General features: G+C 56.2%; 5 protein-coding genes across 13 annotated transcripts; 4 read left to right on the top strand and 1 right to left on the bottom strand.

Moving 5' to 3' along the window:
- Nucleotides 1-20,319: 20,319 nt before the first annotated feature.
- On the top strand, nt 20,320-55,780 carry FGD3 (FYVE, RhoGEF and PH domain containing 3). The gene is made up of 18 exons (XM_080820065.1): nt 20,320-20,393; nt 28,394-28,545; nt 29,225-29,757; nt 34,050-34,139; nt 34,732-34,868; nt 36,390-36,546; nt 38,781-38,919; nt 39,363-39,421; nt 41,853-41,999; nt 42,402-42,494; nt 43,836-43,915; nt 45,227-45,257; nt 46,037-46,144; nt 47,113-47,175; nt 51,475-51,597; nt 53,923-54,066; nt 54,587-54,733; nt 54,967-55,780. The coding sequence occupies exons 3-18, from the start codon at nt 29,275-29,277 to the stop codon at nt 55,174-55,176; spliced, it is 2,211 nt and encodes a 736-aa protein (XP_080676191.1). The 5' UTR covers nt 20,320-20,393; nt 28,394-28,545; nt 29,225-29,274; the 3' UTR covers nt 55,177-55,780.
- Nucleotides 55,781-68,624: 12,844 nt separating this feature from the next.
- On the top strand, nt 68,625-82,454 carry SUSD3 (sushi domain containing 3). 3 transcript variants are annotated; one of them, XR_013967698.1, is made up of 6 exons: nt 69,007-69,134; nt 77,324-77,512; nt 79,236-79,380; nt 79,862-80,020; nt 81,049-81,341; nt 81,974-82,454. XR_013967698.1 is itself a non-coding variant. In XM_080819354.1 (5 exons), the coding sequence occupies exons 1-5, from the start codon at nt 69,047-69,049 to the stop codon at nt 81,242-81,244; spliced, it is 777 nt and encodes a 258-aa protein (XP_080675480.1). In that variant the 5' UTR covers nt 68,625-69,046; the 3' UTR covers nt 81,245-81,675. The 3 variants fall into 3 exon arrangements, 2 of the variants coding, with proteins under 2 accessions (XP_080675480.1, XP_080675481.1); XM_080819354.1 differs by lacking the exon at nt 81,974-82,454 and having other exon boundaries at nt 68,625-69,134; nt 81,049-81,675; XM_080819355.1 differs by lacking the exons at nt 69,007-69,134; nt 81,974-82,454 and adding an exon at nt 70,462-70,698 and having other exon boundaries at nt 81,049-81,669.
- A 3,465-nt stretch (nt 82,455-85,919) lies between these two features.
- On the top strand, nt 85,920-101,384 carry CARD19 (caspase recruitment domain family member 19). 7 transcript variants are annotated; one of them, XM_080819639.1, is made up of 7 exons: nt 86,017-86,133; nt 93,154-93,313; nt 96,589-96,731; nt 98,343-98,496; nt 99,573-99,632; nt 99,816-99,887; nt 100,325-100,601. In XM_080819639.1, exons 3-7 carry the CDS (start codon nt 96,633-96,635, stop codon nt 100,438-100,440), a joined length of 501 nt encoding a protein of 166 aa, XP_080675765.1. In that variant the 5' UTR covers nt 86,017-86,133; nt 93,154-93,313; nt 96,589-96,632; the 3' UTR covers nt 100,441-100,601. The 7 variants fall into 7 exon arrangements, with proteins under 7 accessions (XP_080675767.1, XP_080675762.1, XP_080675764.1 ...); XM_080819636.1 differs by lacking the exon at nt 93,154-93,313 and having other exon boundaries at nt 85,924-86,133; nt 100,325-100,610; XM_080819635.1 differs by lacking the exon at nt 93,154-93,313 and having other exon boundaries at nt 100,386-100,603.
- Nucleotides 101,385-108,703: 7,319 nt separating this feature from the next.
- NINJ1 (ninjurin 1) lies at nt 108,704-117,791 on the bottom strand. Its single transcript, XM_080820584.1, has 4 exons — nt 117,631-117,791; nt 110,918-111,143; nt 110,121-110,282; nt 108,704-109,253 (listed from the first exon to the last, which is right to left on the bottom strand). Exons 1-3 carry the CDS (start codon nt 117,703-117,705, stop codon nt 110,128-110,130), a joined length of 456 nt encoding a protein of 151 aa, XP_080676710.1. The 5' UTR covers nt 117,706-117,791; the 3' UTR covers nt 108,704-109,253; nt 110,121-110,127.
- Nucleotides 117,792-154,745: 36,954 nt separating this feature from the next.
- On the top strand, nt 154,746-271,992 carry WNK2 (WNK lysine deficient protein kinase 2; the record flags this gene model as incomplete). The annotated part of the gene is made up of 29 exons (XM_080820797.1): nt 154,746-155,423; nt 185,891-186,063; nt 186,158-186,378; nt 189,584-189,741; nt 191,868-191,956; nt 193,682-193,901; nt 198,216-198,498; nt 201,981-202,189; nt 204,206-204,337; nt 204,706-204,897; nt 206,057-206,626; nt 208,691-208,984; nt 209,465-209,514; nt 210,300-210,468; nt 210,555-210,671; nt 210,906-211,076; nt 211,319-211,364; nt 211,866-211,985; nt 238,273-239,048; nt 239,294-239,363; nt 241,168-241,229; nt 241,322-242,013; nt 244,031-244,242; nt 245,080-245,268; nt 245,948-246,046; nt 251,466-251,510; nt 252,900-253,159; nt 269,038-269,143; nt 271,788-271,992. 29 exons carry the CDS (start codon nt 154,746-154,748, stop codon nt 271,811-271,813), a joined length of 6,429 nt encoding a protein of 2,142 aa, XP_080676923.1. The 3' UTR covers nt 271,814-271,992.
- Nucleotides 271,993-279,203: the final 7,211 nt, after the last annotated feature.

Raw genomic sequence — 279,203 nt, 5'->3', positions numbered from 1 at the left:
ATGTGGTTTCTTTTATTTCCTTTAGGTTTTGCTTTATCTTTTCAAATGGGCGGCGTAAAGATTCATGGTGTCTTTGAATCACGAACAGGTACAGAAAAAGGCGGTAGGCCCTTGCTTTCCCGTCATCCTGGAGGAGTGCGGCTGATTCCCCACATCCTTCCCCGTTCTGAGACTCAGTCTTCCCACGTTTTGCCCGTCTGGCGTGAAAAGAGTATTTTGTTGCTTTGATTTGCAATTCTGAGACTACAGAAGGGATGCCACTGAGAACACTGGGAAGTTCAGTCTGAACGTCGAGTCCTATTGGAGTGTAGACATAACCCTGTCGTGAGCCTCTTGGAGGCTGATCCCACTGCCTTCCAGCCGTGTGGCTCAGTGGCAGGCAGCCCAGCCCCATGGGACAGGCGGGACTCACCAAACCATGGTAGGAAGGCACAGCTGACAAGCGACCATTCACCGGCTCACCTTCCTAGTCGAGCCAGGCCCTCGCCGACCCGCCCGCGCTGGCTGGAGGCGACTCTGCTGGTCCCAGGGGGCATCGAGTTCTTTCTCAGATTCAGAGACTATCTCAGCATGTTTTGTCCCCTCTCCTCACACCCACAAGGCATCCATGCGAACTGCATGGTGCACACTCCCGGCGCCCCTCCTAGAGAGAAGGAGGGCCACCCGAGGCTGGGAGCACCCGCCTGGGGACTCTCCCGCTTGGAGATGGTCCCCAAGGAAAGCTCCCCCCGCTCAGCTTCTCACCCCGTGTGCTTGGCAGAGGAAATGGCTTTGGGAAGCCCTGATTTGGTGGCAGAAGTGGGTCAGGTTTTCGATGCTGGGGACATGCTGGGGACGGGGGTTGGGTATTAAATGGTGTCTTGTCCCTGCAGCTGGCGCTTCGGGGCCAGGCGGATGTCGCGCTCACGTCCTCTGTCCCGGGGCCATCCCAGGAGCCCGGCTGCGGTTTGTGGTTGACTCCCGGCCCGGACTGTACAGACAGGAGCCCCCAGCAGGCGGCCCAGGGAGCTCCTTGGAGCTCTGTAAGCCTCAGCCGCCCCACCGCGCCGAGCTGACTGCAGGGCCTACCCCGCCACTGTCCGTGGGGTTCCGCTGGGCAGGGACCAGTCCCTCTCACCTCACCATGGCGCTGTGGATGTTTGCCTTCTCCCTTCAGGGGCGCAGCACACCCAGGGGCAAGGTGGCTGCCGGCCTCTGCTAGCTCTGGGACCCTGGGCACCCCATGTCACCTCTCTGAGCCTCTGCGGCCCTGCCAACAGGACCTCCCCACTCTGGGGAAGGGCCCCAAGTTCCCATGTCACCGTACCAGTGCTGGGCTAGTGCGGCGTGAGCACTGCTGGCTCTGGGGGGCCTTACCGTTTGGTGCCACCTGCAGAGGGGAACTGTGAGCCCATGTGTGACTGGTTCGTCGGGGTGACCTCGTTTTGGCCCTCTGGGGTGATGTTGGGAGAAAGGAAGTGTGTCCCCCCAAGTATCCTCAGCCGGGCCCGTTGTGACCTGTGTCCTGCAGGGGCTGAACACAGAGGCCGGCAGGCCCTCACAGAAGCCTGAGTCTTGGGGGGACAGGAGAGCCTGTGCTGACCGGGTCAGAGGCCTGGGTCCCGAGAGTGGCTGCCTGTCCCTGGGCATGAACGCTGGGGGCTGGGGACCTCACGTGGGTGCCAGCCAGGTGTGTGTTGGCACCGTCACATTGTAGGTGAGAAACCCCAGGCTTTGGCTCACCACTGTGCAGGGCTGGGTTCCATGGGCAAGGACAGCTCTGGGAGGAGGCTGGCAGGCATCAGGCAGGTGTCACGGCCCAGTCAGGGGAACTCAGAAGGCTGGGTGGGTCTTAGCCCACGCCAGAGCCCAGCAGACCCATAACTGTCCATCACGACCCGTTCCCTGCCCAACTCTAGATGTGCATCCCGCTGTTCCCAGGGCCCCGGCTCTGTGTTCTTGCCACCACTGCCTCTCCTGTTCCCCTGGCGCTGACTGCCGGGTCATCACTGTGCAAGCTGTAGGACGCGGAGTCCAGGGCGGACAGGGCTCCTTGGCCCTGCAGGGGCGCCTCTCACAGCCATCCAGGCAGCCGGTACTAACCACGGTTGTCCTCGCAACGACCCCCCACCCACCATGTGGACCAAGCCCATTCATCTGGCTTCCGTCTTTGCACATTCTCTTCCCACAAGCAGGAGAATGCTTGTCCCGCCATTCCTGTAGCTGATTGCCCCTCATTGTCAAGACTCAGGAGCCCCTCCCTAGGAAGGCTCGCCGCCTCTCCAGGCGGCTGTAGCGCCTTCGCCCACCTCTGCCGCCCTGCTCTGCCCGCCGCTACAGACCTGTGGGGTTGCCCTTACCTGCTCCGTTCCGCTGGCGCCGGGGCCAGGAGCCCTCCATGCTCCCCATGACTGAGTGAGGGCGGCTCGGTCTCCAGGTGGTCCGGCCTCTGTGCTCACCCGTGCGGGCCCCGGCCCTGGCTGAATGTTCCGCTGTCCAGGCTGCAGGTGCTGTCCCTCCCTGGACTCCCCCTGCCCTTCGCTGGGGCTGGAGCCCCCGATGCTGGTGCCTGCGGACGGCGACCCGTCCCCTCCCAGCTCCCGGCGGCTGGGGCTCTTCCCCGCGTCACTGGCTTCAGTCGGTAAATAGCAGCTTGGACTTGCAGTACTCGTTATAGCAGAATTCACTGTATAGTCAGAATGAGAGGAATATTCGTGGGTTAAATCTGACTCCATTTATTTTGTTGCTCAAATGATTGCAGCTGTGGCTGCTGGGAGTCGCTCCACACGGGATCCCGAGCCCTCCTGATGGCCCCACTGTCACTTGGAGCGAGTCCTTACTTCCCCGCCTCGGAAGAGGCTCCAGCCTCATCTTGTATTCGAGGGAGTCCCTGAGGGACAGCAGGGCATGGTCACAGGGTCTGAGGCACAGGAAGTTGAGGACGGGGTCCTTGGGAGACAGGACATTATGGTCAGGGGTTCATTGGGCGGCAGAGGTACAAGGCCAGCGGCCTAAGGCGGATGGGGTCGGCTGCCCTCCAGCCCAGCCCCCAGGCCCCTTTCCCACGTTACCAGTGAGGCCTCAGCAGACAACTGGCTTCCCTCACCCAGGCCAGGCCCAGCGGCCACCTCCACCCTCCCTGCTGTACCCTCTGTGTGGGCCGCTGGCTGAGGGCGCCCCTGAGGCTGCCTGGGGAAGGGCTTCTTGCTCAGAGACCTCCCGTCTCCAGGCTGATGGGTGAGCATCCAATCCCGGGTCCCCTAGGAGAGGGCTCCCAGGCCCTGCCCCCAGGGACAGCCAGCCTTGTCTCGCGACCTCCACCACAAACGGAGAGACGGGCTTTCTGTTAGGGCCGCCGGATCAGACGGCACAGGTGTATCTGTCCTGCTGCTTTTAGGGAAGCTGTCGCCACCCCACCCCGGGGAGGTTTTCTGCATCACTTTGGCTCACAGACACCTTCTGGGCCCAAAACAGCCCTGGAAGCATGTCCCTAAATTCCTGGCTACCATCCTTTAGAGAGTTCTGGGTTTGTCACAGTGCAGAAAAGGTGGTGCTCACGTGCGCGTGCTCTGTCGCGCGCCGTGCGTGTGAGCCCATGCGTGTATGTGAGCACACGTGTGTGCCCACGTGTGCCTTCGTCCCCCGGCCACCAGGATGGGAGCCCCAGAGCCCAGCCGCACCCGTGCGGAGGTCGGCGAGGCAGGAACCTGGAATGGGGACCTCCAGCTGCCCTATCCAGAGGCGCCTTCCCAAGGCAGCTACATGCCCTGGCCATTCTCCATCTGTGAGCAGAACTTCTGATCCTCGCTTCCCTGGGGGCAAGTGATGACGTCCGTCTGGGGGGGCCCGGCCCCTACCAAGTGTTCAGGGCCACTGAGCCTGCGCGTTTCTGTCTGTAAATCTTCAGTCATTAGCTCTTACTCGAGTTACACGTCACGCAAAAGAAGTTTCTTCGCAGTCGGCTTGTATCTAGGCTGGGGCCCACAGCCCTCATCCCTGCGTGTGGCAGGCAAGTCCGCAGATTTAGAGCAGGTCCCCCTCCCCCAGGTGGGGGCTGAGGGAGGGGTGAGAGACTGGGTCTGTGGAGGGGAGGCAAGCTCCAGGTCACCCTTCTGCAAAGTGTCAGAAGCAGGGATGGGAGGCAGGTACTGCCAATAAAGGAGGTGTGTCCAGCGCCCTGGGGAGAGGACCCTCCTGCCTTTTAGGCTCGGGGTGACCCAGGGGACGCGTCCTGGGGCTGGACAGTTGCCTGGATGTTTTCAAATGCGGCAGATAAATGTTTGGAACTGACGTATTTCTGCCATTTCTCGTGTGCTGCAGGAAAACCATGCTGCCCCAACCTCAGCCAAAGACACATTTTCGTGGCTGGGGTTGAACAAAAAAGTCAGCTGTGGGTTTAAGGCCCTGGGATGGTGTTACCTGGTGGCACCTGGACGGGGGCGCCTTCTGGGCCGCACTTGGGGCTGAGTCCAGGAATTGTGGCTGTGCCAGATTGGGAGGGGGCCTTTCTCTGAGAGGCAGTGGGGTGAGAAGTTTGGATGAAAAGATCTGGATTTGGATGATGTGCAGCCCCTCTGGGAAGTGCTGGCAGGCTGGTGGTCCCGTCTTCCCGGCCTCTTCCATCACGGCGGCGTGGAAAGAAGGGACGCCTGTGTTCAGGGCATCTTTGCAGAGGGGCTCCACGGCCCCCACGGCGCCCTCCTCCCACTCCGCCACACACCCTGCCCACTAGTTAATGCCACGTAACACACACCCATCAGTGCTTTGGGAGCTGATGACGCGGCGTTCTTGCTAGACCACAAGCCTGGGTTTCTATCTGCACATTTCCTGGCCCAGGAAAGGCCACATCGGGACATTTGGGGCTGTCTCCAGAGGATAGGACAATGGGTCCAGCATTTCCTGGGCACCAAGAGCCTCACTCACCCTGGCTGTGGCCTCCTATCTCTGTTGCTGCAGGCTTGTCACTGCATGTGGGCACGTGTGTGTGTGTGTGTGTGTGTGTGTCCCTCAATGACCAGCCCAACAGCTGGCCTGGGGTGAGCTGCCCATGTCTAGTAGGGCCCTGTGCCTGCTGCACCCACATCACACACACACAGCCTCACATACACAGAACATCACACACACACATCACACACAGCCTCACACACAGAACATCACACTCACATATCACACAAACATCACACACTCACCACACACACAGCACCACACACACATCACACACAGCCTCACACACACACAGCATCACACACATACACATCACACACAGTGTCACACACACAGCATCACTCGCACCACCTGCAAACAAAGACCTCTGGAGGCAGATGTGCGCTCCCTGATAGCTCCCTAGATCTGTGCCCAGCCTGCACACCACAGAAGGGAGCTCACCATGGTGACAGAGTATTTCAAATGCTCTGATAGGTCAGGACCTTCTGAAAAGTCTGGAAGTGGGAGTGTGGGGGGCAGAGTGTCGAGAGCAATCTGCACCCTCTCCCAGCTGGCCTGGGCTCCTCTTCCACCCACGGCCATCGGGACCCTAGGCTCTGGTCCCAGGGCTCCCGACGCCCAGCCCAGCCTTGTTGCCATGGGGACGGTGGGCATCCGGGCTGCTCCCCGCCCTCCAGCGGGCTGGGGAGCCTGGGGCTTTGTCGGGCTGGAGAAGAAAGGGGCTGCCTGCAGGCACCGCCCCGCCCGAGGGAGGTCCGAGCTGGAGGCAGGGCTGGCGTGTCCCGCCCCCGCTGGTGGCGCCGAGGCCTCACCCTGGACTGCCCAGATCAGCGGGGTGGCAGGGTCTCCTCCAGCCCTGGGGATCCTGGCTCTGCCCATTTGCGTGCTTTCCCAGGGAAGGCGGTGAGTACGCTGGGGTCCGCAGAGGCTAGGTTTCCCCGGTTCAGGTGGAGCCGCAGCCCTGGGGGGTCACTTCCCGGGTTCTTCGGGCACTGTGCGTCCCCCGGGGTGGCAGGCAGGACAGCGCGCCTCTGTGTGATTTCAGGAGGAGGCTTCCAGCTGGCAGGCGGGGTCCCCATCACCCCTCAGCGCCCGGGGCCCGTGCCTGCAGGGAATCGTCCAGGATGTTGGCTGGACTCAGGCGTGCGTTGGAGCTGTCCCCTGACCCGCGGTGTCTGGGTTTCCCCACACTGCTCTTCCCACGTCTTTTGAAACAGGTGGGAGGGGAGCCCGGTGTGTGCTTTAGAAATGCCATTGCCTGAGGTTGCCTCAGGAACGCAGACCCCGTTTCAAATGCTGGATCGTCTTTTTTAAGAATAATTTTGGAGAGCAGTTTTCGGTTCACAGCTCTGAAAATGGAGGGAAGTGCGCCATGCGCCCTGGAGCCACGCTGCCGTCTCCCGGGCTGGCAGCACCCTCTTCGGAGGGACACTTGTTACAGGTGGCGAGCCTGCCCTGACCTGCATAGTCACCCAGAACCCACACCCTATCGGGGTCACTCCTGTGGGCATGTCCTGGGCTTGGGACAGATGCCTCATGACACGTGTCTGTATTTACTGCCCTTGGAGCCCTCGTGCCCCGGGCAGCCACGGACCCCAGCCTTTCTCCAGAATGTCACACAGTTGGGAGCAAACAGGGGGTCGCCTTGCTGATGTGCATTTGAGTTTCCAGCGATTTCCTTTCTCTCTCTCTCTTCCTTTCTTTCATTAGGAAAACCAGCCTAGCGTGGCCAGGGCACCAGAGTAGTGTGCATTCCCAAGTCCCTGGGGATGCCAGGCTGTCCCTGGCTCTTTGGTGGTATGGATCAGGACACTAGGTGACTAGGGCGACATCCCAGGTCGGTGTCGAGTGAACAGAACAAGTGTGCGGACACGCACTCAGAGTCCATTGCAAACTACCACAGGACACACACCCAGCCTCAGAGTTTGTGCAGAAAGTGGAGCGTGTCTCTGCGGGGGTTCCAGCCGGTGGGGCAGCTGGGGCTGCTGGCTTTGGACACAGGGCCTCCTCTGGGCTGGGCGCAGAGACTCCCTCCGGCAGAGCAGGGCTGGAGCCTGTGTTCTCATCCGCGCCACGGTGGTCACGAGGGCCCCTTCTTGGTGGTCTTGCTCTGTGACCTCAGCCTGCCCTGGGGGGCCTCGCCCTGCTCTGGGCACAGGGAATAGAATGGCTCACACATGTCTGGGGGCTCCAGGCAGGACACATGACCGTGTCCCCAGCTGTCCAGTGGGGCTTGCTGGGGGTGAAAGGAGCCAAAGGGTGTCCTCTGTGCTGTGTGTCCCCGTCCGACTGCAGTGGCTGCCGGGGCAACAGGGACACCTCCCCAGGCTCGTGGACACCAGTTCTGCCTCAACCCCACAGCTTGGGGCCAGTTTGGGGTCTCCCACTTTCCCCGGACATGTGGTGAGGGGCCCCCAGGGGCCTTCACGCTGCATGTGAGAGACCCTTGAACAGATGGGGCTGAGGCACGCCCATAGCTCAGTAGTCCCAGCCCACTCGGGCCCCCCGCCGTCTGTGTCTCTGTGTGTGCGTGTGTGCATATGTGTACACGTGAGTGTGCACAGGGGCCAGTGTGACCCGTGACCCCCACTGTCTGTGTCTGTGTGGGTGCATGTGCGTGTGCACAGGGGCCGGTGTGTCCAGTGAGAGGCTGGGTGCCTGTGTGGGCAGCGATCTGCCCCAGAGGGACTGAGGGTGTCTCATCTCCCGGGCACTGCTGCCAGGCCCCAGACCCAGCGCTGCAGCCCCGGGCGGTGGCTCCGCCCTCCTGCCCGTCCGCCTGAGCCTCCCGCACCTACAGCCAGAGTTCAAATCCCCAGTCGCACTCCACTAACTGACCAGCCGGCACGGAGCACTCCTAAACCACCTACTGACCACTGACTTCCTTTTTATGTACCTCCCTCCCTACCTCTTTGCCGTCTTGTTCCAGAAGGGACCCGGTTCAGCTCAAGTGCGCACGTTAGAGAAGCAGGTGAATACAAGGGAGAGCTGTGTGTTTGCCAGGCAGAACTTGTGGGTGGCTGGTGAAGCCCCCAGGTGGGAGTCCAGGACTGAGGGCCATGGGGGTTCTGGACGTGGGCTGGCTCTTCCCGGTTGTGTTAGAGGAGCCTCCTGCTCAGCTCCAGATCCGCCCTTGTGAGGTGTGGGAGCCTGTGAGCAGAACTGAGGAGCCCGGAGGGGGGGGGCAGAGTCGTCTGTGGTCAGGAGCCCCTAAGTGACCTGGGGACAGCTCAAGGACAGAGCTGCCCTGCTCCACCCTGGGACACGGGAAGGGCGCGTGCGTCCACTCCAGGTGGCAGCTGTGGCTGTCAGCCCAGAGTTGCACAACGCAGGCCCAGCCCGGCTCCTGCTCTGCCGGGGCTGCTCAGCCCCTGCAGGTCCATCCTCCAGCCGTCCCTCGGTCCCTTGGGTCCCCCGCGGGAACAGCCTAGCAGGGAGGTGAGCCACAAGGAGGCCTTTGCATTGGAGGGAATCCCCACGGGGTTTTAGAGCTCCAGCTGGGGCTTTTAGAACGAGGTTGGTGCCGACAGAAGCTTGACTGGATAAATGAGAGTGGCCTTTTGTTTCCCAGTAATTAATTTCCAGTAAGCCCCTCCCCTTCCCCTCCTCCCTCCTCCCTTCTTTCTCACTGTGCTGGGGCTGCCATGAGCAGATTCCCACCCTTCCCAGCCTGAAAGAAGCAGGGCTGTGGGGTCTATACCTCTGGTCACTTGGGAGCTAACACCGAGGATCCTAACGGGAGAGGGCGGGGCCGCATCTTGTATTGCTCCAGGCAGACCTGGGAGAAACCCAGGGTTTGCTTCTAGACGGCTGCAAGAAGGGAATATTGCAGTAGGCGAGTCAAGTGAGCATGCGGAGTTATGTCTACAGTGCATGTAGCCTGTGAAGTGTGCGGCGGCCGGTGTGTCTAAAGAAACATTGTTCAAAAAAGAAAAGAAACAATGTTCACACTTAAATTAGAAACGCTCTCTTGTGGAAAACTACTAACCATCATCTGAGCTTTCAGGGAGCCACGATCTTTTTGCTTGTGGAGGGTCTTGCCTGATGTTGATCTGCTGACCCATCAGGGTGGTACCGGCTGTGGCCATTTCTGAAAATAACACAACCTTGACGTTTGCCGCATGGATTGACTCTTCTTTCGTGAATGATTTCTCTGTAGCCTGTGCAGTGTCTGGTAGCGTTTTACCCACAGTAGAACCTCTTAAAAAAAAAAAAAAGAAAAAGATTTTATTGTTTTTTATTTGACACACAGAGGGAGAGAGAGAGTGGGAGGGGCAGAGGGAGAAGCAGACTCCCGTTGGAGCGGGGAGACCAATGCGGGGCTCGATCCCAGGACCCTGGGATCATGACCTGAGCCGAAAGCAGACGTGTAACCGACCGAGCCACCCGGTCGTTCCAGTAGAACTTCTTTCAAAACTGGAGTCCATCCTCTCCAATGCTGCTGTGTTACAGCTACGCTCGTGTGATGTTCTAAATCCTTTGCTGTCATTTCCGTAGTCTTCACAGCATCTTCACCAGGTGTGGATTCCATCTCAAGAAACCAGTTTCTTTGCTCATCCGTAAGAAGCAAGTCCTCGTCTGTTCAAGGTTGATCACGGGATTCTGGCAGTTCAGTCCCATCTTCAGGCCACACTTCTGATCCCGCTTCTCCTGCTGTTTCCCCCACATCTGCGGTGACTTCCTCCATGGAGTCTTGAACCCCTCAAAGCCACCCATGAGGGCTGAAATCAACTTCTTCCAAATTCCTGTTGATGTTGATAGTTTGAGCTCTTCCCATGAGTCATGAATATTAATGGTGAATCCTTGGCCGGATGTTTTTGACTGATTCTGCCCAGATCCATCTGAGAATTCAGTATCTACGGCAGCTAGAGTCTTACTAAAGGTATTTCTTAAAGAATGAGACTTGCAAGTCAGCATTACCCCTTGATTCATGGGCTGCAGGATGGATGTTGTGTTAGCAGGCAAGAAAGCAGCATTAATCTTTTTTTTAAAAAAGATTTTATTTATTTATCTATTTGACGAAGAGATCACAAGTAGGCAGAGAGGCAGGCAGAGAGAGATGGGGGGGGGACAGGCTCCCCGCTGAGCAGAGAGCCCAATGTGGGGCTCGATCCCAGGACCCTAAGACCATGACCTGAGCCAAAGGCAGAGGCTTAACCCACTGAGCCACCCAGGCGCCCCTAAAGCAACATTAATCTTGTCCCTCTCCTCAGAACCTTGGGTGACCAGGCGCAATGCCATGTAGCAGTAATATTTTGCAAGGAATCTTTTTTTTCCTGAGCGGTAAGTCTCAAGAGTGGGCTTAAAATATTCCATCAACCGTATGGTAAATCGCTGTGCCGTCCGCCAGGCTCTGTTGTCCGTTGAAAGAGCACAGGCGGAGGAGATTAGCATGGTTGCTAAGGGCTTCTTTTCAGAATGGGCAACGAGCACTGGCTTCCACTTCAAGTCACAGCTGCATCAGCCTCTCTTGAGAAAGTCAGCCTGTCCTTGGAACCTTTGCAGCCAGGGGTTGACGTCTCTCTCACTGTGAACGTCCTAGATGGCATCTTCCAATGGAAGACTGTTGCGTCCGTATTGAAGACCTGTTGCTTCGTGTGAGCACCTTCGTGACTCGTCTTAGCCAGACGCTCGGGATCCCTTGCTACGGCTTCTCCATCGGCACCCGCCGCTTCCCCTTGGGCTTGTACGTTGCGGAGACGCTTCTTGCCTCCCCCCTGCTGACTTCCGCCAGCTCCCAACTTGACTCCCGCGGCTCCGCACCTCCTCAGCCTGCACAGAACTAAAGAGTCAGGGCCTTGCTCCGGGGGAGGCTTCGGGCGAAGGGAACGTCGTGGCTGGTTTGAGCTTCCCTCCAGACGGGTCAGACTCACTGCATGTCAGCACGGAGGCTGTTTCATTCTCTTATGTGTTCACTGGAGTAGCACTGGCGATGTCCTTCGAGAACGTTTCCTTCGCGTTCATAACGGGGCTTCCTTTTTGGCACAAGAGGCCCAGCTTTTGGCCTGTCTTGGGTGTCAACAGACCTTCCTCACGGAGCTGAATCATTTCTAGTGTCGAAGGAAAGTGAGAGATGTGCGACTCTTCCTTTCACGTGAACGCTTAGAGGCCACGGTAGGGTTATCGACTGTGCTAATGTCCATACGTTCGTGTCTCAGGGAATAGGGAGGCCCGAGGAGGAGGAGAGAGATGGGGGAAGGGCCCGTCCGTGGAGCGGCCAGAGCACACACAACATCGGTTGACTTCCCCGTCTTATATGGCACAGCTACGGTGGCCCCAGATTACAGCGGTGACATGGAAGATCACGGATCACAGATCACCGTAACAAAAGTGATAATAACAAACGTGTTTGAAATGTTGTGAGAGTTCCCAAAAGGTGACACAGAGACATGACGTGAGCAAATGCTGTTGGAAAAATGGCGCCAGCAGACTGGGTCCTGGCAGGATTGCCACAAACCTTGCATGTGTAAGCAATGCCGTCCTTAAAACAAGGTGGATCACAGTGATTTTTTTCTTACAGGGTGGAAAAAAAGCCACAGACCCAGCACCCCCTCTGTGGCTGGCGTCAGAGTGGTTACAGGTCAGGGATCACTTCCACTTGAGGCCGATATCCTGTCCCCAGGGCCCCCCGTAACTGTCCTACTCCGTGGGCAAAGCTGTCAGACACCACCCTGTCTCAGGGTCAGAGATCACTGGGGCTCTGCCAAGGCAACCCCCAAAGGCTGCTTTCGGGTGCTGTGACTAAACCATCAAGTATTTTTAGAGCAGTTCTGCTTTTGTTTTGCTTAAATAAGGAGGTACTGTGAGTGCTCCCCCGTGCGACCCTCACTGCTCTCCCGCTGGCGTCTGACACACCCCAAGCCAGGTGTGGCGTGGAGGGCTGTCTGCGGTCACCTGGGTCACCCGGCTGTCCTCGGAGCTGCCCGACCCACAGCAACATTCAAGGCAGTGCCCAACTTAGGGAAGATTTTCTGTCTTTGAACAGAATCCAGTTTCAGTTTAAAGGAAACTAGAGAACTTTTTGCAAAAGTGTGTTTTCAGAAAGCAAAATTACACTCCGTGTCCCTTCCTTTTGGGTTTCTTAACCACATTTTCCCCCCAGAGAAATGTAGGACAGCTAAGTAGAAATTAAATTTTCCATATATAAACAGACATGGAGACAGCTGGCTCTGAGGCAGTTGCTAGAGGCTTGGAATCTCAAATGAGCTATGGAGGAGATGTTATCATCTTATTTTTAAATAAGTCGACTTTTCTCCCAATTGCAAATATAATAAATGTTCTTTGTAAAAATGTATATATTACCGAGAAGCATGGAGAGGAAAGTGAACACCCCCAGACGCTCAGTGCCCAGAGCCGGAAGGTCATGGGTCTGAGGGCGTGCACAGTGGGCCCCTGCTCCTTCCCTGGGTCTTGTCTGGGGCTGGCAGTCCAGGGGCCCCCATCCAAAGCCCGTGGGGTCCCACCCTGCCTCCTGCCTGGCTCTTGCCCAGCTTGTGGGGAAGATGTCAGCACTGGACACTGTCCCACCCTGGCCTGCCCGGTGCCCCCAGTACCCCACTGACCTGAGAGCCAGGAGCGGGCAGCCTCTTGGTCCTCACACACCTCCCTCTTGGGGAGCTGCTTTCAGAGCCGGTGCGGCATGGCCGCAGACCAACTGCTTGAGGCTCCGGGCACTTCTGAACCCTGGTGTCCTGGTCAGTAACGGGACTCTCACGGCCAGGGCTCCCATTGGCCCTCCAGGCTCTGCACCCGCCTTGCCCTATGCCCCTCCTTGCTCTGAACCCCCTGCTGCCTACTCACCTCTCGCTGCCCTGTGCCCCTGCCCCCCCACCGCTGCCCTGTGCCCCCCTCACTGCCGGCTCGCCTCCTGCTGTCCTGTGCACCCCCCCCAGCTACCTGAGCCCTTTCCAGCTGCCAGTGTGCCCCCCAGCCTGCGCGCCCCCCTCCCCCGCTGCACTGTGCCCTGTGCCAGTGGCCAGCCATCCTGGCGGCGTCCTCTGCCAGGTCCTGCTTCACCTCCTTAGACACACCTTCCCCTTCTGGAAATGGGGCAAAGGGATGGCCCTGAGGCTGCTCCTCATTTGCTCTGTTTCTGTGTGGACGTGGGGGCAGCGAGGCCAGGTCCAGATGGCGTAGGGAGGCGAGCAGTGGGTGCCGGAGGGCAGGAATGGCCAGCCTGCGCCCAGAGCTGGGTGTGCACAGTGAGGGAACGAAGTGAGGCGGGCGGGGTGCACTGGGTCTTGTGGGGGAGCTCCGCGGCCTGGGGTCTCTGCCGCTTCCGCTTCTGGTTATGCGGAGGATCCCAGAACTGCTGTTTTCCGGGGCAGTTCACTGCTTCTCCTAAGAAAAGAGTCAAGGGACTCCGTCAGCCTTTTTTTTTTTTTTTTTTAAATGAAGCTTTTTCTTTTGCAGTAACTAACTGTAGGCTCACACGCAGCTGTGAGAACCCCGCGGGGATGGTGTACCCTTTGCCCAGCCTCCTCCGGCGGTGACACCGTGAGCGTGATATAATGTGGAACTGTAGCGCCCCCGCCAGGGCGGGGAGGTCTGCACCGTGCAGGGCCCGGGACCCCTCCCGCGCCCTGCAGGCGGCTGACCTGCACCCTGTGAGTACACTTGGGTCATTTCAAGAACGCTCAGCACGTGGAATTCGGAACGTTTTCAAACCGGCTTTTTCAGTCGGCGTTCATCTCAGGCGACTCACCCAGACTGTGGTGTCCGACTCCCTTCCTCTCCAGTGCCCATTGTGTCTGGGATGTGGCCGTGCCACGTCGGGTCCTGCACCCCTTGAAGGCCAGCGGGTTGCTTGCCCTGCACGTCTGTGTGCGGGTCTCTGTGTGAACGCAGCCTGCACTTCTGGGGGACACATGCTGGGTCCCCTGCTGTGTCCGGGGATGGTCCAGCGTGTCCTAAAAGACCTCGCCCAGCTCTTCCCAGGGAGGCTGTCCCACCTGAGCGCTGGGTCTGAGTGGCCCCATTTCAGTGCATCTTGGACGACGCCGGCGGGCAACACTTCTTCCTGTCTGCCCACCCGGCAGGTGTGCGGGGAGCTCCTCACTGCAGGACTGGCTCGCATCTGTTGACTATCTTGTGATGGCTCTTGCTCTTGGTGTCCCATCTAAAAACCCTACCCCACAGGTCCCACAAATCGTTTCCTAATTTTTTCTTGTTGAAGTTTCCTGGTTTGCATTTTACGTTTAGTATATGTGCTGCCGAAGCGAGCACTGCATTTTACGCTTAAACCTATGATCCGTTTTGAGCTGGTGTCCGTGTTGAACATACGGTCTAGGTCGGGCTCCTTGGCTGCCTGGGGATGTCCCGTCACCCCAATCCCATCCGTGGAAAGGCTGTTTTTCCTCTCTTTGCACCTTTGGTAACCACTCCTGTCCTTGGTGGGCTCCTGCTGGGTCCCTGTTGTGTCCCATTCACCCCCGGATCTGTCCCCTCAGCACCACCCCGTGCCCTTTGCTGTGGCGACAGAGGCATGGTCCCTCCTGGTCCGGCTGCCTCGCTTCCCTGGGGGCCTCTGTTCTTCACGTACATTCAGGAATGAGCTTGTCTGAGATCCACAAAAAGCCTTGCTGGGGCTTTGACAGAAACGTTATTAAGCTCATAGATCATTTGTGAGAGAAATGACATCTTTTTGTCGTTTCTCTCACAAATCTTTCCGTCACATCGTCAGTCTATGAACATGAACACAATATATCTCTTTTCTTGGAACTTTATTTCATCAGTGTGTTGAAGTTTTCAGCATGTAAGCTTAGTAAATGTTTTGTTGGATTTACATTTGAGGCTTCTTTTAAAAAAATTTTTTTTTAATTTTCTAGCGTGAATGGCATTGTGTTTCTTAGTTTTTGGTGTCTGCATTTTAAACATTCAAGCAGTTTTGATCTGATGTCTCTGACCTGCCAGATTCACTTGTTAACTCTAGCGGTGTTTTTGTAGATTCTCGGGATTTGCTTTGTAGACAATCGTGTCATCTGCAAATACGGGCACTTCTCTTCCTTCCGTCTGCTCTGCGTGCATTTTCATTCCTCGCTTTGCCTTATTGCGCAGCTGGAACATCCGGCACTCTGATGAGCGAGGACAGTGATGTTACGGGATAAATTGCATCTCCCCAGAATTCGTATGCTGAAATCCTAAACCTCAGTGCCCCAGAACGTGACCTCATTTAGAGACGGAACTCTTAAAGAGGTAATTAGTTAAAATGAGGTCATAGGTGTGGGTTCTAATCCAGTGGGACTGGTGTCCTTCTAAGGAGAGGAGGTGAGGACAGACACACACCGAGGGACGCCCACGTGAGGACGTGGGGAGAAGGTGGCCTGTCGCCCAGGCCAGGAGAGAGGCCTCGGGGGAAACCTGTCCTGCCCACGCCTGGATCTCAGACTTCTGGCCTTGAGGACTGGGCCAGGATGCATTTCTGCTCTTGTTTCTATGGAGTTTTGTTATAGCAGCCGGAGCAAACTGATACCCGCCCCCAGGGCCACGGAGGTCATGCTGCTCCAACTTCCCGTGCTAGTTCTGCCCATTCTTTAACCCCATCTAGAGCAACCTGTTGCACCTGGCTTCCCTTGTGAACTTCACCCACGTCCCTGGTACATCGGTCGCTGAGTAACGTTCCGTATGAAGAACATGGTTGCACACTTTGCTCAATCGTTCTCCAGTTGGAGGATATCTGGGTCATTTTCAGTTTTGTGTTATGACGAGTCGGGTTGCTACAGACCTGGTGACCAGGTTTCTGTGTAGACAGATGTTTTCTCTTCTCCTGGGGAGAACCCACAGGTGTGGAATTGCCGGGTTGCAGGCAGGTTTGTGCTTAACTTCATGAGGAAATGCCAGGTGGTTTTCCAAAGCAGTTGAACAATTTTGCACCTGTCAGCACTGGGTCACTGACCCCTGCGTGTCCCACATCCTTGCTGGAGCGCGACGGGCGTGGTGGTGTCTCAAGGCTGTAGCTTACAACTCCCTCATGCGGGGTCTCGGGAGCACTTCCCTCGGAGCTCACTATCCCTTCAGATAACTTTTGAAGTCCCTGGTCTAGTCTGTTCCTCAATTTATTTTTATTGGATTGTCTTTTTCTTTATTGAGTTGTAGGAACTTTTTATATATTCTGTGCACAAGTCCTTTGTCAGAGAGATGTATTACAAACATTTCCTTCCCGTCCGCGGCTCTGGTTTTCATCTTTCTCGCGGGGCCCCTGGATGAGCACGCGATTCTCTTGCTGATGAAGGTTGATTTATCAAGTGTTTTTCTGTGGCTTTTAGGCCCGAGACATCTGCCTGCCTCGAGGGTGTGGGCGTTCCACCTGTGCATTTCTGGAAGCTCTAGGGTCCTGCTCACAGTTAAGACCTGGCTTCATTCCAGCTATGTTCGTGTGTGTGTGTGTGTGTGTGTGCACGCGCGGTGTGATCGTTAAGGCTCACCTGTCTGTGTCATGTCCACGTGCTACAGCTCAGTCATGGAGGGCTTTCCTCTCCCAGTGCCGAGTGCCGCTGCCTTTGCAAAAACCCGACCAGCCACATGCATGTGATTGCACACCTGGACCCCCCATTCTGTTCCATTTGATACATCTCTCTATCCCTGTTTGACACCACCTGTCTTGTTTTAACTTGATGTGCTTTCGTTATTATAGTAATTATCTTACTTAATAAATGAACTCATTTTACTTATTATAGAAACCCTACCTGTGCTATTCTCCATTGTCAGACACTCATATCCGATTTTCCGACTTGCAAATACAGCTGTACTGTGGGACTAAGGACAGATGTGTGGAGGGGCTGTGGGGGGCAGGGGTGTGAGCGGCTTGTGTCTGCTCTGTTTCCTTCGAGCCTCCAGGTTGCTGTCCACAAGGTGCAGGGAGAGGGGTGCTCCTCAGCCACTGTCAGCTCCTTTTCAGGCCTTCCTTCTTCTCTGGGGTAGCAGTGCTCCCACCCCGTGCTCCTCTGCTCCTTGTGCTCCCCCTGTCCTCATCCCGCCCCGTGCTCCCTCCTGTCCTCATCTTCCTCGTGCTCCCTCCTGTCCTCATCCCCCGCTGTGCTTGCTCGTGATCCCTCCTATCCTCACTCTGCCCCGTGCTCCCTCTGCTCCTCTGTGTTGTGCCTGTGGAGCCCCAGCCTGTGTCCTGGCTCTGTGCTGCCTTTGCCATGGGGACAAGCCATGAGAAGAAGTGGAATTTTAAAATTTGTGTCTTCAGCATGGTCATATAAAAATTATTAAATTTAGGGATTTAATATCGAGCCCCGCATTGGGCTCCCTGCTCAGCGAGGAGCGTGCTTCCTCCTCTCTCTCTGCCTGTCTCTCTGCCTACTTGTAATCTCTGTCAAATAAATAAATAATATAAATAAATAAATAAATAAATAAAATCTTTTTAAAAATTATTAAATTTAAAAGTAGACAATATAGTTACATGGTTAAAAAAACAAAAAGATCCAAGAGAGCTCTCGCTCCCACCCTGCCTCCATCCATAAGATAGCCATTTTGAACAGTTTTTAAATTTTTCAAACTTATGGAAAAGATGCAGGAATTCATTTATTAAGCGTCAATAATTTGCCGTTTGTGCTTCCCCCACGTAGAGAGGGAGGCACGTTTCCCCAGAACCATTTTGAAGAGCTGGCAGAGCTTGAACTAGAACATCTGGTGGCCAGGTACTTCATCCCACTCTAGTGACCGGCTGTGTCTGCCTATGAGGAGGTCTGGCCACTCTGCCCATTAGGTGCTTCTCTGTGCTGAGCGGGAACCACGTGGTCGACCCGCTGGCTCCCTCCAGGTGGGCCTTGGTTGTTTCCAGCCTTGCTCCCACCTGCCCTGGTGCAGGGACCACCTGGCACCTTGCTGTTGTGCACCCGGGCAGGCATGCCCAGCACCAGTTTCCAGAGTGATGAGTGCTGGGTCAAAGGGCAAATGTCCCTTCTGTCCCACCCGCCATCCTGTGGAAGGGTCTTTGCTAACCTGATGGGGAGAGAGGGAACTTGGGTGTGGGCTGTAGCTGTCTCATCACGTGTGTGTGGCCACTTAGATTTCCTTTCCTGTGAGCTAGCTCTTCCTGACCTTGGCCCTGAGCTATCAGTTTCTGGATTGTTCCTCGACCCACTCATCCCTCACCCCGCACCCAGACTCAATGACAGAGGTGACTCATCCAATGGGGGCCAGCCATCGGAATCTTAAAAACACAAAACCAAGCCATTTTGCAATAAAACCAAGTGTGGGTTGAGTCGAGGCAGCCCCATGCATGTAAACATCAGACAGACTGCTCTGTGTCTGGGGACCGTCTTTACCACCCTCTGTCCCTTGTGCCACCTCAGTGGTCACCGAGGAGACAGGGAGCTTTCCAGGACGTGAAACGCTGGAAGAAACAAGATTCTGAGAGAAGCAAAGTGGCTCGTGGTCCCACAGAGGATTGCTCCATCCATGGAAACACTAAGTGTTGAACTTAAAAGCCTTTGATTCTGGAATAATTCTACATGTGCAGACAAGTTGGGAAGGCAGTGCAGAGGGTCCCTTCTCCCTGTGTCGGCACCCACATAACGGGCTCTGTTGGCCCAGAAGTGAGCCGGCAGAATACCACAGACCACAGACCGTCGGCACCCGATCTGGGATACAACAACGTGTTCAGTAAACATGGAATTTTCATGTTGTTTGTGCCTAGAATTCCCCTCAAAGGCAGAAGAGAGAATTTGGTTATCTTGATATGTTCTGTTTACAAAGAAATAAACACATTAATTCTCTATGTGTTTAATGAGGGGCCAAGCTGGAAGGGGCACATGGCTCCTGTGACTCCCGTGGTCCGGGGCTGGGTCCTGTGGCCCTGCCTGCTGCCGGGGAGGCCGGGAGCCAGCACACGTGGTCATGCTGCTCTCCAGGAGTAAGTGGGAGCCATACCACAGTCCCAGGCTCTTGTGCTCAAAGGAGTGCAGAGGAAACAGTGACGAGGGACCATGTTATGCTGCTCAACATGCTATATGATGAAAACGCTTGTTCTTGGCAAGTGTGTTCCTTGTTGGACAGCGCCACTGCCCAGGTAGAGTTGTCCCCTGCCCGATGCGGTCCAGCCGGGCTGCACCCCACTCCACTTTTAGTCCATCACCTTTTGGGTCCTGACATCTGAGCTGCTGCCTCCTTAGGCCATTTCTGCGCAACGGGACTCTGGGCCTGGGTCCTCAGGTCTCGGTGGGGTCTCACCGCCAGTCTCCTGGCTCAGGGATGTCAGCGGGCAAGGGCCATGCTGGGGAAAGGTGTCAGGCGTGGCTCTTGCCCACTGGAGCAGGAGGCACCTGGAGGGGGCACCTGCCACAGGCCAGGCCCTTGTTCCTTGCATCCCGTCTCCTTTCCATTTTATGACAGAGGACTGTGGCTCTGAGGGTTCTCAGCCCAAGAGCCCGGATGTGAGCCCAGGTACCTGGGACACGAGCCACCATCCTGTCACCTGCCAGTGGGGCAGTTTGGAGTCCTCAGCGGTGGCTGGAGGCCAGGGGGTAGGCGCTGTGCATGCTCACCGGGGTCCTCACGTCCCTGGAGGGAGGTGCACCTATGTCCGTGCACACGGCGCTACCCCTGTGACCTGTCCGTCCCCGACTTCCTCATAGACTTCCTCAAATCCGGGGTTAAGAGGAGGACTGTCTGGAGGTGAAGTGGGTAGTGTCAGCAGCCTGATCCCCTCACCCCCAGACAGCCGAGCACAGGATCACCTTTGCTGTGTGGACACTACCGGTGAGGGCGTGGAGAAGCCTCCGCTGTGTGCCCCGGGGTGGGGGTGGGGGGACGAGGCAGGTCCGTGTGCGCTGGAGGAAGGCCCTCGTTAGCGGCCCCGGTGCTGACTTCCTCATACTCGTGTGTTCCCAGTGTGCGAGGCGTTGCCCTTGGGGGCTCTATGGTGACCCCCTGCCAGCAACAAGGCCACCAAGGTTCAAAGAAATCCCTTGTTTCTAAAGAAGCGTGCAGGGCGGGACGAAGTGGCCGCTGCTGGAACCCGTGCAAGAGCTCACGCTCTGAGCTTTGTAGGGTTCGGCGTCTTCGTGCATTTACCTTCCCTGGGGGTCACGGAGCTGCCCCGTGACAAGGGTGCTCTTCTGACCGTGCACGGGCCCCCTCTCAGCTAGGGGACCCCGCTGCTCAGGCCTGCTGGACCCCCTGAGGGTCCCAGTGTTGTGTGCCCCAGGTCTGTGCAGCCCACGAGGTGAGCTGGAGGGGGCAGGCAGCGGCCTCCATCGCCTCCACCCCCGGACGGGAGCCGTTAAACCACCACAGGCCGCGGTGCAGAGGCTCACGGGGGCCTGGACGGCTCTCCAGCCAGTCTGGCTGCATTTTCACAGAGGAGGCTGCTGGGGAACCAGTGAACTTGGGCGTGTGACGATGCGGAAATGCGAAGCTGCTGTCTTTGGTGACCCGTGTTGCAAAACCAGCAAAAGGAAGTTGTGTTTTGCTGTTGCCTGAAGTCAGCCCCGGGCAGAAGCGCACGCTCCCAGGGAAGGCAGGTGAGTGGTGCTAGCTTCGGGGTCTTCGCCAGCCAGCAGAGCCTGTGTTGATCCTCCAGGGGCCAGTTTTGGGGACAAGCATGCTCTGAGCAGGAGCGGCTTGGGGTGGCGGCTCCAAAGCAGTGGTGGGTGAGTGGCACATCGATGCTCCTTTGGCTCTCGGGTGCCCTGGCTTGATTTGCGAAGAGCCAGCAGCAAGCGTGCCATCGGCCGGGACAGCACTGACTGTCGTCTGGGGTGCCTTGGACTCCTGCTAAGATGAACTTAGCCCCGGAGGGGCCGGGGTCTGAGGCTGACCCACATCAGGGTGACCCCCACGTGGGCCCAGCCTGCGCACCTCTCACCGAGGCCCTGGGCAATGTGGGTCTTCCTTTACCTGGGCTGAGAAAGGGTGAGTGGTCCACATGGTCACTAGGGGGTTAAGCCTTCCCACAAAATGTGTGGCTCTGGAAGGTTCCTCTGCAATCAGATGCAGCTGAGACACTGATGGGGCTTGGCTGTAGTGGTTACGGGGGAGGAGGACACCCTGGGATGCCCATAACACCGACTCCGGGAGGGGGATGGGGGCATCCTGGGTGGCAGCGGGGTGGAGCCAGATGCCACCTTGTTGTGTAGAGTGGGGGTGCGTTCAGGCGGCACAGCTATACCCAGAGCACTTGGCTCCTGGAACCCTTGGGGCTTGCAGCAACTGGCTGAGTGCTTGGCCACTCCTGAAGGAGACGAGACAGAGGGAGCCCTGGGCCTTGGCCTGCACACTGCCCAGCTGGGCCCAACTCAGACCCTCAGAACCTGACAGTTCGCAGGGGCCAGGCGGGGCTGGGCGGGGCCGGTGCACAGGGAGGAAGTGGTTTGGCTCCAGCTGGGTGTTTGCAGGAGGCCAGAGGCCCTGGTTCCGCTCCTTGGGTTTGACGTCTGTCTCCCCACAAAGGCCAGCACCTCTGAAAGTTCAGGGGCCCCCGAGCTGGACAGGACTGTGTGCTCTGACACACAGAGGCCTGATCCTTGATTAGTCTGCGAAGGCCAGAGCTCAGATGGGGGGCTAACGGAGGCCTTGAGGACACATGGGGCTTTGGTGTCCTGAGCCCAAGAGCCCAGGGACTCAGAACAGTGACAGGGGTGCAGCTGCTGGTCTCAGCTGGGAGGCTAGGAGCACGGGCCTCTCCACATCCTTCTAGGTGGGCTCTCATGACCCCCACTGACAGATGAGCAGAATGAGGCACCGCAATAAAGGGGGTGATGTGGAAGTCAGACTGTGGGACAGATGTGAAACCAGCCCTGAATGGAGCATCACTCACTTGCACGGTCCCCTGGGCTCACGGCTGGGAGACCCATCCTGGCTCCAACCCCAGCATTCTACCTCCCCCGTCTCCAGGTACATGTCTCCAGATGGCTGGGCTGATTCTCCTTTGCCCTGCTTCCTCTATCTGTCTGGGACGCTGTTCCCCCCGCCTGGGATGCTGTTCCCTCCATCTGGGGTCCCACGTATGGTGGTGATGGTTGGTCACCAGATAGGCATGCAGTGAGGAGGGCGGTGATTAACCTTTCCAGTTGGCTCTGGCGGTTCCAATGGGCCCCCATGAAGCCCATGTATGCCCAGGACCTGTGGCTATAGCCCCTACAACTGTGTGGCTTTGGGAGGTTGAACCTGCGGCCTGGTCTCCCTTTCCCCGCAATAAACTAGTAGGTCACCGTGCAGTCCAATGAGACCTATACCCGTGGGGAGGCATCCCCCAGGGCAGCAGTGAGAGTGACCCCAGGCGGGGGTCTGGGGGCAGCAGTCAAAGTGTATGTGCGGAACTCCGCACAACCCCATGGCACTGACACCTGGGGTGGGCAGCGCCAGGCTGCATGCACACAGGCCAGCCCTGGGAGCATGGTCAGGATCTCTGTGCAACTGGAAACTTTTGGAAGGTTCTTGTCTGGTCGTTTCACTGGGTCTTCTAGTGAACATCTCAGACATAAGCAAAGGTGAAGTTGTGTGGGGAGCCCGGAGCACCAGCAGTCCGCCTGGGACCCCTGCCCCATGCACGCAGCCCAACAGTAGGTCACCCAGCAGGTCTCCAGAGCTTCGCGGGCCCGCCCAGAAGCAGCTGGGGGTGCGGCACAGCTGGTTACCTTGTGGGGACCTGTTTGTCAACAGCGGACAGTGATGCGGTGTCTATATTTACAGTCCAGGTGATGGCGAAATAAACACAGAATCGGAAATACAAATAAAGCACACAAGAATGCGAGTGTTAACAGTAGAAAATACAATTAGGAAGAAAAGAAGAGCATTAAGTAAACGTAAAAGTGAAAAGATTAAGTGGAAGCAGCTCAGGCGGTCAGTTTTGCAGGCCCACTGGGTCCGTGCGCGTACGTCCTTTGCGCTGTGCACCCGCGCACCATGCACCTGCGTGCCATGCAGCCCCATGCGCATGCGTCCTGCGTGCCGTGCTCCCGCGCACCGTGCACCTGCGTGCCGTGCAGCCCCATGCGCATGCGTCCTGCGTGCCGTGCTCCCGCGCACCGTGCACCTGCGTGCCGTGCAGCCCCATGCGCATGCGTCCTGCGTGCCGTGCTCCCGCGCACCGTGCACCTGCGTGCCGTGCAGCCCCATACGCGTGTGTCCTGCGTGCCGTGCCGTCCTGTGCACGTGCATCCTGCGTGGCCTGCGGCCCTGTGTTGTCCCGTGCGCCTGTGGCAGCTCTGTCATGGCTTCTTGAGGAGACGCAGTGCACCTCCCGGCTGGGAGCTTCTGGTAAGCTAGCATTGAGCACACAGAATAAGTACTGTGCCCTGGCGCGGCCTCACCAGGTCCTGCAGGATGGAGCCGGTGACAGGGACCTGGGAGCTTTCAGCTGTGTCGGTGGCTGAAGCCCACCAGCCTGGCAAGCTGTCCTGGCGGTGTAGGTTTGCTGGGCTGCCAAACACGTAGGATGTGGCCAGTTCGGGACCAGGGCTGTGCCGCCTCAGGCTCTGGGAACCTTTGCAGGACAGTTGTGTCCGTTTTGGGCAGGAGAAAACGGAGGTTCAGCAAGTGCAACTTGTCCCTGTGGCCCGGCTGGTGAGTGGTAGCAGCCCATCACTCTGGTGCAAAGCCTCAGGCCAGCTGCTCGACCACCTCCCCGCATGCATACAGGAGGACCCATGATGCCCCTGTTCGCTCTTGGGGGAGCACGTGGGGGCGCCGCATGGAGCGTGGGCTGCAGTCTATCTCCTTGGGGTCTGTGTCAGGTCGGCAACCCCCCTGGGTCTGTGTCAGCGCCCCTGCCCGCCCCAGTCCCTGCTCTTTTCGAGCCCCACCCCACGAAGGGCCAGGTCCTCATCAGGACGCGTGTCTCAGGGGGGCGCCAGGGGTTTCCAGGGTGTGCAGAGGAAAGGCCAGGGCCCGGGCAGGCAGTAAGTTCTACGCATTTCAGTCACTGTTGTCTTAGCCGTCAATCACACAACTTCTGATGAGAATTTTCTAAAACACATTCTTTTTTTAAGCTGTTTTTTGGTGGTAGAGTACACGTAACATAAAATTTGTCATCCAAACAACTTTTAAGTGTCCAATGGCGGTAAGTGTTTGCATGTGGTGCCGCCGTCCTCACTGTCTGTCTCCAGAATGTTCTGTCTTCACAAACTGAAACTGCGTCATTAAACACTACTGCCCCCCAGCCCCCGGCGCCGCCACCCACTCTCTGTCTCTGTGATTTGACGACTCCAGGAACCTCACATGGTATCTGTCCTTCTGGGAGGGGCACTCAGCCTCGTGTCCTCAGGGCCCGTCCATGCTGTGGCAGGTGTCAGGATGTCCTCCCTCTTGAGGGCTGAGGAATGTTCCATCACCAGTATGTCCGCGAGCTGTATATGCGTCCCCTGCCCTGGCCGCTGGGGCTGCATCCCCAACTAGCCCCCCGTCCGCTGCTGTGAGGAATGCTGCTGCGATCGGGAGTGTGCATGTATCTATTCAATTCTCTGCTTTCAGTTCTTCTGTGAGAAGAGCATTCTCGAGGACCAGGTGTTGGGATTCGGTATTGGAACGACAGCTGCATCTCTAAGAAAAGGTGCTGCCCCCCCCCAGGAGCCCCCACCGGGGCCATCCTGCCCACAGGCCGCTGCCCACACGGGCATCCCAGCGTCACAGGGGTAGGGAGCGTTTATATCCTTCTTGGTTTTCTATAACTTCTAAGTTTACTAAAGAGGAGGGGTCACTCCATCATCTGTTGAAGGCGCGGTAACTTTAAGCAATGGTGTGAGCCGATGAGGGCATCCCAGCACGCGGGGACGGAGCTGCGTGGGTCCGCCTCCTTTTTTCTGTGCTCAGCATGCCCTGCAGCCTGTCCCCAGGTCCCGCCGACCCGGCCGCATCCCAGAGCACACGGCACCCCACCATCAGCCCGTCTCCATTTGCTCAGCAGACAGGGTGGAGACCCCAGGCTGAGGCCCCAGGACAAAGGTTATGCTTCTGGAGCCTGACCCTGGAGCGCAGCAGCTCCAGGTCACAAACCTTTCTCACTGCTGCATGGCCTCGTGGATTCTGCAGCCTTGTCTCCCCGCCTGGACCTGTGTGCAGGTACCGCAGGTACCCCTGGTGTATTTTCAGGCTTGTTCAGGTGACCTATTGCATGTGAGCCGCCACTCGAGCATGGTGGGGAGAGAGCAGCCCCACTGAGCGCTGTCCTCTCGCACAGTCCTGGGGCTGGTGCTGGTCAGTGTGGGACAGTTTCAGAGGCCAGCCAGAGGTGGCTGCTGTCGGTAGGAACCACACAGGGTGCCGAGTACCAGGCAGCAAGAGACAGGACGGTGGTATTTCTAGTATATGTGCTGCCGAAGCGAGCACAGGAGGGTGGTATTTCTAGCGGGGGTTCCCATGTTGCTCCCAAGGAGGGGACACCTGGCAGCAGGTGGGGTGGGGCCATGCTTGGTCTTGTGGTCCATGCGCAGGAGCGTCCCTGCCTGTCTCGGGCAGCCACCGGGCAGTGTCAGGGCTCCAAAGCCACTTAGATGGTCCAAATACCCTGGAAGTTTAATTTCTCCATCCTTCTCGAGCACCTGAACCTCCCCCAGGCTCAGTGTTAGGGCTTTGATGCTGGGCGGTGGCACCCTTGGGTGTCAGGGGCCCTGGGCCCTGGCTGTGTCCTGCCGTGTTTGTAGCTCCCCTGTAGTTGGGAGCTCAGCTAGGTGACTCAGCGTTTCTAAGGTGAGAGCCAGGGCTGGGTAGAGAAGGCTGACCACAGCTCTGTAGTTCCTGTGCTCACACCCACCCCCACACTGGCCCTGGATGTGTCAGTGTGAACCAGGGTCAGCCTTGGCTTCCTTGTCTGAAACACAGGACGTCACCCACCTTGGTGTCTGTGAGTGAGTATCCAGAAGTGCTGAGCACAGCTCCTGGCACATGGTGTGTGTGTGTGTGTGTTACAGAAGTACATGTGTAGGTGTGAGCATGTGTGCATATGTGTGTTCCCTTCCCAGTGCCCTCTGCTCCCCTGTGCTGTGCAGAGGGCAGGTGGGAACTGGGCTGGCCTTCCCTGGTGCTGACCTTGGACTTGGAAAGGCGGCAGGGAGACCAGTCCCAAGATGAACAAGGCCATGGGCTGCAGCCCACGCCTTCCTGAATCAGACTGGGGGAGCAGTGGTCTCTGTTGTACCCCACACTCTGCTTCCTGTGGGATGTCTTTATGTTGAGCTTTGGGCTTTCCCGTCTGACTGAGCTGGTTCTGCCGCCCTTGGAAGAAGAGTTGGTCATGGTTCAAGGTCTCCAGGGGATGCGTGCACCCCAGTCCTCTGGATGAGAATGACCATGTGGGCACCAGGGCTGCCAAAGCTTCCCCAGGCTGTGGGGTACCACCTGTGCTCTGCCTGACCCCTGTCCCTTCTGTAAAATTGGCACTTGCGGGGAGGGTCCTGGGTGGCTCAGTGGGTTGAGCATCTGTGTTCCACTCCAGTCATGATCTCAGGGTCCTGGGACTGAGCCCCATGGCTCAGCGGGGAGCCTACTCCTCCCTCTCCCTCTGTCCCTCCCCCTGCTTCTGCGCTTGCTCTCTTGAGCTCTCTCTGTCTAATAAGTAAATGAAATCTTTTTAAAATGGCACTTGGGGAATGTCAGCCGGGTAAGTTGGCTCACGCCCGAGGCATCGCCGTCTGTGTGGTATACTGAGACAGAGGACGGCACACGGGCAGAGTGCAGACCCGATGTGCGACACGTGTGCGTACCCGTGACGCAGTCTCCCTGGTCAACACAGCGAGCCCATCTGTGGTCCCTGACCACAGGTTCATATGCGTCTCCTGGAACTCTGTGTAGACGGAAAGGCGGGTGTGTGCCTGGTCTTCGGCCAGTCGGCATCTGCCGTGCACAGGGCTCAGCGTTCTGCCGAGCCTTCTCTCGTGTTCCCCAGCATTTGCTAGAATTCACCCTGAAGCCTTTGGAGCCTGGAGCTTTCTGTGTGGAAAACTACTTACAGACATTTCTCGTGCTCGGCGTTGGTTGAGACCCTTGGCTCTGTGGGTTTACAACTTCCGTTGACGCAGGAATGCCGTGGTCTGTATTCCGCAAACACTTCCCGCCACTCCCCTGTCCGGAGTCCGGTTACGCCTCTGTTTGCTGCGGGACGCTCACTCACATCGCTCTGCCCGACTGTGTGTGCTTCAGTGTAGGTGGTTTTGTCGCTGTCCCCCCAGATCTGCTCGTTGTCTACAGCGTCCGGACGTCCCTCTCCCGCAGGCCTCGAGCTCTCGCTGGAGGCTTTCCCCTCGGGAGGCTGGAGGTGCGGCTGCCCTGGCTCGAGCTGCTCTTGAACGCCGTCCGGGGGAGCCGTGACGCTGCTAGGAAGCAGGTGGGCATCCTGGGACCTGAGCAGAGCTCCCCATGGGGTGGACCGCCCCCCTCCACCAGTGGGGCCCAGCTTTTCCCTGCCTGTGCCTGGCCACTGCTGTTCCCCCAGCGGCTCCTGCTCAGTCTGATGGTGCCCTCCCACATGTGCCAACCATCCTCAGGGACCCTGCAGCCTCTGCCCCCTGACAGGGCTCTCCTGTCCCTGGGGTCCACGTGGGGCTGGATCCGTGCAGGAGCAGGATGCGACAGAGGGCGCACCGCTCTGGTTTCCACCTGTTGGGGACGCTGTGCTTCGCTCTGTGGTGGGGGTAACCAGAAGCAGGACCCCTGGGGGTCGCCAAGGCTCCCCTGGGGCCAGACACCGCACTTGACACACAGAGGCTGAGCGTGGGGCCCGCATTCCACCGGCACGTCTGCAGGGCTCTGTCGTATCTGCGTGCTGGGACCTTGGGTTTACCTCCTGTGCTATGAGAGGAATGCAGTAAAGCAAGTACTTTCTGTTTCAAAACCTTCATGTTTCTCCCCATGGAGCTCATCAAGAACAGGGCAGGGGCCCGTGGTGCATGTGCCTGCTGCTCTGGCTTTGGGGCCACTTAGAGAAAGGTCCGCCCCTGAGCAGTCTGGCCCCACGGGAAGGGAGCTGTGCGGCAGGTGTCGTAGGCGGAGTCCGCCATCCCATCGTGGAGGCAGCATGCCCAGAGGGCTTCCCGCCTGCGAGGCGCTGAGGGGCAGGCTCTGGACACCTTTACGGCTCTGTGTGAGGGCGAGATGGGTGGTTCTTCAGCCTGGTTTGCAAGGGAAGAGGGGAGCGTGTGCAGAAGCTGTGGGCTGCTAGGCTGATCGTGGGTGTGAACCCTGGACGCCTGTGTGTGCAGGTGTCAGGAGGGAGCTCGGGTGGGGTTGGGAGGTGCCCTCCGGCCCTCTGCACACCGGGTGGGACCCTACCTCCCCCAGCATGGGCACCACGGGCGGGGACGGTCAATTCTGGCCTGGAGGTTTGGGCCGGACCCCCAGAGTTGTCCCTGTGTTCTGGCAAGAAGCCACGTGCTCCATCTGCCTGCGGCCTATGACCTGTCCGGGGCTGGCCACGCTGGGCGGGGCCGCGGAGGTGCCCTTCCACCTTCTGCCTTTGGAGCTGGCTTGACACCCGGCCACCGCGGGTGCCGGTGAAGGCAGCTTTCATGCTCCTGTCGTGTTGTTTCAGGACCCCTGTGTCAAACCTGCTGGACAGGAAGGAGGTTTGCAGCCAGCCTCCCAGCCCCACTCATGCTTACCGCCTGAGGCAGCCAACCCAGACCCCGCACACGGCCTGCAGGGAGCCAGGTGTGGAGCCCTCCCTGGAGACCAGGGCGTCAGGTGAGTGGAGTCCAAGGGAGATTCTGGGGAATGTTGATCTCCCCTGGCCTCGTCCCCCCGGACCCTCCCACAATGGTTCTCGCCTCTCCCGTGAGGGTGTCCGGGAGAGGCGGGCGGTGAAAGCAGCCAGCAGCTCCAGGGCACTTTGTGGCGGGGGTTGGGGGGGTGGGGGGGTGGCATCTGGGGCAAATCCCTGGCCTCCCTGGGCCGGGGTCTCTGGACCATGTGGGTCACAGTAACGCCACAGAGGGGGCCCCTCAGAACCACATCCCCGGGGCAGAGCACGCAGATGACCGGCCCACCGCGCTCCCCACGGTTATTTCTGTGGGTGTAGTTCAAACGTGTTGTGCAGCAGGGGCTTCACGCTGTGGGATTCCTTCCCTCCGTCCTCCCCTTCTTACCTCCCTCTTCTCTTCCCTCTCTGTCTCTTTTCCTTTTTTTTTTTTTTTTTTTACATAGAAGAAATTTACTTATTTTTAAAATAAAATGCTTTCCATTTGCCATTCCACAAAGTCCTGTCTGGACAGGACCCCGCTGGAGCTGTGTGCGCCGTCCCCACACGGCCCTCTCCCACCTCCCCCCTTCTCTGGGAGGACATGCCTGGGGGCTGCACTTGGGGCTGCGTGCAGGGGCTGGTCCGTGCCTGGCTGGCACTGACCCTGCTCATTTCCCCCCACAGGCAGCCCTCCGGCCAGCTCCCCCTGGAGCTCAGGGAGCTCAGCTGTGACAATGGAGTCAGAAGGGGGGACCTCAACAGCCCAGCCCCCCACTGCTGCCTTGGGGGAGCCGAACTCCGGGCCTGGCTGCTCCTCCCAGGCGCTCCCGAGGGCAGACCCAGGGAAGCTCCAGGCACTGCCACTCGGGCCTAGAGCCCACGGCAAGGACTCTGACTCTGGGAGCCCCGGCAGCCCAGCTGCTGCAGGGGATGGCCCCCTGGATACAGGCCCCTCGGGGGAGCTGAATGGCGGTGCTAAGCTCCCCAACCGGGACAGCGGGATCGACAGCCCATCCTGCAGTGTGGCGAATGAGCAGTTCCCCTGCGGGGAAGGCAGCGAGGCTGGCCAGGGCCCCACAGTCCTGGGGCCGCAGCTGGACGGAGCCCCAGAAGGCAAGGCCCTGCAGGAGGTGGCCGATAGCGACGTGGGCGAAGGCAGCGGTGAGGAGCCTGACCCCGAGAACAGCCCCCCAGGGGATCTTGCTGACCCGGCCAAGGTAGGCCGCCCTCACGTCCTGGGGTGGCAGGGGCTCTTCTGAGGGTTCGTGAGGTCAGAGAGGCCGGGTGGTGGATCAGCGGGGAGGGCAGGGGCTCCGGCTCCCCATGTGCCGACCTCACTCCCAAGCCTAGGTTCCACGTCCTCACGGGGGCGCAGGGGCCCAACCCCTAGGACTGTGGCCATAGGTCTCAGTGCTCACGGAGCCACCACCACCCCCTTGGTCAGGGCTGGCTGCCCACCTTGCAGAGCCCCTGTGTTATGAACAGGGAACCAAGGGTCACCATGGGGCGTGGCAGGGAGCAGGCGCCCCGGGAAGCAGATGTGCCCACGGCATGGTGGGTCCTCTGTGAGAGAGCCCCTTTGCGTCCCGACAGCACCCTGGCCTCTGGGGTCTGCACTGGGGTACGTGGGGACGAGGAAGTGAAGCAGAGGGCCTGGCCCAGAGACACGGCCTGTGCAACAGGGTCCCACAAGCAGCATAGGAGGCGCCCGATCTACTGGCCTGGTGGGGACAGTCCTGGCTAAAGGGCCCCGTGACAGAAGACAGGCCTGGCAGACGAAGGACAGCCTTGTGCCCGCACTGTAGTGAGCCAGCTTCAAGGGAGCGGGCAGCTGGGAGTCTTGTTTGAACCTAGGTTTTGTTATTATTCGGGTATGGAAACACCGAGAGATCAGGGTGCATCGGCCATTGGAAAGATAGTTGGTTGCTTGTGGTTCATACGAGGAGGAGCAGGCCAGGCCCCGGGGCCACACGGGAAGGACCAGAGTGGGTCAGGAGGCAGAGGCGGTGGAAGCTGCGCGAGAGCCTGTCTTGTTCCTGTGGGAGGGAGCAGGTGAGGCAGGGTGAGCAGGTTTAGGACTGGCAAGCCTGAATGACTTGGCGCTGCACAGAGGCTGTCCACGGTGTGTGGCACCTGGTTCTGAGTGACCAGGGCCGGGGGGCCCGTGAGAGCCCACGGAGGTGCTGGGGTGGCTCTGCAGGGGCTGGTTTGAGTGAAAGGCACAGCACGTGGGGCGACAAGGACCCGAGATGTGCAGACACCCTACGACGTAGAAACTAAGTGATGTGGTTACCACGTGCCACACCATCTGTGGCTCTTGAGACGTGCCCAGGAGGAGCTCCCCTGGCCTCCCGTCTCCCAGGTGGTGGGGGGGCAGGTGCTCACCCCAGGCCTGCTCCCCGCCTGCCCACACAGGCTCTGGGGGAAGGCCCATGCCTTCATGTCTGTGATACGGATGTGCCAGCCTTTCTGGGTCTATGTGCTCGGTCAGGCCCTAGCCTGTCCTCAGGGTGACCCTACGCCTCGTGTCCCCTACCCAGGTAGCGGAAGTCAGCATTTGTCCTGCGGTGGAAGTCCCATTTACTGGTGGTTTTGTCACAGGGGGACAGTGAATGTTGTCAGAGGCTGCTTCTGCATCGATGCAGGTCATCACAAGTGTTTCTCACGGGTATTGAGTCTCAGAATAAACCTCCCTTGGTCCTGGTGTCCAATCCTCTTCTGTACCGTTGAGTCGGGTTTGCTGGTGTCCTGTCAAGGACTTCTGCGTCAGTCTGCACCAGGGTCGTCCATCTCCAGGGTCCTTGGAAGGTCTCTGCCTCGCTTTGGTGTCAGGGCAGTGTTGGCCTCAGAGCTCAGACGTGTTGTCTCCTTGTCAGTGTTTTGGAAGCACTTGAGAGAGATTGGTATTAATTTTCCAGTGAACCCAACTGGTTCCAGGCTTTTTTGGCTTCTTTGTTGGTAAGTTTTTCATTGCATATTCAATCAACTTACTCCTTCTTGGTCATTCAGATTTCCTATTTCCCCATGTCTTCAATCTTGGTGTGTTTCTAGGAATTTATCCGTTGGTCTGGGCTGCCCAGTTTGCTGGAGTATAATTGTTCACATCAGTCTCTCATGATCCTTTTTATTTCTGTGATGTTGGTTGTAATAGTTCCTCGTTTATTTCTAATATTACTTACTTGAGTTTTGTCTATTTCTTAGTTAATTTGGCTAAGGTTTTGTGAATTTTGTTGATCTTTCCAAAAAACAACTCAGGTTGATTGATTTTTTCCATTGTTTTTCTATTCTCTGTTTCATTTATCTCTGATCTGATCTCTGTTATTTCCTTCCTTCTGACTGCTCTGGGTTTAGTGTGTTCTCTTTCTAATCTCTTGAAGTGTGAAGTTACGTTGTTGATTTGAGATCTTTCTTCCTTTTTCACATACACATTTACAGCTACAAATGTTCCTCCGAGCGGTGTTTGCTGCGTCCTAAGTTCTGGTGTTTGTATTTTCATTTTCATTTGTTTCAAGCTATTTTCTAATTTTCTTTGTGACTTCTTCAATTCTTGAAGACCGTGTTGTTTAATTTCTACCTATCTGTGGGTTTCCCAGTTTTTCTTGTGCTCTTAATTTCTAGTTTCATTCTACTGTAACTGGAAAAAATACTTTATGTGATTTCAATCTGAAGTTTGTTAATGCTTGTTTTGGGGTCTGATATATAGACCATCATGGAGAATGTTCCATGTGCACTTGAGAAGAATGTGCCTTCTCCTGCTGGGCGGGGGGTCTGCGTCTGTGTGTCTGTTCATACCCTCGTTTCCTCACTGGTATTCTGTCTGCATGTCCTGCCCAGTGTTGAAAATGCAGTGCTGAAGTCTCCTACAATCACCACGTTGCTTTTTCCCCTTTAATTCTGTCAAAGTGTGCTTTCATATATTTAGGACTTATGAGGTTTGGTGCATAAATATTTGTTTACGCTTTTTTTTAAGTCTTTTTATTAATTTAAGTCCTTTCTGCACCAAACATGGGGCTCAAACTCAGGACCCCGAGATCAAGAGTCCCACACTCTTTCTTTCTTTTTTTTTTTTTTTTAAGATTTTATTTACTTATTTGACAGAGAGAAAGATCACAAGTAGGCAGAGAGACAGGCAGAGAGAGAGGGGGGAAGCAGGCTCCCTGCTGAGCAGAGAACCCAACGTGGGGCTCAATCCCAGGACCCTGAGATCATGACCTGAGCCGAAGGCAGAGGCTTAATCCACTGAGCCACCCAGGCACCCCGGGAGTCCCACACTCTTTCAATGGAGCCTGTCAGGCACCCCTGGTGCATAAATATTTCTAATTGTTTTATCTTCTCGGTGAGTTGGTCCTTTTATCATCATATGATGTTCCTCATTATATCTGGTAACAGTTTCTTATTTACAGTCTGTTTTGACTGGTATCAGTGTAGCCACTCCTGTTCTCTTTTGAGAAGAGAGAGTCCGTTTGCATGCCCGATCTTACCCGTCCTCCACTTCCAGCCTTTGTGTGTGTCCTTAAATCTAAAGTGTCTTGTGCATTGCGTGTGACGAGATGCTATTTTTTAAATGTGTTCAGCGGATCCATGTCTTTTGATTAGGGAGTTTAATCCATTTATGTTTAAAGTAATTATAGGGGGGGATCATTGTTATTTTGATAGTTGTTTTCTACACATCTTGTGACTTTTTTGTCCCTTTCTTAGAGCCTGCCTTACTTTTTATTGAATTTTTTTAACGGTATGTTTTGATTCCCTTCTCGTTTCCTTTCGTGTATATTCTATAGACATTTTGCTTGTGGTTACCATTGAAATTACATAAAGCCCCTTGAAGTTAGAGCTTTCTGTCTTGCACACGGCTGGCCTGTTTTCAGGACTTTCAAACTCTGGTGTGGGTCATGACAGCACTCCCCGTTGGGCAGACCGAAGCCAGCAGTCCCTCGGGTGGCCCCCAGACACGTCAGAGTCCTGGATGTGAGGCTCACTGTCTCATTTCCATCCGGAGCAGGACCTCCAGCCTAGGGACTACATTCCACGTGGGCCACGCTCTGCTGCCTGGGGAGGGACACGAAAGGGCGTGCCAGATGCTGCCTGGTTTCCCCATTTGCGGGAATCTCTTCTTGGTTTTACCGTGATGTGGAGCGGTAGCTTCTCAGCTCTCCTCTGGGTTCTCATGGAGGGATTCCGTTCCATACGTTGTTGGCACCATGTCACTGGGGAAAGGAGGGCCTGTAGCTTTCTAGTCTGCTGTCTTGCTAAAAGCAGGCCACAAAATATTTTCATGTGGCTGCTGTAGCTGCTCTGTGGTCAAGGTCTCAGGAGGGCAGAGTTGTATCTGGGATGGTAGGGGGGGTTGGCAGGAGCTGTTGTGCCTTCCCCAGAAACCTCCCTGAGAAGTCCATCTGTGAGAACTGAGCCCCTTGGCCCAGTGCTAGTGGCCTCCTCAGCCCCCAGGCCCCCTGGTTACCCCCAGTGTCAGACCTGCCTCCCCAGGGACCTGTGGTTCCTCTCTCTGCAGTGCTCTGAGCCCCCGAAGCTGCTCCACATCGCCCAGGAGCTCCTGCACACCGAGGAGACCTACGTACAGCGGCTGTACCTGCTGGACCAGGTAGCCCCCCAGGGCTGGGGTCCCGCCTCTGTGAGCTGCCAGTTTCAGAGGCAAAGTCCCCTCTCTTAGCGCTGGCTGGCCCTCCCAGTATGAGGGACTTCACACTAAAACTCAGGCCACCCTGAGTCTCCTCCACAAACTCCTCCTTTTTGCTGTCTGAGCCTGGGGCTCTGGGGCCAAGGTCCTGTCCCGTCACCTGGTTGGAGGGGTTCTTCCTGGCAGTTGCGTTATCTGAGCACGGAAAGGGGCTCTGGGAAGCTTGCTATTCCCCAGAGCAGCCCGGGTTTATGAGCACAGGAAGTAAACCTCTGGTGGACACCCTGAGTTCTGCCAGGTATCGCGTCCCTGTGTAGCTCACAGAGTGGAGAAAGGAAATCCGGACCCCCCAGTTCCCTTGAGAGGTGTGCAGAGGCGGGACAGCAAGTCCGCATCAGCAGAGGACCGTGTCTGCCTCCCCCGCAGTCCTTAGCCATCAGTGAGCTGGCTTTAAAACCATAGGTCTGCGCCCGTTTGATGAAGCGGAGGTTCGTTAAGAAAACAGGAGCCCCTCCCCCCAGCTCAGCACCCGCTGTACGGGCCTCTGTACCCCCAGGTTTTCTGCACCCGGCTGACAGAAGCCGGCATCCCTTCGGAGGTCACCACGGGCATCTTCTCCAACATCTCGTCCATCTATCGCTTCCATGGGCACTTCCTCCTCCCCGAGCTGCAGACACGGATCACGCAGGAGTGGTGAGTGTGGCCCCTGGGTCCCGGCCGCCGGGTCACGGCAGCTGCGCGGGGTTCTCGTGGCCAGCCTCTCCGTGCGGGGTCTGTGTGCCCGAGAGACACGCAGGCACGGGGCGGGGTGGGGGGCTGTCTCGTGGGTCCTGGCTCCTTCCCTGCACCGGCCTGGGCCAGCGCTGACCCACAGCGTCCCCGCGCCTCCGCTGCTTTGTCCGCGCTTCAAAGCTCCTTTAATCCCCGCTCGGGCTCTGTGGGGTCTGTGAACACCAAACAGCAAGTGAAGGACCTAGCAGGTTTGTTTTCCTCCTCACACATACTCCACCTTTGCTTTGGAGACTGCGGCGTTCCCCTTCCCAGGGCACTTTGGATCCTCCGGCTGCCCCCAGGGGCTGTCCTTCTGTCCCTCTGCCGCATCTTGCTCTTCGCCGAGGGCGGGCTCGACTCTGAGTCTGGACGGTAAAACATCACCGGCGTGGCCCTCCGCCTGCCACTGTCCACTTCATGTGCGTCCCCCACTCTTCCCGGCGCTCTGCTTTGCTCTGGGCTGTCTGCTGTTTCCTCTCTGCTCCCGCCTGGCTTTGAGCCAGCGCCCCGGTCTCCTGGGGCATTGGGCGTGCCGGGAGCTCTGCCCCTTGGCTCCCCGAGACCCCTTCTCCAGCTGCAGGCAGGCGAGTGAGGGTGCAGAGGCCAAGAGCCTTGACTTGCGGGAGTCCCCTCAGTTGCCCGGCCCAGTGAGGGTCCCTGTTTGTGGTTCTTCATGAGGAGCTCACTCCCCCTGCAGAGCAGGTCATACTGTGTCCCTAAGGCCATCAGATTAAAGCCCAGGGCCCAGCGGACCTTCTGTCCACACTTGCTAAAAATGGGTTTTCTCCTCGAGGCCCCAGAGAGACTTCGCGTGCACAGACCGCAGGGAAGAAGCCTCGCCCGCCCGCCTGCACAGGCAGCCCGCCCTCCAGGGACAGTGACCAGAGCGCGTTCTTGTGATGCCACCCCGGTGGCTTTGAGCACACGCCTCTTTGCTTTTTGATGATGTCTTAGGGTCACTTCCCCTTAGAACTGTGGTTTGAAGGTTAAAGACTATGGGTATATTTTACGCTTCTTGAAATTTATTTTCAAATCCCTGTCCGTGCCGGGTTTATCACTAACCTGCTGCTTTCCAATGAGCTTGCCACCGTCCACTCATCCCATTGTTCCTGAAATTTGCCCCTCTAAGGGGTGACACGGGGCCTCACAGATTCTCTCTGATGAGCGGCCTGCCATTTGAGCGGTCGCGTCCCCGCTGCACCCCTGGCCTGGAGCAGCGGTCCTGTGTCCGCACAGTTGGAGAGCCCACGGGATCTTCTTGTTTACCTCCGTGTAACACGCGGTTCCCCCCTACGTGATACCGGGGAGGAAAGTAAGGCTCAGAGAGGGTGACCGATTTGCCTACCATCACACAGCACTGGGAGTCGGGCCATTACCCCATGGATTCCGGGTGACGTCCCCGTCCCACCCTGACCCCTCTGATGACCTCTCTCCCCCACAAAGGGACACGAACCCCCGGCTCGGGGACATCCTGCAGAAGCTGGCCCCGTTTCTCAAGATGTACGGCGAGTACGTCAAGAACTTTGACCGGGCCATGGAGCTGGTGAGCGCCTGGACCCAGCGCTCCCCGGTGTTCAAAGACGTAGTCCACAGCATCCAGGTAGGCCAGCTGCGGGCACATGCTGGGGTCGTGGAAGTGTGGGGAGATTCTGGGAAGCCGCAGCCCATGTCCTGCTCTGCTGAATCACTCCGGGACGCAAGTCCTTGTCGTCCTTTCAGGGGATGGGGAGTGCCTCTGAGAGGGTGTGTGGTCTGTATGGTCACTGTTGTTGGGTGGACTCTGGATCCCAACACGACTGTGACTCCCGCCTCTCTCCAAAGTCCCCTCCCCCCTCCATGAACCCGCCGGCCTCTGGGGACCTGCTCATCCCCCTGCTTTCTCTCGTCCGGCAAACAGCCCCTTCCCACCTCTTCAGTGCCGCTTTTCCTGATCAGTTTGCCAGGATTTTACACTTTAAGAATGTTTTTTATTATCTGTTCTGTATCTTACAAGTTATTTTCCCCACTGATTTTTATTTACGACGTTGTTTACTAAACAAAATTTTTAGTTTTTAAGGAGCCACCTTTACCAGTTTCTTTATTAAAGTGAAGTCTTTTCTTAAAGATTTTTAAATTAAAAACTTTTAAAAAAGATTTTATCTATTTATCTGAAAGAGAGAAGCAGGCTTTCTGCTGAGCAGGAAGCCTGATGTGGAGCTCAGTCCTGGGACTCTGGATCATGACCTGAACTGAAGGCAGATGCTTAACTGACTGAGCCACCCAGGAGCCCCACATTCACCAGTTTTTAAAGAAAATAATGGTTTTATTTTTTTAAATAATGGTTTTAAAAATCTTCAAAGTAATGCTTATAAATGTATTTCCTATCCCACGATTAGATAATTTTTTTTCTAAGGTTATGTCTTGCTTAAAAAATTAGAATTGCTATTCCAGAATAGTTTCCAGGTGGATTGTGGTGTGAGGTAAGAGTCCAGTTTTCTTTTTGTGAATAGTTAGCCTCTTGTCCTAACATCCTGTGTACCCTGAGCACCACACTTGAATGTCACACACCGCATCTGTGCACACACGCCATACATACGTGTGTGTGCATATGTGCATTCCCATTCACACACGTTCCTCCTTCTGCGTTTCCCCCAGGTCCTGTGGCCTTCGGGTCACCCAGGATTTCCTAGCGTGGAGTCCTAGATGCCCCTGTGTCCCTGCCCACAGAGGACAGCTCCAGTCCTTCCTCCTTTAGCTCCCTCACCCCTGGTCTGGGCCAGCCCCAGCTGTGTGCACAGACCACCCCCTCCAGCCTCCCAGGCCGTGCCGGCGGCCGAGCCCCAGCCCTGAGTGACCAGCAGGAACTAGGAGTTCACACTGCCTGTGTCAGCACCACTAGCCGGTGCACTGGGAAGCTGGAGGTCTAGGCAGGCGCAGGTGTGGGGGCCATATGCTCCTGCTGGGGCACGAGGTGCACTGTGGTTTCCTCTCCAGGAAAGCATGTGCCCCCCCAAAGTGTGTCCCCTGTGGTCTTAGGAAGTTTCTTGCAGGGAGATACTTTGGAATTCCATGAATGTCTGGTTCCTGGTCACCCCTGATTAGCCTCCCCCAGAAGGGTTGTTTCTGTGATAGCTGCCAACGGCGCTCCTTGGGCCCTGTTGTGTCAAGGGCACTTGGAGCTCCTTCGGGCTGGAGGCTGTTCTCTTGTGAGCCCTGAGTGGCGCGGGTGGCAGGCAGGGAGAAGCAGGGGGACAGCGTAGCCCCCAGCAAACTCAGGGGGAAGGCTGGAGCATCTTAACCAAGGAGCACATGCCTGGACACCTGCAGGGAGTGGAGGCAGACAGCAAGGGCAGGGGCCCCCAGTGGGACAGCACGCAGGTGCCGGAGGTGGCAGTGCAGTGACTGAGGGCCAGGGTGGGGCACGAGGCCTGAGCACCCACCCCTGCACTAAGGGTCGTACTACCATCAGAGCAGGCAGCCACACTCAGAGCGGCTTCTAGGCAGGGCCGCAGGTCCCCCGTCATATTTGGGAGTCCAGTCCTCCCTGGTGTCCAGAGAAGGAAGAGGCCCAGCCTCCGGCACCTGAGTGAGCAATTATGCAAGTGAATGTGGGGTGGGGGGTTACCTGGGAGGGAAGCCTTCCCGCAAGGATGAGTTGTCTCCCCCGAGGACCTTTATAAAAGCCTGCACGGGGGTCTGGGTCCTTGCTCCATTGTTCAGTCTCTCCAGGCCTCGGTTTACCCTGCTGTAATGTAGTCTGCAGTCAGCAGAGCCCAGGTGCCGTGGAGGCCAGAAGCGGGGGCCAGGTCCACACGTGTTTCTGCAGGTGCCACGTGCTGCCTTTCTCCCCCACAGAAGCAGGAGGTGTGTGGGAACCTGACGCTGCAGCACCACATGCTGGAGCCCGTGCAGAGGGTCCCCCGCTACCAACTGCTACTCAAGGACTATCTGAAGAGGCTCCCAGGAGATGCCCCCGACCGGAAGGACGCGGAAAGTGAGCCCAGCAGCCACCAGGCCACGTGGGAGCTGGGGCCCCTGCTGGGACCCAGAGGGAGAGAGGAGAGAGAGAGAGACAGGGACAGGGACAGAGTGGGGCAGATTGCCCAGTGCCCCCTAAGCACATCTCAGAAGTAACTGCAAGGGAGAAACCGCCCTGCCCCCACTGCCCTTAGAGGGGGGACCCTGGTTCTGGGGCGGGAGCTGCTAGATGCTGGCAGAGGTCAGGCCCCAGGAAGGGCCTCACGGGGCTGGGGGCGGCTTGGGGAGTGGGATGCCAGCCCCAGAAGACCCCCTCACCAAACAGAGTGTGTCCGCAGGGCCCAACCCAGGCCGGGCCTCCTGAGCAGCCTCGACACCCACAGGGAAGGGTGGGAGCAGGGCAGCCCCTGGCGAGGCGGCAGGCACCCCGCAGCCTGACTCTGCGTCTGCCTCCTGCAGGGTCCTTGGAGCTCATCTCCACCGCTGCCAACCACTCCAACGCTGCCATTCGGAAAATGGTGAGTGCGGAGCTCGTGGAGGATGCCCGAGGGCCCCACAGCAGGCACACCCTCGTGGGCTGGGGCTCCGTCACACGACAGACAGGCCTGCGGTGCCTAGCTCTATGGCTCCGTCTCAGCGGTGCCTGTCTCTCCACCAGCCGCTGTAACAAAATCCCATAGACAGACTCGGGCCACACTGTGTATCTCGCAGCTGGGTGCCAGCAGCTTCTGTCCCTGGCTTTTGAGCAGGCAGAGCGTGTTGTCTGGTGTCTCGTCAGGGTTGTGACCCCATCATGGGGCGCCCACCCCCAAGACCATGACCTCGTCTAAGCTTCACCTCCCGAGGGCCCCACCCCAGGACACAGCGCAGAGGTGGAGGGGACACTGTCCCCTGTTGTTGTCCCCCTGTTGTTGTAACACCTCCAAAGCCCATGGTCTGTGGATCAGGGAGTTCTCTGCAGGTGGCCCTGTCCCTTGTGTGGCCTGCACAGTGCCTTGGCAGAATTTCTAAGTCCTTGCCCGGGACTACAGATCAGGAGAATCCAGACTCCTGGCTTTTCTGAGAAACCCTGTAAGTCCCACCCCACAGCCTGTGCCTTCAGCCCTTCTTCTCCAGGCCGCCACAGTCCCCACCCACCCCTGTGTCTCCCAATCCTGAGATCTGTTTATTTTCACACAGGCACTGCTGTTTTTTGAGAGGAAAAAAAGGTGAAATATCTGTTTGACCCCACGTCTCTCAGTCATGAGAAGTGAGAGGCAGCGACTTCTTTTAGCATGGCCGTTGCTATGTGCGGTCCAGTGCTATGTCCTCCTTAGGTGCCTGTCCCCAGGTTTGCTCTGGGGCCCTGGGACAGACCATCCAGAGATTAGGCCCATGGTGGGGTATCCACTGCAACCCAAACAGGTCATGTTTTACTTTAGGTCCTGTCAAATGTCCCTTTCCACCTCCCCACGACTAAATCTGGTGGAGGCGAAAGACGTGCTTCTCAGAGCTCTGCGGTCATGAGCTGTCATGGGGCCTATGGATGTTTCGGGGAGCCCCCATGGGTTTCTTCTCTGAGGGGTGCGGACAAGGCCTGAGGGCTCCCCTCTGGGCGGACTCCTGCAGCACACCTGTAGTGGTTCTCTCTCCCGGGCTGCTGAGGCCTCTGCCCACCAGGTGTGATAGGTGGGGGGGCTCTGGCATTGGGTCTGGGTCTTACCCCAGGCCATGGCCTTAGGGAGTGATCAGTGTGTGCTTGTAGGAGCCTCTTCACACTCCCGCTGGTCCCTACCCCCCTCAACCTGGACCACTGCCCAGGCTTCTCCCAGCCTCCCCACCTGCCGCCTACTCAGTTTCTGATCCACACTTTGCCACCGCAGAGCTTCCTATGGGGAACCTGTCTTGTTGCTCTGTATTTAGAATCCTCTGGCCTGCTATTGCTTCCAAGGTGATACCAGCTGTCCCCTGTGCACATCCGGCCCCCCAGTACATGGCAGGTGCATGTTCCCCTAGTCCAGGCTGGGTGCACACCTGGCCCCCCAGTACATGCAAGGCCCTTTGGCCCTGCCCTGCCTGTTTCTGCTTACTCTCCATGCCAACTTCCCTTTCTGGCCCCACACGCACATCGACCACCTGTGTCTTGACTAGAGGTGAAAGGGCTAGCCAAACCAGCCTGCTTGCAGGCTGTGCAGGCCGAGACTGGCCAGGTGTGAGGGCAGCAGCCGCTGTGGCATAACAGGTCCAGGCTCTTTGACACAGACTGATGTTACGGCAAGCCCAGCTCTGCCTTCCGCTGCATTCTTTCCTCGGGGGGCTGGTAGCAACTGGTCAGGGACCATGGCTTCTGGGCTCAGAGCTGGGGCCACAGGCTGACACCCCTTTCCTGTCACATCCCAGGGGCACTGGTTGGCCGCTGACCACCCAGCCAGTCTTGAGGCCAGAGGGAGAGGACCTGTAGACTGGTAAAGGTCTGGTGTCTTGAGGGCACTGGGCCTCATGGTCTAAGTGTGGAACAGGAAACCAGGCAGGGTCACCACAGGCAGTGATGACTCAGGGTCAAGAGTAGCAGCAGCCTGAAATATCTCCTCTGACCGTAGAAGGGCCATCCTGGTTCTCTAGCAGCTCACTGGGCTTGTTCATAGCCCAGTTTCCTGGTCCGTAAATAGGGGATAAAATGGCCCCTACCTCCTGGGGTAATGGGGGAACTAAATGAGCTGATACCTGCCTTGTGTGTGGGCATAGCCTGGCCCACAGCAGTGGTGGTAGCGGTTCTCTGCGGGCAAACATGGGTCCATCCCTCACTGCCCGGCCTCGGCGTCACCCCGCATCTCCCGGCCCATCCCGTTATCAGGAGGCTCGTTGCCCGGTCTTGGTTCCCTGATTCCGGGCCATGCTTGCAGGGCGGGCTCCCCTCACCCCGGGGTCCCCCTGCGGCCGCCGCGGGCCTGAGCCCTGCGTCTCGCACAGGAGAAAATGCACAAGCTCCTGGAGGTGTACGAGCGACTGGGTGGGGAGGAGGACATCGTCAACCCCGCCAACGAGCTGATCAAGGAGGGTCCGATCCAGAAGCTGTCGGCCAAGAACGGCACAGCGCAAGACCGCCACCTCTTCCTGGTCAGGCCCCGCCCCGCCCCGCCCCGCCCCAGGGCCCCGATCCTGCGCTGCCAGAACCACGCCCCACCACGCCCCTTTAGCACGGCGCCACGCCCCTCGCCCAAGAGCCGCGCTCAGCCCCGTCTGCCACGCCCGTGTCCACCACCCGCTTCACCAGAGCCACGCCCAGTCCTGTCTGCCAAGCTCCGTCACCGGGGGAGCCCCGCCCTTGCCCTCCACGCCCTTCACCAGAGCCACGCCCATTCCTGTCTGTCACGCACCTTCACCACGACAGCCACGCCCCTTCGCCATGGAGCCACGCCCTGCCCAGCCTCCCTGCAGAGCCACGCCTCCCCGCCTCCTCACTGTCGAGCCTCCTTTGCTGGGGTGACACCCCTCACCCTGTACCTGTCTCGATTGCAGTTCAACAGCATGATCCTTTACTGTGTGCCCAAACTGCGGCTCATGGGCCAGAAGTTCAGTGTCCGGGAGAAGATGGACATTTCGGGCCTCCAGGTGGGTAAGCCCCGCCCTCTCACCTGCTCCCCTGGCAGAGCGCTGGACAAGGTGGGGACACTGAGCTCTGGCCGCTGGAGGGTCACCACTGTGCACCTGGCCTGCTGCCCACTTTTCAAGCTTCGTCTCTGTCTGTGACCCACGTGTGGCCTGAGCATTTCTGAGTGCCACTCAGCCTGGCGTTGTGCATGGATCCTGTTCCCGTACTTGGCTTACACCCCCCCCCCCCCCCCCGGCACTGCTGCCCTGTGTGTACAGGATGAAGGCCTGGGCCAACCTCCGTCCCTGTGAGGTTGGTGCTCAGAGCCTCATTTACAGACCCGAAGGTGAAGCTTGGGGTGAAAGTGAACGGGGTGCCCTCCCTGCCCAATCCCTGGTCCCCTGGTCCCATGCACCGTCCTCTCCCGCAGAGGCTTGGAGTCCAGATGATGTTCTGCAGGCTCAGGGTTGGGACGACGTGTCGTCCTTGCCGCCCCTTACGGCCTCAGCCTCTCCACGTCTCCTGCGTGGGGGCCACAGAGCAGGACTCTGCCCCTGCCTCCTGTGGGGAGGGCTCTGAGTTAACCCCCACTCCACAAATACCGACTGGAGCAAGTACTCAGTATTCACATGTGAAGGTGTGCCCTAGGGATACAAGAAAAAATATTTCTTATTTTGAAATTCTTTGAGCCGCAGCTCAAGAAACATCATTAAAATTAAAAACTACAGAAAAAAAATTTTTTTCATAGTTAGAAGAAATGATTCTCATAGGTGTTTTATGTAAGAAATTAGTGGTGGGTGGGAAACTAAATGTGCTAACACAGAAACCCTCAACTTTGGGGCATTTGGGAAATTCCTGCTTTGAGGCCTGGTATCAGATTCTGGCTGGGCCCGCTTCTCCCTACAGCCAGGCTGTGGTGCTGAGAGTGGGGGGCCTGAGGGCCACATCCAGCAGTCTCTTGGGGGTGGGGTATCAGGGATGAGGGGTGGCTTCCCACCATAGGGGCTGGTGGATCGGAGACCCCCGCAGAGCGGTAGAGAGCCTCGTGGCCCTTTTAAGATTCCCATTCCTCTCTCAGGGGCCTTCAGGTGCCGCGGTGGGGAAGCTTCCGTTGGTCTGGGGCTGGCGGCTGACTTGCTGGGAAGCCCGGCAGGTGGGAGGGTTTGGCCGGCACCATTCCAAGTGCAGAGGATGAGAGGTCCTAGCCCTCCTTCATGGACCAGTTCCCTCAGTGTCCCGCCCACTGGGTCGCCTGTGCCCACTCCTCAACAAAGACCTCTGTGTCTGAGAGCACAGGGCTGCCCCTCCGGGCCCGCTAAGCAACCGGTTGTTTCGTTATGTCCTTGGCCCTTGGCCTCTAGGTGCAGGATATCGTCAAGCCAAATGCGGCGCGCACGTTCATCATAACGGGAAGGAGACGGTGCCTGGAGCTGCAGACTCGGTATGGGTGGCCGTCCCAGCACCGGCTGTTGTGACTCAGCACTTCAGCTGTTGGCTCCTTTTTCTAAACAGGATAACCTTGTGATATGTTGGTTTGGGTTCGTCTTATTCGCTGATTTGTGGTTTAAAATGTAATAGTTCCGAAGGGAAGTCTCTGAAAACTGAGCCTTGGCCGCCTTCTCCCCCCACCCAGCAGACGTTCTCAGTCACCTCTGAGGAGTCTTTCCCAGGCTTCTGTGTGCACGAACGTGTCCCAAGTTTTCAAATCACTCACAGCTATTTACTGTATAGCCCATTCTGCTTCTTGCTTTTTTCACTTAATTTGCCAGACATCATCCCATATCCGAGCCTCGTTTCCAGAAGCAGTGTAATTCTCCATCACGATCGCCCGACCCGTTCCTGCTCCCGGGCACCCGGGCTCCTTACGGGTTGCCGTGGCAAAGGTGCTGCACTCAGCATCCTCATGCCTGTTTAGGGCATATTTGTCCTTCTGTCCATCAGAAAGTTTAGTGAGGAGCTGCTGATCAAAGGGTAGCACATCTGTTTAAAGTTTTGGGGGCCATTGTCCCACCCCCCAGTGATTGGGGCCAGGCTTGTGCTCTCACTGGGGGGAGTGCGTGGGAGATCCCATCTCTCATTTCCTCCAGCGATGGGAGATCTTTGTAAGTACCTGTTGTGGTCCCAGGAGGTGTTGATTTACATCCCTTGCAGAGGGGCCTGCAGGCTGCTCCTGACCACACCTGACCCTGCCTGGATATACCTGAACACACCTGACTCCCCTAGCCATACCTGACTCCACACCTGTCCCACCTGATCACACCTGACCCACCTGGACACACTTGACTCCACACCTGCCTCACCTGATCACACCTGACCCACCTGGACACACTTGACTCCACACCTGCCTCACCTGATCACACCTGACCCACCTGGACACACTTGACTCCACACCTGCCCCACCTGATCACACCTGACCCCACCTGGACACACTTGACTCCACACCTGCCTCACCTGATCACACCTGACCCACCTGATCATACTTGACTCCAGAGCTGCCCCACCTGGTCACACCTGCCTCATCTGATCACACCTGACCCACCTGGACACTCTTGACTCCACACCTGCCCCCCTCCCCCGTTGCATCTGACCCTGCCTGCCCACAGTGTACCAGGCACTCAAGGACTGTCTTCCAGGCCTTGAGCTGCACTTAGAGGCTGTGAGCAGCTCAGCTGTGTGCCCCAGGGTTGAGAGGAGTGTGGAGGTTAATAGTGTTTAAGGCCAGGTTAATAAGATACTGTGTTTGTTTTTGTAGGACAGAAGAGGAGAAAAAAGAGTGGATTCAGGTGAAGCTCCTAAAATTTTAAAGTAATCAGGTGACCAAATTCTTGCACAGTATGGCCATTTAATGCTGAAACAAGGGATGGAACGGCCCTGTGACTCCCCAGGCTTCGTCCGTCCGTCCGTCCGTCCCTCTGATGAAGTACCCTCACTAAGTCCCTTCAGATGCTGCCAGCCTGTCAGTCCGTTCAGTTGCTTAGCTGCAGTAAATATGCCGGTGCGAAGGGCTGGAGGCAGGCAGGTGGGGGGCCCTCACCCAGGGTGTGGATCTGCACCGTCTGGGGGGCCCAAAGGGACCCTCACCCTCTCCCCACCGCCAGCCAGCAGAGCAGCAGGTTACGTGGGATGAGCAGTTGGCCTTAGAGGGTGGGGGCCTGAGGGTGGTCAGCCAGGCAGGGAGCTGGTCAGTGTCCTGGGGCAGCCAGAGCAGACTTGGCTCGTAGGACACAGGGTACAGAGACCAAAGCCAAAGCTTCTAGAATTCATAGGATAGAAAGGTGGGCAAGGAGGGAAGAAGGAAATTCAAACAGATGTGAGGGGGGACATGCCAATGCAGGAAGCAGAACCGTGTCTGCCAATCCACGTGGAGTGTCCGGGAAGCATCTGCAGCAGCTTGGAACGCTGTGGGAGGCACCAGCCGTGTGCAGGGAGGGCCTGGGACTTGTGTCCGGTCAGTCGGGGACATGCGTGATCACAGGACCTATCTGGGGGGACAGAGGTGTGCTGGGTCCTGTCCTCTAGGACGAGCTTGCTGAGGGCTCTCGTTCTCTGGTTTTTGTCTCAGGTCATTGAGGCCACCATCGAGAGGCACAAGCAGAACAGCCAGACCTTCAAGGCCTTCAGCGGCTCCTTCGGCCAAGAGGAGGACCCATCCCTCTCTCCAGATTCCCCTGTGAGCACCAGTGTCCTAGGGACGAGGGAGGGACCTGGAGGGGGTGTGCCCCAGGCCCCTTGAGGAAGGGCTGGCATCTCCGAGGGAAGCTGGTCCCCATACGCTCCCTGTGCCAAGGGCCGGTGACTGGCAGGCAGGCATCGCTCCCTGCCTGTCCTTTGCTGAGCACCAGCATGGGGGCCAGGCCTCACGAGGGGCAGGCGGGAAGAATGGGCCTGCGTGAAGCCGCGTGTGAGGTGGGGCTGGGATCTTATCAATGCGGGCAGCTCATTAACCCCATACAGAGCCACCCCGGGGCCAAGGGGAGCCAGGAGGCAGGGGCCCTGCCCAGGGCCAGTTGGGGGAAGTCAGCTGCAGCTGCCCACTGGGAGTCCGATGGGGGCCAGAGCCCCCTCCTGCAGGCCCAACCGCCCCGCCTTCAGAGTGAGGGTCCTCACGCCCACCTCCTGCCAGAGGTGCTCTTAAAACCAAGGATGCCCGGCCCGGCCCAGCCCAGCCCAGCAGTCCCATGTCCCCAGCACCAGGCCTGGCACCCTCCTCACGGCCTTATCGGCCACTCAGCGTTTGCATCAATTTATCTTGCTGTCTAAATATATTTTAGAAGAAAACTTTGCATCTCTCCCAGGCTTCTTTGAACAGAGGCCTCGTGGACTCAGAACTATGTCTGTGGTTACAGCAGTGCCCGAGGAGCCACGAGTGCCCTGGAAGGCCTGAGGGTGGAGGTGGAACCCAGGGGCCGCTTCCTGCGGGTGGCACGACGGCACGGTGGCGGGGGGGGGGTGTGTGTGCTGCAGGCTCCAGGGGCGTCCCACACTGGCCCAGGGAGGAGTGCGTCCCCAAAGTTCCAGCGAACACTGACCCTGTGGCCAAATGGAAGGGCTGGGGGTGCTGTCAGTGGTCAGTGCTGCGCTGGTGTCCGCACGTGGCCAGGGATCCTCGCTCATGCTGGTTGTCTCTGTTCCCTCCAGGTGGTGGGCTCCAGCTCAGAGGGGCCGGCAGTGGCAGCCAGCGGTGGAGGGGGTACAGCAGGGGTGAGTGACCCCCCCAGCTTTGGCAGGGGCAGGAGGTAGAGGGCGAGGTCAGCCAGGGAGCTCTCCAGGGTGGGGGTCAGACCAGGGAGCCCTCCAGGGTGGAAGTCAGACCAGGGAGCCCTCCGGGGCGAGGTCCATGGGTGAACCACCCCCATGTGAGCTGAGTCCCCACAGTGATAGTCTCTGGCTGGGTTGGGAGAGGGCTGGGGGTGCCTGCTGGGACCCCCGCATCCATTAGGTCAGTTGGGTGGTCACGGCACTGTGCTCTTTACCTTGTGTGGAAAGTACGTGGTTAAAACGACTTAAGGTGGTGGTGTCTGATCCTTAGGCCGTTCGGCCATCCAAAGAGGGATGGTCAGCCCCTGGCCCTGGGAGCCGGGGCCCCAGGAGGATGGAGGGAGGTCCTTGCTGTAGGCCCAGGAAGGCAGTGGTGCCCAAGACCCCCCTCCACGCCTGCTCACCTTCTCTCTACCTGGACGGTGCAGGCAGGGAGGGGGCTGGGCAGCCTATGTCCACATCCCCCCAGCAGGGGCAGGCTGTGGACATGCTGGAGCCCCTCCTCTCTGCCAGCTGCGTGGGGATTAGTGGGAGGGTGTTGGGTGCCTGGCCTGTCCGGACGTCCAGTGCAGGGGAGCACGGTTATTAACTGGCCCACCAGTTGTGAGCCCTGCTGACAGCTGTGCCCCAAGACACCAGGGGAGTGTGGCCCCTGCAAGCTGCCAGGGGACGCTCCTGGACAGGCGTGGCAGGGAAGGGCTGGAGGCCACGCTCCGCCTGTCTGCCCGAGCCCCGGCGTGAGCCCTAGACAGGGCTTTGCTCCTGAGTCCCCCATTCTCTCTGATCTGCCAGCCTCTTCCTCCCTCTCCCACACACTCACCTCCCAGGCCCCCGTCCCCCCGTGGGTGCTGCCCCTCCATCTGCCTGGAACTGCTAGTGAGTCTCCTGAATTCAATGTTGAGGCCCAGAGCTCGCCCAGTGAGGTTGTGCTGCCCTTGTGGGTTGGTCGTTGTTCTGGGCAGCCCCACTTTAGACAGAGGTTTGATGGACAGAGCAGGCCTAGCCTCTGCTCCAAACGCTGCATTGGGAAGGGGGCCCTGGAAGTAGCTCTCGGGGGGGGTGGCCATTGTCTCCTTGGCCTCAGGGAGCAGGGTTCCCAACATGAGCTGGATTTTTAGTAAGCATACATTCGTCTCCCGCCTTGGCCCACGCTGGGAGGCCTGGGTCAGGTGCACCCAGACACCACAGTGCCCACTCCATACTAGAGCAGAACCTGGGCCCCCAACCTAGGTCCTCGGGCTGCCGGGCACTGGGAACACCTTGAGAAGCTTTAAGGGAAAGGTGGAGCATTTGGGGGACATGGTGGGTGTAGGGGCCAAAGGACAGGAGGAACTCCCCCTTATTCAAGCGGTGCAGCTGCCTCATGGCTCTGGGGAACAGAATACGGTTCCCAGTAGTTAGTGTCATTGAGGCCAGCAGCATGGAAGTGGCACGGACAGTGAGAGAGGGATGGTCTTGTCACAGCCCATGAACCCCCAAGGGGCTTCCTCACCCTCCTGGCCCTGTCTCCTCTTACTCCACCCTGCCCCAGGGTCTTTGCACCTGCCCAGAGCCCACAACGCACAAACACAGTAACAGACAGTGACCCCATGCTTTTCTCACCAGTGTGTCCTGTGAACAGAGATGTTAGTGGATGTGGGGTAGCTCAGTGTGGGTAAAGGTCTGGCTCTTTGGGGTCTAACTGAGACCTGCTCAGTGTGCTTTAGTGGAAGGTGCTCAAAAATGAGTTTTCATTCTGACACCAAAAGACTGATTCTTGCTGCAGATTTAAGCCTTTTCTTAGCACACTTAGAGAGGAAGGTAAATCCCCGTGTGGCTGCTGGTCTCCTTCCCTGAGCCCTGGTGTCCTCAAACAGACGGTTCTGCAAGCACCCCTTTCCTAAGAGGAGCTCAGCCCAGGCCAGGAAGTTTCACAAGGTGGCTAAAGCTTTTTGTGTTCTGCAGAAGTCATGTAGCTCTTCACAGAGAGGCATTCTGGGGCTCAGGCTTGCAGGGGGACATGGGCACCCCTCCCAGAGGCCGAGCCAGGTCCTGCCCAACACCCGGCCACGATCTTAGGGTGCACAAAGCTAGTGCTGCCCTTCCGCCCCGAGCCCATGCTCTGGGGTCCCGGACGGAGCTGCCCACAGGGAGCAGAGGGGCCAGGCAGGGCCTGTGTCCACAGTCTGCAGGACCCAGGGCCAGCTGGGAGGTGCCATCAGAGGCCGGTTGTCAAGCCGTCTTTGGGGCCCAATTCTTACCTAAATGTTCCTCCTCCTTCTGTGCTGTGGAGCCAGAAATACCCGAGTGAGTCAGAGTCTGCCCTGGGCAGAGACCACCACCCGCGCCCCAGCATGTTGGGTGCTTTGGGCGGAGACTCGCAGATACCCCGGTTCTGTACCTGCCTGAGGACTTGGCCCGGCCCTTTCCGTGTCCCGGCATCCAAGCAGAAGGCCTGAGCACCCCCTGCTGCAGAAAGGCCCTCCGTCCCACTGGCCTGCAGCTGGTGACCTTGGCCTCACACCCCAGCCCCACTGCAGCCACCTCCTCCATCCGTCCTGGGCCAGCCCCCTCCTCTGGCCCCCATCCATGCCTCTGTCCCCCCGGGACGCCCCCATGGCCGTCTGGTGTCAGTGACTTGTGGCTCAAGCTGCCCTGCTGTCGACCACTCCCACCTCCCAACCCCTTGGGGTCCTCACCGGTAAGACAGGGACAGTGGGACCCCCCTGAGGGATGGGGGAGGGCTGCTGGGACACGGCAGACCTCAGGGACGGCCATGTTCCCCTGGTCTCTCCTTCCCTGCCCTGCATGCCGGGCCCCAGGTGGCTCCCCTCCCATGTCTGGCCCTGAGCAGTCCTGAGATGGTCTCTGGGAGAGGATCCCCGAGTGGGGTGGAGAGAAGTGGGAACATAAGGGGAAACTGGCCAAGTCAGTTGGGATCCATATGCTATGAGGGGCCTCAGGAACCGTTGCTAACCCCACTGTACAGATGGGGACACTGAGGCTCAGGAAGGAGACCATCGTCCGTGGTCTCATGGCTAATGAAGGGCAGGGCGTGGGGGCTGGTCCCCACCTTGTACAACTCCTTCCCAGATGGGGAAACTGAGGATTGGCTGGCCACTCTGCTGAGCCCCCACCAAAGCCTCATGCTGTACCTGCTCCTGCCTGCCCCCTGCTCGTGTGAAAGCCCTTGCCTCCGTGGCGCTGGGGTCCTGGACAGGAGTGGGGCCGGGAGCAGAGCACACAGCCACCCACCCACCCCCGCTCCCACACTGTTGTCCCGGGAGCCACTGGGTGGCGGCGAGGGGGTAGGGGGACCGTCTGCTTTCTACTTGTTTACCGTGTTTCTTCCTCTTTTCTGAGATATTCTTGGTGAGCCGCCCGCTAGGAGGGTCCCCCGCCCAGCCGGCCAACAGGAGCGTCTGGCTGTGCCTCCCCGTCTCCTCTCTTTGCTCTTCCAACCCCTTTGTGCAGAAAGTCCGCTCTCTGCAGGGAGCCGCTCTGCAGTTGGGTCCTTCTCCCTGAGCCGCGCCAGGGGCAGCTTTAAACCGCGTCCCACTTGTGGCCTGGCCTCCACCTTGCATGCAGGGGGCCGCTCCCTTAGTTTGGGACAGCATCAGAGTGAAATCAATAGTTTGACAAAGAGGGAAATAAGTGCCTGTTTGTAAAGACTAAGGAGGGGAGGAAAGTGAGCCCCCGCTTTGCCCTCCCACCCGGCCCCCCTCTCTGCGAGGGCTCTGAGGTTCCGGCCCACCTGGCCCAACGTGTGGAAAGGCATTCACGGTGTCCTCATGACTTGTCCTAAAGCTTGTTTAAGCTCTGTGAACACAAACCATGTTGTTTCCTGACTTCCTGTCATTCCCCTTGTCAGCTCCCGGGTGGGAGGACCAGACAGCTTGGCGGAGGGGAAAGAGAGCACAGCCCAACCCTGCCCTTGAGTGCTCAGGCCGGCCCAAGGCAGCCCCTGAGCCTCGGTGCCTCTGGCCCGGGCGCAGACACTGCCCCGCCTGGGCTGCAGGGCAGACCTTCTCCAGCATGGGCTCTGGGCCCCATCTTTTCAGACCTACCAGGTCGGTCTGGGCAGAGTTCCAGACCCACTTAGAACCTCCGCATGCATGCTGGTGACCACAGGGCAGCCTGGGGAGCAGGGCTGGGTGAGGGCTGAGGCTACGACGCCCCAGCTTCGTTCCCTTCTGCGTTTTGCTCTGTGCACGTGCTGTCCATGTGCTCACGGAGTGGCCCCTGCACACTTGCCTCCCGCAGCCTGAGCCCAGGAGGGGGTCTGGTAAGACCAGGCGCGACAAGGAGAAGCAGGGCTGCAGAAGCTGTGGGGAGACCTTCAACTCCATCACCAAGAGGAAGCATCGGTGCAAGCTGTGTGGCGCGGTGAGTGCGGGCGCTCAGTGCCGGGTCCCCTCGACCACGGGCGAGGCCTGGCACCCCGGAGCGGAGAGGCGATGTCCCGTCTGAAGTCAACACTAACCTCCTTCCTCTGGTCAGCTCTGGTGTCTGACCAACAGGGCTGTGGTTGAGAAAGGACCAGATTCAGAACCACAGAGCTCAGCGCTGGGTGGCCTGGGTTGAAGGGGAGGTGAGGGATGCCATGCCTGGGAGGAGGGAGAGGGCCTGGGGAGGGGTGGGGTGCAGCCGTTGGGGGAGCTGCCTCCTGCTACTTTGGTCCAGGTGCTCCAAGGGTGGTGAAGGTTGAGTGGGCCTGGGGGATGTGAGGCTACCTTCAACTGGTACCCCAAGTGATTATCATCTCTATTTCTCCTCACAGAGCCCCCCAGAACCCTTTTCTTTCTCTTGGGGATGGGCTTCTGAACTTGATATTGAAAGGGAAGATTATTCCTCATCAAAGGACTATTGTTGATTTAAATATTTCTAGCTTAAGTTATTAAAAAGGAATTTATGTTAGCAGGTGGGTTTTAGCATGGAGCTGTCTTAGAGCTGGTTTTCCAAAGAGCACCAGCAGACTGTGCCAGGTGTGGTGTTCATTGTCATGCCCTTGCATGAAGCCTTGAGACACTGGGGGAAGGAGAGATAAAAGGATGAGTCCTCAAATGAATAGATAGATGGAAAATGGATGGGTGTGTGAGTAGTGGATAGATGAAGGATGGATAGATGGATGGATGGATGGATGGATGGATGGGCCAGTGGATAGATAGGTGGATGGATAGGTAAGTGGCTAGGTGAATGGATGGGGAGGTGAATGGATGGTGGGTAGAGGGTGGGTGGGTAGAGGATGAATGGGGGGGACAGGTGGGTGGATGGGTGGATGGATAGGTGGATGGGTGGATGGATGGATGGGTGGGTGGATGGATGGATGGATGGATGGGTGGGTGGATGGGAGGGTGGGTGGATGGATGGATGGATGGATGGATGGATGGATGGATGGGTGGGTGGATGGATGGATGGATGGATGGGTGGGTGGATGGGAGGGTGGATGGATGGATGGATGGATGGATGGATGAAGGATAAGTGGATGCAAAGGTGGATGGGTGGATGGATAGATGGATAGGTGGGTGGATGGGTGGATGGATGGATGGATGGATGGATAGATGGATGGGAGGGTGGATGGATGGATGGATGGATGGATGGATGGATGGGTGGATGGGAGGGTGGATGGATGGATGGATGGATGAAGGATAAGTGGATGCATAGGTGGATGGGTGGATGGATGGATGGATAGGTGGGTGGATGGGTGGATGGATGGATGGATGGATGGATAGGTGGATGGTTGGATGGATGGATGGATGGATGAAGGATAAGTGGATGCAAAGGTGGATGGGTGGATGGATAGATGGATAGGTGGGTGGATGGGTGGATGGATGGATGGATGGATGGATAGATGGATGGGAGGGTGGATGGATGGATGGATGGATGGATGGATGGATGGGTGGATGGGAGGGTGGATGGATGGATGGATGGATGAAGGATAAGTGGATGCATAGGTGGATGGGTGGATGGATGGATGGATAGGTGGGTGGATGGGTGGATGGATGGATGGATGGATGGATAGGTGGATGGATAGGTGGATGGGTGGGTGAATGGATGGATGGATGGATGGATGGATAGGTGGATGGATAGGTGGATGGGTGTATGGATGGTTGGATGGATGGGTGATAGATGGATGGGTGGATGGGCGGGTCTTCATCCATCTACTCACTAATCCAACCATCCATAAAAATAGAAATCATGGAAATTGCCAAGTCTTAGGGTAACTCTGTTTTCAGTGTTTTTGGAGACTGGATATCCATCTTTCACAGCAGCTCTACCATCTTGCATTCACACAAATGATGCATAAGGGGTCAGTTCCTCCACGTCCTTACCAACATCCTCACCAATGCTGATTGCCTGTGTTTGGGGTACTAGCCATCCTGATAGGCGTGAGGCAATATCTGATACCTCACTGTGGATTGGGTTTGCATTTCCCTGGTGGTTAGTGATGCTGAGCATCATTCCATGTGCCTGGTGCCTCTTCCCAGTTTTCTTTCTGTGCACAGACTGCAGGACCCTCCAGGAGAGGAGGCAAGTCCTGGATGGCCCATGGGGCCAGCACTGGGGTCTTTACCCTCTGATGAGGCTCCTGCGGAGAAGCCCTTCCCCTCCACATGTGGTGTCCCTCCTGGCCCTGCAGCCTCTCCAGCCTCTTCCTGGACAGAATTCTGTCCCCGGGGGGCGGGGTCACAGTTGCCCTCTGCCTTGTAGGTCATCTGTGGGAAGTGCTCCGAGTTCAAGGCCGAGAATGGCAGGCAGAGCCGCGTCTGCCGAGAGTGTTTCCTGACACAGCAGGCGGTACCTGAGAGCCCCAGCCCCGAGGCGGCACCCGAGGAGCCCAAGCACAGCACAGAGGTGGGCAGGCCCGATGCTGGGAGCCTTGTGACGGAAGCCCCTGTCCCCAGTAGCCTCTGCAGTACTCACAGCTGTTGGCTTGTGCCAGGACAGATTGTATGTGTGTGTGTGCACATGCTAGGTGCGTGGTGTGTGTGTTTGCCATGTGCGTGCACATAGTATGCGTGTTTGTGGTGTGCATGCACATGCTAGGTGCATGGTGCGCATGTTCGTGGCATGCATGCACATGCGTGGTGCACTGTGCATGTGTTCCAGTGAACCACACACGGCCCTTTCTCATGAGCCTCACCCTGGTTCCAACTCTTCCATTTTTTCTTTATTTCTGGTCCAACGCCACTCATAGTCTCAGTCCCCTGGAGGGTCCAGCCTGATACACAGAGGCCCTTGTGGTGAACGTGGGGGTGGGTCAGGCGGGCCCAGGCCCTTGTCCAGCATGTTCCCAGGAGGCAAGGCCTTCCCCCTCCCCATGAGGGTGACCCCTGCAGCAAGCCTGCCTCTGACCCACCCTTCATGTCTCCAGAACCCAGTGCCTGTGGACCCCCAGCCCAGCATGCTCTGCAGCTCCCTGCAGGTGTCGGACAGCGGTATGGTCTGGAGCGAGGTGTGGGCCACCATCCCGGCGTCAGAACCCTTGGAGCTGGTGCTGCACCTGCAGAGAGACAGCCAGGTGTGTCCCCCACCTGCCCCGGTTGTGCTGGGGGTTGTGCTCCAGTTCTCACAGCCTGGAGCCTGAGGCCCACAGTGCCCAGGGGGGCCTGCTGCTCAGGCTCCTGTGATCCTGGGGCCTTGGTTTCCCCGGCTGCTCAGAGTCACCCCTCTGCTGCCTGCCCGTGGGAAAGAGTGTTCTGTGGGCTAGGGCGGCAGAGGCCAGGATGCTGATGCAGCTCTCCCTTGCTGCAGGATGGCGGGCCGCCACGCACCATCCCCCTTGCTGGCTGCACAGTGAGCGTGATGGACCCTGTGGAGAGGCTGGACAGCAGGCACGTGTGGCGGCTACAGCAGGCCCAGCAGTCCTTGTACCTGAGCACCCCATCAGCGGACTTGCGGCAGCAGTGGCTGGAGGCCCTGAGTGCGGCTGCCCGCGGGGACCCCGGACTGGTGGCCCTGTGAGCTGAGCCTCGGCCCAGTGTCCCAGCTCTATGGCCACCATAGCAGGGCCTGTGCCCACCTGGGAGGCTATGTGCAGGCGTGCAGGGCTCTCGGTCTGCTGGGGGCGGACAGGCCATGGGACACTCGACCCTGGAGGGACCTCTGTCTGAAGCAGAGGAAACAGGCCCACGTGGCCAGCGTGTGTCAATGAAGAGCCGTGACAGCATGGCCTGGAGCAGGGTGCAGGCGACTGTGCAGTGCGGGGCACCCAGCTCCGGAAGGCAGAAGGAGTGGCCTGGGGGCACCCAGGGATGCCGGGTGGAGGTCTGTAGCCATGCTTTCCCTCCCCGCCACCCTGCCCCGTCTGGACCATGCGAGCTGAACTGTGACTGGCCTGGACTGCACCTTCCTGTTCTGCCCGCTCCCTGCGCTGCCGCCGCAGCCCGCCTCCCTCTTTGGAGAGGCCGTGGTCGCTGGGCGCGTGTCTGCGAGACCTCCCTGAGAAGCTCTGTAGAGCCCAGCAGAGGCCTGGCCCTGCATCACGTGGGGCCGAGATTTGTGCCCGTGTCCCCTGGCCAGCAGCAGGCCATACTGGTCTATGAAAATAAATGCTGGCGGCCAGTAGCCGGGCACAGTCTCGGAGTGGGGCCCCAAGGAGGGGAGAGCGGGGGACGGCCCAGTGAGGACTGCGGGGAGCAGGCCCTGCCCCTGTGAGGGGGGCAGTGAAGCGCCCAGCCGGCCCCTCGCCGGTCCCTTCTCCTCTGACCTCTGCTCTTTGCACTCACTGAGCACCTCCTATTGTCCACAGGCCTAGTGGGCTCTTCTCAGGGGCACCCTGTCCGGGACGTTCCCATGTGACAGCTGAGAAGACTGAGTCATAGGAGGTCCCATGGGTCTCAGAACTCCAGACCTCAGGGGCAGCCGGGACTGACCCCCTGGGTATGGGGTACTCCACTGGGGTCAGGTGTGGAACTAGGCCCCCCACGGCAGGTGCCCACCTGGGGTCCTCCTGGCCAGCCCCCTAGTGAGCTGTCTAGGACCTGTCCTCCTGCCCAGCAGCCTGAGGTCCCCATACACAGGTTTCCATGGTGACCTCAAAGGGGCCCTGCCCTCACTGGGCAGCCCTGGGGTGGGCATGCTGCCCCCCGCAGCCGGCTGCAGTCCATGGGAGAGCCCGGGGCCAGTCGTGGGCCCCACAGGCTGTGGCTACAGCAGGGCTGGGAGACATGCCCCCACTGCCCGTTCTGGACCGGGCTTTGAGGCTGTGCAGGAAGGAATTCCTCCCTGTGGAGCCACGTCCTCTGCAGCATGGGTGTTGGCAGAGCGGTCAGAGGAGGGCAGGTCCCCTGGAGACCTGCAGGGAGGGCACACAGGCCAAGGGCAGGGCCGAGAGGGGCCAGCAGAGCAGGCTGGGGGCCACAGGGCCTGGCCCCAGGTCTCCCCAGCGTCTCCTTTGGCATTGCTCTGAGAGGTGGGGGCCGTGAGGTGGACTTGAGAGTGTGCATGAGCCCGGCCGGCTGCCGTGGGGTCAGTCAGTGGGGGCTGACGGAGACAGGGTTCCAGGTCCCCAGCAGGTCTCCAGCAAGAGCCCTGTGATGGGCGAGCCTGACGCTGCCGCTTCTAGCTTTTCAAGGGATGATTCCCGCAGGGCGTGAGGTTCCAGGGTGAGTGGCCGTGTGTGCCCCGGTGGGCACGTGTCCCCAGGTCCTGGGCTCCTTCCCAACCCAACGGCCCACCCTGGAGCCCAGGGTCTGGGCTCACTCTCCTGAGCACCCACAGAGGGCAGAGGCTCTGGGCTTCTCCACTGGCTTCTTTCTCGTCCTCCCACTCCTCCTCCTCCCCACCCAGCAGCCCCTGCGGTGCGGACACAGAAGGACAATCCCTAGGAGCAGGGAAGGGAAGCCTGCCGGATGGGAGCCCAGGCTGGGGTCTGGGCAGGTCTGCCCAGGGGCCGTGGTAGGAGTGAGGGGCCTGCCTGAGTGGTTTCCACAGGAGGAAGAGTGGAGGACAAAGGGACAGGAGCTGGGGAGGTGAGTGCACAGGGGCCTCTCCACAGAGGTCCTGCGTGGTGCTTGGAGCCCAGGCTCCGATCAAGGGTTCCGGGGCCTGCTGACCACGCCACCGCCGGAGCACGTGTCCTCACCAGGCCCAGAGCGGGTGCTGCTGGCATCCGCCGCGGTCTTGGAAAGTGGATGGAGCCAGCCACTTGCTGAGAAGAATTACAACTCAGAGGCATCGTAGCCTTACGGAAATAGGCCCAGAGAGGGAAATGCACTTGCCCTGGGTCACACAGCGAGTGAGGGGCTTGGCTGGTGGTCATTCCTTCACTCTTCGTCCACCCGTTTGTACACTGGGCACAGCTCCCGTGTGCCGCCACTTGGATTTCTGACACCGGTGTCAGGCGGCACCCTGCAGACGGACCTTGCACACATCTGGCCTCATTTTGTCCCCCACACGCCGCACTCAGGCCCCAACCTCACCACCCTCCCGCCCCCCCCAGCCCTGGCCCCGCCTCCTCCCCACCTCCCGCAGGTCTTTTTGAGACCCTGCTGCACGCACTCTACTGTTGGCTCGGGTATGTGCCCTGTTGTAGAACCTCTGTGCCCCCGTGCAGTACAGGGACTCCCAGGGCAGGACGCGGCACTGACAACAGGTGCTCAGTGTCTGCCAGTAGCCATGGCGAAGGCTTGGGGACGCTGTTCTTGGCATATGGCCCCTGAGCACTTTGGGTCCGGAATCTTCATTTTACAGATGGGGAAACCGAAGCTCAGAGAGGAGCACTGGCTGCCTGAGATTGTAAGGGCCCGGCACTCTCTGGGTCTCTGGGTCTCAGGGACAGAGCCGGTTCATCCTGGGACATCTGGTCTATTGCAGAGACCGGCACCTTGAGACCCAGAGGGGCCGCTGTGCCCCGGAACACTGGTGGAGGGGCATTTGGGTCCTACTTGCAGGTCTGCTGTCCTCCACTCCCCCCGCCCAGGGTACAGCAGCGTACACACGGGCATGGCAGGATCAAGCCCAGATCCCAGGCCTTGGGGAGCTCCAGCTTTGGCCACCACAGCTTCTCGAGGGTCTGGCCCTTCTCCTGGAGTCTGATGGTCCTGGCACTGGGCATGCAGGGAGGAGGGTGGGCTCATCTCCCCCAGAGCTGCATGCAGTGTGTCTGAGGATGAGCTCGTGCTGATGGAGCCTTCCTGGAGACCCAGCTGGCACCTGAGGCTGGTTGTATCCTGGACCCCCAAGGCCCATCCCTCTCAGACACCCCCCCACCCTCACAGGGCTCCCCAGTGGGCAGGGTTAGCTGGGGGTTACCTCAGATATCTGACATGGGGAGAAAAGTGTCATGGAAGCCTCCCAGGACAGCACCTGAGACCCTCATGCCCGCCCCCAGTGGGACTCTACCTTTCTGCACCCGGGTTCCCACCCAACGCCCTGGTACAGGAACGAAGGAGGTCTGTGTGCACCGGGGCCGGGGCCTGTGGGCAGCACATGCGCTCCAGAGGCGTCCAGTCCAGGCCTGTCCACCTGTCAGCTTGGCATCTCCATCTTCCCGCAGGTGATGCAGCCATGACCCCCCCGAGGCTCTCTGTGGTCCTGAAGGGTTCCAGGTGGTCCCCACGAGAGTCTGAAGGACCCCAGGGGCTCCAGCCTTCCTGGAAGCAGCCATCTGCTCCCTAGTCAAACAGCCTCATGCCTACCGCTGCTCCCAATTTATGAGGGGGAAACTGAGGGCCCAAGGAGGTGGGCAGGGCCGGGACATGTTGTGGGGCGCAGCCGGGTGCCCACCCCACATTCTGGACATTCCATCCTGGGAAACCGGCTGCCTCCACCCTGCTGGCTCCGAGGCCTGCCCGGCCCGGCCTGGCCCCGCTGGCTGGATGGACTTCCGGGCTCGGTGCCCGCCTGTGGGTGCAAAGCACCGATGGAGGCTCCTGACCCAGCCCTGGTGCGGCCTGCAGGCTCCCCTCGCTCTGTGTGCGCTCAGGCCTTCCCAGCCTGGCTGGCACCCCTGGTGGGAGCACTGCCGACCAGCTTGGTGGGAGCACTGCCGACCAGCTCCCTCTTCCCTGGTCAGGGCTGGTCCTGGTGGCCCCAGCCTTGCACAGTGCGGGGGCACAGAGGCCCACACTAGGACTGGGGAGCAGACCCATCTCGGACTTCCCCGAAGCAGCTGTGTGAGAATAAAGCACGCGCAGTAAGCTTTCCCGCTCACCGCTGCTCCTCCACCGTGTCCTATTTTGGCTCTGTCTCCCCACCTGAAGTCGGGCTGGGAGTGTCCCTGGGAGGAACAGAAGGGTCCCCTTTCCTGCCAAGGCCAGCACTGCCTGCTGTGATACGAGTCTCCATTCGACAGGGGCTCTGCTGCCCTGTGCCTTGTCAAAACCCGGAGAAGTGAATGACACCCCCAAAACACATCTGCCCCCAAAGGGGCACCAGGAAACTGGTGAGCAGCCCACCCTCTTCAAGAAAAAATGATGGGGTCATTCCCAAGGACTCCCGCTCCCCAGAGCAGGAAGTGCACGTGGTCCTCGGCCCAGAGCCCACAACATTCTCCCAAAACCTCACAGAAAGGGGCCATCATCCTCCCCTGCCCAGAGAGGGGTAAGTGACATGGGAGGGCATGTCTTCGGGGAGTCCCCAGGAGCTCAGTGCAGGGTCCGTGTCTTTGGGGAGTCCCAGGGAGCTCGGGGCGGGGGGCCATGTCTTCGGCAGGTCCCCAGGAGCTCAGAGTGGGGGGCTGTGTCTTTGGGGGGTCCCGGGGAGCTCAGAGCAGGGGTTTGTGTCACGTCAGGTTCTCTTAGTGGCAGATCTTGCCGCACAAGTTGCATGCAAGGAATTTACTCGGGAGGCCTCCTGGGAAAACTGCGGTGGGGGGAGAACAAGGCGGAGAGGGAGAAGGGAAGCAAGCCAACACAGGTGTCTTGGGTTGATTCATGTCCACCTGGAACCTCAAAATGTGATATCAGTTAAAGTAAGGATAGAGCAGACCGTAACCCCATAACTGGGTCTGTAGCAGAAGAAGGACACTCCGGGACGGCCACGTGACAGCTCGGTGGCCTGGCGCACCTGAAGGCGGTGGAAAGCTGGACAGGCAGAGCGAGCAAGGTTGGAAGGTGCACGAGGGCCCTCCCCGCTGCCTCCAGAGGGAGTGTGGCCCTGCCCACACCCTTGACTCCAGAGTCTCAGCTTCCTGAACCAAGAGAGGATACATTTCTGTTGTTTTGATGAATTTAAGTTCTGCTGTTGGCAACTTTGTGGCAATGTGTTCCTCTCCAGCGATCCAGCCCCGACTTCGTGTTGGCAAACGCTGCGCCGCGGGAGTGGCTGAGGAGCTGGGAACTGGACGAGATTGGGGCACGGGATGGGAGGTGCCTCAAAGTCCTCCAAGAGCTTCTCGGTAGAAATAGGGACGATAAAGGCTCCTCTGGGAAGGGCGCTGGGGAACTGAGTGTGTCAGAGACTGCCTGAACCACACTCTCAGGTTGAGCGCAAAGGAGACACTGGAAGGGACAACTTGGATGTTTAGCTGAGGACATTTCCAAACAAAGCTGCTTGTAAAACCTGGGGTGGGGGGCGGGCAGGAGACCAATGGGGGAGGGGCTGTTGGGCAAAAGGGAACCTGCCCAGATTGTTAAATTAGGTCTGAAGGGACACCGGGGGTGCCGTGGGAACCCGTTTCTGGAGAAATTGGGGGTGCACCCTCTCAGCCCAGCACCGGGACAGAGGTGGGGACCCCAAGCCAAGTCTGTGGGGGTTCTTGTCTGGTGGTATGAACCCCCTGGCAGGGTGCCCAGGGCCCCAGAGAGCAGGGCTACTGCCATGTGCCTGCAGGACAGAGTGTCGGGCCACAAAGGATTATTCTCGGGCCCTGAAGTCTCTGGCTGCCTCTCCTCCAGGCTTCAGACTTGCTTGGGACCAGCGACTCTGTCCTTCTATCCATTCTCCTCTACCTTTTGGAATGGGTTAAGACTCTGAGAGCTGGGAGGATGGGCGGATATATTCTGAACATGAGACCAAAGTGACTTTTAAGGGGATCAGAGGGCAGTGTGTGGTGGGTTGAATAATGTGCCCCCAAATCCACATCCACCCGAAACATCAGAATGTGCCATAATTTAGAAATAAGATCTTTGTGGATGTAGTTAAGAGGAGGTCCTTGTGACGGGTGTCCTTGTAGGAAGAGGGAGAAGATGCCCAAAATGTGGAGGGCAGAGCCAGGCACAGCGCCAGCGCAGCCTACAGACAAGGAACGGCGAGTGCTCTCCGGCGGTCCCGAGCCCGCTAGTCTGTGGCGCTTTGCTGCAGTGGCCTCAGGACACTGACACAGGGCGTGGTGTGGAGCCACTCTGGTCTGGAGGTAACTGGAGCATGGCCTCTCTCCCGAGCCCCAGGGACATACCAGGGGCTGGTGGCTGCCGTGGTCGGGAGCAGCACATGGCATGGGGAGTGCAGGCGTCTCTGTGCTGGGGTGTCAGGGGCTGGGGGCCAGGCTGGCATGAGGAGACTAAGGAGAGGTCAGGGGGCAGGGCGGCTTCGTTAGGACATGGGCCCATCCATGTCCCAGAAGGTGGGAGGAAGGGAGGGAAGAGCCGTGCCAGGTGAGGGGGCAGCGGTCACTCAGATCCCCAGGACGGAGAATGTCTGGTGTTCCTACCACTTGCCCAGGGACCTCACGTAGACAGGACTGGGGAGCGCTGCGTCCTTGTCTCAGAGCGACCCTGTGTGATGTTGGTGCTGTGTGGCCGCTCCTGTTCCGCTGGAGAGCCCCGTGGCACAGCTCCCTCGTGGCAGGGGGACCGTCCCCTCAGGGCCATCCTGCTCCAGGAGCCAGCAAACCAGGGCACACAGCACACGTGGGGGCAGCACGGGGCCCCCCGGGAGGGGTTGGCAGGAGGCAGACAGAGAGGAGAACATGGCAAGAGCTAGTCCTGTGGTTCTGTGGGAGGTAGCTGGCAACCATGGGAAACAGGCCTAGGACTGGCTGTTTGAGGAATCTCAGTGCGCTCTGGGCATGGCGGCTAGTTGTCTGGTGCCTGGCCTGGGGTGACTAGGGCAGGTGGACGCCCCCCCCCCCAGCCCACCCTACAAGGTGGGTGTGGCTCTGCATGGGCTGGTTTGCAGGTGAGGCAGCCCCAGGGCGTCCTTTACCATCTCCTGGCAATGGTGAGCCCTGGGAGTCTCTCCAGGGTCAGCGGGGGCCCATCCCAGCCTCAAATCACAGAAAATGAAAGACCAAAAGGAAGGGCCGCAGGGGAAGCCTCAGGCACTGTGGGGCTTGGCTGAGGAGGTGTGGTGGGCACAGGCGGCTTCTATCCAAAGCACCCCAGCAGCTCCAAGGTCTGAGCTCAAGGTTGCCGATTTCAAAGGCCAAGGTCATTGATGACCTGGGCCGGAGGTCCAGCAGGTGAGTGGAGAGAAAGAACAGACAGGGGATTTGCTTGAGGCATCCCCAACATCACCCACGTGGGCCAGCAATCCTCCACGGGCTCTGCAGACTGCTGGTACTGGCTGCCCTGGGCCTGGCCCGTGCTGCACGTGCAGCCACAGAGATGAGCTGCATGTGGTCCCCACACTCCTGGTGGAATCTGCTCGTGGTCTCCCCAGCTCAACCCTGGTCAGCAGGGAGGCCTTCCTGGAGGAGATGGCACCTGTGCTGAGTATGAAAGTGCTGGGTAAGATGGGAGAAAAGTCAGTGTCACAGAAAGCTTTCCTCCTGGGCCCTGTGGACCTGGGAGATCATGGAGGCTGGCAGTAAGAGCAGCCAGGTGGCACTCCATGGTGGGATGGGTTGAGGTGAGAGACCGGAAGGGCTGAGCAGGGACTGGTCAGCCTAATCACCCCTTTGAGTCTGGCTTACAGAGGCGGTGGCTGCCTCCTACAGGACCTGGGAGCGTCCAGCCCTCTGAAGTCTGCAGCAGCATGCTCTGCGTGAAGGATCACCGTGCTCAGTTGAGCAGGTTGTCCACTGTACAAGGGTCCCAGTGAGCATGTAGCCACACTGAGATCCAGCCTGCGCTCACCATCAGGGCCTTGGCCTTCACCAGCTGGTGAGCCTCAAAATCCCCCAGCCCTCCCTGAGCCCCACAGAGGAGCTGGGAACAAGGTGGTCTCCAGTGATCTTAGGAGCATGGGGTGCAGGGGACGAGGGAGATATGAATGCAGCAAAACCCAGGATGGCCACGTGAACTTGGATCCACGCAGGCTGAGAGGGGTCTGAAGAGAAGGAAAATCCACGTGCAGCATCGGCAGGACCGCAGGCGCTCAAGAGATGACCTGGTCTCTGCTCTCGGGCTTTGCCCACATGCCGGTAGATGGCAGCAGGACAGCCTGAGGCTGCACATTCCCTGGACTGCACATTCCCGTGAAGTCTAGAAGTACGGGGAAGCTCCGGGGACACGGGAGTGTCCCCTCCAGCACTGACACCATGCACTCCTCCCCCCGGGGTCTCCTCTGTGTGCACCTGCTTGTGCATGTCTGCTCCAGCAGACCTCCGCGGCATCACACCCGCCTATGGGGTCTGAATCTGATGCTACTCTCTGCTCGGGAGCAGGCTGCTGGAGTGCAGGTGGCCTGGCAGACACACAAGCAGGGTCTGGGACAAGCCGGCCCAGGGCCCAGACCCCCACGTGGCTCTCAAATTTGCCAAGAATTGTAGCACTGAAAGACAAGGTCTGTCTCCACTCCTGGAACCCGAGCTCTACGGCTGTTTGAAGAACAGAGTAAAACAGGAGTGAGCTTCCATGCTTAGGCTCAGAGAAATGGGCGATGTGCACCTCCCGTCTTCTGGGACACGTGCTCCTGGGAGCCATCTCAGGCAGCCTCGGGGAGAGGCATGGAGCCAGAAGGGCGAGCCCTCTGCAGATGGGCCTCGATGGCAGACTCAGGAGCAGAAACAACTGTGGCCCTTGTAAGCAGTATCCCCTGCTTGCGGCAGCAGGATCCAGGAGCCCTGGCCCTGGTGCACCTCTGCCTGGCCACAGCGACTGGCCCAGGGACAAATGAGCCCAATGGTCCAGAGCGTCCCTGGGCAGCGGCATGGGGATGCTAGGAGGGCAGGACCCAGAACCACAGGGGCCTTTCTCAGAAGTCCTCACCTCCGCCCCTGGGCTGACACTGGGTTTCTCTCTTTTGTAGCCGACTAGGGCAGCCCTTTAGCAAACTGTGTGGCTTGAAAGCCCGAGCCTCAGTTTCTCACCCATAAAGCAAAGACAGCCAAGTCCTCGAGACAGCATGGCTGTCGGCATGGAGAGTAAGGGGGCGAGAGCGGGTGCACAGCCCCTTCCCGCTCTGCGGTCTGGTGGACCTGCTTCTGCGGTGATGACACGGAGCCCCTCCTACCAGCCCCGACTGTGGGCCTCCCATGCTGGACATGCTCAGAGGCACCATACATCTTGTCGGCCCTCAGCCCAGGTAGGAGGAGTGCTAGCACATCCATTATGCTGGTGGGCAAACAGAGGCACAGAGAGCTGGACAGTCAGTCCCTGGCCCCTGGGCCTTGGCGGGAAGGCCTGGGCGAGCAGTGTTGCTAGGGGCAGACCCTTCCCTCCAGGCTCCAGTGTCCCCATCTGTGAAATGAGAGCTGTCCCAGCACCTGCTTGGGGCCAGGGCTCCCTGATCTGTCCATTTGGATGGCCTTGGCCAGATTCCCAGGCCCCATGAGGGGCCACCCTACAGGGGCCCCAGAGAGGACTCCTTAGGCCTGCGCCTCCGAAGTGCCTGCAGGAGAGCGCTGAGCATTGGCAGGCGTGGCTTGGGGGAGGTGGAGACCAGGCTGGAGGCCAGAGAGGGGCAGGGCTCACCCAAGGCCTCCCACCGGGCAACAAGGGGGCCTGTCCTGGGAGGCCAGCTGAGAGCATGGGGGGCAGGCTCTCACACTTCTCTGGTGACTGGGGACTCGCTGGGCAGGTGCAGGGCTCAAAGAGGCTTAGCCGGCTCATGAGCACTAAGCCCCTGGATTGCCCTTGACCCTCCTGTGCACTTGCTACTGCTCGGGTTGCTGGGGAGCACTGGGGGCTGTGAACACAAGTCTCCGCCCCCAGCAGGGCCCGGAACCCTCTCATCGAGGTGCATGGCCCTGGATGGGACAGTCCCTTTCCCCGTGCCTCAGTTTGCCTATCTGTAAACAAGGGTTCTCACCCTTTTTTTTTACAGTGGGACCTGGACCATCTTGTGAATGCATGCAGTCGTTACAGGTCCCTTAGCATTAAATGTTTTACTAGTCTCCTGTTTTCAGATTAGATGGATCCATGCTTGTTGCAGAAACTTCAGATGGCCCAAAGAAAAGTGAAGAAGCAGGAAACAGTGGCCTGCAGCCCAGAGGTGGGGAGCAACCCCTCAGGCCATGTCCCTCTCCTGTCCGCTGTGTCCCGTGCCCTGTGCAGGCCTGGCGCCTGGGAGGGGCTGGTGGGATCCTGTCTGTGAATCTACCACATGCTTTCACCCTCCAAGGAAGCATGTGGCCCTGAGGCCTGTCTCCCGGCAGGAGAGGGGGGAGATGCCTTGCTGCGTCATCCCCGAACCGTCATTGTGAACCTGTGGGTGGCAGCTCAATGACACTTGGGGGGCCCCCCACCTCCTGAGAGGCCAGGCGAGCTGGCATGTGCAAGCTGCCTGTCAGGGAGGACAGCTGGGCAGTGAGAGCCGGGCCCTGGCAGGCAGCGGGCTCCAGGCAGGGGCTCACCTGCCGAAGGGGACTGGGCTGCTGCCTTCCTGTGGGGCAGCTGGAGGGCCCAAGTGCATGGAGGGCGCCGTTGTGGGGCAAGTCCTCCCCCACACATTCAGCTCATTGGAGCTACAAGCTCACGTTATTTTATTGAAAATTGCTTTAATTTGGAAAAAAAAAAAAAAAGGCCAGCCCACAAGGCCACATTGCTTCCCTAACTCTTACCATTTTGCAATGAACTTTCTGGACCTGGTCCATTGTCAGAGGTTTTTAGGATGGAAATCTCATGCTTCTATTGAGTACAAGCAAAACAATCAGGAATATTTAAAGAAAAACAAAAAGCATTTAGCCCGTCTACAGTTATTATCCGATTTGAGGGAAACACACCAATAACCACCCGTGCCCCCCACCGGGCTTATGCACAGTCCCCCATACCCCAGGCCACCAGTGCCCACGGACACATCAGTCAACCTGGGACAGCCCTTCAGAAAGAGGGGACCCCCCCCCCAGGGTAGAGCCTCACCATCCCTTTGTTTCTGGCAGCATGTGTGCTGGCCCATTTTACAGAGCAGAACACTGAGACCCTGGGCCTCAGACCCCTTTCCCTTCCTCTCCCCAGTTCCTTCCACAAAGTCATTCATGGCACAAATGTTCTAGCATACTGTCTGCTCCCAGCTGTAAACTGAGACGAGGAGCAGGTAATAGGGTGGGGGCCAGAGAGGCCAAGGCTTTAATCAGTTCCTTAGGCTTCTGTGCTGGGCTCTTCTCTCTCCAACAGCGGCCCACAAGTTCCTTCCTGGTCTATTCCACAGGCACGAGGTGAAGCACAGTCCTAGACACAATACTGGCTTTGAAGTCATACACACAGAGATCAGCTTTGTAGGGGCAGGTAAGCAGGAAGGGCTTCCTGGAGGAGGCAGCCAGTGCCTGAGGGCAAAGAGGCACCAGCCGGACCTGGTCCAGGCACTGCTCCCAGCCAGGGCACGGAGAGGCAGGGGCAGGTGGCGAGGGGGTAAGTGCAAACTCCAGTGGGGCCTGTGTAACCTCCTCTGTGGCACAACTCCATCACTGATCATGTCACAGCCTCTGAGGTCTCAGGAGGGTGACACAACATTCTCTGTCCCTCAGATGGGAACATTAAGGCCCAAGGCATGGCAGGAGACCGTCAGAGGTGAGGGGCTGAGGTGTCAGACAGGGGGTGGCCCAGGCAGTGGGTCTACCCAAAGCACTTGAGGTGGGCCAACTGCTTTCCCTCCTAGGCCTCAGTTTCCCTTCCTGCACACCGTTAGTGTTGCTGGGCTCTCCAAGAGGCCCTAGAATCAGTAGACAGGGCAGTTCAGCTCGGGGCTCCTCTCAGCTGTGCACTCCCTTCCAGAACCAACCCCAGGGCCTCCTGCTGCTTGTGGAGATTGTTTTGGTGGCAAGTGTGTGCCCTGACCCATGATGAGGGACATGGTTTCCCATGGGACATGGCAGAGGTCTTGGGCCACCCTTAGCTGTCTACTGGTACAGAAGGAGGCCAGCACCATACTTGAACACCCAGAACATGCAACCAAGCCACACACAAAGAAAAATGTCTGTCCCTGACCTTGATACCACCTGCTACAGGCTGAATTTTGTCCACCCACCCCCAAAATTTAAGGGCTGAAGTCCTAACCCCCAGCACCCCAAACATGCCGTGTTTGGAGACTGCGTCTTTTTCCAGGTGACCAAGTTACAGGGAGGTCAAAAGGACTGATTTTACTCCAATAAGATTGGTGTCCCTATAAAAGAGGGGAAATTTGGGCACAGAGAGAGAAATGTACAAAGGGACTGACAGCCACGTGAAGTCTGGGATGGTGCTGCCACCAGCCAAGGAACTGTGGGAAGCCGGAGAAAGGCCTGAAACAGATCCTTCCTAGTGCCTTTGGGTGGGTGGGGGGACTCTGCTGACACCTGATTTTAGACTTCGGGGCCCCCAGAACCCCAAGAGTACATTGCTATTATCCTGAGTCTCAGTCCCAGAAAACAGCTCCAGAAAACATACACATCCTAAGTGGCCAGGCTCAATTCAGCATTTTGGAGTCCTGGAGGCCATCCCGCCTCCCCTCCAGCCCTGTGTGCAAGCCCTGGAGATAGGCTAGGGGGCATCTGGAAGGGAATTCTGGGGCTCCAGTCCCCTGGCATGGTGTGGAGGAGCCCTGAGGACTCACCTGGCTTCCCGACATGGCAAATGGGAAACACCTGCTTATCAAGGGAATCAAAGAAACTCATCCTCTGGGGTCCACAGGTCTGAAGTGGGGAGCGGGTATTATGGGGCGAAAGCAACTCCCACCCAGGAGAGGGGTGTGCCCTTTACATATTCTACTGGGCTGGGAAAGCAAAGGCGCAGGGCAGTTGGGTGGGGCTGGGGAGCTGCTCTGCTGAAATGCTACTCTGTGGTCCCAGGAGAACACTCACGTCTTTGCTGCCACCTGCCAGGCCCTTCAGAGCCAGTCCTGTCCACCTGCGCCAACTTCCCAGACTTCCTGAGTCAGCCACGGGACTTCTGGCTGTTCCTCAAGCTTCCAACCTCAGGACCTTTGCATCTGCTGTTCTTTCTGATAAAGAAGCTTCCGCCTTCCCTGCAGGGCAACAAGCCTGAGGGGCGACAAGCCACTGAGGAGCGGCCTGAGCCACCCAGAGCCTCCTCAGATCCTGTGTAGACTTTAGGAGAGCCTCCTGGGCGGTTGCCAGGGCGGGCGCGGCGACTGAGCTGGGCGGGGTCTGGGGAGAGGAAGGGGCGGGCCGCAGCTCTGGACCCAGCCCGGTACTACGACCCAAAGTAGTTGAGCTGGAGGGGGAGAGGGCAGTTCCCCCTCATGTGTAGGCGGGGGCACAGCCAGAGCCCAGGGATCTGAATGTGCCCCCAGCACCCGGGGTTCCTCAGTGAAAACCAACAGCATCGAGCCCTAGCTAAGGGGGCCTTGGCTCACGGTGACACAGATGGGGCAGCCACGTGCCCCTCACGGAGGACACCTGGCCTGGGGGGCCGGGGTGTTCGGAGGGGCGGGAGCCAAGGGCAAAGCCCTTGCAAGGGCCTGGAGCGAGACTTCCTGAGCAGCCAGCTTGGCCCCTTGGGGGTTGGGGCTCCCGCGGGGCCGGCCACGCCCCCAGACCCAGGGGGAGGGGCCCCTGGAGGGCGTGTCCAGGGCTGCCCCGCCCCTCGGGCTTCGGCCCCGCAGTCCCCGCAGAGCGCCGCGGAGCGCAGGGATGCCCACGGCAGCTGCGACCCCTCGCCGTAAGGCGAGGCCCGGGGACCGTGCGGGGAACGAGGAGCCCGCCCCGGGGAACCGCACAGGTGAGCGCCGGGGCTGAGGGCCGCGAGTGGGGCTCTGCACCCATTTCACGGACAGGGAAGTCGAGAGGCGGGCGGCACGGCGGAGGCGGGGAGGGGGTGCGCACAGCCGTGAGGGCAGGAGCACACAGCCGGGAGAAGGGGCGCACAGCCGGGTCCGGGACGGCCCCCAGCCCGACACCCGCCGGAGGACGAGCCTCCCCGACCCACTCCGCGGGCCGAGCCGGCGCCCCAGCAGAGCCGAAGTCCGGCTGCAGGCGGCCTGAAACCAGGCGGCGGCGCCCAGCCGCCCACCCGCCCAGGTGCGCGCCCTCTCCCGGTGCGGCGCCGGCTCCTGGCCGGCTGCTTACGCGGGAAGTCGGTGAGGCGGCCGTGGGGAACCTGCCTCGCTTTACGGGGAGGTGCCGCCGGCTGGTCCCCCACCCCCACATCACAGGTGGGGAAACTGAGCCTGGAGGGGAGGACGCCTGCCCGAGGTCCCGCGACTGCCGGGCCCGGCATGAGGTCCGGGGTCTCCGGAAGGAGGGAGGCTGGCAGTTGGCTTACTTTGTGATTGATTTCGAGAGTGTTTTGATGAGGCTTCCCCGTCGTGTTTGGCTGGGGTGTAGGAGCTCCTCCGAAGGCGCAGGTTTGAACGCTGGCTTTGCTGCATGACTGCGTCGGAAGCCTAACTCTCCTAGAAGCGGCAGCAGATGTCCCAGAGCCTCCCTTTAGTGCGCGCTGCCCCTCCCCCTTGAGCCTGAGGGTCTCTGCACACCTGTGCCCCAGGCCAGGTGCGGGATGGGGCTCTTCCCACACGTGGAAGGTGGACCTGGAGGAGCAGGCTGGCCCAGGTCACACCCCCTGGGGGAAGCCCATTCAGGCCTAAAAGAATGTCATCTGCCACTCTGGGGGGCCACGGGTGGGCAGGTCTTCTCAAATGGGGAAACGGAGGCCCAAGGAGGTAAGTTGCCTGCAGAGCAGAGGTGCTCAGCTTTGGGAGTGGGAGCTGAGACCTGCCCCTGGCTGGGTGAGGGGGGTTTATTTTCTTTGACCCCCTCCCACCCCATGCCCTCCTGAATTTGGTTCTTTGCGGCTGTCGCTCTGTTCCGTGGGGACCCTGTGGCTTTGTTGCAGCACTGCCAGGGAGGTGGGTGTTGACCAAGAAGAGGCTTGCACAAGCCGAACTTAGGACTGGGACGGAGGCGCTGATGTGTTTGCATACAAAAGACTGCTGAGAACTCTGCCTGGGGCGGGGGCCGCGGGGGGGCAGCGGGGGTTTCTTAGGGGCCAGTCTCTGCCCTCTGGCAGCCCCACCCGGCCCCACCCCTGCTTCTGATCAGCTACTGCTCAGCATTCTCCCGGACCGTGAGCCTGGGGAGGGGGCGCTCCCAGCCCATAGGAGTCCTTCCCGGGCATTTGGGTTTGGAAGCCCGCTCTGACCTGGGATGTGTCTCTCTGCCTCTGGCCTCAGTTTCCCCGTGTGCTGAGTGGTGGGCATGGTATACCTGCCCCCATGCTTGTGGACACGCCAGGTGGAGTTGGGGGGCGTGTGTGCCCGCCCTGGCCATGGTCGTTCTGCTCCCAGGTAACAGGTCCATCCAGACTCCACCATTCCCCTGCCCCGTGGCCCCGGTCTTTTGAGTTGTGAAGTGGATTCCCTCTTGTTGCGGTGCGGTTGTGAAGGGATGTGTGGGGGGTCTTTTGGAGACACTTTGGCACTCCCTTAAACATAGCAGTGGGGGCTGTTTTTCCTGCAGTCGTAAAGTGGACACATTGCTTTGCTCTCCTGAGTCTAGGTGTTGAAGTCCAGCTGTGTCCTGGGGTCCGCATTCTTCCCGCGTCACCCATGCGTGGCTGCTGAAGGGCAGGTGGGCGGGGAGAGGCTGGCTCAGAGCAGGGGCTTGAATGTTTGTGGAGTGCCTGACTGGGTGCCCAGCCCACCACGGAGGCCACCCTTCCACTGCCCATGGCCCCCGCCGGCTCTGGCCCTCGTCCCAGAGCAGCTCCAGCAACTCCCTGATGGGGGAGATTGTATAGGACTGGGAGGGACACAGGGTTCCAGCAACCGGAGGTGCCCCCACCCCCGGACCCTCTGGAAGGCCTTGAGGGAGGGGCCTGGGAAGGGGCAGCAGGAGGACCCAGGATGGCGAGGGCATGCCCTGAGCGTCGCACCTGCTGCCGTGCGCCCTTTTCACGAAGGAGAGACTGAGGCCCAGGGGGAGCCGTGGGAATCCAGATGTGGCCTATGTTCCCCGCCAAGGCCAGCTCGGCCTCCTGACAGGTGTGGGCAGAGCCTCGATGTTCTCCCCTGAAAGGGTTGGAGTCAGCCTGATTCTGCTCTGGAAGGCACTGCGTGTTCCGCTGGTGTGAGGTCACCTGCCAGCCGCCAGGGGAATGCCGGGATGACCTGGTCTCCACAGTGGCCAAGGTCCAGGCCCACCCCCCCCCATGGGGAAAGGAGGCACGCTCTGAGGGGGCGGGTGTCTTGCCTGAGGACACACAACCAGGGCTGTGGGCCTCCCACGTGTGGCTTTCCCTCCTACTGGGATCGTGGAGTCCCACCCTCCGTAGAACACCTGTGTGTGCGCAGGTCACCCTTTTAAACTCTCCTCCTGGGGTCTCCCTTTCCATTTGAGGGAAACAGACTCAGAGCAAGAAGCGAGTCCCCAGTGGCAGAGAGACCCAGGCCCTTGGTGGGCTGGCCCTGAAGCTGGCCTCCCTATCTCCCGTGATCCTTTGGCAGAGGGGGTGGAGAAGGTAACTTATTTATCTGGGCCCCCTGTGGGTGAGGTCAGGGTTTGAGGGCAGCGTAGTCTCCAGGAAGAAGAATGAGAGGGGCGGGCCTGTGGTCCAGGGTTCCAGATAAAAGATTAACAAGAGAGGCTTGTTCTTCCCCCGCTGGCCATGTGGGCTGGGCTGGGGAAGGGCCAGCGTCAGGCCCTGCTCCCCTCCGTGTGCGAGGGGGTCAGGGGGTGAGGGTGTGGGCAGTCCAGCGCAGGTCTGCCCTTTACTGTCCAGGGAGCCCACAGGTTTGGTTTGGGTTTGTGCCTTCTTTGCATCAAATCCATTTGCTGTGTTTTTCCTCCTTTAAGATGTATTTGAACATAGCAGAGAAGAGAGGGGGTCGTAAAGGGCCCGAGGAGCAAGGCCGCAAAGGCTGAGGGGTGCAGCTGCCAGTGTCGGGGCCAGTGGCGGGTGGAGGCCCGTCCTGGCCGCTGGGTGTTTGTGTGGGTTTTCAGCAGGGATGGGGAAAGATGGGATTTGCCTCTTAGACATCAAGGGAGGGACTGTTGGTGGACTAGTGAAAGGGTGGGGGGGTTCTGGGGGTCTCCGGGCTGGGCAGAGGCTGGGTTTGCAGAGTCTAGGGGATGTGGCCGCTGGAGCCGGCTGGCGCAGCTGCCAGGCCTTGGTGACTCCTCAGGACGTGTCGGGGGGGCCGGGGGCGCTGGGGTAGGTAGGTGTTTCGAATCCCCAGTAGCCCTTTGGCACCGTGCCGCCTCCCTGCTCTGGCCTGGCTGTGTGTCACTAGTGGAAAGGTCTTGTGGGGACCCTGCCAGTGGACACCTAGGGTGCTGGGTGGACACGGTGTACCTCAGCTTCCTCGTCTGGCAAATGGGCTCAGCCAGGGAAGGGATGCAGGAGAGCCCGTAGGAGCCTGGGGCGGGGAGGTTGGCTTGGGTACCACGACCTGGAGGGTCAGACTCTGCATTGCCCCTTCCCAGGGGAGAGTGTTAGTGAGCTCCAGGCATGGCTCTAAGGTTTCCATGGGGTGGTCCTCCTCGTGACTCGGGGCAGGGCACCCTGTTTTGCAGATGGGGACATGGAGTCTGAGCAAGGACCTGGGTCTCGGAGATGGTGGAGCAGAGTCCGACCCCATGGAGGGGGCCTGAGGTTTTGGGGCTGGGGTCTTCCCCACAGGGCAGGACCACCCTCCTGCTTGTCTGCATCCCATCCAGGCTTCGGGATCACAGAGGCCTGAGTGCCCAGCCTGGCCCCCTCTGCAGGGTGGGCTGTGGGCAGGGCTCCTCGTCCTCCCCTCACTCACCAGGATTATTTCCTCAGGCCTGGGTTTTTAAGTGTTCAAGCTGCACACTCGTGCTGGTGGCACAACTCCCAGCCTCTGATGGGTCTGAGCTCCCCTTGCTGCTGGGAAATGCAGAGTCTGAGGCCCCAGGGCTGGGGCGGGGGCCCAGGACTCTCCCGGAGCCCTGATGCGTGTTCACAGGGTGAGCCCCACATCCTTTTTCCCCATCTTGCGTTGGGGGTGCGCCATGGAGGGCCTGCAGGTCAGTGCCACCCCCTCACCCTCCCACCCTCACTGCTGGGAGCACTTGGGGAGGAGCATTGCCAGGTGGTGAAAGCTAGGTTGGGTACCTTGGCCACCGGAACTGGCCACAGCTCAGGATGTGACTGTTGGCAGTGGGCCCTGCCCCCACCCTTTGCACACGCCAGGGCGCACTGTGTCCCAATGATAGTGGTGGCTTCCCTGCTGGGGCCTCATTGTCAGGGGCAGGCCCCCTGCGCAGCAACTGACAGGTAGGTCCCAGGCCCAGAGCGGCAGAGTGGAAGGGTCACCCAGCTGGTGGGGTGGGGGAGTGCGCTGCAGAGTGGCCTTGCTGCCTTGATTCCTGGGGCCGGCAGTGCAGGCAGGCAGAGCCCCAGGGGTAGGGGTCTAGAGGGCCACCTGGTTACATGCAGCCATGTCGCATGCTGGGGACACTCCCCCTGGGTCTTAAGTTATGGCAGACATACTCGCAGAGTTGAAGGGATTTGTTACCACGCCTTCTAGCCTGACCCTGACCCTGACCCTGGACCTTTCACTAGTGGCTCCATCCTGGGTTTTCTTGAGAAAGTTCTAGCTGTACTGACTGGGTGCTGGCGAGGGAGGTGGGGCAGACCAGGGCGAGCACCCCCGGAACTCAGCTGCCTCCCCTCCCGAGGGCCAGGGCCTTGTAGGGCGGTACCAAGGAAGCCACTGAGCCCAGAAGAATGCAGAAGTGACAGGTCTAAATCGGGGACTGGGAAGTGTTGGCTGCAGGGTGACCATGTGGCCGGCCTCTGTCTGGCCTATCTACCCTTCCCAGACCCCCCTGCCCAGTAGGACCGCATGAGTCCCGGTCCACGGTCCTGGTGGAGGTCCTGGGCTTGGGCCGCCTTCTGTCCATTCATGACGGCATGGCCGGCTGTCGAGGGAGAGGTTGGTCAGTTCAGAGCTCACTCCGGAGTCCGGGTGTGCGTCCCACTGGGCACCCCAGAGGGTGGGTGCTGGGTCGGCGCTCTTCCACCCCCCACCCACCTTGGCAGTTTAGTCATTTTGACGTTGACCCTGCCAACAGGCCAAAAACAATGCCTCACATTTCAAATGTGCATTTCTTCTATTGACAGAAGTCTTTTCCTGAAATTGTTTGGAGCTTTATTGAGAGATAATTCATATACGATGTGATTCATTCTTTGAAGTATACAGTATTTAATGTGTCCAGCAGATCTGGGCAGCCCTCCCCATGGTCCGCCCCAGGACATTTTCATCACCCCAGAAAGAAGCCATGAATGCCGCAGCAGTGTCTCTCCCGCCCCGGCTGACCCACTCTCTGCCTGAGGATTGGCCTCACGCAGGAGGTTCATAGAAATGCAGTCCGACCACGTGAGGTTTTGTGGCCACTGGGCCACATGGTGGGTCAGCGCCTCTGTCCTTTGATATTCCGTGTGTGGCTTGTACTGTGTGCCAGTTATCCGTTCATCAGTGGGTGGGTGGGAGGGCAGTTTCTAGGTTCCAGCTGTTGTGAATAGTGCTGCTGGGAACATGTGTGTACTGTGTGGATGTGTTTTCCTCCCTCCATTCTGTGGCTGAGCGGGGCATGGCGGCATCACACGCTGACTGTCCATCCACGTGCTGGGCCCCGCTAGGGCCACTGCCCGCCTGCCTTCCCGCCTGCCGCACGGGGCTCAGGTTCCCACACCCCTGGTACACCTGTCCCCCTCTGTCTCACTGACAGGCGCTTGTGGAGGAGAAGCAGCACATCCCTGATCTGATTAGTGCTTTCCTGAAGGTGAAGGGCGCCGAGCATCTTGTCATGGGCCACTGGTGTATCTGTAGAGAAATGTGTATCCGATCCTTTGCTCACTTTCAAATTTAGGTCCCTTCTGTAATTCAGTATGATAATTTCTGCAGGGCACCTGGGTGACTCAGTCAGTGAAGCGTCTGCCTTCAGCTCCGGTCGTCTTGGGGTCCTGGGATCAAGCCACCCATCAGGCTCCTTGCTCAGCGGGGAATCTGCTTCTCCCTCTGCCCGCATGTGAATAGTGTCCTCACGGCACCGGTTGCTGAAGCACTGTTCTAGTCCCACTGAATCGTCCTGGCACCCTTGTCGAAACTCGCTTCACTGGAAATATGAGTTTATTTCTGGGCTCTCAGCTCTGCACCACTGGCCTCGATGTCTGTCCCTTTGTCACCGTAGCTTTGTGGAAACTTTTGAAAATGTGAGTCCTCCAACTTTGTTCTTTTTCAAGATCATTTTTGTGTGGACTGCTGGGTCTTCTGCAATTCCTTATGAATTTTGGGACCAGCCTGTTGGTTTCTAGAAGGGCAGCAGCTGGGACTCTGGTAGAGGCCAGGCTGCATGTGCAGATGAGCGGAGGCGAGCGCCCGTCCCCCTGGAGTCCGTCTCCCTGTCCGCAGGCACAGGTGGCTTCCCTTCATCCAGGAACTTCATTTCCACCAACAATGTCTTAGAGTTTTCATGGTTTAAGTTTTGCCCTTATTTTGTTCAGTTTATCCTGCAAAAGAAAGTGGGATTGCCGTCTCCGTCTCACTTCCAGGCTGTTCACAGCCGCTGTGCTGAAATATGGCAGATTTCCGTGTGTCAGTATTGTCTCCTGTAGCCCCATGGGAATTCTTATTTGTTTCTGTAGGTTTTTACTAGATTCCTGGGGGTTTTTCTAGATCCAAGATCATGTCATCGGATGAAGAAGTTTTGTTTCTTCCTTTCTGACATGAATGTCTTGTATTTAATTTTTTTAACTGATTGCCCTACCCCTGGTTTTTGAGACATTTGTTTTTCTTTTCTGCTTGACCCATACTTCTCTGTTGTGACTCTGGGCGCTGTTGTTGATACATAAGGGTGGTCTGTAGGGAGAGACCCCTCCTGCTATGCCGAGTGTTACTTCTGGGCCCCTCCCCATTGCGTCAGTCCCCTCTGCGAGATCGGCATCCCTGCGGGAAAGTGGGGATGAGGATTCCTCCCTGCTCTCCTCTGGGATGGCTGGGGGTGCTGAACCGGGCTGGGAGTGAGGGCCCTTCTTTTGTTTTTAGTTATGTGAGGGTCCTTCTTGACCGGAACATTCTATCAGAGCTGCATTGCTGATGGTGGCGGTGACACTGGTGATGGTCATGTGCACACAGGAAGGCCAAGCTCTGTCCAGCCTTGCCGTGCCTCAGTTTCCCCATCTGTGAGGGAGTGATGGACTGCCCTGCTCATGGGAGCGAAGCACCCATTAGGTGCCCAGGGTGTCTCAGCTGATCCGGGAGTGAGCCCCCCCTCCACGAAGTGCACAAAGCCTAAGGGCCCCTGGCTCACCTTCTCCCTCACATTGCAGCCTGTGGGCCCCCCAGGTTCTCAGTGGGGCTGAGCACTTGCAGCCTGGCAGAACACAGTCAGGGGTGCTGACCCCCACGTGGTTGATATCCAGGTATAACTTCAGACTCCCCCCAAAACCTACTGCTGCTGCTGCTTACCCCTTCCTGGTGACCAAAGCCTCACTGATGACACCAACAGCCGCTAGACACGTGGCTTGTGTGTTAGATGTGTTAAGCACTGTGGTCCTACAGTAACGGGAGCTGAAGAGAAGCAGACGTCATTGGGAAAGTCGTAGGTAAGGGAACTACGCAGACAGTTCTGTCCTGTAATAACTCCAGCATCAGTGCACCCGAGCCGTTCAAACCACGTTCAGGGGTTACCTGAATTTGCCTTTATTGTCTTCTGACACAAAGTTATGTTCTCAACACTGCAGTCCTTGGAGCCTCCAGAGTTCGCTTACTGTGGGACCTGCTCCGCCTTTATCTGTGGCCACCGGCCGGATGGCCACCACGCTTGGTAGCCTGGGTCGTGACACTTCTCCAGAGTGTCACGTGGCTAGTGGGGCTTCTGCCCACTAGCACTACCCTGCCTGCCAGCGTGGGGTCCTCACACCATCTCTCCTCTTTTCTTCCCTAGGCGTGTGCACACATGTGCAGCCACCCCTGAGGGGCACCCTCCAAGTCCTCCGTGGCAACGGCACTTCCGTGGGGACCATCATTGTGTTCCACTGCCCCTCAGGCCACCAGATGGTTGGGTCTGGCCTCCTCACCTGTGCCTGGAAGGGGAGTGTCGCCGAGTGGTCTTCAGTGATCCCTGTGTGCAAATGTGAGTCCTGCTCCCCCGAAGCCACCCTCCAACTTAGCACCTGCGGGGGGTGGGGGGCTGCCGATCCACGGCAGGGGTGCAGTGGGTACGGGTCAGCGTGGGGCCTCTGTGTAGGGTCTGCTCCTTGTGCCGGCAGCCCAACAGCCCACATGGGGTTTGCACTCAAGGCCCAGCAGCGGGGTCCCGGCTCTGCCCCTGAGGTGGCCACTCACCTCCAAGAGGTCCACTTGTACATTGGAACTAGTGCTCTGTCGTCTTTGAAGTGGGCAGCTATGCTTGTTCATTCATTCGTCCTCTGTGCATGCACATGGCCGATCGTACTAGGAGGGTGCCATGGATTATGTGTGTCACGGATCCTCGAACTGGGGGCACTGATGTTCCCAGTTGGGTGAAGAGACGGCTTTCTAGTATTTGAGTTGTATTTGTTGTACAGGGTGTTAATAACACCCAGCACAGCATTTCCCAAAGTGCAATCATTGTTGTATTGATGTATGTGCATTGGAGAGGGCTCCGTGGTCAACACAGATGGGAAAATGCAGGAGTCATAGGCTGCAGCACTTCTCAGAGCCTTTAAAATGCTCACGTGCCGGATGAATGTCTGAGAAGGAGGGTGCCTGTCAGGTCAGACTCCAGGAGACAGGAAACCCAAGAGAACAGGTTCACCAAGCTTTCTCTTGCCCATGGCCCTCAGGAAGGGCATCTCATGTGGCGCCCCCTATAACAGGGACCCAGACCTCTCTGGGCTGCGGCTCGGGGACATGGCCCAGGATGGGAGCACCTGTTCCTGCCAGGCAGGGCAAGGAAGACCCTCAGACAGTGCTCCCCACCCTTCTCCTCACCCCACTGAGCGGAATGTGGACATGCAACTGCAGGGGAGGCCGGGAGAGGTCCTTGGTGTGGGTGGCCCGTGTTCAGCTAGGGCAGGAGACGGGGATATGGGGTATGAGCAGTGTCTGTAACGAGGGGGGATATGCAGTGTTGCTCGTACTGAGACCCCGGGCCTTGTTTTCCCAGAACACCCTTTATAACCAAATAGAACCACTTCTTGGCACATAGCTGGTCACATGGCTATTAAGTGGCAAAGGCCCTTTGACCCTGAGCACAGCCATTTTTCTTGCTTTTTTGAGCCCTTCCAGAAAGTGACAGTGCATAGGCCCCTGGAGGGTTGTGCTGGCTTACAACCTTGTGGAAGCAGGCCATGGGCTATATGTGGGCATCTGGGGCCCAGGCTGCAGTGTGTGGGAACCAGGGAACCACCACTGATCTCGCTGTCAGAGCTGTTCCCAGTGTGCCGCTCTGAACTCCTACACACCCTCAAAAACCCTACCCAGATACCCCTTTCTTTTCGTTTCTTTTCTTTTCTTTTTTTTTTTTTTAAGATTTATTTATTTGACAGAGAAGAGAGACAGCGAGAGAGGGAACACAAGCAGGGGGAGTGGGAGAGGGAGAAGCAGGCCTCCCGCTGAGCAGGATTCAGGGCTCGATCCCAGCACCCTGGGATCATGACCTGAGACAAAGGCAGATACTTAACAACTGAGTCACCCACGTGCCCCAAGACACCCTTTTCTTAGACGGCAGTGTTCCCTGATAGCCCCACTCCAACAACATTCTGCACAGAACTTGGCCCCAGCCACCAGCACCTCTCTGCTCCCCTGCCATGGAACAGAGCTTGCTGAGGGCCTGGGCGAGCCCCGCGCAGGAAGTAGCCTTGTCTTCCTTGTAGCCGTGCCGCCATACGAGACCTTCGGCTTCAAGGTGGCCGTGATCGCCTCCATCGTCAGCTGTGCCATCATCCTGCTCATGTCCATGGCCTTCCTCACCTGCTGCCTCGTGCGGTGCATGAAGAGGAGTGAGCAGCCATCCGACAGGTACCCTGGCCCCCATAACCCCTGGCCCTCCCTGCTGCCGGAGGGCTCTTCACGGGCCCCTGCCGTCTGTGCCGGGGCCTCCTGCAGGTATGTGGGGCCGCTGGGGCAGCCCTGGCTCCTCAGGGAGCCAAGCTGCAGAGCATGGCCCCACGGCAGTGCACACGGGGCTGGGCTGGGTGTCCCTTAGGCAGGGCTGGCTCATGCCCCACTGTGCTGGGTGAGCAGGGCTGACCGGTGATGGGGAGTTTTGGCGGGCGGCCAGACACTGAGCCACTGCCACCTTCACCGTACTGTAGCTTTACCTGTGTGTTTCTTATAAAATATTTACAGTGTGCAAGCTGCCATCTTAACCCTCTGCAGGGGTGCGGCTCGGGGCTCAGTGTGAGTGGCCCTTGGCACCCTCCGGCCCTAGAGCTTCTGGCCGCAGCGGCTGTCTCGCCAAGGTCTGGCATCCTGAGCATCCTTCCCCATCTCTCCCCAGGGCAACCCAGCTGTGGCTCCAGCTGAGAGCAGGGGACTTGGAGACGGTGCCACCGGCCTACCTGGGCCTCAAGGGTGTGAACAACAGCAACAGCGGCAGTGGCGGTGGGGGGCCCGCAGGCCGTCCTGGCCAGGCCCACGACAACTACAGTTTCACCACGTGCGCATGGGGGGTGGTGAGGGGGCCCCGGGGTGAGGCGGGGCCCTGGCTCAGTCATAATACCACCACCCCACACGCTGCCCAGGCTTACCTGGACCTCAGCTCCCACCCCTGCACCAGTGGCCGGCCATCCTTCTCACCCTGGGTCCAGACCCTGTGCCTGATGCCTTTCTCCTGGGAATTCAGACCTGCAGAGACATGAGCTCCCTTCCCGAGGCCCCAGCAGGACTCCTTGTGTCTCCCTGTCCTGTCTCTCATGCTTCCTGCACGCGTGCATGTGCTTTCTGAGCCATCACAAGGACGTCCTCTTACACCCCGTTCTCTGACTCGGGGAGTCCCGTCGAGGCTGCACGTGGACTGCAGAGAAAGCACCTCCTAGTGTCGCTAGCGTTAAGTGCATGCCTTCTTACCCCGACGACAAGTGGCACCTGAGGCTAGGTGCTGGCCACCCTAAGTGGGATGGCCATTGTCATGTGCGGGCCCTGGGCCTGTGGTCCCACAGAGGTGGAATCCTGGGCCACCAGGCTTCTGCACAACCACATTCAGGCTGCGTCTCCGCGAGGGGCCCTATGGTGGCATGGGTGCGGGTCACAGACACAGGTTGGGTGGGCATCCTGTGGGCATGCGGGCTGCGGTCTCTACGAGGGACCACTCTGCTGTCTCCACGACCTCTGACCCAAGGCCTCAGGGTCCAGGGACGTTCCAGCCAGAACCAGTTACTGCCCTGGGATGACAGAATGGCCCCTAGGGTTTTTGTACACTCTGAATGAGCCCCCTTCCTCAGCACCACCCCCAAGTAGCCCCTTCCCACTCTTGGAAGGTGGGCACACTGCTTCTTGGATCACGTACCTCGTACAGGTGAGGGGTCTGAGGCCCAGGCAGGGGCACCAGTGGAGGGACCTCCTCAGGCTTAGGGCAGTTCTGAGCCTGCCTAAGCCTATGGAAGGCCAGGCCCCAGGGGCCTGTCATGGGGGCAGGGTGACACAGGTCCCCGCCCTTCCCCCAAGCCTTGCCTCTTTTTCCTGCAGGGACCTAGGTGAGGGCACCAGAGAGCTGGCTGGCATGGCCCGTGGCGTGGACAAGGACCCCTGGACCACCAGTTGTCCTGCGAGCTCACCCAGTGCCCAGGTGATGGTGCACACGGCCGACCTGGGGCGCACCCCGCCTGCCCCCTGGCTCACTGCAGGAGTGTCCAGACAGCACATGGCCTACGTCCCGGGGTGACTGAGGCAGAGTCTGGAGCCTGCCCTCCACACGGGAGGACCAGGGACACCCCACCACCCAGCTACCTACGTCTCAACCTGTGTCCAGCTTGTGATGGGTCAGTGAAACCAGCTTCCGGGGTTAGGGATCCCTCACAGAACTGAGCTGGGGACTCCAGAGCGGTGTCCTGTCCCAGGGGGGCCTTTCTGGAGCAGCTTTTATAGACAGACGTCCTCAGAGCCACCACAGAGTTTCCGGAACCAGATGCAGCCTCCCCACCCAGCTGGCTCTTTTAAAGAGACTGGGAGATGTTTTAAGCAAATCTCGTTTTGCATGGGGTTGGCGAAGAGAGAGCAGGGACTGAGCTGGGGCACTGCATCTGCTCCGTGCAAAGCAGCCACGAGGGGAAACAGGTGTGAAATAAACAGTTCTAACACTGGAGAAACAAAGGTAATAATCGCTGTCTCGATTTTCAGTCTCTCTCAAAAGACATAAAGCAGGTTTTACTCAAGGTGTAGAACAATTCCCTCATCACTCCTGCTCAATGCTCTGGGCTTGGGGGACTGTGCCAGGCAGCGTGGTCAGCTGCTGGCTGGCACCGGGCCACGTGGAGGCTAGCCGGCTCACACATCTGGGCACCGCAGCTGTCAGCAGAGACCTCACTGGTGGCGGCTGTCTCGCGTGGCCTGGGTGTCCTTGCACCCTGGTGGCTGGTGTCCATGAGTCCTGAGTGCAAGCCTTGCCTTTCAGGGGCCTGGGAAGTCATGCCAGCTCATGGCCGCTGCATCCCACCCAACGAGGAGGGCAGCGGGGCTCCCCTTCTGCGTGGGAGGAGGACCAGGCAGCGGTGGACGCCTTTAAAGCCATCCTGGTCCGCTAACCCACAGCTGTCGCAGCAGGTGTCAGAACACCCTTCCTTTTTAAGGCTGAACCCACCATGTATCTATGCCACATCTGTATGTCCTTCCACCTGGGGGTGGACACTAGATGGCTTCTACCTCTCGGCTGCTGTGAACATGGGTGTGCAGACGTCTGGGAGACCCTGCTCTCAATTGTTTCGTGTATACAGAGGTTATTTTCAGATGCAGCAGTCAGAAGTTCCCACAGCCGCCTCAGCTATCACGTGGAGCTCTCCCTCGCTTCGGCCGGGCATCCGCTCAGATGTCTGGCATGTTCCTTTTATGCTGCCACATAACCAGTGACCCCGAAATGTAGTGGCTCAGAAATAGTCAGCACCTGTTACCGCTCTGTGTCGGGTGGGGGCAGGGTGGCTCTGGCTCGGGGTCTCACGAGGCTGGGGCATCCCCTGAAGGCTTGCCGGGGCCAGGGACTCGCTTCCAGGACAGGTGCCAGCTGCTGGCTGTGGGCCTCCGCTCCTGCCGGCGCAGGGCTCACCGCAGCGCAGCCTGAGTGTCCTCAGCACATGGGGGCCGCTCCTCCCCTGGAGCAGGCGGCCCAGGAGGGAAGGGAGCCACAGTGCTCCTTACCACCCGGCCTCAGAGGGCACCCCGCTCACTCTGTCACCCGTCACCCTCACACAGGCCAGCCTGATTTGCCGTGGAATGAGATGGCAGAAGGGTGTGACCCGGGATGGGAGGATGGAGAGGCCATCTTGGCCGTGGGTAGCCTCTCCAGGAGGTCTCTAGCCTCCTGCTTTCCCAGCGCTCAGTGCCCACACACTTCATTTGGTTAATATCAGTGGAACCTCTGTTGGGGCAGGGCCCCCTCTACCTTCCCTGTAATAATCTAGATCTGGGTTGGCCACGCAGCACGTGTTCAGGAGGTACGTGTTAAAGGAATGAGCGAGTGAAGGAATGAATGGTGGGCCTCGGTGGTGTGAGAATGTGGGAGAACGTCCTTGCTCCTCCTCAGCGTTCAGGCCTCTTATCACGCAGTCCCTTTGTATGGTCAGCTCCAGCCACACGGGCCACCCTTCATGGCACCCCACGCCCCTCCTGCCTCCAACCCCTCTTTGTTCAGCTCATCGAGTCAGGCTTTAAGTGCATTTCTGGAGCACCTGCTGGATGCCCGGCACCATGGCCAGGTGGGGCCCCACCCTTAGGAGCTGACGTTCTAGTGGGGAAATAGTAGGAAGTGCAGGGGAGCAGGGCCAGAAGCCCCGGGAGGTGCCCTGTGTGGGGGGGGGGGGCGGAATTCCCCGCTGGCAGGCCCACACAGGGCTTGCTTAGGATCTTGGGTTGTGCTACTTGGACCCACGAAATGTGAAGTTCTGGGCCTGGTCAGAATTGAGCCGCCCCGCAAGTTGGATTCCTCCCTAACTGATGACAGGCGAGCTGACCCCCTTCTTTCTGACTCCTAGGACCTCTGTTAATTATGGAGGTGAGCCTTCTGTGTGATGAGCTGCCAGCACCCCCCCCTTCTTGTTTGCCTTGGGACTTTGCTGAGCTGTTGGGGCAGCGGCTGAGAAGAAACCTCAATAAGAAGGGGGTAGCAGGTGCAGACACCACCTGGGGTGGATGTCCCCCGCCCAGTTTAAAACTGTATTTACTTTCTGATCACATAAATCTTGCCACAGTGACAGAATTCAAAGGAAGCAAATGTCTGAGGCGGAAGTGGAGTGGGGGTTGGAGGGGGTCAGAGCCAGTGCCTGCCTGAGGTCCAGGGACAGGTAGGGGACAATTTCAGTTTGCTCTCCGAAGCCTATACAAGGACGATCCTGTGTGCCATGTGAGACCCTCACTGCTCAGAAGTGGGTGAGGGTCCCCAGGACCACCGTCCTGCTGGCCCAAGTGCTCACTTTGCACCCTAGTGGGTGTGGAGTGGGCAAGCAGGGAAGACGTGCCTCCCCCTCCCCGCCTTCCCCTCTAGCCCTTTGACCTGGGGAGCCACGACCACCTGCTGCTCCCGAGGTGGGGACAGGGCTGGTCCTGTGCTGGGGTCCCAGCTCCTCCATGCACTCCTACTCAGCTCGCCTGAAGGGCATATCCAGAGGGCTCAGAGGTGCGGGTCTGTGCACACTGGGTGCGGGTCCCTTGGAGCCATTCTTGCACCTGGGAGACCTGGCCTGGCAAGGGATGCCGATGTTTTGAGCCTCAGTTTCTCCACTCAACCTGTAGCAGGAAGTGACATGAAGGTGGGATGCTGGCCATGGGGCGGCGCTCACTAAAGGTGGGGAATGCTTGGGAAACTCTGCAGTCCCAGCCAGACCCTGCGGGTCTAGAGGGAGAAACAAGCGAGAGGTAAATGCTAGGATCCATGGCAGTGTGCCGAAAGCGGAATAATGGGGGGTCAGACGGCGTCCCACTGGGAGGCCCCTGTGGGAGGAGCACCTGGGGCCCAGAGATGGGTGGGAAACAGGCCTGCAAGAGGCCAGGAGGGACCCCAAGGGGCACCCATGACTCTCCTGCCCCTGGGGACCCTGCCCTTGCCGTCCCTCAGCCTGGGCCTCCCAGGGAAGCCCACAGAATTCGCTAGTGTGTGGGGATAGGGCAACTCCCGTGCAGAGAACAGCAAAACCAGGCCCACGAGTTTTGGATTTCCAATCCATTCCCTGGACACCCCCAGCACACCCACCCATGATGGGCAGTCCTGGCTCTGTTTTACGGGGAACAGCTGAGGCACAGGTGGGGTGGGGGTGGGGGTGCATGGGCCTTGGGGAGTGGAGCACCCTTGTGCTCTTGGTGAAGTGAACTCTGGGTTAGGCCCCGAGTGGCAGATTAGAACCTCCGATGTGGAAAGGCCAGCACAGTCAAGGAAGGAACCAAGGAAGACCCAAGCCCTGTCGCAGTGGCCGTGTGAAGGCCCCAGGTTCTGCCCCAGCCAGCTCTCCATCTCGTAGTTGGGAGCAGAGCTCACTCACCTGTGGGGCTGTGGCTCCCTGAGCGGGAAGGAGAGAGCTGCGTGAGGTCACCCATTTTACAGCTAGGGAAACTGAGGCTCAGGCAAGGCAAAGAGCTCCTAGTCATGGTCACTGCCAGGCTGGTGTCCTCTTCTGCGGGCAGGGTCCTCGAGAGAGGCTTGCTTCACTCAGGTGACACGGTTATTTCTGGCTTCTCCCCTGAACCTTCTACAGCCTGACCTGCCTGACCTTAAGTAAGTCACTTACTCTCTCAGAGCCTCAGTTTCCTCATTCCGGTAGTGGGGTCTGGCGGAGGGTCGGGGCTGCAAGCTGCGTCCAGCCGCGCTCCGGAGGAGCAGGTGTGGGGGGGGGGGCAGCACGGGCGGATCCGTCGCGGGCGGATGCATCGCGGGGAGGGGCCATCATGGGCGGGGCCAGGAGGCGGGCGTCTGCTGCTGTGGAGGGTGTGCCGGGTCTGGCGGCCGGGCTCGAATGAGGGGTGGGGTTCAGGGCTACCCTGGAAAGGAACGACGGGGCGGCACTCAGTTAGGGGCGGAGCTAAGGACTTAAGAGAATCCGGTACCTTACGCAGGTGTAAGCAAGGCTCAAGACTCCAGAAGGCCCCTGTAGCGGGCGGGGGCGGGGCCCAGTGGGGGGCGTGGCTCAGGGCTACGGCAGTGACAACAAACGTCAGCGAGGGTGGGGCTCAGTGAGGGCGGGGCGTAGAGCCCTGGCACCCGCGGAGAGGCGCCACGAGCGCCTGGGATGGGCGGGTCGCAGCGAGGGGCGGGGCCGAAAACTCAGGATTGCGCGGCAGCCGCCGCGGGAGGAGGCGGGGCGTAGAGGGCGGAGCTTAAGGCCCTCGAGGGGACGCCGCCGACGCTGGGGGCGGAGTATAACGGGAAAGGGCGGGCTCAGTGAGGGCGGGTTTGGGCCGCGACCGGGACGCTGCCGACGCCGGAGAGAGAGGCCTGCGGGGGGGGCGGGGCCCTCCGGGAAGGGGCGGGGCGAACCGAGACGGGCGGTGGTGAACCGACATCCTGACCGGCGGACGGCGACAGGGGGACGGGCCGGGGCCGGCCGGGCGCGCGCCGTGCCGCCGCCATGACAGGTGAGCGCGGGCCGGGCGGGGGTCCTGCCTGCCGTTCCGGGTCGGGCGCGCAGCTGCGGTGGACCCCAGGGTGCGGTTCCCCGACGTTGCCCCGGCCGCACCTGCTCGCGGGCGCGGCCGAGTGACCTTGGTTCGTGACCGCCTGCGGGTCGGCGGGCGAACGCCAGGCCGGGGGCCGTGGTTGGGGCTGGGAGACCCGCGGGGGCGGGGCTGGAGCGCGCCTGTGGGCGGGGGAGGCGCTAGGGGGTCCCGCGGGCCGGGATCCTCCTGCACTTCTGTGAGGAGCTGCAGCCCCTCCAGCCTCAACCACTTGACATCCAGAGGGGGGCGTCCCGGTGGGACTCTGCAGTATCCCGGGACAGGCGCCGGGGGACAGACCCCGCCGGGCGCCCCTACCCCTCCAGCTTCTTTTCCCAGGATGGGGCTCCCTGCCATGCCCCCGGAGCCTGTTTGGACTGGAGAACCCACTCCGTTCTGGTCCCAGCTGAGCAGGGCCACCTTGCTCTGTGGAACTTTCTCGGTGGGAGACACCCGGTGATGGTGATGGGTTGGCGAGGGACCCCGTGACAGCCTGATCCGGGAACGCTGTTGCTCCCACACACCTCCTTCCTAAGGGCCCCACTCTTCCACCTCAAGGGATGGTCCAGAAGTCCCCGTTGTCTCCCCGTGCTCACTGGAGTCCCCCAAGTAGGATTTCAGGGGCTGGAACCTGGTGTCTTCTAGGACCACAGTGTCCCCGCCTAAGTCAAAAGTGACCCTAGCTGCCTCCCATGCCCCTGTCATCTTCTTGGAACCTTTTTATTTGTGGCTGCTGCTTCCCAGCACCTACACTCAGGTGCCTCCCATACAGAATTGCTGCAGGATATCCTGTCTTTGTGGAGGAGGAAATGAAGGCTCAGGTTGGACAGGTGCCAAGCCCCAGGCTGCCCGTGGGTGGTCAGTGGCAGAGGCAGAACTAGGCCTGGGTCCTGCCCAGGCCCTCTCAAGGTCCTGTGGGAGCCTCGCCACCTGCCCCTTTCTCATAGCCAAGTCTGAGTGCTGAGCCTCTAGACGTCCTTCCCATCACAGCCCTCCACTTTTGGGGTGGGGAACTGAGGCCCAGAGAGTTCAGGCCCTGGAGGGTCAAACCGGCAGCCTTTGCAAGGCTGCAGGCATGAAGTGTCTGGCTCGCTGTCCCTGCGCACTGACGGGGCGCCTGCCTTGTGCTGCTTCTGGGGCCACCATGACAGGCTGCCGGATGAGCATCTGGACCCGATGCATCGGCCCAGGGCCAGTGCCAGCCAGGTGTCACTACGGCTGTTCCTACTGCTGTGGAATCAGGCCCCGCCTTGTGGTGTGCTTTGGAGTGAGCCCTCTCAGCTCCACACCTGAGGCCAGGTCTGGCCCTGAAACAGGTGGGGCTTCTGGGAGGGACAGGAGCCAGGGGTACTCAGCAAGGCCTCCTCAGGGGAGGACAGTGAGCTGAGCACCACTTAGCCAGGGAGGAACCCCAGAACACATGTCCTCATCCTTGGGCAGGTGTCCCGGGCAGTATGGTGCCATTGGGGGCTGTTCTGCAGGATGGCTCAGGGGCCTGGGGTGAGGACAGGTGGGGCATCTCCCACAGGGCCTTGAGTGCCAGGTAAGGGGTTGGGGGTGTCTGTGGTCTTGGCACCAGCTGTCCACAAAGGTGGGGGATGTGGGACTTGGCAAAAAAACCACAGTCCTGCTGGATTTTCTGCCAGAACATCCCCCTCTGTCTTATAAAAACTTGTCAAGACTATCAATCAGGACCTGGGACCAAAGTCATTTTCTCTCTGTGCTTTTTCATTCCTGGGTGTGGGCCTCTGGGTGTGGTTTAAGTGCACAGCTTCCAGCCACCAGAGGAAGCTTCAGCCCTAGGCTTGCCACCATGCCAGGTGACTCATGCTGGCGGCTGCAGCAGGGGGAGCCAATGCAGCATGCGGTCCGCAGTCCACAGGTAGCCCTGGGACTTGGGCCTTAGGGCTACATCCATTCATTCCAAAGTTCTTTAGTGAGTGCCTACTGTGTTCCTGCCCCGTGCACACACTGCAGAGGCAGCACGGGGCAGAACAGTCTGGGGCCAGGCCAGGAACAGACTTGCTGCAGCTTAATTGTTCAGTTAATGAGTGTGATAATTAGATAAGTGGGAAGTCCGGATGTCAAGTGGTTGCCACAAAACCATGCGTGGGTCCAACCACCGTCCTCACTCCCTAGCTGGCAGGTACCCTAGCTGGTCTTAGGCAGATACCGTATCTCTTTGCTATGCCTCAGTTTCCCCATCTGGAAATGGGGGGTTGGTGGTCTTGCTCGAGTTGCAGAGCTGATGGAACGATGAAGGTATATGCCTAGAGCTATAGACTGCCTGGTCATGGGGCACACACCATGAACTGTGGCCACTGTCCTTAACACTTGAATCAGGGGGGCTGCAAGTGGTGAAGCTGCATGACCAGGGGGTCCTTCCCATGTGCCCTGGCAGGTCTTCTGGTGGCCCTGTGGGCAGCTTCCTCACCATGGTAGGGCTGCTGATGAGTCCATCTTCCAGGTAGACTTTCAGGGCCTAGAAGGATTCAGAGGTTAGAAATACATATTTTTGAGGGGGAAAGACCAGCCTGGATGAGGTGGCAGCAGGAGAAAGAGATGAGGAAGACGTGGTCTGTTGAGTTGGCCCCATGGTGGAAATAAGGGAGAAGACCCTTCTTGTTCCCACATGATGACCCTGTTAGTTAGTTTGTTTGTTTGTTTTTTAAGATTTTATTTATTTATTTGACAGAGATCACAAGTAGGCAGAGAGGCAGGCAGAGAGAGAGAGAGAGGAGGGAGGAGGCTCCCTGCTGAGCAGAGAGCCCGAGCCTGATACGGGGCTCCATCCCAGGACCTTGGGATCATGACCTGAGCCAAAGGCAGAGGCTTTAACCCACTGAGCCACCCAGGAGCCCCAATGACCCCGTTTTTAAAAATCAACTTTATTGAGAGATTATTTATTCACAACAAGTGCACTTATTTTTAATGAATAATTTTATAAAATTTATAAATTTTGACAAATGTATACATCCCTAGAAATACCACCACAGGCCCGGTGAAGTCAAATGTTTCTATCGCTCTAGAAAGTTCATTCATGCCCCTTCCCAGGTAACTGCACTGGACCCAGGGATTCATCTGCTTTCTATACCTTCCACTTTTTTCTCTAAAATTTAACAATGGAGGGGTGTCTGGGTGGTTCAGTCATTAAGCGTCCACCTTCAGCTCAGATGGTCCTGGGATCTAGCCCTGCAGTGGGCTCCCTGCTCCACGGGTGAGTCTGCTTCTCCCTGTCCCACTCCCCCTGCTTGTGTTCCCTCTCTCACTGTGTCTCTCTCTGACAAATAAATAAATAAATAAAATCTTTAAAAAAAATAAAATTTAAGAATGGAATTTAACAAGTAGGATTTCTCTTTAATTAATATGTTTTATTTTTAGAGACTTTTTAGTTTATAGAAAATTGAGCAGATTGTATAGAGTCCCATATTCTTCCCCCCAACCCAATTTCCTTCATTAATAATATCTTACATTAATGTGGTACATTTGTTACATGTGATGAACCAATACTAATACACTGTTACTAACGGAAAACCGCAGTTTACATTCTAGTTCATGCCTGTCTTACACATTCTATGACTTTTGAAAAGTGCATAGTGTCCTATGTCCACCACTACAGTATCCTACAGAGTAGTTTCACTGCCCTAAAAATCCCCTGGGCTCTGCCCATTCATCCATGCCCTTGCCTTGGCCCTGGTGACCTCTGCTCTCTCTACCATCCCCATAGTTTTGCATTTTCTGGAATATCATATAGTTAGTATGTTGCCTTTGCAGACCGGCTTCTTTCCCTTAGCAATATGCATTGCAGTTTTCTCCTTGCTTTTATGTGACTCCAGAGGTCTTTTCTTTTTATGCCTGAATTTCATAATAAAACTGATTAAACAGAACCACCGTTCAATTATGCATTCACGTGTGTGTGTGTGTGTGTGTGTGTGTGTGTGTTACTATGTATGGAAGATAAAATTGACCGGTTTACACATTTCATGGGCATCCTGTACATGGACAGTGTTGTGAAACCATCAGACCTCTGTGCTCCGAGAACTTCGTCTTCACGCCAAGGGGAAACTCTGTCTCCATTACACAGTGACTCCCTTCCTCCCCTGCCCCCGGCTTCTGGTAATCACTGTTCTACTTTTTCCCTCTGGAATTTGCTGTTCTGTATATTTCATGTAAGTGGAAATCATATACTATTTGTCCTTTGATGCCTTTATATCACTTAGCGTGTTTTCAGGGTTCTCCGGGTTGTAGCATCCACGTCTTAGAGGTGTTTTCCCTTTTCTGCCTGTGTCATATTCCACTGTGTGCATTTACATTTCATTTATCCATTCCTCTGTGTGTGGACTCTTGGGTCGTTTCTGCTTTTTGGCTGCTGTGAATAATGCTGCTATGAACACGGGCGTGCGGGTGTGTGAGTCCCCGCTTTCCGTTACTCGGATGGAGCTTATCTCCAGCAGTGGGATTGCTGGGTTGTGGGGTAAGTCTGTGTTTGACTTTCCTGTTGCACAGAGTGTCTGCCTCATGGTACAGTCCCCCAGGCCTGTTCATACAGAACTCTGTGTATGTACCCTGTCCTGAGTGTGGAGTGCTTTCTCATTGTGGTTTTATCTGCATTTCCCTCAGGATGAGTGACTACGAGCATCTTGGCTTGTGTTCAGTAGTTCTCTTACGTCTTCTTTGAAGAAGTGCCTGGTCAGGTCCTGTGCCCATTTTTGAATTGCGTTATTTATGGTGGTGTTGTTGTTGTTACGGAATGATAGGAGTTCTTTATAATTCTTTATATAAAAAACTTTATATAAAGTTTCTTTATATATATTTACATATCAGCTTATCTGATATAAGCTTTGCAAATATTTTCTCCCATCCTGAGTTGTCTTTTCTTCACACCACCTCCCCACACACACTCAAAATAGGATTTCCTTCTGTTTTATTCCATTGGTCTGTATGTCTGTCCTAATGCCAGTATCACACTGTTTTGATCATTGCAGCATTGCAGTAAGTTTTGAAACCATTGTGAGTCTTCCAACTTTGTTCTTCTTTTTCAGGATGGTGTTTGCTATATAGGTCCCTTTTAGGATGAAAAACAAGAAACATCATGGAGTTTGGATAAGAATTACACTGGCTCTATAGACTGCTTTGGGAGCATTGTCATCTTCACAACGTTAAATCTTCCAATCCATGAAAGGAGGGTGTATTTCCATTTATTTGTATCTTTTTAAATTTCTTTCAGCAATGTTTTGAGTTTTCGGTGTACGGGTCTTTCACCTCCTTGGCAAAAATTTTTCCTAAGTATTTTATTCTTTCTGATGCCATTATAAATAGAATTGTTTTCTTATTTCCCTTTTTGGGTTGTTCATTGTCAGTGTATAGCGATGCAACTGATTTTTGTGTATTGATTTTGTATCTTGCATCTTTGCTGAATTTGTTGATTAATTTTGGTCTTTAGGGATTTCTATATATAAAATCATGTCATCTGCAAAAAAGAAATAGCATTGCTGCCTCCTTTTCATTTGAGTAACTTTTATATCCTTTTTTGGTCTGATTGCTCTGACTGGAACTCCCAGTGCTACACTGAATAGGAGCAGCGAGGGTGGGCATCTTGCTTGGGTTCTGGTCGTAGGGGAAAAGCTTTCGGTCTGCCACCCACCGAGTATGATGGTCGCTGTGGGCGTGTCATACGTGACCTTCATAATATTGAGGAAATATTCTGCAGTTCTTAATTTATTGAGTTTTTTTCTTTAATCGGGAGAGTATTGAATCTTGTCCAATGGCTTGAGATGGTGGTGGGTTATGTGTGTGTGTGTGTGTTTTATTTCATTCTGTTAATGTAATGTATTACACTGATGGATGATCGTATGTTGAACCATCCTGGTATTCTTTTTTTTTTTTTTTTTTGAAGATTTTATTTATTTATTTGACAGACAGAAATCACAAGTAGGCAGAGAAGCAGGCAGAGAGAGAGTGGGAGGCAGGCTCCCTGCCAAGCAGAGAGCCCCATGTGGGGCTCAATCCCAGGACTCTGGGATCATGACCTGAGCCGAAGGCAGAGGCTTTAACCCACTGAGCCACCCAGGCGCCCCGAACCATCCTGGTATTCTGCTGCATCACCTTTTTAATGTGCTGTTGAATTCAGTTTGCTAGTATTTTGTTGAGGATTTTGGCATCAGTATTTGTAAGAGATACTGGTCTGTAGTTGTCTTGTCTCCTTGTCTCATTCTGGTATCAGGGTAATGCTGGCCTCATGGAATGAGTTAGGAAGTATTCCCTCCTCTCTGTTTTTGGAAAATTGTGGAAGTATTGGCATTTAAATGTTTCACGGAATTCACCAGTGGCGCCATCTTGTTCTGGGCTTCCGTTGGTGAGGACAGTTTTGATTTCTAATTTAACCTCCTTGCTAGTGAGAGGTCCATTCAGAGTTTCTCTGTATTTGTGTTTGGAATTTGTCTACTTCATCTCGTTTGTCCAATTTGTTGGTGCTCAAATTTTCATAGTATCTGTTTGTAATCTGCTTTATTTCTGTGTGATTGGTAGTCTTTCCCTACTCTTATTTCTGATGTTAGAAACTTGAGTCTTTTTTCTTTGTGTGTCTAGCTGATGGTTTTTGTCAGTTTGTTGATCTTCCCAAAGATCATTGGAAAGTTTTCCTTTATTTTTTCCTATTTTCTATTGCATTTGTCTTTGCTCTAATCTTTGTTATTTCCTCTTTTCTGCCATTTTCGGTCTAGTTTGCTCTTCTCTTCCTGCTTCCTAAAGGTGTAACATTAAGGAAGGTTGTTGATTGGAGATCTCTCTTCTCTTGTAAAATTTGCATTTACACCCTAAATGTCCTCCTCCCATCTGCTTTCCTGGCACCCCTTAAGTTTTGGTGTGTTGTATTTTTATTTTCACTTGTCTCAAGGTATTTTCTTTTTTTAAAGATTTTATTTCTTTTTTTTTGACATACAGATCACAAGTAGGCAGAGAGGCAGGCGGGGCCGGGGGGCGGGGAGCAGGCTGCTGGCTGAGCAGAGAGCCCGATGCGGGGCTCGATTCCAGGACCCTGGGAGCATGACCTGAGCCGAAGGCAGAGGCTTTAACCCACTGAGCCACTCAGGTGCCCCTCAAGGTATTTTCTTATTTCCTTTGTGGTTTCTTCTTTCACTCCATCGTCGTTTCACTTTCACTTGCGAATTTTCCAGTTTTCCTTCTGTTACTGATTTCTGGCTTTATTCCATGTGATCAGAAGAGATCCTTTGTATGATTTCAGTCTTTTAAAATATATTATGACTTGTTTTGTAGCCAAATTTATTTTGCAGTCTGTCCCAGGGAATGTTCTGTGTGCCTTTGAGAAGAATGTGTACAGGCCCACCTCAGAGCTATCGTGGGTTTGCTTCCAGACAATAAATAACTGTTCCGCCACAATAAAGCAGATACTGCAATCAAGTGAGTCCAGTGAATTTCCTGGTTTCCCAATGCGCGTAACAGTTACATTTACACTATATCGCTGTCTGTGAAGTTTGTAGTAGCGTAGGTCTAACAATGTGTGTATCCTAATTAAAAATATTTTATTGCGAAAAAATCCTACCAATCATCTGAGTTTTCAGCAAGTCATAATCACTAATCACAGATCGCCATAACAATTATAATAATAATGAAAAGGTTTGAAGAATGAAAAGTTTAAATTGTGAGAATTAACAAAATGTGACACAGACATGAAGCAAAAGGTCACTGGTGGGAAAGGGGAGCCGATAGACTCGTTCCACACAGGGTTGCCGCAGACCTTGGGTTTGTAGAAACGCGGCGCCTGCAAAGCACAGTGCCATGCGACGTGCCTGTGCTGGTAGGTGGACTGTCCGCGTGTCCGTGTGTGTGTGTGTCTGTGTGTCTGTGTGTGTGAGCTGTGGCTGGTTTATACTGCAGCTCAGCCCTGCGGTTCCCTCTGTTCTGTTATTGAAATTGGGGCACCAACGTCTCTAACTCTTCTTGTTACTCATTATTCCTAAACCTTTACTGTTATCTGGGGGCTCTGATATTTGGCGCATGTGTGTGTTAGATGTTCCTGGCGAATCGACCCTTTTATTAACAGAGGGTGTACTTCTGTGTCTCTTGTACCCGTCTGTGATGCAAAGCCTATCTTGCCTCCTGTCCGGGGAGCCCTTCTGCTCTTTCGGGCATCATTTGTTGCGACACCTGTTCTCCTGTTCTTGTTCTCTGCCTGTTTGTGTCTTTGGATCTGAGTCTTTTGGAGACAGCGTATGGTTGATTCATATTTTTTTCATCCCGAGAGGGAAAAGATCTCTGTTTCTCCTCTACTCCTACCCCAGAACTCATATTCCTGAGGACCCCTGACGCTGCTGGTCACTGGATGTGTGGTCTCCCCTCTATCGAGCAGCCCTCCGACACCAGCTTTGTGTCTCCTAGTTCGACTCACATCCGACCCCGTCTCCCTGGGGATGGCCTCCGGTTCCACCTGGTAGAGGCTCGGTCCTGTACAGTGCCCCACTGCAGACGCTGGTCCCCAGGTCAGCTGCCACCATGCCTTGGACGGACTGGCTGTACCTCGAGGGTCCCATGACCCCCTTTTGGTTCAGTCATTTGCTGCAGCTCACAGAACCTGGGAAAACACTGTAGGCACTATGGGCAGTCAATTACACAGGATATTTGAAAGGATAAAAGTGACCCTCCACACAGGAGACGCTTGGGGCAAAGTATGTGGGAAGGGACACAGCTTCCACGTCCACCTGCCCAGCTCCTCCAATGTGCTCAGCAACCTGGGAGCTCTCCAGACTCCCACCTTTTGGGTTTTTATGCAGGGTTTGTTGTTTTTGTTTTTTTTTTAAGTAGGCATGATTAATTAAATCACTGACCTCACTGGCCTTCAGCCACGCTCCCCTCCCAAGAGCTCAGGGTTCTGTGAGACCGAAGCTCCAGGCCTCCGACCCTGTGCTCGGTTTCACTGGCAACCGGCTCGCATCCTGTGGTTCTTTAGGGGCTTTCAAAAGATCACCCCATTCACACAAAGTCATTTGAGGCTGCAAGGGGCTTCTTTCAAACAACAAAAGGCACCCTTTCCCTTCATGGCTCATCACTTAGGAAATTCCAAGGGTCTTAGGAGCTCTGTGCCAGGAATTGGGATGAAGACCTAATATATATTTCTCTCTTTTTTTTAAGATTTTATTTATTTATTTCACAGACAAAGATCACAAGTAGGCAGAGAGGCAGGCAGAGAGAGAGGGGAGGAAGCAGGCTCCCTGCTGAGCAGAGAGCCTGATGCGGGGCTCCATCCCAGGACCCTGGGATCATGACCTGAGCTGAAGGCAGAGGCTTTAACCCACTGAGCCACCCAGGCGCCCCACCCCTATATATTTCTGACTCTAAATCACAACGTCACAAATCCATTTTGCCAATCTGTGTCTTTAATCTGTTTACCTTTAAAGTAATTACAGTAATTAGTGTTAATGAATAACTAATTTCTGCCTTTTTGCTCTTTGTTTTCTGGTGTCTTCGAGGTTTCTTGTCCTTCATCCACTACTGCCTTCTTTCTTGTTTGGTTGACCTTCTGTAGTAACACATTTTTATTTCCTTTTGTCTATATTCTGTGGGTGTTTTCTTTGTGGTTGTCATAAGAATTACGTATAACATCCTCAAGCTATAACCGTCTAATTGAATGGAGAGCGAGTTAATTCCAGTCACGTACACGCACTCCCCTCCTGTGCTGTGGGGTCTGTGCCCAGCCCCTGGCCATCGGCAGGGGGGACGGACCGCCACTACTCGAGAGGCTGGTGCACCTGATCAGGTGGTTGATGCTGTGGAATCGGGACTCTCCCTTGGGGATCCTGGGCTTCCCACCAACCACTGACCCACCTCTGGTCTTTAGAGGCCTGGTATTCTAAAGAGCATTCTTAATGCCAGAGAAGGTTCACAGTGCGACTTTACGGATGGTCCTGAAAAAAGCAACAAAAGGAAAAGCACCCCGGCCCACGGGTGGGCACACCCATGCCAGCACAGGCCCCCCGAACCCTGCACTCCTGTCCCTGTGAGAGCCGCGGTGAGAGCTGCTGGGCCCTTCCAGAGGGAGAGCGCACTTGGCCTCTCTGTCTTCTGCAGTGAGCTCTCAGGCATAGAAGAGAGGGGCAGAGTCTCTACTCTGCTTCTGAGCCCTCAGGACCATTCCCGCGCACTAGTGCACCCCATCTCTAATGGGGGGCAGCAGGACAAGGGTGGGGATCCAGGCTGTGCGTAGCCCACACAGGCGGGATGTCAGCAGTTGTCCAGGTGCTCACAGCTGATGTGCCTCCAAGGGACCCAGAGACCACACTGTGTGTGGTGTGGGGGACCAGGTGCCCCACCCCCCACCCCAGCCATGCTGACTCAGGCCCTCCATGCTCCCTGCTGTTTCAGAGCAGACTTACTGTGACCGGCTGGTCCAGGACACACCTTTCCTGATGGGCCATGGACGCCTCAGTGAGCAGCAGGTGGACAGGATCATCCTCCAGCTGAACCGCTACTACCCCCAGATACTCAGCAACAAGGATGCAGAGAAGGTAATGGGGGGGCCCTTCCCCCCTGGACTGGGAGGAAGCAGGCTTGGGGGCAGGGCAGCTTGGAGGTGAAAGCCCGGCTCCTTGCAGTGACGTTGGGCCCCGAACATCAGCTCTGCAAGCCTCTGTCTCTTCCTGTGTCATCGGGGCCTGCTGGCGGTCCTCCACAGATGCCGGGAGCACCCCAGGAGACAGGACGGCATGCCCGCACACATGACAGGCCTAGGAGTGGCGTGGGGGGCGGGGGGCGAGGAGCAGGGCTGCTGGCCAGGCTCCAGACCAGTGCCACGGGGCTCTGCCCCTGCCTCTTGCAAAGGTTCAAAAATGGACAAACATTCGGGGACACTGAGGGAGAGTGGGTGCACTTTGCCTGCACTGCCCTTTCTCTGACTCCCCCTCGGGACAAGGGCTTTGGGGTGCAGGGCTCCCCTCCAGCTGGGTGACTGAGTGAGCCCTGCTCTTGGAGCTGCGGCTCCCGCTGCCGGTGCCGGGCAATGGTGCCGTATGCAGGGCTGTCCACAGGGTTTGGGGCCTCTCCTGGGGACAGCTGAAATCTCCATGGGCCCTGCTACTAGCTCAGAAGCTTAAGATGTGAAAGTATACAGTAAGTTAAAAAGCATGGGTAAACTTTATACCTTATTATTATAGTTAAAAGTCTAATATATTGTGTACAAATTTGAATTTGAAAAGTTTCAGACGTTTATAGAGAAAAAGGGAGACTCCTGCCTATGCCCACCCACACTATTCCGTTCCTCATAGTTTCCGTGGCTCCTGCCAAACCCTTGTCTTTGCCTTGCAGTTTCTGGTTCAATTTTCTTTCTAAGTGGAATGGAATACTGCCACCAGGTGGCAGCAGCAGGCCACAGCCGCCAGGTCCCAGGGACCCAGGCCAAGTGCCCAGTTCACTGACCTTTAGAACCATGCATTTCTCCATCAAACACATCAAAAGAGCTTGGTTTTTTCTGCTTAACCCTTATTTTTTATTTTTTATTTTTTAAACTTTTTAAAAGATTTTATTTATTTATTTGTCAGGGGAGGGGGGAGAGCAGAAACGGGGAGCGGCAGGCAGCGGGAGAAGCAGGCTCCCCACTGAGCAGGGAGCCCGAAGTGGGACTCAATCCCAGGATCCTGAGATCATGACCTGAGCTGAAGGCAGATGCTTAACTGACTGAGCCTCCCAGGCGTCCCTTAACCCTTGGTCTTTAAAAACTCGAATCACATTCCTGTAGACCATAAACTACTGGAAGTTACCACTTACGCTATCATCTCATTGATTCCCTGTGAGGACCCTACCATTTGGGTTTATTACACCCTTTTTAGAAGTGAGGAAACAGAGTTGTAGGGGGTAAAGTGACTTGCCAAAGTCACACAGCAAGCCATCAGTTTCTAACAGTTGGAAAAATGTCACCACTGTCCTTCTCGATGCTGTGTCTGGCTTCTGCAAGGAGGGTGTGCACGGCCCAGTGGCCATGCTGTGACTGCAGCGTGGCTGGGCTGCGACCCTGGGTAGTCTGGGGTAGTCAGTTGCTGCCTCCTCTAGGTGTTCTCAGCCCCCCAGCCACCCTGGCCCTGCCCCTTCAGCCTGACCTTCTCTTGCACCGTTTCTACCCCCAGTTCCGGAACCCCAAGGCGTCCCTGCGCGTGCGGCTCTGCGACCTCCTGGGTCATCTGCAGCGGAGCGGTGAGCGGGACTGCCAGGAGTTCTACCGGGCCCTGTACATCCACGCCCAGCCCCTGCACAGCCATCTGCCCAGCCGGCTCGCCCTGCGTAAGTATGCCCAGCCCCTCACCCAGTGCCGTCTCCACAGTGGCCCCCAGAGGAGGCAGTGTTCAGATTCAGAGATCGTCATCTCTGTCTCTCTTGGCCCAGTGTTTGCAGAGAAGGTAGCATCTCATGCACGTGGCCCTGCCCTTCCCTCTGGCCCAGGGCACCGGGAATCCATAGGCTTGTGTGACAAGCACCAGCCTTGAGTGAACGGTGCAGAAGCCGAGGCTGCCCCCACAACCAAGGATGCCCAGGGGGATCCCTGCAGCGTGGGGTTTCTGTAGAACAGTCTGGGGCTCAGATGGCGGGTCCAGGGCACGTGTGTTGGTTTATAGGGTCTTGCCTGCGTGCTCAGGAGGCGTGAGAGTCCCGAGGGACCCTCCGAGCTGCTGGGTTGGCGATAGGGGAGGCATGGGTGGGGATGGTGGCTTAATCCTGAGGCCTCTGTGGCCTGGTCTCTTGGAGCAGGGGCTGCTGTCCCTCAATCCTCTGATGTGAACCTGGAGGCCAAGGGACAGGGTGGCTCACCCGCTCACCCCAGGATGCTCAGCTGGGACCCAGGGCTGGTGTCCCTGACCTGAGGGTGGGCGGCAGGACTGGGCCCTAAGCTCTGGCCCAGGACCTGTGCATCATGCCAGCCACTGGGGGGGCCCCACAGCCTGGCTGGGAGTCACGCACCTTCCAGCTTCAGGCCATTGGCAGGTGCCCGCCGGGAAGTTCTGGGGAGAGCACGCTCCCTGCCCTCGTGTGGACATCAGACTTGGGACAGGCGGGTGTTCATCTTGCATCCGCAGGGGACAGTGGCCCCCACCCCATCACCCTCAGGGTCTCAGGAAGTGGACAGAAGGAAACCCAAAACTCAGGGTTCCATGAGGCTTGTCCCCAGTCCCCTCTCTGGTGCTGACTCCCCCAAGTCCAGCCCAGAAGACTGGGTGCCCCTACAGCCTGGTCCTGCCCAGCCGGGGGCCCCCAGGGCTGGGGGGAAGGAGCCTGAGCAGGCCCTTGGTTTCCGGCGGGCGGGGCAACCCCCTTCCTCTGGCCCGCCCCCCACTAACCGAGCCCTGTGCTTTTGTTTCCAGAGAACTCAGATTGCACAGAGCTAGACTCAGGCACCGTGGGCCGCGAGCTCAGTGACAGGGGTAACCGCCTCCGCGTCCCCCACCCCATCCCTTCCCAGGGCTCTGTCTCTGCCTCAGGGGCTGTTCCTTTCCAAGTCAGGCTTGGTCCTGACTTCCCGTTGCACGGGCCCCAGGGTGCTTGCTGGGGTGCCCCGTCCGCCAGGCTCAGACAGCCACTTGCTCACTTGTCCCCTTTGTCCCCAGGACCCGTGGCCTTCCTGGCCTGCCTCGGCCTGGCCGCAGGGCTGGCGCTCCTCGTCTACTGCTGCCCTCCAGGTGGGTACTGCCTGGCCAGGCCCAAGCACTGAGTCCCTGACCTCCCCGTGCCTCAGTTTCCTCTCCTGTGCAGTGGAACAGTGGCAGGGCCCGTCTCACAGGGCCCAGGAGGAAGAGGGAATGTGCCCTGGTTCTCAAGCCCACCACCCCCAGGGGGCTGGGAATGACATCCCGACAGGAGGCAGAGCACAGCTGGGCTCTGGGGTTAGAAAGCCCTGTCCTCTGCGGGCCTGGAGCAGGGCACCCACCTCTGGCCCCTCTGTGGCTCAGCCCTGACAAATGGACGGGAGGCCCGTGGCCCCGCATGCCAGCTGCTGCCCCTTTCCTGCCATGCCGGGCCTACCACTGCCGTGCTTGGCAGGGACACCCCCTGTCACTCGGCTATAGGGCTAAGAAGGCCTGTTGGTGGCAGTTTCTGAAACCACCCTGTCTTCCAGACCCTAAAGTGCTGCCGGGGGCCCGGCGTGTCCTGGGCTTCTCCCCTGTCATCGTCGACAGGCACGTCAGCCGCTTCCTGCTGGCCTTCCTCACAGATGACCTGGGAGGGCTCTGACGACCTCTGCCTGCCCACCACCCACCAAAGAAGCCCCACCCGCCCGCCCAGGGGCCCGCCACTTCTTTTCTAAATGCTTGTTTTTCACTATTTATACTTTTTTAAAGAAAGTTGCCTTCGCCTGATGAAGGTGCTCAACAATATTAAATGTTGGAGTCTTGTCTTTTTTCTCAGGGGTGTTTTCTAGATGATTCTGACCCTGAGGACGCCTGGTGTCCCACAACCAGCCCAGGGTCCAGGTCCTGCTCAGGCTGTCCTCCCGGCCCCTGCTGGCCCTCAGCGCCCACCCCCCACACACCCCTCACACCCCCCACCGTCTCCCCACCGTGTTCCCTGTTCTCCCTCCCCTGCCCCTTCCCACAGCTTCTGTCCAGAGCACACCTCTCCCGCGTCGAGCCCCTCTGCCGTCCTTGCTTGGTGTGTCCTTTGCCCCCACACCCATCCCTTCCCATCCTCTCTCCTTTCCCAGCCCCAGCCCCAGGTGGGAAGGCTAGGTGGGGGCACTGCCCTGGGTCTCCAGGGGCACCAGCCGCACACCCCAAGAAGTCTCAGTGCCCACACATGTTCACTTCCTTCTACCCAGTGCCCCAGCAGGTGGGGGCTGCTTCTCTGCTTTCCTGAAGAGGAAACAGGTTACTTGGCCAGGAGAAGGGGGACCCAGCATGTGAGGGGGTCCAGGCTTCACCACTGTCCTCATTCCCTTTCCATGATGTGTCCCCATCCAGTCACCGGAGCGGACACCCCAGTCCTGGGCCCCACCTGGCCTTGCCGGCCCCTGTGTCCTGGGAATGGAGGCCCTCCCCGCCAGGAGGTGAGGACCTGGGCTTAGTGGGTCTGGGGTGGCTCTGATGGATACAGCTCCAGGCAGAGCCTGGAAATGAGCACAAGATCTTGTTCCAGATTCCAGGCAGAAGCTCGGAGAATAAAAGTCCACAGAACCTATTAGAACTTTTATTTTTTATTTTATTTTATTTTTTAAAGATTTTATTCATTTATTTGACAGGGAGAGATCACAAGTAGGCAGAGCAGCAGGCAGAGAGGGGGGGTAAGCAGGCTCCCCGCTGAGCAGAGAGCCCAATGCGGGGCTCGATCCCCGAACCCTGAGATCATGACCTGAGCCAAAGGTAGAGGCTTTAACCCACTGAGCCACCCAGGCGCCCCATGGACTTTTAGAGATGAAAAACGTCATTGTGCCATCTGAGGTCCTGGCCTCTGGTTCCTCATGCCTTCCTCTCAGCAGCCTGGGGTTTGACTGCACCACGTCCCTCATCCTCATCTTGGGGACCTAGGCCTGTCCCCTCAACCAGGGTGCCTACACCCCTGTCTCACCTGCCAGCCTCAGGCTCAGGATCCCAGTGTGGAAACTTCCCTCGTGGACACGGGAGGGTATGTGTGCAAGTTGAGGGGGGCCTGGTGCCCTACTCTTGGCATCCAGCGGCACAGTCCCAAGGGCCCTGTAAGCCCACCAAGTCCCCAGTGCTGGGCTGTGCGTGCACCACCCGCTGGCAGACAGGCGCTCTCGCAGGGCATCCCCTCCAGGCGCCCCACTTTCATTAGAGCCGCCAAGATGGGGCTTCCACCCGCGCTCCCTGCACGTGCACACTCACACTCACAGCCACACGCAAGAGGCGCACGTGCACCAGGCTCGGCTGGTCCCCCGTGGTCCCTCTCCCAATAGCCGCCCCGTCAGCTCCTGCCCCGACAGCCTCCTTTTGGGGAAACAAGCATATTTGTTAACCTAAGAATCAGCATGAGTTTGCATTTTCCATGGGAGGTTTCCGGAGAGGCCGGGGCCGGCCAACTCCAGGAATAACAGCTGCTCGTGGGTCTCAGGGTGGCAGGGCACAGGGAGGGAAACCGGTGGGGGCAGAGGAAGCAGCTCCAGGGCCTGGCGTCCGAGGCCCATGCAGCCAGCTCGGGCTAATTCACTCGTTCCCGGGCGCGGGTGGGCAAGTGAGGGCCGGGGGTAGGGAGAGCCCGGTGCAGGGGCCGTCTGGCGTGCCTGGATGCCGCGGGACAGCACGGCCAACCGCTGGCTCAACGCCCGTGCGGCAGGCCCCCGGGGCTCTAAACTCGGAGCCTCAGTTTGCCCATCTGTATAACGGAAACACTCCTGGGAGAACTGGAGCATGCCTGGGACAGCACTGCTCGGTGAAATACTGTTGGCCAGAACTCTGTGAACCTAGCAGCTTGTGGGAAGGTGCCTTGGAGGCATATTTCTCTCCAGGACCCCCCGTTGGGTGGAGCAAGCACAGTTGCTTGCACTTGGCTGGGAGGACGCAAGGGCCGCACTGAGCCACTGGGCCGAATGGAGCACCCACAGCTTTGCCCCCCAAGAGGTCCTCTTGACCTTGCTCAGGGCCCAGGTGAGGGAACTGCGAGCCTGCCCGTTCCCCAGCACTCCCCCTCCTGGGCCTGGCTGGGGCTGGATTTCAGATCCCTTGCAGCCAGGTCCCCATGCGAACGGCTCCCGTCACTGCAGAGGCTGGACTGGGAGCCGCTGTCCCGCTGTCCCGCCACACCAGTGGCCTGGTCCCCGCACCCGCTCTGGACTCGGAGCTCAGGGGTGGCGGAGCCTCTGGAACTCGGTGGGCTCGTGAGGGTCCTTGTCTGGTCTACAGCTACTCCACGTGTCACGACGAGGGGGTGAGATGCCAATTCCCAGAGCAGATTTCTTCCCGGGCAGGTGCCCTGGGGTGTTCTCCGTTTGTCCCACTTTCTGAGAGACGTAGCTGGGAAAAGGTGACAGACACACCCTGATGAAGGTGACAGAGACACCTGGGTGAAGGTGGTGAGTGCTCCCCAGTAAGAGTAAATGAGGCCCCTGCAAGAAGGTGCGGGCACGGCTGGCTGCCAGGAGGGGAAAAGAGGCTTCGCAAGGGCTGTAATTTTACCTCAGCTGGTAACACCTGCTATGTTGTGAACATTTGTGTCTCCAAAATCCAGAATATTGAAACCTACCCCCCAAGGTGATGGTGGTAGGAGCTAGGGCCCCTGGGGGTCACCAGATCATGAGGATGGAGCCCAAGTTGGGATTAGTGACCTTACAAAAGGGGCTCAAGAGGGTCTGCCACTCGAGGCTACAGTGAGAAGAGGAAGCCGGTTCTCACCACACACCACACGGAATCTGCCAGTGCCTTGATCTCAGACTTCCAGCCTCCTGAAGTAAATGTCTGTCTGTACACGCCACCCAAACCAAGACGACGCCTTGGAAGAAACATCCCAGAGATAAGACAGGCCCGGCAGGCTGGTGGCGGGAAAGGCCCCGCTGCTGTCTGCCACCTGAGACCTGTGAGGCCTCCACTCCTTAGGGCCCTGTGGTGGGGTTCCTTCCCCTGAGCAAGGGGTGGTCAGTGCCTGTCCCAGGTCTCAGGACCCAGCTGGTGAGCTGTGGCGGTCCTTCGGGGCAGGAAAGGCACCACAGGTCACAAACTCCCCTGCTCCCCCTGCCCCAGCTGCTCTAGGCCCTCACCGTTCGTCCCTGTACCCTCACCTCCCCACGTCTACAACCGGAACCATTCGTAATCCATGCCTGAGCACGCCGTGCCCACAGCTGCAACACTCTTTCCTAAACCCCCATGGATTTAACCTTCAGACTTCGGTAAAATGTTACTTCCTCCAGGAAGCCCTCCCAAATACTACAGTAACAAGAATAGGTCCTCATCCTGGCTACAATCGTGTTGGGATGTCATTTCCACCTCCAGAAGAGTGCAAGAGCTGGGAGAGGCTGCCTGGGTGGAGAATAGTTGCCAAGATTAGATCTGTGACGGGGTGTGAGGAGGGTTAAGGAGAGTGAAATGATGTGTGAGGAGGGTGTGTGGAAGTGTGAAAAAGTGTGAGGTGATATGAAGGGGTGTGAGGAGTATATGAGGAGGTTGAGAAGGATGTGAGGAGGGCGTCGTGAGGAGGAGGAGTATGAGGAGGATGTGAAAACGTGTGAGGGGGTATGAGGAAGTTGAGGAGGGTGTGAAGAAGTCGGGTGGCATGAGGAGGTGAAAGGAGGGTGTGAGGAGACATGACGAGTATATGAAGGGGTGTGAGAAGGATGTTGGAAGCAAGTGGGAGGAGATTGAAGAGATGTGTGGTGGTAGAGGAGGGTGTGAGGAGGGTATGAGAAGAAGTGAGGAGGTGTGAGGAGTATATGAGGAGGCTGAGGAGGGTATGAGGTGTGAGGAGTGTATGGGAGGTATGAGGAGGTGGAAGAAGATGTGAGGAGGTAGAGGAGGGTGTGAGGAGGTGTGAGGCATGTGAGGAGTATATGAGGAGGTGTGAGGAAGTTGAGGAGGTGAGGAGGTGGAGCAGAGTGTAGGACGTTGAGGAGGTGTGAGGAGATGTGAGAAGGATGTGACAGAGAGTGTTGGTGAAGAAGGGATCTTCTAGTGCAAGGAGTTTGGGCTCTAGATGATGCCCTTGCCTTGGACGGATGTGGTTAGGGCCATGTGATTAGGGCTGGGTGAGGACACAGCCTGGTGTTTGTGGGGCCGGAAATGGCATCTTGCACAACACAGCGCTCCCTCCTGGGAAAGGGTGGTGTTGACGGCAGGTGCGGTGTCCAGGCGAAGGTGCTGACGCGGCTGGATCCGGAGTTGTTATTTCCAGTTCCCCTGGGTCAGCATTCTTCGATGGGCTCAGCAGGGTCCTGTCCCCCATGCCCCTCAAAAGCTCTGTTCAAGGCCAGGCCTGACCAGACCCCTGGATTGGCCTCCTGCTGGATTGGCCCTGGCACCCGCTGTCGCACAGATGGGATGAAGGTCCCTCAGCACTAGCCAGGTGGCAGCTGGGACCCTGATTCTTACCTCACTGATTCTTACCACTGAGGGAGGGCCCGGCTGTGGTGGGGGCGGGTCCTGCTGCCCGGGGGCAGCTTCCTGGGGCCTCACACAGATCCCTTACCTCAGTACGTCAGAGAAAGAGGGGGAAAAAACATCAAAAACGTCAGCTCCCTGATTTGTAAAATGCCTGGAGAAATGCAGAATTCAATTCAGTTCAAGTCAGGTGGGAGAGGAGGCACCTGAGGGAAGGAGAATGGCAGTGGCGGCAATGGCGGCCTCGGCCTGGTGCGGGGAGGAGGACGGACCTGACCCCGCAGCCAGCAGCACCCACCTGGGCCCAGGCTCACGCAGCCTCACTTCCTTGGGCCCCTGAGCCGCCCCGGCCCTCCTCCTCTCGGGTGAACGGCGCGGGGGCCTTGAAGGCTGGGCGGCGGGGAGGAGCGCCAGGGCCGAGGAACCGCCGCGTGAGGAGACCCGGAGGGCAGAGGTTCGGGGAGAGATGGCGGGCGCCCTTGGCCTTCCACGGCGCAGAGTACTTCCCCTCATGGGGACGCTGCCCAGGGATGACCCATCTGTCACCTGGCCCCTGTGGCGCACCTAACCCATGGTCCTGGCCCAGCCGTCGGCGCTCTCTGGGCAGGCAGCCCCCGCCGAGGGTCCGTCCGGGTCCGGGCACTGCCTCAGAGCTCCCGCTTCCCCAGGGCCCCCGGTCTCCACGTCTCCGGCTCCTCCCGCCCCTCCCTCACTCGTGGGGTCTCACTGTCCCCCCAGGGCTCTGTCGGCCCCGGTTGGCGGACGCACACGCAGGGCCTGGCTCGGGAGGGTGCGTGAGGAGGTCCGCAGCACGTTTACTGAGCGCCAGCTGTATGCCAGACACGGTGCCAAGGACACAGGACACAGATGGTGGCGTCGAGCCTCAGGAGACTGGCAGGTAGGACCGCCCCGTCCGGGGGCAGCCCTGGCCTTGAGCCAGGCAGGGCAGCGGTGCGCAGGGCTCAGACACGGCCCGGGGGACGCCATGGATGCTCACGCCAGCCCAGGGCACTGCAGGCAGAGTGAACCCAAACGGCCTAGGGCGCCCAGCGGAGAGGGTCGGAAGGCCCTACAGGAGGACCTCAGAGCTGAGCCCGACCCTGGGGATCGGCTCACGGGCCAAGGTCCTGAGGTGGAAACACACCTGCAGGGGCAGGGGCCAGAGTGGCTGCCGAGGTTCGCACCTGGGAGCTGGTGGGTGGGGAGGCGGGGGCACCTGGGGACAGCGGAGCAGGCCGCGGGGTCCGGCATGCACAGACCCGGCCACCATCTCTCGCTGTCCCCAGTGCCCCCGGCACCCGTGAAGGCCAGCCTGGCTTCGTGACCCGGGGCTCGGTCCTCTGGGGTTCACCCCTCTGGCACATGCTGACACACTTCCTGTCCTGGCCAAAGGAGAAGCTGGGCCATCTGTTGGCCATGTCCCTGGCACTCCCCATGTGACTACCGGCCAGCCCACATCACCGGCCACAGGCCACCGTGGGCAACACCGGGGACGTGGTGCAGGGCGTCTCCCACCTGTGTCAGACCTGGGGCAGGACTGAGCCAGGGAACAGCTGTCCGGGGCACGTGGGGGTGGCCGAGGGGGAGAGGGGCAAGGGAGACGGGACGGGCTGACAGGAGAGCCAGGTTGTGGGGACAGGTCACAGTTGTGAGCCTGACTCACCACAGCTTTCTGGCAAAAGCCAAGTCAATGAAGGGGAGACCCGCTTATGGAAGCCAGCAGCGGGAGGGGTGGGCTCAGCTGCACCCCCATTCCCGAGTTGGTGACCTTCGCACCACCAGACCCCAGGGCTGGCCACTGCACAGGTCCACACCTGCCCCTGCTCGCAGGGGCTCACGCTCTTCAGCCCCCCGGAAACATGTGTCCACCCTCTGCCTGCTCCTCGTGCTTCTTCACGGGCCTTGTCCCACACGGGCTCCCCTTTACAAACCCTCCTTGCAGGGCACGGAGGCGCTCGCCAGAGGGCAGGGCTGCCCTGGGGCCCCAGCTCCACGCTAGCCGGCATTTCGCCACCGTGTTTCACCCGTTTCCCCAGGCTTTTTCTTGGAGTGTTTTGATGGATTTTTTTGAGGTGGGGGAGGGGCAGAGAGCGAGGGAGAGAGAACCCCAAGCGAACTCTGAGTCCAGTGTGGAGTCTAAGGTCGTGACCTGAGCTGAAATCAAGAGTTGGATGCTCAGCCGACTGTGTCTCCCAGGTGCCCCTTTCCCGGAGGGTCTTAAGGCAAAGCCTGGCCCGTCTCAGCACGAGCACTTCTGTCATTGGTCACTTTGTGCAAGCTGACCAGGGGGTCACCGAGCATCTCTAAGGAACTGCCCTGGGCTTAGAGTGCGGAGGGGCCCTGGAGCCATTAGGTACTCCACCTGGAACACCGGGTGAGGGTGTCGCCAAGTCAAGGGCGTGAGGGGTGGGGCCAGTGGGGGTCAGGACAGAGGGGCCAAGGGGGCAGAGGGCGAGGGGTGAGCCCCCGGAGGTTGCAGGTGTGGACTGAGAAAGCAGGGGGTTCCAGCCAGCGAGGGGACCCTTGGGACAGGCCCTTGCTGGCGTCCGCCCCACACCAGCCCCTGTCCTCGGCCCCCTTGGCCCGACTGACCAACAGCACTGGGCACCCCATGTGGGTCAGGGCTGTGGGCATTGGGGGGAAACCGTGGGCAGGAAACCTGAGTGCCAGAAATTTCCATGAGGTCAGGGGCTGTGTGCTGTGTGCCCCGAGTACACATGGGGGTGATGCTGCTCCCCAAGCTTGTCCTGCACACTGTCCTTCCCTTGACCTCTCCAGTGGCGGTTCCAGGCCTTGGCTTCTGCAAAAGCCACCAAAGTTGATGAGGGACCAGTGGCCTCATCATCCCCATGACAGAGCACCCCTGCCCGTCGTCCTGAACATGCCCACCTGAGCCCTGGAGCAGGAGCCGGGAGTCGGGTGTGCAGGGTTGACCCTACTATGTGAGTCTGCGGGCTGGCAACGCGCACACAGGTCTGCAGTGTAGACAAGAGCGCTGGGTCAGGCTGGTTTTCTGACCTGGTCATCGTGTGCGGTCATGTCGATGACTTCACTTCTGGGAGGCCCACACTGACCTTTCTGGCATTCATCACTGCGTGTTGTCCCCAGGAGCCACGGCCGCCCTGGAGAACCCATGTCCCAAGCAGCTCCAGGGCTGGGGGCCACAGCTGCGCCTCACTGAGCAAACAAGGATGCGCGGTGTCACCCTGGGGCTATGGGATGAACCGTCTCTGTGGCTCTCGTGTGCGTCTCCATTAACAAAAGATGCCAGCCTGGAGCGTCAAGAACCTGGTTTCTGCCTCAAACCCATACTGACAGGCCAGGCACCGGTGCCAGGTAAGCCCTTGGTCCCTGCGCAGGCGCCCGTGGTTGGGACTGCAGCCCCACGTTGGCCCAGCGGGTGGCCCTCACAGGCTGGGGGGGGTCTGGGGACGTAATGCGGGGCCCAGGCCCAAGAGGGGAAGAGATGCGTCAGCTTTATTGGTTGTTGGTTTAGAAATATAGGGGCTCGGGCCCCTAAGGGGGACAGGGGCGCTGCCCCGTCACTGCTGGTGGAAGGTGTATGCAGGGGCTGTGGCCAGTGGGGGCCAGCAGTCCCACGTCCCAGGTCAGGAAGCACAGACACCAAGGGTCCCCAGCGTGGGACACTCCAAGTCCTCGTTGCGCTGGCAGACGGAGGGGTCTCCTTGTCACTCTGGAAACGTCCTGAGTCCAAGGCTGACTGGGACCCCTTGCCCACATCCTTGGGCTGCTGTGTGTCCGTGGTGACCACCACCCTGCCCCACTTGTCCCCTGGGCCACGCTCCAGGGGAACGGGCAGCCAAGGACAGAGCAGGACCTGCACTGGCCTGGGGTGGCCTAGCCATGGGTGGCTAGTCCCAGGACAGTCTAGTGGGGCCTGCCTGGGCTCTTGCGGTTGCCAGGAGTGCCCCCCATAGGAAGGTGGGCCTCAAGGGGGAGGCAGCTCCAGGATCTGGGTAGCTGTGGTCGGGTGCGATCCGGGGGCATCTGCCAAGAAGGGAGAGGAGGGGTGTGAGGGCCTCCAACCCTACTGTGGTAACCAGACTCCAGCCTCGAGGCCACTACGACTCCAGAGGCAGAAGGACTGGATTCTGACCTGGGCAAGCCTCAGTTTCCCTGCTTGGGTCAGTGTCAGGATTTAAAGGGGGGCCGTGGAGAGCAGAGGCTGGCGGGCTAATGGTCAGGGAGGGTCAGGACTGCGTCTGGGGCACACAGTCGGCAATTAATAAACAGCTGGGTCACCAGGCCCCGAGCATGGGAGTAGGCTGGCATCTGGAAGGTTCTACGGGGGACAGCCCTGACAATAAACCAGGGCCAGCAGCCAGGTAGCAAGTCGAACCCCAGGTGGGGCCAACAGCCATGGTGTAGGCAGAACAGACACTCCCAGCCAGGCCACGTGCTGGCCCTGCTCAGGATCCTGCCTCATCACCTGCCGGCCATGCCGGAGCAGTTGGGTGTTCAGGCAGTGTCCCGCCCACTCGGCTGGGGTGCAGGGGGGTGGGGTGCTGGCGGGCTGTCTGTTAGCAGAGCCCACCCTCACTTGGGGGCGGGCTCGAGGCCATATGCACCTGTGGTGCACAGCCCCGGGCCAGAGCCCCAGGTGCAGGACACATGCCACGTGCTGTGCCTGATCTTCTGCGTTCGCCCTGGAGACGGCCAGGGGTTCCCCAGCCTCCCTGCAGCTTCTGCTCCCGAGGAGAGCAACCTTGGGTGGGTGCTCACCTCTCTAAGCAAGGACAGGATGAGCATGGGGGCTACATGGCCAAGAGTGCCCACCCTGTGAGGCCCAGACAGGACAGATGCCAGGCACAGAGGTCCGCTCGTGCTGGACAGTGGGGAGCCTGCCCTGCTCACCTGAACCCTACTGCCGGGGAGCCACGTCCATCACAGGCTTCTGGACACCAAAGGCTGTGATGAAGATATTGACCACGACAATGATGAAAACCAGGCCAGTGGCCAGGTTGTTGAGGAAGTCCAGCTTGGCGTGCTTGGCCGGATTGTTGAGGTCGTACCTGACTGCGGGCACAAGGGAGCAGACACTGCACCGCGGCCCTGCAACCATGGGGCTGCGGCCTCATGCGGGGTGAGAGCTGGGCCTGTGGCCTCAGCCCTGCAGCCGTGCTTCTGCCAGCACAGAGCTCAGAGTGGCCTGGTGTGCCGTCGGAGCAGAGGAACGAGCCCTGGGGGCAGGTCTGGACTGTAAGGCACACTGTGCTGAGCTCACACAGGGAAGCCCCGTTCTGAGAGCCCATGTGCGGTGTCTGGTGATCTTCACATCTCCCCAAGGACCCGTCCTTATGCCCACCTTATGGATGCGGGAACTGAGGCCTGTATACCTGCCCCAGGTCACAGAGCCAGCAGTGGAGGTGAGCCCTGACCCTCACCTCGGGGGCAGGACCACCATCCATTCCCTGAAGACCACTGAAGGGCTACGTTTTCCAATATCCTCAGCTTGGGTGGGTGGAAGGACAGAGACATGGGGGACCCTCTGAGGGCCACAGTGGGGAGCCATATCCTGACCGCATGGCTGAGTGGGGCCTGTCAGGTGGTGAGCACCCTGTCGCTGGGGGGTATGCAAGCAGCACCACCGGATCGTGGGCAGGGTTGCCCCAGGGCCCTCCCCCCATGGGGGCCCCAGCCCAGGCTCACACCAAGGAAGATGAGCAGCACGCCCACGCCAATCTGCAGCACGAGGGAGATGGAGATGAGGACCACCAGGGGGACGAAGAAGGCGAAGCTGGGACCCTGCTCGATGACAGCCTTCAGCTGGGAAGCGTTGGCCATCAGCAGCGCGATGTCCAGCATGCTCTCCGCGGCGCTCTTCTTGTTGGCGTAATGGTTCACGTTGATGGGCCGGTTCCGGGCCCAGCGGGATGGCTGCGGGGAGGGGGCAGTCAGCCTGGGACGGGCAGGGCTATGGGGCTCAGTAGGGCCTGCAGATCTGAGGCCCACACAGGGCTGCGGGACGCCCCTGGGAGTCAGGTCCTGGAGGAGAGGCTCAGCACACAAGCCACTTTGAGACAAGAAGGCCACCGTCCCGCCTTGGGTGGGGCACTCTGGCGCCTTCCCTGCGTGCCTGGTGCCCCTGCGGGCCCTCTAGTGGCCACAGGCCAGGGCGGGAAGGGATGAGCGGATGGTGCGGGGCCCTGTGCACTCACCCAGCCGTCTACCAATGCAGGGCTACAGTCGAACTTTGCTACTGCTTTAATTTTTATTTTTACAAACAATTCTAAACCACTTGATTGAGGTGCCATCACCCCAGGAAAAGCTGGGCACGATGAAGGTAAACAACCTGGAGCCTCAGCGTGCACACACGTGACACCCTCGCGGCTCCCAGGCCTCTGCTCCAGACGCCTCCTTCTGCCTTTTATTCAGTATTTGTGCTGAGGTCTGTCCCCACAGAGCCTCCGGGACTTGGTGTGGGGCGGGGCACTTCCTGCCGGGGCTTCCCAGCACCTCTGCCTGGGAACAGGGCCAGGCCAATGAGCCCGGCTGCTGGCCATGCCTCATGCCCTCCACACCCCGCCCAGAGGTCACCGCCTCCAGGAAGCCCCTCTCTCCTGGGGTGCCAGCTGGGGGGAGGCAGGAGAAGGCCCTTCTCCCTCACTAGGCCTCCCCGGCACCCCTCAGCCCCAGCCCCTCATGCACAGGATCCGCGGAGCCACCAGGCCCAGCACTGCGGCCTCCCGGGGCACTTGGAGCTCGTGTTTCTACAGTCATAAAAGATGCAGGCCCGGGAGGCAGGCTGCCCTGAGAGGGGCCGACACGGCAGGTGAGAGGCCCCTCTCCACTTTCTGTATCTGGAAATCTCACCCCAGAAAATCCTGAACTCCAGAAGCAGGGGCGGGACAGGCTTCGCTCCACCTGCCTGTCCTGTTAAACTTAAATGTAATTGAGAATAACGTGCCCAGGAGGAAAGGAGAATGGGCGTACAGAACAGAGGCTGTGGGACCAGCCCCGCCTTTCCTCAGCACCGGTGGCTAAGCAGCAAATCCACTGGGTTTAAAATTCCAGACCCGACAGGGAAACCCGGCTCCTGGGACCCAAACTCCAGCATTGCTTCTGGAATATTCCACCCACAGCCAAGTCCCACTGGGGTCTCAACTTCACCTCTTCCCATCAAGAGACATCAGGGTTGGGGCACCTGGGTGGCTCAGTGGGTTAAGCCTCTGCCTTCGGCCCGGGTCGTGATCTCAGGGTCCTGGGATCGAGCCCCGCATCGGGCTCTCTGCTCGGCAGGGAGCCTGCTTCCCCCTCTCTCTCTGCCTGCCTCTCTGCCTACTTGTCATCTCTCTCTCTCAAAAAAAAAAAAAAAAAAAAAAAAAGAGACATCAGGGCACGGCTGCTCCTCCACAGGGTCCCCGCGCAGGCACCTGGGGCCAGTGCTCCTACCGCCCGAGGCTGTCCCCGGCTCTGCTCCTGCACAGCTGCGGGGCTGGCCATGCCTCGTTCGTGTGCGCCCCTCTGAGGGGCGGGTGTCCAGGGTGCTGGCCTGCACTGGGCATGTGATCCTAAGGTGCACAAAGCCAGAAGCACCAAGCCTTCCCTCAAGGCCACCACAGTACTCATTTTGGTCCCCAGGCCCAGAGAAAACAACCAGATGCACGCACGCACACCCACACAAGCATGGGCACATAAATACAGTGTATGAGCAAACATAACCATGTCTGCACGTATACACACGCATGAGCAAGCACATACAGGCACACACAGGCACACGTGTACGTACCCAGTACACGCACACACGCACGCACGTCTAGGCTCACTGTGCTGGCCTCCGCGGAGGAGGAGGAAGTCCCTTCCCTCTTGAGCCCCTCCAGACCCTTTGAGTCCTTCATAGACACGCACGTTTGAATACAGAAGGACACTCGGTGCCCTGTGTTCCTGCTGTCCTCCGCCCCGCGCGCAGCTGGGTGTCCTCCTCCATGGTGGCCACCCCCAGCCCCATCCTCACACACACTCACTGTGGGTAAACTGAGGCTAGCAGGAAGCACCCATCCAAAGCCAAGAGCAAGTGAGGGCTGCACGTGGAATGCAGGCCCGGGGCTCAGAAGCCCCCGGGCTCAGAAGCCCCCTGCAGAGGGGGTGGGGTCAGGGCTGGCCTGTGGGGGCTGTGTACTCGGAGGCACCCCCGGGCTCCAACCGTGTGACCTCAGGACAGACAGCACCCTCTGAGCCTCAGTCTCCCGTGTGGGCAACAGGGCCAGGAGCACGCAGCCCGCGAGGTTCTAGTGGGCCTGGCCTCTGCCTCGCAGCCCTGGGGGACAGGCCAGGGCCAGGGACACACGCCCCTCCTGCTGCAGGGCACTTCCTGCCACAGGACCATCTGCTTCCTGTTGAACGCGTGCAGTGATGGGGGCATCGGCGGGAGCCCAGTCCTGGCCGTGCGGCCTTGACAACGCGCTCCCCCGCGGCTGGCTTGTCTCCCCGTCCGTCAGCCCCAGGCCACACTAGGAAGCTTTGGTGCCCACAGAGTTCCCCACTAACGGAGAGGGAGCACTAACCTCCCTTTCCACAGAGTCGGGGAGCCGTGGTTCAGGGGAGCTGCCCGGGGCAGAGCAGAGCCCCGCAGCTGCCGAGGAGGGGCTTGGAGCTACAGGGGGACTCTGGGGCCTGGGTGATGGCTGAGTCCCAGGGAAGCCCCGGTCCTGGGAAGCCCACCAGGGTGGGGTCAGAAGGTGGCTGGAGCCTTTGGCCTGAACTGACGGACTTCCCAGAGCTGCGCTGGGAACCGCCCCCAGAGGCCTCTGCCGGTGACCTGAGTAGTGCAGGGAACAAACACCCTGGTTAATGTGTTCCCAGGGCCTTCCCCAAACCTCAGTGGTGGTCCCAGGAGCTGGGTGGGCTCTGGATGTGTTCCCCTAAAAACCAGGAAGGCTCCTTGTGGGTAAAGAGCCAGAGGAGAGCAAGGAGGACCCCCTTGTGTGGACAGAAGGCTTGGGGTGGCTCTTCACAAGACCTAGCCCAGGGCCACCGTACTGTGGGTCCTCGGCTTGCACGGGGAGGGGCTGGGACATATGTGAACCCAGATGTGCCCCCGGGCAAGCACTGGGTTCTTGCCCCAGCTAAACGGATGCTGTAGTCCAGTCCCAGCCTGGATGGAAGGAGCTGGGGTACCCACCCCAGCCTCCTGCTCCCCTGGGACATGAGAGCTGAGCCCGTGCAGGACGCGGGGGTTTCAGTTATGGATGCTCTCTAATCCTGCCTATTACTGACCCCAAACCCCACATAAGAGTGTGGGACAGGAACTCCTGCCCAGAGGCACCTTTGCGTTTTCAGGACGAGAGACAAAGGCCCCCACCAGATCCACAATGTCCATCGCTGCCCGGCTAGGAGCGGGGGTGGTACTTCCACATGCACCTCTCTCTAGCACCCCTGAATCCCACACCTGCGTGCTCTGCCTCAGTTCCCTCATCTGCGAAATGGGCAGATGGAACTGACTGCGGGTGCGGAGGCCCCTCCGTCTGCTGGAACACAGCCAGCGAGGGCACATGGCCTCCCGAAACAGCCACACAGATCTGTAACAAAAACTCTGAAACAGGAGAAAGGATAAGCAGAGGAAATGGCCGTGTGAGCTGAGCAGGACCCAGGACCCCAGATCCTGGCCCACCATGGCCCCTCCACGGGGGCGCAGCACATACCAGTAGGCCTCTGGGGAGGAACCTGAGAACGAGGAGGGTCTGGCAGGGCCTGGGTGTCCATCACCTGACCCAGCAGAGTGGGCATGAGCCTGCCGCTCAGAGCTGGCATGAAGGCCACCAGGCACGTGCCTGCCCTAAGTGGTCTCCGGATCCACGTCAGTGTCCCGGCAGGAAGTCTTGTTGGGGGGGTTTCCCGCAGCAGCTGGGCCACAGGCTGGGCAGACCTACTTCCTGTGGGCTCAGCACTGGTCAGCAGTGACCCTGTGGCCACATCAGGGTGGCCTTTTAGAACTTGGCCAAGACCCTACCAGATCTTTCGAGATTTGCTGGGAAAGCAGAAGTGAGGAAAAGAGTGAACTTCCCCTGGGAAAGCTGAGCTCTGCACAGCCCAGATGTGGCCCAGGAGCCACATTCCAGCTTGTCCGGCTCCCTCCCTGCTGTGACCCCAGTGTCCACAGCAGGGCCAAGGCAGGTGTCTCCGTGCCAAAACACAGCAGGCATGACACAGCCAAGGGCCATCCTCACAGTAAAATTGATGTTTACTATTCCTCCTGCCTCCAGCCACAAGCCCCTCCTTCAGGGAAGCTGGACAGCCTGGTCTCCGAGAAGTCCTGGGGGCACAGGCACAGGTGTGGGGGGGCACCTGTGGGGTTTATCTGCTGTGGGGCTCTTCCTAGAGCCAGGCCACCCTGGAAGGTGAGCGACCTGCCCCACTGGCCCGCAGTGGGAGTCCCGAGACTGACAGGGGTCCTCGACCTGGGCCTCCCAGTCAGTCCCCCCACCTCCAGGGGTGCCCCGGGGATACAGGACCAACCTAACCATCCACCTTGCCATCCAGTGCTCCCACTCTGGGTGGTAAGTCTGAAGACCCCAGGAGTTTGCCCCTCACCCCAGCAAGACTTTCTTCCCACCCTGACCCTCACCCCCATCCACAGAGTCCCGCCACAGGGGAAGGTGCTGCCCCAAAGTCCTCTCCAGGAGTGGGCCCTGTATGGCACGCAGTAATGTGACGACTGTGTGCCCAGCACACAGCTTAGCCCATGGGGTCCTCACCATGCTATCATCCTAGGTCACAGATGAGAAACTGAGACACAGAGTTACTGACTCAAAAATACAACAAGACAGGTCCTGAAGGTGGGCAGGGCAAGGCAGAGGCTGGGGGTGGTGTCAGGGCGTCCAGGCTCCAGGCAGCCGGAGCAGTGGCCTTAAGGCTGCCTGCCCTTCCTGGAGGAATGTGAATGGAGACACCCCCCTGCCACTACACTGGATCGGCATGCCACCCCCACCCCAGCCCTGCAGCACCCAGCGCCAATGTCCCCAAGTCCTGGAAGCCTTCCTGATTCCACTACCAACCTCTCATAGGTGGAATTTAGCACTTTCCATTTGGGTTGGTCTCAAGGCTAAGACAGCAGCTCAGTGACAATGGAGCCACATCTCCCCAGGCTGGTCCCAGGGCCAACACAGTGACCCCACCTGACCTTCCTGGGCCCAAGATGCACGGGAGCCTGCAGGTGCATGGCCAAAGCCGAGGGGGACAGAACAGGCTTGGAGCCGAAGGCACAGCCACAGGTTGGGAGGTGAGCAGGATCCCTCCCTTCCAGCCCACCTGCCCTATTTGTTACCTGACTTTCCCAAAGGCAGGCAGGGGCATTTTGTTTTCTCTTTTCAGACCGTGCACAAGGGGCCCAGAGAGGTGAGGCAGCCTCCCCAAGCACACACAGCCCTCAGCTCCGAAGTTCTTACGTGCCAGGGCAAGGCTGAACGAGGGCCTCCTCAGTCCTGGGTTTCCCCACCACGAAGTCAGGGACAAAAGTCCTGTGCCACCCAAGGGCTGTCAAACTTTACCGAAGGGTCAGCACGGAGGCTGAGCCCCAAGAAGCTTCTGCCAAGAACAGGCAAGGATGGACAGGATTACTGCGTGGGGCCACCTGCACACAGGAGGACCTGTCCCTGCCACCCGTGCCTCACTCACCCCATGTGTCCTCCCACACTCGGGCAGCACTGCCCCAGTCTGTTTCACACGGCTGAGAGACCTGGCATCCCTGCCCCCATCCCCAGGGGGTCAGAAAGTGAAAGAATGCTCAAAGTCAACAAGTCACCAGAGGGCCTTGCCCAGGACTGCACCACCAACAGAGGCTCTGGGGAAATGCTGGGCACCGGGGAAGAGGGCACGACACCCCCGGACAGGACCCCGGGGCGAAGGGGCGCAACCGCCTCTCAAGTGGAAGTCGGGACCACTGCCCGGGGGCCTGCGGTGGGGACAAGTGCGGGGGCCACAGCCGCCCCAGTTCCCCACCGGGGCACGCAGCGGATAGTGCAGTCGCGGTGGACACGGCGGGTGACGTAACCGTCTGCCCGCTGCTGGCCTGGGGCCCGGAGGCCGGGATCCTGCGCGCCCGGGCGCGCAGCAGCGGGAGGAGATGCGGGGGCCGAAGTTAGAGCTCGGCGCGGAAGGCGGGGGAAGGTGGTGCCCAGGCCCCTCCACCGCGCGGCTCCGCGTGGGCGCCTCCCGGCCGGACCCTCGCCCCTGCCGGGGTGGCCGGAGCCCCGGGGCCACCGCTCGGACCGACTGCACGAGGCACGGGAACCCCGGCACCCCGCAGTGCGGACGCGCCGCGCAGCCGGCCGGAGCCCCCAGGTGCCCGGGGAGCAGCCGGCGCGGGGCCCAGAGAGGGCGCGCGCCGGCCAAAATCGCACAGCGGCGCGGGCGGAGCGGGGCTTACCGAGGCGTCCGGGGAGCCAGGCGAGCCGGGGCGCAGGTCGCCGTTGAGTTCGTACTCCTCGGGGCCCGACTCCATGGTGCGGCCGCCAGAGCCACCTCGCTCCGGGCCTGAGCGCCGCCCGCGCCTGGGCCGCGGGGACCCGGCTGAGCGCCCGCCCCCGGACTCCGCCTCCGGCCCGCCCCACAGACCCCGGACTCCGCCCCCGGCAGGGGCGGGCCGGCGGGACCCACAGGACCCCTCCCTCTCCCGTGAGGACGGCTGGGTCGACGCGGTTCCCCCGGGCCCCGGCCTCGCGCGGGCGGCGGCACGTCCGGCTCTACCGCCGTCGCGAACACTTTTAATCCATGAAACGAGGCCGAGAGCCAGCCTTTCCAGGGCCACTTCGCAAACTTCTGGACGCACCAGGAAGGGGAGTACGTCGCTGCCGCGGCATGGGTGTCCTCCCGGCGCCGCGAAGCCCGGGCGCCCGGCTCGCACCCGGGGCTCCCTGACCCTGGGCCCCCCAGCCTCTGAGCCTGGCGTCTTGCACGCCCGGGAGAGGAGGGGAGGCAGAGGGCGGTCGCCTCGGGTTGGGCCAATTTGATGCGGGCCCCCGCCCTGTTGGCGCAGCCTCCGTGCCCCCTAGCGGGAGGCAGGACCCCACGCCTTGGGGAGGCGCCCGGTGCCCCGGCGGGCCGCGGCGGGCGTCCAGAGCGCGTCGGCTCCCCCAGCCCTCGGCTGAGTTAGGCTCTGTTTCCCAGGGCTCCCGGCAAGACGCGGGCCGCTCCCAGACATCCGGAGCCAGGCTGGGGCCGCAGGGGCGGGAGGGGCCGGGCGTTACCTCCCAGCGCTGGTTTGCCAAGATCGCGCCACTGTGTCCTCCGGTCCTGACCTCCGGCCAGGCCCCGCTGGGGTTTACCCTTCCCACTTCTGCCACAGTGTCTACTGATGTGTCCACCGGGGCACCGCTAGTGTGCAGCGCGCACGGCCACGGGCGGCTCTGGGGCATGCCATGGTCCCTCTCACGGCCCAGCAGGGCCAGGTTGCGGGGACTCTATAACCCTGAGCCATGGTAGCTGTGTGGGCTGGGGCAGGTGGCTGGACTTCTCGATTTCAGCTCCCCTGAAGGGGAGTGGTCTTCTTAGGCCCTGCGGGCTGATCTTTCCCCCTCCCCATAAACTGGCATCAGAGATCAGCAGCAGTGCCCCAGGTCAGGCAGCAGCAAGTTAGGCTGCTGGAGGTTTGCTCGTTCACCCTGACGGTCATGGGATGCCTACTGTAAGCCAGGCCCTCTTCCAGACGAGGGGGCTGCAGCTGGAGGCCGGCTTGTGTGGCGGCCCTTCCTGGGGCCAGGGACATTACTGTCTGACAGCCTTGGGAAGTGGGCTCTCCCCTATCACCTGGCGAGGGAGGAAACTGAGGCGCAGCTGGGGAGAGGCCCAGGAGGACGAGCTCAGAACCCCTGGGACAGTTGTGGGGCATCCAAACAGCAGACGGGTTGCTCCCCCAGATCTGCATGGCCAGCAAGTGGGCACTGTGGGGTTGGGGACCCAGGGCCTGCCTTGTCCAGGGTCCTGGCCACACTCCAGGCTGAGACCGCCCCTCCCCCACTGGGTGCCTCACCCCTGCTAGGAAAGCAGTTTTATAAGTGAAACCGAAGGCATGGAAAATGCAAGTAACCCAGGGGGCAGAAAAGGGATCTTCCACTAAACTGGGTCTGGGCCCTCCTGCAGACCTTTCTCTCCTCCCTGGTGTGGGTAGCGGCAGCGCCCACTGGGTGGCGGCACCGCGTGCGGGCAGCTGTCCCAGAGTGTGCTGGTCTCTGAAGGAGCTGCCCACCGCCCATTTGGAGGCTGAAGGAACTGAAGCTTGGAGACGTGGTCAGGACCTCCGTCCCTCCCTCTGTCCTGCTTCAGGGGCTATGAGCGGGGACTCCACAGTGCCGTGGGGGCAGGGCAGGTCTGGGCACGGCACGGCACCCATACCTGACTGCTGACACACAGCTGGAAACGCTGATTTAAAAAAAAAAATTTTTTTTTTTGTTTGACAGAGAGACAGAGGGAGAGAGATCACAAGTAGGCAGAGAGGCAGGCAGAGAGAGATGGGAAACAGGCTCCCCACTGAGCAGAGAGCCCGATTCGGGGCTTGATCCCAGGACCCTGATATCATGACCTGAGCCGAAGGCAGAGGCTTAACCCCCTGAGCCACCTTTCACCCAGAAGTGGTCCCCCCTCCCACCCAGGGAGCAGAGTTGGCTGCTATAGGGGCCAGAGACCGGGCAGCTAGGAGAGAGGGTCCTGAGGGTGCAGGGGAGGCTGGGGGGCCGGAGGAGAGAGAGGAGGGCACCCCCGCAGCAGGTGAGGGGGTCTTGCTGGGCCACGTGGGGGCTGCAGGCGGAAGGCCGGGCGACACTGGGTTTCTCCTGTGGGCCCCAGCGCGGCTCAGAGCTGAGGTTCACCATTTGCTCCATCCCCAAGGAGGAAGTCAGGAAGGATTCTGGTGTCACAATTCAGCCTTTACATCTCGGTTTGTAGCCCCCCACAGTTCACCTTCCTGGGATCAGGATCACAGCCAGCCCTTCCCAGCTGGGGCCCGCTTCCTTGAGTCCCTCCAGGCCTGCCTTCCTTGAGAATCCCCAGGGAGGGACTTCCAGGCTCTGTTGTGTCATCCTTGCTGGCCTGGGCGCCGTGAGTTTCCCAGACTGTTCCCAGCACAGACTTAAAGGGTTTCAGATCCTCCTGCAGAGACAAGCAGGAGCAGCCAAGGTGGGTTCGGGATGCTAAACGGAGCTGTGGATCCATGGATGAGTGATGATGCGGCGTGTCCCCGCAGAGGGCATGGGCCGGGGAAGGGGTGGGCTGGCCAGGCTCCCGCAGAGAGACCCTGAGGCGCCCAGGCAGCCCACACCTTCAGACGCACCTGCATACAGTGTCTCCACGGAGCTGTGTGGCTGGGGACATGCTTCTGTCTGACAAACGGGGATGCTGTGAAGATGAAGGGTCCCAGTCCGTTTGACACCAAGGCCAGTGTCCAGCATGTGAGGACTGTGGAGCTTCTGCAGCCCTCTGTTACCTGGGGCAGGCCCCAGTGGTGACGGCTCAGCTGGGCAGAGCCCAGGCCACCAGAACAACATCCCTCCTGGTGAGGAGGGACCCTGGTCTTGCACCCCGCGGCCACTCCCAGAGCTGTGTCCCCACATTACCATGGGGAGAGCGCGCAGTGCATCACTCTGGGGCCCGGGAGGATGTGCGTGCAGACAGGCCATGTTTCCTGAACGGGAGTCTTAGGAAGTGTCAGGCTCTCCGGCCCCTCTGTCTCTAAGAGGCATGGACGCTGCAGGTGGTGTTTCCATTTTCTGCAGGGAGGGGCCGGTGGGGGAGAGGTGACATGGCATGCCCCATGCGACCCAGCTGAGTGAGCCTGTGTCGGTCCTGCCCCAGGAGGCAGGCTTTGCGGCCAGCAGCAGCTCCGGTTGCCACCGGGGCCCAGGCCGGCCCACACATGCCCACCGCCAGGGAGAGCCACGGCACCCGGCACGTCCCAGCAGCCGGTGGTCCGTCGCCCACCTGGCGGGACTGTGACATGGCAGCAGGTGGGCCCAGGCTCTGTGCCTCCGTCAGTTCCTTGCAGGGACCACAGCTCCCACTGGATGGGGGGGTCAGAGCCAGGAGGCGGGAGTGGCCACTCCATGTCCAGAAGGTCAGAGGAAGGAGGCCAGGCTGGTGAGGAGCTTCTGTGCCATCACACCCACTTTAAAGACAGGAGAGGCGTGTGCCAAGGTCATGCAGGCATGCCCCGATGGGAATGGCAACAGGCCAGGTAGTGTGACGTGGGCACACACACAGGGGTCTGCACTGCCTCCCATAGTCCCCCAGAGAGACGTGACCCACCGAGGCTACCCAGTAAGATGCAGTGAGCCCCAGAGGACTCTGAACCCCAGAAATAAAGAGAGTGTCCACCATGAGGGAGACACCGAGTTACGGCCGTCCATGCTTGGGTATGTCGCGTAGCCACTAACGGAGTGAGTGGGTGGCGGGCTGGCTGGCCTGGAGGGACCCATCCGGTACAGTGGAGAGAGCAGTGACAGGTGGCTTCCTCCTGAAGCCATGACCCCTCCTGAGAGGAGGGTGGGACTGACTTCACTTGTCGTCTCTGAGCATCTGTAATTAGCAAAGCCCTTGTCCTGAGCAGCCAGGGCAAAGGTGGCAGGATCCATGGTCACTCCCCACCCCATTGGTTCTTCCCTTCCCCTCTATCACAGACTGCTGATTTTTAGCTCAGCAAATGGCTTCCCAGAAGAGAAGCTGCGTTTCCCGACTCTCCTGCAGCTGGGGGTGCCATGTGGCTATGTTCTGGCCGTGGAAGGCGACATGCAACATCAGGGAAGGGACCGGAAACGGAGGGGGTGTGCTGCTCCTTATTACTTCCTTCTGTCTGCTGAGTGGAATACAGAAGTAATGGCCAGAGCTCCAGCAGCCACGCTGGCGAATGAGGAGACCTCGGGCCTGGGAGTCCCACATAGCACAGCTAAAGAAGGAGCCTGTGTCCCCAGTGCTTGGTGTACAGGTCTTCCCTGGGTGCCCACCTCAAGACTTCTTGGGTGTGAATAAGGAAAAAAAATCTATCTTGTTTGGAGAGCCCCATAATTTGGGGGGGTTGTGATACAATTGACTTAGATCCTATGTTTTTCATTAATAAGTAGATTTTCTTCTTCTTCTTCTTTTTAAAGGTTTTATTTATTTGACAGAGAGAGATCACAAGTAGGCAGAGAGGCAGGCAGAGAGAGAGGGGGAAGCAGGCTCCCTGCTGAGCAGAAAGCCTTATGCAGGGCTCAATCCCAGGACCCTGAGATCATGACCTGAGCTAAAGGCAGAGGCTTAACCCACTGAGCCACCCAGGTGCCCCTAGATTTTCTTCTTTAAACACAGAACGTATAACAGATTGAACCGCTCTCCCCCCAATCTGATTTTGAAAATGTATATCAGATTATGTCACTGACTAGTTTAAATCCCTCTCTTCTTTTTTAAAAATATTTATTTACTTAAGAGAGATCAAACACAAGAGAGAAAGCACGAGGCAAGTGGGCAGAGGGATTGGGAGAAGCAGGCTCCCCGCTGAGCAGAGAGCCCGATGTGGGGCTCGATCCTAGGACCCTGGGATCATGACCTGAGCCGAAGGCAGACGCTTCACCGACTAAGCCCCCCAGGTGCCCCCACCTCTGAAATCTTCTTAAAAAAGCCTAGCTCCTGGGCCCCGAACAGCTGAGATCCCTGTACCCTCCCCTCCCTTCAGCCTCCCCTCTGCCTTTCTGTTTATTCCATGGGCTCTATGCTTAAGGGTCTTTGCACTCCCCATTTACCCCACTATCCAGCCTCTGTGTGGGTGGCTCTTTCCTGTGACCCGATCACAGACCATCTGCAGGCCCTCGGCCCCCCTCACTCTATGCCCTGGGTCAGCCCCTGAAAGCACCTGCTTATTTATACACATGCTGTCAGCCTCCTCCCTCCCAGATGCAACCCCCACCACCACCACCCCAAACCCTCAGCCCATCACCCTGCCCTGCTGGGCCCAGGGCGTGCCCTAGTCTTGTCTGCTCTCAGCCTGCAGGCATCCCTCAGCCTAGCTGGCTCGGCCCAGCCAGTGCTCCACAAACCACTAATGACAGAGCTGCTGGGCTCCAAATTCCTGGCCCTGACATTGACCTCTGACTCAGGCCCTCAAGCTGATGGGCCGCAGGTGACCGTGGGAGTGAGGATGACTGTCTGGAGTCCCGGCAGGTGGCCTGTGGTCTGGCGAAGAGACATCGCTGGGAGGTCAGGTCTCGTCTGGCTTTCTCCCACCTCTCCTGAAGGTCAGTTGCTGACCCTGGCCAGTCCAGGGAGCTGGCTGGGCTGAGGGCCCAACCACAGGCCAAGAGGAGCTCCTCTGGGCAGGCAGGAGCTCCTCCTTAGTAAATCAGGTCAGGGAAGAGCTACTAAGGGACCTGTGAGGCCCAGGCACACCCAGCCCGCAGCCTCCCTTCCCTGCCTCCCCCTGCCTAGGGCCAGAGGCTTCTCATTCTCCAAGTCTGGGGGTCACCTCCTCTAGGAAGACTCTGGATATGCCCAGGTCTCTCCTTGTCTCTCCCAGGGATACCCCCCAACCCCAGCACACACACACACTGAGGCTCACTGAGGCTCAGGGCAACTTCCATGATGCTCCTGCCGTCGGGGTCCATGGCTTATGACCAGGATCCCACAGGTTCTGACCAAGTGGAGACACTAGGAGGCCAAGGATGGAACTAGCAGGAGTTGCTAAGGGACCTGGGCTGGGGCCTTGGTGTACAACACCCATTCTACCATGGGGAAACCGAGGCCCCTAGCAGGCAGACTTGAACCCAGGTCTTCTGAGCCTACATCCTCCTCCCCCAGATGGGTGCTGGGAGCTACCTCGAGGCCATGGTGGGGCACACAGGTGTGCTCGGCTGACTTAGGGCCTTTCCTCTGGCCCACCTCAGACCCCACACAGACCACAGCTTTGCTCTCCTCAAGGAGACCTCTGCAAATGCCCCAGGAGCTGCAGTGGGGAGGGGCTTTGGACCCAGGAAGCATGGATCCCTCCTGTTCCCGGTCCCTGCCCCAAGGCTCCCAAGCCTGTCCGATACCATGAGGTCCCCATGCAAACGGCTGTCCTTGTCCTGCCTTTGGTTTGATCAGCACCATGACCACTGAGGGACCCGGCTCTCTGGCCCACTGACCAGTCCCAGAGAGGCTGCACAGCTGGTCTGGGGACCCCAGTGTGAGCTCCAAGGTGGGGACTTAAGTCAAGTCATGGATCTGACCGAAGGGCCCTGAAAGGGAGGGCCCCACCTCTGAGCACCTGCCTTGACCTCACATAGGTGCTGTCACACATCACCCCTTAGCACGGGGTAAGTGTCCCTCTGTGTGGGAAAGTTAGGGCTTGTCGGTGTGGTGTGCATCATTTCGTCATTTCGGGAGGGTAAAGCAGTTGTCATCAACAAACGGGTGCCTGGAGGACCTTTTTCTAAGAACCACAGAGCAGGGGGCCAGGCGGGAGCAGGTTGCCCCAGAGAGCCTTTGCTCTCTGCCGGCCTTCACCACACCTGGTCTGTGCTTCTCAGTCTGAACATGTTGGGCTCACAACAAGCCCAGGCTTCCTTGGGCCCATCTGGTTGACTAGTCTCTGCTTCTTTCCTTGTCATCAGCCGAGGCTGATCAGAAGGGTTACAGAGCTAAGAAATTCCATTTTGATTCCACAGCGGCTCCTTCCTTCCTGAGGAGGGGTACAGAGGTCTCGGGGCAAAGCAGCCTGCACAGGAAGCAGGTGGGAGGCAGGTGTGCCCTGGTGGCTGGCTATGGGGACTGCTGGCCCACCCCAAGGGCTCCTCCAAGGGCCGCCACTGCTCAGGGGCTGAGCCACCAGACAGATGGGGCCCCAGTCACATAGTCAAGGCAGGTCCTAGAACCTGGACGTGCGTGTGGCCTGCTAGCCGCTCCGTGGGGCTGATGGCCTGGGCAGCCTGAGGACGTTGTGCATGCTACAGAGAGGCTGCAGTCTTTGGGGAGGCTCCCCAAAGTGCCACGTGTCCTGTCCCTGGCTCTTGTGGCGTCCAGACTGGCGGCAGGCCAGGCCCTGGCAGGCCCGTTGCTGGGCAGAGCCCAGGACAGCATGCAGCGGGCTCTCCTTGAGGGCATCTCACAAGTTGATGGAAACCCATCTAGCACAAAGGGGCATTTATCGGACTAGATGCTGTGTCTCCGCCTAAACGCAGGGAGGACAGAAATAGCCTTTCACAGAGCGCCAGCAGAGCTGGGCTCTCGACTTCGGAGGGTGTCAGTTTCCCAGCTCCTTCTCTGAGCTGGGCAACCTGTCCGTACTCATGGTGAGTTCCTCACTGTGTCCTGGGCAGGGGACTCTTTGATCCCTCTCCTGCTGAAACTGTTGGGGGGGGAGAGAAGAGGGGGAGAGGGTTGGGAGGGGAGGGAGAGGGAAGGAAAGGAAGAGGGGGGGAGGGGAGGAGGGGTGGGAGGAGGATGCAGAAGGGGCAGAGAGGGAGAGGGAGGGCAGGGAGAGGGGGAAGGAGGGGCATGCGAAAGGGGAGGTGGAGGAGAGGGAGAGAGAGAGGAGGGAGGGGGAGAGGGAGGAGGATGGAGAAGGGAACGAGGGGGGGAAGGGGAGAGAGGGAAAGGATAGGGGAGAGGAGGAGGAGGAGGGGAGGAGAGAGAGAACGGAAACAGGGAAGTGGTTCAGTCAGGGCGCTGTCTCAACGGTCCCCTGTGGCATGAATGCCCGGCCCGGAGCTTAGAGCTCATCTGATGCTCTCACTGACAGGCTCTGGTAAGATGATAGCAGGTGGCCTGCAGGAAGAGACTTCTGTGTCCCTGAAAATGGCTGTCCTTCCCGGATGTACAGCTTTGCTTGTGCTACTCCTTCTGCATGTTTCTGGAAAAACGCACCAGTAAGCCACAAAGTCCCACTTGACACGTATAAAGAATTTTAGAAACTTTAATGTGCTAAAACCAATGCTAGTAATGTCCTGAAGAAACTGAGTAGCTCAGTTGCTACTAACAGAAAGTTCAAAGACTTAACTAATACAGGATTTTTCTCTCACACGAAACAAGCCTGGAATTAGGAAATCTAAGGCTAGGATGACTCCTCCACAGTGTTACTGGGGACTTTTCTTCTCTGCCTTGAGTAATGTGGAATTTCCATCCTCAGAGTAGCCTCATGGCCCAAGATGGCTGCTGGAGATCCCACCATCAGTGCAGGAAGGTGTAGGGGGCAAAAGGGGGCTGGTTTCTAGTTGTCTGTCTCCCTTTAAGGAAATTTGCAGGCGAATATCTACGTTCTGTTTCCATTTCACCAGCTCCTGCTTGCTCCAGGGTGGGTGGGGCAAACTGCCCCCCAGAATGAAACCAGGGCTCATCTCCTGAGGGATGGGTGGGCCATCTGTACTGTCTGCTTGCGGCCAGCTGGCACTGCTGAGTCCAGCTGGCAGAGCCATGCAGAGGCTGAGCCCTGCTGGAAGGCACACGGGGCGTACCTACTGCGAGGGCGCGGAACGCCCATGGCCTCCCCTCTGTCCATGTCTCTGACTTTATCTCTGGGAACTCGAGGGGACAAACAACCTTTCGATGCACGAGCACATTCGTTGACCGCAATCACTAAACGTGACGATCAGAAATAAGCTTCTAACAGGGGCGACACGCGAACGCACTGTGTGACAGCCACGTGCTGGGGCAGCCTGTCAGTGGCGGTAAATGTCACTCATGAAGGACACGTGGTAACACGGCTTCAGAGGAAGGACAGGATATCAAATACGTGTGATACTGAAGCGGCACAAGATCCCAGTGTCTGAGGTTGGGACCAGCCGGGCTGGCCACAAGGGCAAGATGTTCTTTTAAGATTTAGCAAAAGCTTGTCTCACACACACGTTCTTTATATGAAATAATTTAAGACATTTATGTAGATAATAAATCATGCAAACACGAGGAATGTATGTAAATGCTAAAATAGATCGTAATAATATAAATACATAGTTAATAAAGTCTATAGATAATAAAATAATATAATAATTAAACAACATCACATGAAAGAGAAGTTAGAAAGTGAGGGTAGGAGGAAATCAGAGGTAGGAGGAGAGGTGGGCCCTGCTCAGGGGTGTCACCTGTCATAGCTGCCCGGGAGCCCCATGCGGAGTGAGCGTGCGTCTTGCTCCTGCATCTGGGGGCTGGCTGGGGCTCGGCACATGTGCTCTGCATGTCCTGCACCTGGGACCACCCACTCCTCGGGGCCTGTCCCCTCTTGTTGGGGGTCTGGGGCTCTCAGTGAGCCCTCCACTGGCCTCGGGGTGGAACCGGCCCCTGAAGCCGCTGTTGGCCGGTTCCCAGATCCATGCGGTGGAGGGAGGAGTGTGACACGTGTCATCTGTAGTGGAAACTACCCCAGACACAGCCTTCCACACTTGTTCTCTGCTTTTATGGAAAGACATATTCTTTACCCAACAGAATCATCCTACAAATGTCATATGGGCTTCATTTCATGTTACGAACACATCTTTCCACGTTGTGAAAGTTCTGCCACGTATGACGCACACAATTCTGGTTTGTGGTCCTATCACGAGTTACACAAGTGTGGCTCACGTGTGTTTTCCTTCTCTTCCCTGCTTCTTAAAGCAATACTGCAATGACCACCCCCTTGTACACCTGTCTTTGCACACTTCTATGACTTCTTAAAGAATGCATTTCTACCCGTGAGCTCGCTGGCCCCCAGACGGCCCCGTACTTACTGTCACTGTCACGCCGTGCATGCTCTCCCTCATGGACCAGGCTGGCCTTCGTGAGGGTGACCGGGCCAAGGTCCATACACGGGGGTCCGTCTGGCTCCGTGTCTGACGCAGCCACAGGCTGCGGGTGCTGTGCTCAGGGTCAGCAGCCACCTTGGCAATGGACCCCTCTTCCCCTCAAAAAAGCGTACCTCTCCCTTGTTCCCCAGATTTGCCTATGGTTTCGACGTCGCTTACCGTCCTGGGAGGCAATTCTCTCTTCTTCCCCAATAACCCCATCTTTTGCAGGTAAAGTCACTTGACAGTTCGACATCCGAGGTTACCCACGGCCAGGTGCCCACGTTCCTAAGCTCCGCTCCTCTGCCTCGACTTACCAGAGAGTTGTGGCTGAGAAAGGGGCGGAGGCTGTCTTGGAGGCCTCGCGGCAGGAGCTCCGGCCTTCCGCTGGGCAGCCGAGTGGCCCATCATCCCGCAGCGCCAGCGCTGACCGTCTTCAGCTTGTCCCCTCGGGTGGTGGTGAGACCACGGCAGGCCCATATCTTGGGCCTGGGCTGTGGCACTGGGGGCTGGGCAGGACAGGGCGAGATGGGCCTCAGAGATCAGCCCCCATCCTGAGAATCATATTCGTGGACCATCGCGAAGGTCAACACTTGGAACAGTGTGGTCCTCTGGAACGTTCTGTCAGGCAAGGTCTCTCCCTCTGCTACAGAGGCCACCGTGGTCCAGACTCCTCGTGCCTCTTCCAGAATCACAGGAAACGATCTATTCCGTATCCGGCTTCTCTGGCTCACAAAATGTTTTCGAGATTCATTGGTGGTGTTGGTGGGTCAGGAGCTCGTTCCCCCCCACCCCCACCCCCAGCTGTACGCGGCTGTGGGGCGGGCCCTGAGGATGCCCGTTGGGGGCTGTGTTGGATGAAGCTGCTGTTTACTCTCGTGTGCGAGGACTCATGTAAACACATGTTCTCACTTCTCCTGGGCAAACAATGCAATTTCTGGTGAGTGCCTGTCCAGGGTGTCAGAGGCTGCGAGACCGCTGTGCAGGGGCCGCCTGCGTGCTTCCAGCAAAGCCCGAGTCCCGTTGCTCCCCGCCCCCCACACTGGGGGTTTCTGCGGATTTCCTGCCCCTCCCGTGGGTTTGCAGCGGCGACTCCCTGAGGATCAACAACACTGCCCTCGTGATCTGTGGCACTGAGAATACTTGGACGTGCTCATGAACCCCTCGTGGGTCTTTCCTGATGAAGCGTCTATTCAAGTCTTTGGCTCATTCTATCTCTCTCTCTATCTATGTACTTATTTATTTTTTAGAGAGAGAGGTCTTTGGCTCATTTAAAATTGGGTTATTGAAAAAAAAAGGAAAAAAATAAAATTGGGTTATTCATCTTTTTAGCCTTAATTTTTTAAGGCGTTCTTCTCTCTCTCTCTCTTTTTTTTTTTAAGATTTTATTTATTTGAGAGAGAGACAGGAAGCAGGGAGCCCGATCTGAGGCTCGATCCCAGGACCCTGGGATCATGACTGGAGCCAAAGGTAGACGCTTAACCAAGTGAGCCACCCAGGTGCCCCCAAGGCATTCTTTGTGTATTATACATATCTACCTGTTGACCTTAAAATTAAAACAATTATTTTGCCAGAGAAAAAAATGGATTTATTCAGGAATGATGGAGAATGGCAATCTGGGACCGGCAAGCTGTGGCAAAACCAATGACTCGCCCAACACACTAAGCAGAGGGACATTATTTGTTGATGAGTAAGGGGGATGTTGGGAGGGCAGTTTTGAATCACAGCCCATTGGAGAAAGTGAGGCGGTTTCCCACAACTGAATTGCAGGCTGGTAGGTTTTCTGTAGGAGATGCAGTGAACATCTCCTCCTGTTGGGGCCTGTAGTTGAGGCTTCTCTCCTGCTGAGAGTCCTGGGCCGGGTCTGGTGGGGACACATGGGGACACAGGGCCGTGTGCTGTGAGAGCTCCCCCTGCTGGCGCCTGGGCCCCTCTTCACTGAATTTCCTTTCCCTAATTTTCACATTTTCCCCTTTAGATCAAGAGCTGTTTTTTGTTTTTTGCTTTCTGGAAGCATCACTGCTCAAGAGTGAGGTTTTCTGAATTCAGTGGCTTTTGTCCCTTGGCGCCAGGAAGGACCTTTCCTGGGTGTCATGTCCCATGCTGGAGGGAAACTGTACAGATTGAAGGCCTGTTGGAGTAACAAGGAAGGTCAGGAGGGAGGAACTCTCAGGCACTTCTCTCCTGCTGTCCACCTTTGTCAAGATCGCCAGCCCTGGAGATCATCTTCTCCTTATTGTATATCACTGTTATACAGGTTTGATAGGCAACGGAACACAAAACTCAAAATAATTATACAAAACAAAAGAAGTTACATGACAATTCCAAATTGTGTGTTGGTTCTAAACCAGGAATCCAGGTCTGAAAGGAGCCAACTGATAAACTGATTGGCATTTATTCCGCCTTAGAGGGGAAAGGTTCTCTTTATGAGGGCAAAGCCAGAGTCTTGTATACCTTCTGGAAGTTTCTGGCTGAAGCAACCAGGAGAGCTGACTGGCGGGTACCGCAAGAGCCTGCTGGAAGAATTAACCAAGTACATTTGGGAAGACACCGCGCAGATATAAATGTGAAACAACAGATGACGAACTTTTTGCAAAACAGGGCAACTTCGAAGATGTTGTAAAACAGTGTTGTTGTCTCAAAAGAACTGTTTGGAACCAAATCTACTATGGAGAATACAGCCGGTAAGCTTGCCAATTCAGAGACCATGAATTTGGATAAGAATCCGAAGTCAGTTAATAGTTGAGAAGAAAGAAGGCTTTTGTGAATTCTGAACTTTCTAACCGTTTGAAGAAGGCAAGTGAAAGTGGACCCGTCCCGGGATCAGAATGAGGCTGTTTCTAAGAAGACGCTCTCAGAAGAAGAGGTTCCCCCTTTCACGAGGACTTGGATAAAACAAAAAGGGACACTGTCTTCCCACAAAAGAGAGCAGAACAACAGTGAGAAGAAGGGACACTGGCCTGGTCCAGGCATCGTGGGAAAGCCGTGTGGTCCGGTGTCACCTGCTTCCGTTCTGGGAAATCTACACTTCGGGCTCACCAGATGGCGTGCGGGGCAGTCGGGGTTTTTGCTGCTTTCTCTGCGGGTCTCACGTGAACCCGACAGCCTATTCACTGGAATTTGGTGGCACTCTCCAGCGAGGCTGAAGAGAGTCCTTCTGGAAGCATCTTTTCCAACAGACGGAATCTCCAAGTTGCAAGGGGTGATGCAGGTCACGTCCCCCGGGAGCACAGCGTGGACACACAGCGTGGAAAGGTCGCTCTGTCCGACCGTGGTTTTTTTAATACAAGCAGCTAGGCCTTGAGAGCAGCGAAGCGGATCCTCCTTTATCAGCTGTGGGTCAGAGGAGGCCACGCGGGCCGGATGTCCCGGGACTCTCTGGGAAGGTGAGTCCGGGAGTTCCGAAGACCATGGATCTGAGACTTAGAAGGACCCACGGCAGTGCTTTCGGCCACGGTATGCGGAGGGTCTCACAGATGTTGCCAGCGGAGACCCCGTGACACTGTCAGTGAGCGCGACGAACTCTGAGCACTGAGGACGGTGTACACAGGGCAAGTGTCCAAACGCCCGCCGACAGCGCAGATCTGCCGAAGGCCCTGCCCAGTAAAAGGGGTTCCCCGATCGCAGGGACGTTGGAGAGGGGTCCCCAGGTAGGGATTCTCTTTCTCACGGAATTTTAGCCACACGAGAAGCAGTGGCCTGTCTGCAAGGGAACGTTTCGGTCCAGTGACCAAACATACAGACCACGACTGAAATGTCTGTCTGTCCCTGAGATAGGGGGGCTGTAGGAGATCCACTTGTCAAACTGGAGTGGCCCGGCAGGCGGTCCAGAGTCTGGGAGCAGAGCAGTTTTCCCCGGACTGGGCTCAGAACCGGTGGGACAGGCAAAGTAGGCACTGTGGATTCTGCCAATATCTCTTGGAGATTTTGCCCGTAAGGAGGGTGGCAGCGGATCTAATTGGGACAAATGGTTAGTGTCTTTGGAATCAGGTTTGGTTAGCTCAGAGATGGAGCAAAGAAGAGATGCTGAAGGGGCATTTGACTTACTTCTTTGGCTACTTTGATGGCTCCTGTCAAGTTGTAGAATGATTTCCCCCTTGGGAGAGGTAGAAATTCCAGCATGAAATTTTTCTAAGAAATCTCAGCCCAATAAGTGAACAGGGGCAAAGGAACTAAGGAGAAAAGGGCGTGGGTCTCACAGGGCTGGGACAGAAGGGACTGGGTTCAGGGAGGGGCACCTGTTTGGGTTGACCCGAGACCCCACTCTAGGAGCTGTTTTCATGCTCCGAGGCACGGGCTGCTTCGTGGCGGTGGGGCTGAGCACTGAGAGTCAACACAGACGGAGAGAGATTCGCTCCCAGTCTGGAGGGTGGTTTCTCCGGGTGGATTCAGAGGGAGGATTGGGAAACGCCAAGAGTTCCTTGGAGCCCCAGCCCTGGGAATTAGGAGGACGTTGGACAAGGTTGACCAGAGGGTCAAAGCTGCCTGGAGCACTTACACTGGTAATGGTTGTTTCCCCAGTGTCCTGGCCCTCTGCAATAATAGTAAAAACCATGAGGTTTTTGGCTTTGGGGGCCTCCATTTACCAGAGTTGAAAATTGAGAATTTTCGTGGTCTTTGTTTTAGGCGATTCTCCTAGGATTCGAGCAAGCTAGTTTGCCAATTGACTAAATCCGGGGCAGACGTAGTCTCAGATTCCACACTGGTCCTTTTAACTAAAAGAGAAAGGTCCCAGTTCGGCCCTTTAGAAAACAGAGTTAAGTGCTACCCGGTTGGATTCAATGTCTAAAGGAAGACCAGAACTTTCTTTAAAGAGGATTTGAGACCGGTGAGTGTAACGTAACGAACCGACTTGTTGGAACTATGTCATACACCTGAAACTAGGGTAATGTTGTGTGTCAGCTCTATTTCAATAAAGCAAACAAACAACAGAAGATTGAAAGATTTTGACTAATAATCTTTCAAACTACCATCTGTCGTAAACAAAATAGAAAAACAGCAAATAACCTGGGGGAAAAGAGTGGAACTACATGACAGTTAAATTGTTTTTAAATATTAAAAGTTATTTTGAGTCAATAATATAAAGCCAAGTATTCCAAAGAAAATATAGAAGAAAAAAACAACAAAAAGGAAATATAGAAGAAAGAAATGAACAGAAAATGCATGAAAGAAAAAAAAAACTAACAAAGACTTACAATATAAAAGATATCTTATAGCGATAAGTAAATACTTCTAATCACAGCATCAACTCTATTGGGCGTGTTGACTTGGACAATGTGTATTAACTTTCTATGCCTCAACTTACCAATTTGTGAAACTAGGATTAAAATTAGTAGCGAGGGGCACCTGGTTGGCTCAGTCGTTAAGCGTCTGCCTTCAGCTCAGGTCAAGATCCCAGGGTCCTGGGATCGAGCCCCACATCAAGGCTCCCTGTTTAGCGGGAAGCCTGCTTCTCCCTCTTCTACTCCCCCTGCTCGTGCCCTCTTTTGCTGTCTCTCTCTGTCAAATAAGTAAATAAAATCTTTAAAATAAATAAATAAATGAGTGAATAAATAGATAAGTAAATAAAATTAGTAACTAATTTATAAAATTTTTGTGAGACTATATAAGATAAAAATGTACTCATCACAAAAAGTGTTCATGAATGTTAGCTATAATTTATCATAATTTCACAAATTTTACCCCCCCAAAAACACATTTTTTAAAAATACCCATTGCTAAAAACAAACAAACAAACAAAACCATTGCTTGTAAAGATGTATGTAAATGTGCACTTATGTATTGCTTGTGGTTATGTAAACTGAAATTAATACCTAAGAGTTAAATTTGAAATCACGCGTCAGAACACTTCAGGTAACACTGCTCACAGTGTATAAAAGTAGAAGCAAGTCGGAAGTCCGAGGTGGGAACAGAGTATTAGCTAAAATGATTGTAGTTAATTCATACAATAAAATACTTTTCACCCAGTAAAGTGATACTATGGAATATTATATAACATTTAAAAATACTCAAGTTGTTAGGTGACCATTTGGAGTCTCTCGTGATAGTGGCCAGCAGGTGATCGGGATTTTGCGTGCAAACCTGACTCCGGCTCTCGTGGGCACGTCTGGGAAGCGCTCCCATCAGGGCTGGGTGGGGGCTGCCCGCAGGTGTTCTGGTGTCTGGCCCCAGTCAGGGGCGTTTCTCTAAATTCCTCTCAGGGTAGTTTCATCCAGGGTTCAGCCTGGGCCTCACCAGTAACAGGTGGCCTAACTGATCTAAGTCCCAGACACCAGCTTGGTAAGTTTGAGTAACTATTTGAATTCTTCAGCCGGCCGGCGGCGCTCCTGCATCACTCTGGGAAACTGTGTGGCTCGAGAGTCAGCCTAAGTCCAGGGAGCATCAGGAAGTTGGGGTTCGCCTGGATCCTCAGAAGACTTGAGTGTGGCAGGCGGGTCCTAGTACCTCGAGGAGGAGGCGGGGAGACTCGGAGGAAAAGCGACGTTGGGGAAGCTGAGGGTGTAGGGGAGGTGGGGACCCCACGCGGCGACTCCGGAGCCCACGGGGGCCCTCGTGGCTCGGAACCCGAAAAGAGGGGCGGGGGAGGGGCTTCTTGGGATTGTTTGTCCGCCTCGGTCTCCAGATTGTTGTTGTTGCTTTTTTTTTTTTTTTTTAAGATTTATTTATTTATTTGAGAGAGAGAGAAAGAGAGTGAGGAAGGGGAGGGACAGAAGGGGAGAGAGAGACTCCCAAGCAGACTCCCGGCTAAGTGGGGCTGACCTGGGCTGACATGGGGCTCCAACCCGCGGCCCTGAGGTCATGACCTGAGCCGACATGAAGAGCCAGATGCTTCGCTGACGGAGCCTACCAGGCACCCCTCCGTCTACAAGCCGGATTTTGCAGACAGGCAGCTTTAGACTCCTGGTCACGTTCGGAAGCTGCAAGGTACCCTCAGTCATACCCCAGAGTTTCGAGAACTTCAGAGCCTCAGTTGTCCGATCCGGCTTGAGAAAAGTCGGGGGAGATGCGTGTTCCCTGTAATGGCCGTTGAAGTTCTAAAATCTTGTGGTTTAGGGCCCCTGGGTGGCTCCGTCGGTGAAGCGTCTGCCTCCTGCTCCAGTCATGATCCCAGGGTCCTGGGGTTGAGTCCTGCGTGGGGCTCCCTGCTCAGCGGGGAGCCTGCTTCTCCCCTTGCCCCTCCCCCAGCTTGTGCATGCTCTCTCTGTCAGATAAATAATTAAAATCATAAAAACAACCACAAAATAAAATCCTGTGGTTTATTTGGTCCATTTAGTCAGAAATGCGCAGGTGGCGGGCCTGCGGTGTTCACACATAGGACTGGGCCGGGGGAGGGGGAAAACCTCAAAGCATTTTGATGACTTGGGTCCCATTTCTTAGAGGTTTTTCTCTAGAGCAAAGAGAAAAATCCCTAAACAGCACACTTTGAACAGGAACAGTCTGTTCCAAAAGAAATCTGACCTACGCCAGCACATTTCCAGTTAGGAACAGTTTGGTTCCAAAAAGGAGTGGGACCAAGGACCAAACAAGTACTCCCAGAAACAAGACTTAAAACAGATTCTGAACAAAGCCTGGAGGGCTCAGAATGCAGAGCACGTGGAGCGCGACATCGAGGAGACACGGCTGCCCGTCAAGCCCGAGGGTCCGCGGGAAGCAGGGAGGTCAGCACGCTCTGCGGCCGCTGCCACCTGCAGGCTGGCCAGCCCGGGGGAGGAGGTGGGTTGGGTGTCTACTCCGGATCCCACTTCTCTGGCCCCAGGTAGTGTTGACCTGAAAAATAACACTGCCGGTGATTTACCAGCAAAAACAGATTCATCTGGGAATAGCAGAGAATTGCAATCTGGGACAAGCGAGCTACTGCAAAACCACAGCATGGGTTAGGGCAACAGATGAAAGAGAGGAGCACTGTTTTATGGGAGAGGGCGTGGGGACAGCCGCTTTGCAAGCCAGTTGCTGGGGAAAAGCAGGAGGTCCGAGGGATGGCGGTTTTGCACTGGCTGGGTTACAGGGGTGGTGGGTTTCTCCCAGGAGCAGTGCCCCTTTCCTGGCATTGAGGGTCCTTCCCTACCTAGAGTGGGCGGTGGGCACGAGGCCCCCCTGCCTCCTGCCTGCCTCCCCACTCCCCTTCGTTAAGTTCCACACGTCCTTTTTGGGACACGGGTCCTGTGGATAGTTTTCCAAGTCTGCACCTTGTCTGTTGTATTCTCGATGGTATCTTTGGACAAGCAGAAGGTTTTATGAGTATGTGTCTTGGCATCCTGTCCCAGAGGCCTCTTCCCCGTGGTCTCTGAGCTCTGGACACCCTCCACCACCTGCTCTGTGGTGACATTTCTCCTTTGTGGCCAACGCAATATCAGGCTCTCCCAGTGCAGGGCGCTGGGGGTCCTCCGTGTAGGGTGAGGACTTCTGGCACACAGCCATGGGCCCCTTGTGACCTTGAAGTCCGCAGCCTGTCGCTGCCCTTCTGTGGCCTCTCGACCCGGGCCCCCCACTCTGGGCTTACCCTGCATCTGGCCATGAGGCACGATGCCTACGCCGAGGTGGTTGCAGACCAGCCCAGGGCGTGCAAACCAGCGGACTTCCCCGATGTCCATGCCCTCCCCGGGGAGACCCCGTCCCTGCCAAGCTGGTTCCCTTCACCCTGGGGTCTCCTGTAGCTTCTCAAATCCTTCAGTGCTTGCTTACTCATGGTCCTGATGTCCCCCTAAACATCCCTGACTGGGTGCAGACTGACGTACAGGTACGGATTAGCCACAGATCAGGTCTCTGTGACCAACGTGACGTGACCTATAGCTAAGCTATATCTGCACCAGATCTGATCTATGTGGTGTAGTTATAAGTCTGTTTTGTTTTTAACGATTTACTTACTTTATGGAGAGATTGAGAGAGGGACAGAGAGAGAGAGCATCTCAAGCAGACTCCATGCTGAGCAGGGAGCCCAACGCGGGGCTCGATCCCATGACCCTGAGATCATGACTTGAGGTGAAATCAAGAGTCAGATGCTCAACCGACTGAGCCCTCCAGGCATCCCTCTGCCTATTTTGTAAAGACATCTTAACCATTGTTACGTGTTCAGTGGCAGTAAGTGTGTTTGCATGTGGTGCTGCCGTCCTCACTGTCCGTCTCCAGAATGTTCCAACTGCACAAACGGAGACTGTGTTCTCATTAAACACTACCCCCCACCCCGCAGTCCCTGGTGCCACCATCCACTTTCTGTCTCTGTGATTTGATGACTCCGAGGACCTCACACGGTGTCTGTCCTTCTGGGATGGGCACTCAGCCTCGTGTCCTCAAGTCCATGCTGTGGCAGGGTTCAGGGTGTCCTCCCTCTTGAGGGATGAGGAATGTTCCATCACCAGTATGCCCACGAGCTGTGTATGCGTCTCCCACCCCGGCCGCTGGGGCTGCATCACCCCCTCCCCTGTCCGCTCTGTGAGGAACGCTGCTGCGATTGGGGGCGCGCACGTGTGGGACCCGACGTGTGGATGACCGCAGTGGGCCTGGATAATGGTGGTTGTGACCGGGCGTTGGCTTTGCGCTGAGCCAGGGAGGAGAGGCTCAGAGGGGCTGCGTGGGACGGTGGGGGCAGACCCCCCAAAGCTCTCAGCTCCTAGGATTTGGGAGAAAAACCAAGAAGCGAGCAAGCCAGTGTGCCCAGGGGCCTGGGGCCGGCCTGTCTGTGTGCTGTCCTTGGAGGGCCCACGGGTGTGTGCACTGTCTGCTCCCGTCCCCGCACCGCTAGGCCTCCCTCCCACACCCTGTGGCACGTCACACAATTACACCCTCACATGCATGCATATGCTTACACATACGCGTAATATGTGTAAGCACGCACTCAAGCACGCACATGGCACGTGCGCTCGCACACAATTCTACACACACAGAACTGTGGAAGCTCACACACCCTCCTTCACTCTCCGCTGACCCTCACCTGGTTTTCCGAGCGGCAGGAGAGAAGGGTCTGGGCCAGGACATGGCCCAGAACGGCAGCTCCTGACCCACCGCCCCACCGCCCCCACCCATGGCGTGGCTGCTGGGGCCTCCCCGGGAACGCTGCCACCGGCCGTCTGCCCCCCGCGCATCCGTGGAACCTGTTCAGCTCTGGCGGCTTCTCCTCTGGCACTCAGAGGGCTTGTCTGCCACCCAAACAGCAGATGGGCAGGAAATGAAGGCTCACTCCAACACCAGCCGGAGGACAATCTAATTCAACTGGCAAAGCGTATGGTCCGAAAAGCATGTGGGTCGACACATGCCATCTCGTTAGAGGACTGGCCTTCAGAGACCGGGGGCCAATGACCAACAGCTGGCCCGGGCTTGGGGCGCTGGGGTGTGGGTTCTTCTCTGCATCGACCCGCTCCCAGGTTTGCAGGCCTGGGCTCCCTTCTCCCCGACCCATTTACAGCTGAGTGTCTGGGTCTAATCCTCAGTGGGACACCAGGGACAGGCCGGGCGCTGTGCCCAGTACTTTATATGCTGTGTTGCTCAGGGCTGAGTGTGACTAGGAGGGACACAAACCCCAAAGTAACAGTGGCTTAAGCAAAGGAGACATTTCTTTCTTATCTCGTAGAGGCTGCCCCGAGGCGGGTAGGCTGGGCTGGTGTGGTGGCTCTGCTCTGCCTGGAGCTCAGACTCCTCCTGCCCCAGGCCGTGCCATCATCACCGCACAGCCTCCCCCTCATGGCCCAAGGTGGCTGCTGGGGTTCCAGCCACTGTGCTTGCTTCCACCCAGCAGGAAGGAGGAGGAGAAAAAGAGTACACCCTACACTCTAAGACACTTCTCAGAAGCATCTGAACACGTACAGTCACGTCAAAGCCCAAAACTGAGCCACGTGGCCAGAGCTTGATATAAGGGAAGAGAGGGATAGAGTTTCCGTTTCAGGCATCCATGTTCCCAAGCGAAGTTCCAGGTTTCTGTGACTGAGGAGGAAGAGAGCACAGAGTGGAGGACACTTAGCCATTCCTAATTCTGCTACGTTCTGATTCTTTATAAAGCTTAAACTTTATTTCTATGTTTTGTCAAGTAGCCTGATGACATGATAGGAAATTCAACACACTTTGTGGTGAAACCTCTCCCTTCCGCTCGTGGGCACCCAAGCACTCTGAGTCCCAGTACTGGCCCAGTCTCACTGGGGATTTTCAGAAATGCAGATTCCGAGGCCCTTGCCCCAGATCCATGAGCCAGATGGTCTAGGGGTGAGGCCAGGAAGCCACGTTTCAGGCTTCCCTCTGGGGTGCTTAAGTCAGAGGCACGCAGCCTGTCTGTGTCCCAGGAAGCCCGCTCTCCATGCCGTCCTGCCCACTGCCCCCCTGAGCAGCCTTCGGAAGCACGAGCCAGCCGTCCCTGTAGACAGCTTGGTTGAGATGCAGTCCACACCCGCACACTTCACACACTTGAAGCGTGCGTGTCGGCGGATTTTGTGTACTTGGGGCTGTGTCTGTCACCATGATTGGTCCTAGGACACTTTGATCCTTCCTTTCCATTTTTAATTTCAAGTCTTATTCAAGTGACTCAAACATTTTGAGAAAGTGTCCTCTGTGCTTGCTCCTTCTCACTGCCCTCACGCCCAGCCAAACACTGTTTCTTTCCAGGATCTTCCGTTGGGAGGGAGTGAAGTACACTCAGTCTTGTGGATTTTGTCCGCACACACAGAGAGGGCCGGGACGCCTCCTCACGTCCTGTACGCTGAACTTCTCTGTCTCTTTTGCTAGTGAGGGGTCCAGCTGGCAGGCCCTGGGGTTCTGCGGGTCACACAAGGAGCAGGACGAAGGCCGCCAGCATCCCCCCTCCCAGGGCTCCTTCTGTCCGTGGTCAAGCTGCTGGCTCAAGGACAGTGACGTCCCTCCTCCCACACCACAGCCCTCAAACCCTGACACCCACCCCCTCCTCGGGCTTCTGACCTGCACTCCCTGGTGGCATGGATCCCCCTGGACCACGCTCCCCAGGACTCAGCGGGGGTCTCACGATGTTTGTGGGGTGACAGCTCGAGCCAGCCAGTCCCTTCAGCCCCACCAAGTGACTCTGGACCTCGGGCTCACACCCACTCTCCCAGGAGCCTCTGTTTTCTTCTCTGGGGAGTCGGGACTGGCCCCTTATAGAGGCGGGGGCAGAACCCAAGGAGAGGTGGCCATGGGGTGTCGCTTGGCCTCAGCCCTCTGCCTCTCCTCCAGGCAGGAGCTGTGTGGCCGGGCGCCGGCAGGGGGCGCAGGGCGCCGGGGTCTAGGAGGGCTTGGGGGAAAGCAGGGGACTGAGCAGGAGGGGGCTTGGCCCGGCTTGGCCAGGGCTGTGTGAGGGATTTACTTGAACATCCTGTTGGGCACGGTCCCCTGAGGGAGACACAGAGCGTCTTCAGCACGATCCCACTGCTGTGGGTCAAAGGGCACTGTCACGGAATGGGTCAACCTCCCAGAACAGTCACAGATGTGACCACAGTCTAGCGTCCACGGACTAGTGTCCACGGACTAGTATACAGAACCCCTAAGGGTCACCAGCAAAAGGACAAACAATCCAACTCAAAAATAGTCGAAGAGGGGGAACCTGGGTGGCTCAGTCGTTGAGCGTCTGCCTCTGGCTCAGGTCATGATCCCTGGCTCCGGGATGGAGTCCGGCGTCAGGTTCCCTCTCCCTCCGCCTGCCGCTCCCCAGGCTTGCTCTCGACCTCTCTGTCAACTAAGTAAATAAAATCTTTAAAGGGGGCGCCTGAGTGGCTCAGTGGGTTAATCCTCTGCCTTCAGCTCAGGTCATGGATCTCAGGGTCCTGGGATCAAGCCCCACATTGGGCTCTCCCCTCAGCAAAGAGCCTGCTTCCCCCTCTCTCTCTGCCTGCCTCTCTGCCTACTTGTGATCTCCCTCTCTCTGTCAAATAAATTAATAAAATAAAATAAAATAAAATAAAATAAGTAGTCAAAGTGCTTGAACAGCTATTTCTCCCAAGAAGATCCCCAGCTGCTAGGGAGAAGTACACCCAAACCACAGCGAGATGCCGCTTGCCACCCTCCGGGTGGTTAGAATGGGAAATGCGGGCCCCGCACAGCGGCGAGGTTGTGGAGACATCGGAATCTCGGGCACGGCTCGGGGGGTGGGACATGCCGGCCGGTGCAGGGGCTCCTCCCAGGGCTGGGACAGAACGGCCTCGTGGCTCAGAGCCCACTTAGAAGCACAGGAGAATGGGACCGCTCGTGGCACGATGAGGGCGCGACACTGTGTGAGAGGGACTGCGTGTTGCGGGCAGAGCCGGGTCCCCTGGCGGCTGTGCATCGGTCCTGGGTGAGGGTCGTGGCGGCTGCGGCACAGGTCCACTGCTGGGCTGACAACCACTGGGTTGCTCACCTTACAAGGGAACTATGGGAATTATGTCTCCATAGAAACAAAGGACGTACTCGGTGTGAGCGTGTGGTGGCCAGCATCTGTCAGGACGTGCCCAGAGCGCTGCTCAGCGTTTCTACCCAGTTTCCAGATGGTTCGGCTCTGTCAAGGTGCTGTTCTTATCCATTTTACCCTGTGGTTCTTTCTCGGGGTAGATGCGGAGGCAACAGAAGCGAGTGCACGGCCGTGGCTGGGGGGCGGCTGTTTGGCCCGGGTGGGTTGTCACTGTCCTGGGACCCTGCCCAGCTGTCCCAGGAAGACGTGGGGACATTGGCACGGCCGCGCCTTCCCACTCTGGGGAGATCTCCGCAGGGCTGGCAGTCACGCCTCAGGCCGCGGGGAGGGCGTCCTGCATCCCTTGGGGCTGGCCCCTGGAGGCTGACTGTCTGGGTCACGTGTCATGGGTGCAGCCCCAGAGTTACAGACGGTGTCTCCAAGTAGATTATAATGAGACGTTGTTTTACAATTGGCCCTGTGAAGGAAGGCCCCCAAAGCTTGGCTGGCCTCACGGCCTCTGGCCTCAGGATGTCGCTGCAGGCAGGCCTGCGGGGAGGTCAGGGTGAGGCCACACAAGAGCCCCCGGTCGGGGCAAGGATGTCACATGCTTCCCAGCATGCACAGCCAGGCCCAGAGCCAAAACTGTCCCGGGCCTAGGTTCCAGGGGTAGGGAGCTCAGGACGAGCCCTAGGCCCTGTGCTGCTGTGGTTTCTGTCCAGTGGGTCCGCAAGACGAGCCCAGAGAGGTCAGCCAGCCTGCCCAGGGTTGCACAGCTGGCTGGACGGGGCCGCTTCTGGCCAAACCTTGGATTGTCATCCCAGCGTTTGGTCTCTTTGCCCTCCTTCTGCCTCTTGTTCCCACCCTCTAGTCCTCTGGACAAGGACTACCATGTTCGCTCATCCCTTTGCCTGTCCTCCCCCCACTGATGGGACATGGCTGGAAAGGGTGTTGCCGCCTCCCCGAGGGTGCTGCCCCTCTGGCCGCTGGCCCCCGTGGCCGCAAGGCAGTTCTGCTGGAAGAGGCTGAGGGCACAGGCTGTACCCCATGCTCCAGGGGCACTACTCGCTCCGGAAGCCCATCCACGGGGGCCTGCAGGCTCCAGGATGACTAGGGACCCTGGATTGTGAGCCCGGGAGCCCTACCCGGTTTAGGGCTGTGTCCACGACGCCAGCCCTGAGAGAGTCCCAGTGTGCTGAAGGCATGAACACACATATTTGGGACACACACAGGCCACGAGTGGTCTGGGGACATGCGAGGCACAGCGGCGGTCAGGCAGGGTGTTGGGGTCATGGGGGATGCCCTCTTCTCTATACTTACTGTGTCAGCACAAGAGAAAAAGCACACATGTTCTCACGGGGATGAGGTCGCTCACCGCAGAGAGGTCTTGCTACCGGACGAGGCAGGAGGGAGGAACAGTACAGGTGGCCGCCCCGGGCACCAGGCACAGCAGCGACACCGTGTAGAGCAGAGGGTTGACCACAGGGTCTCAGTTGGTGAAAGGGAGGATAATGGGCTCTCCTGACTCCAGGGGCTAGAACGGACCTCGGTGTGGAATTCGCCCCATAAGCTGCATTCCCACAAGGGTGCAGGTTCCTAGAGAGAACAAAACGCCCACAGCAGAGCTGGGGGAGATAAAAATGGCGCCACACGCCACTGACCGCCACGTGGCCACGTGGATGCAGTGAGGTCCCCTTGCCCCCCAGCCACGGGTGAGCCAGCTGGGAAAGCGGGGCAGCCCCTGGGATGCCGCTGGCCCCCGCCCGAAGGAAGGTTGGATGCTTGGCCAGTGGCGCTCTGGGCAGCTCTCTGCCTGGTCACGCCACCCACAAGGGGGTGCATGCAGCCGTGGTCCCCCCGTGGGCCGGACACACTGGCGCTCTCCATGGAAACAGCAGACAGGACTTGGGGTGTGGGGCCCACTCCACACACAGTGAGCAGACTGCAGCGAGGCTCTGGGCCTGTGGGCGCTCCCCAGCCCTGCCCTCCTCCTGGCAAAGCCGGCTGTAGGGCTCAGTCATGAAACAGGGACAAGGAAACCACCTCCAGGCTGTGATTCCCGTGAAGACAGGACGGGAGCACCTCTGGGACGTTGAGATCTGGGGGTGTCATGTGAGTGTGCCTGCTGGTGACTTGCTGAGCTGTTTAATGCCTTTTCTGGGAATATGTTGTGTTTTGCAGTAGAAAGTTTCACGGCATAAACACACAAGCCAATAAATGCCTGGTTTTCAGGAAAGGAGGCAGCCGTGTGCCTGGCCCACTGCACTTGGCCAGCTGAAGTTGGGGGAGGGGCTCACGTGCAGAAAATGCCCTGGAAACACAGCGGCTGGACCCGGGGCAGAGAGGCAGCAAGACCTGCCAGGCTGGCAGTCGGTGTCCTCGGGCCAGAAGAGGTGGCATCAGGCTGCGGCCATGAGTGATGTCAGGATGGCGTGTGCCACGCACAGTGAGGACCGGTCAGGGCTGGGGGGTGCTGGCAGGTTTCCCTACAGCTGTTCTTGGCTGGCCACTTCCTTGGTGGGGGGGTGACCGTCCCTGTGCTGGCCTTTCTGAACAGCAGGTCCATATGCACCACTGAGCCTTTGTCCCTTGTCACCTTGTCAGGCGTCACCCTGAGGACACCCGGAGCCATAGCCATCGGCCCAGAGGGCACGGAGGACCCCAGCCTCCCCCAGCAGTGCCTAGTGTGGACTTCAGGCAGGCCTGAGGGCTGGGGGAGGTGGTTCGGGCCACTGACCCCTGCCTCGTGATGACGAGCCGGCAGGGATTTGACCAGCAGGGACCAGGTGTGGACTCAGCCATCATTATAGCAGCCGTGTTATGGCTGTGGCCGTGGCACAGGCTGCCAGCGGGTCCTGGGAGGGGTCTGGCCCCTGCACGATCTGTGGGAGGCTGGGGGGCACCAGAGCCTCAAGGACTGATCCTCCTTTGCTCCAGCCTGGGCTGCCCACTGCAGGCCTGTAGATGTCCCCTCTGTTGTCCTCATGGTGACCTCAGGGTTGACGGTCCCACGATACCGCGTACAACTGAGGCCTGGGGGTGTGTTAAGGGGCAGTGCCCACAAGTAAGAGGTGGCCTGGGGCAGCCCAGGTGCTGGCTGGCCACCACCCTGGCTCTGTCTTAGGGCAAGACAGACCGGGTGGGGCCCCGGGAGAGAGGCGGGTTCATGCACCCAGCGTAGGGGGCCTCCCAGCAACTTAGGCCCTTCATGGGCGAGGCAGGTGCTGGAACGGGGTGTGGGGGAGGGCTCAGAAAGGGGATCCGGGGAGACACCAGCCCGCGTGCAGGCAGGTTGCTGAAAAGAGGTGTTTGGTGGAGCAGCCCGGGACCTGAGGTCGGAGGCTGAGCTCACGCACACAGGAGACACAGAAATTACAGCCTCCCCGTGATACCACTTCTCTCCTGATGCAAGAGTCAATTAACAGGCTCTGTGGGCGAGGCTGCCTCTCTGGTGGGAGTGCAAATTGGTACAACCACTCCGGGATGGTCTGACAACATCTACCACAACCACCCAGGCACACTGCTGACCCAGGCCGGCCCAGCGGGCACAGTGCACGCACAGCTGTGGGCCTGCTATGGCCTGCTGTGGCTGGAAAAACATAGAGGAAAGAAAAGGGAATTCACCCAAACAGAAGTAGGTGCGGCTGATACCGGGTGTATTTTCTTACACGAGATCAAGCCTTTATCTGCTGCTTGCACGATCCTTCCTTAAGCTTCCGTGCGGCCGGGGGTGGTCCCGGGCCGGGTCCCTGGGGCTGAGGCAGGGGCCCAGTGTCTGCCGTGGCCGGGAGCAGGCGATCTCAGACCCTGTGGTTCCCCAGGCCCGCCTGCCAGAACCCAGTGGTTTCCAGTCTTTCTGTTGGTGTTTTCAGTAACTCTGAGCTAAACAACTATGGGCGCAGGTCTTGGCTTTCCTCAGGGAAAGTCCAAGAGTAGGAGTAAGTGAGATTTTGCCAAATTGCTTTCCTGAAAGGCTGGTCCAGTGGACTGGCCCGCAGCTCGCTGTCCCATGGCCAGCAGGGGAGCCTAGTTATTCAAACGAGGAGCTGTAACCTCCGTGTGAAGATGCGGACTTGTCTCCGTCTAGCCCGCCCTGAGACGGCTCCTGGTGAGACCACTCCGCGGTTTTATGTGTCCGTGACCTTCTGTCTGAGCTTGTCCTCTGCTCTCCTTTCTTGGAGGAGTTTGGCCTTTTCCAAGCATCCTGACTCACACAAGCTCTTGAATAAAGATTTTATTTATTTATTTATTTTTATTTATTTATTTGACAGACAGAGATCACAGTTACGCAGAGAGGCAGGCAGAGAGAGAGAGGGGGAAGCAGGCTCCCTGCCGAGCAGAGAGCCCGATGCGGGGCTTGATCTCAGGACCCTGGGATCATGACCTGAGCTGAAGGCAGAGGCTTTAACCTACTGAGCCACCCAGGAGCCCCAAGTAAATGCCTGTCTTGTCATTACTCTTGAATATTTTAAAATTCAGTCAGTTTACCTTTGTTTTTAAAACCGGGCTCCCCCGGCCCCCCGTTGCCCTCGTGTTTGGAGGTCCATGGGCAAACGTCTGATGACCGTTTGTGGAAAGCTCCCTCTGGGCTGGGAAGGGGCCTCCTTTGAACCTGGTTCTGTGACCTGCTCCCTGGGCACCCTGGTGGCTCCCTTTTCCTCTCCAGGCCTCAGTCAGGCCGCTCTGCTCTCGTGGGCATCTGCACAGGCCAGGGCCCTCAGCTCCAGGCCCCGGTCCCCTACAGCACCCCCCAGAGACATGGGCCAGAGCTGCAGCCAGCCCCATGCAGCACACACCACCGCATGTCCTCACGGCGTGGGCTCTCCAGCTTGTCTCGGCCTGGCCCTCCCTGCACTGCTGACGCGGAAATCCCCCAGGAGACTGGGAGTGCCTGCCGGTCCCCTGAGGATGCCAGGAGCACCTTGGGTTTCTTTGGCTCAGAAAGCGTCTGGTCATCGGTGCGCCGTTCTCTTGCACGACGGCCGTTCTGTCTCTGTGACTAAGTGTTCTTTCATCAAAGGGTCAGTGCTGCGGTCTCATGATCAGGGACTTTGTTCCTGGATGAGCAGGTCACACAAAACCTTGCAGAGAAAGACATGCCACCCGCCCAACAGGCCTCTGAGGCTGTGACCCACTCCCTTCACAGGTGTGTGCGGAGGGCTGGGTCCGGGGGGATGGGGAGTGGTTAGAGAGCGTCTCCTAGGTGCCAGGCTGTCCTTCACTGCGGCCCTGGGCAGGAGGGGGTGAGGAGGCCAGGGCACACCCCGCCGGGGGATCGGCAGGAATGAGCTGTGGGGCCTGGTGGATGTCGCCCCTGGGAGCCCTTTGGGGACCGCATGGGGGACATCTGAGCACATACATTAGCTCCCCCACTTCCGAACGTCTCAGAGGCTGAGAACCGCGGGCCTCATGCCTCAGACGTCAGAGGAAGTGAGACGTGGGGGTAATGGGATCCGGGCACTGCAGTGAGGGCAGACCCAGGAAAGCCATATACGATGACCTGTCTGTCCTTGAGCATGAGTGTACGAAAGCTCAGCTGTGTGTCCCAGAGCAAACTCCCAGGACCAGGTCCTCGTGTCCAGGGCAGCCTGGGGTCCCCATGGCCCCACATCACCCTTGGACTTCCTCAGCGGCCAGCCTGTCTACAGGAACATGGCATCGTAAGGGACTGGTTAGAGCTGTAATCGACAATTTTCTTATTGTGGACGAAGTGGCACTTCTTTCATATTTTATGAGGCTTTTGTGTTCTCGTTCTGTTCCCTACACACCTCCCTTGTCCATTTTCCTGCCGGGTTATTGGTCTCTCTGATCTGAGGGAGCTCTCCTGCACTAAGGAAACATGTCCTCTGTCTTTCTCCTTTATGAGATTTTTGCCAGGCAGAGGCTCACATGACTAAATTTACCCATTTTCCATAAAGGCGGCCCACCCTCAACGTTCGTGGAGTCGTGTTTGTGAATTTACTACACGCAAAAGTTTATTTCTGACTTATAATTGTCAGTCGCCTCGCCTCCCAGGTCACTTGCGGGTGCGCACAAATCTGTGAATGTGGTCGACCCAAGCCGTGTGTGACCCCAGCCACATGTGACAGGTGACGCTCCGCCCCCTGGTCCAGCTCCCTGCCATGAGCCAGTGTCCTGGTCTCAATCTCCTTTCCATTAGGTTTTTTTTTTTATTTTTTTGTATTTTTATTTTTGCGCCTTTTCTTGGTGATTTTGCTGATTAAAATGGCCCAAGTGTCGCACTGACGTGCTGTGTGGTGTTCCCAAGCACAAGAGGACACGCGCTGGGGACAAGCTTCCCTCAGGCTCCAGCCAGGGAGCTTTGGGCCAAGCTCGATGTTGGTGAAGCAACAATACATATTTGATAACGCGTCTTAGAAACACATACGAAGGGGCGCCTGGGTGGCTCAGTGGGTTAAAGCCTCTGCCTTTGGCTCGGGTCATGATCCCAGGGTCCTGGGATCGAGCCCCGCATCGGGCTCTCTGCTGAGCAGGGAGTCTGCTTCCTCCTCTCTCTGCCTGCCTCTCTGCCGACTTGTGATCTCTGTCTGTCAAATAAATAAATAAAATCTTAAAAAAAAAGAAAAAGAAACACATACGTGAAGCTGCGCGTCAGAGAGTTGACAAAAATGTCACGTGCAACGGTTGAGACCCCTGACCCTGTCTCTCCCGTGGCTGTGGTGTTGGCAGTGACGCCGGAGAACACACGGGCTGTGAATAATGCGTCACCTGTGTACCCTAGAGCGAGCTGCCGCACTGCGTGCCTCCCGCGTGGAGACCCGTAGAGAAAGACGCCTTTCCGTTCTCCTGCTCCGTCTCCGCCTCCCTCGTGATGTGGCCCTTTTCCAGGGGGGCACCCTGGGCCTGGCGCCCCCAGACCCCTGGCCAGTGTTGGATGCGGCCCCAGGTCACCCGGGTGCCGCCTCTGTCTGAATGGACAGGCCCTCTCAGGGGCCCCCGCTGCCGTGAGTGCGGAGGGTGCTGGGAAACTCGTCGGCAGACAGCCGAGTTCCTGGCCGGCGGAAAAAGCCTCCTGTGCGTCATGGGCAGTGTGTGGCTCCCCCGGGCTTGCATGGGGGCTGCAGGGGACCCCTGAGTGCCAAGTGGTAACCCTGGGCAGAAGAGACCCCAGTGAGCCCTGCGACCCCAGTTGGCAGGACAATGTGTCTTGGCCACTGGTCAGATCCCGGCCTGGACAGTGATGTGGGCTCCAGCCGGAGGACCCCTGCCCAGCCTGTCAGGCAAGTGCCGAGTCGTGCCTCCCTGGTCTCCACCGTCCTCCTCCTCTCTGCTCCCTCCACGTGCCCCCCCACCGGCTCCATGACCCCGAGCACCTGGCCAAGACCCCAGGGCCTCTCTGTCCCCCTATGGAGATGGGGAGCGGGCGGCCCTCCTGAATCAGAGCTATTCCCCTTTCCACAGGCGGGTCCCACGGGCAAGGAGACAGATGCACAGGCAGGAGCCGGCCAGAGCGGAGGACAGCCCTTCAGCTGGTTCCTTCGGCATCCCCCACCCCAGCCCCGGGGAGGACTAACACAGGAGCTGCGCTCAGAGCCGCAACCCGTCAACCCGTGATGGGCTGAAGGTCACTGCCTGTGGGCAGTTCCAGGATTAGAAGGAAGCCCCTCCAGACTCGCTCTGTTCTCCGTGGAGCCCTCCTTCACGGCACGCCTCTGTGGGTCTGGGCACTTTTCCCGAAGTGGCGGCAGACGAGAGGGGGAGCTACCTCTCACCCTGCATGCAGGAAAATGCACAGAAGCAGAAGCACCCTCCGCTCCCTCCAGGCCACCCCGTGCTGCATCCCTAGGCGTGAACTCTCATCACTTCCTGGGTCGCAGCACGCTAGGAGGAGTCTCTAAGTGGCTTTGTCCTATGTAATCGTGTGGAGCATATTCTACCTGCCCATCTGCAGCTGCTAGGCATTCACAGCCTTCGTGACACCTTCCATAAACCACGCATCAGGGAGCATCTCTGGGCTTCTTTATCTGCACAGCTGGTCACTTCCTCCCTGTCAGTTGTCGGAAAGGGATTCCAAAGACAATCCACGGCAGGTTCTTCCAACAGAGGGGGCTGATGCTGGGTTTGGGTGCCCAGAGCCCAGCAGGGGCTCCACGGGGACCCAGGTAGCACTCTCAGGTGTGGACGAAGGAGGCTTGGAGCTTGGAGCAGAGGTAGTTCAGGTGTGCATGACCCCGGCAGTGGGGGATGCCAGCGGCTCCCCGGCGGGAAGGAGAGGTGTGACTGGTTCTGGGGGCCAAAGAGGCCTGATGGAAGCCCGCCTTCCTCCCGTCCGGTGGTTGCGACGGGAACCCTTCCAACCTCCCCCCTGCGCATACACCCACAGAGCCTAGCCAAGGGGGGCCGTGGGTCTCTCTGGGTGTGGGCAGAAGTGGGCGGGGGACACAGGCTGCAACAGCAGGGCCTGAGCTCCAGGGCCTCGCAGCGGGAGGTGCTGACAGAGAGGTCACAGGCGGGAGGGTTTTCAACACCTGTGTGACCCAGCACGTCTAAAGCCTCATTCTCTGGACTGAACTAAACTGGGCATATGACCCGGTGTTTGGTGTTAACCTTCCAGAGGAAAATTAAATAATAGCGACTCTGTTCGGGAGAAAAAGTTTCGAATGGCCATGGGCTATGGGATGGGCGCCTGCTGAGCATGTCTCGCATGGACAGCTGGCGGGCCACGCTTACTTAGTAGCACACAGGGATAGCTTAAACTTTTCTATTTCTATTTTTCCTGCCTTACACATTCCCCATAATGACTACATGCTCTTAAGAAAATCAGTGTCGGGACGCCTGGGTGGCTCAGTTGGTTAAGCAGCTGCCTTCGGCTCAGGTCATGATCCCAGCGTCCTGGGATCGAGTCCCACATCGAGTCCCGAGCTCCTTGCTCGGCGGGGAGCCTGCTTCTCCCTCTGCCTCTGCCTACCACTCTGTCTGCCTGTGCTCACTCGCTCGCTCTCTCTAACAAATAAATAAATTAAAAAAAAAAAAAAAAAAAAAAAGAAAATCAGTGTCTGTCACCGTGCAATGGAATATTATCTGGCCACGAATGGAGCAGAGCACGGATGCACGTTTGACTCACGTGGAGTGAGACGTGCTGAGCACAAGTGCGCGGTCAGAGATCCTGGCGTTGCATGACTCTGGGGACGTGGGATGTCCCGAACAGGCAAATCCATAGACAGCGGATTTCTGGCTGCCTGGGGCTTACATATGGGGGTGGGGGGTGAAACCTCGTTCTGGGGGTGAAGATGTGGTGAACGAGATGGTGGTGGTGTTTACAACATCTGAATATACCAAAGACCCCTAAGTCGTGCACTTTAAAAAAGTAAGTTTTAGGGAGTGTGAATTACATCCCAGTGCAACTATGATTGATTCATTGATTGACTGATTGCACACAGGAGCAGGGGGATGGGGGAGGGAGAGAGACTCTCAAGGAGATTCTACGCTGAGCACCGAGCCTGACACGGGGCTCGATCCTGGATCACTGGGATCATGACCTGAGCTGAAATCAAGAGCTGGAGGCTCAACCGACAGGGCTTCCCGGGTGTTTCCCAGTGCAAACTACTTTTTTAAACTACGTTTTAAAATTAGGGAGTAAAAGAAATGTTATAGAATTGTATTAATTACAAAAGAAGAAAAACAAAGATTATGTTGTAACCTCACATCCTCCATCAAGCAGGGAGGCTTTCCCGAGGGGCTGGGGCAGTAGCCCCACCCTTTCTCGTCCCAGCCACATGCACTTCACAGGGACCGGGAGCCCAAGCTTCAGAGGCCCACGTGGCTCCCACCCATACCTGTCTGCCCCTAGCACCTACCTTCAGGTCCTGAGAAGCCTGCCCTGCTCCTGTCCCTTCCTACTGCCTCCAGCTGTGGTCCCCCACCCCCACAGGACCTGAGATCCAGACAACCCACTCCAGCCCTGAGGTCTCACCTGGGGACGGGCCCCACAGAGGACCCCTGGTGGTAAGGGGCCACCTCCCTGGGCTGTGGTCTATGGCTGGGGCGGGGGCTTTGGGATGGGCTGGCTGCACTGTGTCTGACGACAAGACCAGCTACAGTCCCAGGCTGCTGGAGTCCACTCAGAGGCAGACTCACCCCAAAAGTACCTGGTGACTGGGCTTTCTGGGGGCAAGGCTAGACCCTGCTCCCCCTCGCGGAAGTCTTTGCTTACCACCATTACGTCCACCTACAGAAGAGCAGTGTGATGACACAGCTGTGTGGCCTGCTTGGGTCCTGACCCTGAAAGTAAGCCTCAGGTGTCCACAGGCCTGGCCAGGCAGGGGCACCAGGACAACCTGCACTTGAGGGGACCCTGGCACTGGAGTCTTGGGGAGCCAGGTTGGCAGTGGAGGGGAGGGGCACAGGTTTCTGCTCTGTGGCTTTGAGCAAGCTACTGAAATCGAAAAGTGTCTGTCCTGGGCCTCAGCCTACTCCTCTGTGACACGGAGGTAATCACACCCTTTGGCTGGACAGCCGTGGAGACCAGGGCTCCGGGCAGGGGAGAGACTCTGCCAGCACCAGCCAAGGTCAGGCAGTTTGCCGTGTCCAGCAGCCCTGGCTTGCGGGAGACTCAGGACCACCTGCAGAGCAGATGGGGTAGGGGGTGATGGCTCTCCCCATTAGAGCCGAGGCATGGAGGTTCAGAGGTGCCAAGTGATCTAAGGACAACCATGATTCTGGCAAAGTCCTGGTCCCAAGGTCTGTCCAGGGATCCCTCAGTCTTGCCCTTCCTGGGTGCTAGGACCTGCTCTTGAGCCCAGCCCAAGGGTCCTCACAAAAGAGGACTGTGACCTGTCTACTAGCTGCTTAGCCATGGAATCAGCAGAGGGAGTGAGCTCCCTGTCACTGGAGGCATGCCAGCACAGTTGCCTGAAGCCAACCCTAAGGGCTCAGAGAGCATTTGTACTCAGGGACGGGTTCTCCCCACTCCCCCACAGCGATTTGGGGGTACGCTGCCAAGCTATGCATATATGCCAGCTGGGGATGGACAGAGCCTGCAGGTGACACTGTGAACATCCAGCCATCTCCTCCATCACCAGACAGGCATGATGCTTGCTCCCTGCGAGTGAAGCCAAGGAAGAAGGGAGGAGGCCAGATGGCCTCGAGTCTGTCCACAGCACACTTAGCTCTACCTCTTCTCAGTTTTCCCTTGGACAGGACTGGGTGTGCCCAGCAAGGACAGGCTTGGGACTCTGGGCGTCCTCCAGGACTGAGTCTTGGAGGAACAGGCAATCTTTCCACGTGTGTGAACTAGGATGGCCAGGTAGGCTCTGTGGGGGATACTGAGGCTTGCTACAGCAGGACTCACCCAAGGTCATGCAAATGCCAGAGCAAGTTCAGGTGTGTCCAGACTCCAGACAGAAAGATTCTAAGCAGCCCCACCTCGGCCTGGCCGGCCCCCGCCCTCAGAAGTCACGCCCAGATCCCTGCCTCGAAGGGCCTCAGGCTAGTGGAGCTGGTGTTGGCTGTTGTCCCTTCTTTGTCTGGGCTCTGGGCTGGACACAAGGTAGATGTGACGACTGCAAGGTATATTCGGAAGGCATGTACCAATCACCCAGCCCAGCGCCAGCACGCCGTGAAACCATTCTCCGAGGGGAGAAGCCCTGATCTGTGGCATCTGCCCATTTCCACCATGCAAATGCTCCCAGCACCACAAGGTGTCCCTGGGCAGAGCTGGGAAGGGATGTCAGTGCTGGAGAACCGGTTGTGACAGGTTCCAGCACTTGGGAAGTCCTGAGGCTCTGGGGAACGGGGCTGGGCACACCTCCCCTGTAACTGTGATGGTTTGAATCCCATGAGTTAGTTTGTGCCGGGAGCTTGGAGCCCATGGGCACCCCGTGTGTTGGATGGCATTCCAGACCCAAAGGCAGCACCAAGGTGGGAGCCGCTGGGCATCTCCCCTGGAGCTGCCTCCCCGTGCCTTTGTTCCCTCACCTCATGGCAGCCACGGGGTCACCACGACTAGATGGAGGAGTTCAGGGGCTGACAGGGCTCAGAAACGAACAGTGAAGTCTTTCTTTGCCGTATGCCACCTCCCGGCAAGAAGGTTCAAGATGCCCAGGAGAAGGTCTTATTTGTGGTAGTCCAGAGGAGAAAAGGGGAGACGGAGGATGACGTAAAGGCTCCCAGGGGGAGGGGGCATTTCACAAGAAATGCGAAGAACACTGTGGGCCCAGGGCCTCCTGGAAGCCTCTTAAGGGCCCTCTCTGGTGACATCCCAGGGCAGCCTCTGTCATAGAAGCTCTGGGATTTAGGGGAGATAACTTTTATCTCAGGGCCTCCCTTTGCTCAACTGCAGAGTGGGTGTGATGATCACGGTACTCCCCTTCCTGGCAGTGAGGTCCCCATGAAATGACAGGGGGAAAGGACACCCCAATCCCTCCAGGCTTGCCTCCGGCTGCTTTTTGAGGGTTGGGGGGACCACCAGCCCTGGGCCCTCGCCTTCTACCCGCCCATTTTGCCCTGGCTGAGAGGTCTGACGCGCCTGCTGGGACAGTTGAGGAGGTGATGCTGTGTCCCCTCTCGGGGACCCTCCGCGGCCAGCAGCCTGCGGGTCATTCCTGAGCCTGGGGTTCAGGAGCGCCGCCGCCGCCGCGGGGCCGGGCGGGGAGCCGGAGCTGCGAGCCCGCCCGCAGGTGGCCGCGCGCGCCCACGGCCAGGTGGGCGTGCCAGGCCCCGCCCCGCCGCGCCAGCCGGGGGCGGGCAGCCGAGGCCCCGCCCTCCCCGCGCGCCGGGTCGGAGCCGGTGCCCGAGCGCAGCCGCACGGAGCCCGAGCAGCACGCGGGAGCGCGGCCCCGCAGCGGACCGGCCGAGGGAGCAGCGCGGCAACCCGGCCCGGAGAGAGGACCCCGGCCCCGAGAGCGACTCGGTCCCCGGCCGCGGACCTCGGCCACCGAAGCGCGGCCTCGCCCGCCTCTCCCGCCCCGGCCTCCGGGCCGCGGGCATGGACGGCGCCCGCTCGCCCTGTGAGTGCCGAGCCCCCCGCCCGCCGCCTTTGTGTGCGCGCCGCGCCGCCGCAGCCCCCTCCCCGCGCGCCCCTCCTGCGCCCCGGGCCGCGTCCTTTGTGGAGCAGCCGCCTGTCCAGTGCCTCCCTCTCTCCGACCTCCCCGTCCCCTCTGCGAGCCCGCCCCGGGGACCCCAGGGACAGCCCGGCAGGCCCCTTTCCCGGGGCTAGGCAGGGCGCGAGTGCCCCTCCCCCGGCCTCCACCGCATCCCGCCCCCGGAGGGGGGGAACCTAGGGGCAGCCCCAGCAGGCGTCCTCCCCTCCCCTCCCCGCCTCTAGGTCTGGTTTGCAGACCCCTCCCCCGGGGCAGTCCCGCAGGCCCCTCCGCGGCCGGGGGCGGGCGGGGCGTGAGCCGACACGGCGCTGTCTCATCCGCGGCCGGGCAGGTGCGGCGGGCCGGCGCTCACGCGGCCCGGGTGTCCTTGCCCGCAGAGATGGACGGCGATGGCGGCCGCCGGGACGGCCCCCGCGCGCTGACGGAGGCCGGGCGCGGCGCGGGGCCCGCGGGCATGGCGGAGCCGGCGGCGGTGCCGCGGGCGCGGGCGGCGCGGCCCGGGCCCCAGCGCTTCCTGCGGCGCAGCGTGGTGGAGTCGGACCAGGAGGAGCCGCCGGGCCTGGAGGCGGCCGAGGCGCCCAGCGCGCAGCCCCCGCAGCCGCTGCAGCGCCGGGTACTGCTGCTCTGCAAGACGCGCCGCCTCATAGCCGAGCGCGCCCGCGGCCGCCCCGCCGCCCCTGCAGCTCCCGCGGCCGCCGCGCCGCCCGGCGCCCCCGCCGACCCCGGCCCCGAGCCCGCGGGCGCTCAGGAGCCCGGCCCGGACCCCGCGCCCTCGTCCCCCGGAGGCCCCGGCGAGGAGGCGGCGGCGGCGGCGGCTGCGGCGGCCGCGGGGCGGGAGGACGCGGCGGCGCCGGAGGCGAGGCCGGAACCTGGGCGCACACGCCGGGAAGAGCCCGAGGAAGAGGAGGACGACGAGGACGACCTCAAGGCCGTGGCCACCTCCCTGGACGGCCGCTTCCTCAAGTTCGACATCGAACTGGGCCGCGGCTCGTTCAAGACTGTCTACAAGGGCCTGGACACGGAGACCTGGGTGGAGGTGGCCTGGTGTGAGCTGCAGGTGAGGACGCCGGCCGCAGGTGGGCGGTGGGCGAGCGCGTCCTGGCGCAGCCTTGCACCTGTGCGGGGCCGCGCGTCCGGCCCTGGGGGGCGGCCGCGCGTGTCCTTCTCTGCGTGCGCACGGCCTGTGTGGTCGGGGTCGGACCTCCCAGCGTGTGGCGGTGGAGTGCGGCACGGTGTGGGTCCCTGCTGAAGAGTGGGCACTTGGAGGGCGTGTCCGTCGGTCTGGCTGTACCCTCCAGGTGGTGTGTATGGGAAGCGGCAGTGTGGGGGCCGCTCTGGAGTCTTTAAAGGTGTGGGTGCCCCCTCTGAGGATGCTAGAGGAGACGCTTCTGACCCGTGGTCTGTGTGAGGTGGGGCCGCCCCTGGCCTGGATGCGGCAGGGGCCTCTTGGTTTCTCCCAGGGCCCATTGCTTCACAAAATGGTTGTGCGGGAGGTCTTAAAACCAAGTCATACAAAATGCGGGCAGGATTTCTTTCTTTTTTTCTTTCTCTTCCTTCCTTCTTCTTCCTCTCTTTCTTTTTTCCTTTTTTTCTTTTTTTTTTTTGATGCAAAGGCGCTGGACATGCATTTTTCATAACCTTGCCCTCACGTTGGCTGTGTCAGCCCCAGCCCTGGAAGATTATATAAACCGTAACCCGAGCTGCCTGGGCCGGCCGTGGAAGCCAGGACAGTGCCTGTCGGAGAGGGTGTTTACGGGCCCTCCCTCGTGGGCGGGGGGTCAGCTGTCAGGCATGGGGCTGTCCTGTGCGGAGAGCTGGCTGCGCGGGTGTAAGCCTACCCCAGCACCCCGTCAAGTTAGCAGGGCCTTCCAGGCCTGGCGCAGGGCGGCCGCCGTGCTGCGGGTTGCCTGCCTTCTTGACCCCCAGACTGACTTTGGTTGCTCTATCCTCTGGGCTCCTGCAGTGTGGCCTGCATGGGTGCGAGTCCCCCCACCCCCCGATTTGGTGGGTGTCGACCTGTCCTTGGCTTTTCTCCAGAGACAGAGAGCTCCAGAGGCCACCCCTTCCTGCAGTCCTTTGGTTTTGCGGTGGCAGTGTGGAGTTTTCTTGGCAGGCCTGGTTGGTGTCCTGTGGAGCCCTTCAGGAGGGACTGAGCTCGCCTTCCTTGTGGCTGTCACTTCTTGGCCCCCTGCGGAGGGGCGGCTTTGGGAGTTTGTGGTCTTGGGGCCCCCGGCATCACCGCTGCGTGGGTGAGGGAGTGAGCTGGGCATCGCTGCCGCATGGCAAAAGGAGGACCGGAGAGGAGCGGAGGACCCCAGGGTTTGGAGCGTGGCCCTGCACCTTTCCTTCCCACCTTCTCCCTCTCGCCAAATGACCCGGCGTGGCGCTGTGGGCACCCGCGGGTGCAGGGTGGTGGGCGGGAGCAGGGGAGTGGCTGTAGGCGGGACCCAAGGTAGCCCTCAGCTGTGATGAGGCATTGCAGGCGCACGTGACCCTCAGAAAGGTTTTTCGTTCCCATTCCCTGTAAGGCAAGGCAGGCAGCTCTGCCTCTGGCTCCCTGAGCAGATCATAGGCCTGGAGCTTGGCTGGCGTCCAGGGGTCTCTTATGCCTGGACTCTGGGAGGTAGTGGGAAGGCTGAGGAAGCCTTCCCATCCGTCTGATGGCAGTTCTTGAATAGGAGTTAGTGGGAGCCCCCGTTGGCGGGAAACTGTCCTTGTACCTCTCCCAGCGACGGGGCAACGAACGCTTCCTCCGGTTCCATGGGCAGCATCTGGGGCCAGCTGCCTCTGTAGGGCTGGTCTGAGATGGGGCCTGGAGCAGCAGGACAGTGGCCTCCCGCTGGTGTCCTGCTGCCTCCCCACCAACCAGGAGGCTGATGTTTACCCCGTTCAGTGCTGAGGACCCCCAAGGTCACCATCTAGGACACAGGTGGTGGGAGGGCGAGGGGAGAGTGTAGCATTATGGGAGGAGGCCTCCAGCCTGGCGGGGCCATCCTTGGTGGAGGTGAGGGTTGGGCCTCGGGGACCCCTGTGCACCGAGAGAGGACAACAGGTGGCCTCTTGGCTCTGTGCCAGGGAAGGAAGGTGTTTCCTCCCGCACGGTGTGGAGATGGCCAATCTCCCTCGGCCCCCAGGATTGCTGGGTATCAGGGACCCCAGTGGAGGGCGGGTCACTGGGAGTGTTGCCTTCAGCATGGGGAGCTTTGCAGGGTTCTCCTCACCCTTTGACCTCCCCTTCCTCAGCCCCCAGGAGTGTCTTGGCTGGCAGCTTTGGAATATCCCCAAACCCACTCTCCAAAGTCTGTTTCCTTCTGCCCTCAGGATGCTGGGGGGGGGCGGGGCATTGGCATCTGCTGGCCTCTGCCGGAATGGAGGAGGGCTCCCCTACTTTTCTCCCAGGGTGCCCTGCCCGAGGGGGTAAAGGCTGCATCTCTAGATCCAATAAGTCTGCCTTGCAGGACGAAAGATTTCTGTGATGTCTGATTTTCTTCCATAAATTCGTGTTGGAAGGGCTTTGCAGCAAGACGCATCACCTCCTGAATTCTCTAGTCGGCCGGAGCTCGGAATGATGATTTTCTGGGGAAGCCATTTTAAAGTATCACTTCCCTGTCTTTCTTCTTTTGAATGAACTTTTTTGTTCGGCCACCAGAATGTGTCCCGATAGCAGAGGGAGAACTCCCACGCAGAGCTCTGCCCTTGCTCCTGTGCATGTTTCCCTTGTCCCCGTGGCTGTCCTCAGCTGGCTTCGGGCCCGTGTGGACCCGTCCTGGTGTTGGGCCAGGTCTTGACCACCGACAGTGTCTCGGGTGTGTGAGGGCACCTTTTTCCCCGCCGTGCCCTTTGAGCTGGCGTGGGCCCCCGAGGAGACCTGGCTGGCATCTGGAGGCCGTGTTGGAGGTGGGCTACTGGCCTTTCCTGGGTCACCCCACTCCTCTGGTGTCTGCCTCAGGATCCTGGAGAGCCTTGGTTTCAGCCCCCTCCTGTCCATGGCTCCCTGCCTTCCGGGAAGATGGGGTCTCCATGTAGAAGGCTTTGGGAGCTGCTGTTGGGGGGCTGGGCACTGCCTCGGTGAGGGGGGGAGGGGTAGCGGGGACCATGTTTCCTGTGCTGGGGTTTAGGCCCGCGTGCAGGGTGGGGGTCATCTGCTCAGAGCACTCATGGGGCCCTTGTGGGGCTGGGCGCATCCTAAAGAGTGCTGAAGAGCTACTGTGGGGGGCCCCGCCTGCCAGGGCCAGGTTCCCAGACCCCGAGGTGCTGTCCTGCTGCTCTGCTTTGCCCAAAGGTGATTGGGCTCCTGAGGGCCAGGCCCGGCCTGAGGAGTGACTTGCGGACATGGGCACCAGGAGACTTCTGCCGTCCCCTTTGTGTGGTCACGGGGTTACTGTGTGCTCCTGACCGGCCCGCACCCTGGGAGGCTCGTCGCAGGTGGGTGTGCATGGTCTCCTCGATGTGCGTGGCCCCGTGGGGTCTCCTGGGGCCGGGCGGCCCGTCTCTGCAGGCGCTGGGCTGGTACATGACCGGGCGGGCCCACCACTGCCGTTCACAGGCTGGAGACGTATCGGGGTGCTGGGCAGCTTCACATGCGAGGTGCTCAGGTCCCCTCAGGGGCCTTGTCTGCTGTCACAGTGGCCTCAAGCAGCCTGTCCTGGGGGCGGGGGCCCCACGCGGAGGGGACTGTGCTTGCTTGCTGGAGTCCGGTGCATAAAGCTCCGTTTCTGGAGCCGTTTCCCGTGCCCCGCCCCTCCTGGTTCTGGTTTGCTTGCCTGAGAGACCCGAGTGGACGGCTCTCCCTTTCCCTGCCTTTGCATCAAGGGCGTGGTGTGCTGGCGAGGCCGGCATGGTTGGCCGTGATAGGTGAGCATGCCCAGCTGTGGGTCACCTTTGGGGGTGTCCTGGATGCTGCAGCTTGTTTCCTGCTGGAAGCAGGAGTTCCTGGTGCTCAGTGTGTGCCTTTTGGGGCACTCTCTGGGGTCCTGGCATCTGGGGCAGTGGACTGAGCCTGATTTGGGCCTGACTGCCAAGTAATGTGGGCCCCAGGATGAGGACCCCAGACTTACTAGTGTGACTGGCTGGCGGGCTTCCCCTCAATGTCACTTCCACGTCGTGCCTTAGGCTTACTGAGGTGTACGAGGTTTGCAGGTGGGCTGTGAGCAGAACGGTGGAGAGGAGAAAAGGTGCTAAGTGGTGTTCCAGAAGGAGGTGTTCCAAAAGGAGGTGTTCCAGAAGGTTCTGGATGCCAGGTCCCCGTTAACGGTGTAGTGGCCTTTGTTCAGTGGGTGCCCTGGTTCCAGCCTGGGGTTACCACAGTGAGCAGGGCAGACCACATTGTAGGGGGAGAGCCCGGTGTTCATGGAAGAGGGGTATTTTCTAGAAGCCTGCAGGAGGTAAGGCAGTGAGTGTGTGGAGAGGCCATCCTGTGGTCCTGGGCTGGCAGGGCCGGCCTTGTGCCTGTCACTCGCCTTCTAGAATGGCTCGGACTTGTGCTCCCATGCGTGGCCAGAGGCCTCTCTTGGGGCCTGTGGCTCGGGCCAGCGTTAGGCTGAAGCTGGATGATGCCCAGGGTGAGGACATGGAGCTTCAGGTCACCTCTTCGAAGGAACAGAACTTGACCCGGTCTGCAGAGGTTTGGGCTGTGCGCCTGGGTCTCCTTTGCCATCCGCTTGGCTGAGTGAGGAGGTGGAAACTGGCTTCTGCCTGAGGGGCTGGGAAGGGGCGTTCAGGAGCCTTGCAGCCAGACGGGCCCCCTGCCTGGTGTGCACGAACACCCCAGAGCAGGGCCCCCACTGCATTTGGACCCCAGACCCACAGCTTCCCGGCCGGGAGGTCTTGGGGAAGACACCTGCCTTTGTGAGCCTTGGTTTACCTGTTGTGCAGTGGGGCTGGTGCTAGCCGACCGTCACGGGGTCGTGGGAGCTGTCGACACGTGTTGGGCACTGAGGGCAAAGCAGAGTGATGCTCCCCCTGCACTTACGTGTGGAAAGAGAGGCCGAAGTGGAGAGCCAGCTGGCGCCCGGGGAGCACGGAGGCCCGCGGGCAGGAGCGGGCCCCCGTGTGTGGGGGGGCCCCAGGTGCAGGCATGCGGGGGCCTGTGCTCTGCCCCCGCACCTGGCTGCCGCCGGTTCATCATCTGAGTGGCCGATGAGAGAAGGTGTGAAGCAGCGGCCAGAGTCTCTGAGAAGCAAGTTAGGAGCTGCCTCTGGCCTCCGACGAGCGAGGGGCTGTGTTCTGGGCGGACGGGTCCCGCGAGGGTGGCTCAGGACCGGAAGCTCCGCCCGTCGGAGGCTGGAACCGGAGGCTTGGCTGCAGGTTTTCTCACTTCAAATAGTTTTCAAATCCGGTTCTGTTCCCCAGAGGGATGCATTCTAAGATTTTCCGGACTACATGATCACTGCCTCTAATTTACGTCAGCTTTCTTTAAATACATGTGAAGTTTTTTGGAAAAGAATTAAAGAAAGGAGACAAGGACAGTGCGTTGTTGGCGAGAGTAGACCAGTAGTTCAGTGCGGCAGAGCAGAGAGCTTGGGGACAGACCCACGTAGTGGAGTTCACCGGCCTGCGACGACGGAGCAGAGGCAGCTCAGAGGGGCAGACACATTCTCTGCGGCAGACGGTGCTGGAGTCACTGGACGTCTCCGCACAGAAAAGTGAACCCACACACAGACCTTACTCTTTCCACAAAAATTAACTCAAAATGGGCCATAGATCTAACTGTAAAATGCAAAACTTTGAAACTCCTAGAAGGTGACAGAGAATCTAGGTGACCATGTGCTTGGCAATGGTTTATTTTATTTTACTCTGTTTTATTTTATCTAAATTCCAGTAGTTAATGTACAGTGTGACATCAGTTTCAGGTGTGCAGCACAGGGATTCGGGCCTTCCGTGAACACTCGGTGCTCATCACGACAAGGGCCCTCCTTCATCCCCATCACCTGTTTCCCCAGCACCCCCCCACCCCCGGTGCCGTCAGTGTGTTTTCTGCAGTCCAGAGTCCATTTCTTGGTTTGTCTCTTTTTTTTCCTTTGCTCACTTGTTTTGTTTCTTAAATTACACATATGAGCGAAATCATGTGGTATTTCACTTAGCATAATACACTCCAGCGCCATCGATGTCACTGCAAATAGCAAGATGTCGTTCTTCTTGATGGCTGGGTAATATTCCATCGTGTAGCTACACCACGTCTTCTTTATTCATTCGTCGGTTGATGGACACTTGGGCTCTTTCCATAATTTGGCTATTGTAAATAATGCTGCCGTAAACGTCCAGGTACATGTAGCCCTTTGAATCAGTATTTTTGTATTCTTTGGGTACATACCCAGTAGTGCAATCGCTGGGTCACAGGGCAGCTCTGTTTTTAACTTTTTGAGGATCCTTCGTGCTGTTCTCCACAGTGGCTGCGCCAGTTTGCGTTCCCTCCAACAGTGCACGAGGGTTCCCTTTCTCTGCATCCTTACCTACACCTCATGTTCCCAGTGTTGTTAATTTTAGCCATCCTGACAGGTGTGAGGTGGTATCTCATTTAATTTTGATTTGTATTTCCCTAATGAGCGATGTTGAGCATTTCTTCATGTGTCTGTTGGCTGTCTGGACGTCTTCTTTGGAAGAAAGTCTGTTCGTGCCTTGTGCCCATTTCTTGACTGGATTATTCTTTGGGTGTTGTGTTTGATAAGTTCTTTATGTATTTTGGATACTAACCTCTTATCAGATATGTCATTGGCAAATATCTTCTCCCATTTCCGTAGGCTGCCTTTTAGTTTTGTTGATTGTTTCCTTGACTGTATAGAAGCTTTTTATCTTGGTGAAGTCCCACTAGTTCATTTTTGCTGTTGTTTCTCCGGCCGCAGGAGACGTGTCTAGAAAAACATTGCTACCACCAATGTCAGAGACATTACTGGCTGTGTTCCCTTCTAGGATTTTTATGGCTCCAGGGCTCAATTTAGGTCTTTTATCCATTTTGAATTTATTTTCATGTGTGATGAAAGAAAGTGGTTCAGTTGCATTCTTTTGCATGTAGCTGTCCAGTTTTCCCAACACCGTTTGTTGAAGAGACTGTTTTTTATCCCATTGCATATTCTTGCCTCCTTTGAGTAGATGAATTGAGCGTATAATTGTGGGTTCATTTTTGTGTTCTCTGCTCCATTCTGTTGATCTGTGTGTCTTTTTCTGTGCCAGCACCGTACTGTTTGGATCACTACAGTTCTGTAATATAACTTGAAGTGTGGAATTGTGATACTTCCAGCTTCACTTTTTTTTTTTTTTTTTTCCCAAAATTGCTTTGGCTATTTGGGGTCTTTCGTAGTTCCATACAAATTTTAGGGTTGTTTGTTCTATTTCCGTGAAAAAAGTTGTTCATATTTTTGTTTGTTTAAGTAGTCTCCATACCCATAGTGGAGCCCAGTGTGGGGCTTGATCTCACAACCCTGAGATCAAGACCGGAGCTGAGATCAAGAGTTGGACGCTCAGCCAGTTGAGCCGCCCAGGCATCCCAAATGTTGGTGTTTTGATAGGGATGTGTAGGTTGCTTTGGGGAGTATAGACATTTTAATAGTATTTGTTCTTCTAATCTACTAGCATGGAATGTCTTTCCATTTCTTTGTGTCTTCTTCAGTTCCCTTCATCAGTGTGCTGTAGATTTCAGAGTACAGGTCTTTCACCTCCTTGGTTAGGTTTATTCCTGGGTATCTTATTTTTGTTGCGATTGTAAATGGGATTGATCCCTCAATTTCTCATCAATTTCTCATTCTGCTGATTCATTATTGGTGTATAGAAATGCAACAGATTTCTGTATGTTGATTTTGTATTCTTTGACTTTACTGATTTCATTTATCAGTTTTAGTAGTTTTTTGGTGGAGTTTTTAGGGATTTTATGTGAAATATCATGTCATCTGTAAATAGGGAAATTTTTTTTTCTTCCTTATGGGTTTGGATGCCTTTTATTTCTTTTTCTTGTCTGATTGCTGTGGCTAGGACTTCCAGTGCTGTGAAGAATGACAATACTGATGAGAGGGGATGTTCCTTGTCTTGTTCCTGACCTGAGGGGGAAGAGCTCTCAGTTTTCCCCCATTGAGTATGTTAGCTGTGGGTTTATACACACACATGTGTTTAGCTGAGGTGTGTTCTTTCTAAACCTCCTGTGTGGAGAGCTTGTATTGCGGATGGATGTTGTGCTTTCTCGAATGGTCTTTCTGCATCTGTTGAAATGATCATATTGTTCTTGTTCTTCCTCTTATTGGTGTGATGGGTCATGTTGATGGATTGTGAATGCTGAACCACTCTTGCATCCCAGGAATTAATCCCACTTGATGGTGGTAAATGATTTTTTAAATGTCCTGTTGGATTCATCTGGCTGGTATTTTATGGAGGATTTTTGCCTCTATGTTCATCTGGGATCTTGGCGTGTAGTTCTCTTTTGTTGTGGGGTCTTTGTCTGGTTTTGGTGTCAGGGTGATGTTCTTGGCAATGACATTTTAGGTACAAACCAAGGGCGTAATCTATTAAAAAAAAGTTTACTGCGATATAACGTACAAGGGATTCCTAAAACTCAAGAATAAGAGAACAAACAACCTGATTAAAAAACTGACCAAAGTACTTAACAGACACCTCCCCAGAGAAGACATACAGACAGCAGAGAAGTGCATGAGAAGCTCCACATCAGGTGTCATCAGGGCAATGCACGTTCAAACGAGATTCCGCTGCACAGCTACTAGAACAGCCGAACTCCAGGGCCCTGACACGACCGAGTGCTGGCGAGGCTGCCGAGCAGCAGGAGCCCAGTGACGGCTGCAGGGACGAGGACCGCGCTGCGGTGTCACAGGACAGCTTGGCAGCGCCTCACGAAACCAGACACACTTGGGGCACCTGCGTGGCCTGGCCGGTGAAGCATGGCTCAGGTCATGATCGTGGGGTCTCGGGATCGAGTCCCCATCGAGGCTGCTCCCTCTCCCTCTGCCTGCCGCTCCCCCTGCTAATGCGTTCTCTCTCATGCTCTCAAATAAATAAAATCTTTAAAAAGATAACCCAAATGAGCTGAAAACTTAACCGCACCAAATCCTGCCCACGGATGCTTACAGCAGCTCCATTCATCATCGCCAAAACTTGGAAGCATCCAAGGCGTCCTTCAGTGGGTGGCGGACAAATGAACTGTGGTCCGTCCAGACGAGGAAATATTACTCAGCACCAAAAACAAGTGCACTATGAAGTCATGAGAAGACAGAAGTGAACCCTAGATGCACATTATTAAGCAAAAGAAGCCATTTGGAAGCCATAAGTCGTGCATTAGTCCAGCTGTGGGAGTTCTGGAAAAGGCTCAGCTGTGGCGCCAGGAAAGAGGACAGCGGTCACTGCAGGTTGGGTGGGGGGCAGGGCGGGGGCTGGGCAGGATGAACAGGGGAGCTCAGAGCAATTTTTGGCAGAGAAACGACTCCGATGCTCTAACGAGGGTCCTCAAACCATGTTCAAACCACAGAACTTCCAGCACCTGGAGTGAAGCCGATGTAGACTGAGGCTCCAGGTGATAATAAGGCACGTCAGTTGTCCGTGTACTCAGTGAGCCATGTCAACAGAGGGAGGCCGTGGGGCTTGGGAGGGAGTACGTGCGAATTCTGCACTTTCTGCTAAATCTTTCCATAGACCTGGAACCTCTCTAAAAACCGTTAATTTAGGGGCGCCTGGGTGGCTCAGTGGGTTGGGGCCTCTGCCTTCGGCTCCGGTCGTGATCCCAGGGTCCTGGGATCGAGCCCCGCATCGGGCTCTCTGCTCAGCAGGGAGCCTGCTTCCTCCTCTCTCTCTGCCTGCCTCTCTGCCTACTTGTGATCTCTGTCTGTCAAATAAATAAATAAAATATTTTTAAAAAAAACCGTTAATTTAAAAAAGCAATGATGATGGCTGCCTTAAAGGAGTTTGCAGATAATCCTAATTCCAGCGAGCGCAGCCACTCTTTACAATTCACACGTGGGTGTCCTAGAGCCGTAGCTGCAATCACAGGGTGTCCTGGGTTCCATCTACCCATTCATTCATTCATTCATCATCATCATCATCATCATCTTTTTTTTTAAAGATTATTTATTTATTTATTTGGCAGAGAGAGAGAGAGATCACAAGTAGGCAGAGCAGCAGGCAGAGGCAGAGGGAGAAGCAGGCTCCCTGCTGTGCAGGGAGCCCGATGTGGGACTTGATCCCAGGACCATGGAATCATGACCTGAGCGGAAGGCAACCGCTTAACCGACTGAGCCGCCCAGGCGTCCCAATTCATTTGTCTTTTTTTTTTTTTTTTTAAGGATTTAAAAAATGTATTTGACAGACAGAGATCACAAGTAGGCAGAGGGGCAGGCAGAGAGAGAAAGGGGGAAGCAGGTTCCCTGCTGAGCAGAGAGCCCGATGTGGGGCTGGATCCCAGGACGGTGGAATCATGACCTGAGCTGAAGGCAGCTGCTTAACCGACTGAGCCACCCAGGCGCCCCATCAGTTCATTTATCTTCTTAGGATTTATTTTAGTTTTAGAGAGAGAGAGCATGTGTGTGTAGGGGGCAGGGCAGAGGGAGGGAGAGAGAGAAACCTCAGTGGACATCCCGCTGAGCATGGAACCTGATGGGGGCTCTATCTCACGACCCTGAGGTCACGACTTGAGCCAAAATCAAGAGTTGGATGCTTGATCGACTGAGCCACCCAGGCGCTGTGTCAGGGTGTGAAAGGTTTTAAAATCTTTTTGTTGCTAAAGGATCTTTTAATGCTGTTAGCTTTCAAGGAGAGGCTATGGTTAGGGTTTGTTGCCTCTTTGTGTTTGCTGTTCTAGAAAGTTCTCAGCTGTGCTGGCGTGTGGGGAGAAGCTGGAGCTGGACTGAGTGTTACAAGCCACAGAGTGGAGGCTCTGTGTTAGGGGCTCCCTGAGGGTTCATCCCAGGGGTGTTGGTGCCAGGAGGTCCCAGACAGGTGGTCCCTTTCACACCTGCCTCCCCCTGAGCTGGTCATTTCTCTCAAAGTGTTCAGGAGGGAGATCTCTGCACGGTGGCCCCAGAAATAAAGATGTCACAGGATGAGCCCTGCCCAGACACTCGGGCCGAGGAGCCAGTTGGGTAGAGGAGGGTGCTGGGCAAGGCTTGGTGCCCCTAAGTCCTGATGGTTTATGCAGGCTGCCTTGGCTGGGGGGCCTTCTCCACCGGGAGGTCTGGGCATGGCCGTCAGCTGGCTACAGGCAGGGTGGGAATGTGGAGGGCTTTCTCAGACTCCTCAACTGCCTATGAGCTCATTGGGTCTTCAGAACCACCATGAGAGATTTTGGGACTCTGCTTTTACAGATGAGGAGGCTTGGCATGGGGTGAGGGGTGGGGCGCTCGTGCAGTGGGGCCGTGGCTCGTGGCATGGCCCAGGCTTCTCTTCCCCGCATCGTCATCTTGTGTATGTATTTATTGCTTTGCTGTGCAAAGGGAGTGTCACTAACAGGTTTGGGGAGGGTTGGGTCAGGTAGGCATTGCTGTTTCGGTACTTCTCAGAGCCTTTAAAGTGCCCACTGTGTTGCGAAGCTCTCAAGGGGCTGTTGGAGACCCTGCCCCCTTGCCTTTTCTTTTCCCATTGCTTCATGGGACTGAGATGGGCTCTGGGGAGTGCCCAGTATGTGGCAGCCAAATATTGGTTGGGATGTGTGTGTTCCTGTGGCATGTCTCGGCTCTGTGGCAGTTACCGTGGGGGCTTCTGTCCCATTCGTCAGTGGGGCCATGGCTGTGCTTAGTGCTAGGCACGGGACACTGCCTGAGATTCCCACTGTCTCTGGCTAGATGCGGTGGGAAGGAACCCAACCCCCTCTGGTGTCCACTCTTCCCCAGGATCCCTGCTTTTCACATAAGCTGGGAAAATTCTCAGCTGTGAACTGAGTGTGGCTAAGCAATGCAGAATTTTCACCATTCCCAGGATGTAGGACCAAGGGGTGGCCAGCCGAGGGCCCTAGTGGCTTAGCAGTGTTGGCAGGGACAGTGGTGTTTTCCTGTTTTTCTTTCCTACTATCCTTAGCTGTGTTGGATTTGTCCACAGGCCCTTTGCCTCATGGCTGCAAAAAGGCTGCCGTAGCGTCAGGCATCACAACCACATTCGAAGGCAGGAAGCAAGTGGGTAAATGGGTGCCCATGTTTTAATCCATGAGGGAAACCGTTTACCAGTAAGTGACATTGGCCTCTTGGGTTAGAGTGGGGTGGCAAGGTCTGGCCCTGCCACAGGGGATCTGGGGAAGGCTTGCTGCCATGAATGGATTTCAGTCTGTTCTTGGGGCTGGGTACAGTGGGTTTTGTTGCCAGGGAGGGGGTCAAGCTGTGTGAGTGCCTGCCGGTGTCTCTCCTGGTTACCTAATGTCTCCAAGGCCCCGTGGTGCCTGCGTGTGTTGAGGCCCTCCGCCCAGGCCTGTCCCGCCAACGGCGCAGCCTCCACGTCCACTGTTTCTGGGCGCCTCCTGTGCCTGCCCCCAGGCCTCTGCCGGACCGTCCCCATCCCCTCCCGCTGCGACAGCCCCACCTGCCTGTCTCCCGCAAGCAGAGCCTCCTCTCTGCCAGGACTCTGTGTCCATTTCCCCACAAACGTTTTGGAGAAACTTAGGGAAGTTGGACTGCCAGGTGTTGACAGCTTTATACATGCTCCTATCCCTGTAGCTCCTCACGCATGTCCCCCGGCCTGTGTCCCTCACGCCTGGAGTGCCACTCGCGGGCCCACAAACCCACAACTCCACGTCCCGCTCACAGCCACTTGGATGCCATCTGCCACGCGTCTGACGCGGGCTGTGCCTCCCGGTGGAGCTGACCGTTTTCTCCTCCGGATCCGGGATCCAGTCACAGGAGCCGTGAGCTGTATCTGTTTGTCATGGCAGATTTCGTCTAGAACAATCGCTCCACTGTTTTTTATCATTGTTTTTGCATCTTTGTGGCACTGCCTTTTTCTCCCACAGAGGCGGCGTCCCGGGCCGCCAGGCTTCTGCGCGGTCACACTCGGGCTGCGTCTCTGCGAGGGGCCCCGTGGTGGCACGGGTCATAGACACGGGCGCGGGTCACAGACGTGAGGCGGGCAGGCGCCTGGCGGGCACTCAGGCTGCGGTCTCTGCGAGGGGCCGCTCTGCCACCCCCACAACCTCGGACCTGTTGAGGGATGCTCCTGGAACCACCCAGACTTATGGAGAGATCACGGTGGTCCCCTTCCCGGGGGCGGTCAGCAGCGGAGCGGGACCTGAACCAGGCCGCTGGGGCTGCTGCCAGGAAGCTGGGCCGCGGGCGCGGCGTGTGAGGCTCAGAGCTGCAGGCCTCCAGCCTTCCCGGTGTGGGCACCCCTGTTTCGGCTGAATGGTTGATGCTCCGGAGCCCCGGTGGGCCAGTGTTCACCCATCCCCTCCCCGTGCCAGCGCTGGGCTCCTCCGGGGGTGAGGGCTGTGAGGACGGAGGAGGCGGCCCCTGCGGGGGTGGGGGCATCTCTAGGGATGTTCCTGGGAAGGTGGTGATGTGACAGATGCTGAAACCCACCCCAAACCTCCTTCCTTGACGTGGCGGCGTTCGCTTGGGTCTCTGCCTTTCTTGCCTCTTTTTAATGTTCTTTGGTGTTTTTGCAAAGTCATGATTGTGGCGTCCGAGCTGGCATGTGCAGTGACGGTGAGTCACCACCCACAGCCTGCGGTCCCCACCTGCCCCAGCTTTGGCGAGAGCCCCCCATAGCAGCGAGTGCGTCCCTTGGCCTCCCTGTCCCCCGGGGCAGTTCAGAAGTCTGTGTGTTCTTCGGTCCTGTGGACACGGGGCACCCCCCCACCAAGGCCCTGGTGGCACACGGGGCCCGTGACCCGCGTGGGAGCCGCACCAGCATTTGCTGTGAGGTGGTTTGCTCCTCTGATATAGGGTTGCCTTGGCGCGTGGACTGTGGGGTCCTTGGATGAAAGCTGCCCTTGCGGCAGCCAGGGACCCGGTCAGACTCCCAGACATTTCCTTAGGAGCATCCAGGCCAGACTGTTCCTTTTCTTCCAGACCCCCCAGACTGGAAGGTTGGGGTCTGGGTGGGGACTCAGAGCCCCGGTATGGGGGCCAGACTGGTCCTGTGTGGACGCTGAATACACCTGCAGCAGCAACGTGGGGAAGGCGAGGGTGGCCAGGAGCGTGGTTTTGTCATGAGGCAGTGGAGAACACTGTGGCCTCTGGTAGCCCAGGTGTGCTCCTGTGAGTGATCTGCGGTCAGAAGAGGTGGGGCAGACCCCGGGGAGGGGAGCACGGAGGGCGTGGGGCTCCCCCCCAGCCCTGCTGCTCTAGCTCTCTGGCCTTGGTGGCCCTGACCATCTGTGGCTTGGGTTCCTGGCCTGTGGGCACCGGTGGACCGCCTACCCCATGTACACCGTGTCCTGGCGTGGGTGCAGCCCCAGGGAGCTTGTGTGCCCCTCCCGTCCTAGCGACCGGTGCCAGGTCAGCCTCACGCCTGCCAGATGGCATGCCCATGGCACCCACGGGGCCGTCTGTCCGGCTGCGGGCCGTTCTGCGGCTACAGGCCGGTCTGCACAGGTTAAGGGAAGGTCGGAAGGTGTATGATCTCAGTGGGGACTTCAGGGATGAGGTGGGACTTGAGAGAAATCGGCTAGAGACAAAATGAAAGAAAAGCAGATGAAAATAGGGAAAGTCTTTAAAAAGGAACAGGATGGATACAATTCTGCACATGCGGAGTGACTGAGGGGTACTCTTTGCTCCGCTGTTTTAGAAATGACATTGCTGGAATGTTGGGGGTAGGTCAGTGTGTCTGGGCCCCACCGGGTGCCGACCCACGTCCCAGCTCAGGCAGCACGCTCACTTTCTGTCCCAGATACCGCATGCCGCCTGAGACTTTCTCACACATGGATCGCGTGGTCTTGTCACCCTATCCTTTGGCGCTCGGTACCTGCCGTACCCACCAGCCCCCTGGTCCCTGTCCCACCGTGCCTGGGGTTCCCCGTCCGTGGGTCTATGTACCTGCTGCTGACACTGGGGCAGCCCAGTTTGGTCTGTTACAGGGGAGCGTCAGGCCGGGGTGGACACGGGGTCCAGCTGCCTTCTCCCTCGTCCTGGGCAGCAGAAGACACCTGCCCACACCCACCAGGGGTGGATGCACACTCACACCATTGCTCTTGGCCTCCATGGAGGCCCGGTGGTGGAGAGCTGTCCAGCCCCTGCTGACCCTGGCCTCCTGTCCAGCCAGCAAGGCCCCAGGCTCCAGTGGGCACGCTCTGGCCCGGGGACAGGGGCGGCTGCCTTGCAGGGAACCATGGCTGCCACCCGGCCTGCTCACCTGCACGGCCGTTTCCCGGGAAGCGCAGGGATTGGCTGTGGGCTGGCCTGTGAGCCCCTGTAAATATTTGATGACAGCGAAGATAGCAAACAAAGGTCTGCTCTGTTCCCGGAGGAGTGAGCCGGTGACACGGGAACGTTTTGGCCCTGCGGGCTGCTTCCTGGAGCGGCTTAGGGATGCGTGTTTTGAGGCAGGCCCTTTGTGTCTGAGAGCAGAGCGGGCCCTTTGGCAGGGTGGAGCGGAGGCTGCCTTGTTAGCTTCCTACCTGGAACTGGCTGGGCCTCTCGCTCGGCTGCCAGCCTGCCCACAGGTCGCAGAGGGGTCTTGCCCTTCAGACGCCACTTGGGACAAACTCTTGGCCCCAGGCTTTGGGGAGAGGCTTAGAGAAGGCAGGGGGCCCGGGCCTTAGCCTGGGCGTCTGACAGCCCTGCGGAGGGTTAGCACGTGGCCGGCATCGTGGGGCCCGAGTGGGCTGGGCTGGGCTCCCACGTTGCACGCCCGCCCCGTGGCCCGCCGTGTTGCCCCAGTGGCTCCCGATGCAGCTTCTCTTCTTGCTGGCTGCTGGGTGTGCCGTGAAGACACCCGTCACTGGCCTGGGGGCATACATGTGTCTTCTCGGGTGGACGGTCCGCGGAAGAGGACTGTCTGCCCTGGGGGTGCTTCCACGGGAATGCGGACTGGGGACCTGTGGCTGGGAGCAGATGCCCAGGGTCCTGGCGGCCCGGCCACAGCCCTGCCGGGCGGGGGAGTTCTCCTCCTTGGGCGGGGCGGGAACGGCCGGAACGTACAGGCAGGTGTCCCGTGGCCTTCCCGTGGAGGGTTTCTGCTCCCAGTGTTCTCCTTGGGGGAGGAAAGTACTGTGGGAGGGGCTGGGGTAGTGTAGTTGGGCAGAGGTCGAATCATGGGGGTTTTCAAAGACCTTGATCTCTGAGTACAATTATTAATGGGTGTAATAACCACTGTGGCAATTTTCTGAGAGCTCACAGGAGCCGCATGCTGACCTGCTTCCCTCCGCTCGTGGAGCACTGACCACAGCCCAGGGAGGGCAGCTTATCTTTGGGGTCTTGGGGACTCTGAGGCTCATGAAGGCTGTAATGCTGGAGACGCCCTCCACCGCCCTGGAGCGCCTTTGCTGGGGATCCTGGTGGCAGCACAGAGCCCCGCTGTGAGGCCTCTGCTGCGCTGTGGGGAGGGCAGGTTGGAGACCCCGCTGCCCAGGGCTGTGGAGGGGGTCGGTAGTTGACCCTGTGGGGGGATCGGTCAGAAGTCCCTGCTGCTCTGGGCTGTGGGGGGCTTTGGCAGTCTGACTCCATGGGGGGCTTAGTGAAGAGCCCCTGCTGCCCCGGGTTGTGGAGGGGGTCGGCAGTCTTACCCCGTGGGGGGCTCAGTCAGGAGCCCCCGCTGCCCGGGGCTGTGGAGGGGCTGGCCGTGTGACCCCATGGGGGGCTCCATGGGGGAGAGGCATGTAGGAAGCTGGATGGTGGGCCCCGGGCCCCAACCTGTGGTTGTGGTTGCCTTAAGGCTCCTGAGATGGGGGATGATCCTGGCTTATCTAGGTGGGCCTGGTGTCACCCCCTGGGTCCTTCCGACAGGAGGACGTGGTGGCCTCTAGAATGTGGACAAGGCATGGATTCTCCGAGGCGCCCGGCAGGAAGTGGCCCTGTGTGTGTAGCTCCTTGACTTGGCTGGGAGGCTTCCTCCTTGCTTCTGGGCCCAGAACTGACGAGACTCGGTGTGCTGGTGGGGCTGTAGCACTTGTTCCCTGAGGCGGTGACAGGAAGACATCCTGCCTCCGGGTGGACCGCGTGCGCCCAGGGCCTGCGGAGGCCACCCTGGGAGGACAACAGGGGGCTGTGGGTGGGGCTCGCTGTGAGCAGAGCGGGGCTGGGGTCTGGGGGCGGTGCCTCCCAGGGTAGGTGGCCTACATGCGGGAGCGGAGGGGCGTCTTGCCCCCTGGCCTGGTTGGTATGGTAGTATGAACATGGTGTAGGGGCAAAGTGACCGCTGGGTGTGAGGTGCCGAGAGCCGTCGGGGCAGCGGGTAGCCGCAGTCCCTCTCTGGGAACCCGTCCCGGCGGGCAGCCTCCTGGCTCATCCCTCCTGGGGACGGGGGCCCCTGGTGATGAAGAAAGGCCTGGGGCCCGGCAGCTTTTGTGGGGCGGAGAGGCCTCTGGAGAGCCTGCACAGGAGCCCAAGTGCCGCGGGGCGGAACCTCTGGACAGTAGCGGCCCCAGCCTGTCGCCCGGGGGGCTCTGGGACAACTCAGCCTCTGAGCCCCGAGGCTCCTGCCCCAGGCTTGGCTGGGAGCGGGGGGTTGCTCGTGCTTCTGTCCGCCTGTCACAGAGCCACACGCATGCTGGAGGGGGTCGGCAGCCGGTGTTAGAAATCAAGGCTGTCTGGGGGACCTGTTGTGTTCAGGTCAGGTAGGCACGCGTGCTTGTGGAAGATCTCTTTACTGCCTTGCTTTCTGGGGCAAATACTACTTTTGGTTCAGCACGGACCATACTTCTGGTTCACTCCCCGAAGTCTGGATTGCAGACAGCTTTCCACGGCCAGGCCTGAGGGCCAGGGCTGCCTGGCCCTCTGCTGGTACCTTCCTCCTCACCACTGACCAGCCTCTCTCCTGCCCCCATCTCTGTCCCCCTCCTCTCTCTCTCTCCCCCTTCCCCCAGCTCTGCCTTCCTTCCCATCCCTGTCCCCTCTCCCACATCTCTTTCTCCTCCCCATCTCTCTCCCTCCCCCATTCCTGTCCCCTCCCCCATCTCTGCCTCCCTCACCATCTCTCTCTCCCTCCATCTCTGTCCCCCCTCCCCATCTCTCTCTCCTCCCCCATCTCTGTCCCCTCTCCTACATCTCTCTTTCCCCATCTCTGTCCCCCTATCCCGTCTCCCCCATCTCTGTCCCTTTGTCATCTCTGTCCTCCTGCCCCCACCTCTGTCCCCTCCCCATCTCTGTCCTCTCCCCATCCCCATCCCTCTCCCCTCCCCATTTCTCTCCCCTCCCCCATCTCTGCCTCCCTCCCCATTTCTGTCCCCTTGTCATCCCTGTCCCCCCCCCCCCAGCTGAGCCCTGTATCCATAGCAACAGTTGCTGCTGTGGAACCCGGCGCCTGCTCCCTCATCCCGCGGGGAGGTATTTTTGGCACTGCGGAGAGATTTTATTTTATCTTTGGTGTTGACTTTTACTCTTTGAGTGAGCGCCGCACAGACAGAGCTGGGGCCGTGTTCAGGGAGGTCTGAGGGCTGCCCGTGGCTGTGTAGACAGGGTCTGGGACAGCACATCTATGGGTGCACGGGCTAGGCGGGGTCTCTGGGAGGTGACTGTAGAGGAGCCTGGAGCTCGCGGTGCTAGTCAGCCTCAGGGCTGAGCTCGTGGCCGTAAGAAGAGATCACTGGGAGCTCTGGCTTGCTTTTTGGCACGAGCCACAGTGCAGACCCTTTGGGGACCTCACGTGGTGAGTTCCCACGCTTTGTCCAGGGCCCTTTGTACAGATAAGGCCACTGAGGCCACCAGGGTTGTCCTGGTGTTAACTTCTGAGCCGTCTTCCTGCCCCTGCCAGGCCCACATGAATGGCATGATGTCTGGAGTCTGTGTCTTCCTTATCACATGGTCCCTCTTGTTTCTTGGGGGGGTCAGGGCTGCCCCCACTCACCCTGGTCCTGGTGGCCGGGAGCACAGGTGACCTCTGCATTTGGCACCCCTCGCTGAGGCACTGCCAGCGGGACATCCAGGAGACTCTGGGGTGTTGGCCTGCCTGCCTAGCCCCTGCCTACGTGGGTGTGGTGGATTCCCCTGTGTCCTTGACCAGGACACCAGGAGGATGGGGGTGGCAGGCCTGGGGAGGGGGGTCTGTGCTTGAGGAGTGCTGAGGATGGGCCCTGGTGGCCTTGGTGTCCTCAGGGAGGGGAGGCCCTAGGGAGCAGGCCCAGCGGGTCGTGCAGCCGCCCGCCCTCAGAAGCTCGAGATGCCCTCTCCCAGGCTTCCTTGGGGAATGCACGGTGGGGGCGGGCTGCTGGGTATGCCGAGCCACTCCCTGACCGTCCGTCTCTTCATCTGCCCAGTGGGGGTGAGGGCAGCTTGCAGGGGCCCTGGGGCCAGGCCTGGGGTATCCAGATCAGAGGCAAGGCCGGCGGAGCTGGAAGCTTACTGAGGCCCAGTAGGGTTATTTTTGCCTTGTCATCATGGAAACCCCAAACGGGCCAGGAGGAGAGCCACCATCCAGCCTCCTCAGTCTCATTATCATTGGCCGCGCCTCGTAGGTTAGTCTTCTTCCCAGACGCTCAGTCTTGCTTGAACACCCAAGTGTAGGCTGGAGGGTGGATGGGACCTTGGCTGCCACCCCACAGGGCTCTGTCTGCTGCCACTCGGCACACAGTAGGTGCTATCCACGTGTGTCCTTGAGCCAGAACCAATCCCACAGGAAGAGGCGTTCAGGGCTTGTGGGTTTTACAGAATTAGGAATTGTGCTCCGGGGAGGCCAGCTCTGAAGCCATCTAGGAAACAGACACGGGAGGGGGCGCTTGGGGAGGTCTGCACCAGGGTGCCCTCCCCTCGGGGAGGAAAGTAGCCCAGCACGGGGATGTGGCCGCCTAGCATCATCGTGAAGCTCCCCGGATCCCAGAGAATCAGGACTCGGGGAAGAGGAAGCGGAGCTCCCACGCTTGCCTCCTGAAGGCGGCCCTTCTCATTCATCCTTTGGTCTGCACGTGGGAGTTTTGTTAAATCCCAGCCTGGCCCAGCCTGGTGCTTTTCACCTGCAGCCCCTCCCGGCTCCCCGCTTCCCACTCCCCGCTCCCCACGGTCTGCCACCGGCTTTGGCTTCTCCGGCTTCGGCTTCTCCATCCCTCTGGCTAGTTCTTAGGCTATAAATAGCCACGCAGTGAAGAACTGCGGCCACACGCCCAGGCATCGAGGTTTTGGACGACTTCCCTGCGGGGGCCGAGGGTGAGACTCCCTGCTGAGTGCTGCAGCCTTCCGGGCACGTGGGGCTCTTGTAACGCCGTCTTTGCAGCCTCCCGAGCCACGGTTCGAAAGCAGTAGAGGAAATGGGTTTTTGTGGAGAAAGAGCACCGGTGCTGTCACGGGCGGCCTGCTGTGCCTGTGTCCTGTGTGTGCACCGACCTCCACACCCCTGTAGTCGGGTGCTCAGAGGCGCCGGGATCTGTGGATTGTGGCATTTTTGGGGAGGCACAGCTCAGCGGGGAGAGAGCTGTGCCTGACCGAGGGAACAAAACCAGCTTTGGGCTGTGTAGCTTTGGGTGGGCACTGCCTCTCTGGTTAGGGGAGCATGGTGGGAGCTCTGGGGCTGCCACTGCCCAGGGCCTGATGCAGGACGCCTCCCCCGGGCTTCTTCTCGGACCCGGGATGCACGCCACATACCGCGATGACGGTGACCCCAGAACAGGAGGCCGTGAGCACAGCGCAGCCTCAGGAAGGAAGCCAGTGGCCTGTTGGTACAGGTCACATGCAGCCTGAGCCCCGGCCCCAACCTGGGGAGTCTCGGGTGCCCACGGCACAGGGGCCCTACCTGTGTCCACATGGACAAAGGACATTCAAGGACGCTGATGAGCGAGGCTGGCACTTTTCTCAATGCCAGTGCAGGGAGGGGGCTATGCCACGTCGGGGGAGTGGGGCCTTGATCTGCGAGTCAGATGGGCAGGCCCTGTGGGGCGTGGCTGACTGGCTCTCAGGGAGTGGCATCCCCACCTTTCCTCGTTAATAAGCACCACCACTTCTAGGCTTTGATGCCACTGCCTGTGCATCTGGGGATGGCCATGGGGTGTGTGGGAGGCTCAGGGGTGAGCAAGGTGGGCTGGGGCTGGGGAGGCCAGGGCCATAGGCTGCTAGGGCCTGTGCTGGGGACTGGGAGTGCTGGGCATGGTGGGGCATCTGCTGTGGTTGGCCCGTGAGCGAACCGTGCTTTGTGCAGAGCTGCCCTGCGGATGGTGAGCGGGAGGGTGAGCTTCGGGAACTCACCCCACTGTGTGTGCCCGAACCCTGGGTCCCTGCAAGTCTCCCAGCCTGGAGCATGTGCACTCTGCTCTGAGATTGGTTGGCTGTCTGTTGCGGCACCACCACGATCCCAGGCACCACCACGGTCCCAGGATCACACGGGTCGGGTCTCAGGGCCACAGCCCTGGGCAGCCCCACAGGGAGGGTGGGGAGGCAGGCCCTACTCTTGGGCAGGGCCCCTCTGCTCTGGGATGCCGAGGTGGGGGGATGGAGGCACTTCTCCAGCGTTGGCTCACTCGCTTCCTTGCTCTTCTGCTTGCTCTGCGTGTCAGCAGTGGCACTGCCCGGGCCCTGGACCAGCTACAAGATGGAGGGATTTCATCCCCTTTCTTCCTGGACTGCTCTGGGTTTTGGCAAAGGCAGCCCGGGAAATGAGGAGGTTGGCCATAGGTAGCATAGTGATCCCGTTGGTGTGTGGTGGGGTCGCGGTGCGAGAGGGTGTCCCCCAGCAGGGCTGTGTCCAGAGAGGCTGTCCCTACCCTCATCAGTCTGCTGGACAGAGGCCTGCTTATCCCTGGCTGTGCCGTTTCAGCCAGGCCCTCCTAACACTGACCTCCAGGACTCAGCACTCAGGCCCCCATAGCATCCTATAGCCAAGGAACTGGAAGCAGCAGGAGCGGTTGGCTGGGGCTGCAGCTGCGGCCGACCTGCTGATGGGGAGCCGCTCTGCTCTCTCTGAACTGGACAGCATCAGGGTGGAGACTTGAGGGCAGAAGTCTTGCCCAAGGATACCTTTCTGGGCCTGGCCAGGGCTGTTAGGAAATGTTTGCCTGAAGTGGCATCTCCCACCCGCCAGGGTGTGAGCATCAAGGAGGGACTTCCTGACCTCTGATCAGGGTGTCAGACCTCCAGTTTTTACAACTGGCCATCAGGGTTGTTCCCACCTGTTGAAGGTGGGAGCAGAGAGTCCCCTGGGGTGCCAGGTGTGGCACCCAGGTGACTGGGGATGTGGCTTGACCATTACCTGGGGAGTGAGCCCACTGCAGGAGGGGAGCCCACTGAGCACTGGCTCCCTGTTGGATTTGGAATTCCATTTTGATTTTGGGAGGGACACGTGTTATCTTCCCGAGGGACACGTGTTATCTTCCCAAAAGTCATCAGAGTGATGGGATGGTTGTGCTTCTTTGTGGCCATACCCAGGACACCTGGGCTGTAGGGTAGATGGCCAAGGGGGGCAGGATGGAGGATGGTGCACAGTAGGATGGTGGCCAAAAGCTTATTTCACCTGCCATTTTATTTTACTTGATGTCCCTGGGAATTTGTAAGTTTTGGTCATTATTTCACTGCATCCTTGTGTATGTACACAGTGGGACATGGAGCAGCTGAGGTGTGGCGTGACGAATCCATCCTGTAGCTGGACGTACCATTATTAGGGCTGTGAATTTGCCTTCAGGAAGTTTGTCGTGCATTTCCCTGTAAGTTTTATTGGTTCCGCCCGAGATAATGACACATCCTTGACATCTTCCACACCCTGGGCATGTAAGGGTCTTAGAACACTCAATTCGGTCTACCCACCCGTGCCTCCTGCCTGCCTTTTGTAATGTTGCTTCTAAGATTTCCTTTGTGTGTTTGATTTTTATTTATTTATTTATTCATTCATTTATTTATTTTTTAAAAGATTTTATTTATTTGAGAGAGAGAGTGAGACAGCATGAGAGGGGAGGTCAGAGGGAGAAACAGACTCTTCATGGAGCTGAGAGCCTGATGTGGGACTCGATCCCAGGACTCCGGATCATGACCTGAGCCGAAGGCAGTTGCTTAACCAACTGAGCCACCCAGGCGCCCCTGATTTTTATTTTTATTTTGCTGTAATGTACCTAGTGTGGTTTGTTTTTTGTATTTAATTTGCTTGTGGCGTATAGAACTGCTTGAATGTATGTCTGGAGGTCTTGCTTCAATTTTGGAAAACTTTGGAGTGTTGTTTTATGCATGTTGCTTCTGTCTCATCTTTATGCCCTCTTCTCCTGGAATCCTGTTTACCTGTAGGTTGGAACTCTTCGCTGTGTTCTATGAGTTTTCTATCCTCTTTCCTGTATTTTCCACATGTTTGTGCTTCCATGTTCCAGTCTACTTATGTTCTATGGTCTTATCTTCCAGTTTGCTGATCCCATCTTCAGCTGTGTCTTTTTGCTGCTAAGCTTATATATTGGGTTCCCTATTTAATTTCTTAGTTCTAGCTTTCTTTTGGTTCTTATTTCATGGATTTTAGTTCTGGTGAATTTTGGTTATCTATCTTCCTTCTTTACCAAATTTTAATTTTTTATGGTTTTTAATGTTATCATAATTCCAGTTAACATACAGTGTTATATTAATTTCAGGTGTACAATATAGTGATTCCATGCTTCCATACAACATCCATTGCTCATCACAGCAAGTGCCATCCTTCATCCATCACCTGTTTTCCCCACCCCCCACCCCCCACCCAACTCCCCTCTGGTACCAGCAGTCTGTTTTCTATAATTAAGAGTCTGTTTCTTGATTTCTCTCTCTCTCTCTCTCTCTCTCTCTCTCGGCTATCTGTCTTCTTGACTCTACTAATCACAGAAGTGTTAATGTCTGTCTGATACCTACAATATTTGGATCCTTTGGGGGTTTGTTGCTATTGTTTGGTTTTTTTTCCCCTGTTGATTTTCTGTCATTTGGTCTCAGCTCCTAGTTGGCCTGGCCATTTTTGACTGGTGTATTTAGAGCTTATGGAGATATTTGAAATTGTGGGCAATTTTGCTTTCCTCTAAAGAAGATTTACTTTTGTTCCCAGGGGATACTGCAATAAATAGGGGCAGGTCATGTTAATCCTGTCTGGAATTGAGCACAGCCTTCATGAGCAGTGCTCTGTTCTGTTCTATCCATTCCCCTAGCTTCTGAGCCTCTGGAGAAAGACTGAAAGCTGGAGTCTTGCCTGTCAGACTTCGGATGCTCTGCCCCGTGGCTCGGCTCCTGGTCTGCAGCCTGGTGCATACAGGAGGTCAGTGCCGTCCTCTAGGGATGGAATGTGAGCTACATGTGTAATGCGTGCAGTAATGGGCACATTGAATGTGTAAAACAAGCAGGTGGAATTACCTTAATAACGTTTTTCTTTTGTTCAGTACATCCAAAATACTTTTTTTCATGGAAAATATAAGAATATTAATGAGGTTTAAATAATTATAAAAAAATGACTGTGTCTTAGAAAGCTGGTGTATAGGTATCTTACACTTAGATGACCTCTGTGTTTCGATGAGCTGCTCGTCAAGCCCTCACAGCCACATATGGCTTATGGCTGTTGTCCTGGGCTGAATGTGGGGACTCCTGTCTCTCCATTGGAGTCACACCCAGAGCTGGTGACTCATTTCAGGTGTGTGTGTAGTGATCACCTACTGTCTTGTCTTGATTCTGGCACTAAGCCTCTTGCTGTCAACTTGGGAGGAACCAAGGAGTCTGTGCACACCTGTGGGGCCTTTCCTCACCCCAGACTTCCCTCAGCCTCTGTGGATCACACACACTGGGTCTGTCTGGCAGGGTGCCCCCCACCCCCTGCCCTGCCCCCTGGGGCACTGCCCAGCCTGGAGGGACACCCCCACCCCCTGTCCCGCCCTGGGGCACTACCCAGCCTGGAGGGACACCCCACCCCCTACCCCACCCCCTGGGCACTGCCCAGCCTGGAGGGACACCCCACCCCCTGGGCACTGCCCAGCCTGGAGGGACACCCACCTCCTGCCCTGCCCCCTGGGGCAGCACCCAGCCTGGAGGGACGCTGTAGATGTTCAGGCTTGGGAGCATGTCCACTGAGCAGACACTGGCCTGAGGCCGTTGGTGGCTAAAGCCCCTGCTTCCTGACCTCTGTGGCCATCTTAGGTCTGTTGGAGGAATCGCTCAGGCTAGAAAGAGGAGCGAGGTCCTACCCGCTTCTTTCTAGGGATGGCTTTAGAGGGTGTGGCCAGACGCTGCCTTCTGCACTGGGCGGTGTCAGGCCCCCCACCCACGCCTGAGTAGCCAGAGCTGCGGTTCTGTGGGTTCCTGGGGTTGGAGGTGTGCCAGGTAGAGGGTCTGCTTTCTGGGGAGGGTCCACAACTTTCAGCAGGTTGTTGCAATGACCTTACGCTTCACTGCTACTCTGGTGTCCTGCAGCCCGTGGACCTTGTGCAGGGGGATGGGCTCTGGCCCAGCAGGCCTTGAGGTGTAGTAGTATCAAGTGTCCTGCCCCCCCCCCCAATCCCTGCAGATATGTCCTTGGTGGGGGTGTTCATCTCGGCTGATTGTGACCATGGTGTGTCCACATCCGTCATGAGGTGGCCCTGCGGGGAGGCAGCCCAGGGTGGGGCTGACCCTTCCTAAAAACCAGACATGCGATGTGGTCAGTGCAGGTCCTGGCTGCTGCTGGGCCTCAGGTTACCTCTGTCTAAGGCTGACTGTCCCCTCGGGCAGAGGGAGGGGTTGCCTGACGGTGGGCAGGGGTGGACCACTCAGGGCCAGTCCGGCCCAGGGGAGAAGTCACACTAGGCCCCAGTGAGGATCCGGGGTGGGGCCACTGTGGGCAGGGTGACACAGCCCACGGTGTGTCCGTGGAACTGGCGGAGGCTGTCCTAGGGCTGCCAGCTGGCCCGGCAGGACTGCCCTTTGACGTGGCTATAAGTGGCTCCACGCCCCGTTTGCCCACTGACCTGAGCCCGAGGCCACGGCCTCCATCTAGCCAGTTAGGGTTCCCCTCTGCTGATGGCTGGTGACGGGGCAGGGCTCTCTTGGCTTGTCGGAGGTTCAGTTCCCCCTGCTGTCTGTCCGTGTGGCCAGCTGGGCGCCGTGTCCTGTATGGTAACTCAGTCTAGAAGTATGGCCCTCAGAGCCCACGACCATGGGAAATGAAGAACCCGAAATTCGGGGCTGCATCATTTTAGGGAGGCGATGTGAGGGCGGGTCATCAGGAAGACTCGGGAGCGCTGCCGTACCTTTGCTCTGTGGGGGTGGGAGCGCCAACGCACGCCTCCGCTAAAGGCACTTTTATCCACGTGTTTGCAAAAGGGCCATGGAGCTGTTTCAGAATGTTCCCAAAATGCTGGCAGGGATGGCCTTTATGCTCCCTAAACTTGTGGGGACAGTTTGGGTCTCTGCCCGCTCTGAGGGCACCCCCGTTTTCCTAGCCTCTGGGGAGTAGGGAGCACCTGGCCAGCTGGTGGCACTGCCCATCAGGGTGGGACGGGGGCCCTTATCCGAGCTGCATAAGGACGCATCCTTGAGGCTTGGGGCCCTCGAGAGAGGTGACCCGGCACAGGAACCCCTCCTGCTGTGTCTGCGTGTCTGCCCATGGGGGCAGGGGCGGGGGTGTTCGTGTTAACAGCGATGCCTTTATTGTAATCGGGAACTGGGAGAAACCTACAGACTTCGTTGTTTAGGCTGAGGTTGAGGAGGGTTCTTGTGTTTAGAAAAGTGAGTTTATTTTTAAAACCTCTGCCAGCATGAGAAGGAGCAGGTCACAGCAGGAAGAGTGTGTGCGGTGGGGGGCGGAGCTCAGCTCCGGGAGGGTCAGGACAGCCCCACTGAGCTGCGCTCCCCACTGGGCAGGGCCCAGCGTCTGCCTGTGGTCCCTGCGGTCTGGGTGGCCTCTGACCCTGTGCCGACGGAAACCACGGGGCCTGCGTGGCTGCGGCTATCTACTCACCTGACTGAGTTTCCCCTGGCCTTGGGGACCTGTCCCTTCACCCTGGTTTTCAGACAGTGTAACTATATGTACATGCCCCCCCACACCCGTCCTTCCTGCGCACCCATAGCCTCAGTGACCATCTGGTGACTGAGTGAGGCGGACGCCGGTGCCCTCTCCATGCGGTCACCACCCCAGGGGCGCCCCAGACCCCTCACCACCTCCCTGCCTCTGCTGGGGAACACAGCAGCCCAGACGCGGAGCCTGCCACACGGCCTCCAGGCCTGGGAGAGGCCCTCGCAGAGGGGGGCTAGGGATTACAGAGACCCTCCTCCTGGGTCAGCATCCCTGGAGCCCCACGCTGGGCCAGTGCCCTAACACGGGGCAGCTCTCAGCAGCGGCCCTCGAGGCTTTCTTTTGTTTTGATTTATAACCAGGTGGGCTGGAGAGAGGCACATGCCGGTTAGTGGCCCCAGGTCTCTGGCCTTGCTGATTCTGGGCACCGTCTTCTGGCTGCCCACGTCCCCTCTCTGTCCTGTGTGTGGATCCCGCCTTCACCTTCGCCTGCCTGAGTGCGGGGTCACCGGGCAGCTCTGCTCCTCATAGGCCTGGTTGGGCTTTGCCTGGCTGAGGAGAGGACTGCAGAAGCCCCAGAGGCAGGGGACGTCCCCTGTCGCCTCTGTGTGGGCAGAGCTGCTGACCCCCGGGCTGTGTGGAAGAGGCTGGTCAGACCCGGGCTGCGACTGCCTGGCTGCCTGCCCTGCTCAGAGGTGGCCGTCCCCGACCAGCGCAGCCCTTGTCCTGCGGGAGAGGAGACAGCATCTCCCCAGAAGGTTCCTCCTTTAGCTGACTGGCTCCCGCTACTCCCACTGGTGGGTGGGAAGCTGGTGTGAGCGACCTCTCCTCCGTGTCTAGTCGGGGGAACTGGACCCCCCCACCCCGTGCAGGAACAGCCTGACGCCCGCAGGACTGGGGGCTTCCCTCCTGCCCTGGTCCGTGAACGCGAGGCCTCCCAGTGCCTCGGTTAGGACTTGATCCCACAAACAGTGGCTCTCCCGCCGTGGAGTTGCTGGTCTGATAGGGCTGACTGGCCCTCAGCACACAGTGACCAGGACCGGGGCCAGCTCTGTGAGGGGCACTGGGCAGCACCCTGAGGACATGCCAGCTGACCTTTTAAATTACCAAGCAGTGTGTCACGCAGTTAAAAATAGCTAGGTGGCTTAGGATGTAAATGCGGCCTGCTCCCTCCGGCCTCCCACGTCCAGGCCCAGCCCCCAGCCCGGTCCCCAGAGGCACCATCCTGGAAGTCCGACCACATTCCCGCTGAGCCTTTGGCATCCGAGGGCTGCCCTCCTCTCCCTCTCTGGGCTTGGGGCTTGTTAGTTACGTCGTTTAGAACACAGACTTCTTCTCTGCGAGTCCAGGGAAGTCTTTCCCTTCTGCCGAGGGATGCAGGAACTGCACATGAAATGTTCTGAGTTTGTGGGGGTGGGGAGTGCCCCGCACCCGTCCCCTCCCCTCTCCTCTCCCCCACGCGGCTGGGCCCTGCCCATAGCTTTGCCCGGGCCCCCTTCCCCTGGGTTGTGCTGGAATTTGAGGGCACGCTTGTGGTGACAGCTGGACTGGGGGTGCCCAGAAGGAAGCCTTGGTTGTCATGCGGGAGAGAAGACGTCGTGGGCTGTGTGGTTCCATGTCGTTTGGCTGGTGTGGAAGTCACGGCAGGGTGGGCATTTGGAGGACGCACTCCCAGCACCTGCACCTCCGCCCCGGCCGCCTGCCCACTCTGCTTTTCCTGGTGTTTGGTGCTGTTCTGGGCCATGCTGCTCTGAACCCCTGTGCCGTCCGACGGCAGGGGTTCCCGGAGGGCAGAGGTTGGGACTGGAGCAGGGGTGGACCCCACTCGCACTCCCTTGCACGTCCAGTGGCTGTGTGTCCGAGGCCCCGGCTGCTCCCGGCCACCCAGCGTGTGGAACCAGCCTCCTCTTACTTTGACCTGCCGGTGGGCATCAGGGGACGCTCCGGGCTGGAACTGGCATTTTCCTGGTGACTGAGGATGGCCAGCACCTTGTTACCCGCTTGTTGGCCGTGTCTTCATCTGACCTGTTCACGCCTCTTTTTTTTTTTTTTTTAAATGGGATTGTAGGAGTTCTGTGTTCTGGATGGAGTCCCTTGTCAGATACATTATTGAGAATAGTTTTTCCAGTCTGTGGCTTGACTCTTCTTAAATAAACCATAATTTTTGCTGAGTGGAGCATGTTTCCATGTCGGTGACTGGATTAAATGTTGGTGTTTTTGTACCTAGTGTTTTGTACCTAGTGTTTCACTCGATTATAGACTAACTTTAAAACTGGAGCCTTAATTTGCAAGAGCACTTTCTTGATTTTTTTTTTTTAAGATTTTATTTAATTTTTTGACAGACTGTGAGAGAGGAAACACAAGCAGGGGGAGTGGGAGCGGGAGAAGCAGGCTTCCCGCGGAGCAGGGAGCCCGATACGGGGCTCCATCCCAGGACGCTAGGATCGTGACCTGAGCCGAAGGCAGACGCTTAATGACCGAACCACCCAGGCGCCCCTTTGATTGTTCCTTTTTAGGTAGAATCTTGCTCTTAGCTAATGTGTGTCAGCCTCCTCCATCCCCGTGAGCACATGAACTAGATTTTTTTGAAGTTGCCTCTGGCCCCGAATTCTGTGTTTTCCTGGGGTCAGCTGTGCTGTGGTTCTCCTGGTATCTCCTTGCTCGGCCAGGCCCCTCTTGTGCAGCAAGAGGCTGATAAGGGTTTGTGGGGACAGGGCTGGTGCGGGGCGCAGGTGAGGGGAGATGGCCATCCTGGAGCCCGCAGAGGTGTTGTTCCCTGTGGGACGCGGCTGGAAACCACAGAGCTCATGGGTTTGTTCTGAGTACTGTGTGGTAAGAGCCCACTGGAGGGTGTCTGGGAGGACCACTCCATGCTGCTGGCTGCGGCCGGACAGGCAGGGCTGGGTGGTGGCAGATGGGGGCGGGGGAGTGCTGGCAATGGGGGTCGAACGTGGTGAGGGTGTTGGTGGTCTTTCTCGCGGGCTGTGGCTGGAGCCCCACGTGGGTGGCACTGCGCAGGGACTCCCAGCACCCAGGTGGTGGTGTTGCTGTGTCCCGAGTGAACTTACGGTCAGGCTTAGCTGCAGACCCGGGAGGTGTGTCTGCCGTGCCCTGCGACACTGCTGGGCCTGGGAGGGACCCTGGTCTGTCATCGGGTTCCCTGGTTTTCTGGTTCACATCCACTCTGGTCGAGAACATGTCCTCGAAGTTGCGTGTGAGTTGGAATTGGACTGATGTCTCTCTTGTGGCAGCATCAGAATGGGTGTGGAGGATGCGAGGCCGTGGAGATGCTTTCTGGGAGGGGCCGTGTGCGTGCTGCTTTGTGGGTTTTCGAGCTGTCTCTGGCTGCCAGAGATCTTTCTGTTGAGGTCCTGGTGCAGGTGTTCATGCGGGGTCGAGGGTGGGAGGCCGCGGCAGAGTGACTGCTGGATGCCTGCTCCCCTCCCTCCACCGCATCCTCACCTGTAGAGCCGCAGGGGTGGTTGGTGGGCTCCCGCCCGGCCCCCCCACTACGGGAAGAGCGTCCACAGCGGCAGCGGCTGACCCTTGGCCCATGTGTCTCTCCAGGACCGGAAGCTCACCAAGCTGGAGAGGCAGCGGTTCAAAGAGGAGGCTGAGATGCTCAAGGGCCTGCAGCACCCCAACATCGTGCGCTTCTATGACTTCTGGGAGTCCAGCGCCAGGGGGAAGAGGTGCATCGTGCTGGTGACCGAGCTGATGACCTCGGGGACGCTGAAGACGTGAGCACGCCCCCACCCGCTGGCCGGACCCCGGGGACGCAGGGCTTTCCGTCGGGCCAGGGCCGGTCTCAGGAGCGCCCTCGCCCCCCCGCAGGTATCTGAAGCGGTTCAAGGTGATGAAGCCTAAGGTGCTCCGTAGCTGGTGCCGGCAGATCCTGAAGGGGCTGCTGTTCCTGCACACCAGGACGCCCCCCATCATCCACCGGGACCTCAAGTGCGACAACATCTTCATCACGGGGCCCACCGGCTCCGTGAAGATCGGCGACTTGGGCCTGGCCACGCTCAAGAGGGCGTCCTTCGCCAAGAGTGTGATCGGTAAGCCGTGGCCCGGGGCGCTGCCTGGGGGTGTGGGTCTGGGGCTGAGGCTGCTGGGGTCTGCAGGCTGCGGACACTCGGTGGGAAGGAGGCCTTGATGACAGAGGAACTCAGGGTTGGTGTCCAGTGAGGTGGAATGGGCAAGGAGTCTGGTGCCCCGGGCCCCGAGGCCCCCCTGCCGCGAGTCCCTGGGGGTTGTGGGGCCCAGAGCCAGCTTGGGGCCCTGGGGCTGAGGGATTTGGTATGGGTGCCGGTTTGCTAGGCTTTTCTTTCTGTGTTTCTTGTCCTCCTCTGAGAAGTCCCCGTGGCCTTGGTGGGTGTGGCCCTGTTCACAGCTGCTACGCAGGGACCGGGGCTGCGCTGGGGTCCCTGCACATGGTGGGCGCTGGCTGGGGCCACTTCAGGGCCTTGCAGAGGGAGTGCTTGGAAAAGCTTTGGGGTGGCCCTTACTGGGGTTTGAAACGTCTGGGGAGCGCCAGCATGCTGCAGGGCCAGACTGCTCTGGGGCGTGGCTCCAGAAATCCTGATGGGATCGGCTGGGGTCGGGTGGGACCTGGAGAGGCTCCCCTGTCCTTTGAAGCCCTATGTGGGAACACAGCAGGACAAGAGGGTGATCTCAGGGTTTTGCAAGCTCCTGGTTTTAATGCACATTTGGGGACAGAACTTGGTCTATTTGTGGCAGATGGAACCACTGGGAATCTGGAAACTTCTCTGGCGGGGTTAGTGGATTTGGAATAAGACATCTGGGGCAGGGTGGCCGCTGGGGTGCCCTGTGGACAGGGCCCTCTGGTAGCTCTGGGAAGTTGAGTGCTGGGGTGGGGGCCAACCTAGGCCTCGGTTTGTCTCTCAGTGAAGTGGGGTGGGGGTCCTGGTTGGAGGAAGCACACCTCCAAACAGCTGGCAGTTTCTGAGCAGGATTTGTAGGTCTGACCTTGGGTTAGGGTGCCTGGGGAAGCTCCCTGGGGCTTCTCTGGCTGGTGGAAGTCCGTCTTGGAACTGGGGTATCAGGGTACCAGACACATGCTGGGTGGTTTGATGAGGTGATGTGAAGGCCTGGCATTTCCAGTAGGTGCACTGGCCCCAAGCCTAGCACAGGGGCCCAGCTCTGGGGTGGGAGGCCCAGAAGCTCCAAACGCGCAGAGAAGGGGAGGCAATTAGCATGTCTCCCGGGGCCCTGGGCAGCAAAGGGCCAGCCACTGAGTGGGGGACTTTTGGTCGGGTGGGGGGTCTCCCAAGCCTGTAAATCAGGCTCCCCGCTCTGTGGGACAGTTGCTGCTGAGGACCTGGTTCTGGGTGCGGCTCTCGGGGGGCTTTGTGCCCGTGTTTGGGTTTGTACTTCAGATGTGGCCCATGTTGGACGTTGGGCTGCGGTGTCCGAGGACATCTCTCCCTGCTCTGGGGAGGCCCTGTGGCACCAGGCCTGAGGGCTCTTGGCCGACGGGAAGGGAGGTACGGATAGGGTGTGAAGGTGTCATCGTCACAAGCACTGTGGCCCCAGCTCCTTGATGGCCTGTGCACACACAACTGTAGGTTACATGCCCCCTGTGGGGTTCGTTCCCGAGAGCCGTCCGCCTCCGATGGTGTCACCATGCTCTCCCTGTGTCTGTTGGCCAGGTCCTAGGCTGGTGCTGCCTGCAGGTGTTTGTGGCCATGGTGGTGGGAGCACTGGGAATGTGGGGCCAGGGGACCAGGGAGGTACCCTGGGCACACATGTGTTTGGCTGTGTGAGCACACGCATGTTCTTTTTAACACTCAGATTTAAGTGGCCGCAGACCGAGGAGAGAGAAAAAAGGGTGTGTCTGTGGCCCAAGCACATGTGAGCGTCCCCACCCCGCTCAGAGCTGGCCCCTCCCCTGCACCCCCACCTCCCTTGCTCCCCTGAAAGGCGGGCTGTGTGGGGCCTTGGGGCGGCTCAACCGGCTTCCCTCGGTGGGTGCCCACAGCCAAGTGCAAAACATTGTCAGCACAGTCATGTGGTTCAGAACCCCCAAAAGTTGGAACTAGTCCCAGTGCAAGGTTCCTTGGACTCCTGCTCTCTCCCCACACTGTTCCCATTATTTCTGATTTGGAATCTCCTAGGATTCTTCTTCTCTTTCTTTTTTTAAGATTTTATTTATTTATTTGAGAGAGAGAGAGCATGAGTGGGGAGGAGCCTCAGAGGGAGAAGCAGAATCCCCGCTGAGCAGGGAGCCCGATGTGGGACTCAGTCCCAGGACCCTGAGATCATGACCTGAGCCGAAGGCAGATGCTTGACCGACTGAGCCACCCAGGCACCCCTCAGAATCTCCTAGAATTCTTTATACACACATCAAGATAGATTCCCGATTTTGCCATTTCTCACTCAAAATGTTGACTTGTTTCATTAAACATATAATAGGCGTTAAATTGAAATCATGGGGGCACGAGAAAAAGATGCAACGTTGTGCGACCTTTCTGTGTCCCAGAGAGCCAGGAACACGGCTGATGACCCACACGTGCTTGTGAACGTGGCCTGTGCTGTTCTGCGGCTGCCTTTTAAAGAAATGGGAACATTTTGAAAGCGTTGAGGTGGAGGAGACGGAGAAGGCAGAGACGTTCTGACGTTCCCCTCTGCCTTGTGTTCGGCTGGACAGGCATCGTTTGGACCCGTTTTGATAAGAGGATTTTGTGATTTTTTAAAGCAGAAGCTTGTCACAGGAAAAAAAAATAAAAAATAACCCAGAGCAGCATAACTAAAGGAAAAGTCAGCCGGAATCCCAGCCCCCTGATGTGTCCTCACGGGTCTATCCTCGCTGTTCCATGGGGAGGAGGTCATTGTGCATGAACAGCCAAGGACTTTGTTTTACTCCGTCCGTTGAAAAATTCCAAGGGAGCGTCGTTTTGGAACGGCCTGTGCTGGGAACACCTTGCAGGCCCCTGATGCTCTTTCTGTGCTGACACACCGCCCTTTGCTGCAGGTGGTTGGGCTGGGGGCCAGGAGGGTGCGCTCCCCCGCGTACATGTTTGGGGCACAGGCTGGGGCCGGGGGAGTAACAGGCTTGGAGCTGGGGGGGCTCCTTGTGCTGTGTGCTGCTGCCACCTGGAATCAGGAGGGTCTGGGGGAGTTTTCGGGAACTGTCTGCAGGGCAGTCCTGTTAGAACCGCAGGTTCTGGGCCTGTTGGGGAGGGGATCCCTGGCCTCGTGGCCGCTGACCCTGTCGCTGACTCCTGTTCCTCCTGGGTACAGGCACCCCTGAGTTTATGGCACCCGAGATGTACGAGGAGCATTATGACGAGTCTGTGGATGTCTACGCCTTTGGGATGTGCATGCTGGAGATGGCCACCTCGGAGTACCCCTACTCCGAGTGCCAGAACGCCGCCCAGATCTACCGGAAGGTCACCTGTGTGAGTCTACTGGCAACCACGAGAGACCATGCTTAGGGAAGCGCTCACAGCACCGTGTGAGGCAGGGAAGGGTGCTATCACAGAGGGAAACAGGCTGTCTAACTCAGCAGCGTGGCCGCCTGTCCCGAGGGCCCCTCCTCTGGGCCGCTCCCAGGGCTGCTGGCTTTCCCGTGTCTGGTGTGGGCTCACGCCATCGTCAGCTTTAATCAGGTGGCTTCAGCTCTGCAAGCAGGTCACCTGTCCTCCCTCCGTGGCTGTCCTGCCTGGTGAGGCCGTAACTTTTCTGGCCACAGGCCCCACGACCCCTGAGTCCTGGCTGCCTCGCTCTGGCCTGGTGCCCCGCTCTCTTCAGCAGATGCACGAGGGGTGAGGTCCTTGGCAGCCCAGGGCACCTGCTCTCGCCCCACCTTCCACCATGACTCCCTGCAGGTCTTAGGTCATTTCTCTCCTTCAGTCTTAACGCACTCATCTGAGCCCCTCCTGTGTTGCTGAGGGTGGGAGAGGGGGAGGTGGCTTTTGACGGGTCCTTGTCAGAGACACAGAGGGAGGCTCATGGTTCCCTGCTGATGCTGGCGGAGAGGGTGGGCTTGTTGGCTGTGGGCAGTGGTCCTCCATGGGGCAGGGGTCACCTGAGGGGGCTAGGGCCTCCCTCCCAGGCCATGGAGGGGTGTGGGGGGAGTAGCCTGTCAGCCCTACTTCTTGGGTGCCCATGTGGATGGGACTGGTTCCCACTGGGGTACCCCTCAGCCACCCTGGGTCCCTTATTGAGGCCCCGGGCAGCAGGGCTCCCGTGCGGACCCATGTCACCATGGGCAAAGCAAGGTCAGGCCCCACTCTTGCTCCCCGAGGAAACCAGACGGGAGGCATGTTCACCGACCTCGGGCAGCGTTTGCAGTAACGCCCGTGGGCCCGCCAGCCCCTCCGGGCACACAAAGCCACACCAGTCCAGCCCTGGCATCTGCCCTGACCCCAGGTCCTGCAAGGATTCGGTGTCCCCACTCCTAGCACCCCAACTCCATGCTTCTGAGTTGGGGGGCATGAGCCCCTTCAGAACGGCACCTGTTCCTCTCACACGCTCTTCTGCTCTGGGGGCCTCGGCCCTTCTGAGGTGTGTGGGCCGCACTTACCTGCACTTACAGGTCCTCAGGCCTCCTGCCTCCCGCTGGGACCCTGGCCCTGCCTCCTGTTGTAATTAAACCTCTCTTTCTTCGGCTTCAGTGGCCCGGTCCAGGTTCCCCATCTCCAAGGGGGGCCCACCTGGAGCCCAGTGTCCCAGTCTGTCACTGCAGACTTTGCTGCGTATGGGCCAACACGACCCCCACTGGTGATGGGCCTGGGGCCTGGGGCACAGCACCCCACCTGGGCAGCAGGGGCCCCTGGGGGTCCTACACTCCTGGGCCTGCCTCTGGGCTGGAGGCCACCCTGTACTCCCGCTCAGTGGGAGACCACACATGTCCCATTCTCTGTGTTCAAAAAACCAAACAAGCCAGCCAAAATGAGACTTTGAAGGCAGAGTCTTACTGAAGAATGGGATGGTTGAGGCTCTCTGTGTGCTAAAGATGCTTAAGAATCACTTGTCCCTCCCCCTAAGCCCCTGGCCCCGGTCCAACCCCTCCTCCTCCTGAGCCCCACTGGCCTGCAGGGCTGCACCCCAGGGTTCGGCTCCCCCGTGTCATGGGCTTTACTGGCCGGGCTGCAGCCAACCTTGCCGGCTCCCACCAGGTCTGTGGTCGGTGTGGGTACCCCCGAAAACCGCCCGGCTGCAGAACTCCACGGCACAGACACTTACAAAACCCCGGAGCCACCAGGCCTTGGATGTCAGCCCTGCCCATGGCCACAGTAGGGCAGAGTGCCTGGGGCCCTCGGCCAGTAGCGTGACCACACCACGTGTGCGCGAACACTCCTGCCAGGCTGCCAGGCGGGGGCGCGTGGGCTCTTCTCCCCCCCCCCCCCCACCCCGCTGCTCCTGACAGCCCCTCCTCCCTCAGCACGAGCCTGCATTTCCCAGCTGGCTCGCACCCCTCTCGCCTCCTGCCTTAACTGCCCCCACCCCGCCCCCTGAATTAGTGCAGCGGAAACAGGTCCTGGCCTGGCCTGCCAGTGACTCTGCCCCTCTGGTCTTACAGGGCATCAAGCCTGCCAGCTTTGAGAAAGTGCACGATCCCGAAATCAAGGAGATTATTGGGGAGTGCATCTGCAAAAACAAGGAGGAAAGGTGAGGCCGGTGGGCGCGGGGTCTGGGTGTTGCTCACGCTGAAGTCACCACAGCAGTGGCACACGCTCGCGAGAGACCCGGAGACGGGCTGCTTCAAGCCCGGGTCCCACCTCTGCTGCCCGCAGCACAATCCCTGGCTTTGGGGGCCATTCTGGAGCCTCCCGCCTGGCCAGCTGCTTCTCACCCACCCAGCCTGGAGCAGGGGCTCCCCCGTGCCCTCAGCCTGCCGCTCCTGTCACCTCCAGTTTGTGAGTCCCGTGCACCCACGGCTGAGCCCAGAGCGCACAAGTCCGAGCCCTTGAACTGCCCCCGAACCAGCCCCCACCTCCTCAGCTGGTCAGCCAGGAAGCCTGCACCCCCTCTTGCCCTCCTCCCCTCCTTCTGGCCTCTCCCCTAAGTCCTTCCCTCCCCTCTTTCCTCCTCCTCCTCCTCTTCCTCCCCTTCCTCTCTCCCTCCTCCTCCCCTTCTTCCTCCCCTCCTCCTGTCTTTGCCCCCCCCTTGCCGCCTCCCTCCCTGCCTCTTACTGCCCCCCTCTTCCTCCTCCTCCTCTCTCCCTCCTCCCCCTCTGCCCACTCCCCCCTTCTTTCCCCTCCCTCCTTCGCCTCCCCCCTTCGCCTCACTCCTCCCTCTCCCTCCTCTTCCTCTCTCTCCCTCCTCCCTCTCTCTTCCTCCTCTCTCCCTCCCCCCACCTCCCCCATCTCCCCCTTCCTCCTCTTCTGTTCCCCTCCTCCCTCTCCGTGCTCCTTCCCCCTCCTCCCTCCCCCTCCTTCCTCCCTCCTCCCCCGTTCCTCCCTCTGCTTCACACTCCGACCTCATCTTCTCTCTTTCTTCCTCTCTTCCCGCCTTCCTCTTCCCCTGCCCTTCCCTCATCTCATCCCCCATCCCTGCCTCTCCTCTCCTCCCTATACCTCTTCCTTGCCCCCTTGTGCGCCCTCCCCGCCCGTGGGTCCATCCTGTCGTAGTCCTCACCGTGGCCTTCCCCTCTCACGCCGGTGCCCCGTTCTGATCCTTGGGCTCCCTCTCCTGCCCCCGTAGGTTATCGTTGTCTTACAGACCACGAAGTAGAAAAATAATTGCATAGAGCTAAAGAACCCTAAGAGCAGACCCCACAAGACCACCTTCCCGTCCAGGACCAGCAGGGGCCACGACCTCCGCCCCCCAGGGGTCCCCTCAGGCATGCTTCTGCTCCCCCTTACCAGTGTGGCGAGCATCCACCGGGCCTGGGCTCCACCTGTCATGGACGCAGTAATCAGGGAGGGGCTGCCGGGCAGATAGGACGCTGGGAGGGAGCCAGGCCCAGGACAGCCCCGGGACCAAGCTCCTGTTTAGGGATGAGGAGCGGCCACTGTGACGACACCCAGCAGCCAGGACCCCCAGGGCTCCTGGGTTCAGCCTCACCTGTGACCCCTGGGAGCTCGGTGGCACCTTTGCAGGCCTGTCCGCCTGGTGCTGAGCCAGGTCGGGAAACTTCACTTCCCCGAGTTTCTGGTGATGGGAGGTTCACTTTCTATAACGAGAGAAAGCAGCAGCTTTCAGTGCTGTGCAGTAGGCTCTGTGCGGGGGTAGTTTTCCCTTCTTCCCGGGAGTAAACTTTGCGGGCTCCCCTTGAAGACAGCGCTGCCTGCTGGGTGGTACTCGGAGAACTTTCTAGAAGGAGCTGGGCGCTCCATCTGGGGCCTCGCCGGCTGCCGTGCCCTCAACCGTCCCGTCGTCGCCCCTCTTCAGGTACGAGATCAAGGACTTGCTGAGCCACGCCTTCTTCGCCGAGGACACCGGCGTGAGGGTGGAGCTGGCCGAGGAGGACCACGGCAGGAAGCCCGCCATCGCCCTGCGGCTCTGGGTCGAGGACCCCAAGAAACTAAAGGGCAAGCCCAAGGACAACGGGGCCATAGAGTTCACCTTTGACCTGGAGAAGGAGACGCCTGATGGTGTGGCGCAGGAGATGGTAACCGGGGCGCGTGCTGGTGGAGGGGGTGGCGGGTCCCGCGCCTGCAGGGGTGTGCCTGGAAGGGTGTGGTCTCCAGAGATGCACGGGAGCCCGGGACAGGGGTGTGGCCCTGTGGTGAGCGGGCAGCCCTGGTGTGCGGACTCCAGTTGTGAGGTGTGTGTGCCTGTGAAGGACGGTGCGGGGGCGGGGGGGGACTCCTGCTGCACAAAAGCCACACCCGCCCTGATGGGGCACTGTGAGGGGCCTGGGGGTGCGCTTGGGCATGTGGCAAAGGGCCTGGGTCGACCAGAGTCTTGGTGCGCGAGGACGCGGGCCTTTGGTTTGAGCTCTCGCTCTGTTGCTGAGGGTGCTGTGTCCCGGCGCAGGGCACCGGGTGTTCGGTGTTGTGGAGGGACAGAGGCTCAGGGAAGGAAGGAGGCGCTGGTTCTCGCTGTAGGAAGCGAGTGCGTGGGAAACCACGCTCGTGGCGGGAGAGGCTGCGCCCTCTCACGGAGTGTAGCACACCTTTCAAAACCGGGTGCCGTGCAGCTGGACCTCCTGGCCCCGGGGGGTTCTAACGGGGAGGGTGTGGACTGCGGCCCTGGAGGTGGGACAGGCGTCCATGCCGGTCCTCAGGCCCCTGCAGGGATGAGGGAACAGGCTGACTGGGCCACAGCAGGCGTGGGCCATGGGCCGGGGCTGGCCTCTGTGGGCAGACGACACCTGGGACGCAGCGGGTGAGGGTCCCAGGACCTTGTGGAGGGTGGTGCCTCGGGGCTGGGCTGGCAGAGCAGGAGCTGTGTGCACGGGTGTCCACTTGCCCTGGACGGTGGCCTGTCCTGCCCCTGTGGTGAGCAGGGTGTCTGCTGGTGGCCAGGAGCCATCCACACCTTCCTTACTGCCGTTCACATCCCTGGGCCCAGAAACAGGACACATAGCTCCATGGGGCTCGGGGGCGCCGTCCCCTAAGTGCTGTGGTCATGCGGTCCCAGCTGCAGAAATTAACACTCGAATATTCCCTAGCCGGGTGACATGCAGGCCGGTGTCCCAGGAACAAGGGTTGAGTCCCATGGGACCGGGGGACAAGGCCAGGAGCTAACGCTATCCCGGGGGCAGCAGGAGGGGAGGTGGGTCCCAGGGGCGGCCATGAGGGCTGCAGAGGCCAAGCCAGTGTGGACCCCTTAGGATGCCTGGGTGGCAGCAGTGCTCCAGGCTGTCCGTGAGCCCCGCGCCTGCTCCACGTGCCCAGGGAGGCTTCCTGCCCGAGATGGATTCTGGTGAGAGCCCAGCATGGTCAAGTGTCACAGCAATGCCTGGGGACGAGGGTACCGCGGCGTAGAGGGGCTCCTGTGCCTCTGTTGGACCAGGCATCTTCTCCAGCTCTGGATCGGTTCTTGGTTCCATTGACACGTTCTTCAGCTGTAGGACGTGGAAGTGCTCACACATGACCTGGGACCTTTTCTAGGACCACCCATCCTCCCGAGTGACCCCTCCCTTCTCTGCCTCGATGGCCTCCCCCACACTGTGGCCCCACGGGCCCTGCGTCCGTGCCTGGGCCTGCTGCTTCGCCCGTCCTCTGCACGGCCCCCCCGGCTCTCCGCTAGACTCAGTGGGCAGTGTCCGTGAGTCCTTGGTGGCGCCCTCTGGACCTGCGCCTCCCCCGTTGCCGTTTAGGGCACCTTCCCGTGAGGAGCGCTCTCGAGGCAGTGCAGACTCCGTGCAGATGGCACCATGTTTGAGGAGTGATGACCGAATGACGTGGACCCTCCTCCACTCGGGGACCAGGATGAGGCAGGGATGAGCTGACAGCGGCCCGTTTCCACTGCGAGGTCTCAGCCCTGTGTGAGCGCTCCAGCTGGGGTGGCCGTTGCCGCCGGCTGCTGGCGGGTCCAGGCCCTGCCCACCTCGCGGCTGACCCTCCCTCCCCCCGGCTTCTCCAGGCCACCGCTGTGCGAGGTGCCCTCATGGGCAGCGTTTCAGAGCCCACTGCCCCCGGCCGCTCTGGGCAGTCACTTACTGACAGCTTTCCGTGATCATACCTGCGTCTTCCAGACGCGGAACCAGCACCCGTGAACCCCTACGCCGAAGTCATCACCTGAAACCACCTCCCAGCAATTGGCTCCCGGGCGGGCACAGGGGACCGATCAAGTGCCGCCAGGGCCGAGAAGGGCGGCTTCTCTGGGGACCTGGGCTGGCTTTGACCTGGAGGCGACCCCTGGCGAGGACCCCGGGAGGGGGGCTCGCGGCCCGGCCCGGTGTCCCCATGTCCACGCGCCAGCCCTCCTGCCGTCACGGCCTCCGGGTAATGGACGTTTCGGTGTGGCAGAGAATGGGGCTAAGCTCTTCCCGTCTGGGAAAAAATAGAAGAAACACCTTCGAGAGGATCGCCAGGGGGTGACCGCGAGGACGGAGACGGAAGGAAAACTGGGCCATGAGCAGAAAATAGAAGCGGCGGCGGGCGCGTCTGCGGGCGCCTCCCCGTCAGCGGTCTCTCCAGTCGGGGCGGGCGGGCGGGCAGCGCTGACCTCAGCCCCGGCCCCTCGCCCGCGTCCTGGCCGCATGCCGCCGCTCACACTGCCGCTGCCCGTGCCCGAGTCAGGTGGAGGGCTGGCTGCCGCTCTGTCCCGTGGGGTGGAGAGATTTGAACAGTCACGAACTTACAGAAGAGTTGCAAATGTGCGACAAAGAACTGTTGGAGAGGACATCCAGGCCCGATGCCATGCCCCCCGGTGTGGGCCCGCGGCTCTGCCCACAGACAGCAACCTTCTTGCTCAGAGGCATCAGCCTTCAGAACTGGGAGAGCTGCCACGGCCTGCCTGGGGTCCTCCGATGTGTGGCGACACCTTCGTAGCAGGAGTTCCTCTGGGCGGCGACTGTCTTCGGTTACCTTGCCGTGCAGGGCGCGGGCAACTCCCTGGCGGTCACGTCGGCCGTCTGCGGGAGCGCTTGGCGTGGGGCTGTGTCCTCACCATGGCCAGCCCTGGAGGACACATGTCTGTCTGCCGTCTCTGTGTGGGATGACGAGTAATGACTGTGTCATGGCGGGGGGTTGTATTTTGAAACTGTATAAATGTCCATTTTCACCAAACTTCCTATTTATTTCTATCTCTGTGGACTATGGTTTTGCTGGTGAGTCGTCTGTGACCACGCAGTATGTTACCCCAAACACAGTGCTGGACAAGCTTAGGGTCGCACACCGTCCTCATGGTCAGGAATCTGGGAGTAACCTAGTGGGTCATTCTGGTTCTGGGTCCCCAATGCTGTGTGGCTAGGTGTTGGCTGGGGCTGACCAGGGCTGAGGGTTGCTCCTGGCAGGAGACTCGATGTTCTGCCAGTGGTTGTTCTGTAGGTCACTCAGGGTACAGCTTCCTGTGAGCAAGTGATCCAGGAGCGCGAGGGTGTGTGGGCAGGGACAGAGATGGCACACCGTGGCATCGTGTGTGGCCTCCTGCCAGGAGGGACAGCTGCATTCCCTTCATGGGCACTTGAGGACTCGGCCCTCACACCATCATGGTGTCACTGTGCATTTTGATGCCCAGAATGTCCACGTTTGGCCTGTGGCGTGGGCTGCAGTGTTGGTCTGTGTGTCCTCGGAGTCTGTGCTTACTTTGAGGCACAGTGAGGTGTCTAGGTGTTTAGGCCCCTTGTCCTTACCCCCCCCGCCCCACTCACAGTGGCCAGACTCCGAGCACCACCCAGGCCTGCCCAGGGTCCTTCACGCTTGCACACGTGCTGTGCCACACGCTCATGTCTACATCTAGGTGTGCGTATGTCTGTTGTGTGCTGAAAGCCAGGAGCCCCTCAGGTCCTGACCAGCGCTGAAACCTTTGCACTTTCTCCCTTTCCACATGGGGCTGCCGCAGTGACATTGCAGAGACTGGCCTCTGCTCTTCCTGGATTTACCAGAGACGTCCTCAGGGAGAGCTGTGACACTCCCTAGAGACTCAGGGCTTCTTCACAAACACTCTCCCAAACACTCTCCTGTGTTCAGAATTTTCTGGACATGGGTGCCTGCCTACCCTCCTTCCCTCCGTGCCTTCTCGGGGAATGCCCAGGGCCCGCCTGTGGAAGGCAGCCGGGGTCTCTCCCCTCCCCTCCCTCTGCTGGCACAAGCACCCGCTGCACCCTCACTGTCCCAGGATCCCGGCTGGGCAGGTGCAGAGGGCTTCCTGCGACTGGCCACTGGCGGGAGTGTCTCCTAATGGGAAGACGAGAGCGTCTCTGAGGGACGGGCTGAGGGCCTACAGAGGGACTCCTGCAGAGACCCCGTGAGCAGGAGGTGGCGGTGCAGATGGCGGGGCCCCAGGAATGACACGGTGCCTCCCTTTGCAGATCGAGTCAGGATTCTTCCACGAGAGTGACGTGAAGATTGTGGCCAAGTCCATCCGTGACCGTGTAGCGTTGATCCAGTGGCGGCGGGAGAGGATCTGGCCGGCCTTGCAGCCTCCCGAACAGCGAGACCCTGGCAGCCCCGACAAGGCCAGGGGCCCGCCCGCACCCCTGCAGGTCCAGGTGACCTACCATGCACAGTCCGGACCCCCGGAGCCCGAGGAACCCGAGGCGGACCAGCACCTCCTCCCCAGCGCGCTGCCGGCCAGCGCCACCTCCCTGGCCTGTGAGTGCCGCCCTCCCGCTCCTTCTCACCCCATGCGCGCTGCAGGCGTGGGCCGCAGGCGTAGGCGAGCCTTCTTCCAGGGGTGGGCACTGGGTGTCCCGGGCTCCCCGAAGCCCAGCTTCGCAGGACGGGTGGGGGCAAACGGGCAGACAGATCCAGAGCCTCCCAGGCCCCAAGCCAACAAGGATGGAGCGGCCCCATCCAGCTCCTTGCTCCCTGCAGCGGATGTGAGTTCCGTGCCTGGTGGGGGTGTCCCTGCGGGGACACCATGGCCCCGGGGCCACGGATGGCTGTGGTCTCCAGTAGTCATGACACTCTGAGCCGTGACCTTTGCCGCTAGGATTATCTGTCCCCAAGATTATGTCCCTTGTAGTACCTGACCTCTGAAATCCTTACCACGTTTCCCAGAGCGTCCGCGATGGGTCGTGAAGAATCACTCTGAATCTCAGAATCCTGGGAGAGAGAACCTGTTTTCTGCACGTCCAGGCAGAACTGTGTCCTGCCTTTGCCCTCGGCCTAAAAATGCCGCGGGGAGCTGAGGTTCAGGACGCGGTGTTTCCTGTCCATCCTGTGAATGAGAGCCAAGTAGAACTCAGCCTGCCGGGGCCGCCTTTTTCAGGTGGTTTGTGTCGAAAGACCAAAATAGCCTGTTCGCGTTACTTAATAGGCACCTACTTCATTTATCATTAAAATTATAGCTCGCGTTCTTCACAGTAGGCTATTTAAATTCAGACCAGGCGCTGCCCGTCACTTGGCCGTTCGCTTGCTGTTGGCTTCCTCCCGACTGGCTCAGGTGTGCCTCGGAGAATCAAATCGCCCCATTGTCTGTCCATTTCTCGATAAACCAAAAAAATTAATGAGCATAAACTTGGTGTTGGAAAAATTTCCTCGTGATGCCACTGCCCACTTTAAAAACGTGACTGTCGGTGGGACAGTCCGTTCCTGCCACACTCGGCTGTGGTCGGGGTTGGCTGTGGTCGGGGTCCCTGCGCAGGCCCGGCTCCCCGTATAGACGTGGATTGTGGGCGGGTTCGGTGCGGCTGGGCGTTCAGTCTGCAGACATCCTCTTCCTGTGGACTCTCGCTTCGACCACGGCCACGCTCTCGACACGTGTGTCACTCGTTTGTGGTCATTTCTGTGAAGCAGATGTGTAAAATTCAAACGGTACAGAGGGTGTGCGGAAAAGCCCGTTAGCGCACCCACCCAGCGGCCGCTGATGTTACCTGCGCTTGATGGTAACTTCTGGAAAGAAGGTGTCCGTGTGATTTCTCACACATCCACATGCGTGAGCATACACGGACACCTGCACACCCACCTGTGTCCCTCCGTCCTACCACACCTGCACAGACGTCTGCACCACGCTCTGGTCAGAACACAAGGCCTGTGCTCGGTTGTCGCTCTGACCATGGTGTGTGTGGGTGGCCTGGAAGCTCCGTGCCTTGTAAAGGAGAAATGACGGGACTCCAGGCTGCACACACGTCGCTGGGGAAGGGACCCAACGGGCGGGCAGACACGCTTGGGCGCGGCAGAAGGTATGGCACATGTCGAGGTATCATTCCCTGCCACATGGTGTCTGAGCGGCCTACCTCAGCCTGTACCCGCTCAACGAGAGCGTGTGCACCAGCTCCCAGTGGCTGCAGGAGGTGCGAAGATGATTTTTTGATTTTTCAATTTATTTTTAGAGAATGTATGTGTCTGGGGAGGGGCAGAGGGAGAGAGAAAATCCCAAGTAGCATGCACCCCTCTGAGCACAAAGCCCGACACCCACGACCCTGAGGTCATGACTGGACCTGACACCAAGAGCTGGGTGCTCAGCCAACTGTGCCACCAGGTGCCCCTAAAGATGACTTCTAAGTTAATTTTCTTTTTTTTAAAGATTTTACTTATTTGGCAGAGACACAGCGGGAGAGAGCACTGGTAGTGGGGGAGAGGGAGAAGCAGGCTTTCCCCCGAGCAGGGAGCCTGATGCCGGGCTCCATCCCAGGACCCTGGGATCATGACATGAGCTGAAGGCAGGCATTTAACAGACTGAGCCCTGAGGCGCTGCAGTTAACTTTTATTATAGAAATAGCAAACACATTCCCCTTAAAAATTTACAGTGCTGCATGTATGATTAGAGTTGGTTTATGTGAAATTTGTCAAGTTTGTACATGTTTCTTTTCTCACACACACAGTTTGTGTGTTTCTGTGTTTCTCTTTGTGTCTCTATCTCTGTATTTCTCTGTCTGTGTCTGTCTCTGCATGTCTCTTTTTTATCTCTCTCTGTGTCTCTGTCTCTATTTCTCTTCCTGTGTATCTCTGTCTCTACGTGTCTCTGTATGTCTCTCTGTATCTCTCGGTCTCTGTCTCTACGTGTCTGTCTTTGCATGTCTCTGTGTCTTTCTCTTTCTCCGTGTGTCTGTCTCTGTCTCTCTGTGTGCAGGTGAACTCGACCGCCAGCTGCCTCGTTACAAGTCCGAGCCGCTGGCTGGGTTGGTTCTGTGCAATTGGACTCTGGCGTGCGTCTTCCCAGGCTGAAGTAGGCCCCGATCAGCCCCTGGGAGAGGTTATTTTGATGTAAAGCCAGCAGGATTCCCTTTTACTCCATTTGCTTGAATTATAAATGGACACGGATGCTGGCATCCCGGAAGGCGCTTGTGTGGAAGTGCCCGGTGTGGGGGTGGCAAGTCGCGCTGTGTGTGTGGTTTCTGGAGATGCCATTTCATGCAGGGTTTTGGTGTCCCTGCTCGCTGGCCTGGCCAAGGGGGCGGCCGTCTTCCCAGGGGCACCTTGGGGAAGTGAGCCTGTGGCTGTGGGCTGTGCCTCATGTGCACGTGGCTCTGTCCACGGTGGCCCACTTTGATGGACTGTGGGCACAGATTCAGGGGAGGCTGGCCTCCGGGAGGCCTCGCTGGGCTGAAGAGCCTCTGGTTTCCCATGCTAGCTTCCCTGCGGGGTGGGGGCCTTGTCAGCCCCATTCTCCAGCCGGGTGAGACCCAGGCCGGTGGCGTGAGGACCAGGTTCGGACCCAGCTCTTCCTGCTTTGGGCTCTTTGCTGTGGTGGTAAAGGTGGTTAGTGTCCCTCCCCGGGAAATACAGGTGACCTGGCTTCTGCTGAATTGGGCACACCCACCATCAGTCTCCTAAGAGCTCACTGAGCTCTCCCTCCCCAGGCCCAGGTGGGGGGCGGGTGAGGTCCCTGTCTGTGGCCGGGGTGGACGCGGCTGGGCTTCCTTCAGAGGACTGTGCGAGGGACCCACGTGGGATTCGTGGCACCGATGTAGGTGGCCCCCAACGCCAGGAGGTGTTGGGGTGGGGCGCCAGGGCATCTCTGGGTGGGTTACAGTCCCCTCCCCCTGCCATCCTGGGATTGATGGTCTGGAATGATGCGCACTTATGACTCGGGGGGCCAGGGGGCTTGACATTGGCATTCCTGCGGCTCGTGGAGAGTGCTGTGGGGGTGTGGGGGTGTCTGCTCTGAACTGTGCTCTTGTGCTCCCCAGCGGACAGCACCTTCGACAGCGGCCAGGGCTCCACGGTGTACTCGGACTCGCAGAGCAGCCAACAGAGTGTGGTGCTGGGCTCGCTGGCGGACGCGGCACCGCCCCCCGTCCAGTGTGTGTGCAGCCCCCCTGTAAGCGTCAGCGTCAGCGACGGCCCCGTCCTGCCCTACAGCCTGCCCTCGCTGGGGACCTACCAGCAGCCTGCCGCGGTGAGTCGGTCTGCCCCCCAGGCCCCACGTCCCATAGACCCCACGTCCCATGGGCTGTTTGGGCTGCAGCGGCCTGTGGTCAGGCCCCCGAGAGGGCCGTCCTTGTGGGTCACTGCAGGCTGCAGCACGTAGGAGAATAGGAACGCAGAGCCCAAGGGACAGCCGGGCCTCAGAGCTGTGACAGAGCCAGCAGGGCTTCGTCCTGCGGCTGGGCCGGGGCCACAGAGGAGCATCCAGGCCGTGTCCACCCCTGGGAGGTGTTCAGTATCTCTTGGCTGTCCTCCACCCAATACCACGTGGCCATTGAATGTTGGAAGCAGGAGAGCATCGGGCTTGTAGGAAACAGTTCAGTGATGTTTGAAAAACCCGTGGGGTGGTTCATGAGGAGCAGCCCCAGGGAGGGGGACCTGGGTGGAGCTAGGCTGGGGGTCACGTGCAGGGATCGCGCCTCAGAGCTTGTGCTCATCCCAGAGGAAACATACGTTCCCCACTCCCTGGTCCCAGGAGGCCTGCCGCAGAGCACCGGCCGTGAGCGAGCGGTGGAGTGTCCGGAGGGACAGTGAGGCCCCCAGGCCCCTTCCCGTCCTGTGCTGCCTGAGCCCCGTCCCTGTCCCCTGGGGCTGGCCAGTCCCCCAGGAAGGACAGCCAGCACACTTGCCTCTGCAGGCGGGCCCAGACTCATTTCTAGCTGCTGTTTGTGGCTTTGCTGGTTTCATGAGATGAAATGAGACACAATTTTAAATGGTGGGAGGAACTTGTTTAGGAAAAGGCAGATTTTCACCCCGGATTGAGGCTGGTTGGCCTTGAGTGGCCAGTCCCAGGGCAGAGCAGGAATGTTCCACTGTCCTTCATTGCTCCTAGGTGCAGGGTCAGGGCTTCCCTGGCCACTGTGTACCCTCTGCTCAGGCCCTCACGGCACCGGGCCGGGGACACCCCACATGGGCGAGGCCAGAGCACTCTGTCCAAAATCCCTGCCTGTTTACAGGCAGTCCCCTGGGACAGATTGGGGGGGGGGTGGCGAGAGGGTTGCCCTGGTGATACCCACCATCCCCCTCCCACCCCCCGCTGGGGGGCCCGGTGGAGGTGTCCGCACACCAGCCACTCTGAGGCCTCCGGGCTCCCGAGCTACTGCCTCCCTCTGGGCCTGGGGCTGCGGCTCCTGTGCTGTGGCCTCAGAGAAATGTCCCTCCCTGTGCTGTCCTCGCAGAGCACTTACTGTGAAGGGTGAAGGAGGGGAAGGTCCCAGCTCCCCGAAAACCAGGGTACTCCCCGGGTCAGCACGGAGGCCTGGGCCTGCTGCGCCAGATGCCCTCCCCGTGTTCAAACCTGCTTCTTCTGCAGCCCTGGTCTTTCCAGGTCTACCCCAGAAAGAAGTCTTGCCTGTAAAGATTTCAGTCTGTATCAGCAGGACCAGGATTCTGGAGAACAGAGCCCGGCTCCCTCATTAACCCCAGAGTGAACACATCGTCAGTCAGTTCCTTGATAGCGTCCAACATCCAGTGCTCAGATCGCGGCCTTTTTCTTACGCCATGTCCACGCTGCCACAGGCGGCAAGGACTCGTGTCTGCCGCCCGGTCCTCCTGGTGGCCGCACTGCCGGGCATCCGCCTCTGTTCCCCTCTTTGTTCACATTCTCCTGTGTGCTGTTTGTGACGTATCTGCGTGCGTGTGTTGTATCCGGACCTAGAGACGGAAAGCAAGTGCATCTGTATCTCTCTCCCACCGTTTGTTGTAACCAGTGTCCCTCCCTGGTTCTGCAAAGCCCCGTAGGCCATTTTTTGAAATGACTGCATAATATCCCCCAGGGCTGAAGTTCCAGAACATTCCTCGGTTGGGAGTAGTGGCCAATCTCAGGGGCCTCCACATCTCACTTTGTGCCAGGCTTTGTGCCTAGGGAAGAGTCCCCGTTAGGGTGACAGGCATGGGGAACGAGGGACGGGCCCCTGCAGCTGTGCAGCACAAGCTGGGTGGGGGCCTTCGGGCAGCTGGTGAGCGTGGTCGTCCATCCTCTCTGCAGCCTGGCCTGCCAGTGGCCTCCATCCCACCCCCGGCCCACCCTCCGCTCCCACAGCAGCATTTCCCGGAGCCGGCCATGAGCTTTGCCCCCGTGCCGACGGGCCCAGGCCAGCCTGCGCCCCCTGGCCACCAGGTGAGTGTGGGCGGCCCCTGCCCGGCCCCACCATAGGTGCCTCAGTTTTTCCCGCTCTGGGTGGGTGGCAGGGTCTGCTGGCCCAGGGTCTGTGGGCCCCCTGGTGGGCCCAGGCCCCCTTTGCCTCTTCTCTGCGGTTCCCCGGGGCCTGGGGTGCAGATGGGAGTGGGGTTCCTGGATCCATAGCACTTGGAAGGGCACTGGTTGCGCAGAGGGATTCCCCCAGATCTGCGTGTCTCAGGCTCCAGGCTGGGTGTTCGTGTGTGCCTGTGTGTGTGGGAGTTGATTTTCTCCATCATATCTAAGCACGTGGTGGGAGGGGGTGTCTCAGCAAGACGCTGGTCTGAGAGAAGTCCCCCTCTCCCCAGCCTCCCCCGCTGGCCCAGCCGGCGCCCCTGCCGCCTGTCCTGGCCCCACCATCCGTGGGCCCTCTCCCGCCGGTGCCCCCCCACCTGCCTCCCTACCTAGCTCCGACGTCGCAGGTGGTGGCCCCCGCTCAGCTGAAGCCCCTCCAGATGCCAGCAGCGTCTCTGCAGCCGCTGTCTCAAGTGCCTGCTCAGGTACCACCCACCCCTCCCCTGCCCCCCACGTCTCCTGTCTGGCTGGTCCCTCTCCGGCCTCTGGGCTGAAGATGCTCCTGGGTCTGTGGGTCGGGACTGCTCCCTGGGGATGGGGTGGCCATGTCCACCTGCCCTTGGCATCTCCCGGCATGTCCAGGTCAGGGAGAGGTCTGGTCCAGGGTCAGGGCCAGGGAGGAGCACGGCGCTACGGCCACTGCCTGTCCCAGCGTCCGCCAGGCTGTGCTGACTGTCATCCTGGGATGTCTGCGGCTTCAGGTGATGGGTGACACTGGATGGCGTGTGGTACCCGGGTGCCGTCTCCCAGGCTGACGCCATCCACGGCTTTCATCTCATGGGTCCTTCAGATTGTGGACCCTGGCAGGACACAGCCGCAACGTGCAGCCTCGTGTAGGAGATGTGAGTGTCCCTGAAGTTTGTGGACACCACCCAGAAGCTTCCTGTCACCAGGCCTCGCCCTCATCACAGCCACTTCGGGTTGTGTTCACTGTCTCGCTGAATCCCTGCTTGCTCTCCGGTATACAGACATTAGCTCGTGGACTGCGGCTGATTTGTAATTGTGCAAAGGCGCGTGTCTCGTGATGACGCTCGTGTGCCGGCCACCAGAAGGGGTTAAAGAGGATTGCTGGAGACTCTGGAATGTCGGACGTGCTCCCTCCAGGAATCAGATGCTGGGGGTCTCCAGGATGGAAGACCAGGCACGGAAGGTTCCAGAGCTCCGCTGTGGGAGAGGCCTGCTCCCCAGGCCCCGCAGCACGGGGCGTGGCCTCCACGCGTGGGAGCTCGAGGACATGCCTTCCCTGACACAGCCCGCCACAGGATTTGGTCTCTGTGTGTGTGTTTGGATCTTTGGGGCCAGTCTGGAGGCTCGGACGGTCCCGGCTCCCCGAATGAAAATGTGCCAGAGCCACGGAGCTGCTACTCCCTGCTGTGACCCTTTGGACTTCAGCCACTGGCTGTCATGGTAGCCACCCGTCAGCACAGAGCGGACCGCAGCGTCGTGGCCCTTCCGTGGCACTGGGGCGGCGCTCTCTGAGGTCCCGTTTGAACTGGGTTTGCGGTCCAGTTCCTTCCGGCAGTGTGGGTGTGCCACGGGTGGGACGGAGCCCTGGTGATGCTGAGGTGTTCCCGTGTCTTTCAGGTGCCTCCGCTTCCTGTGGGGCCCCCCGTTGTGCCCCCCGTTGCGCCCCTGGCCTCCATCGACAGCATCCCCGCAGCTCTCCCCGACCTGTCGGCCGCCAGCGGGCCCGCCGTGCCCGCCCCCTCGCAGTATTTCTCTCCCGCCGTCATCTTGCCCAGCCTCCCGCTCGGCGCGGCCGCTGCCCCGCTGCCCGCGTCGCCAGCTCTGCCTCTGCAGGCCGTCAAGCTGCCCCACCCCGCTGGGGCGCCAGTGGCAGTGCCGTGCCGGACCATCGTGCCAAATGTGGCTGCCACCGCCACCGCCATCCCTCTGCTGGCCGTGGCCCCGCAGGGTGTGGCCGCCCTGTCCATTCACCCTGCCGCCGTGGCCCAGCTCCCGGCCCAGCCCGTGTACCCGGCGGCCTTCCCGCAGATGGTGCCCAGCGACATCCCACCATCTCCCCTCCACGTGGCGCAGACCGTGCGGGCCGCCCCTCCACAGCCGGCGCCCGCCACCCTGCCACAGCCCCACCAGCCTGCCCTCGTCCACCCTCCCGAGCAGGCTGCTCCGGCCAGTGGGGCGGGAAGCCAGGTAATCCAGCTGCCACGGCGGGCCTGCCCTCTGGGTGCTGGGAGATGTCTCTGGCATCTAACTCCCAAGGCGTGAGATCCGGGGGGCAGGGGGTGGGGAGAGTAGGCAGCTGTGGTCCTCGGCTGTGGCTTCTCTGGAGCGTGTAGGGGGTTGGCCTCCTCCAGAGCTGTGGGAATGGGTGTGACTAAGGGTTCCACCATCGGGCCCTTCTGAGGGTCAGTTGCAGCCGCTCGTGGTGGTGGGGGGTGCCTGGCCATGGTGGGCATGCCCGGCTGTGATGGGCGTTGCGGCACCCGCCCTCCCTGGGGCGGGGTCTGGCGGCCCGGCATGGTGTCGTCTGCTCCGGCGTGGGCTCAGCAGCCGGGCAGTGAGGCTGACCGGGCTCTGTGGGGCACAGAGCAGACAAGGACGACGTCCAGGGTCGGGTGGGACCTTGGGTTGCTTGTCATGCTGACAGTGACGGGACGTGGGTCACAGGCCCTGCTGGATGGGCAGGCTTCCCCAGGGCTCCTCACACCTGTAAGCCCATGCATGGTTTCAAGCTCCAGGGCTGTTTCCCAACCTCGTGCAAGGAGAGGAGCCGGAGTGGGGGCCATTCACCGGGCCCCATCCCCCACCTTGCAGCCTGTTACCTGGGGCCTCTCACTTGGGGACCCCCTACTTTGCACCCTGTTTCCTAGGGCCTCTCACCTGGGCCCCCCAACCTTGCACTGTGTTTCCTGCGAGCCTCTCACCTAGGGTCCCCCACCTTGCATCCTGTTTCCTGGGGCCTCTCATCTGGGCCCCCTGTACCTTATAGCCTATTTCCTGGGGCCTGTCACCTGGGACCCCCCAAGTTGCACCCTGTTTCCTGGGGGCCTCTCACCTGGGGCTCTTCGCACCTTGCAGCCTGGTTCCTGAGGCCTCTTACTTGGGGGTCCCCCCACCTTGCAGCCGGTTTCCTGGAGCCCCCCACCTGGTTCTAAGCCTCAGCCACTATGTGTGGGCGGTGAGCCCTCGCCTTCCGAGCTTGGACTGCTCTCCTGTGTGGTGGGACCAGCAGCTGCCTTGAGGCTTCATGGTGGAGAGCTGTCCCCAGAGCATGTGGAGGTTCTGGGTGTCATTCTGCACTGACCCCTCTGCATCTGGTCTGGAGTAAGACTCCATGTGCTGAGAGCACATGGGCTCTCCTGGCTGTTGACGCGCAGCGTCTGATGCCAGAAGGGATGGGTACTTGGTGAAGGGAGGGGTCGTCTGGGTTGACGACCAGGTACGAGGAGGTGCCGCGGTCTGGCACGGGGCTGCACGAGCACGTGCCAGGTCCGTCACTCGGGCTGTCCTGGGTTAGGTGCACGGGGTCGCTTGCTCGGGCGGCGGCTGGAGGAGGTGTGGTGTACTCAGAGGTTGTTGGTCAGGCCTGGCGGCCTCCCCACCATCTGTGGCTTATTGACACTGGGCCGGCCGCCTCATGGGCTTCCCTGTGCTGAGAGCAGACACTCCTGAACACAGCAGCTGGGGGTCCTTCCAGGGCAGACAGGCCGCTGGGCTGCGGCGCCCTGGTGCTGAGCCGTCCCCCGCAGCTGGGCCGACAGCAGCCCTCCCCATTCCTGACCTTGTCCCGGAGCTGGGGCGGGATGGAGGCTCCCACTCATCCACGGGGGACCCGCCTGCCGCCTGTCTCAACCATCCCACCAGGAGCTTGCACAGAAGGGACTGTGAGGAGCCAGCCCACGGAAGGCCGAGGTCCCCGGTCCCTCTCCTGTGTGGCTGACAGGGCTGGTGAAGGACGCAGCATGGGGGTCAGGCCCCTCGGGTGGCAGCAGAGAGCCGTATTTCGTGCTAGGTACATGCCAGCCGTAGAGCCCCAGCTGGCCGCAGCTACGGGTTCATTAACGAAGAGTGGTTTTAGGTTTGCTTGTATGCAAGTAGGGACCTGAGAGTTTCTGCTGAGTCCGTGTACCTACACGCTCAGGCTGTGGGTGGACTGTAGCGGGACAGCCGGTGTGCTCCCCCGCCTTGGTCCAGGACCCTTGGCAGAGGCGTGGCTGGCCCTCTGACTTGCATCCCTGTCTGCTGTGCCTCCAGATCCTACTTGGCCACCCGCCTCCATATGCTGCCGATGTCACCGCCCAGGTCCCCATGGCACCTGTGCCGGCCACCGTCCTCTCCCCACCTCTGCCAGAAGTGTTGCCGCCTGCCGTCCCTGAGTTGCCTCAGCTCCCCAGCTCCCTGGCCCCTGCCGTGGTGGTGGCATCTCAGAGCCTGCCCGTCCAGACCGCCCCACTCCTGCCACCTGCTACCCAGCCACCGCCGCCCACCGGGCCCGGGATTGCCAGCCCCTGCCCAGCTGTGCAGCTAACAGTGGAGCCGGCACCAGAGGTGTGTGCCCTGCCCTCCAGGTTCAGCCCCTGACCCCCGACCCTAGTGGCCCCCTGTGTGGTGATGTCACAGCTCTAAAAGCCACAGTGCGCTTAGGAAGGCAGAAGTGTGTGCCCTGGGACGTCTGTTGTAACTGTTCTCTTCTGTCTCGCACGTTACCCTTTCCTTGAAGGCATCTGGCTGGAGACCATGGTGTTTACACGTGGATTTGCAGGGCCTTCCCTTGGGGGCAGTGGAAGGCCTGTGGCAAGCCTCCCTGGCCCTGTGTGCTCCCCGCAGGGAAGATCAAAGTAGGGTAGCATATTGGCCAAGAAGAAGGGAGGGTCTCGACTTTTAGGACTTGCACGAGATAAAAACCCTTATGCCTGTTTCGTGTGGTTGGCTTTCTGGGCTGGGGACAGCAGCTGTCTGAGGGGGGACAGCAGGCTGGGTGCCACTGTGCCATGGTGACCCGTCATCCCATCCGCGGTTCTGTTGCAGGAGCAGGCCTCCCAGGACAAGCAGCCCGGCCCCCCGCAGAGCTGCGAGAGGTAACGGCTATCGGTCCCTGGGGACAGTGGAGGTGGCCACAGGCTCACGGTCCGCTCAACCCACCCACTGCAACCTCACACAGACCCCGCCCGTCTTCCCCTCATGAGTCAGGGCCTCTAGACGCATTTCCAAGCCTGACTTCGTTCTCTGGGGTCTGGCTGTCATGTGCTCCCTCTGTGTCCTGAGTCCTGGTGCCTGTCTGTGGTACCCGGGATATTCTAGAATGGAGAGGCAGTGGACAAAAAGTCAGCAGGCCTGGGGGCCCGGGGAGGCTGAGAGAGCAGGGCAGAGTATGGCCCAACCCTCCAGACCCCCAGCACCGTGGCTGCTGGCCACCTGTCCTCTCCTGGTCACAGAACATGTCAGCCGGGGAGGGACTGGATGCAGGAAATGGCTGTGTTTCCCAGTGCACTAGCACCAAATTTGGTGCAAATCCTTCTAAACCCTGCAGTAGTCCCAGGGGGTTGTTGAGTTTTCATTGCGGTTACACAGATGGGGAAACTGATGCTCAGGGGAGGATTTTTCCTGATTTTGTCATTTGCTGCGAGCCTGTGGGGCCTGTGTCGCAGGTCAGGATTCAGGCCAGAGGCCCTAGGTCAGACGGTGCTTGTGTTCCCATGACCCCAGTGCACCCAGGACGGAACAGCAGAAGGGGGTGGGGCCCTGAAGGTGGGGTCAGGGCTGGCTCCGGGCCCTCCAGGTTTTCTGGCTATTTCCTGAAAATCCCAGCTTCCCACGTGAGGCTGGTCTGCAGGTTGCTGTCACATTCTCGGTTTTCACACAGCTACGGAGGTTCTGATGTCACCTCTGGCAGAGAGATGAGTGACAGCTGTGAGGGTGCGTTCGGCGGGGGGAGGCTGGAAGGCAAGGCCGCCCGGAGACATCACCGCCGGTCGACGCGCGCGCGCTCCCGCCAGGAGAGAGCCAGCCGCCCCCGGCTGACCATCCTGAACGTGAGTGGCCCGGCAGGGAGGGCCCGCAGGCGCAGGGCTCCCCGGACGCGGCCCGCTCCCGGTCTCACCACCTGAGTGTCCCGCAGGTGTGCAACACGGGCGACAAGATGGTGGAGTGCCAGCTGGAGACACACAACCACAAGATGGTGACATTCAAGTTTGACCTGGACGGGGACGCGCCCGATGAGATCGCCACCTACATGGTGAGGCCGGGTGTCTTCCGGGTCGGCGAGGCCGTCTCCTCCTGTCCGTGGGGCGCGCGGCTGCCGGCCTTCCCCGGCCCCGGGCCCCTGGCTCTCTGCAGAGCCGGGCCCCCCGGCTGGGGCTTCCTCTCGGGCTGAGCGCGGAGCACACGCGAGGCAGACCCATCAGGGACGACCTGGCGCGCGCCCCCGCCCGCGGCGCGTCCCCCAGCAGGGCCGCCTGTGCCGTTGCAGGTGGAGCACGACTTCATCCTGCAGGCCGAGCGGGACACGTTCATCGAGCAGATGAAAGACGTCATGGACAAGGCAGAGGACATGCTCAGCGAGGACACAGACGTCGACCGTGGCTCGGACCCGGGGATGAGCCCACCGCACCTCAGCACCTGCGGCCTGGGCTCCGGGGAGGTGAGTCCTGGGTGAGGGGTCCCAAAAGGGCCAGGGCTTGCGGATGCCCCGGGCCTGCCGGAGGCGTCTGCGGGTCACGCAGTGTCAGGTGAGGTGGCGGGGGGTGGGGGGGTGGGCGCCTTCAGTTCAGTTGGAAACGTCTGAGCTTCCGAGGCCCCTCGGGTGTTTTGAGGCCACAGTGTGTTTGCAGGAGGTCCTTGTTTCACGTGGTCTGCTGACTTCTGACCCTTTACCTCCACCAGGAGAGTCGCCAGTCCCAGGCAAACGCCCCTGTGTATCAGCAGAACGGTACGTGTGCCTTCCGGGCCCTTCCTGCCCGCCAGACCCACCGTGGAGGAGGCATTTCCATCCCCGTTCTTCCTGTGTCTCTTAGCAGGCATTCCATCAGACCCCACTGCGCGTGTCGTAAAGGGGTCTGGTCATCGCCCAGTGGGGTGGGGGGTTCTGCACTATAGGGTGAGCATCTCCCCAGGTGTGGGGAGGGCTGCTGTGAGGGGCTGGGTCTGGCGCTGGTGGGGCCAAGCGTGCCGGGGACTCCCCGCTGCCTCCTGTTGTCCCGGCTGGCGTTACCCCTTCGCCAACGGCACTGCCGGCATCCCAGGAGCTCAGCCCATGTTTGGGGGTGTTGTGTGAGCCCCAGGCTGCCAGTAGCCCAAGTGGGCTGCACATGCGCACCCCCCCACAACTGACTTGAGTTCCCCAGGCAGGTCTGGTGCCAATGGTGAGGGGTCCCATTGGCCACGGGAGAAATTCACTGGTCTCTTCTGCTGTTTTGGTCCCGCTCCGTAGTCCTGCACACAGGGAAGAGGTGGTTTATCATCTGCCCAGTGGCTGAGCACCCAGCAGCGGAGGCCCCGGAATCCTCACCCCCCCTTCCTCCGAGCTCCGTGCAGCCAGAAGCCAGCCAAGGTAGGAGCAGCTGGAAGTTCCAAGCCTTTCTCCCCAGTAACTTGGGGTGCTGGCGCCCCCAGCGCGGTCACCCTGCAGCCCAGAGTAGCCTGTGGACCACATCATGTCTGCATCCCTAGCCTGGTTTTCCATCTAATGAGCCCCGTCAGGGTGGCGCTCTGGCTTGAGCCAGTCCTTACCTTCCTGGTGCAGGTGACACACCCGGGCTGCTCAGGTGTGTGCTGGGAGAACTCTGCCCTCGCTGTCTGTTGCCGGTGTGGGCGTGTGGCTCTCACGTCTCACTCCTTCCCACTGTGTGACCCGCCTGCAGCGACCTGATCCTTCTGGCTCTGCTTGCTCTGGAGGGTGGGGGGGGGGAAGGTTCCTTTCAGTGCCCACAGTCTGATTTTAGAAGGTCCCCGAGGAAATCCGCCCGATAATGATGTGCCCCGGTGTGCACAGACGCTAGCAAGCTTGCCCTTGGGGCTGTCGCTTAAATCCTGATTCTTTGGTTCCTTGGGAGGCTGAAAATAGTCACTTCAACAGATTCTGGGTTTAATTCCCTGGAAGCTGGCAGGAAAAAGTTGCCAATTATATAACTTGACCTAACTTTGTGGCACATTTGTGAAAAATATTTGTGAATCATTTTTCATTTCGTATTGTGTGTTTCCCATGACTGCCGTCATGCATTTAGAGGTTTTTCCTATGGGGAAAGGATCACACTAGTAACAGAATCCCAGTGGAGCCAAGAACAGACCTGGTGATCTCAGATAAAGGGTCAGGCCCAACCTGGGTGAAGGATCGGGGGCAGCAGCATTGTCTGCAGAGGCTCCGTTTGCAATAAGAACACACTCAACTGCTACGTCTTGACTTTAATGCACACACACACAGTTAACTGAGGGGAGAAAGACCCTTCTAGACATAAGCTGATTTTCGGTGTGCGGCAGGGATTCACGGGACGTGTCCAAGGTAAGCCCTAGTTCCTTCTTCTGTGCACTGATCTCAAGAAATTTTTTGGAATCCGTTTATTTAAAAAAAAATTTAAAAAAGCGGGCGTGGGGAGTTAGTTATTTCCAAGGATGGCAGATCTGTTCATTTGGGTGAACTGTTTGTTGAGGGTGACCAGAGAAGTGGGATGAATTATAAAGATCGTCGGCTTGAAGGTATTTGAGCGTCTCAAGACCGTGCAGATCAGGCCGGGGCCAGGGTGGGCTGGAGACCAGGATGCGAGGGAGCCCAGTGCTAGTTCTGTTCCCCTGGGGGCAGCTCCCGTTCCTGTAGGGTGATCGAGAGGCTGAGCGCTGAAGCTTCGACAACTCACCAGCGCAGAGAAAAGGGGCGGAGTCCTGCTGGCGGAGTGACAAGCCAGGCAGAGAGATGCCCGCATTGGGGTGATCTCAGGGTGGCTGCTGTGTGCTCAGGCGGGAGCACTCCGGTCCTTCCTGCAGGAAGACAGCACCGCTCTGGACCTCACAATTGTACAGCTTTACGAACACACTATTTGACTCGTAATAAAAAATAACTAGGCTGAGAATCCTGGTCCTGGGCAAGACAGAGTGTGCACAGCACACCAGCCCTTCACTTACTGAGCCTAGCTATATGCTGGGCCCCGGGCAGGGCTCAGCTCTCTGAGACTTGGGAAATAAGTAGCAACTGGAGGATGGGGAAGTGTGCCAGAATGCCAGGGATTCCTGGGCTAGTGGTGAGCTTAGCATTTCCCTTCGGTGCCTCCTGGCCCAAGGTCAGGGCAGCGTGAAGCCTGGGAGTGAGTGCTGGGTACAGACAGGGAAGCTCCAGGAGACGCCTGCTAGTTTCGGCTTGCAGAGCAGGAAGAAGAAGGAGCTCCTGGAGCTCGGAGCATGGCGTGTGTCCCTCGCTGTTTTCTTTGCCCCTTCGCTTGTGCCCGAGCCCACAGACAGTTCTGAGCGGTAGCAGCAGGAACAGGTGCCAACACAGTGATAGGGGGGAGCCCTTCTCTGCTGGGTGGAGCCAGGGCTCAAAGGGTACAGAACCAAAATCCATTGCTTTTTTCCCCTTTCTGTTCAGCCACTTGGCTCTGCTCAGGTGTGGAAGTGGATGGTTCTCTCTAGGGAGTTGGAAAGGGGAGTCCCACGGGTCAGGGAGATCATGAAAAAGGAGGAGCTTGGGAAAGTAACCCCATAAGGTTGTTGATGAATTCCCGGGTTCACCCCTGACCTCTGTATGTATGGATTTGATTCTAATTAGCATATAATATGCTGAGAACTGAGTTGATGGCTAGACTGGCCTCTGAGAGCCACACACGTTTCAGGTCGGGTTAGAACAGCACAGGCACTGAAATCCAAACTGACGCTATAGCTACAGAAGATGAGTTGTAACTCGCAGCTTAAACCTAAGTAGGTCAGCTGCTTGGTAAAGGGGCAATATCAGCCAATCACCACAGGATGTAAAGAGACTAAGTGTCTCATAATATTCAAAATTCAATCCAATCTGATCCAACCAGTGCAATCCAAATACTTATCAAATGAGAAACCATAAAAATGCCAACTTGCATTGGAAAAAGACAGCCAACACTTGGCAGTGGCAAGATAAAATAGATGTTGGGATGATCCCACAAAGAATTTAAAGAAACTATTGTAAATATGCCTCAGCAAGCAGTCACAAACATTGTTAAAACAAATGTAAAGTGGAAAGTACCCGTGAAGATGTGGGAACCAAGGAGGAGAGACATGGAAACTTGAAAACTGAAAACTAAGATACCTGAACTAATCAGAACTTAGAAAAAAATGAACAGAGCTTCACGGGCTGTGGAACAGCCATGGAGATCTAACATTTGTGTCAACAGACCCAGAAGCAGAAGAGAAAGAGTGCAATGCTGAAAAAATACGAGGAAATAATATGGAAAACTTCCCAAGTTTGGTGAAAGACAAACCTGTAGATTGAAGGAGTAGAATGAATCCCCAAAAGGTACAAACCCCAAAAAATCCATACCTGGACACATCATAAACTGCTGAGAAATAAAGATAAAAAGTGGTGAAAGCAGCCAGAGGAAAATGATGCAGGACCTGGAGGGAAACAGTGGTTAAATGACTGCAGATTTCTCACCAGAAACCATGTAGTCCAGAAGCAAGTGGCACAGCATTTCTGAAGCATTGAAGGAAAAAACCTATCAACTCAGAAATCTGTTTTCAGAGAAAATGTTCTTCAGGAATGAATCTGAAGAAAAATTCTTAGGTTAACAAAAACAGAATTTGTTCTATAATTTGTAGAATTTCTGCTCTAAAAGAATTGGTAAAGATCTTCAGACAGAAGGGAAATGATAGCACTTGGAACACAAGGACTGCAGGAAGAGGAACAGAAATGATAAATATCTAGGTGAAAGTGATAGACTTCTCTTCTTGAGTTCTTCAAAACAGGTTTGATGCTGGTAACAAAAAATTATAACATTGTCTGAGGGAGCTTTTAATGTATATAAACAGAATAAAGAAACTATGGTAGGAGGGGGTGAAGTGCCTTGGAAGTTGAAAGTATTTCTGCATTCTGACTGAAGTGGTAAAATACTGATTCTAAGTAGACTGTGGAAAGACTTGCTGATTTGGATACATTTTATTCCCTTTTCTTGTCTGATTGCTATGGTTAGGATTTCCATTACTGTGCTGAATAAAAGTGGTGACATTAGACATCCTTGTTTTATTCCTGACCTTAGGGGAAAGGCTTTCAGTTTTTCTTTGTTGAGGATGATGTTGGCTGTAGATTTTTCTTTTCCTTTGTTTTTAAAAAGATGTATTTCTTTATTTTAGAGAGGGGTGGGGGGCAGGGAGAAAGAGAGAGAGAATCTCAAACAGATTCCCTGCTGACTGTGGGGTCCGATGTAGGGCTCAGTCTCAAGACCCTGAGATCATAACCTGAGCTAAAACCAGGAGTTGGACGCTTAACTAACTGAAACACCCAGGTGCCCAGGCTGTGGATTTTTCATATATGGCCTTTATTATGTTGAGGTATGTTCCTTCCAAACTTTATTTTGTTGAAGGTTTTTATGATGACTGGATGTTGTGCTTTGTCTCGTGCTTTTTCTGCATCTACTGAAATGAATATATGGTTACTACTCTTTCTCTTACTGATGTGTGATGTATCATGTTGATTGATTTACCAATATCGAACCAACTTGCAGCCCAGGAATAAATCCTACTTGATCATGGTGAATGATTTTTTTTTTTTTTAATGTACTATTGGATTCAGTTTGCTAGTATTTTGTTGAGGATTTTTGGATCTGTGTTCATCAGGGATACTGGCCAATAATTTTTTTTTAGTGTTGTCTTTTTCTGGCTTTGGTATCAGGATAATGCCGGCTTCATGGAATGAATATGGAAGTTTCCCTTCCTATTCTAGTTTTTGGAGTAGTTTGAGAAGAATAGATATTAACTCTTCTTTAAATGTTTGGTAAAATTCACCTGTGCAACTACCTGGTCCTGGGCTTTTGTTGTTGGAACTTCTGTTTGTTGGGAGTTTCTTGATTACTGACTGAAATTCTTTGCTGGTAATCTGTCTGTTAAAATTTTCTGTTTCTTCCTGAGTCAGTTGTGGAAGGTTATTTTTCTAGAAATTTATCCATTTCTTCTAGGTTGTCTAATTTGTTGACATATAGTTTTTCATAATATTCTTTTATACTTGTTTTTTTCTGTGGTGTTTGTTGTTACTGTTTTCTCATTTGGGGTTTATTTATTTGAATCCTTTTGTTCTTGATTAGTTTGGCTACAGGTTTATCAATTTTGTTTTTTTCCAAAGAACAGATACTGGTTTCATGGACCTGTTCTGTTTTTTAGTTTCTGTATCATTTATTTCTGCTCTAATTGTTATTATTTCCTCCCTTTTGCTGGTTTTAGGGTTGTTTTTTTTTTTTAATCTTCTTTAGGTATATGGTTAGGTTGTTTATTTAAGAATTTCCTTTGTGAGGTCAGCTTGTATTGCTATATACTTCCCTCTTGGAACCACTTTTGCTACATCCCAAAGGTTTTGAACTGTTGTTTCCATTTTCATTTGTTTTTATCCACTTTAAAATTTCCTCTTTTATTTCTTGGTTGACCCATTCATTGTGTAGTAGCATGTAATTTAGCCTCCTTGTTTTTGTGGTCTTTCTGTTTTTGTGTTTTTTTTTTTGTTTTTTTTTTTCCTTGTGGTTGACTTTTAGTTTCATAGTATTGTGGTTGGAAAAGGTGCATGGTATGACTTTGATCTTTCTGAATTTGTTGAGGCTTGTTTTGTGGCCTAATATGTGACATATTCTGGAGAATGTTCCATGTGCACTTGAAAAGAATGTGTATTCTGTTTTAGGATGGAATGTTCTGCATGCATCTGTTATGTTCCTCTTGTCCAGTGTGTCACTCAAAGCCAATGTTTACCTTGTTGATTCTTCTGTTTTGATGATCTGTCCATTGATATAAGTGGGGTGTTAAAGTCCCCTACTATCATTGTGTTATTAGCAATGGGTTCCTTTATGTTTTTAACTTTTCTATGTATTTGGGTGCTCCTGTGATGGATGCATAAATATTTACAATCGTCGTATCTTGTTGGAGTGGCCTCTTTATTATAGCATCCCTCTTTGTTTCTTGTTGAGTCTTTGTTTTAAAGTCTGTCATGTTCAAGGTAAGTACTGTTACCCCAGCTTTCTTTTAACGTCCATTAGCGGGATAAATGTTTCTCCATCCCCTCATTTTCAATCTGCAGGTGTCTTTAGGTCTGAAATGAGTCTTTTTTTTTTTTTTTTAATCTTCTTTAAAAAGTATGAAATGAGTCTTTTGTAGGCAGTATATATAACTGGGTCTTGTGAGGTTTTTTTGCTTTTTTGTTTTGTTTTCTTTTTGTCCATTCTGTCACCCCTTGTCTTTTGATTGGAGCATTTAGTCCTTTTACATTCAAAGTAACTATTGATATATATTCATTGCCATTTTATTGTTTTGTCATTTCTGAAAATTTTCTCTGATCCTTTGTCTTTTTTTCCTTTGTGGTTTGCTGGTTTCTTTAGTATTTCTTTCTATGCTTGGCATATCTATTAGTTGTTTTTTACAGAAGGTTACCATTAGGTTTGCATGTAATGTCTTCTGTCTACAGCAGTCTGTATTGTCAATGATCATTTAAGTTTGGACCTAGTTTTTCCTCTCCTCTCCACATTTTAGATATATGGTGTCATACTTTACATCCTTCCATTTTATGAGTTCCTTGACTGCATTTTTACAGAAATACTCATATTTACTGCTTTTGTGTTTCCTACTTTAATACTGTCATTCTTGGTCTTCTTTCTACATAAAGATTCCCCTTTAATATTTCTTGCAGGGCTGGCTTCGTGGTCATGAATTCCTTTAGCTTTTGTTTGGGAAGCGTTTTATCTCTTCTTTTGTTATGAATGATAACCTTGCCAGATAGAGTATTCTTTTTTTTTTTTTTAAGATTTTATTTATTTATTTGACACAGAGAGAGACAGCGAGAAAGGGAATACAGGCAGGGGGAGTGGGAGAGGGAGAAGCAGGCTCTCCGTTGAGCAGGGAACCCAATGCAAGGCTTGATCTCAGGACACTGAGATCACGACCTGAGCCAAAGGCAGACGCTTAACAGCTGAGCCACCCAGGCGCCCCTAGAGTATTCTTGGTTGCAGATTTCCCGCATGTAGTACTTTGAATATATCATGTCACTCCATTCTGGCCTGCAGAGTTTTTGCTGAAAAGTCCCGATAGCCTTATGCAGTTTCCCTTGTCTGTAACTGTCTTCTTTGTCTCACTGTTTTTAATATTTTTTCTTTATCACTATGTTTTGCCATTTTAATTACAATATGTCTTGGTGTGGATCTGCTTTTGTTGATTTTGATGGGAGTTCTCCATGACTGCTGGATGTAGATGTCTGTTTCCTTCCCCAGATTAGGGAAGTTTTCAGCTATCCTTTCTTCAAATAAGTTTGTGCCTCCTTTTCTCTCTCTTCCTCTTGTGAGGCTCATAGAATACAAATGTTCTTACGTTTGTTGGAGTCACTGAATTCCCTAAGTCTGTTCTCGTTTTGCATAATTCCTTTTTCTCTCCTTTGTTCGGCTTGATTACTTTTCATTATTTTGTCTTCAAGGTCATTAATTCATTCTGCTTCTTCCAGCCTGCTGTTCATTCCATCAAGTATGTTTCTTACATGTTTTTGTTTATTGAACCCTTTTGTCTGCTATGTTATTTGTTATCTCTGTTAAGGGTCTCAGTCATGTCCTCTATTTTCTCAAGTCCAGTGAGTAACCTTATGATTACTGCTTTAAATACTCCCTCAAGCATGTTACTCATATCTGTTTCACTTATGTCTCCATCTGTGGTCTTGTCCTGTTCTTTGATTTGGGATAAATTCCTCTTATTATTTTGTCTACATCTGTGTGCCTGTCTCTGTGTGTTAGGCAAGTCAGCCATGTCTCCTCTTCTTGAGGGTAATGGCTTTGTGAGGAAGAGGTCCTGGAGTGCCCTGCAGTGCAATGTCCTCTCTTCCCCAGGGTCTGACACCGCAGGGAGTATGTCCTGTGTATGTTGTGTGGGCTGCGCTGCTGTGTCCTGGCTGCTTTATTTTTCAGGCCGGTCAACTTCAGAGGTTCTCTTTGTCTGCTGTGGGCAGCGTTGGGTCCCTGGCCTGAATGTGGAGTGTTTTAACTAGATGTGCTCTTGTCTGCTTGTGAAGGGACACTTGCCACCACTGGCGCTGGAAGAGGCCCTGCAGAACTCCCGAGTTGGGAGATGCGGCGTGGGAAGGGGGTTGGGCCAGTCTTCTGGGGGAGGGAATCCACTGTAGTGGGACTGAGACAGGTGTAACTAGGAAGTGCATTTTTTCTGGTGCATGGTTGAGAGTGGGGCTTGGTGTGAGCAAGTTAGGTAGTGACGGTCTACTGGTTCCTGCAGGTGGCCCTATGCTTAGGTGAGGGGCAGGGAAGGCAAATGGCACTGGAGAGTTCCTTTGTTCCTAGAGTGGTCTCTATGCGAAGATGCCTATTTGGGATGTGCTCTGAGATCAGCACACACCCTCCCCACTGTGCACCTGGACACTGTTCAGATCCCTGTTTCCACACTGGCTGAGGGTAGTCTGCCTGCCTTCTCTGTGAGAGCAGCTTAGCACCCTCTGGGCTCTATTCCAGCCAAGCCCACTGACTTTTAAAACAACGGGCTTTACCCCTGCTGGTTGCAAGAACTCATGAAATTTCGCTCCTCTCACTTTTGAAGCTGGTTGCTATGGGAATTTGTTTTCCTCCTGCACTCTCACTTGTGCTGGTCTGTCTCACCCACCTGTGCGACCACGGCTCCTTTCCTACCACTGCAGCCACTGTCCATTTCTCTCCCGAGTCCCGTCTCTGTGCTTCCTACCTCTCTTCATGTGGCCTCTTCTCTACCTTTAATTGTGATGTTTATTCTGCCAGTCTTCGGAAAGATTTCTGGGATATTTAGGATGATTTCATAACTAGTTATATTTATGGGATTAGGTGAGTCTAGAGTCCTCCTACTCCGCTGCCATCTTTCCATCTTGAATTCTACCAAACATTTTTAAAAAAGTTAGTACCTGTCCTTTTAAAACTATTCCATAAAGTTGAAGGGGAATGAATGCGTTCAGACTCTTCCCGTGAGGCCTGCATTACCCTGACACCAAACCAGACAAAGACACTACAAAAACAAACAAATTACAAACCAGTACCTTTGATGCACATACAGCAAACTGAATTCAACAATACATTATAAGAACCATTCACCACAGTCAAGTAGGATTCATTCCAGGGAGATGAGAATGGTTCCACAGCTATGCTCCATTAACAAAAGAAATGATAATCGTATCAGTAGATGAAGAAAAATCCTTTGACAAAATTCAGCATCCATTTACGAGAAAAACTCTAAACAGAGTGGGTATAGAAGAAATGTACCTCAACAGATTCAAGGCCTCATATGACAAACCCACAGGTAATGTCATACTCAGTGGTGAAGAGGTGAAAGCTTTTTATCTAACATCAAGAATAAGACAAGGATGTCCACTCTCACCACTTCTATTTAACACAGTGTTAGGAGTCATAGTCACAGCAATTAGGCAAGAAAAAGAAATAAAAGGCACCCAAATTAGAAAGGAAGAAGTAGAACTATATGCAGATGACCCGATGCCATATCTAGAAAACTATAAAGACTCCAGCAAAAAAAACCGATTATAACTAATGCAAGCACACCTCATCTCCTTGTGTGCTTTACTGCATTTCACAGATGCTGTATTTCTTTGCAGACTGAAGGACTGTGGCGGTCCTGTGTCGAGGAAGTCTTTTGGTGCCATGTTCCTAATGATATTTGTTCACTTTGTGTCTCTGTCATGTTTTGGTAATTTTTGCAGTATTTCAAAGGTGTTCATTATTATTGTATTTGAATTACTGCATTCTCACAATAAAACTTGAATGGATGGAGAGTTACTTTCTATGGATAAGCAAAGAAAAGAAAGTGGTTTCTTGAGGTGGAATCTATACCTGGTGAAGATGCCATGAAGACTGTTGAAATGACAACAAAGGACTTAGAATTTTATTTTATTTTTTATTTTTTAAAGATTCTACTTATTTATTTGACAGAGAGACAGATCACAAGTAGGCAGAGAGGCAGGCAGAAAGAGGGAGAGAAGCAGGCTCCCCGCCAAGCCGAGAGCCCGATGTGGGGCTCGATCCCAGGACGCTGGAATCATGACCTGAGCCGAAGGCAGAGGCTTTAACCCACTGAGCCACCCAGGTGCCCCAGGACTTAGAATTTTATATAAACTTAGTTGATAAGGCAGTGGCAGCATTTGAGAGGATTGATTCCGATTTTGAAAGAAGTTTAGTGGTATCAAACAGCACTGCATGCTACAGAGAAATTTTTCCTGAAAGGAGGAGTCGGTGTGGCAAACCTTATTGTCTTATTTTAAGAAAATGCCACAACCACCCCAATTTTGAGCACCATCACCCTGATCAGGCAGCAGCCATCAACATCAAGGCAAGACCGGAAGAATAATTTTGATTCACTGAAAGGTCAGATAACGGTTAGCATTTTTTAGAAATAAGGTCTTTTATTTGAGAGAGCGAGTCGGTGGCAGGGGGGTTGGCACAGAGAGGGTGAGAGAGAATCCTAAGGCAGGCTCCACAGCCAGTGCAGAGCCCAGCTCGGGGTTCAATCTCACGACCCTGAGATCATGACTAGAGCTGAAATGAAGAGACACTTAACCAGATAAGCCACTCACACACCCCAGAAATAAAGTATTTTTAAGTTAAGGTATATACACTGCTTTAAAAAAATACATGAAAAATATATTGTTATTGCACACTGAACAGACTGTAGTGTAAACGACTTTCATATGCATTGGGAAACCAAAAAATTCTTTTGACTCGCTTTATTACAATACTCATCTATTGCAGTAGTCTGAAATAGCCCACAGTACCTCCAAATTATGCCTGTAAGTGAATTCAGTAAAGTTACAGGATACAAAATTGACTTACACGACTCTTGCATTTCTGTACATTAATAATGAATTATCAGAAATTGGGAAAATGATCCCATTTACAGTTGCATCAAGAAGAATGAAATACCTAGGAATAAATTTAACCAAGAAAGTGAAAGACGGGTACTCTGAAAACTATGACATTGATAAAAGAAACTGACAATTAGAATAAATAGAAAGATATACCTTGTTTATGGATTGGAGGAACAAATATTGTTAAAATGTCCATACTACCCAAAGCAATCTACAGATTCCATGTAACCCTCATCAAAGTACCAACAGCAGGCGCCTGGGTGGCTCAGTGGGTTAAAGCCTCTGCCTTCAGCTCAGGTCATGATCCCGGGATCCTCAGATCGAGTCCTGCATCGGGCTCTCTGCTCATCAGGGAGCCTGCTTCCTCCTCTCTCTCTCTCTCTCTGTCTCAAATAAATAAATAAAATCTTAAAAAAGCCATAGTAATAATAAAAAAAGAAGTATGGTACTGGCATGAAAACAGAGACAGATCAGTGGAATAGACTGGAAAGCCCAGAAACCCATGCATATGTGGTCAATTCTATGACAAAGGAGGCAAGAATATACAGTGGGGGAAAAAAAAATCACTTCAATAAATGGTGTTGGGAAAATTGGACAGCTCCATGCAAAAGAATTAAACTGGGCCATTACTTTACTCATATACAAAAATACATTCAAAATGGTTCAAAGGCTTGAAACCAAAAGCAGCTAGAAGAAAACAGACCATAAGCTGTTTGATATTGATCTTAACAGTATTTTTTTGGACCACCCTTCTTAGGCAAAGGCAACAAAACCCAAAATAAACAAATGGGATTACATCAAATTAAAGAGCTTTTGTACAGTAAAGGAAACCATCAAGAAAATGAAAAGCAACATTTTGGGAGAAGATATTTGTAAACCATATATCCGATAAGGGGTCATATCTAAAAGAATTTACACAAGTTAATATGAAAAACACAACTTGATTAAATGGGCAGAGGACTTGAACAGACATTTATCCGAAGAAGACATCCAGATGGCCAACAGACACATGACAAGATGCTCAACGTCACTCATCACCAGCAAACCACAAATCAAAGCCACAAGGAGATGCCACCTCACACCTGTCCGGATGGCTAGAATAAAAAGGACAAGAAATGAGTGTTGGTGAGGATATGGAGAAAAGGGAACCTTTGTACATTGCTTGTGGGAAAAATTGGTACAGCTACTATAGGAAACAGTATCGACGTTCCTCAAAAAATTAAGAATTAGAACTGCCCTATGTCCCAGCGATTCCATTTCTGGGTGTTTCTCTGAAGAAAATGAAAACACCGATTGGAAGAGATACATGAACTCCTGTCGTCATTGCCGTATTATTCACAATAGACAAGATATGGAAGCAACCTAAGTATCCATCAGTAGATGAATGGATAAAGGAGACGTGAGATACACACACACACACACACGAATATTACTCGTCATAAAAAAGAGTGAAAACTTGCGATTTGCAACAACATAGATGAACCTAGAGGATATTATGTTAAGTAAGTCTGAGACAAATACCCTATTATTTTACCTACATGTGAAGTCTAAAAACAAATGAACAAAAATGAAAAGGACAAATGAACAAAACAGAAACAGACTCGTAGATAAAGGAAACAGGCAGTTGTTTACCAGAGAAGGGAGGGGCTGGGGGATGAGTGAAGTATGGGAGGGGATTAGTAAGTACAGACTTCCCGTTTTAAATAAATAAGTCATAGGGATGTTGAGTACAGTATAGGGAATATAGTCAGTAACATTTTAAGAATTGTGACAAGTGGCAACTATTCTTATCCTAGGGGCCATTTGATAACATATAAATATTGAATCAGTATGATCTGAAACTAATAGGATATTGTATGTCAGTTTAAAGAAAAAAAAGGGTCAATTCCTCAAGCTGACACACAGTTGTAAATATGAAGGTACCTAACAACGGAGCTTTAACAGTGGATCTTCAACAATAGAGCTCCTTTCTTTTGAAAGGAGACACAGACAAACCTACAATTAGAGTTGGAGACTTCAACACTCTTCTCTCAGCAATAGATAAACAAATCTGTAAGTCAAAGAAGAAATCTCAAGGAAAATTAGAAACATTTTGAAATGAATAGGAATGAAAATGCAACATATTAAAATTTGTGGAACCGCAGCTGATGCAGTAGAGGAACTCTTACAGCGCTACATGGTTGGATGAGAAAAGAAGTCTCAATTCAATCATCCAAGCGTCCATCTTAAGAAATTTTTAAAAACTAGGAACAAAATAAATCCAAAGCAAGCAGAATGAAAGGACTAAAAAGTAGAAATTCAAAATGGAAAAAACAACAGACAAAAACCAATGAAATAAAAAACTGGTTCTTTGAAGAAAATCTGTATTTATGATGAATCTCCGAGTACCTCTATCAGGAATAAAAGAGATATCACCGGAGACCCTGCATAAAAGAATAATAATCAAGGAATCATAGTCATAGAATACTATGAACAAACCTACACATATGAATTTAACAACTTAGATGAAATGGGCTAATTCCACAAAAGCCACAACCTGCTAAAACTCATCCAGGATGGAACAGTTAACCTGAATGCTCCTGTACCAATTAAAAAGATGGAATTTATAGTGAGAAAATCTCCCAAAAATTATTGTCCGGGTCTAAATGGTTTCACTGGTGATCTAGCCATTCCATTCCTAGGTACTCATCCAACAAAAATGAGAGCAGATGTCCATAACAACTTGATGTGTAATAGCCCAGAATGCGAATCAGCCCACGTATCCATCAGCAGGTACAGATAATCATATTGTGGTTTATCCGTACAGCATAACGATATTCTGCAATAAAAAAGAAATGAACTGTTGACTACAGTATGGGTCATTTTCAGAATAGTTATTTTAAATGAAAGAAGCCAGACAGAAGTGCATGTTGTACGGTCCCAAATGAAAGACTAGAAAATGGAGACTACAGGGATGGAAAGCAGATCAGTAGTTGTCTGGGAAGGAGGGTGTGGCAGGAATGGGATGGACGGGTAGACTACAGACATTCACGAACAAACATTCATGAACCGTGTCGACCGTGGTGATGATTTTGCTTGCATATTTAAAAAAAAAAAACAACACAAAAACTCCTAACTGAACAGAAATTGTAGAGCTAGGAGATGCAGTAATTAAAACCAAGACCCACTGGATGGTTTGTACAACACTGGAGAGAGAATTACCAAATTAAAAGGTAACTCAAAAAGTATTTATTTATTTATTAAAAGATTCTATTTATTTATTTGTCAGAGACAGAGAGAGCGCACAAGCAGGCAGAGTGGTAGGCAGAGGTGGAGAGAGAAGCAGCCTCCCCACAGAGCAAGGAGCCTGATGTGGGACTTGATCCCAGAACTCTGGGATCATGACCCGAGTCGAAGGCAGCGTCTCAACCGACTGAGCCACCCAGGCGTCCCTGAAAAAGTATTTAAAGTAGGGGCACCTGGGTGGCTCAGTCGGTAAGCATCTGCCTTTGGCTCATGTCATGATCCCAGGGTCCTGGGATCAGCCCCATGTCAGACTCCTTTCTCAGCGGGAAGCCTGCTTCTTCCTCTCCCACCCCCCCTGCCTGTGTTCCCTTTCTCACTGTCTCTCTGTGTCAAATAAAGAAAATCTTTAAAAAATATATTTAAAGTGAAAGGAGCTACAAGATACAGGGATTACAGTGAGAGAGTCAAACATAGGATATAATTCGTGCCCCAGAAAGGAAGAGAATGGGACAGAATCAATTTTGAGGAAATAATGTGGAGAGTTGCAAGGCATTAACCACAAATTCAAGAAGTCCTCCAAATTAGGAGAAACAACTATACTTAATGTATGTTATGGTGAAAGTTAGGAAAACCAGAGGCAAACAGAACTGAAAGAATGCTTGAGGAAAAAGCAGGTGCCTCTAAGGGCAACAGTGATTTGGACGGCTCCTGTCTGAGCAGATACAGGGACTGCCAGGAGACCGAGAAATGTCGCTGCCCTCATGCGATGAAGGAAATAAGTGCCAGCTTTGACCCCCTACCTGGTAGCAGGATCCTACCTACAGGAAGACAGAATAGAGACTGAAGTTGTTCACTACCTTTACATCTCACCGGAAGAAATACTGGAGGGGGTATTTTTAGGCAAAAAACGGTGACCCCTCTTGGAATGTCAGAGATGCAGGAGGGGATAAAAGTAATGGCATTACAGATACACGGGCAGAGCTCAGTGAATGCTGACTGTAGAAAAGCACAGTGTCTTCCGAGAGTTGAAATGTATCTGTTATGTACATGAAATACACACATATTTACTAGAGGAGAGAATTGTATTCACGGGGCTCCTGGGTTCTTGCATTTTCTGGGAAGAGCTAAAATCAAGAATGTGTATTGTCTCTAGAATGCCCCTGTGGGAATTATAAAATAGTAGATCACTCATACACTCATGGTGGGGTGTATTTGGGAAGAATTCTTAACAAAAGACAAGGAAGGAGAGAAAAAGTAACATTGACCATGCACGACACATAGAAAATCATTAGTAAGGTGGTAGGTTTTACCCAAATAGATCAATAATTAAATATAAATGGATTAAATATCAAAGATTGCCCAATGTGAAAAAAGAGAACAAACCAGTACCAAACTAAGATCGAAGAATACAAAAAGTTAAATGTAAAGAAACGGGGGAAACACGGCACACGAATACTAAAGAAAGCTAGTAGAGATCTTTTTGTATCACACAAAATAGGCTTTAAGGCAAAGTCATAATGGAGAAGAGTTCAGCTCTCCAAGAAGACAGAATAATTCCATGTTTGTGTGTCTCTAATAACACAGTCTTAACATATATAAAGCAAAAACTAACGGAAGCAAATGAAGAAATAGATCTGGAATTGTTATGTGAGTTTTACAGCCTTTAGAACAGGACGACAAAAATCTATAAGGATATAATGGATTTTAGCAATAGAATTAGCATTACTGGTCTATATGTAGAACAACCAGTGGCTGGAGAGTACACATTTGTTTTTAAGTCCACATAGAGTATTTTTAAATTAACTATATGCAGGACACAAAGCAAATCTCAACAAATTCCAAAGGATCAAAATCATTCAAAGCATGTTTTCCAACTACATTTGGACGTTAGCTGGAATTCAAAAACAAGAGATCCCTAAAAGGTCTCTTTATATTTTCCAGTTAAGAAATGTGTGTGTGTGTGTGTGTGTATGAAATTCACTTATAAATATCCCATGAAGCAAAGAAGAAATTACAGTGGAAATTAAGAAAATACTCTGAATGGTAAGGACATGAAAATCATGCAAATGAGAATATTACATATCAAAACCTGGGCATGCAGCTAAAGCTATAATTTTGCAGAAATGCATATATTAAAAAGGAGAAAAGGCTACAAATCAGTGTCTGATACAAAACGAAAAACCAAATAAAGAGGAAATACAACAGATAAGAGCACAGATTAATAAAATCTAAAACAAACATACAAAAGAGTGTTAACAAAGCTTGAAACTGGCTCTTTCAAATGTCTAATAAAATTGGTTGCCCCTGATGAGACTGACTGTGGAAAAGGCATACTCAGTGTCAGGAATGAGGAGGACATCACTGCAGCCTAACACTGAGAAGAAGAGGAAAATACACTGTGTGTAATACAGCCAATAAATTTCAAAACATGGATGATGTCCTGGAGAAATATAACTTACCAAACTTACATAAGAAGATACAGAACATCTGAAAAGTGCTATAAATATTTCAAAAACTCTAAATCAGTTCATTCAAACCCCTCTCACCCTTGCCCCTTGCGGTGGCAAGATTGCAGGAAGAGTCGGGGTGTTGTCTTCCGGGGTCACATACAGGTTGGAAAAGAGAATTATTTCTGTTCAGGAAGATTCTGAAGTTCTGAACCGGAGCCCGAGTCCACTGTGCAGGACCCGGAGTTGACCCTGTCTCTGGAACGGGTGTGTGGCCAGGCGGCCGGATGCGCGGTTCCATGCGTCTCGCTGCAGTCGGGACAGGGACAGCTGTTCTGCCACACAAGGGAGGGGCTGGATGCTTCACTGTCCCAGCCAGTAGGTGTTCATCCGATTGAAACAGACGGATTCGGCCCGGTGTCGGGAAATAGATGACACAGTCGTTGAAGAAAAGGGAAAGGACGAATGGAATTCATGTAAGGAGTAGAGAACTCGGATTCAAATCACAGAGAGAGAAGCAGGCGCCTCCGAGGATAACTGGGAGGTACCAGGCTTTGCACCCCCAGAAAAGCACTTAGACATCTATCCATTAATGGAAACAGCTTTGGGAGGACTCAGGTGTCCAGTTAAGAACGTGGCAACACAGTGGAGCACAAGTGCTACTGCCTTGAAAGGACGGCTGGGGAGACAGGCTGACATGAGGCGGCAGAAAGTGGCTAGGACCAGAGAAGGCGGTGGGGCTGTCTATCAGTCCCGTGGTGGGTGCCATTGTGGTCCCCAGTGGCATGCCCTGGGGAGGACCTTGGAGGAGTTCTGCGGCCCTGTGGCGCCTAGGCTCCCCACAGCTTTCACCGCAGAGCACCCGTGTGCTAGTTGGCAGACCCCGGTGGCCTGTTTCACAAAAGACATAGCGTTTGCCGTGGGCGTAACCAGTGGCCGTTGCTACCACAGACCCTCTAGGGAAGGCGATGCTGCTGCACCCTCTTTCCAGAAGGATCTGCTCTCTTCTGCCACCCTCGAGTCAGGACTGCCTGCTGCCTCCCCAGCCCCGTGCAGACCCCGGGCCGCTGGCTGCTCTGGGTGCGCCCGTGCTCCCGATCTCGGCTCTCTGGCAACTCCACATGCGTGCACCTGGGGCCCTGGAGCCATCATCCCTCGGTGCCTGCACTCCAGAGCCCTGTTCGGTGTCTCTGCCCTAGGCACCCACACTTCAGACCCCAGTGCGCCACTGCTGTGAGGGTGCCCACCAGCTGGACCCAGTGCCGGGAGGGATCACCTCAGCTGCAGCATCCCCAGGGGAGAAAAAATTCAGAAGGAACCCGGCAGCCGTCACCACTGAAGACCCCAACAGCCCCCACAGCCACTGCAGCCACCTGCAGTCGCGGGTCCTTGCCATCTGCGCGGACGCCGTCTGCACACAGACTGCCCTGCTGGGCCTGTCCTGCGCCTGAAACCACCACAGCCGACGCTCTGCGCCCACTCACGGGTGGTCTTCCGCCACCAAAGCCCGCCTGTAAGGGCTGCAAGAGATGACTGCTTCATCAAGTGCAAAGTTAGCAACAGAAGGCTGCAGGATACAAGCAGGCAGGGGAACAGGACACCACCAGGGGACACAGCACTTCTCCTGTGCCCGGCCCCAGGGGGTTGAAGACGTATGAACTGTCAAAGGATTCACGCTTACTGTCTTAAGGCGGTCTGGTGAGCTACAAGAAAACTGAAAAGAAAAGAAAACCTCATCTAGAATGGAGGTCAGAGGCTGGCAGGGGGAGCTCTCACACCAAGAACTGGTTTTCAGTTGCAGACTCAACGGGAAGAGAAGGACCTCACAAGTGGACGCTACTTCACGACTCCAGCAGGAGGGAGGAAGTTTTCTTCCATCCCGGCAGCAGCCCCGGCAATGAGAAGCAGTCTCAGCTCAGCCAGTGAGAAGCCACTAGACTTCCAGCTCCCAGTTCACTCCAGTGGGCTTTTAGTTTACAACAGTCCCTCCGTACACACCCTTTCCTCTCTAAAAGAGCCTCCTCTCATTTTGTTCTCCCAACTTGCCTATGCTTTTGCCATAGCTTGCTTGTGCCAGATTGCAGTTCTCTCTTATTCCCAAATAAACCCATTTTCCTGGTAAAGTAACCGACAGTTTTATTTTTAAAGTTAACAGAATACATGTAGACAACGCAACAAAACCAGGAAAAAAGAATGTGAGGAAAATGAGAAGTTCAGTGGAGAAACAAATCATGAAAAGAACCAAACAAATACTGGAGCTGAAGAATACAGTGAATGAAATGAAAAAAACGCAGCAGACAGCATGAACATCAGACTTGATCAAACGGAAGAAAGAATTTGTGAGCATCAGGACAGGTCATTTGAAATTATATAGTCCTAGGAGAAAAAAAGAACAACGACCAAAAAAAGTGAAGAAAGCCTGTGTGAATTATAGGGCACCATCAAGCAACTCATATTTGTGTTTGGGAGTCCCAGAAGAAGAGAGAAAGAAAGGGCAGAAAGCTTATCTAAGAAATTCCCAAATCTAGGAAGAGATGTGTACCTCCAGGCACACGAATCTTACGGGACCCCAGACAGATTCAACCCGAAGACGATTTCACCAAGACACATTAAACTATCAAAAATCAAGACAGAGATAATTTTGAAAGCAGCAAGACATAGGGAGAAAAAAAGAAAACCCACTTCATTTCAAACAAGTGAATCCCCACAAGGCTTTCAGCAGATTTCACGGCAGAAACCTTGCAGGCCAGGAGAGAATGGGATGCTAGAGTTCAGTGCTGAAAGTAAAAAACTGACAACTAAGAATATGGGCGAAGCTGTCTTTCAAGAATGAAGGAGAAATAAAGACTTTCTCAGACAAAAGCTGAGAGAGTTCAGCACCACTACACCTGCTTTACAAGAAATGCTAAAGAGAGCTCTTTAAGCTGAAGTGAAAGGATGCTAATTAGTAACATGAAAACACATGAAAGGGTAAAACGTACTGGTAAAAGTACATGGTCATTCAGAATATGATTGTTGTGTGTAAATCACTTAAATTTAGTATAAATGTTAAGAGACAGAAGTATTAAAAATAACTATAGTCACAATAATTTTAATGGATACAAAATACAAAAAAGATGTACATTGTTATCAAAACATAAAATAGGGGGGAGTATAAGTGTAGAGTTTCAGTGTGCAAGTGAAGTTATCAGCTTAAAATGGACTGTTACAACCATATTTTTTGATGTAAGGTTCACAGTTATCACAAATAGCTCTAATATACAAGGTAAAGAGAAAGGAAACAAAGCGTGGCACTACAAAAAGTCATCAAATCACAGAGGAAGACAGAAGAGAGGAAGAAGGGAACTACAGAACAGCCAGACAACAACAAGATGGCAATAGTAAGTCCTTACTTACCAATAATTGCTTTGTACGTACATGGATTAAGTTCACAATTCAAAATATGTAGACAGTATAGACTTAAATACCTCACTTTCAACAATGGACAGATCAAACAGAAAGTCACTAAGGCAATATCGACTGGAATGACATTTAAGAATAAATGGACTTGGGGTGCCTGGGTGGCTCAGTGGGTTGGAGCCTCTGCCTTCGACTCAGGTCATGATCTCAGGGTCCTGGGATCGAGCCCCGCATCGGGCTCTGTGCTCCGTGGAGAGCCTGCTTCCTCCTCTCTCTCTGCCTGCCTCTCTGCCTGCCTCTCTGCCTACTTGTGATCTCTGTCTGTCAAATAAATAAAATCTTAAAAAAAAAAAAAAGAATAAATGGACTTAACAGGCGCATACACAGAATTCCTCCTTCCTCCCTCAAACAGTAGCAAAATACACATTCTTCTTAACAAATGTGGAAAATTCTCCAGGATATATCATTTGTTAGATCATGTAACTGGTCTCAACAAATTTAAAAGGATTGAAATCACATGATTATCTTTTTTGACTATCTGGTATGAAACTTCAGAAATCAGTGACAAGAGGGAAGCAGGAAAATGCACAAATACATGGAAACTAAACAGCATACTTGTGAGTAACCAGCGGGCCAAAGAAGAAATCAAAAGGGAAATAATATCTTGAGACAAATGAAAATTCCAAAACTTAAGGGATGTGGCAAAAGCAGTTTTAAGAGGAAAGTTTATAGCGATAAAAGTCTACATTAAGAAACAACCTAACTTCACACTTCTGAGAACCAGAAAAAGAAAAGCAAACTAAGCCCAAAGTTTGCAGAAGGAAGGAAACATAAAAGATAAGTGTGGAAATAAATGGGCCAGAAAAACAATGCAACATATAAATGAAGAGCAAGCTTTTTTGAAAAGGTAAAAAAAAAATTGACATACTTTTAGCTAGACTAAGAAAAAAAGGATTCAAAACAGAACTGAAAGAGGAGATGTCACAACTGATTCCATGGGAATACAAAGAATCATGAGGAACTACCACGAACAGTTAGGCTAACGTATTGGATAACCTAGGAAGAATGGATAAATTTCTAGACTGACACAGCCTATGAAACTGAATCATGAAGAAATAGAAAATCTGAATGGCTGTATAACTGTAAGGAAATTAAATCAGTAATCAGAAATCTCCCAACAAATAAAAGTCCAGACCACTGGTGACTTCTCCCAATTTTTTTTTTCTTTAAGATTTTATTTATTTCGAGAAAAGGGAGAGCATGAGTTGGAGGGGAGATGGAGAAAGAGAATCTGCAGCAGCCTCCATGCTGAGTGCAGCGAGCCCAATGCAGGGCTTGATTCCACCACCCCGAGAGCAAAACCTGAGCTGAAATCAAGAGTCAGGCTCGGGGACACCTCAGTGGCTCAGTCAGCTAGGCATCTGCCTTCAGCTCAGGTCTTGATTCCAGGGTCCTGGGATTGAGCCCTGCATCGGGCTCCCTGCTCAGCGGGGAATCTGCTTGTCCCCTCTACCACTCGTGCTCTCTCACTCTCTCAAAATCTTAAAAAAAAAAAAAAAATGAGACTGCATGTCTGGTCAGCTAATCTATGACAAGGGTGCCAAGTATACACAATGGGGAAAGGATAGTCTTTTCAGTAAATGGTTCTGGGCAACCTGGATGTCTGCATGCAGAAGAATGAAATTGGACCCTCATCTTCCACCACTTACAGAAACCAACTCAAAATGGATTGAAGACCTGATATCATAAAACTCATAGAAGAAAACAGGAAAAAACTCATTGACAATGACAATTATCATTGAAACACAAGCAACACAAGCAACAAGAGCAAAAATTATAACTGGGAGTACATCAAACTAAAAAGCTTTTGCCCAGAAAAAGAAATAAAATGAGAAGACATCCTACAGAATGAGAAAATATCTGCAAACCATGTATCTGGTAAGGGGCTAATATCTAAAGTATGTAAGGAACTCACACCACTCAAAAGCAAAAACAAAAGATGCCTCAAATAATCCAGTTTAAAATAGGCAAAGAATCTGAATAGATATATTTCCAAGGAAGTCATACAGGTGGCCAACAGATACATGAAAAGGTGCTTAACATCACTAATCATCAGGGAACTGCAAATCAAAACCACAATGAGATACTGCCTCACTCCTGTCAGGATGGCTATTTTCAAAAAGACAGTAAATGACAATTGTTAGCAAGGACATGGGGAGAAAGCGAGACCTCGTATACTGCTGGTGGGAATACACACTGGTAAAGCCATTATAGAAAACTGTATGGAGGTCACTCAAAAAATTAAAATTAGAACTGCCATATGATCCTGCAATCCCATTTCTGGATATGAAGCTGAAGAAATGAAGTCACTATTTTGAAGAGATATCTGTACCCCTGTGTTCCTTGCAACATTATTCCCAATAGCCAAGATCTGGAAACAAGCCACGTGTTAACACTTGAATGAATTAAGAAAATATGGCAAATATATCGAGTGGAAGACTCTTCAGCCATAAAAACAAGGAGATCTTGCCATTTGTGACAACAGGAATAAACATGGAAGTCATCAGGCTAAGTGAAATAAGCCAGAGGGAGAAAAACAAATACCGTATGATGTCTGGGGGGCGGGGGAGTCCATCGAGTCAGAGAGGGGAATGGGGGCTGCCAGAGGTGCGTATTACAGAAGCATGTGATCATCTCAGTAGGTGGAAGAAAGCATTTCGTAAGATTCAAAGTCTGTCAATGCCTTTGAATAGGAAGAAGAGAGGTTAAAAGTGAACTAGTTAAATTTGATTAAGAATATCTATTTAAAAAGCAACAGCAAGTATCTAGTGGTGTGTTGAATGCTTTCCTTTTGAGATGGAGAGCAACAGAATATCACTTATCACCACTTATTTTCTGTGTCCTCCTGGAGGTCTTAGTACAATGTTGTGGGGTAAGACATCAGGAAGGAAAGAAGGAGAAGCATGGAGTGAGGGTGAGGAAGAGGAGAAAGGGAAAAGGAAATAGAGAAAGAAAAGCATCAGGACCGCAGAAGTGTGCCCCATATGGTAAAATCTGAATTTCCGCAGATGGGAGCCAGTGTCATCATCTTTGCTCCTCCGAATGAGTTCAACCTGCAGTCAAGTCTAAGAGCCAGTTCGCTGTCCACTTTTTGTAAATACTTTTGGAGGTGTTATGGTAATGGTACAGTAGCTTTATTTTTCATCTGAAGAACATTCATTCACCTCACAAGGTTTTCTGAAGTAAATTTTGGCTTGAGTTGGTACCAGTTTAAGGTAGGCTCCCATAATAGATGCTCAAAGCTGAATGATTGTTCTGATTTTTCAGTGTAATTCCATATTGGTGTTTCATAAAAGGTGATGTTTCTTTTAACATTATTACTTTTTATTAAACATTTGAACAGAATAAGATAATGATCTTTTATGAAGAAGCCCTTGCTATAACATTATTGTTTGGGGCCAAATTATAATTCTTTCTGAAGAATATGTTTGCTAAAACGTTTCCCATCTTGAGGTAGAAATTAATGTGTACTAATATTTGTGGTAATAATATATATTTTTTACCTCTGTTTAATGGCCCTTAAATGATTATTTTTAAAAAGCTGTCAAGATTTGAAAGGAAGAAATAAATTATCATTATTTGTTGGCAAAGTGACTATATGGCACATATGTGGAAATTAAAACTTAAAAATTATTAAAATTAAGGGAGTTTAGTGAGGTAGCTAAGTAAGTTATTTTTCTATACCAGCAATAATTAGAAAATTTAGAAAAATTCCATTTGTACTAATATAATAATACCAAACATCCAATAGAGATGGATCTAACAAAAAATAAGTCCTTTATACTCCAAACCTTTAAACATTGAAACTTAAGAAATGAATGAGAAGATACATACCATGTTCATGGATTGGAAGACTCAATATTGTAAGCACATTACTTTTCCTCAAATGGACTTATAGATTCCATGTGGTCCTAGCTAAAATTGTAACAGTATCTTATGGGCATTGACAAGCTGATTATATCGTATTTGTGCAAATGCCAAGGCCAGGAAAAGGCAAGAGACTCTCTTAGAGGAAGGAAGTGGTTCTGTCGAGTGTCAGGACTAATTATGTAAACCCGCAGCCATGGAAACACTGTGGCACCGGAGCAGGAGTACATTGAGCTATGGAGTAAAAGCATCGAGAGCCGTGCCCACGTCTTGACTGACAAGAGCTGTCTGACTGCAGAGCTGTGAGGACAGGATGGTCTTTGAAATGAAGAGGGAGTTGGGGGCACCTGGGTGGCTCAGTTGGATAAGGTTGTGAGCTCGGGGTCCCGGGATCCAGCCCCAAGGTGGACTGTGCGCTCAGTGGGAGTCTGCTAGTCTCTCCTCTGCCCCCCACCCTCGCTCATGCTCTCTCTCTCCCTCTCTCTCTCTAGTAAAATCTTTAAAAAAACAAAACAAAGAGTTGGGACAATGAGCTCTCCACACTGGGAGAATAATCCTTGCTTCTAACCTCTCGCTGTAAAACTCGTTACTAGTGGATTGTGAATCTCAGCGTAAAAGTGACACAGGAGAACATCTTCACGAAAAGCACTGAAGGAGAGACGGGCTAAAAGTTGGCTAAATTTGATTACGTTAAGATTAGTAAGTACTGTTCACTAAAAGACTGCTAATTGGGCAAACAGGCAAATTGCAGCATGAGAGAAGATATTTATAGTATGTTCTTATCCAGCACACATGAAGAACTCCGGCCAATCAAAAGGGAAAGGACAGCTCTACAGAAAAACAGGCAAGGGACGTGGACAGGTGTAGCGTGAAAGCATGTGTCCAGATCAGCCCAAGACGTGCTCGGTTTAATTTGTTCCCAGGGGACATGCAAACGAAAGGCAGAGATATCACCCTGCGCCTGTCGGGAGGGCTAATGTAACAAACACAAAGATAAATATCGGTGAGGATGCAGGGAAAGGGGAGCCCTCCTGTGCTGTTGGCGGGAATGCAAATTGGTGCGGCCACTCTGGAGAATGGAATGGAGGTTCCTCAGAAAGTTAAAAAGAGCTCCCATGTGAGGCAGTCATCCTGCCAGCTGCCTGGCCACAGGACGGGAGGTCAGTGGCTCTGGGACACCTGCACTGCCACGTTCCCCGCAGCACTATGCACAATGGCCCAGATACGGAAACAGCCTCAGTGTTCCATGGATGAATGAAACGTGGCAGCTGCTCATAAGGACATCGTATTCGTATTTATCCTCGAAAAAGAAAATCCTGCCGTTTGGGAACAACATGGATGAGCCTCGGGGATGTTATGTCAAATGAGATCAGTCAGTCACCAAAAGACAGACACTGCACAGTTCCGCGACGCTGACCTGGGTCCCCGAGAGTTCTGGAACTTGGGAGCAGAGCGGGAGGGCGCAGGGGAGGGTGGGGGGCGTTCAAGGGATGAAGTTTCACTTGTGCAGGATGGAGGAGCCTGCGTGGTGTTGAGCTGCGGACACCAGGACCGAACCGACACAAGAGTTTTGCCGGGAGGGTTGACCTCGCACGGAGTGTTCCCACCACAGTAAACAAGAGCTTCACGTTAGGTGTGTTCCACTCCCCAGGAGGGTGTGCGGAAGGTGGGGGCGCAGAGGCTGCTCCGGGAGGGGCGCGGGCACCCGTCCTGCGCGCTGCAGCCCCTCTCACCGAGCAGCCCCGTCCGGGCTGGATGCCCAGCAGAGGTGTCCAGGCACACTCACACGCGTGTGTCAGTCGTGTCCCAGACCGGCAGCAAGCGGTGCATATCCGCACCTCCGCAGCTCGAGAGTCGTGGGAGCGTCGCGGAGTGAAACTCTGCAGACCGTTCGGGCCGCGTTCCCCGGATACAAGGGCTGGAGAGAGAAGCCAGACGGGAAGGAATGAACAGGAGCCAGTAGACGCGGGGTTCACACTTAGGCGGAACCGAGCTCTGGTGTTTAGAGCACGTGCTTATGGGGCGGGGCGGTGAAGAAAACCAGACGTGGAGATTTGTGACCTGCACGGGGAGGGGCAACGGGAGGCCGGGGCCTGGGATCCCGGCGGCGCTCTCCCTTCCTGCTTGATCTTTGTAGCTTTTTGTTTTTGTCGTATGCAGTGTCAAGTGAAGTAGGTTCAAAGGACGAGTTGGTCCAGGAAACAGGACATCTGGCGTCCTCCGGGTGTTCCCAGGCCCAGGGGTTCCTGGGCGGGAGGCCGATGAGCCACGTTCTATCGCCTGGTTCCCAGGGCTCCTCCCGGAGGATCCCTTCCCGGCCCCTAGCAGGGCGCTGGTGTGATGTGCTTCTGACCTCATCGAAGCCTGTTCATGGGAAGTTCATGCTCTGTGGCAGGGGAGAGTGTGGGCCTCACCGCATAGATATTTTCCTTTTTTAAGTTCATTTGGTGACGCTCTGGGGTGGGCCCGTGGAACGGATCACAGAGCCGTGATTCATGTAGCTCCCCTAGCAGGTGGGGGCTTGGAGAGGCGGGTTATGCCTGACGGCTGAGTGCTGCAGGGCAAGGGAAGGGGGTGGGTACGCCCGTGGCGCTGAGGGGACGGTGTTGGGGTGGAGGCCTGGAGAGAGAAGCCGGGCTGCTGCAGGACCTCGGAAGGCACCTCCGGCAGGGGCCAGCCCATGCGTGAAGTTGGTGCACTGGACAAGGATGAAGACCTGTGTGCGGGGCCTGCAGCTCATAGAAGGCCTCTCTTAGGACCATGGGAGGCAGGTACAGAGGCGTTTCTCCTATTTCTTCTAGATCCAGCGCCCTGTAAAGACCAGCTGTCCTTAAAGGAAAAATCCGGCTTCCCAGCCAGTCCGCAGCCTCTGAGCCAAGCAGGCCCCAGGGACACCCCTGGTAGTGCCCCAGCCCCTTTGGTGCCATCCTCCCTTCCTGTGACTGCTCTGCCCCAGGACGCAGCTGCACCAGCTGCCAGCCCCAAGCCAGAGCCAGTAATGGGGCCTGCCGTGCAGGCGGGGGGCCCAGGGACCTCTCAGGGGATGGCCAGTGAGCGCGAGACCCCCCAGCCACTGGCGGAGACTCAAGACAGCCAGCTTGCTGCACAGGCTCTGGGTGCGGCCGGAGGGCCTTGTGCCCCACCTCTGGAGGCCCCCCGCTACCCCACAGCTCTGGGAGAGCCCACCTCAGCCAAGGAGGCCGCTGCCCAGGGTGAGCCCTTGCGGGCTCTGGCCCCGGCACCCAGCGCCCCCAGCGCCCCCAGTGGGACCCCTCAGCCTGCCCTGGGCCAGCCCCTACCCCCGCTTCCCCCTGTGGTGGGGGCCATCAGCTTGGCCACCCCCCAGCTCCCTAGCCCCCCACTGGGGCCCACTGTGCCCCCCCAGCCGCCCTCGGCCTTGGAGTCAGATGGGGAGGGGCCGCCCCCTAGGGTGGGCTTTGTGGACAGCACCATCAAGAGCCTGGACGAGAAGCTTCGAACCCTGCTCTACCAGGAGCACATGCCCACCTCCTCAGCCTCGGCTGGGACCCCTGTGGAGCCGGGGGACCGAGACTTGACCCTGGAGCCCCAGCCTGTGGTGAGTCCTGGTCCCACCAGGACCTCTTGCGGCCCTGACTGCCCTGTTCTCTGAGGCCGACTCTGGGCGTGTTGCCAGAGTGGCCCATTTGGGGAACTGGGATGTGTGCGCAGGTTGGGGACCTGGCTTCGATGGGCTCTGCTTGGGGTGGCCCGGGGAGGGGTCCAGCTCTCACGGGCGAGATGCGCCGGTTGGCTCCGGAGGCAGCGGGCGAGGCTCGTGACTCTTCCCCTTTCTTCCCGCAGCCGGGCAAGTCCGAACCGGCTCCCGAGCTGGCGGCCGCGCCAGAGCAGGCTGGGTCCTCGCCGATGACAGGTAATGAGCCCCAGGTCCCACGTCAGAACCCCAGTGCCCATGAGGTGCCTTCCTTGCTCCGGACCACGCCGCATCTCTCTCCCTCACCCCCATAGCGCCTTGGGTGGGGCTCACACGTAGCAGCGGCTGTCGTGAGGTGTTAGTTAAAGCCCACTGTGTTCTCACAAACCGTGACATGCTCACGGCCCAAGGTGAGAACGTCCTGCGTGGAAACGGGTAAAAGCCCAGGTGGCTGGGCGTCGGGGTACGAGCAGCTGCCGGCTCCCGTGCTCTCGAAGCGCTCTGGCACGCGTCCCCTCGCCCCGTGCTCCTGGAGAAGGTTACAGGGTGTTGAAGGTCATTTTGGCAGAGCACAGGCCGGGGCCAGGGGCTTCCAGCAGGTCCGCGGAAGTGGCCAGGCTGGGGCCATCCAGTTTCTGGATCCGGACCTCCTCCGAGGGTCCTGTGGTGCCTCTCTGCGGGAACACCCGCGTCTCGGCCCGAGGGCGCTGGTCTGCTCTTCCTCGGTGTGCGGTTTCTTCTTGGCCTGGAATTCCTCCAGAGATTAGGAGGGCGGGGATCCAGCTGACCTTGTGAGGGGCCGCTGGGTATGCGTCCATGGCAGGCGACGCCGCAGTTCGCCGAGTGAGGGGAGCAGGCTGCTGGGTCTGGTCGGGCCTCTGGACGCTGCATTCTTGGGTGTCGCGCTGTAGAGAGGGGGACAGCCGGCGGTGGGGTCAGAAGCTATAGCACATGCCATTTCCCCGGGAAAGTGAGAGTCAGGTGGTAAAGCAGGAAGGTGCTGGAAGGTACGAGGAGTGCCTGCTCCGTCTTCTGACTCCCTTGCACAAGAAACTCACCCTGAACCCCTCCCGCAGCATCGGGGACGTCAGTATAGCCAGTCCCAAACTCTCTCCCCCAGAGCGCCCGGCTGATGGGGCAACTCTAAGGAAACAGATTCTAGTTTGGAAAAGGTAGACATTTCTGGAGGTCAGAGCTGTCCAGAAAGAGAGGGAGTGTAGTTGACCGTGAACCCCGTGCCTGGAGCTGTGCAAAGACAGGCTGGATGGCTCCCGCCGCAGGGATGTGAGAACGGGCGTCAGGCACTGTCCGTGGGTGAGTGGTGTGTGACGCGTGGGTCTGGGTCTCCCCAGGTCTGTGCAGGGACAGCCCCCCAAACCTTGCCAGAGGCTGTCCCCCCACCCCTGCTACAAGCATGTCCGTCTGGCTACGGACTGGCACACAGCCCTTGCCTGCCTGAGGCTTTCCTTTACTGTGTGCGGGTCTCTGCACAGGCCGGTCCCCCGAGCACAGCGGCTCCTTCTGCCCGTCACTCAGCAGCCCTGGGAAAGGTGGTCGGAAATCCCACGCCGTGTCTACCCCGTAGATGGGAAGACAGCCTCAGAGGACACGGTCCTTCCCCAGACACTGGCGCTCTTGACGCAGGGCCTCCTGAGACCTTTTCGTCATCGGAGATGTAGAGATAACCTGTGACACAGGCCCACGCTGTCAGGGATTAGAAGGGACAGGTGGGACAGGGGATGGTCAGCGGGGGTGTAGAGGGCATGGCTGTACCCAAGGTTCTCGAGCAGGTGCCTCCGGGGACCCGAGTGGTGCTAGGCTGAACCCTCCTTTCCCCGAGTTATTGGGCGTCTCCTAAAAAGAAGCACTGGTAGGACATCCTGGAATGTTCTGAGTTCTCCCAGTAGCCGAGCACACACACTGCAAGCCCCCTTCCTCTCACTGATCGGGTTCAGCTTGAGGGTGCCTGCTCCTGCCCTTGCCCTCTACACCAGCCTGAGTAATGACTTTGACATTCCTACAGCAGAATCTTCTTTGAGCCAAGTGACAGCCTCAGGCTTGCCCCCAGCACCAGGTGCCCCCCAGGTAAGGAGTGTTCTCTCAGGCGCCCGCTGGTCGGTGGGGTTTCCGCCCTGCTGCTGTGTGCTGAGAACTTGCCCTTTCCACGCATTCTCAAGGATGTCCCTGCTTCTGCCTTCCCTGCACATCTGGAGCCCACAGACCGCAGCAGTGGGGTCCCCGGGGAATCCTCAGCTCAGCCCACAACAAGCTGCCTGGGGACACTGACGGAACACAGCCAGGCCAGCCACCCCCAGATGCAGGGCGCTCTGGCCTCAGAGTCCCCCCAGAAGCGTCTGGGACAGCAGGACGGCAGCTCACCAGCCAAAACTGTGGGCCGGTTCTCGGTGGTCAGCACGCAGGACGAGTGGACCCTGGGCTCCCCCCACAGCCTGCGGTACTCGGCGCCCCCAGACGTGTACCTGGAGGAGGCCCCCCACAGCCCCGACGTGAAGCTGGCTGTGCGGCGGGCGCAGACGGCCTCATCCATCGAGGTCGGCGCGGGCGAGCCGGTGTCCAGCGACTCTGGGGACGAGTGTCCGCACAGGAGGCCCCCCGTGCAGAAACATGCCTCCCTGCCCAGCAGCGGTGGTGGTGTGGCCAGTGACTTGGTGAAGAAGGCCACCGCCTTCCTGCACAGGTCCTCACGGGCTGGCTCCCCGGGTCCGGAGACGCCCAGCAGGGTGGGTGTGAAGGTACCCACCATCAGCGTGACCTCCTTCCACTCCCAGTCGTCCTACATCAGCAGCGACAATGACTCGGAGATCGAGGATGCGGACATCAGGAAGGAGCTGCAGAGTCTTCGGGAGAAGTAGGTCCTGAGACAAAGTCACCAGGGGCGGCTCAGGGAAGAATCGTCCACAGCTGAAGCCGGGGGTCCCACCGTGTCCACCTGGGGCTGCCCGAGCTGGGAACAGGGCAGAGGCAACAGCCCTGCAGCAGGCTGATCTGGGCCCTGGTCTCCTGTGGTGACCCTCACTGGGCTGGCACTTTCCCCTAGCAAGTGTGACTGGCCTCGCTGTGTCGGAGACACTGCACAGAAGTGCCATTATTTCTTTTGCCCACCACCACCCATGCCCAGTCCCGCCTCACCCTCCCCTCCTCCCACCTGCCCCGGCCCTGCCCTCCCCTCCCCCGTCCCAGCCTCGCCTCCCCCCCCCACCCCGATTTCACCTCTCCTCTCCTCACCCACACCAGCCCCAGTGCCCTGCCCTCCCTCCCACCTGCCCCAGCCACTGTGTCAGGACCAGGCACTTGTAGCCCCTCCTGGTGCCCTGTGCAGCCCACAGCTGAGCACTGGCCTGGGGCAGCCACTGGACTCAGAGGCAGTCAGGGAGGCACTCGGTCCGAGGATGGATGTCCTTGCGGGGCTCATCTGTACGCTCTCACTTGGGTGGTGGTCGCTCTGGGAGCCTGTGGTCCATAGGAACAAGGGAGAGCCAAGAGGGGAGCTGTGGAAGGGCTGGACGAGGGTCTGGGGGAAGCCGCTGGGTTCTGAGGGGGCAGAGCCTGGAGGTGGGGGCAGGGTGAGTTCCAGAGTTGCATCAAAGGGAGGGTTTTGGGGTCTGAGGAAGGGGGATATTAAGTGAGAAGTCTAGGTTCTTGCCTGGTAGAGGGGCCATGGATCCCAGTGGAAAAGGGAAACCATTTAGGAGGGGGACAGGGAGTTGATGGCACCTGATAGAAGGGAGCCTTGCTTGCTCAGACCCGGTGGGCACCATGGGGGACACTGGTGCCGGGCCACAGGGTGGGGGCACTCGTGGTTCTTAGAGCCCAGGAGGCCTGCACTTTGAGATGCCTGCTGCAGCCCTGGGGCAGGAGCCTCAGAGTAGGGGTCTCCCCTAGGTCCTTCTGAGTCAGATGCTCCAGATAACCTTTCCTCTTCCTCCCCCTTGGCAATTTTACTTCAAAATATCACCCCATCAGAAGCTGATCTGATGCAACAGGCAGTTTGCTGCTTAGAATAACTTTCCTAAAGTCTTGTAGGCATTGGAGATAAAAGAGGCGAAACCAGAATTTGCTTTGTGGTCCGGCCACGAGGAACCCGTTTCCCCACCATGCCCCGAGAAGCTGGGCCGCGGGTGTGGCTGAGGGGCTGAGCCAGGGCAGTCACGTCTGAGGGGCTGGCATCTCCCAGGGCTTTTAGGCGGGCACTCGAGCACAGCGGCTGTGAGATGGGCCAGCGGGTCCCCAAAGGAAGGTCCTTCTCTGGCTTCTAGAAACTTAGCTCACCCACAGTCAGTAATTGCACCTGGGTCTTCATGGCCGCTTCGCACCCGTGTGTCCCGGGGTGGTGCTGCCTGTGCTGGGAGCCCCCTGGGGAAGGCAGCACCAGGAACCCCAGGTCCCCGGCTGATGACGGCTCATGTGGGCATCCCCTCGTCTGCCAGGCCCTCCTATGATTCCTTCACTCAGAGGAAGTGACACTTCTTTGCGGGAAGGGCTGAGGCAGCCTCCCAGTTGTGGCAGTTTTTCTCTTCCCCGGGGTTTAGGTGTAGGGTGTGTGTCGTGAGCACAGACACGTGAGCTTGTTCGTACCCCACTCCCCTACCACTGAGAGTGGCAGCATCATGAGGACTTGAATCTCCTGCGGCTCTTCCTCATGCCCTTCGGTGCTGCTGGGTGTGTGCGTGCACGAGACCCCCGGTGGGGCCCTCTGGGTTCCAGTGAAGGCGGAAAGTCTTCAGCGCGCCCGCCGCGGAGCGGGCCCTGCGGCCGCACGCCCCCGCCCCTCACAGCCTTCCCTTCCCGCCTGCCGAGGGCTCTCGAGGACAGCCTCAGAGATGTGAGCGACCAGGATGCCCACCGCCCGCCCTCCCCTCCTGCAGGCACCTGAAGGAGATCTCGGAGCTGCAGAGCCAGCAGAAGCAGGAGATCGAGGCCCTGTACCGCCGCCTGGGCAAGCCGCTGCCCCCCAACCTGGGCCTGTTCCACACGGCGCCCCCGGCCGGCCGCAGGAGGAAGAGCAAGAGCAAGCTGAAGGCGGGGAAGCTGCTCAACCCGCTGGTGCAGCAGCTCAAGGTCGTGGCCTCCAGCACAGGTCTGTGCCCTGCGGGGGGGGGGGGGGGGGCCGGACCAGAGCTGGGCCGGTGGGAGGCGGGCACCCAGCCCTGGGAGAGCGCTGCTTGGCGCCCCTTTCGTGGGAGCAGGGAAGCCTTGGCGGCCTGAAGCGGCCCCTGGGAGTAGGCGGGCCTGCTTGGAGCTCTCAGCCGCCTCTGGGCAGCCCAGCTCAGGTCCCTCTCGCCGGCCTGCCTCCCTGCAGGTGCCGCCTGGGTCTGCAGCTGCTTCCTCTGGCTATTTTCCAGACACTTGTCACCTGCTGAAAGTGGGGAGTAGAGCAGTTCCTTTCGGGGACGGGGGGCTGTGGGGTGCGGCAACCCCCACACTCTGGGCCGGAGACCAAGTGAGCTGGAGTCCCCCAGTGCACCGGGGTGGTTGGGGGGTGGGGGGAGCCAGCCGTGAGCTATCTGTGAGCCCACCCTCTGCTGTCACAGAGAACCTGCAGGGTACGTGTCTGGGACTGCAAGTTCTGCAGACTGCATGAATCCCAGAATTCCAGAAGGATTCCTAAAGCGAACTGCAAACTAGTTAGAGCGAGCAGGTCCGTCACAGGCCTCCTGTGCCCAGGTGTGCCTCTCCAGGTGTGGCGTGCTCCTTGCACACTGGCACACCGTACACCTGGCACTGCGTGAGCAACTGGTCTCGAATTTCCTGGCACCTGCACTCGGGCCACCGGGCCACGTGCCCTTTGCCTGCAGGGACTCCGCTTCCCCAAGGTCACCCAGCAATGAGCAGGGAGGACAGATGCACTCCGCGCTGGCCGGTAGGACCCGCAGCGCCTCACTGTGCCTGTCACCCCTTCTCCCCCCTCCCCCAGGTCACTTGTCAGACTGCAGCAGAGCCCCTCCTGCTAAGGACCCTGCCCAAGCCGGGGCAGGGCCCGCGGCAGCGTCCGACCCGTGTGGGAAGGCAGTTCAGACCCAGCAGCCTTGCTCCGTGCGGGCGTCCCTGTCTGCAGACATCTGCTCCGGCTTAGCCACTGACGGCGGCGGAGCGCACGGCCCAGGTGATTCCCAGCTTGCCCGGCTCCGAGCATGTGCTAGCTGCGCAGGGCCCCCGCGGAGTGAGGGGGCGAGGGCGGCAGCGCACGCTGCCCGCCGCGTCTGAGCCAAACCGTAGCCGCAGCCCTTGAGTAAAGGGAGTGGGTGGCCCACCCGTCCCCGGGGCCGGCAGTGTGAGGCTCAGAGGGAGGCGCGCGGCGCTAGAGCCGCCCCGGGGAGGCGCCGGGACCACCGGGTCAGACGAGGCGTCGGCCGCGTGCTCCGCGCCGGTCCCCAGGTCCCCGCTAAACACAGGGCCTTCTGTCCGGAGGGGCGGCTAGGGGGGTGTGAGGGCACAGCTCCTGAGCTGGGGGTTTGCCTTGAGGAGGAAACGCTCGTCACCTCTGCCGTGGGCGCGGCAGCCGCGGGAGGAGGTGCTCCGTCCCCACCATCTCTGTCCAGAGAAGCCGTGGTGACCGCTGCCGGCGCCCGCCCCGCACGCCCTCCCAGGGTCCGCTTCTCTCGTGCTCCAGCGGCGCCTCCTTTCCATTACGTGGTCGGCGGCTGTGGTCCTCCGGGCTGGGCTAGGTGCAGCCGTGGATGCTAAGTGACGAGGCTGATGTGGCTGGTGGTGTGTAGCAGCGATCCCAGAGACTGTACTTGATGCCTGTCTCTTTGTTTTCTTCCCTCTATATTCATTTGCAGGCTGGACGGTTTACCACCCAACGTCTGAGAGACTGACCTATAAGTCTAGTAGCAAACCTCGCGCTCGATTCCTCAGTGGACCCGTGTCTGTGTCCATCTGTCTGTATTTGTTCTTTGTATTTTACCACCTCCTGGCCCTTGGTTTCTCCCCGCCCCTCCCTGTCTTCATCACCTTCCATACATTTCGTAGGGTGCCTCCCCCGCCCACCGCAGCCCCCTTGCCCACGCCCCGCGTACAGCCCCGCACACATGCCCCCTCCTGGCCCCAGAACGCGCCCGCGCATGCTCTCGGCTCTCGCCCGGCGCCGGACGCATGTGCAGCGGCTCGCCCACCCCCGCCTCGGGCACCCGCCCCCCCCTCCAGGCCCCAAAGCGCTCGGCGCTTTTCTCCTCACCTGTTTGTTTAATTTCGTATTTCTTACGTTGGACGTAGTTTTATTTCTGTTGCAATTGTGGTGCATACACACGTCCGCTGTCCCCAGTTCCAGCAACAACAAAAAGACAGCCCCGGCCTTCTCTAGACGCTTGGTGTGTCTCACACGTGTCTGGATTCTGAAGACATGCATGTAGCGAGCTGAGTTCTAGAAGGTCACTGGAGGGTGTGACTTCTGTACAAGGGCCACAGCACTCAGCACCGTTACCCCGCGCCCGCTCCCTGCATGTGGAAAGGCGGAGAGAAGGTGCTCCAGCTAGGACACCCCACCCCTCCCCGCGCTCTGGTCACCTGGGAAACCTCTCGGTGTCCTCCACGCTGGCTCTCCCTTTGGCCCCGGCCCCTCCTGGTCTCCAGCTGGAGCACTTTACTTGGTGAACTGCTCTCACCTCACAGACCTCAGACACGAAGCCAGTCACACAGCTGCGAGCTCTGCTCAACCGAACCTCAGCCCCGGTGGCCGTCAGATTCCCGGGATGCCCTGCCGGCACCCAGGACTCCCGTCCAGGAAGGGCGCCCATGCTCAGGGCCATCCAAAGTTATTTTCTCCCTCAGAACAATTGGAAAATGAATCCAAAGCTGTGGGGTTTTCAAGGTTTTTGGTTTTTTTTTTTAAACACAAAAATTAAGCTCTCAATTGGGTGGAAGTGCTGGTTTGGGGCACGTGGCTTTTTGCTGGTACAATAAAGATACATTGTATTTGTCAGGACCTGAGGCCACGTCCACAGTGGGCATCCATCCCCGTCTGAGTTGCCTTGTCACCCTCCCCCAGGCAGCAGAGGTCAGAGGCAGAAGCACAGCGATTCCCAGGGACTGTCCCACGGTCCTCATCTCCCAGCAGGTGTCCCAACTGAGCTGCGGGTTAGCTGCTGAGCTGGTGGAGAAGTGGGGGCGAGGTCTGAACGCGTTCTGCTTCCTGGGTCACTTGCCGGTCCTCTTTTGCTCGAGTGTGCGTGGCTGTCCCCCTGGGGGACGACAGGCGCAGGGTAGCTGGGTCTCCAGGCATCTCGTGGTCAGATGGGTGGCTGCGTCGCTGCTGGGAACACCACTGGTCAGGCTCAGGAAGCAGGGTAGTTAGAGCAGGTGGTGCTTTCCCTGGGGTGCGTGCGGTGGAAAGGTGCACGCGTCGGGCACCACATACTCCTCTGAGGTCGTCCCCGCTCCACGTTTGTACCTGCGTGGTTCTGCGTTGTTGAAGGGTTTTCATTTGTTCTACTATCGTTATTCTGAGATTTAAGAAAAAAAAAAAATTGGAGGCACAGTAGGGACAAGTGGTTTAGGTTTCACTTCTGTCTCTGGCCAGGAGGAGAGGAACACGTAAGGCCGGGCTCTGTGGCAGACGGGGCCCTGGCCCAGGCAGGGCCGATTCCGGGTGGTGGTGTGTGCAGGCCGGGCGTGCCTCGTCTTCTCCGGTGCTGTGCGCCCCGTGACATCACTGTTCCCGTAATAGTCCTTTCCCGGCATGACCTGGCTGTCTTGGTCACAGCGTGGCCCCCGCAGGCTCTGAGGTTGCTGGTCGGGAGAGCACACGGCAGACTGTGGCCCTGAGCCCGCTTACCCGCAAATGTGTGGCCTATGGGTGTGTGAAAACGCGCCCACCAAGGCCCTGTCTCCTGGTGCCTGCCCAGCCCGCTGGGCTTCTCTGGGAGCCAGAGCCAACTGCTTCCCTGCTGACAGGGGAGCCCCAAGGCCCCAAGGAGACTACATGGGCACCCGTGAAAGCCCGGTCACGGCCCTGAGGGCCAAGAAGTGGCAGAGAAAAGGGCATTCAGGGCAGGGTTGCGGGAAGACCCCGAGGTGGCCCTGCTCTGGGCTCCGGGCTAGCGGCGAGGGGAGGCTGCAGCCGTGGGGCGTGGGTGCAGCTGGTATGGCCTGCAGCCGAGGAGAAACCCAGAGGTGTTCTGTGCACGGCCTTGCACGGAACAGGAGGCCGGGCTCTGGGAAAACAAAGTCTGTGTTCAGTTACAAAGTACAGAAAGGAGGCCCACAGTTCTGTGACGTGCTGAGGCCATGAGAGCAACCAGGCGAGGTCAGAGATGAGCAGGGTGGAGCCCAGGCAGCTGCAGGCAGCCAGGAGGGACCCCACGTGGGAAAGGTGGCCAGGCCTGCGAGGAAGAGCGTGCAGAGAACCAAACCCGGGTGCCTTCCTGGGGTGGGCGCCTGGACAGGTCTGCTGTTGGGAGGGCCGGCCTGGGAGAGGGCTGGACTCCTCGGGGCACAGACAAGGTGAAGCCTTGGGCAGGAGGCTTGGGGAAACTTGCGGGCTATGTTCCGGGATTCAGGGGGTATGGTCGAGTTGCAGAAGCATCTGGTGGTCAGGAGCTGCTGTCAGACCTCCCCTCGCCTCTGGCTCCAGCACCCGACTAAGCGTAGGTACGATCCCTCCAGGGCATCTCTGCACACACAGCTTTGGATCTGCTTTCTGTTTCTCTCATGCAGCCGTCAGCCTGCCGTCTGTGCTGCAGCGAGTCTGTCCCCGGGACCCTCCGAGGAGGCTGCCCAGGCCATGCCCTCACCCTGCAGCGTCCCGGACCCAGAGCAGTGGGTGTGGGAGAGGACCTTTGGGCAGCCAAGGAGGCGGCCGCCCCCGACGAAGGCCTGTCCAGGCTGGACTGCCCTCGGGGCAGTCGCCGCAGAGCAGAGCAGGGAGGCATCCCATTTCATGCTTCACAGACAGGGGCTGGCATTTTGCTCAGCGGTGTGAGGACCTGGTGGCTCGTTACAAAGAAACCAGTGGCATTTTGGTGCCAGCAGCTTACCTGTCTCCAGTGCCAGAACCGGTGTCTAATGCCGCTGTGCAGGGTGCGACCAAGCGGCTGGAGGCGTCGTGCCTGTCCTTGAGGGGCCTGCAAGGAGGCCCCTGGAGCTCCCTGGGAGCCTCCTCAGGAGCTGAAGGCTGGCGCCAGCAGCGTGTGTGGCAAAACCACGAGGCCTGGCCCGGCCCACCTCTCCAGCGGCGTGTCCGTGGCAGAGAACCGTGAATTTGGGTGTCTCCCCGGCAGCCAGGCGAGGGTCTGGATGGTGGTGGTGCCTGGCAGGGCTGGCTGGCCGCACCAGAAGCAGTTCGTGTGTCCTGGCCAGAGACCCCTGGCCCTTCCACAACCCGGGAGAACATCTCCCAACAGCAGGCCACGTGGCTTTCCACCTCCACCCCTGCCCGGGTGGAAGCTTCCCCAAGTAGTTCTGGGCCTCGCGCTATCTTGACCTTGGCTAAGGACGGAAGTCCTGAAGGGGAGACCTCCTGCTGCATGTGGGTTTCCTGGGGGTCTCGTGTGTCCCCAGTGCCCTTGCGTCGCTGCCTTGTAGCCCAGCGGCTCAGGCAGGAATGCAACGTACACACTGGCGCGGAGGGAGGTGAGTGGGGCTGGGGGAGGCGTAGCCATCAGCCGTCGCATGCTGGGTCTCGAGGGCGGGGCACAGGCCCTGGGGAGCCCTGAGGATGGGCAGGGCTGTGGCATGAGTGAGGGCTGATCGCCAGACACACGGTCCATGTAGCTCTGCACTGTGCCGGGTGGCACGACCTTGGTGTAGAGGTAGGTGGCTGGATCACTGAGGGCAGGGAGTGTCTGTGCTCTGGTCACTGTGGGCCGTGCCTAGTGAGTGTGTGGAGGCCTCTGTGGGCCAGTGCTGAGCATGGTGCCTGGTGGCCAACGGCCCCACCTCTGGGGCCCCGACTTCTCAGGTGGTTCCCAGCAGGCAGTTCTCGTGGACAGGATGGTGACCAAAGGAACCCGCTGCTGTCAGGCTGCGGGAACCTGGCCGGCCGGCCGTTCCCATGTCCTTGCGCCGTCTGTACGGAGCTGCTGAGACCACAGGGTCTGGATGGGGAAGTCTGTGCCTCATATGGTGCCCCGCACAGTCAGAGCCTGGGACCTGTGTGCCACGGAGCCCCCAAAGGGCTCGGTGCTCCCAGTGGGATTCCACGTCAGGACACAGACCAGCAAAGGCCCTGCAGAGCTCCACTGAGAGATGACGGCTCTGGACCGTCCTGCCCAGCCCCTTTGTTTTCACTTGTACATTACAGACCCCAATAGAAGATCATCTCGCTTTCCCCAAGTCAGCCTCTGAGCACAGACGGTACGAACCCAAAGAGCCATTCATCTGGAGCCTGGGCTGACCATTGTCCTCGCTCCTCAAACACAGGGGTGGCCGCCTGCCTCCCTGACAAGGGCACAGGGCACCCTCAGGGAGCATGGGTGTGTGGGGGTCCTGTTCTGGCAAGGGGCTAGGGTGGGAGCACCGACCGTCTCTGATAGTGCAGCCTTGCTGAGTGACCTTGGGGACGCCCAAGCCATCCTGGCCTGTCCCACTCTGCCTGCTCGGGCCAGCTTGTCTGCCCCCCAGGCAGGCACCGACTATCAGGATGTGCCAGGCGGCACACACAGCCTCGGGGACTGTAGGGCCTGATGCTTAGTGGTGGAAGAAGGACGAGCCTCTCCCTGTCCTGGTGGACTTGGGGTACCAGAGGAGGCAGCAGCCGTGCGGGAAATTGGGGCCAGCCCTGCTTCCCACCTCCCCAGTAGGACCCCTGTACTTTCCCCTCCACGGGCACCACTGGTCTGGTCATGGCAGCTGCCTGGGATCTGGGATGGGCCTCAAACCTGCAAAACAATGTATCTTTTTACACTTGGAAAACAAACCTCCCTTGGGCCTACTGACAGGGCAGAGCCAGCGGCTCCACCAGCCAGCGGCTCCCCTGAGCTCTCCTGGCTGACTTTGGGGTTTTTTGCCTCAATCAGTGGGGCTCCAGAAGCCTCTTGTTTGAAAACCAAGTGGTGTGCTTTGCTTTTTCGTTTTGTTTTTCTTTTTCTTTTCTTTTTTCAATATGCTTTTAGAGACACACTCACTTCTACCTGAAGCTTGGGGCCTGGCCCTGCACCTCTGCCCCTCGGCGAAGCTCACGTGAACCCGCACACTGACTCGGGGCCGCCCGGTTAGCCCAGGTGGCTGGTCCCCTCTCTGAAGCGCTGGCCTTTGCTCCTCCTTGCACACTGATGACTTGTGCTTAGAGTGTGGTGGCTCGTCCCCCGTGTGTGCTGTCCTGCCTAACCCTGTGGTCTTGTGTCGTTTCTTCTTCCCTTGCAGGGTCTGCCCTGAAGCGTCTCTGTCTAGGCAAAGAGCACAGCAGTCGTAATTATCGGGTTTTTTACCCCTTGTCCGCTCTCCATCGCATGGGCTTTCATGTGGCTAGTGCATATCAGGGTCTCCGCGGCCGGCGGGCGGGCGTCTGCCTCCCGCCCATCCTCCAAGGGCACCACTTTGCCTCTGCCTGGAGGGAAAGCCACCCGCGCGTGCCCCTTGCGTCTCCATGGCTCCTAGAGTCTGTGTGTCCTGGCTGGTTGACACACTGACACTCCCCTGGAACGTCCACACATTACCAATCGTTAATTGGCTCCTTTTCCAAAACCGGAGGAATGAGTATGTCCCTGAAGTGCTAAAGATGAGTGCCCCCAAGGAGAGATGCCGGGATGAAATGGGTATCAGTCCACCTGGGCCGCCCACTACCCTCACCTCACACCTTTTTTTTTCTCCTTTTTTCTTTTCTGGCTGAAACATTCATGTAGAAATAGCAGTGTGTGTGTGTAAAATTCCATCACTAATACCGAACTGTGTGTGTCTGTGCTTTTTCATTGCTAGCCACTCTAGACTACATTTTGCAATGGCTTGTTTGAAGAGATGGTCGTTACGCTATTTTTTTATGGCAAAAATATTTTAATTTGGCTTATTCAAAATTGCTAATCAGAAATTACATGTTGTGGGGGTGGGGAACACAATTTAAAAAGAATTAAAAAGTCCCATGTTGGCCATTTAAAACTAATCTCAGTGACTTCTTGGTCCAGCTCCGCCCGAACCACAGCCCCCGGGGCCTTCCCGCAGCCTGGCCTCCCGGCTCCTGCTGGTGCAGGCACCCTGTGCCCCGCAGACGTCTCCAAGCGTGGGGGCCCACAGCGGAAGGCTATGGGTGTTTGTACCCGTGACGAATACGTTCCTTACATGCTCTGGTGGGGAGAGCATTTTGTGCTTTAAATTTCCAAACCACTAGCGCATTAACAGTCATTCACAGGCAGGCCCACGATGGAGATTTGCAGGCCTTTTCCCTTTGCCGGCCGGACGGCAGCGGCTGCCATGGGCTGAACACCCGGCATGGTCACGTTCGTTCTCACTCAGGGCGCTGAGGCCTTGGGATTCGCCGTCAGTTTTCCGAGCTCCCTCACACGTAGGAATCTGGGGTTCCTGGGCAGTGTGGCCATAGGGTAGATGCTGAGTAAGGCTGCCAGCGGCCTGGGTCCTGTCCTTTGGCCCGGCTCCCATGGGGGACAGCTGCCTGGCACAGCCTGGTCCTTAAGGCCTGTGGCAGTGTTCCCAAGGGTCTAAGGCTGGCACATGGGCTCCCAAACGCAGACCATCTCCTGAAGCAAGGTGTTGTCAGGCCTAAGCAAGAGCACTGTCCGAATGACTGCAGCTGGCCGGCGGCGCTCCTTGCGGCGTCACCGACCCGGCCTGTGTGTGCTTCCCCAGGGTCCTCCACCAGCAGCCTGGTCCCGGGCCCCGAGCCGGGCCCCCAGCCGACCCTGCATGTCCAGGCACAGGCCAACAACAGCAACAACAAGAGAGGCACCTTCACGGACGACCTGCACAAGCTGGTGGACGAGTGGACGAGTAAGACGGTGGGGGCTGCCCCGACGAAGCCCTCGCTCAACCAGCTGAAGCAGACCCAGAGGCTGCACGGCGTGGAGGTCACGGCGGGCTGGCCCCCGGCCGCCAGCGAGGCGCAGGCTGTAAGTGGGGTGTCTGGGCCGAAGGGGCGCGGAGGGAGCGGCGCACGGGCGGTGGGTGCTGGCTGCGGTGCGCGCCGGGGCGGCGCCGGGAGCCGTCCTCTCGGCTCTGGTCCGGCGTCCCTGTGGCGGGGCTGTTCGCTTCACCAGCTCCCGGGAGGGCGCTCCCTGCTCGTCTTCGGGCGGCGTGTGTGTGAGGTTGTTACTTGGTCCTGAAATGCTTAGCGGAGGTCGCTGGTGAACCCATCTGGTCTGGTCTTGAGTGTGGGAAGGTTCCCTGTGACCTTTTACTTAGAAAAATTTCAAACATACAGAAATGTTGGAAATTGCACAGTGAACTTGCGCGTGCCCCAGCCTGCACGCTGCGGCTGACATCTTGCTGTGTTTCTCACGCGTCTCTCCGTCCCCTGAGGGTAAGGTTTTCGTTACAGATTCAGTTTCTTTTATACTTTCTGTGCCATTTGGATTTTCTATTTTTTCGTTAAGTCCAGCTTTTCTAACATTTGGTAAATACCTAAATTTGTCTAAGTTTTCAAATTAATTGACATAAGCTTCTTATAACATCCTGTCTTCAGCCTCTAGTGATGTTGATTTTCATTTCTGATCACGGTGGCTTCCGCGCGTGTGCCCCTCCCTCCCCCTCCTGTACAGCCTCCTAAGGGGCTCATAAACCTTACGAGCCTTCTCAAAGAACTCATTTTGGCTCTGATGGTATCTTTATGTGTCATTAGTTTCTCCTTTTATTATCTCCTTCCTGCTGTGTCTGAGCGGCTTTGCTGTTCTCGAATGTTTCTTGAGATGTGCAGGTCATTGATCTCCAGCCTTTCCAGTTTTATAATACAGGCATTCAATCTATAAAAATCCCTCTCGTGGTTCTATCTGGATCCTAAAGGTTTTGATATATAGCATTTTCTTTAATCTTCCGTTCAAATTATTTTGTAATTTCTGCTGTGGTTTGAAGCAATATAATTATTAATTTCCTCATACTTTTTATTACTGCTTTTGACCTTAACTGCACTGTGTAAGAGAACACACTTTGGGTGTTTTCAGTTCTTTAAAATGTGCTGGGACTGGCTTTTCAGTCCAGCTGTCAGTCAGTCTTGTCCACTGCTGCCCCGATGCTCTCTGCACTCCCGCCATGCACATGGTGCCCGAGCCTTCCTGTGTCCGCCAAGTGACCAGTGATGGCAGCTCCCTTCCGACAGCAGCAGCCCTGGAGTCCTAATGCCTCAAACCCCACTCTGGTATTTTGTGACCAAGTTGAGAGTCTTCAGCAACCCCCCACCCCCGGCCCTGCAGGATCCTCCCCCTTGGCCCAGGCGGGGGTGTCTCTGCTTCACTGTCTGGACTCCAACACATGGGATCTCATACCTGTGCAGGCTGTACCCCACCTTACCAGCTTGCTAATCCCGTTGTTTGAATGGCAGGGATTCTTACAAAGATTATTTTTTTAAAGATTTTATTTATTTATTTGACAGACAGAGATCACAAGTAGGCAGAGAGGCAGGCAGAGAAAGGGAGGGAAACAGGCTCCCCGCCAAGCAAAGAGCCGGATGCAGGGCTCGATCCCAGAACCCTGGGATCATGACCTAAGCCAAAGGCAGAGGCTTTAACCCACTGAGCCACCCAGGCGCCCCTTACTAAGATTTTTTAAAATATTTTTTCACTGTGGTAAATCTGTATGACATAACATTCATCATTTCAGTCATTTTTTTTTTAAGATTTTATTTATTTGACAGAGATCACAAGTAGGCAGAGAGGCAGGCAGAGAGAGAGGAAGGGAAGCAGGCTCCCCGCTGAGCAGAGAGCCCGATGTGGGGCTCGATCCCAGGACCCTGAGATCATGACCCAAGCCGAAGGCAGAGACCTTAACCCACTGAGCCACCCAGGCGCCCCCATTTCAGTCATTTTTAAGTGTGTAATTCAGCATAGTACTCCGCACATTCACAATGTTGTGCAGCCGTCACACCATCCATCTCTAAAACCCTCTTCATCTCAAATAGAAACTTCTAAGAAAAATACTCTCTAGTCCCCACCTCTGGTGCCTCTGCTTATTAACTTTCATTCTACATTCTATGGATATAAGTGGCACCGTGTAGTGTCTGTCCTGTCCTGTGTTCAGCCTACAGCGTACAGCTGGGCAGCAGCAGGGGGATGAGGAGGAAACAGGGAACACAGTAGTACTGTACTACACTTATCATGGGGAGCATTGTGTAATGTATATGTATCTTAAATCACGACATTGTAGGCCTTAAACTAATTCAGTATTTTATGTCAACCACACTTCAATTAAAATTTAAAAATTACTTTTTTCCAACTTTTAATTGCAAAATATGTGACATAAAATTTGCCATCTTAGCCATTTCTAAGTGCCAGTTTTAAGTGCATTAAACATTAATTAATATTGTTCAAGCATCAGTACCGTGCATCCCCAGAATTTTTTCATCTTGCAAAACTGAAATTCCATCCTCATTGAAAACGACTTTCCCATCCCCCACTCAGTCCCTGGCAACTGTGATTCTACTTCCCAGCTGCATGGATCGGACTCCCAGAGGCGCCGTGTCAGCGGAACCCTACGGTATTTGTCGTTCTGGGGCTTATTTCACTCATTGTAATGTCCTCAAGGTTCACCTACATTCCAGCCTGTGTCCAAATGTCCTCCTTTTTAAGGCTAAATGATATTCTAGTGTATGTACACACCACATTTTATCCATTTATCGACTGAGGGATGCTCGGGTTGCTTCTACCTATGAGCTGTTGTTATGAGCGATGCTGCCACGAGTGGGGTGCGCAGGCATCTCTCTGAGTCCCTGCTTTCCATTCTTTTGAAAGAGTACCCAGAAGCAGAATCGCTGCATCATATAGTAATTCTGTTTTTAACTGTTTGAGGAATTGCAAACTGTTTTCCACAGTGGCTGCGCCATTTTACATTCCTGCCAGCAGTGCACAGGGTTCGTTTCTCTTCATTCTTGCCAACCCTTTTTTATTTTCTGATTTTTCAAAATAGTAGCCATCCTAATACCACCGTGGTTATCTCGCTGTGGTTTTGATTAGTACTCTCCTAATGATCAGGGATGTTGAGCCTCTTTTTCATGTGATTACTGGCCACTTGTAGATCTTCTTTAGAGAAACAACAGTTCAAGTCCTTTGCCTATTTTAATTTTTTTTTAAAGATTTTATTTATTTATTTGACAGACAGAGATCACAAGTAGGCAGAGAGGCAGGCAGAGAGCCCGATGTGGGGCTCGATCCTAGGACCCTGAGATCATGACCTGAGCCGAAGGCAGAGGCTTTAACGCACTGAGCCACCCAGGTGCCCCTCTTTGCCTAATTTTCATCAGTTTTGTTTTTATTACTGAGTTTTAGGAGTTCTCTGTATTTTCATCTCTTATCAGATATGTGATCTGCAAATAATTTTTCCCATTCTATTGAGTGCCTTTTTACTCTGTGGACAGAGTAACTGTGGACAGTTAAGCAAATGCTTAACTGACTGGAGCCACCTAGGTGCCCCTGGACAGTGTCTTCTGATGCACAAAAGTTTAATTTTCATGAAGACCAATTTACGTGTTTTTTCTTTTGTTGCCCATCTCTTTGGTGTCATAGCCAAGAAATTGTGCCAAATCCAATGTTGTGAAACTTCCCCCTGTTTCTTCCTAAGAGTTTAGTAATTTTAGCTCTTATGTGTAGGCCTTTTTTTTTTTTTTTAATTTATCATTGAGGGTAAGTCATTTTTTTTTTAAGATTTTTTTTATTTATTTGACAGAGATCACAAGTAGGCAGAGAGGCAGGCAGAGAGAGAGGAGAAAGCAGGCTCCCTGCTGAGCAGAGAGCCCGATGTGGGGCTCAATCCCAGGACCCTGGAATCATGACCTGAGCCGAAGGCAGAGGCTTTAACCCACTGAGCCACCCAGGCACCCCATGTGTAGGCCTTTTATCCAGTTTGATTAATTTCTGTATATGGTATGAGGTAAGGGTGCACATTTCATGCTTTTGCATGTGGATAACCAGTTCTCCCGCATCATTTGTTGAAAAGGCTCTCCTTTCCCCCACTGAATGGACTTGGTACTCTTGTTGAATATGAACTGACCATATTTGCAAAGGTTTATTTCTTGCTTCTCTGTTGTTTCATTGGTATATATGTCTGTCCTTTTTCCAGTATCACGTTGTTTTGATTTCTTTAGCTTTGCAGTAAGTTTTGAAAACAGGAAGTGTGAGTCTTCCAACCTTGTTTTGAATTGTTTTGGTTATTCGGGGGTCCCTTCAGATCTATTTGAATTTTAGGATGGGTTTTTCTATTTCTTGAAAAAATGCCTTTGGGAATTTAACAGTGATGGCAATGAATCTGTAGATCACTTTGGGTAGTACTGACTGTAACCATACAAGTCTTCTAATCCATGACCACAGGGTGTCTTTCCATTTATTTATGTCTTAATTTCCTTTGGCAGTTGTGTGGCTTTCAGTGTGTAAATCTTTAAACCCCCTGAAGTTATTCCTAAATATTTTATGGTTTTTCTATTATTGTAAATGTAACTTCTTTAATTTCCATTCAGATTGTTTGTTGTTAGTGTATAGAAATGAAACTGATTTTGTAACCTGCATCTTTGCCGACTTCATGGATTAGCTGCGTGAATCCGCACAAGCATTCTTTATGGTTATCCACATGTAAGGTTTTGTCATCTCTGACCAGGGATCATTTTACTTCTTCCTTTCCAATTTGGCTGCCTTTTTTCTTCCTCCCTAATTTCTTTGGCTAGAACTTCTAATATTATTACATTGAATAGAAGTGGCAAAAACAGGTATGATTTTCTTGTTCCTGACCTTGAAGGAAAAGTGTACAGACTTTCACCACTGAGTGTATAATGTTAGCTGTGGGTTTTCATATATGTTCTTTATCATATTGAGGGAGTTCTGTTGTTTGTAGTTTGTTGAGTACGTTTATTATGAAAGACAGTTAGATACTGTCACATACTTTTTCTGCATTAAATGAGAGGATTGTAGGTTTCTTTATCCCTTCAATCTTGTTAGTGGTATATTACATTGATTGATTTTCATGTTAAAACACCCTGCTTTAATTCCTGGGATAAATCCCACCTGATCATGGTGTATATACATACTTCAGTTATACTACTGAATTCAGCTTGCCTACATTTTATTGAAGACTTTTGCATAAATATTCATTGGGTATTAGTCTAATTTTCTTGTGATGTATTTATCTGGCTTTGGTAGCAGCTTAATGCTGACCTCATAGAACGAGTTAGGAATTATTCCTATGTCTTCCAACTCTTGGAAGACTTTGAGAAAGAATGGTGTTAATTCTTCTTTTAAAAATCTGGCTTCTCTCTGTTGAGACATTTTTGATTACTAATTCAATCTCACTACTTGTTATAGGTCTGATTTTGTTTCTTCTTGAGTCCACTATGGTAGTTTGAGTGTTCCTAGAGATTTTTCTATTTCATCTAAATTATACAGTTTGGTAGCTAAAACCTTGTCCATTTGTTGATCTCTTCAAAGAACTGACTTCTGTTTTCATTTGTAACTCATTTGCTTTTTCTTCATGACTTCCTATTTTCTACTTTATTATGGTGTACAGTTAGATTATTGATTTAAGATATTGTTCAATGTAGGCATTTACAGCTATAAATTTCCTTCTGAGAACTTCTTTTGCTTTGTCCCATAAATGTCTATGTATTGTGTTATCCTTTTCATTTGTCTCAAGTTACTTTCTAATTTCCCTTGTGATTATTTCTTTGACTCTTTTGTTATTTGAGTATTTAGTTTCATATATATGACAGTTTTCTAGTACTTGTTGATTTCTAATTTCATTCATTGTTAGAAAAGATACTTTATAGTATTTCAGTCTTTTTAGATTTGTATTACATTTGTATTATTTATGTGTATTTATTGAGACTTGTTTTATGGCCTAATATGGTCTATTCTTTAGAGGTTTCATATGCACTTGAAAAGAAAGTATAATCTGCTCTTGTTGGGTAGAGTTTTATTAGGGCTAATTGGCTTATTGTACTTTTCAGATCCTCTCTTTTCTTATTCATCAGTCTCATTATTCTAACCTCTATTGAAATTAAAGTATCAGAGTCTACAATAGTATAGAACTGTTTCTCCTTTAGGTTCTATGTTTCCATCATATAATTTGGGGCTTTGTTTTTAGGTGCATATATAATTGGCAAACTTTGATTTATCAAGTTTTATCTATATATGGTATTATTCTTTGTCTCTCATGACCTTTTCTGACTTAAAGTCAGTTTTGTCTGGTAATAAAACAGCCACCCCAGCTCTTTTTTTCCATCTTTTTACTTGCAACTTCTTTGGGTCTTTGTATCTCAAGTAAGTCTCTGGTAGCAGCATAGAGACTGACCATGCTACTTTAACCACTCTGCTAACCTCGGCTTATTAATTAGAAAGTTTAATATATTATATTTAAAGTAATTAGGGATAAGGAAGGAATTCTGACTTTTAACTATTTGTTTTCTTACAAGTTTTTATTTCGCAACACCAGTTAAATTTAGTCTAAAATTTGTCTAAAATTTAGTTCTTTTATATTGTATACTTTGTATTCCCTTCTTTACTTTGTTATATATTTTAGTTATTTTCTAACTGGTCCCCTTACTGATTACAGTTAACATCTGAAAATGACCTAGTTTGAATAATACCAACTTTGTTTCAATAGTATATAAACACTTTGCTCCTATACATCTCCATCTCTCCCCCTTTGTATTTTTCCCTACTATTTATATACCGTGCGCCCGTTAACATTTATTATTATGGCATAATGGATTTGCCCTTTAAATCATATAGGGAAAGAAGGAATTAAAGCCAAAGCACAGTACATTTACTACATAGTTACCTTCTTTATTTCTTCAAGTGGCTTTTATCCTTCCATTCAGTCTGTAAGACTCTCTCTACCATTTCTGGTAAGGCACACCTTTTACTAACAACTTGTCTTAGATTTGGTTTATCTGGGAGTCTTAGTTTTTCCTTCATTCTTGAAGAATCATTCTCTTGAATACAGAATTCCTACGTGACAGTCTCTTCTCTACTCCAAGTATTTTTTCCTGCACTCTCTCTCTTCCCCTGAGACTCCCATAATGTATATACTGGCCTGTTTAGCGGTATCCCACAGACCCTTCAGGCTCCATACAGGTTTCTTCGTTTTTTTCTTTCTGCTCCTCAGACTGGATAATATCAATTGTATCGTCTCAAGTTTGCTGATTGTTTATTTGCTGTTCAAATCTGCTGTTGAGTCCCTCTAGCAGATTTTCAAATTTCAGTTGTTTTTCAGTTCTGATAGTTCTATTTGGTTCCATTTGTAATTTGTCTTTTTATTGATATTCTCATGATGTCCTGCATAGTTGTCCTGGTTTCAGCCTGTACATGGTTTCCTCTAGCCCGTTGAGGATATTAAAAACAGCTTACTTAAAGTCTTTAATCCAGGGGTGCCTGGATGGCTCAGTTAGGTGGCCAAGTCTTGGTTCCAGCTCAGGTCATGATCCTGGGGGGTCCTGGGATTGAGCCATAAGTCGGGCTTCACACTCAGCAAGGAGTCTGCTTAAGGATTCTCCTTTCTTCTCCCTCTGTCCTTTCCCTACCCCAACACATGTGCTCTCACTCTTGCTCTAAAAATAAATAAATCTTAGAGTCTTCAGTCCAGTGTCTAGCTTTCCTCAGCAACAGTTTGTTTCTTGTTGAAAGCCAGGCACTTACATATTATAATTAGTAACTGAATCTGATTAGAAATCAGATTCTCCTCTTTCCCAGTATTTGCTGGTTTCGATGAAGGCTTAGCTTACATTAGCTTGAGATTTCCTTGAATATCAGGAGCTTAAAAAACACCTCTTCCAGTCTTTACAGATTGATTGGCTCAAGGCTAGAGAACTCCCTCTACACTTAGCCAGGCCATTTACAATTTGCCTATGCTTGCAGTGTGATGAGTGGTGAAAGCTTAGGTTTTTCTCCGGTTTTTTTTCCTGGCAGCATACCCTGAATAGAGCATGTGCATGACTTTCTAAACTCCCAGCACACACATACTTTTTAATGCCCTCATTTCCCAAAGAAACTATCTACCATGCTTTTCTACTATGGCTTTTAGGCAATCTACCTATATCATGATTTTAATCTTTGGCCCCAAGCAACAGTGGATTTTTAAATTGCCTTACAATTATGAGTAATGCCTGCCACTCTTCTGCCCTTAGAGAGTTCTAAGTATGTACAGACAGATGTGTGTACCTTGTGTCAGTCCTTCAGGTGGCCCATACACAGGTTAGAATAGACCTACACAATAATTTTTAAGGGGCACCTGGGTGGTGTAGTTGGTTGGGTGCCTGACTCTTGGTTTCAGCTTGGGTCAGGATCTTAGGGTTGTGGGACTGAGCCTTGCCTCAGGCTCCAGACTCAGCACAGAGTCTCCTTGGAATCCTCTCTCCCTCTCCCTCTGCCCTCCCTATCATGTTTTTTCTCTCTCTCTCTCAAAAAAAAAAAAAAAGAAAGGAAAGAAAAAGAAAAAAATCTTTTAAAAATACTTGGCTTCTTTAAAAAAAAAATACTAATAACCTGCAGTAATAGCTCTGTTCCCTCTAGAACCAAGGACCAGGTTCCCACACTGGGAACATAGACTTCCCTCCTTAAGATGCCTATAAAGCTAGGGATGGGCAGGGCCTGGGGCCAGTAAAAACACCAAAGTGCTTTTCTTCTTTTATAAAGTTTGCCTAGGGGTGCCTGGGTGGCTCAGTTGGTTAAGCATCTGCCTTCAACTCAGGTCATGATCCCAGGGTCCTGTGATCGAGCCCTGCATCAGGCTCCCTGCTCAGAGGGGAGTCTGCATCTCCCTCTGCCTCTCTCCTGCTCGTGCTCTCACTCTCTCTCCAAAAAACAAAAAAAAAAACTTTAACAGAAAATTTGCCTTTTTCTTGATTTGTCCTTTACTTCTATTTGGTTGCTATAAACCTTTAACTGCTTTCTGGAATTCTGAGAAAGTTGGTTTTGATAGTTTCTGGTGCTTTTCAATGCTTCTGTGGAAGGATGGAAGTTTAAAGGTGCCTACTCCATTTTGCTTATGTCATTTGTACTGAGATGTTATATTCGTGAATATTGTATCAATCACTGAAAGAGGAATTTTTATAGTTTCCCACTATGGTTGTGGGTTTGTGTATTTCCTACTGTATTTCTGATTTTTCCTGAGGCCATGTTATCAGTTATATTCAAATTGAGATTATTCATCTTCCTTGTGACTTAAAGTTTAAGTATCTCTTATGACTTTTGCCTCCAAGTCTAGTTTCTCTGAAATTACTGTAGCTATGCTAGCTTCTGTTGGGTTATTATTCACATGGTATGGTTTCCTATCCTTTACTTTCAGTACTTCTATATCCTTGTTTTAGATGTATCTTTTGTAAAAAGCACATAACTTGGGTTGTTTTATTTCTTGATTCTTTTAAATTTTATCCATTCACACTTAATGTAATTGCATATACAGACCACTGAACAATACAAGGCTTAGGGGGACTGACACCCTGCTCAGTCAAAAATCCACATATTACTTTTGATTCCCCAAAACTTGGCTACTGCTAGCCTTACCAATAACAGTTGATTAACACACTTTCTATGTTGTATTATATACTGTACTCTTACAGTAAACTAAGAAAAAAGGAAATAGTAAAATAGAAAAAAATTTACAGTAGTGCACTATAAAATATCTACTTATAGAAGCAGACCTGCACAGTTCAAACCCATTTTCCTCAAGGCAAAGTGTATATTTTAGCTTAAATCCATTATCTTATCATATATTTTCTATTTGTCCTATCTGTTCCATGTTCCTTTTTCTCTCCTGTGTTCTTTTGAATTTGTTAAATTTATTTTCTTACTCTTTTCCCTCCCACTATTATCTTGGAAATTTTATTTTCTCTTGCTGTTCATTTAATGATTAGATATCCTAAATACTATAGCATACATCCTTACTTTATCACAGTCTAATTTTCTTCTACCCATTTCCCAGGCAGTGGAAAGAACATTAAATACTTCTCATTGCTTTTACTCCCCCTCCTAACATTTTTCAATTCTACGTCAACTTTCAGTCTCAGAATACCTCTTTTATACAGTCAATATTCATCTATATCTGCATATTTATTGTGTTTTTTTTTTTTCATTTATTCTTGCCTCTCATCTTCCTTCTAGGAGCTTTTTCCTTCAAAATGTCCATTAACATATGTATACCAGTGACTTATACCTCAGTTTTTGTCTAAAAATTACTTTAAAAAAGATTCATTTATTTGAAGAACAAGCACCCATACACAAGTGGGGGGACAGACTCTTAAGCAGACTCCACTGAGCAGAGTCTGACATGAGGCTCCATCTCACAACCCTGAAATTATCAGAGCCGAAACCAAGAGTTGGATGCTCAACCAGTGGGATCCACCAAGGCAAGCCATGAAAAGCTCTTTATGTCATTGTCAGTCTTGAAGGTTATTTTTAATGAGTATAGAATTCTAGGTTAGCGATGACTTTTAGCTTTATGACACTATCATTCTCTTGTTATTTGGCCTCCCTTGTTTTTCTTTTAAGTGAGCCTCCAGTGTGTTACTTTGAAGAGAATTCTTTTTCTTCTGACTTCTGTTAGTTTCATTTTCAGAAGATTTATCATGAGATGCCTAAAAATATACATTTTTATTCTACGGAGACTTCATAGGGCTCCTTGACTCTACAGATTCATTTCTTGGTCAAATTTGAATGTTATTCTGCCATTTCCTCATCTCTTCCCATACTGCTGACCTACTCTCCTGCCCCTATTTTACTCCTGAGACTCCAGTCCATATATAAGGTCTTTTAGTCTATCCCTGGTCTCCTACATGTTTTCTCATTTTTTCTCTCTTGACAGTTTATTCTGGATTATTTCTTTCAGATCTTTTAGTTCACTAAATTATTCTGTGTCTATACTGCTATTAACCCTGTAAATTGAGATTTAAATTTCAGTTACTGTAATTTTAGATTTCTTTGAAAGAGAGGAAGGTGGGGAAGGGGCAGAAGGAGAGGGAGAGAGGAAATATTGAACAGACTCCTTGTTAAGCATGGAGCCCAACATGGGGTTTGATCTCACAACCCAAGCTTAAATCAAGCCTGCTGCTTAACCAACTTAGATACCCAGGCACCCACAGTTACTGCATTTTTACTGTATTTGTTTTCTACACCCCATCCACATCTGCTTTCTGTACTTCAAGTATTTCTTTAATTTCTTTTTCTTCTCTGACTGCTCTGGCTAGTACCATGTTGAATAAAAGTGGTGAGAGTGGACATCCTTGTCTTGCTCCTGATCTCAGGGAAGAGCTGTCAGTTTTTTCCCATTGAGCATGTTTGCCGTGGGTTTTTCATCTGTGGCCTTTATCATCTCCAGGTATGTTAGCTCTAAACCCGCTTTGTTGAGGGTTTTTTTGTGATTGGATGTTGAATTTTATTAAATGCTTTTTCTGTATCTGTTGAAATGATCATATGGTTCTTGTTCTCTTGTTGCTGTGACATGTCACGTGATTTCCAAATACTGAACCACCATTGCAGCCCCAGGAATAAACTCCACTTGATTGTGGTGAATCATGTCTTTGAATGTATTCTTGGATTCGGTGTGCTAGTATTTGTTGAGGATCTTTGCATCTATGCTAATAAGAGGTACTGTCCTGTAGTTCTTTGTGTGGGGGGTTGTTAACCTGGTTTTGGTATCAGGGTAATGGTATCCTCACAGAATGAGGTTGTGAGTTTCCCTTCTTCTTGTATTTATTTATTTATTTTTGGAATAGCCAGAGAAGAATAGGTATTAACACTTCTTTAAATGTTTGGTAAAACTCACCTGTGAAGCCATCTGGTCCTGAACTTTCATTTGTTGGGAGTGTTCTGATTATATCAATGGCGTTTTCATTGTTGGGGATCAGTCCGTTCAGATTTTCTGTTTTTTCCTGATTTGGCTTTGGGAGGTGGCTTCTTTTCCTAGGAATTTATCGATTTCTTCTAGGTTGTCCAAACTGTTGGTGTGCCATTTCCCATACTACTCTCTTACGTGGTCCTTTGCATTTCTGTGCTATTGGCTGTTACTGCTCCTCTCTCGGGTCTGACTCTGAGCCCTCTGTCTGTCTGTCTGGCTCTCGATGAGTCCGGCTAAGGGTTTATCGATTTGTTGATCTTTTCAAGGAATAAGCTTTTGCTTTTATTGATCTGTTCTGTTGGTTTTTTTTTTTTTTTTTTTTTTTTTTTTAGTTTTCACTTATTTCTGGTCTAATCTTTATTATTACTTCCTTCCTTCTAGTGGTTTGGGGTTTTGTTCTTCTTTTCTAGCTCCCCCCAGTGTAAGGCTGGGTTGTTTGAGATTTTCTTGCTCCTTGTGGTCGGCCTGTAGTGCTCTACACTTCCTTCTTCCAACAGCTTTTGCTGCATCCCGGTGATTGTGGACCGATGTGTTTTCATTTTCATTCATTTGTGGCCATGTACTTTTTGATTTCCTCCGATTTCTTGGTTGACCCACTCATTCACTGTTGAGTAGCATGTTATTTTTAGTCTCTACATATTTGTGTTCTTTCCAGATTTTTTACTTCTGGTTGATGTCTACTTTCATACTGTTCTAGTCAAAAAAGATTCGTGGCATGACTTCAGCCTTCCTTAACTTGTTTGAGACTTGTTTTGTGGCCTACTATGTGATCTGTTCTGGAGAAGGCTCTGTGTGCACTAGAAAAGAATGTGTATGCTGCTGTCTGGGGATGGAGTGTTCTGAATATATCTGTTAGATCCACCTGGTCCGGTGTGTCATTCAAAGCCACTGATTCCTTGTTGATCTTCTGTGTGGCTGATCTCTCCACTGATGTCAGTAGGGTGCTCAAGTCCAACAGCCCAGATGTCTGCTCCTAGTCTGGGGCTGGAGCCATAGCTGGACTGTTGTGTGCAGTCATTGTCCCCTCTCCCTGGGCTGATGCTGGCCCCTGTTGGCGCTGCTTGCATTCTGTCAGGGTTCTGGTGCTGCTCTGGATGGGTTCCGGCCAGGTGTGTCCCAGAGGGGCAGGTCTGCAGGAGAATGCAGGGGAGGGGCAGGCTGTGCAGCGTTATCAAGTTTTGTGCAGGTCGGCTGTAGGAGGGGATCAGAGGAGCTCAAAACTCGTGCAGAAGCTGGCCGGGTTGGAGGGGGACACCTGCAGCTGGGTGCAGGCTGGGGCCGCTATTAGCAGGAAAAAGAGTGTTCCTGCTGCCCTGGTTCCCAGAAATGTCCATGTGTCTAGGGAGGGGAATAGCACCTATGACCTTTTTTGTTCTTGCAAAGTCTTCCCAATGTCCCTGCCCCTGTGGCACTCACTGTGAAATCAGGGAGTGTTCCCGCAGAAGCGAACGTTCTTTAGACCATTGCTCCAAGGCTGTCGCAGCAGGGCCATTTGTTGTGCTGCCTCTTCAAGGCCAGGAATCCGTTTCCTCTCCCTCCAGGCTCTCCCAAGCTGGGCTGGCTGATTTTTGAAGTTCCAGGTGTTATGCCCTGCTGATTCTAAGACCTGGCATAATCCTACCCCCCCCCCCCCGATTTTCGTGCAGGTTCTCTGTGCCTGGGTCTGTTTCCCTCCTTTCTCTGTCCCTGAGGCATCCCTCCCTCCTGCAGACAGTCCTCAGTCTGTTTGGAACCGAACAGCGTCTCTATCCTTCTGACCTGCTTTGATGAGGTCTCTTCTCTGCATTTTGCTGTGGAGAGTCTGTTCTGCCAGTCTTCAGGTCACTTTCTGGGTTATTTACACTGATGTGGGTGTTATCCAGGTGTACCCTGGGATGAGGTCAGCTCAGAATCCTCCTGGCCCACCATCTTCCCTGGAAGTCTGTTATATATCCTTTTTTATAAGTTCCTCGCTCTCTGCCAAAATTCCCAATCTTGTCTTTCTTTCACATAATATTTTACAGTTTGTTTTCTATTTCACCTTGTTTTCCTTTATATTGCCTTACCTTTTAAAATTTTAAGTTATATGAGATGTTTTATATGAAAATTTACCTGTAAAATGAAATGGAGGCCTACAAATTGCTCTTGTATCATTTCCATTGGTCTTTGAGTGCCGTTTCACATTCTTACTGGCTTTCTTTTGTAAAGAGCCTGGTCAGGGATCTTTACCTTTAAAAAAGTTGAATTATCTCTTACTGATTTGTGGGAGTTCATTGTATGTTCTTTCACATATGTACACATCATGGATACGTTCTATCAGTCTGTGGCTAGTCTTTGATTTCTTTAATGGTGAAAGTGACATGGCAGACGTTTTACTATTGTTGGCGTCCAGTTCATCCCATGATTTAATTTTTCTGTCCTATATTAGGGATTTTTGCGTCTTTCAAATCTGGATATTCTCTATGTTCCTGCGTTTTTCCCTAGAAGCGTCACTGTTTTGGCTGCTGCACTGAGGCCTGCGAGCCTATGGTCTGATGGAGGTGTCAGGATCCCCCCATCCCGTATGCACATCTGGCTGTTACAGCGCCTTCTTTCCCACACTGCATTGCAGACATGGGTCACGTGGTCCGATATGTGTAGGTCGACTTCTGAACTGTCACATCGATCTGTTCTTTCACTATTATAACAGTACTATTATGACAGTACCACACCCCCTGATGCACTGCAGCTTTGTAGTATATTTAGTATCGAGGAGAGTACAAACTCCACTGTCCATCTTCTTCAAGAATTTGATTTTTCAGGGCACGGGGGTGGCCCAGTCGTTCAGCGTCTGCCTTCGGCTCAGGTCATGATCCCAGGGTCCTGGGATCGAGCCCCGCATCGGGCTCTCAGCTCAGCGGGGAGCCTGCTTCCCCCTCTCCCACACATTTTGTTCCCTCTCTCGTGCTCTCTCTCTAATAAAATCTTTAATAGATTGTATTCTTAAATTTCATTTTCCAGTTGTATATTGCTAGTATATAGAACTTTGTATCTTGTATCCTGCCATCTTGCTACATTTGCTTGTTCTAGAAATCTGTTTTTATAGTCTTTTGAGTTTTCTCCAAGCACAATCTTGTCCTCTGCAAATGAGGATGGTTTTCCTTTTTCTTTTCTAATCTCTGGCTCTGTTCTTTTTCTTGCCTTGGCTGGGACTTCCCACACAGCTTGGACTAGGAGCAGGGCAAGCTATAGGGGAAGCGCATTTGGCATTTCACAGCAGCGTAGGTTTGGCTGTAGGTTCCAGAGAGGTCCTCACAAATGGAGGAAGCATCCTCCGGCCTTGGCGGCTGTGCCTTCTGTGAAGGAGCGTGGAACTTCTCAGCTGCTCTCCCTGCATCTGCGGGGAGCATCACACGGGGTTCTTCCTCACTGTGTAACTGGGGCAAGAGGCAGTGATATTCCCTGGGAAGAGCACCCTTGCATTTCTGGGGCTGACTCCACTTGGCTGTGCTCTTTTCACGGCTGCTTTCTTCGATCTGCCTGGACTGGCACTGAAGGCTACTGGTCTGTAATCTCTGTGGCCTCCGTTTTCTGTATCATGGTTATGTTGGTCTCACCACCCATCTTCACTCACTCTCCCATCCTTGTGCTGCTCCTCCCTTTGGGGTGTGGAGAGAGGCGGGCCTGCCCTGCCATGAGTTCCTGGGCACAGGTCCTTCCATAAAGACCCTGACTGGTCAAATAGGAAGCCCTGGGGTGGGGTGTGCAGTTCCTCACTGTGCCCACAGGGTCCACTTTGGCCCATGGACAGCCAGGCCATGAGGTGGCCAGGCTGCGGCTTTGGGGAGACTGCTTCTTGGCCCCATGCTGTCACTTTGGTATCAGCCATTAGAAGACACCCTGTAGCAGGTCCTGAGACTACTCTCTGCTGAGGAGAGAGCATCTGTGGGGATCCCTGGGGAGGCCAGCTTTTGGCAGCCACATGTGCCTTCCTCTTCTTGTCTCGTAGATGAACGCCCCTCGAGCAGCAGTGGGGACACCATGTCTGGCCCCAGCGCCCAGCCCTCTAGCCACCGCGGCCCTTCCTGGAACCACCCCAGCCCTGCCCGTGCCAGGTACTGCCCTTTCCGGCCTACCAGCCCCACCCTGTGCCCAGCCTCTGGGCCAGTACGGAGTCCTATTCCCACCTCCAGTGTCCTGGGGGCCCTGGGCAGCCCAGGTGGGCAGCCCAAACCCCACCCCCAGGCTGGGCTTGGGGGCAGCAGGCGTGCCTGCACTGCCTGCGTTCTTGCAGCCGCCTGTGGTCAGCGCACCGGGCCCTAGACTGCGAATCACATAGCTCTCTCTTACCACTTGTCAGCTGGAATGCGTGGAACTGAACGGTCTGGAGGAGCCAGGTTGCGGCTTAGCCTCCGAGTCCTGCCCCGCCTGCCCGTGGGTGCCTGGCGAGGGGGCCGGTGCGTGGGCAATGCTTGCTTCCTTGACTGCTGCAGACCCTGCTCCCTCTTATGTTTCCGTGGTCTACACCTACAGCCTTTGCACCCACTTCCTGTACTTGAATCGATGGTTAGAACGTTGTAATCACCCTGCAGAAGTCCAGTGCCTTGAATTCCAGCTTTTCTGTTCCCTGATGAAAAGAGATGTTAAAAAAAAAATCATATGTTGAAAAAATTGTATTTCATTTTGGTAATTGGCTTGTGCTTTGATATCTCGCCCATTTTCAGTTGCAGAGATACAAACAGTTTGTAAATCTGAAGCTAAAGCCTGACTTTAGATCTCTCTTGTAAATGAGGTCTCTTTGGGCTCCTCTGGTCCCTGAGAGCAGACAGACGGACACCCCCCCCCCCCGCCCCTGGCCTCCAGCAGCGGTAGTGCTCTGGGTGCTGCTAGCAAGCTACCCGGGGATGTGTGCTTCCTGGGGGAGCGTGCTGCTGGCAGCAGCAGGTCTCTTAGTAAGGAACATCAGCAGCTGTGTTTGGCTGTGCAGAACCTGCTGGAAAATGCTAGATAAGCAGGCACACCCTCTTGACCCAAAGCCGGTGGGGGGCAGGCAGGCCACCTACCCTGCAGAGACCGCATAGTCCCCTCAGCTCTGGGGTTCTGCCGACCCTCCTGCTAGCTGTGCTTCCTCTTCCATCACTTGCATGGAGGCCTGGGTCTCACTCTGCTGTGTGCGTGCAGGTTGCCTTGCCAGGGCCAGGAGAACCCCTCCCCTGAAGGTTTTAGTGGGACTCCTCCCAGATGGGCACCACACAGCCCCAGGAGGGAGCTGAAGTCCCTGCTCCTCATGGCCAAGACGTTTTCACTTCCCCTCAGAAGGCAGCTTGGGCTGCCTTGCTGTGAACTGTATGGTTCCGCTGTACTGTGGGACCTCACGGGAATGGGCTGAATGATTTTACGTGTATTATTCCATCAATTCAGTTAGAATTGAGTTTTCTAGGTGATTGCGCAGTCTTCTGCCGGGGCACGATGATGTAATAAGAGATTTCTGTTCTCTGTAACGTGCCCTGGGTCCCCTGGTGTAGAATTTCGTGTACCTGGTTCCTGAGGGGGTGGAAGTGGCCTTCTCCTGCTCTCCCTAACTCCCTGCTGCACCAGAGGTGAGATCTGGGGTCTGGCCTCGTACATGTATGGTCAGTGGCACGGAATCCCCAAGAGACTGTACATATAAAGGAAAAAAATAAACATTTTTGCTTGAAAACAGTGTGGAACAACATCTTTTCCTTTCCCTCTGCCCATGTCAAAGCAGCCAGGTTCCTAGGCTGTCCTGGGTGCAGCCTTACACTCCATTCCCGGAGGCCAGGGTGGCTGTGAGGAGACTTTGGATTGAATGGTGGGGTCCGGGTCCCCAGCAGGAGCCACATCTGGTTTGTGCTCAGCTGGCTCGGGATCCAAGTGGGTTGTTAGGTGGGACTCACCACCCCCCCGCCATTTTCGGCACATGGTGCTTGCCAGGTATGGCCTGGGACCTGAGGACCCAGGTCTGCTGCCTCCAGGCCTATCTGCTCCGCTTTCTGCCACTCTGGACATACAGTGGGCTCTACCCCATGGAGGGTGTGACTCACGGGCAACTAACTGGTGCCTCTGACCCCTGTCCACGTGGACTGACTTGCACAAAGCAGGCTGGCAGAGCTGGAGCGAGGTGAACTCCTTTGTACCTTCTCCTGGATCAGCATTGGGCTTGCAGGCTTGGAGAGGACATGAAGGTCAGAGCACGTGCAAGTTTGGGGAGGGCCCTCGTGGCACTTGGTACCTGTCTGCAGCCGACCCACCCTCGACGGCATCACACTCAGTGGTCTGCGCTCCTGCCCACGCCCTGTACACACTCACGCTGGGGTTTACAGTGCCTCCTGGCCCAGCCAGCTGAGAGGTAGTCAGGCCCTATGCCCATGCTGTCGGAGGGAGGGGACCCCCTTTTCAGAACCAGTGCAGACCCCACAGCCCCATCTGGTGCCTCATCTGACACTGGCCTGGGCAGAGCTGGGGTATCTCAGGGCTGTGGCTTCTCTCACTGCATCCAAGGAGCTTGGCACTGCAAATATGCAGGTACCGGCAGGCCCTGTCTGGTCCTGGGCAGTGGCTCCATGCAGAAGCTGACCCGGTGGCAGAAGCTGCCTGGGGTCTGCCTGCACAGTGTGGGGGTCACAGGCCACCGGTTCCCCCACGGGAGTATGACCATCTGGCCATGCTGTTCCACCTTCCAGGGCCTTGTGTGACCGAGTTGGGCCTGTAATGAGCTGTGGCGGTTTTGTTTTCTAGATTCTGAGAGTGAGAAGCCCGACTGAGCCCAGGCAGGCCAGCCCGACCCCGACGCCAGGCCCCGTGTCGTCACACGTGGAGAAGGCGAGTCCACGCCTCGTGTCCAGTTCACGCTGTTTTGTAACCACTTTCTAAGCATTTTTTATTCACAACTGGAAACACAGACGTAATGCAAGAATAAAGAATATTTTGGGGGAAAAGGGACTTTGGTTTTTCAAGCTCTGTCCTATCTAGTGGCCTGAGACAGTAGGAAGTGAGTGAGGGGTGCTGGAACATGTCCTGGGACGATGCAGCAGGACAAGGTCTGGGGGTGCCTTTGACCAAGGGGTTCCCGGTGTGGTGGGGAACTTGCACATTTACGTGGCACTTTATAGTGCACCTGCTAGTCCAGGGTCCTCAGGCTGGGACAGCAGCAGCTGGCACAAGCCGGACAGGTGATGAGGTCCCACCTTGCTCAGAAGCAGCCAAGGACGAGGATCATCTTCAGGACCCCCTCCCCATCACACCAGGGTGACCCCTGGTCTCTGGCAGCACCAGGCCCTAGGAGATCAAGCAGCAGCGCCCATTATATTTGGCCCTTGGCGTACACTGCTCCATTCATTTTGCTGACCTGGGGGCTCCCCTGCTCTGTCTCAGAAGCTCGACACTCATGCTTGGGGCACAGGGTGGGCATCCACAGCAGCCTGAGACCTGTAGCCACAGCGGATGGCAGGGCAGGGCTGCACCCCCAAAGAAAAATGGGAAGCCTGCAAGCAGCCTCACAGAGTCCTGCAGTGGAGGGGCTGCAGCGTGGCCTGGCCTGGGGGGGATGGGGCTCACGCTGCAGCCCAGCTCAGGGGTCCCACTCATCAGGATGAGGAACTGCAGCTTTGCTGTCATTCCTCTTGGATGACAACTTAGTGCTTCCTTCAGTGGTGACTGTAGGGCAGGGCCATCAGCACCCAGGGCAAGCTGCCTGGGGCGAGCTGCTGCCGGAGCCCCAGATGCTGCAGGGTACATGCAGTTGTCACAGGAGATCTGTGTTCATCATGACAAAATATCAGCCCGAGACAAGATTCCTGTCCAACTGGCTGATGAAAGCAGAGCAGCATGGGCTTTGCAGGGGACGTGTGCATGTGGTTTGGGGACACTCATGAGGACTGTCCACCCCAGCTCTCTCCAGCTCTGCATGCCCTTGCTCATGTCAGCTTGCCCTGGCCTAGCTCGAATCTGGGCCTCAGTCCCTGCTCTTGTCTGCGAGGGAGCAGAGCAGGCAAGCACGCAGCCGGACGGAACAACATCCTGTGTTTTCCTCGGGTTCTCTCTGTCCCCGTCATGGCTGGTCCTAGGTTTCTACTGCACTAGTAATGCACAATTTACCTTTTCATCCTTTTAAACAAGTAACATCGTAGGTGCTAATGGTAAACATGACGAGGGCAGAAGGCTGGAGGCCCAGCAGGCGCTCATTCCCAACAGTACTTGGACACAAGGACCTGGGAGGCCCAAGGGCTCCTTCAGAATCTAAGGAGACAGCACCCAGATTCCTTTCCTGTGGGGGAGGATTCTGGACCAGGGAGACTTTGGGATGGAACACCTGTTCACACCACAGCTCAGGTGAGGGTTTACCCACTTCCCCTAATTGGCAACCCTTAGTTCCTGGGACCCCAAGAAGCAGTATCTGCCCTACTCCCACTCTAGGAGCAGCAGGGTCCTCCCTGCAAAGGGGGACTGCCCTCTAGAAGCAGCTTTCGATCGCCATATTGCTGAGCACAGGTGGGGTGATAGACTGGTGATGGCCATGAGCAAGCTGCCACCCCAGGGGGCCCCACACACCCAGGTCTCTGGAACTCCCAGGGTAAGCCCCAGTCCCCCATCTCAGATCTGAGATTCCCTGTGCTGGCCTCCTCTCAGATGTACCCCGCACGTGGCTGCTTGGGCACCTCTGCCCCTGGAGCTGCCCACCCTCATTCTCCTGCTGCTCCAGGACTCCTCTCTGGCCCTCTCAAGCCCTCAGGATCTCCCCCACACTTAGTTCTGTCACAAGGCTGGTGGGAACCGCTCACCAGACCCCACAAGGGTCCTATGTATACATCTCACCTCTCACACTTGGCTTCAAGCCTCTCAAGGGAGAACTCAGGCGCATCCCAGAACCATCCTCAACAAGCACAGTGGTTGCACAGTGAGCTGTGGGCAGAAGCCTGTGGCTGCAGCTGCTCCTCGCTGCTTACAGGGTTTCTGAACTGGAACAGACCTGCCCACCCCACCCCCCCGCCCCGGGTGCCTTCCCAGAGCCACTGGGCCCGGCCCAGCCTGTTCCAGGACAGGGATGGCACCATCGTCCAGGTTCACCCAAGCTCTTCCCACAGGCCTAGGTGCTGAGCTGCAGACTCTGCTCCCAATTCTCATTCTTCCCCAGAGAGCTCCTCGTCCCACTCTCCTGCAGCGCCTGCCATGGTCTGTGTGCATCCGCTCCAGGCTGAAGAGCTTAAGTTCTGAAATGTGCATCTTATTAAAAGGCTGGGTCGTTCTCTGTGACGTGGGAAAACCCAGTAAAACAGAAGAAAGCATCCCCCAGGGTTCTGAGCACCCCGGCTATGCCATGTTAGCACTGTTTCTAGATCATAAATAATTCTGCAGTCTAGCCTGGGAGTCCACCCTTGGCTTGAGTTTTTTTGGGAACCAGTGTGTCTCAGACTGCCATCCCAGGACACCAGATGGGGCAGCTTTAACAACATACATGCACTTCCCCCAGTTCTGGAGGCTGGAGTCTAAGATCAGGTGTGGGCATGACTGGTTTCTCCTGAGTCGTCCTCTCTTGGTATGTGTCTGCCCTCTTGCTCTGTGTTCATCTGGCCTCTCTGTGTGCACCTGGCAAGAGTGTGTAAGCTCTGCTCTCTCCTTCTAATAAGGGCATTGATCTGTCAGATCAGAGCCCCACCCATGAGGCCCCACTAGACCTTAATTACTTCCATAAAGGCCCTATCCCCAATGCAGCCAGCAACATATGAATACTGGAAACATAAACATTCAGTTGGGGACACATGGCTTATTAAATTGTTTTGATATACAAGCCATTTGTACAATGGAAACTATACTCGTCTCTACTTGCACACACATATCTTAAAACTAAGTGAATACCAAATGGGTGCACGTGCACACACACACACACACACAGGAGGAAGAGTGGGGTTAAGATCTATTTCTGGCAAAAAACTGAAAGGAATCACCCATTGCTCCCTTTGCTGGCCCCTACATGAGGTCATGGGGAGATGGGGGTGAGCATCCCTCCCAGACCCTAAAGCACCACTGACAGTGGTCAGGGGTGAACACACAAGGTCATCTATGTGGGGCTGGTCAGCACACCAACACTGAGGACCACAAAGCTCTTGGTTTAGACCTCAAACACACAGAACCACAGAAGACAGGAGAAAGGGGAACAAAGAACAGATGAGAAATAAAAAATTGCAAGATGAGATGCCCAACCCTATCTTCAGACACATTTTGTAATGGTATGTAAGTGGTCTGATCACTTTAATAAAAGAAATTGTCAGACCGGGTTTAAAAACCAACCAATGTTGCACACAACAAACCTACTTATACATAAAGGCACACAGCTAAGGTAAAAGAATTGCCCAAATACACCACCCTAACAACAATCAGTGGAGTGACTATTAATATCCAACAATGTAAATTTCAGAGCAAACCTTATTATGAGGAAAAAGATCATTTCATAAATAAAAAGGGGTCAACTCATCAAGAAAACATAAAATTATATTTATGCTCATAACAAGAGTTTCAAAATATACGAGGAAAACACAACTGCAAGGAGAAATGGACAAATCCACGATCGCACTCTGATATTTCAGTGTCCCTCTCTCAATTGATAGAATAAAAAACCACCATAATAAAGTCTGATCCCACTCTGATGTATGACTGTTGACAACTTCTAAGCCCTGTCCTCCCTCTTTCCCTTCTGGGCACGTCTGGACAGCAGATGAGAAGCTCAGGTGCTCCCTCCCTTGGCACCATGGGGAAGTCACACCAGGAGTGGAAGCCCTCATTCTGACCTTAACCCAAACCACCATCAAAATCCCAAGCCAGAGTTCCAGGGAAGATGACAGAGTATCCTAGGATACACCAAGATAACACTCACATGAGTGTAAATAATAACCCAGAAAATCACCTGAAGACAAGCAGAAAAGACTCTGCACAGCTAAATGCAGAGAAGAGGCCACAAGGAAGAGGTAGGAAGGGCACAGATGTGGTCAGGAGCCAGAAGGACACACTTACTCTACCACAGATGAAGGGATGTCTTGGGAGGGAAAAGGAGCAGATCCTCCACTAGGCACCCCAGGCATGGGGGATCCACATGAAGAAGATGAATCCCCAAAACATTGGCTTAGAAAACCAGAGGGGACTAACTCTATAAGTTCTTACAATTAGTGGGTCTTAACACCTGGAAATCTAAAAATCAGCGAGATCAGCTCTGGTAAAGCCAGAGGGCACCATGTGCACTATCCCTGCATTCCCCTGTGGTCCTGCCCCTCTGAGACACACCTGGCTGGGACACACCTGGCCGGAACCCATCCAGAGCAGCACCAGAACCCTGACAGAATGCAAGCAGCGCCAACAGGGGCCAGCATCAGCCCAGGGAGAGGGGACGATGACCGCACACAACAGTCCAGCTACGGCCCCAGCCCTGGACTAGGAGCAGACATCTGGGCTGTTGGACTTGAGCACCCTACTGACATCAGTGGAGAGATCAGCCACACAGAAGATCAACAAGGAATCAGTGGCTTTGAATGACACACCGGACCAGATGGATCTAACAGATATATTCAGAACACTCCATCCCCAGACAGCAGCATACACATTCTTTTCTAGTGCACACAGAGCCTTCTCCAGAACAGATCACATAGTAGGCCACAAAACAAGTCTCAAACAAGTTAAGGAAGGCTGAAGTCATGCCACGAATCTTTTTTGACTAGAACAGTATGAAAGTAGACATCAACCAGAAGTAAAAAATCTGGAAAGAACACAAATATGTAGAGACTAAAAATAACGTGCTACTCAACAATGAATGAGTGGGTCAACCAAGAAATCAGAGGAAATCAAAAAGTACATGGCCACAAATGAATGAAAACGAAAACACATCGGTCCACAATCACCGGGATGCAGCAAAAGCTGTTGGAAGAAGGAAGTGTAGAGCACTACAGGCCGACCACAAGGAGCAAGAAAATCTCAAACAACCCAGCCTTACACTGGGGGGAGCTAGAAAAGAAGAACAAAACCCCAAACCACTAGAAGGAAGGAAGTAATAATAAAGATTAGACCAGAAATAAGTGAAAACTAAAAAAAAAAAAAAAAAAAAAAAAAAACCAACAGAACAGATCAATAAAAGCAAAAGCTTGTTCCTTGAAAAGATCAACAAATCGATAAACCCTTAGCCGGACTCATCGAGAGCCAGACAGACAGACAGAGGGCTCAGAGTCAGACCCGAGAGAGGAGCAGTAACAGCCAATAGCACAGAAATGCAAAGGACCACGTAAGAGAGTAGTATGGGAAATGGCACACCAACAGTTTGGACAACCTAGAAGAAATCGATAAATTCCTAGGAAAAGAAGCCACCTCCCAAAGCCAAATCAGGAAAAAACAGAAAATCTGAACGGACTGATCCCCAACAATGAAAACGCCATTGATATAATCAGAACACTCCCAACAAATGAAAGTTCAGGACCAGATGGCTTCACAGGTGAATTTTACCAAACATTTAAAGAAGTGTTAATACCTATTCTTCTCCGGCTATTCAAAAAATAAATAAATAAATACAAGAAGAAGGGAAACTCACAACCTCATTCTGTGAGGATACCATTACCCTGATACCAAAACCAGGTTAACAACCCCCCACACAAAGAACTACAGGACAGTACCTCTTATTAGCACAGATGCAAAGATCCTCAACAAATACTAGCACACCGAATCCAAGGATACATTCAAAGACATGATTCACCACAATCAAGTGGAGTTTATTCCTGGGGCTGCAATGGTGGTTCAGTATTTGGAAATCATGTGACATGTCACATCAACAAGAGAACGTATGAACAAGAGAACAAGAACCATATGATCATTTCAACAGATACAGAAAAAGCACTTGACAAAATTCAACATCCAATCACAAAAAAACCCTCAACAAAGTGGGTTTAGAGCTAACATACCTGGAGATGATAAAGGCCACAGATGAAAAACCCACGGCAAACATCATGCTCAATGGGGAAAAACTGACAGCTCTTCCCTGAGATCAGGAGCAAGACAAGGATGTCCACTCTCACCACTTTTATTCAACATGGTACTCGCCAGAGCAGTCAGAGAAGAAAAAGAAATAAAGGCATCTAAACTGGTAAGGAAGAAAAGGACATGATACTATATACAGAAAACCCTGAAGACTCCACCAACACACACACACAAAACCTACTAAAACTGATAAACCAATTAAGTCTCAGGATACAAAATCAATCTACAGAAATCTGTTGCATTTCTACACAATAATAACAAGGCAGCATAAAAAGCAATTAAGAAAACAGCCCGTGTGCAATTGCACCAAGAAGAATAAAATACCTAGGAATAAACTAAACCATGGAGGTGAAAGACCTGTACTCTGAGAAACATGGAAGATTGATAAAAAAGACTGAAGATGACTCAAACAAATGGAAAGACATTCCATGCTCACGGGTTGAAAGAACAAATAATGTAAAAATGTCCATCCTGCCCCAAGCACTCTACAGATTTAATGCAACTGCTATCAAAAACACCAATAGCATTTTTCACAGAATTAGAGCACATAAAATCGTAATATTTGTATGGAACCACAAAAGACCCCAAAAAGCCGAAGGAATCTTGAAAAAGAAGGATTGGCAGTATCACAATTCCAGACTTCAAGTTGAACTACAAAGGTATAGTAATCAAAACAGTATGGTACTGGCATAAAAACGGACATACTGATCCGTGGTACAGAACAGAAACCCAGAAATAATTTCACAATTATATGGTCAATTGATCTTTGACAAAGGAGGCAAGAAACTGCAATGAGAAAAAGACAGTCTCCTCAACAAATGGTGTTGTGAAAACTACATGTAGTGGTGCTGGGACAGCTACATGCAGAAGAATGAAACTGGACCACTTTCTCACATATTACACAAAAGTAACTGAAAATGGATGAAAGGCCTAAATGTGAGACCTGAAACCAGAAACATCCTATAAGAGAATATAGGGGGGCGCCTGGGTGGCTCAGTGGGTTAAAGCCTCTGCCTTCGGCTCAGGTCATGATCCCAGGGTCCTGGGATCGAGCCCCGCATCGGGCTCTCTGCTCAGCAGAGAGCCTGCTTCCTCCTCTCTCTCTCTCTCTGCCTGCCTCTCTGCCTACTTGCGATCTCTGTCTGT

Source organism: Martes martes (genome assembly GCF_963455335.1).
Source record: "Martes martes genome assembly, chromosome: 12".
NCBI lineage: Eukaryota > Metazoa > Chordata > Mammalia > Carnivora > Mustelidae > Martes > Martes martes.
This window is presented reverse-complemented; position numbering and strand designations above follow the sequence as displayed.

Bases quoted from the DNA above. Each gene is read 5' to 3' on its own strand.
- SUSD3 (XM_080819354.1), top strand. From the start codon at position 69,047: ATGCCCACGGCAGCTGCGACCCCTCGCCGTAAGGCGAGGCCCGGGGAC. The intron at 77,513-79,235 runs GTGAGTCCTGCT...TCTTCCTTGTAG, and splicing joins AGTGATCCCTGTGTGCAAAT to CCGTGCCGCCATACGAGACC. The intron at 80,021-81,048 runs GTGCGCATGGGG...TTTTTCCTGCAG, and splicing joins GACAACTACAGTTTCACCAC to GGACCTAGGTGAGGGCACCA.
- FGD3 (XM_080820065.1), top strand. From the start codon at position 29,275: ATGGAGTCAGAAGGGGGGACCTCAACAGCCCAGCCCCCCACTGCTGCC. The intron at 46,145-47,112 runs GTGAGCACCAGT...TGTTCCCTCCAG, and splicing joins CCCTCTCTCCAGATTCCCCT to GTGGTGGGCTCCAGCTCAGA. The intron at 51,598-53,922 runs GTGAGTGCGGGC...TCTGCCTTGTAG, and splicing joins GGTGCAAGCTGTGTGGCGCG to GTCATCTGTGGGAAGTGCTC.
- NINJ1 (XM_080820584.1), bottom strand. From the start codon at position 117,705: ATGGAGTCGGGCCCCGAGGAGTACGAACTCAACGGCGACCTGCGCCCC. The intron at 111,144-117,630 runs GTAAGCCCCGCT...CCCTCCCCGCAG, and splicing joins CTGGCTCCCCGGACGCCTCG to CCATCCCGCTGGGCCCGGAA. The intron at 110,283-110,917 runs GTGTGAGCCTGG...TTGTGCCCGCAG, and splicing joins CGTGCTGCTCATCTTCCTTG to TCAGGTACGACCTCAACAAT.
- CARD19 (XM_080819635.1), top strand. The intron at 96,732-98,342 runs GTAATGGGGGGG...TTCTACCCCCAG, and splicing joins GCAACAAGGATGCAGAGAAG to TTCCGGAACCCCAAGGCGTC. The intron at 98,497-99,572 runs GTAAGTATGCCC...TTTTGTTTCCAG, and splicing joins GCCCAGCCGGCTCGCCCTGC to AGAACTCAGATTGCACAGAG.